Source organism: Haliotis asinina, chromosome 10 (genome assembly GCF_037392515.1).
Source record: "Haliotis asinina isolate JCU_RB_2024 chromosome 10, JCU_Hal_asi_v2, whole genome shotgun sequence".
NCBI classification, from domain to species: domain Eukaryota; kingdom Metazoa; phylum Mollusca; class Gastropoda; order Lepetellida; family Haliotidae; genus Haliotis; species Haliotis asinina.
In genome coordinates, this window is record NC_090289.1 from 13,885,908 (window position 1) to 14,174,265 (window position 288,358).

The 288,358-nt window shown below is 40.0% G+C and overlaps 6 protein-coding genes and 1 pseudogene across 21 annotated transcripts; 2 read left to right on the forward strand and 5 right to left on the reverse strand.

Annotated features, from left to right (window-relative positions):
• Positions 1-46,863: 46,863 nt before the first annotated feature.
• LOC137297924 (uncharacterized) lies at positions 46,864-48,097 on the reverse strand (annotated as a pseudogene).
• Positions 48,098-50,754: 2,657 nt separating this feature from the next.
• On the forward strand, positions 50,755-60,067 carry LOC137298324 (GTPase IMAP family member 9-like). The gene is made up of 5 exons (XM_067830528.1): positions 50,755-50,821; positions 51,224-51,274; positions 52,408-52,515; positions 56,327-56,449; positions 57,564-60,067. Coding segments are annotated over exons 2-5 (1,410 nt in total). The 5' UTR covers positions 50,755-50,821; positions 51,224-51,273; the 3' UTR covers positions 58,742-60,067.
• Positions 60,068-62,354: 2,287 nt separating this feature from the next.
• On the reverse strand, positions 62,355-98,696 carry LOC137298325 (thioredoxin domain-containing protein 6-like). Of its 8 annotated transcripts, XM_067830529.1 has the most exons (27): positions 98,600-98,679; positions 95,405-95,445; positions 92,435-92,561; positions 90,383-90,486; positions 89,840-89,911; positions 89,576-89,692; positions 89,019-89,100; positions 86,239-86,322; positions 82,613-82,689; positions 81,373-81,465; positions 79,635-79,789; positions 78,849-78,923; positions 78,397-78,515; positions 76,610-76,754; positions 75,518-75,619; positions 74,968-75,116; positions 74,168-74,312; positions 73,311-73,418; positions 72,659-72,789; positions 71,734-71,754; positions 69,853-69,885; positions 68,768-68,830; positions 66,844-66,894; positions 64,706-64,939; positions 64,151-64,435; positions 63,977-64,009; positions 62,355-62,790 (listed from the first exon to the last, which is right to left on the reverse strand). In XM_067830529.1, exons 2-26 carry the CDS (start codon positions 95,405-95,407, stop codon positions 63,990-63,992), a joined length of 2,595 nt encoding a protein of 864 aa, XP_067686630.1. In that variant the 5' UTR covers positions 95,408-95,445; positions 98,600-98,679; the 3' UTR covers positions 62,355-62,790; positions 63,977-63,989. The 8 variants fall into 8 exon arrangements, with proteins under 8 accessions (XP_067686630.1, XP_067686631.1, XP_067686633.1 ...); XM_067830530.1 differs by lacking the exon at positions 95,405-95,445 and having other exon boundaries at positions 98,600-98,696; XM_067830532.1 differs by lacking the exons at positions 86,239-86,322; positions 95,405-95,445 and having other exon boundaries at positions 98,600-98,696.
• A 249-nt stretch (positions 98,697-98,945) lies between these two features.
• Positions 98,946-130,982, forward strand: LOC137299198 (vacuolar protein sorting-associated protein 8 homolog). The gene is made up of 44 exons (XM_067831773.1): positions 98,946-99,026; positions 103,149-103,217; positions 103,519-103,661; positions 103,891-103,978; positions 104,163-104,195; positions 104,599-104,653; positions 104,873-104,997; positions 105,411-105,497; positions 106,109-106,176; positions 106,526-106,576; positions 106,833-106,935; positions 107,147-107,203; positions 107,704-107,826; positions 108,040-108,120; positions 109,008-109,091; positions 109,425-109,511; positions 110,330-110,440; positions 110,902-111,039; positions 112,479-112,571; positions 113,039-113,085; positions 113,417-113,639; positions 114,596-114,737; positions 115,242-115,284; positions 116,626-116,698; positions 117,656-117,701; positions 118,332-118,405; positions 118,986-119,020; positions 119,814-119,880; positions 120,203-120,295; positions 120,667-120,806; positions 121,212-121,296; positions 121,778-121,876; positions 122,334-122,473; positions 122,674-122,830; positions 123,480-123,569; positions 123,842-123,905; positions 124,241-124,338; positions 125,155-125,236; positions 125,340-125,422; positions 125,706-125,786; positions 126,530-126,696; positions 127,361-127,559; positions 127,877-127,945; positions 129,610-130,982. The coding sequence occupies exons 1-44, from the start codon at positions 98,961-98,963 to the stop codon at positions 129,745-129,747; spliced, it is 4,197 nt and encodes a 1,398-aa protein (XP_067687874.1). The 5' UTR covers positions 98,946-98,960; the 3' UTR covers positions 129,748-130,982.
• On the reverse strand, positions 129,130-185,987 carry LOC137299199 (caspase-10-like). 9 transcript variants are annotated; one of them, XM_067831777.1, is made up of 13 exons: positions 184,864-184,952; positions 157,225-157,324; positions 156,997-157,066; positions 139,223-139,864; positions 138,460-138,762; positions 137,856-138,149; positions 137,052-137,129; positions 136,671-136,733; positions 135,572-135,643; positions 135,264-135,362; positions 134,505-134,807; positions 132,225-132,411; positions 129,130-131,970 (listed from the first exon to the last, which is right to left on the reverse strand). In XM_067831777.1, the coding sequence occupies exons 4-13, from the start codon at positions 139,815-139,817 to the stop codon at positions 131,838-131,840; spliced, it is 2,127 nt and encodes a 708-aa protein (XP_067687878.1). In that variant the 5' UTR covers positions 139,818-139,864; positions 156,997-157,066; positions 157,225-157,324; positions 184,864-184,952; the 3' UTR covers positions 129,130-131,837. The 9 variants fall into 9 exon arrangements, with proteins under 9 accessions (XP_067687878.1, XP_067687877.1, XP_067687881.1 ...); XM_067831776.1 differs by lacking the exon at positions 184,864-184,952 and adding an exon at positions 167,713-167,765; XM_067831780.1 differs by lacking the exons at positions 157,225-157,324; positions 184,864-184,952 and adding an exon at positions 185,852-185,987.
• A 10,076-nt stretch (positions 185,988-196,063) lies between these two features.
• On the reverse strand, positions 196,064-220,439 carry LOC137297925 (uncharacterized). The gene is made up of 2 exons (XM_067829916.1): positions 220,430-220,439; positions 196,064-196,683 (listed from the first exon to the last, which is right to left on the reverse strand). Exons 1-2 carry the CDS (start codon positions 220,437-220,439, stop codon positions 196,064-196,066), a joined length of 630 nt encoding a protein of 209 aa, XP_067686017.1.
• An 18,051-nt stretch (positions 220,440-238,490) lies between these two features.
• On the reverse strand, positions 238,491-239,174 carry LOC137297926 (uncharacterized). Its single transcript, XM_067829917.1, has one exon. It carries the CDS (start codon positions 239,172-239,174, stop codon positions 238,491-238,493), a length of 684 nt encoding a protein of 227 aa, XP_067686018.1.
• Positions 239,175-288,358: the final 49,184 nt, after the last annotated feature.

Consider the following 288,358-nt stretch of genomic DNA (forward strand, 5'->3'; position numbering starts at 1 on the left):
TAGGAAGCTAGACACAATAACAACACATGGACTTTGATGTAATCTTGTACCTCATGCCGCAGATCGCGGCCGGAGTGTTAAATAAAACTCAGTTCAGTTCAGTTCAGTTCAGTTCAGTTCAGTTCAGTTCAGTTCAAATCAGACAAACGAAGCCAGCAACCACAATTGGGGTAGTGAAGCCTGTGGTATACATAAGCGGGGCTGGCAATAATGAGCATCATTAATGAGTTGATAATATGCAGGAGGTATGTAATAACCTTGGTCACGGTTGATTGATGGCTGGCGTCTTTTGATGTGGATGGCCTCTTGGAGTTTCCCCGAGCTTGGAGTCTTTGAGGTTGGTTGCTCGGGTTTGGGTTCTGTCCCACTGGTTCTGTCCCACCCGCTCATCTATATATTGTCATCCTTCCTTACTACTCCAACTTGTAAATGTCTCTCAAAGACGTTAGTCCTCCATAATGTGTGTAATATGCTGGATTGGTCCTTTTTGTGTTAGAAGTTTCCAGATCGCTGTGAACCTCTAAATATAGGAAGCTGCACTCCACAGCCCGCTACTGGATTTAACATGAGTACTACATGGACTCGTGAAATCACTTAACTAGAGGAAGAAATTCTTCGTATACTCTCGACTGATTTTTTTCATTTTTGCAATCATATCTACAGTGCAGGTCAAATATTGCACCGTAAACAGCATTGTAAAAGACAGTCTTTGTCTGAGCTGTGGCTACTGCAACTTGGATGTCAAAGAAGCATTTATATTTTAGTAGATTACGTAAGTACAAGAAATGAAGTGCACTATATTTTTAGGTCGTTCTCCATGTGGCAAGGCACCTCATTTATATACCGTTTTTCGTTTAACTTTGGATTATCCTGACAAGTGTCCCAGCAGAACTGTCAGATACTGTATCGCGGTAACTTAAGACCACTGGAACCCGGTATCTATCATGCAAGTACTGGAAAGCTGCCACAGGATATTCCTCATTACGTTGTCTGACGTGACGTGTACTTCTGAGACGTACAAACTGAACCTTTTCTGTGGGGATGGTAACTCTGTAAACTCCTTTCGAGAAGATATCAGATGTACCACCAACTCAAAGGTAATATGTGTGATAGATCACTGGTTATTGATATTATGCCAAAGTTTCTTGTTAGTCTTGATGTGGACATGATGTCGTAAGAGACATAGTAGCTCAGTGTTGGAAATCGATCTTATCTACAGAATGATTATGCTTAACCGTGAAAAAAGTAATCCCCTTAATCAAATCACAAGGCAAATAGATCTCGCAATGGACAGGCACTGACGGTTTCGTGTCAGGCATTTTTGCAAGACTTAACTTGAAATTTGTCACGTCTCTGTAGTAAAAGTACCAGTTTAGTAAATCGTGTATGCACAAAGAGAACCGCGAGGTGGTTGGTTGGTTTTACAGTTTTAGGGCGACATGGGCCAGTGAAAGGCCTACTAGAACCGCGATGATATTCACATAATTATCCCCCGCAACAAAGATGTACCGTCCGTCCGTGCGTCCGTCACACTTTGTCCAACATATGACTCTTAAACTCTTAAACTATCAAAACTTGTCATAGCTTGCTTGGTGCACATGTCAAGCATGATCCCTAGATGTACCTATTGGGGGTTAGAACCAGATGGGAATTTGATGTTTCCGTGGTAACATGAGTTAGACTGTGGGTGAGGATGTCATCTTGAGGACAGCTCTAAACTAATGCTAAACACACTAACGTCATCACCGTTTTCGTACACATACCAAACATGATACCTAGATGTGCCTTATGGGGGTTAGACCCAGATAAAAGTCTTATACTGTTCTGTTTACATGGAAACATGACTTAGGCTGTGACTATGACTTATGGTGAGGGTTTGTTTCTTTTCACTGTTATAAAAGACTCAATCGAAAAATAATTCATAATTTCTTGAGTGTTATTTCGACAACATTTAGGTGTGAAGAACTAAGCATGTTGGACCATCGCTTACACGCCGACCCGAACTAAATCATGGCGAATACTTGGCGTAAACATACGCATAGATCATTTTCTAATTAATTTTATGAATGAAAAAACACCATTAATTTTGAGTAATACCTTGGGCCATATTGTGTAGAGGGAAAATCGTTTATTTTTGAAAGCTGTGGTAAGTAGTTCAAGTATTTTTTAACCATGGTTTCACATATAAACCAGGTTGCAACAGCGCCATTGCTGAAAAATCACGAAGATTCCCACCGGAAACTTGCAGTAAATAAATGTCGTCATTGTAAAGAAACTTTCACAGAAACATCAGATTTGAAACAGCATATCAAACCTGTCGACCTGAAAGCCCGACAAGTGGTGTACAAACTGTTAGTGTTCGACGTTTTTGAGTGTACTGACTGTTTGTGAGGAGACGTTAGGAGTATCACAAGCCCAAACATATCAACGATTCCGTCAGTTCCACGTTCAACTTTTCAAATTTTGAGGTTACGCCGTGGTGTTGCTGGAATATTCCTACAACCGGTGAAAAAATAAACTCATGTTTTGAGGCCATTTTATCCACAGTTGCAATAGAATCTAAGACAGACAACATGAAGCCTGTTCTTGCAAAATGTTGTCCATTTACATCAGGAACACTCATTGGGGGTATTGCAAAATCCAAGAAACATTTTTTCTCGGTTGTACTTGGAATCAGTTGTCACTGATTTTAAGGCCACTGATGAACCGAAGAAATCAGCTGTTGAACATTCTTGAACCAGTCCTCCAAAAAGATCTAACAGTCTCCGAGTACCTCATGCTGCAGGTATTTTTACGGGCAAACCATCTCTCTACATCCAGATCTAGCAAGAAAGCAATGTTATCAGATGGAAACATGCATTTGCCATTAAAGATAGTAGCAAATTTGATACCTGGTAATTGACAACTGTCTTCGTTGTTTCATGTACAGAGTTAGGTAATGGAGCAGCAGCCTTGTCCGGTTATGTTTGATACGCGACAGGAAAAAAGTGTCCTGAGTGTTGACTTGATTTCTGTCCGGTTAGAGAAACATTAATGTCCAAAGCCGAGGTACTCGACATCTTTTATTTCCCCATCTATTAAAATGTGGAATGATATCCACACAGCAATTGGAAAATGCGACTCTGATGCATTATTTTAATCTTATGTCCACGTGGAAGGAAATGTGCTCCTAATTATTATTCATATTGAATGAGGAGGTTAGATGTTTTGCTCTCAAGGTTATGATATGTTATGAGTGTTATGGTTTATTCACAATAAATTAGAAACATCGTTCAGCAGTTGACAACAAATTCATCCTTTAATCTATTGTTCAAAAGCAGTTAACTGGAAGAGAAGGCCGTTTCTATTGTGCTTTCATGGATTTAAAGAAAGTGTTAGATATGTTTAACCGAAATTAATTACTTTATCTTCTTTTAAGAAATGGTATCCATGGATAAATATTTCGTATTCTCCAACGCTTATATAACAACATGAAGTCTGCTCATTGGTCTCAGACAAGGGTATCCACTTAGTCCCTTGTTGTTCTCCATATTTATCTAACACCAGGCCATTCATTAATTGGGGGCGACCAATATGGTCCAATTAATTAGTCTGAATTTTGTCATCTGCATTTTTGAAGGTCAGCGCTGTGGGAGTGAACCGTCAGTAGACACTTCATTATACCCGTGTTACCTTAATCAGCCTTCTAGTTCAGTCTCTGTCAATCGACTGTCTGTCAAATGGGTGTCTGTCAATTGAGAGATTGACGTACACACTGAACAAACCAATGGCCAAAAAACTCATTCTTGTCCCCACCAATGTTTTGTTCAAGCGGTTCGAATGTCGAAAAACATGTTGAGAAACCTTTTGTGACCAGTTTTGTCTATAATGCATATTACACTTTAACCATACTAGAAACTGTTACTTCTTAAAACTAGTCTTCAACAATTTTCTTTCATGAAATGTGGTACATGTGTAGTAAACGGTAGGAAGAAATCCCATCGAAGTGAACACGCATTTCATGTCAGTTACGTATAAAGCACTGTTCATACAGTGTTCATACAGTGTTCATACAGTGTTCGGGGCATGCATCTTCATCTATGACGCTCGCTTGGCGTTGTCATTTCTCAACGTTGTTTGATCATGCTCTCAATAGTATTATCTGACTTTAAGCACTATCCTTTGACAGTTACATGAACCTGTCTTCACATAGGTGATTATAGTTTTTTCGACTATTTGGGCGGAACCTACGCGTGAAGATCCGTAAGAGCCGGCTATAGGGGTCGCGTGGTCAAGCTTGTCGATTTGGTTGACACATGTCAATCATTCCGTTGGCTGGTCCTCGTGCTGTTGATCATTGGACTGTGTGGTCCAGGGTCGATTATTTACAGACCACCGCTATATAACTGGAATATTGATGTGAGCAGCGTTGAACGACAAACGTGCAAACTGCCTTCATTCATACTACACTCGTATAATAGGGTCTGTACTGCCGTTCTTGAATCTGCTTATATAACTTATATTCATGTGTGATTGAAACAAATGTAAATGACGATCAAACAAATGACGTTAACAACGATTTTAATGCCACAAAAATACACACTTTGACGACGAGTAACAACATCACTGATTAAACGTCACAAACCAGTGCAACCTTTGACAAGTGCACGTTTGTCATGTGAAGCTTATGTAAAATCACTCGGGGTGATCCATACACTCGAATTGGTACTGGCATTTATAGAACAAACCATGACAAGGCAATGCCAACGTCAACAGCTTGTGGAAAATATGATTTAAAACATATCAATGATTAAAAAACCCGAAAACACTTACAGAGCAAAAGCAACAGTCCCACAAATGTAGCAACCACCTTGAAATATGTTTCGAATATGACTGACAAAATTAAAGGTATCCATTGAGTATGCACAAATAAAACAATCTACACACACCTCATCGCAGTTGTAGAGTGCGGATATGTAACCATATTTTTAACTGAAATAATAACAAACACTGAAAGACGCAATCAAAATGGTGAGCTTCACATGTGATGCCACTATACAAAATACAAACAAGAGGAAATAATGTACATCTCCAAATAACACACTTATACACACTATTTTTCTCGACATTTGAGACAGATATGTGAAAACAAAATCATCCACAAACTCTATCAGGAGACGGTATGCAAATAATACGTGCAGCATTTGCATCGACCATACATCAAGCGCCACCAAGCGAAAAGGCCAGTTTTCTGGCTTTGGGACACCAAAGCCTAGAGACCGATCTTCCCATAGTTCAAATATAGTACTAAGTGTTCTCGTTTTCTGTGTAAAACGAAGGACCTGCCTTTCGCGGTCAGTGAAATATTTTGAGTTAAGTATCCATGGTAATACACTTTGGGCATGAAATATTTGTGGGTCATTGCAATAGTATCCGGCATACGTCCGCCACACCACTAGCAGTTCCGCAGGCACCTTGATAAAGAGCCCAACCTCACCTGAATAAATCTAATAATATAGCAACATATTGCATGAACGTCAAATAATTTATCTGACACAGTATCGAAATCCAGTGCCATCTGGGGAATATTTGAGGAGAGTCATTATAAATACAGGCAAACGATATATTCATGCAAAGTGTGAACTTAAAGAACACATGCGCTATAACAGCTAAGCCAATTTTCTTAAGATTATGAGAAATGTTCGGGTGTATTTTCTCACTTCCCCTTTCTATATTCTTTTAACAGCTTCATCTCATTCTTTGTCGGTCAAGTTTCAGTCTGGTTCGTTCACTTTCCTAATTTATCCTCGTGGGAAGATTCGTCCACCTTGGTCAGTGGCAGCTGGTCCTGATCATTGGTGCGCATGTTCCCACTTTTAGACAATCGCACTATGTCGGAGTGTGTAATTCTTCGCTTTGAGAACCTCTTCCTCCGCGAGGTTGATCGGCTGGTGCTGCTCCAACGCCTGCCGCATTCCACTTCGCTGGCGCAACCGTCCGTCTCTGTCTCTTCCCCTGGGTCCTTCTCTTCTACTATGATGGAGTTCATATGGCGAAGGCGTCGGCCCAGGGATCTAGCATTGAGTAACAATATCAATGACGTATTCAGGACAATATCAATGACGTATTCAGGAGGTAAATACACAATTTGTCAGCTCACATGCGAACCCAGTGTGTGTGTTTGTGTGTGTGTGTTTGTGTTTGTTTGTTTGTGCGTTTGTGCGTGTGTGCGTGTGCGTGTGCGTGTGTGTGTGTGTGTGTGTAAATTATGAACGGTCCCTAAAAAGAAACGGTGCTTAGGCTCTTTGGCTTGGCTAACAATTGTCAGCGTAACCGAGCTGCGTACATAGACGCTCCTGATGTCAGCCACTCGACCGCATGGAACTGTCTCGTCCAGACTCGATTATTTACAGACCGCCGTCATTTTGCTTGAATATTGTTGCTTGTGTACACCCAAACGATTACATCCGGCCGCTAATTTCAACCAAAGAAACATGTTCAATCAGTGCAGTGACTTTATGGCATGGTCGCGAGCAACGTTTTAAAAGTATACATGGTCATGGGATAGTCTGCAATATCAGTTGTCTTGCATACCTATCATTACGTCCAAATTTGGTCTCATCAAATACGGGCGGTGAGGTAGTCTGACGATTAAAGCGATAGCTCGTCACGCAGACGACCCGGGTTCGATTCCCCACGTGGGGAATCAATGTGCAATTCCTGGTCTCTCCCGACGTGATATTGCTGGAATATTGCTAAAGCGACGAAAAACTCATTCACACACTCAAATACATACTTCTTTCTGGATCTAGCTGCACATTTGCAACAGCTTGCGTTGGACGTCTCTCCTTTGGTCGAGAAGACTTCAGTTTCGCTGTACGAGGCATGCATGATGTTTAAATCGGCACTGCTTGAACGTTGGCTGTTGATTTTCTCATCACTTGACGCGCCTTTTGAACTCGTGTCGGTAGGGCAAACACCGACCTTTTCTGACTTATAGCGCAAGTCACATGAGAACCGTCTTTCCTCTATTCCACAGCTACTCTCTGACCAACTTCCACCAACACTTGAAAAGGAAGGCAGACATTCGGATTCCACCGCGCTCGTGTCGACGTCGGATAACACCATAGGTCGTATTCTGAACAGGACAATTAGCGAGTGGAAAGGCAAGTTGTTTCAAAGGCATTTAAAAGTTGGAGGAATCAAATTAAAAGTGCTTTATGGTTCGACTTCTTTATTATACAAGGTCACAACGTTTCGAGACAGATTCTAGTGTCTTCTTCAGGTGAAGTGAGGGTAAAACTAAAGGGTTGTAGTATATATACACATAACAGTAGACTGATAACAATGGGTAACAAGATATACAGGTTTCTATTAATTGATGTACAGGTTTCTATTAATTGATGTACAGGCTTCAACTTATGTACAGGCTTAAACTGATTGGTGTGCAGGCTTGTGTTGATTACGTTAACGAGTTACAGGTAAAGATGTTTGGATAAAGATTAGTCACTGAGGATAAGGTGGTTCCATGCATTGGGTAAGTAAACGCCTCCGTCTCTGTTGATTGAGGGATTGTTCCGCTTGATTGCAATGGCTTCTAGGAGCTTCCGTTTTTTAAAGTCATTGGCGTTCCTAACTAATGTCCTGGTGTTGTCCCAAACAATCTTATGATTGGGGTTGTGCATGATGTGTTCACATACAGCAGACTTCTGATCCAAATTTTGAACTGATGTTTTGTGTTCTTTTAACCTGATAGCCAGTGGTCGACCAGTTTCACCAATATATGTCTCTTTACAACTGCATTGGATCTGGTAGATGCATCCTGCTGGATTGTTGCATTTAGGTGTTGTTCGCGTCTATTAGCTGATAGTAGCGTTTTCAGGTTGGTGTCGCTACGGAAGGTGACGTGTATTCCTGTTGTTTTCTTGATGAGACGGCTGATGCGATGACTTATGTGACCATGGTATGGTATGTTAATTCTGATGATGGAAGGTTCTGGTTTAGTTGACTAGGGAGTTTCTTTCAGGGTCTTGGTGATGGTGTTGCTGACTAGATGGGGCGGGTACTCGTTAAGGTCTTGGAAGGTTGATTTCAGGTGTTTTAATTCGCTGTGGAGGCTGTCTGGGCTGCAGACCGCTTTTGCTCTTCGTGCCAGGGTAGCTACTATGCCTTTCTTGATCTGGGGATGATGGTTGGACTAGTGATGAATATACTGATCCGTATGTGTTGGTTTACGGTAAACACTGGTGGCTATGGATTGTTGGCGTCGGTGGAGAAGAATGTCCAGGAAGGGAAGCTGTTGGTGTGTCTCTTCTTCCATTGAAAACTGAATTCTTGGGTGTTGGGAATTCAAGTGTTGCAGCAGGGCATCTGGATCTTGGTTGTCGTCCAGTAGGGCTAGGACATCATCTACTTTGCGGAACCAATGCTTTGGGGTGAATGGTGCAGTTTTCAGGGCAGTTTCTTCAAAGGCAATCATGTATATTTCTGTCAGCAGTGGTGATAGAGGGGATCCCATTGGCAATCCATGGATCTGTTGGTAGAGCTGGCCATTCCAGTTGAAATATGAAGTCTCGAAGCATTTAGTTACGAGATCGACGATGCTTTGGGCTGTGAGTTTGGTGTCTAGGTCTGGTAGAGATGTTTCCAGTCTAGTATATAGGATGTGAATGGCTTCTTTGATGGGTATATTGGTAAATAGGTCTACCACGTCGTAGCTGACTAACTTTTTTGTGTCACTGGTGTTACAGGGTTCTTATGTATGTTGACGGTGGCACGGGCATATGGCGGTTGTTTACTTACCCAATGCATGGAACCACCTTATCCTCAGTGACTAATCTTTATCCAAACATCTTTACCTGTAACTCGTTAACGTAATCAACACAAGCCTGCTCACCAATCAGTTTAAGTCTGTACATAAGTTGAAGCACAGCTGTCTGGACACAGCTTTGTTTAAAGAGTGAAAAGGGTCAAACCTTTCAAAAGTTTACTCATTAATGTAAATGTATTCATATGCTTGAGGCAATATAGTTCATACTGTTTAAAGGTAATGTATTGTCATAATTTCAATAAAATATAAGAATCAGTGAAAATTGGCGAATTCTTAAAAATAACTTTGCATCAAAACGTAGCTGTTCACATGCACATTTTCACATGCCTTCCAGCAATTTGATGCATGATCCTTGTACAGTTTATCATAAGGTTTGCAGCCATACATATAAAACATGTATGGTGAGAGTATTTTAAATGAGTCTAAAGTTTTGAAAGGTAGTTGTATGTTGGGATACCTGTGTCTGTACTCGCAATTGCTATGGTCACTGAGGCGTCGATCTCGTTGCCTTCGTGACATCCGGGTTTGCAAGCATCTCTCACTACCGGGTGGGTTCACCATCAGACTGGAATCAGAAGTGCCTAAATCCACAGATGACGACCGACTGTAGCGTCGTCTGCTCATGCGTGACATTCGTCCGAAATGACTCATGGTCATACACTTCGACATGCGCCGCTGCAATGACGTATCGGATTCCGTTTCCTCATCTGCCTCTTGGAATGCAGATTCCTTGATGAGGTTCCTCAGAGATGATTTTTTTCCAGTGGGAGATATGCCTAGAATAGCGTTTAATTTATGTTAAGAATTGCTGATGTGTGTTACTCAAATTACCACCAGTGATACTCAAATTACCACCAGAAATTGACCATCAGTACAATGGCAAATCATCCAGTAATTGATTGACTTCGTCAATTCCTTACAGAAAATATTATTTTCGTTATTTCGTTGGAAATTGTTTTCTGATATGCAAAAGACGCGTTTCCCTTCTAAAACTGGTCCTCTTTTGTGGCACTGCCAGTAGTAGCAGATAAACAAAGGTTTGTCCATTGCTTCTTATACCTTGGGGCTTTGGCTAGACAAACAACTAGTCTCTGAAATGAACACATTTTACTCCAAAAAGTTCATAGTGAAAAATACAATACAATATCATGAAATGGAGCCCTGAGACTTCCATCATTTCAGACCTGAAGCTAGGGGAATCTGGACTTTCTGGACTAGATTTGCATGGGCTTTCTTGGATATACGACAGACTAGGCGGAGACATAACCTTGTGTTGAATTCCGCTGGTCACGGGGTTCGATTCCCAACGGGGGTACAATATGAGAAGCTTATGTTATTGCTAAAAGCGGCGTAAAACTAAAACTCACTCACTTAATCCTTATGGCTACTCCGCAGGATAGCCTCCGGTGTTCAGCTTGTAATACCACGATCATTGCGACAGCCAGCTACTAATGCTACTGGTGATGTTGTTCATACTTGTTATACGTAAATAATTTCCTTCGACGGAATATTTGTGTTGTGTGTGGGGTTACAGTTACATAAAAATGTAAAATTTCCATTTCGATGTAGTGACTAAATATAGCCTCATGATGTTTTTAGAATCTACTTGGGGCTCGCGGGATCGAAAGTGATGTCCACACACGTTGACTCAAAAAAGGTTTCACTTTGCACGTCTGATTTCATTACAATCGGGAATTCACGTATTTAGATCCACGCGAAATTTAGCCGCGGGACTAAAATACGGGACTTCTTTCCGTATTTAAGCCCATGGGTTTAAATTTTGATTTAGTTATTGAGTGTTTAGAGTGACGTCCCTTTCCAAGCGCAGAGACTGACGCTCCAAATACTCCCTGCACATACTAGTTATTGTCTTATACGTCAGTCAGTCCTCTCACAACAGCTTGAGTTTTACGCCGCACTCAGCAATATTCCAGCTATATGGCGGCGGTCTGTAAATAATCGAGTCTGGACCAGACAATCCAGTGATCAACAACATGAGCATCGATCTGCGCAATTGGGAACCGATGGCATGTGTCAACCAAGTCAGCGAGCCTGACCACCCGATCCCGTTAGTCGCCTCTTACGACAAGCTGAGTCGCCTTTTATGGCAAGCATGGGTTGCTGAAGGCCTATTCTACCCCGGGACCTTCACGGGCCCATAACAGCTTGTGTTTTGCACTACTACTACTACTGCTGCTACTATTGGCAGTCTATTTGGTTTTCTGATTAATAGCCCCATTAATGATTTTTTCAGCAACCCATGTCAACTGGCTTGCTTGACAGTCATCGTATCCGATTTGCGTCCAATTGCTAATGATGTTGATCACTGGATTGTCTGGTCTAGACTCGAATAATTTCAAATCGACGCCATACAGCTGGATTATTGCTGAGTACGGCATTAAAAATCAGAAAATCACGGTGAGGCATACATACCCGGTTTCACAGCGTGTCTCATTGTGGCTGGCGTGTCTTTCCTTCTCTACACAATGGAAACAAGATCCTAGTCGTCAATGACAAATCACAACGCATGGACACACATACTAATGTGTTGATGTTGAGCTCAGCATTTACAGCACAGTACATGATACCTCGGGTAAGCTAGTATGGATGTGGAGGACAGTACATGATACCTCGGGTAGGCTGGGTGGGATGTACAGGACACTAAATGATACCTCGGGTAGACTGATGGGGTGGGGTGGGGGTGGGGAGTAGGGGGAGGGGGTATTTGCAGTAGATGACACCTCAGGCAGAATGTAGAGAGCAGTATGTGCTACCTCGGGTAGACTATGGAGGTCACTATATACGATACCTCAAGTAGGCCGATGAGGATGTGGAGGACAGTATATGATACCTCGGTTTGTCTGATAAGGATGTGGAGGAAAGTATATAATACCTTGGGTAGGATGTGGACAGTATACGATACCTCAGGTAGGATGATCAGGATGTAGAGGACAGTATATGATACCTCAGGTAGGATGTGGAGGACAGTATAATGATACCTCGGGTAGTATGTGGAGGACAGTATATGATACCTCAGGTAGGATGATGAGGATGTAGAGGACAGTATATGATACCTCAGGTAGGATGATGAGGATGTAGAGGACAGTATATGATACCTCAGGTAGGATGTGGAGGACAGTACAATAATACCTCGGGTAGTATGTGGAGAACAGTATATGATACCTCAGGTAGGATGTGGAGGACAGTATATGATACCTCAGGTAGGATGTGGAGGACAGTATAATAATACCTCGGGTAGTATGTGGAGAACAGTATATGATACCTCAGGTAGGTTGATGAGGATGTGGAGGACAGTATTGATACCTCAGGTAGGATATGGAGGACAGTATAATAATACCTCGGGTAGTATGTGGAGGACAGTATATGATACCTCATGTAGGTTGATGAGGATGTGGAGGACAGTATATGATACCTCAGGTAGGTTGATGAGGATGTGGAGGACAGTATATGATACCTCAGGTAGGATATGGAGGACAGTATAATAATACCTCGGGTAGGATGTGGAGGACAGTATATGATACCTCATGTAGGTTGATGAGGATGTGGAGGACAGTATATGATACCTCAGGTAGGTTGATGAGGATGTGGAGGACAGTATATGATACCTCAGGTAGGATATGGAGGACAGTATAATAATACCTCGGGTAGGATGTGGAGGACAGTATATGATACCTCAAGTAGGATATGGAGAACAGTATAATAATACCTCGGGTAGGATGTGGAGGACATTATATGATACCTCAGGTAGGTTGATGAGGATGTGGAGGACAGTATATGATACCTTAGGTAGGATGTAAAGGGCAGTATATGACACCTCAGGTAGGATGTAAAGGGCAGTATATGATACCCCGGGTAGGATGTGGAGGACTGTATATGATACCTTAGGTAGGATGTGGAGGACAGTATATGGTACCTCGGGAAGGATGATGAGGAGGACGGTATATGATACCTCAGGTAGGCTGGATGGGATGTACAACACTAAATGATACCTCGGGTAGACTGATGGGGTGGGGTGGGAGTTGGGGGAGGGGATATTTGCAGTAGAGGACACCTCGGGCAGGACGTGGAGGACAGTATATGGTACCTCAGGTAGGCTGATGAGGATGTAGGGGACAGTATATGGTACCTCAGGTTGGCTGGTGAGGATGTGGAGGACAGTATATGATACCTCAGGTAGGTTGATCAGGATGTAGAGGACAGTATATGATACCTCAGGTAGGATGTGGAGGACAGTATAATAATACCTCGGGTAGGATGTGGAGGACAGTATATGATACCTCAGGTAGATTGATGAGGATGTGGAGGACAGTATATGATACCTTAGGTAGGATGTAAAGGGCAGTAAATGATACCTCAGGTAGGATGTAAAGGGCAGTATATGATACCCCGGGTAGGATGTGGAGGACAGTATATGATACCCCGGGTAGGATGTGGAGGACAGTATATGGTACCTCAGGAAGGATGATGAGGATGTGGAGGACAGTATATGATACCTCAGGTAGACTGATGAGGATGTGGAGGACAGTATATGATACCTCGGGTAGACTGATGAGGATGTGGAGGACAGTATATGATACCTCAGGTAGGCTGATGAGGAGGACGGTATATGATACCTCAGGTAGGCTGGATGGGATGTACAACACTAAATGATACCTCGGGTAGACTGATGGGGTGGGGTGGGAGTTGGGGGAGGGGATATTTGCAGTAGAGGACACCTCGGGCAGAATGTGGAGGACAGTATATGGTACCTCAGGTAGGCTGATGAGGATGTAGAGGACAGTATATGGTACCTCAGGTCGGCTGGTGAGGATGTGAAGGACAGTATATGATACCTCCGGCTGTCTGATAAGGATGTGGAGGACAGTATATGATACTTTGGGTAGGCCGATGAGGATGTGGAGGACAGTATATGATACCTCGGGTAGACTGATGAGGATGTGGAGGACAGTATATGATACCTCGGGTAGACTGATGAGGATGTGGAGGACAGTATATGATACCTCGGGTAGACTGATGAGGATGTGGAGGACAGTATATGATACCTCAGGTAGGATGATCAGGATGTGGAGGACAATATATGATACCTCATGTTGTCTGATGAGGATGTGGAGAACAGTATGATAATACCTCGGGTAGGATGTGGAGGACAGTATATGATACCTCATGTAGGTTGATGAGGATGTGGAGGACAGTATATGATACCTCAGGTAGGATATGGAGGACAGTATAATAATACCTCGGGTAGTATGTGGAGGACAGTATATGATACCTCAGGTAGGTTGCTGAGGATGTGGAGGACAGTATATGATACCTCAGGTAGGATATGGAGGGCAGTATAATAATACCTCGGGTAGTATGTGGAGGACAGTATATGATACCTCATGTTGTCTGATGAGGATGTGGAGGACAGTATATGATACCTCATGTTGTCTGATGAGTATGTAGAGGACAGTATATGATACCTCGGGCAGGATGTGGAGGACAGTATCTTACACCTCAGGTAAGCTGATGAGGATGTAGAGGACAGTATCTTACACCTCAGGTAGGCTGATGAAGATGTGGAAGACAGTACATGATACCTCAAATAGAATGTAAAGTACAGTATATGATACCTCAGGTAGGCTGATGAGGATATGGAGGACAGTATATGATACCTGTGGTAGGATGTAGAGGAGAGTATATGACACCTCGGTTAGGCTTGGAAGTTTTGGAAGTGATACAGTTACAAAGAAATCTAAAGCACCTTACCGTTGAAGGATAAACAGCTTTCGTATCATGAAGTTCCTCCTCTTCAGAAACAACAGCTGAAAGAACAAGCAATCTTGGACAATGTTCGTATTGGTTGTGGCTCAATGGGTAATATTTCATCAACGGGGGATCTAAAATACGTGAAAAATGTGCGGAAGGATCTCCCTGACTCTGACGCGCAAAGATCCGGGGTAGAATAGATTTTCAGGAGCCCATGCTAGCCATGAAAGGCTACATGTGTGGATCATTCTTAGTGAACGCCAGTATACTGGCACAATGCAGAAGGCATTCATATCACCAACTTTCGACACATCGGTACATGTCTTCAATGTAAGATTTCACACTGTGCCTGACATGGATGTGTATCATTGTACATCGAATGTTATCGCTCGTACAGCTTATAACTGAGTTTCCTAGTCTAGACTCGAGTCATTTGTTTATATTCCTCATAAAGCAGAATCATTCCAATATGCCGTAAACCTTCCATTTCCAAATCATTTACTATTTCAAACCCGTACTTACTTTTGATAACAGTTGCACTCGGTCGTGAAGTGGAAGGCGCGTGTTTGCATGTTTTGCCGTTGTTGTTGGTGTCGTTACCAGTGTTGATGCTATGGCTGCAGTTTCCAACTTGTTCTGCGCGCCAATAGCAAAGACGAGAAAATGAACCACGACTCGTATCCCCAACATAATATCAGAATTATTCCTAGTCCTTCACTCTTAATCAAGTTACTAGCTGATTGGGTATTTTCATTCTCTGAGTCTATATATCTCCTTGGCTCACATTTCTATGAAGCAAAGCAAATAAAATCCTGGATCTCCCTTTGACCGTTGCGTTGCACCTGGAGTCCGTCGAAGCCGACACCGCCTATTAACCGACATTTGCCACTGATCTCGAGCGATGTCGGTTTAGAGGGAGTCCACTGTATCTGTTATCACCATAGTTTCAGCAAGGTCGTCAACGTCTAACCTACATCTTTGTCTCCTCAGACATAGTGCAAACATGACGTCATGTAACTGAAATATTGTTGAAGACATCCCGTGACTCTTCAGTCTACAAGCAATGTGAGTTTACCTTCGTTTCCCTTGCATATGTTTTCCTCCTCTTGTAGTTGTTCCTGTAACAAGAACCAAGTGAACCGTACACACCCGTTCCTCGTTCACCGTCAGTATTTAACTAATGCTGCCAAGGATCGTCCCGTAAGAAATGTTAGCGTCTCCGTGTAATTTTTCATCATACTTTGTCTACTGCTTATAAACCACTGTCATTGCGTATACCGGTCTCTTCGTGAATCACTTATTATTGAAAAGTGTTTGAATGAAAAAATATCGAAAACAAACACCAATGGTGTTTATAAGGGGCCACCATCTGTGTTTCTCGGTAAGGTTTTTTATTTTGATCTGGAATCGGTAAAAAATATTCGGAGGTAAATATTGACGGCGGAGACTCGTATAAACTACAAAGAGGTTAGTGATAATTTACCATTAGAAGATGCTAAAACAACAACATTGTGATGTGAGTATATCATTTCTGTCTATGATATTGTACACTGTTTTTTGTTCACTATGGGCCTGTGGCCTTCAGTATGAATAAAGATTGACTGATTGAAAACAACGCAAGTCGGTCGCCCCGAGCTATGATAGGATGGTGTATGTTGCCAGGGGAAGGCTGGTGGAGGACAGTGTATGTTGCTATGGGTAGGCTGGTGGAGGACAGTGTATGTTGCTATGGGAAGACTGGTGGAGGACAGTGTATGTTGCCAGGGGTAGGCTGGTGGAGGACAGTGTATGTTGCTATGGCAGTGGGTAGCCTTGTTAAGGAAAGTGTATGTTGCCAGGTGTAGGCTTGTTGAGGACAGTGTTATTTGCCAAGGGTAGGCTGGTGGAGGACAGTGTATGTTGCTGTGGGGGTGGGCTGGTGGAGGACAGTGTGATACTATGGGTAGACGAGTGGGAATGTGGAAAACATGTCTGTTTCACACCTTTCTCTTCTTAATCTATTCACTTTCGTAGAATTATGAGCCTAAATTATGCAGTTACATGTTTTTCGCACCATCGATATTATTCTTTAAAATGTAGCACAAAATGAGTCTTTGTTAGACTTTCCAACTAAAACTAAGGGATATGCAGCCTCTTGTATTACTTTGGATGCTTAATTCATTTTCTACACTGTCCTCATTCTTTGGAGGTTTTGAAAAGGATACCGTTACAAAGAAAACTAAAGGACCTTACCGTTGTAGGACAAACAGCTTTGGTATCCTGAAGTTCCTCCTCATCAGCAACAACTGCTGTAAAAAACGTACAAATGTGGACAAAGTGCTTATTGGTTGTGGGTCAATAACCAATATTTCATCAACGTGTTGAAAGGGGGGTCTAAAATAATTTCAGAATGAGCAGAAGGATCTGCCTGGCTATTTGGGGTTTCGTCACACAAGCAGCGGGTCACATAGAAGTACCTCTACAAATTTCTATACATCAGCATATGGATTCAGTGTGCGATCTCACACTGTGCGCAACGTGGATGTGTGATAATAATAATAATAATAATAATAATAATAATAATAATAATAATGATGATGTACGCCTCTTCGTGGTGGGCCTAGATAGGGGAATTTTATTCCCTGAACTGAACGTACATCACCCAGTTAGGGCTGACCCCCCGAAACTGGTTTTACACTGGGTTACAAATAGACAAGAGGACTTGAATCTTTCATTTCCGCAGCCCAGTCAGCCTTCCTCCGGTAGTCAAACCAACCTTACTGGAGATGGGACTTGCCCCAGGGGAAGGCACAGAACCCGACCAAGAATATCTTGGTCACAACATCTAAAATCCACACTACTTGAGTGTGCGATGGCGACTGGATGGCCTGATAATCCACGCATAAATGGCAAGTCGCTTAAGCTGCATTGGGACAATGCCATGCCCATGTATGCTTACCTGACGGAGCAAAATCTCCGAGATCAACTCCGGCGGCTAAAACATCTTATGCCCCGTGAGCCAGTTCAACCCACAACTGGTGCCCGTCAGGAATCTTTGCAAGAGCAAAATGCTCAAGTGGCAGCAGACCCAAAACTTCTTATGGACGTCCGCGTCAACCTCTTTCCTCTTCCTGGTGGAAACTCTTCCGAGAAAGAGCCAATTGGCCCCGAAATTTTGGACCCTCACTCTTCCTCTTCTTCAGTTGCAGACCTTACCGAAAATCCTGTTTATATTTTGTTTACATCTATTTATGAGGAAATTTGTGATTTACCTTTAGAGAAACGGGGGCCAATTAAAGAACTAAACGTGTCTTTTCCCAAAAATGAAATTGATTTACTAAATGAAATTATCTCTGTAAAACTTTCTGCGGACTGTTCATTACATGAAATAAATTCCTGCGTCTATGCTGCCGCGCGAACTTTGGAGGAACTTCACACAGTTTCCAAAGAAAAATCTTCTACTACTAAGAACAACAAACCAAGGAAAAACCGGTTTCAAGTGAAATTAACAGAAACTAGAAAATATATTTCCTGGATAGAGCTGTGCCTGAAATTACGATCATCAGGGAATCCCATGTCTAAACGACAAAAGGCAATTTGGAGAAAATTAAAATTACAATACAAGACAACAAAAGAAAAGGTACTTCTCCAAATTGTCGATTCCCTTCAGGCAAAAATAAAAATTTGGACAGAAAGAAAGAAAAAATGGGAAAAGAGAAACAAATTTATCAAGCAAAATAAAATGTTTAAGAATAATGAAAAACAATTCTATAGGCAACTTAAAACAAGTGGTGATGGTGGGCATGATAAACGGCCTCCCATAGCTGCCAATGAAAGGTTCTGGAAACAGTTGTGGTCTGTACCCGGCAACTGTAACCTGGAGGCACCATGGGTAAGTGATTATGACTATGCAATGCATGAGAAAGTAACTAAGTCGTTTGTGTGTTACATCTCACCAGATTGCCTTAAAAGTGTCATTAAAAAGTCCAAATCTAATACAGCTCCAGGGCCTGATGGCATTCGAAACCGGTACTGGAAACTGTTTCCCTGTGTCCAAGCACCACTCCTTCACTGTTTCAATTCTCTTGTGGATACAGGTGATGTTCCTCCATGGTTCTGCAAAGGTCGCACAATACTCCTTCCCAAAAAAGGAGACTTGACTGATCCCAAAAACTTCCGCCCTATCACATGTCTAAATACTCAATATAAATTATTCACAGGGTGTTTGACAAACCTCGTGTCATGTTACTGCTCTTCCAATGACATAATTTACAGGGAGCAGAAGGGGGCGAGAAAGGGATGTTGGGGGTGCAAGGATCAACTTCTTGTACAGAAAATGATTTTGGAAGAGGCTAAAACCTATCACCGCAACCTCTCCATGTGCTGGATAGACTACAAAAAGGCATACGACTCTGTCCCTCACGAATGGATTCTGAAGTCTCTTCAGTGTATTGACCTCCCTGAGCGACTACTTCATTTACTCAAGTCTTTAATGAGTTGCTGGTCGACTCAACTTGAGATGTACTCACAAGGGCAGGTGCAGACTTCGGAATCTATTCCAATTAGAAGGGGAATTTTCCAGGGGGACTCCTTTAGTCCTTTGCTTTTTTGTCTGTCTCTGAATCCTTTGAGTTTTCTGCTCAATAGGGAGGAGGGCTATCATCCCGGACCTCCTCAGCACAGATCCCCAACACCTCTTACTCATCTCCTCTACATGGATGACATCGAGCTCCTTGCCAAGGGAGAGACCAATTCGAAAGAACAGGTTCTCCTTGTCGAGTCCGTCTCTAATGATATAGGCATGACGTTTGGACTCGACAAATGTAATACTCTTCATTTGAAACGTGGCAAGGTAACTAATGATGGATCGGTCAAGTTACAAGGGGGAGGAGTTAGTGAGCATCTTGTGGAAGATCAGGCCTACACCTATCTTGGAATGCAAGTTCGAGACAAGCTCCAGAATGCCCTGATTCAAGATAAACTTCGGGCCGAGTATAAATCTCGTTTAAAGAAAATCTGGAGTTCAGAGCTAAATGCTCGAAACAAAGTCAAAGCCACCAATACTTTTGCTGTGCCAGTCCTCTCCTATTCCTTTGGAGTAGTTGATTGGACAAAACAAGACATCCAGAGTCTTGACCGCCTGACCAGAAGGATCATGTCTGATAACAGAGCACACCACCCTCGCTCCTCTCTTAATCGTTTACATATGCCAATCAATTCAGGAGGACGGGGTTTGATTAATGTGGAAGCTCTTCATGACAGAATTTTATTGTGTACTTTTGCACATATTTATTTGTCAGATGATCCTCTGGTGATGCACGTCAAGATTCATGATGAAAGCAAGGAATTCCACAGCTACTTTAAGCGTGCCAAGGTTGTTGGAGACAATTTGAAATTTGACGTTGATTTTGTTGATGGCGATGTACTGCTGGACGGTACAGTGATGGGAGTAAACCAGGTGAAGTCTTTCACCAAGTCTGCCCAGAGTCGGTCCTTTGTGGAGAAGCTGTCTGAGAAGCCATTGCATCGTGTTTACATGCAGTGTGTGGAACAGAACAGCAATCCAACCGACTCCTTCGCCTGGATGAAGTCGGCTGGTCTCAAATGTGAAACTGAGGCCTTCCTTTTTGCTGCTCAGGACCAGTCACTTCCCACTCGCAATCGCCAGAATGTTATTCTTAAAGAAAATATCAATATGAAATGTCGTCTTTGCAATGAATTTACAGACACTGTCCAGCACCTTGTCAGTGGATGCCCTTCCTTGGCACAAACTGCATATCTCAAAAGACATGATGGCATGGCTCGCTGTTTTTATTATCGTCTCCGCCATGCCTGTGGCTTTGACTCCGAGGTCCATCCATGGTATGACCCTGAACATGTCCAGGGCGTCCTGGAAAATGATGCTTTTAAACTTCTCTGGAATAGGCCAATATACAGCCTGAGACGAATTCCAGCCAACAAACCTGATCTTGTCCTTTTTGATAAAGCCAATGAAATTATTTATATCATTGAATTTTCTGTCCCTTTTGACAGCAATGTGATTGGCAAGATTCAGGAAAAGCATGATAAATATGCGGACCTTGCCTTTGAAATGTCTCGCTTGCATCCCAAGTACACTGTCGTCAGGCTCCCCATTGTTCTCGGTGCCCTTGGTTTGGTACCTCCTGATCTCTTGGCGCAGATGAGGAGAGTGCCCGGGTTCTCCACCGGGAGCACAGCCCTTCTGACAATCTGGGTAATGCAGAAGGCTGCAGTGTTGGGGAGCCTCCATATTCTCCGGAAAGTTCTTGGTGGGTTCGACTAGGCAGTGTTTCTTGGGAGAAGTCCCATTCGCTGTCTGGGCTGCGTGTAGAGGGGGCGAGGGCCCTGAGCTGATGATGAGCTTGACCAGCCTGACTGTGCCAGGATCACCCGAACCCTCTCTGCTGCATTTTCATTCTAATCTGTAAAAAATAATAATAATAATAATAATAATAAGGGCCTGATGATGTACGCCTCTCCGTGGTGGGCCTAGATAGGGGAACTTTATTCCCTGAACTGAACGTACATCACCCAGTTAGGGCTGACCCCCCGAAGCTGGTTTTTACTGGGTTACAGACAAACAAGGAGAAAAACATCTTACAACTCCGCAGCCCAGTCAGCCTTCCTCCGGTAGTGACACCAACCACACTGGACATGGGACTTGCCCCAGGGGAAGGCACAGAACCCGACCAAGAACATCTTGGTCACAACATCTAAAATCCACACTACTTGAGTGTGCGATGGCGACTGGATGGCCTGATAATCCACGAATTAACGGCAAGTCGCTGAAGCTGCATTGGGACAATGCCATGCCCATGTATGCTTACCTGACGGAGCAAAATCTCCGAGATCAACTCCGGCGGCTAAAACATCTTATGCCCCGTGAGCCAGTTCAACCCACAACTGGTGCCCGTCAGGAACCTTTGCAAGAGCAAAATGCTCAAGTGGCAGCAGACCCAAAACTTCTTATGGACGTCCGCGTCAACCTTTTTCCTCTTCCTGGTGGAAACTCTTCCGAGAAAGAGCCAGTTGGCCCCGAAATTTTGGACCCTCACTCTTCCTCTTCTTCAGTTGCAGACCTTACCGAAAATCCTGTTTATATTTTGTTTACTTCTATTTATGAGGAAATTTGTGATTTACCTTTAGAGAAACGGAGGCCAATTAAACAACTTAACATGTCTTTTCCCAAAAATGAAATTGATTTACTTAATGAAATTATCTCTTTAAAACTTCCTGTGGACTGTTCATTACATGAAGTAAATTGTTGTATCTATGCTGCCGCTCGAACCTTGGAGGAACTTCACACAGTTTCCAAAGAAAAGTCTTCTAATACTACTAACAATAAACCAAGAAAAAAACGGTTTCAAGTGAAATTAACAGAAACTAGAAAATATATTTCCTGGATAGAGCTGTGCCTGAAATTAAGATCATCGGGGAATCCCATGTCTAAACGACAAAAGGCAATTTGGAGAAAATTAAAATTACAGTACAAAACAACAAAAGAAAAGGTACTTCTCCAAATTGTCGATTCCCTTAAGGCAAAAATAAAAATTTGGACTGAAAGAAAGAAAAAATGGGAAAAGAGAAACAAATTTATCAAACAAAATAAACTTTTCAAAAATAATGAAAAGCAATTCTATAGGCAACTTAAAACAAGTGGTGATGGTGAGCATGATAAACGGCCTCCCATGGCTGCCAATGAAAGGTTCTGGAAACAGTTGTGGTCTGTACCCGGCAACTGTAACCTGGAGGCACCATGGGTCAGTGATTATGACCATGCAATGCATGAGAAAGTAACTAGGTCGTTTGTCTGTTACATCTCACCAGATTGCCTGAAAAGTGTCATTAAAAAGTCCAAATCTAATACAGCTCCAGGGCCTGATGGCATTCGAAACCGGTATTGGAAACTGTTTCCCTGTGTCCAAGCACCACTCCTTCACTGTTTCAATTCTCTTGTGGATACAGGTGATGTTCCTCCATGGTTCTGCAAAGGTCGCACAATACTCCTTCCCAAAAAAGGAGACTTGACGGATCCCAAAAACTTCCGCCCTATCACATGCTCAATATAAATTATTCACAGGGTGTTTGTCAAACCTCGTGTCATGTTACTGCTCTTCCAATGAGATAATTTACAGGGAGCAGAAGGGGGCGAGAAAGGGATGTTGGGGGTGCAAGGATCAACTTCTTGTACAGAAAATGATTTTGGAAGAGGCTAAAACATACCACCGCAACCTCTCCATGTGCTGGATAGACTACAAAAAGGCATACGACTCTGTCCCTCACGAATGGATTCTGAAGTCTCTTCAGTGTATTGACCTCCCTGAGCGACTACTTCATTTACTCAAGTCTTTAATGAGTTGCTGGTCGACTCAACTTGAGATGTACTCGCAAGGAGAGGTGCAGACATCAGAATCTATTCCAATCAGAAGGGGAATATTTCAGGGGGACTCCTTCAGTCCATTGCTTTTTTGTCTGTCTCTAAATCCTTTGAGTTTCCTGCTCAACGGGAAGGAAGGGTACCATCCCGGACCTCCTCAGCACAGATCCCCAACACCTCTCACTCATCTCCTCTACATGGATGACATCGAGCTCCTTGCCAAAGGAGAGACCAATTTGAAAGAACAGGTTCTCCTTGTCGAGTCCTTCTCTAATGATATTGGCATGACATTTGGACTCGACAAATGTAATACTCTTCACCTGAAACGTGGCAAGGTAACTAGTGATGGATCGGTCAAGTTACAAGGGGGAGGAGTTATTGAGCATCTTGTGGAAGATCAGGCCTACACCTATCTTGGAATGCAAGTTCGAGACAAGCTCCAGAATGCCCTGATTCAAGATAAACTTCGGGCCGAGTATAAATCTCGTTTAAAGAAAATCTGGAGTTCAGAGCTAAATGCTCGAAACAAAGTCAAAGCCACCAATACTTTTGCTGTGCCAGTCCTCTCCTACTCCTTTGGAGTAGTTGATTGGACAAAACAAGACATCCAGAGTCTTGACCGCCTGACCAGAAGGATCATGTCTGATAACAGAGCACACCACCCTCGCTCCTCTCTTAATCGTTTATATATGCCAATCAATTCGGGAGGACGGGGTTTGATTAATGTGGAAGCTCTTCATGACAGAATTTTATTGTGTACTTTCGCACATATTTATTTGTCAGATGATCCTCTGGTGATGCACGTCAAGATTCATGATGAAAGCAAGGAATTCCACAGCTACTTTAAGCGTGCCAAGGTTGTTGGAGACAATTTGAAATTTGACGTTGATTTTGTTGATGGCGATGTACTGCTGGACGGTACAGTGATGGGAGTAAACCAGGTGAAGTCTTTCACCAAGTCTGCCCAGAGTCGGTCCTTTGTGGAGAAGCTGTCTGAGAAGCCATTGCATCGTGTGTATATGCAGTGTGTGGAACAGAACAGCAATCCAACCGACTCCTTCGCCTGGATGAAGTCGGCTGGTCTCAAATGTGAAACTGAGGGCTTCCTTTTTGCTGCTCAGGACCAGTCACTTCCCACTCGCAATCGCCAGAATGTGATTCTTAAAGAAAATATCAATATGAAATGTCGTCTTTGCAATCAATTTACAGAGACTGTCCAACACCTTGTTAGTGGATGCCCTTCCTTGGCACAAACAGCATATCTTAAAAGACATGATGGCATGGCTCGCTGCTTTTATTATCGTCTCCGCCATGCCTGTGGCTTTGACTCCGAGGTCCATCCATGGTACGACCCTGAGCATGTCCAGGGCGTCCTGGAAAATGACAGCTACAAACTTCTCTGGAATAGGCCAATATACAGCCTGAGACTAATTCCAGCCAACAAACCTGATCTTGTCCTTTTTGATAAAGCCAATGAAATTATTTATATCATTGAATTTTCTGTCCCTTTTGACAGCAATGTGATTGGCAAGATTCAGGAAAAGCATGATAAATATGCGGACCTCGCCTTTGAAATGTCTCGCTTGCATCCCAAGTACACTGTCGTCAGGCTCCCCATTGTTCTCGGTGCCCTTGGTTTGGTACCTCCTGATCTCTTGGCGCAGATGAGGAGAGTGCCCGGTTTCTCCACCGGGAGCACAGCCCTTCTAACAATCTGGGTAATGCAGAAGGCTGCAGTGTTGGGGAGCCTTCATATTCTCCGAAAAGTTCTTGGTGGGTTCGACTAGGCAGTGTTTCCTGGGAGAAGTCCCATTCGCTGTCTGGGCTGCGTGTAGAGGGGGCGAGGGCCCTGAGCTGATGATGAGCTTGACCAGCCTGACTGTGCCAGGATCACCCGAACCCTCTCTGCTGCATTTCAATTTTTAATCTGTAAAAAATAATAATAATAATAATAATAATAATAAATGAGATAATTTACAGAGAGCAGAAGGGGGCGAGAAAGGGATGTTGGGGGTGCAAGGATCAACTTCTTGTACAGAAAATGATTTTGGAAGAGGCTAAGACATACCACCGCAACCTCTCCATGTGCTGGATAGACTACAAAAAGGCATACGACTCTGTCCCTCACGAATGGATTCTGAAGTCTCTTCAGTGTATTGACCTCCCTGAGCGACTACTTCATTTACTCAAGTCTTTAATGAGTTGCTGGTCGACTCAACTTGAGATGTACTCGCAAGGAGAGGTGCAGACTTCGGAATCTATTCCAATCAGAAGGGCAATATTTCAGGGGGACTCCTTCAGTCCATTGCTTTTTTGTCTGTCTCTAAATCCTTTGAGTTTCCTGCTCAACGGGGAGGAAGGGTACCATCCCGGACCTCCTCAGTACAGATCCCCAACACCTCTTACTCATCTCCTCTACATGGATGACATCGAGCTCCTTGCCAAAGGAGAGACCAATTTGAAAGAACAGGTTCTCCTTGTCGAGTCCTTCTCTAATGATATTGGCATGACATTTGGACTCGACAAATATAATACTCTTCATCTGAAACGTGGCAAGGTAACTAATGATGGATCGGTCATGTTACAAGGGGGAGGAGTTATTGAGCATCTTGTGGAAGATCAGGCCTACACCTTTCTTGGAATGCAAGTTCGAGACAAGCTCCAGAATGCCCAGATTCAAGATAAACTTCGGGCCGAGTATAAATCTCGTTTAAAGAAAATCTGGAGTTCAGAGCTAAATGCTCGAAACAAAGTCAAAGCCACCAATACTTTTGCTGTGCCAGTCCTCTCCTACTCCTTTGGAGTAGTTGATTGGACAAAACAAGACATCCAGAGTCTTGACCGCCTGACCAGAAGGATCATGTCTGATAACAGAGCACACCACCCTCGCTCCTCTCTTAATCGTTTATATATGCCAATCAATTCTGGAGGTCGGGGTTTGATTAATGTGGAAGCTCTTCATGACAGAATGTTATTGTGTACTTTTGCACATATTTATTTGTCAGATGATCCTCTGGTGATGCACGTCAAGATTCATGATGAAAGCAAGGAATTCCACAGCTACTTTAAGCGTGCCAAGGTTGTTGGACACAATTTGAAATTTGAAGTTGATTTTGTTGATGGCGATGTACTGCTGGACGGTACAGTGATGGGAGTAAACCAGGTGAAGTCTTTCACCAAGTCTGCCCAGAGTCGGTCCTTTGTGGAGAAGCTGTCTGAGAAGCCATTGCATCGTGTGTATATGCAGTGTGTGGAACAGAACAGCAATCCAACCGACTCCTTCGCCTGGATGAAGTCGGCTGGTCTCAAATGTGAAACTGAGGGCTTCCTTTTTGCTGCTCAGGACCAGTCACTTCCCACTCGCAATCGCCAGAATGTGATTCTTAAAGAAAATATCAATATGAAATGTCGTCTTTGCAATGAATTTACAGAGACTGTCCAACACCTTGTCAGTGGATGCCCTTCCTTGGCACAAACAGCATATCTTAAAAGACATGATGGCATGGCTCGCTGCTTTTATTATCGTCTCCGCCATGCCTGTGGCTTTGACTCTGAGGTCCATCCATGGTACGACCCTGAACATGTTCAGGGCGTCCTGGAAAATGATGCTTTTAAACTTCTCTGGAATAGGCCAATATACAGCCTGAGACGAATTCCAGCCAACAAACCTGATCTTGTCCTTTTTGATAAAGCCAATGAAATTATTTATATCATAGAATTTTCTGTCCCTTTTGACAGCAATGTGATTGGCAAGATTCAGGAAAAGCATGATAAATATGCGGACCTCGCCTTTGAAATGTCTCGCTTGCATCCCAAGTACACTGTCGTCAGGCTCCCCATTGTTCTCGGTGCCCTTGGTTTGGTACCTCCTGATCTCTTGGCGCAGATGAGGAGAGTGCCCGGGTTCTCCACCGGGAGCACAGCCCTTCTGACAATCTGGGTAATGCAGAAGGCTGCAGTGTTGGGGAGCCTCCATATTCTCCGGAAAGTTCTTGGTGGGTTCGACTAGGCAGTGTTTCCTGGGAGAAGTCCCATTCGCTGTCTGGGCTGCGTGTAGAGGGGGTGAGGGCCCTGAGCTGATGATGAGCTTGACCAGCCTGACTGTGCCAGGATCACCCAAACCCTCTCTGCTGCATTTCTATCTCAATCTGTAAAAAAAATAATAATAATAATAATCCTCTGGTGATGCACGTCAAGATTCATGATGAAAGCAAGGAATTCCACAGCTACTTTAAGCATGCCAAGGTTGTTGGAGACAATTTGAAATTTGACGTTGATTTTGTTGATGGCGATGTACTGCTGGACGGTACAGTGATGGGAGTAAACCAGGTGAAGTCTTTCACCAAGTCTGCCCAGAGTCGGTCCTTTGTGGAGAAGCTGTCTGAGAAGCCATTGCATCGTGTTGTTTACATGCAGTGTGTGGAACAGAACAGCAATCCAACCGACTCCTTCGCCTGGATGAAGTCGGCTGGTCTCAAATGTGAAACTGAGGGCTTCCTTTTTGCTGCTCAGGACCAGTCACTTCCCACTCGCAATCGCCAGAATGTTATTCTTAAAGAAAATATCAATATGAAATGTCGTCTTTGCAATCAATTTACAGAGACTGTCCAACACCTTGTCAGTGGATGCCCTTCCTTGGCACAAACTGCATATCTCAAAAGACATGATGGCATGGCTCGCTGTTTTTATTATCGTCTCCGCCATGCCTGTGGCTTTGACTCCGAGGTCCATCCATGGTATGACCCTGAACATGTCCAGGGCGTCCTGGAAAATGATGCTTTTAAACTTCTCTGGAATAGGCCAATATACAGCCTGAGACGAATTCCAGCCAACAAACCTGATCTTGTCCTTTTTGATAAAGCCAATGAAATTATTTATATCATAGAATTTTCTGTCCCTTTTGACAGCAATGTGATTGGCAAGATTCAGGAAAAGCATGATAAATATGCGGACCTCGCCTTTGAAATGTCTCGCTTGCATCCCAAGTACACTGTCGTCAGGCTCCCCATTGTTCTCGGTGCCCTTGGTTTGGTACCTCCTGATCTCTTGGCGCAGATGAGGAGAGTGCCCGGGTTCTCCACCGGGAGCACAGCCCTTCTGACAATCTGGGTAATGCAGAAGGCTGCAGTGTTTGGGAGCCTCCATATTCTCCGGAAAGTTCTTGGTGGGTTCGACTAGGCAGTGTTTCCTGGGAGAAGTCCCATTCGCTGTCTGGGCTGCGTGTAGAGGGGGTGAGGGCCCTGAGCTGATGATGAGCTTGACCAGCCTGACTGTGCCAGGATCACCCAAACCCTCTCTGCTGCATTTCTATCTCAATCTGTAAAAATAATAATAATAGTAAACCAGGTGAAGTCTTTCACCAAGTCTGCCCAGAGTCGGTCCTTTGTGGAGAAGCTTTCGGAGAAGCCATTGCATCGTGTTTACATGCAGTGTGTGGAACAGAGCAGCAATCCAACCGACTCCTTCGCCTGGATGAAGTCGGCTGGTCTCAAATGTGAAACTGAGGGCTTCCTTTTTGCTGCTCAGGACCACTCACTTCCCACTCGCAATCGCCAGAATGTTATTCTTAAAGAAAATATCAATATGAAATGTCGTCTTTGCAATCACTTTACAGAGACTTTCCAACACCTTGTCAGTGGATGCCCTTCCTTGGCACAAACAGCATATCTCAAAAGACATGATGGCATGGCTCGCTGCTTTTATTATCGTCTCCGCCATGCCTGTGGCTTTGACTCCGAGGTCCATCCATGGTGTGACCCTGAACATGTCCAGGGCGTCCTGGAAAATGATGCTTTTAAACTTCTCTGGAATAGGCCAATATACAGCCTGAGACGAATTCCAGCCAACAAACCTGATCTTGTCCTTTTTGATAAAGCCAATGAAATTATTTATATCATAGAATTTTCTGTCCCTTTTGACAGCAATGTGATTGGCAAGATTCAGGAAAAGCATGATAAATATGCGGACCTTGCCTTTGAAATGTCTCGCTTGCATCCCAAGTACACTGTCGTCAGGCTCCCCATTGTTCTCGGTGCCCTTGGTTTGGTACCTCCTGATCTCTTGGCGCAGATGAGGAGAGTGCCCGGGTTCTCCACCGGGAGCACAGCCCTTCTGACAATCTGGGTAATGCAGAAGGCTGCAGTGTTGGGGAGCCTCCATATTCTCCGGAAAGTTCTTGGTGGGTTCGACTAGGCAGTGTTTCCTGGGAGAAGTCCCATTCGCTGTCTGGGCTGCGTGTAGAGGGGGCGAGGGCCCTGAGCTGATGATGAGCTTGACCAGCCTGACTGTGCCAGGATCACCCGAACCCTCTCTGCTGCATTTTCATTCTAATCTGTAAAATAATAATAATAATAATAATGCGTCTAGTTGTATAACGCTGCATCCATGTACTTATTCCCGCTCATGGCGCAACAACAGTATAGGAGAAAATACTACAATGTGTATCTTTACACTTCAAAGGCGATTATTGTTGCTCGTAAATTTATAACTGGGTTTCCTATACTAGTCTCGAATTATGTTTTTTGTTTTTGTTTTCTGCATAAAGCAGAATCATTCCAGTATGACGTAAATCTACTATTTCCAAATCGTTTATTATTTCCAGATCTGTACTTACTTTTGATAACAGTTCCGCTGGGCCGTGAAGTGGAGGGCGTGTGTTTGCTCATATTAACGCTGTTGGTGGTGTCGTTACCGGTTGTGAAGCTATGGTTGCGATCTCCAACTTTTTCTGCACGTCAATGGCAAAGATGAGAAAATGAGCGGCGACATGTATCCCCAACCTAGCTTCAGAATTTTGAAACAAATTCCGGGCCTTTCACCCACAGGCAAGTTACTTGCTGACTAGGTATTTTCATTATCTTCATGGCTCACATTTCTATACCCATATACAAATCTCCATGTAATTCCAGATCACCCGCCCTTGATATTCAGTTGCCACATTGATTGGCCTCGCTACTGTATGCCTAACGTACCAATCCGAATGCCAGTTACAAACCAGCTTCAATGTTCGTTTGAAAATATGTGTAATAAAAAAACCCAAATATGATGACAAGTCCCCTTTATTTATAATCAAGTTTGTGACAAATTCTGTTCTGAAAAAATACTGGCTCTAGAAATAAATGTTTTAGAGGCTGAGGATGTTTCAATCTCCGTTAAATTTGGGTTTTTGAATCGTCGCTGAAAACAACAAAGATCAGTGGATGGTATAGATAAAGGAATTAGTCGAGGTTTACTCAAATACCAGACCTATGTGCATCCTCCCTTTCACAAAATCCTGTATCTCTGATTGACCGTTGCGTTGCCCCTGGAGTTGAGAGTCTGAAATCCCTCTAAACGGACACCCGCTAAACCGACATCCTTCTAAAGCGATGTCGGTTTTGAGGGAGTCCACTGTAGTTGTTATCACCATAGTTCAGCAAGGTCGTCAAGGTCTAACCTACATCATTGTCTCCTCAGATATAATGCAAACATGACGTCATGTAACTGAAATATTATTGAAGACATCCCGTGACTCTTCAGTCTACAAGCAGTGTGAGATTTACCTTCGTTTCCCTTGCATATGTCTTCCTCCTCTTGTAGTTGTTCCTGTAACAAGAACCAGATGAACCGTACACACCCGTTCCTTGTTCAACGTCAGTATTTAACTAATGCTGCCAAGGATCGTCCCGTAAGAAATGTTAGCGTCTCCGTGCACTTTTTCATCACACTTTGTCTACTGATAATAAACCACTGTCATTGCGTATATCGGTCTCTTCGTGAATCACTTATTATTGGAAAGTGTTTGAATGAAAAAATATCGAAAACAAACACCAAGCACTTCTTCATCAGGGTTTGTCTGCTACTGATAAAATAATGTCATTGCGTATATCAGTCTCTTCCTGAACTACTTACCTGATAATGTGTTTGTTTTTAGTTATTGACAGGATAATATCGAAAACAAACACCAATGGTGTTTATATGGTGGCGCCATTCTAGTTTCTAAGGAAGGTTTTTGCGTTTGATCTGGAATCGTTATTAATAATTTTCTTTCGATAAAATATAATATAATCCTATATTAAACATACCTTTTGGACACTCTTTCACACAAATCGGATAATCCTAACTCCATCTAGGAGTATGGTGGCGGTCTGTAGATCATCGAGTCTGGACCAGACAATCCAGTGATGATCAACAACATAAGCATCGATCTACGCAATTGGGAACCGATAGCATATATAAACTAAGTCCCAGTTAGTTGCCTCTTGCGACATATGTGAAGACAGGGGTCGCTGGAGGTCAATTCTAACCCGTTTCTTGACGGCTCGAATCCATCTTGCAGAGTGTGAGAACACATTTGTGGTGGTTCATGGCGAAATGAACATTACATGATTTAATATGAACTGCTTTTGTATTATGTCTTTAAAAATACATAAGAAAGTGTACTAAAAGAATCTGGACCTCACATTCTCCCGATCCCTGATAGCGAATGACCGGTTCTTAAGCCGTATTTTGCATCTCTGAGTTGAAGAGTATAAACAGTTGTGTACCTGTAATAGCTGCAGGACGTCAGACATAACGACTGGGTCAACCACAGACCGGACGGTATCCTCAATAGTTGCTCTGTAGTCCACCTGAGGAGCAAGGGAACAGCACATCAGACGTCGACGCTACTGCTGCCGTTGTTATTCAATAGTATTCAATAACACTTTTATAATCACCACGTCTCCCTCTTGAACATAGAATCTGTGTTCAGCAACCAACAGGGTCGGATGGCCCGACTCGGAGACATGGCTGAGGCATGTCATCCCATGCCATTGCTGAAATCGGTCATCAGTCGCTGACCTGTCTAGATCAGCTAACGTGGCATTCCCTAATTGTGCTATATGTCCATTGTCAAGTACGGTTATTACGAATACCACCATTACCAAATGAATGTCCCTTTGACGCAGTGTAGAAATCACTGTTGAATATTGGACGGTTAAACTCCAAACTACTACCACTGCTACTACAACTACTACTAATGCTGCTGCTGCTGCTGCTACTACTACTACTACTACTTTTACTGTTTCTATTACTAGTATTACAACTACTACTACTGCTGCTGCAGCTACTGCTGCTGCTACTTAAGCTACTGTTTCTATTATTACTACTGCTGCTACTACAACTACTAGTATTACTGCTGCTTCTGGTGATCACTCACCTTCTTTCCATCTACTGTCCCACTAAGAGTGATGTCCGATGTGACTGGAGATGACCGCTCCAGAACTGCGTGAATAAGCGTTGTTCCTGCACAAATGACTGACGGCAACTCCTTTGGCACTGTAAACACACTTAACTCTAACAGACACCAACTGGTGTAGCTGATTGCCTTATTGACTGCGGTGGTGAGGTGGCCCTGTGCATAGAGCTCAGGTCACAGGTGAAGTTAAGGAACGACGGGGACGGAGAGTTTTGGGATGGGTGATCGTGTTTGTCAGCTTAACTTCTGAGAGTTCCTATGACTTCACAACAAAGCGCATGAGACATGAAGTCTCACCTTAGGTAAGTGAGTTTGTTAAAAATTGCCCTTTTCATCAAGGGGAAAGTGGGTACCCAATGGGATAAGTCATGTAACCACTAACCTTCTAGCGCCTCAGAGGTATCTTGGGTTACCCTGGGTAATAATGATCAGATTGTTTGGGCGCTTCGATCATGCATTGTGCGTGGAGAAATGAACGTCCATTTTATGGACTATTGTCACTGTTGTTGTTATTACTGAATGATTAAACCCTACCTGTAACGCTATATCAGTTATATCTCTGTTTTCACATATGTTCGATGGAGCGGTATAGTAACCAAATGGTTAAAGCGTTCACTTCTCAGGCAGAAGACCCAGGTTCTATTCCCCACATGGGTACAAAATGTGCGAAGTCCATTTCTGGTGTCCCCTGCCGGGATATTGCTGGAATATCACTAAAAGCACCGTAAAACCTTACTCACTCGTACAAATGTATTCAGTGATATTGTTTATTATGAAGGATGTAAACTACTGCTGTTTGTTGTTCATAAAGAAACCATACCTTGACTCACGACAGCCAGTGGCCCCCAGTTGATGGTCGGACTGGACAGAATGTTAGTCTTGAACTTGTCGGTGGATTTGACAGTAATGTTGACAGCCACTACTGGATGTTTGTAAAGTTCCGAATGCAAACCCATGTCCTTGGTAATCTTGGATAGATTTAACATACAGGCGTCCACGTGTATGTATACCGTTTCTTCGGGGCATGGGTTGACTGGAATTCTCTTAGTCATCTGCCCCAAATTATGTACTCTCTGAATAGAAAATGATTCTGCCATAATAACCCTTAAAGCAAATAGCTCGTTCCAGAAACGAATGCTTATCATTTGAAACGATTTTTTGTCATGGGACAACGGCTTTGTTGTAGTTTGCACGCAACCGTTTTGTGTTCCGTGACGTAGAATTAATGACTGGAATCGTCTATATTTGCATTTATAATAAAGTGTACTGCTTAACATCAGAAGAGGACTGGAAGGCGGGAATGGAGTCTGTATGACGTAAGGATCTCAGGCTGGCCAAATGTCATAAAGATTTCTTGACAACGAGACTTGACCACCACAACCCTAAACTAACGACACCTTGAAATGATCATCTCATTACTTTACTTACACCCACTGTAAAGATTTTGATGGGGTGGGCGATAGAAGAGACCGTTTATAATTTATGTGGTAGGGGGTTGATGATGAGTTTTATGGAAGAGCATGTACAATTTCAATTATCCCACTCCCCCAGCCCCCACACTCCACACTTTATGTGTCAACTTCTTTATTATGGGGAACACCACGTTTCAGAGTCTATTGTTTATTGTCCTTCATCGTGTGAATCTATAATATGAGACATCCACGTACATACATGTATATGCTTTGACAGTTTGTGCGTTGGTTCAGAACTGAACTTTCTTTACACTTCGGCTGCATTCTGTGACATTAAGCGGAAAGGTTACATTATAATGTATGCGTACAACCTAAATGCATATATGAAACATGAAGTGGTCATATACACATATCGCTTGTTATTGCAAGAATAAACTTATGTACATACATTTAACTAGATTAAGTGAACAGTGTTATGCTCGTGTGTTATTGCTTACCTTTGTTGAGGAGTTGTTTAAAATGTGACATGATTATAATTTTTCTAAATATTGCTGGTCTCCTAATTGTCCCTAGTTTGTTAGAGGGAAGAAGCTGGTTCATTTTGTAATTTATTTGCCAAGGTATGGCAAACATAAAAAGTGAAATTCATCTGCAATATCGGTTGCATTACAGAGAGCACATGATCTTTCATTTTTGCTTCATCAGCAAGGTAACGTCGTGTATGAGAGGTGTTCACTTACGGATCCCGGTGATTTCATCGAAACACTGGTACTGAGGGATGGCACTGTCCTTGGTGTCGGAGTCCGGACTGGAAGAGGAACCACCTGGTGGGGGCCTGTTCACAATTGCAAAAAAATTATTAATCCCGCTTAAATTTGAAATGTCATTTTGCAAAGTTCTTTGCAGTGACTAATTATTTCTGATTTCTTATCAAAAATTAATTTATTCATGTCACAAAATCATTTATATGAGAAACTCGAATTGATGATAAAATAAGTATGGATGTAATCAAATATTGCTATGGCATAAAATGAAATTTGTATATCGATAACTTAATTATACGATATCTGACATGAATTCATGATATTGAATTAGTGATATTTAAAAGTCTTCATTTTTTATGTTCTCGTAAATTCAGTTTGGTAATACGAATAACTCAGTAAATAAACAAAATATTGGTTTATTAAAATGGGGAATAAATTCAAAGAAATTAGATAGTATGTGACTCGTCTCTTAGGGAGTGAAGGAAACAAAATTTGAAAAAGAAATTTACAGCAAGTCCATCAATGAATATGAGGTTGAAAACCTTTGATGAATGTGTTGACAGGTTCATTGATATATGTTAATGAAATTTATATTTTATTTCCCAGTGAGTTCAGTTGTTTTCTATTTATGCCTGTCTTAACGTACTGAACTGTTTGTGTACATACTTACGAAGGGAATTGTTTATGTACATGATTCGAAGGGAACTGTTTATGTACATGATTCCACGGGAACTGCTTATGCATGGGCTAACGAAGGGAACTGTTTATGTACATGATTACGAAGGGAACTGTTTATGTACATGATTCGAAGGGAACTGTTTGTGTACGTGCTAACGAAGGGAACTGTTTATGTGCATGATTCCACGGGAACTGTTTTTTTGTATGTGATTCGAAGGGAACTGTTTATGTACATGATTCGAAGGGAACTGTTTATGTACGTGCTAACGAAGGGAACTGTTTATGTACATGATTCGAAGGGAACTGTTTGTGTACGTGCTAACGAAGGGAACCGTTTATGTACATGTTTACGAAGGGAACTGTTTATTTACATGATTACGAAGGGAACTGTTTATGTGCATGATTCCACGGGAACTGTTTTTTTGTATGTGATTCGAAGGGAACTGTTTATGTACATGATTCGAAGGGAACTGTTTATGTACGTGCTAACGAAGGGAACTGTTTATGTACATGATTCGAAGGGAACTGTTTGTGTACGTGCTAACGAAGGGAACCGTTTATGTACATGTTTACGAAGGGAACTGTTTATGTACATGATTACGAAGGGAACTGTTTATGTACATGATTCGAAGGGAACTGTTTATGTACGTGCTAACGAAGGGAACTGTTTATTTACATTATTCCACGGGAACTGTTTTTTGTATGTGATTCGAAGGGAACTGTTTATGTACGTGCTAACGAAGGGAACTGTTTGTGTACGTGCTAACGAAGGGAACTGTTTATGTACATGATTCGAAGGGAACTGTTTATGTACGTGCTAACGAAGGGAACGGAACTGTTTATGTACATGTTTACGAAGGGAACTGTTTATGTACATGATTCGAAGGGAACTGTTTATGTACGTGCTAACGAAGGGAACTGTTTATGTACATGTTTACGAAGGGAACTGTTTATGTACATGGTTCGAAGGGAACTGTTTATGTACATGATTCCACGGGAACTGTTTTTGTACATGATTACGAAGGGAACTGTTTATTTACATGATTACGAAGGGAATTGTTTATGTACATGATTACGAAGGGAACTGTTTATGTACATGATTCGAAGGGAACTGTTTATGTACGTGCTAACGAAGGGAACTGTTTGTGTACATGTTTACGAAGGGAACTGTTTATTTACATGATTACGAAGGGAACTGTTTGTGTACATGTTTACGAAGGGAACTGTTTATTTACATGATTACGAAGGGAACTGTTTGTGTACATGTTTACGAAGGGAACTGTTTATTTACATGATTACGAAGGGAACTGTTTATTTACATGATTCGAAGGGAACTGTTTATGTACATGATTACTAAGGGAACTGTGCACATTCTAACGAAGGGAACTGTGTGTGTACATGGTTACGAAGGGAACTGTTTATGTACGTGATCTGAAATGGTCTTAATCTGACCATTGCTATGGTGACATTGCTAAGTGACAGAGTATGGGAATAGTAACTGAAATATTTCAAATCAGTGAGTGCAAACACAAACAGAATTTGCCCTTAGCCCATTGGGGGCAAAGATACCACTAAGGGTATTGTATGCATGTAAACACGGGTTAATTAAATACTACACGTGATATAAAAGGGGGGAAAGCTTATGCGGTTAAATGTAAAAGTAAATGAATGTATTTACACACTGTTTAATGTATATGGCGCTAATTAGGGCAAACCTGAATTCTACAAATATGTGAAAGAAATGGCAAAAGAATTTGGAAATAAAATGAAAGTGAAAAAAATATATTTTGCGGTGATTTGAATTAGTTATGGATAGTGATATGGGTATGTGTAATTATTGACACATCAGTAATCCTGGAACTCGGAAAGAATTGTTAGAAATTGTAGATATAATGAATCTCAAGCATCTCTGGGGGGGATTGGGAAATGCATCTGAGCTGAGCAGTCGACGCTTTACCTGGCGACAGTCCACATCCATTAAACAAGCACATCTTGAATCTTTTAGTTTCACACAATATAATGAATGCAGTCCATGAACGGATATAGTCGCTAGTATAAGTGCAGATCACTCAGTTATATCTATAACATCAACAACAAGAGATTTAAGCAGGTGGGTAGGGTTTTGGAAATTAAATAACTCTCTCTTAAAGGATAAATAATACATAATAAAGTTAAAGCTACAACAGGTAAAGAATACATAAGCAAGTTAAATCTACAACAGGTAATGTATAAAATCTTCATGCAGCTCCAGTGAAGGATGAAAATGTATACACTGGAAACAACCAGCTGCTTTGGAAAATAATTAATGGAAATAAGAGAAATCACTATTTGGTACTCAGCTACCGAAAAGACAAAAAATATGAGGAAAATGGGTTACGGCTAAAAACAGACATTGAGAAATTAGAAATACAACTAGATGAAAGTAATCACTTGTATGAAAATGAAGAACTAATATAGAGGATGAAAGAAGCCAAGGAAAAGTTTAAAGAAATTAATTTATTAAAAACCATACGTTCACTTGCATAGTCATAAGAGAAATGGACAGAACAGGGAGAGAAAACAGGTAAATATTTCATGCATATGGAGCGCAGACCTTTCATTGATAAATCTATAAATTAAAATTGAAACAAAAGATGGAAATTTAATTAACAAACAGGAATAAATATTAGGTGAAACTAAAAGGTGCCATAAAAAGTATGTACACATGCACAACTGAAAGTTGTAGTGAAACTGACTATAGTGGGGAAATATGAAGGACGTAAATTGTCTGAGTGTCTTCCAAATTCCCAAGAGGGAGAATTAACATACGAAGGACTTCTTTTAGAATTGAAAAAAAAAATTGACCAGGTGGTATTGCAATTTTAAAAGTAGAATTCTTATGAGTAACTGAAAACAGGGATTAATTACATGTTTGTCTAAGGATAAATATATGTCAAGAATTTGTTATTGTTGAACACTTCACATAAAATTGGCATCGGCAACCATAGCAAATAGAATTAAAAATGTCTTGGGGCGGCAACGACTCTACGACATCAACATCAGTCGACGTAGCGTGCTACGACGTCTACGTGCAGCAGATCAGAGCTCGATGTCCTGTGCGTGGGTTGGCATTCGCCCAGGACACCGTCCTGGTAGGATACAGTGGGCAAGGACTGTGCGTTGCTGTCTGGTACGTATTTGGCAGCGAGTGTCGTTTGCAGACAAAAGTCGATTCACCATGTTCCATAATGACATAATGATGCCCGAGTGCGAGTATACCGTCGCTGGGGAGAAAAACTGGCACCGAACTGTGTCCAAGAAGTGCATCCTTTTGGAGGAGACCATTGGTCGTAACACGTGGAAACTTTAGCGCTCAGAGATTCAGAGATTACATTCTTCAAGCCATGGGAATATCATTTCTTCGCCAGGAACAGCAGGGAACACTCCTGCAGGACAACAACGCCAGGGCCTGCGAATTTTCAAAACTTCCTAAACGCCCAGAATATTCAAGTTTTTCCTTGGCCGGCTCGCTCACCGGACATAAACCCCATAGAACGTTTGTTGGATCACCTGAATCGTCGTCATGAGATGACGACCACGACCCTCAGTGAACCAAGAACTTGCAGACGCTCTCAGGAACGAGTGGAATAGGATTCCGAATGACGTCATTCGTCACCTGACGACATCGATGAGACGGCGTGTCTGGGCGTACATTGCTGCGAGAAGTGGTCACACTCGTTACTAAGGATGTGTATACGTGACAAGAGATTTCAGATGAATAAGACATTCCATGACTGACTCTTGCTGTATTTGTGAACTGTGTTCGTGACACGTGCTCTTCATTTGTGATGAGTGTCTCATAGACACTGTTGGTGCATCGGCCCAAATGCTGACTTTATTAAATGTATTTAATAACGTAAAAACATTAAAATTTTGCTTTGATTTTATCGATCATTAATAAGGGTGTTGACTTTCTTTTATCTAGCCTCATGTAAGAATGTCGAGTTTTGATTGGTCTCTGATTGGACTCTGATAAAATACCATGTGCATCCATCACGATCCACCAGCGGGAGTATACAATTATGCTCCCGATTATGCTACGAAAGTCATATCCTCCCGCTACGCCTCGGTGACGACGCGAGAAGTGAGAAAAGCGTGCATTGACAAGCCTTTAGTAACGTGCGGTGCACTGAGGTCAAACGATCAGCTGGTGTCAACATGGTAGCAAGTCGATTCGATGAGTGTTATTTTGTTTTGATTTAGTGAAAACATTCAGCTAGATAAATGCGTTATCACATCGTGTCGAGGGAAAAACAACCTTACTCGGGACTGATAAAACCCCGTATTTCCTTCGACACGATGTGATAACTTATATTGCCCACTAGTTTATACAGGGGAGATGCATATAGGTACATATGATTTGATGGACTACACTGATATATTTCAGATTCCAGGATAATTTTTACTCAGATTTTGAAAAAGCGCTTGATTCCATAGATAGGAAATTTATGATAAACGTATTAATGTATTTCAACTTTGGAGAGAGTATTCAAAAGTGGGTTTCTAATTTTTTCCAGATATTGAATCAAGTGCCAGAGAGATCCGATAGCACCATTTTCATATTTTCATAGTGTGTGTTGAAAAATACTGATAAGAAAAAATAAGATTAAAGGTATTAGAATGGGCAGTGGAGAACAAATTTTAGAACAATTTGCAGATGAAACTGCTCTGTCTTTGGATGGGACGGACAAAAGTTTATAGGCTGTTTTGAATATTCTTCACTTTTTGGAGAGATTTTCTGGACTTAAGGTTAATGTTAAGAACGGTAAAGTAGTAAGGAATGGGTCAAAGAAGATATCTAAGCTTTGTAATGAGTGGAATGTGGATCGGAGTCACACACATTTCAAATTACTGGGGATTAATTTCAGAGTAGATTTAGAAGAAATGGTAAACATAAAGCATAAAGAGAAATTTAAATATATCGGAAAAGAAATGAAACAATGGCCACTTAGACATTTACGGTGGTATACTATTTTGAAATCTTTACTACTGCTTAAGATGAATCACTTGTTTGCCTCCTTACCCAACTCTACAGATAAACAGCTAATTAGTTTTTAGAAGATATGTTTTAACTTGATAGCGGGGTAAGAGAGATAGGGTGAAGGGAACCATGTAAGAGTAAATTATATCTGAGAACGCCTGTTTTTAAAACATTCCACGGGGGCCATGCCAGATAAAATTAAAACCACTTTAACGTATTTCATCAAACTCCCCCATCATTTTTCGAGAAACTTATGAAAGTTAAATAAGTAAGCATATTGCATCAAACAAAACTAAGTCTTTCTTTACAGATATCTCGTTTCGGCAGGATTAAAAGTAAACCATCGATGTTCCGTGGTACATTTGAAGGGTCGAGTTGGAATACATTGTATATGTCAATGTAAAACCTTGTATTGATTCACTTATCGATTATTGATATTATTGATATTGATTATATTGATTCAGTGTATCGGCGGCCCATGGGTCGATGCATCGATGCGTTTCACACCACTAGTTCTTACCTGTTTGACTGCAGACCAGGCCCATGACGAACACTTTCTGGGGATCAGATCCTGTATTGCGGAGGAAGGTTGACGGCAGATGCCCTTGGGCTACGCCAGATCATCAAATGTAAACTTGGAAGTTTGAACTTGAGATGTACTTGATACTTGAAATGAAACTTGAAAGCATGGATGCAACAATATTGAGGATTTTGGATTCAACATCGCCCACATAGATGTAACCTTTTGTCTTTTCTGCTTGTCGTCAGGACATTATTGTTCTTTCATTTGAGCGGCCCCACAATCACCTGTCAGGACCACCGTCACCGTCAGAACAACGGATACTTCTATGGGAGGTGTGACAATTGTTGAGTTTCCATGGCAACGAAAACATCAACTGAGAATTAGTCAGTTTACATACATTCGGATTCACGTATTATATACGTGCTCTCAGCTTAGCGCCTGATAAAACTATAAAAAATGATGAAAAAATCCTTTCACTAGAAGATGCATGGCTGTAAACCGAATTTGGTGTGAGGAAGAGGTTTAAAATGTTTAGGTTTATTATGTTGATAAACATGAAACACTTGTAATGTTGTGAGTGTTCTGTTGGTGATATAGATGTTATTGGCGTACACAGCTAGGCAAGCGTTGGCACGTCTGTACTGCCTTTTAAAGCCACAATGGTCTAAAGTCCACAATGAACATGAGTGATCACTGGTGGGCAGCGCTTATGTGCCACGTCACATACGAGTACTTAGGGCCATTTTGGATTTAAGGACACAACACACGTCCCCCACAAGACCCACGAGATTCCCCACATGCAATGTGTGAAGCCCATTTCTGGTGATATTGCTGGAATGTTGCTATAAGCTAGAATATATATATACTCACCCATTCACGCACACATTCACGTACACTCACATCTCTGATGCACTGAAGAATTCCAATCGCAGAACAGAGAAACAAACTAATGTCACATTACAAAATCTGTTCTTTTAAACGACACTGCATAAATAAAAAAATGAAATTGTAATTAAACATGTAGTACATCTCGGTGTGAAATATAATCAAAACGATTCCAACAGTTTCCTTTCTTTGTACCTTTTGCATGATCATATTTCCCTTGAAACAGTCTTCCTCTGTGTCTGTTTTCAATGATTTAATTGCTTACGCGGTATCATATTCTTGGAGAGGAGTTGGAAGAACTTGTCCCCGATCCTTTTTCACTCACCCTCGATATCTCCAGGGTATACTAGTGGTTGAAATTAATCGGAACCTATACTCTGGAGATAACGTATACTGGATATATCGAGGATGTTTTTCACTTTTCACTTTGTGATTAAAATATGTTTAAACTAAACCAACTGATTTTGTTCTGCGTTATCAGACCCGCTAATCGTCATACACAGCGCCACCCACTTGACGCTCCGCAATCCGCAGACCTGGTTGGAGCACTTCCTCGTTCTCATCGTCATCATATCTGTTTGGAGCGTTCGTCATATTAGAATGACTCATAGTTTGTGAGTGAGTCTCTCACATTGAACTATTCAGTTCAATGTGAGAGGCTCACGTTTCCGTTTTTTGTACTTTGGACTAGAACACATTCCTAATTCTGATTAGAACATTATCTGCTGTTCGAGGCCCATTATCTGCAGGGTACCCAGGCATGACGTCCTGCATGTTAAAAACAAAAATCTGGAATACCGTGAGGTAATTCCTCTTACTGTTAGGGGCGGTAGGGTAGCCTTGTAGATAAAGCGTTCGCTTGTCGCACCGAAGGCCCGGATTCGATTCCCCTCATGAGTACAATGAGTGAAGCCCAGTTCTGGTGTCCGTTGTCGCGATGTTGCTGGAATATTGCTAAAAGCGCCGTAAAACCATACTCATTTACGCATCTCACTGTTACTCGCGAAGATCCTGGTTAGAATTGATTTTCAGCAACCCATGCTTGTCATAAGACGCGATTAACAGTAACGGGTGGTCAGGCTCGCTCACATGTCATCGTAGCCCAAATGCGTAGATCGATGCGCATGCTGTTGATCCCAGGATTGTCTGGCCCAAAAATTATTCACTGACCAGCGCCATGTGGCTGGAATAGTGCTGGCTGCGGCGTAAAACTAAACTCATTCATTGTTATGGCCTATCAGCTACATCTGCAGCTGAAACTGACGGCTCGGATGAAGAAATGGGGACGAGTTCAAGATCATCATCTTCACTCTCAGCAGTACTTGGGTTAATACTAGTTGATACTGTTTGTCTTGTAAATTGTAGACGTGGACTGGACCTCCTTTTTCGTGGTTTGGGTACTGGAGCTGATGATTCTGGCCTAGGAAGAGAACCAATTGGCAATAACAGATTCCTATGCAGAGTTTTCTTCCTGCCCTCTCCATCCTCTTGCTCCACAACATACACTGGTATGGTAGGGTTTGGCTGACTTGTGACGATGTAAATGTTATCTTCCCACTTATCAGCTAGTTTGTGACGACCATCAAAAGCAACCACTTTAACGAGTACACGATCACCGACATCTAATACAGCTGCTCTAGCTCTCAGATCATAAAAGGACTTCTGTTGAGATTGAGATTCGCTGGCTTTTCTAGCGGCTATCTCGTAAGCATTACGCAGTTTTCCTTGGAGGGTCTTGGTGTACTTGAGCATCGATGTTGAGATGACAGACTCCATGTCGAGTCCAAATGCCAGATCAATAGGAAGTCTAGGGTGACGTCCGAACATTAGATAGAAAGGGAAGTATCCCGTTGTTTCATGCCGTGTACAGTTATATGCATGTACTAATGGTGCAACGTGTGTCTTCCAGTCCTTCTTGGATTCAGGTTCAAGTGTGCCCAGCATATTACATAATGTCCGATTGAATCTTTCACACATGCCATTACCCATAGGATGGTAAGGTGTTGTGGAGGATTTGTCGATCCTCAGGATCTGGCAAAGTTCGGTCATGACCTTGCCAACAAAGTTGGCTCCCTTGTCCGAATGAATCCTTTTTGGCAACCCGTAGTGGACCACAAAGTTGTTGAAAAATAACTCTGCTGTGGTTCTGGCTGAAGTATTCTTTGACGGATATGCCTGTGCATAACGAGTGAAGTGGTCCGTTACCACAAGAACATACTGGTGACCGCCTGTAGAGGGTTCTAGTGCCAAGAAATCCATACATACTAGTTCAAGTGGCTGAGATGTTGTGATGCTAACTAGAGGTGCACGGGCTGAGGTGGAGGACTTGCGCTTCATGCATCTGCCACAAGATTCTATATGAACTTCAACATCCTTGTTCATACCAGGCCAGTAAAATCGTTCTTTGAGTAGTGAAAGCGTCCTGTCTCTGCCTGGGTGTCCAACATTTTCATGAAGACTCCTTAAAGCTGCAGCTCGACACCTTGAAGGGAGTACAAGTCGCTTCTGTTCAATTCCATCTTGTTTGACAACACGGTAGAGAACACTCTTATGGATCCTGAAGTAGTCAAAGTTCTTCAACAATATTGTCATATCCGAGTTCCCAATATATGACCTTCTGTCTGGCTTGACTTGGTTCTCCAGTCCCTCTATGATAGCTGCAAGGCAAGGGTCTCTGGCTTGTGCATGGCTCCAATCTTTAGCATTCATGTTACACTGCTCTTCATCAATGTTGATTTCTTTCTCCTGTATCACATCTGTGGACATACAGAGACTTTCTATCATGCTGTCTACATTGATCACTCCACAGATAGCACGTACACAATCTGCTGTGATTTGATCCACTTCTGCATCATCTCCATTTGCAGGTAACCGTGACAAAGTGTCAGCATCTACATTCTCCTTCCCTGGTCTGTACTTGATGCTAAAGTTGTAGCTGGCCAAGGCTGCCAACCAGCGATGTCCTGTGGCATCAAGTCGAGCTGTAGTTAGTACATACGTCAGTGGATTATTATCGGTCACCACAACAAAATCATTGCCATACAGGTAGTCGTGGAACTTATCAGAGATAGCCCACTTCAGACATAAAAACTCTAGTTTGTGCGCTGAGTAGTTCTTCTCTGAACGGTTCAATCCCCTACTTGCATAAGCAATGACCTTCAAATGACCTTCCTGTTCCTGGTATAGAACTGCACCAAGACCTTGGGTACTAGCATCGGTATGAAGTTCGAAAGGCTTGGAGAAATCGACGTAACCAAGTACCGGTGGTGTTGATAATCTCATCTTTAATTCATTGAAAGCTCTGTCCTGCAATTGTCCCCATGTTCAGTCCTGTTTGACAAGCTTTTGGCCCCTTGACTTCTTGGGAGTAGTGCTTGGAAGTAGTTCTGATAGGGGCTTGGCAATTTTTGAAAAATCCTTGACAAACTTTCTGTAATAGCCTGCAAAACCTAGGAATTGTCAAACTTGTTCTGGTGTAGTTGGCACAGGCCAGTCACGAATTTTAGTGATCTTTTCAGGATCTGCTTCAATGCCTTGTGCAGAAACAATGTACCCAACATATTTAACTTTCCTTTTGAAAAACTTACATTTTCGTGGGGCAAGTTTAAGTCCACATTCCTGCAGCCGCTGAAAGACAAGTTTGAGCCTCTCGACATGTTCCTCATATGTTCTGGAGAAAATGATCAAGTCATCTATGTAGACGAGACATATGTTCAAGTGCAAGCCTTCTAAACACTTCTCCATTAGTCTCTGATAGGTTGCTGGAGCATTGGACAATCCAAAGGGCATTCGGTTGTACTCGAAAAACCCTAATGGACCTACGGTGAATGCAGTTCTTTGCTTATGATCTTCCTCAAGTTCAAGCTTGTCGTAAGAGGCGACTAACGGGATCGGGTGGTCAGACTAGCTGACTTGGTTGACACATGTCATCGGTTCCCCATTGCGCAGATCGATGCTCATGTTGTTGATCACTGGATTGTCTGGTCCAGACTCGATTATTTACAGACCGTCGCCATATAGCTGGAATATTGCTAAGTGCGACGTAAAACTAAACTCACTCACTCACTCACTCCTCAAGTTCCACCTGGTGGTAGCCACTCTTCATGTCAAGGACAGAAAAATAGGTCATACCACCTAAACAATCGAGCATTTCCTCAATCCTGGGTAGTGCGTAAGAATCCTTAATGGTCCGACGATTCAGTTGTCTAAAGTCAATGCACATCCTCAGCTGTCCATTTTTCTTCTTAGCTAGGACTACATTGGATGCCCATGGACTATGTGAAGGTCGTATTACACCTGCAGATAGCAAATCCTGTAGATGACTTCTTACTTCATCAAACATCGCTGGGGGAATACGGCGGTGTCTCTGTTTAAAAGGGGTGATGTCATCAAGATCAATGCGATGCCGCACTTGGGTTGAGTGACCTAAGTCATGATCTGAGGTAGAAAAGATGTCCTTGAATTTAAGTATGGTGTCTATTCCTTCAGCAATTTGATCACGTGTTAACCCTTCCTTGTCCATCTCAATCTGATTTAGCAATAGGTCAGAGTCTACAGGGCGTCCAGGTGGTAAATCCTGAATTGTGACTGGTTGCAGCTCACACAAAATAGCTCGAGTTGGAATGACAATGGCCTTGGTGGTGACATTGGAAACATGCACATCTATGGTATCTTGTCCTTGAGGATTGTATTTAACAATAGTAGGGGCAATGTCAAGATCCTTGGGTAAGGCAGAATTATCAGTTGGTTGTAGCAGTGCACATACCTGAGGGTATGCCAGTCCTTTATTGAGTTGCCCCTTGATAACTGCAGTGCCGTTACTAGGGATGACAATGCTCTGATGTTCTGCACTCCTAATCAAAGCAAGTTTCCCATGGTTTCTCATTAATTCCTTCTCATGTAACACTATACTTCGGAATGCCAAATACCAAGGGGTATGCAAATTAGCTTTCTGTAAAAACCTAACTCCATTTTGGTTTTTGCATACTTCAAGAAGATGTGACAACACATTTGTACCTAATAAGGCGGGCACCTTACCATTGTATCTTGTATCAGATACCACAAGAAAAATACATGGCACAGGGTCCTCATTAATGCCACCTCCAGGAGTCCTAACTGAAACCTCTATGAATCCCTGATATTGGAGTTGCTCGCCCCCAGCACATTCAATGTCTAATAACTCATGAAAAGACTGTAAAGCAATATGGGAAAGATGTTTCTCATAAAAAGATTGAGACAGTATTGATACAGTTGCTCCTGTGTCAAGAAGGGCGCGAACAGGAATGTCCTCAATGTAGACTTCCACTTCGTTTGAAGTTCCAACTAGTCCTCGTGGTGGTCGCTTGTGTATGGGGCGTTGACAGGTGCCTAATGGTAACCCCTCCCCATAGGCCCGGGCGAGTTTAAAGGTCACCTCTGATGATCCAATAAGATGCGACAACCATAAGCTAAATGGCCGGGGTATCCACATCTGTAGCAGATAGGTGTGTTTCTTCCCTGAGGCTGTGTGCTATCCCACTGCGATGTTGAACGTCTACCTGACGACTGAGATTGTTGTAAGCTGGGGTGCTGATAGTGTGGTGCAGCTGCGCCATGTTGAACATCCCCTGATTGCTCTCTGCTCCAAGAGGTATTTTGTCCAAACTGTTTACCCTGTCCACGCTTAGGTTCTCTGCCTCTTCCCCTCCATGTATGACTCTGGAGCTGCCTGTCATCATAGCTCTCTAGACTGGGCTGTGTAAATGACTGACTCTGGTATACATGAGCTGATATCTCTGTCTGTTGCTCTTTAATCTTTAATTTCTGCTTTCAAGTCCTTCATCATGCCCTTCAGTTCCAAAAGGTCTCGATCTTTATCAGTCTCAGTGGTTGTGGCCATCTTGATTGTTGCTGACTTGGGCTTGCTCTTAGTTGTGTCTTGTTTTCCACGGTGCAGATCAAATTCAAGTTCTCGAAGACATAGTCTTAAGTCATCAAAATTGGATATGGCATCATATTTGTATCCTGCTAGAGTCTTAAGATATGAGTGTAAACCATCCCAAAGTCGTGACCTCAGCATCTCATCCTGTTCCTCCCTTGAGATATTCTTCAGTTCAGTAAGCTGGAATAATAGCCTCTCCAACCTACAACTCCAGACAGCCACATCTTCATCATCCCGCTGACTGGTGCTGTAGAACTCGGATAGCAGGGATGAACTGCTACGTAGTGTTCCAAAGGCACTCCTTAGTTTTGACAACAACTCAGCTGTGGTTGCTTTGTGACCTAACTTCATAGAAACTAAGGCTGCTTCTCCCTTAAGGGATTTACGAATGGCTTGCAGTACTACATCTGTGCTGTATGTCTTACTCTCTAGCAGGCAGTCCACCTCGTATCTCCAAAGGTCATACTCTGTGTCCTTGCCATGTTCTCCACTGAAGAATGGCAGTCTGGGGAAATGTTGGTATGACACGGATGTTGGATTACTGTGGCTTGTGGACGGTGGTGACGTGGGGCCTGGGTCTTCCACCTTGATAGAGATACCTTCTTGCTGCGACATTCCATGCATCCATGCCTTTAAATCCTCTGGAGTATCATCTTTAGGATGCATCCCCATTTTCCTAAACAATTGAACCATGTTACCCAATTCTTCTTTACTGAGTTCCATAGTGATGGAAGACAATGAATCCGAAGACAAATGTGTACTTCGAATAACAAATCAGAAGAGAGAAAAAAGAAAAAGAAACCAATGTGGCGCGAGCGCTGTTGTAATGCTTGTGACTAGGTATATGGTTGACTAAATGACTATATGTTTGACTATTGAAGAATCAAATGCACATGGATAAGAGTAGAGTTATGAAGTATGCACTAACAGCTAAAAAACAAAATGCATGACAGCAAAGCAGGCATGAAACAGCAGGTTCATCTGAGTTGATCACCTGAAAATTTTTTTTATTAAAATGTGGCAATAGAACTTGTACTAAAGTACGGGAGAAAATACAGTTCAACCACGCAACACGAATGAAAGATGAACACAAACCAATGCTGATTTGCAGTAACTCTGACGACTACACAAGTAGGATGCTACTGAATCCACCAGTTATACCCAAGGGTGCATGGGTAAGTGCAAGGTGCCGTGGGAGTGCAGGGGGGATGGAACATAGTAAGTCAGTCACACAGTCAATATAAGTTTATTGATAATCTGTTTTGGGTATGATTATTGCATTACGCCTAGGGTTAATGCCTACACACTTGATTGACTAAACAAAAGTTTAAATTCTATTGAAGCCTATGATACACAAAGCACACCAATCACACACATCACAACGAAATACCATGAGGCATAATTTGTATCAATCAGGTATATATGGTCATCGCTAACAAATGAGTTCAGTTGACCTTCAGTTAATGACTCAGCTAAATAATGACAAATAAACTGACTTGAAAATACAGAAAATTGTTACAGCAGGAATGACACCGCAGTGTACAGTCAGTAACTAAGTATGACAGGGAAAACCATTTGAAATTTTACAGAATATTGGATGCATCCACGAAAATTAAATACCTGAATACATGCCGGCCAGGGAATACACACGCATGTGATGAGACAAAACATACATCAATTGCTTCGTAGCTAGCTATGGAATCAGTCCATGATTGAATTAATCTAGGTGCAAGTTGGTCAAACTGCTCACTTTATAGTTACCACGTATTGACGTGTATACGCAGTCTCTCACTGCATGGATCACTTGGATTGTCACTTGATAACTGAGTTGATCACTGGGCTTGTCACTCACTCAAACATCAGTCTTCAACAGTTCCTCACTGGGGGCTCCATTGTTACAGCCATCAATATGGTCTTGCGAATTCATTCACAGTGACACAGGCTAGGGTGTGAGAAGTGTTTATTGGTCGAGTAAAACTGATGACAAACTGACACCCTGCAACAATGAATGGAAAAAATAAGAGTACAATTCTCACAAGGTGACTTAAGCTGACATACTCTCACAAGGTGACATATAAAAGCAACACTTTACACAGTCATAAGTGATACAAATATAAACTTAACATATCATAATCATTGCAGTTTCAGTTGCTCATACAATACAAATATGGCATTATCACATGCCTGATATTATGCTTAATTAATTGGAATGCCATAAAAATATGTATAATTATATGTATACTAGGTACTCTATAAGTAGATATAAACATATATACCCTATGATTCCCACGGGGGTGTTGTCCTGGCGTCTGACCAATAATATCTGGTATCGACCTGTTCATGATATAAAACATACCATGAATACTATTTACATATCTATATATTTCATATACACCATTATCAGTTCACTGATAAACAATACAATCTACTACCACATCAACAAAAAACCACACCACACAGTCATATGATCAAATATGGCCTTTGTCATACACATTCACTCAACTCATACACACACACACACACACACACACACACACACACACACACACACACACACACACACACACACACACACACACACACACACACACAGAGTATATGTGACATGTTGAGACATAATATTAATCTGACATAGATATATTTACATGTAGCACTTTATACATTACAATAGCATAAAATACATAATGATTACTAACCCTTTTAATACACTGTCCGGAGAGTCTGTATGATCCAAATGTCCATGTGCAAGTGATAAGAAAAAAGCATGTGGAAACAAAGGGTTGGGATGTAGGACACCTAATTCAAAACCAGCCAATGACTGAAATATCCAAGCTTACACTTTGATTGCTATCTGTACTACCCGACAGTGAAATGGACTTACCCAATGAAATAACTTAACAAAAGAAATGAGCGTTAATGATATTACTTTACTTACAACTGCTGAAATATCTTACGCAGCCTGAAATGAGAGATTTAATTATTATAAATCAGTAATGCTGACTGGTTCATATACCTGAAATTGATACACCAAATGGTAATTAATTACTGTATTGCCTGAAATATACAAATGACATTATTTTGAGCATACTAAAGTAAAACAGCTGAATGATAAAACATAATCGCTATATACACAACTCTACCACACAAGCTCAACCTTGGCTTTAAACTACCATGTGTGCCGTTAATGGACATTGCGATATGGTCACACGATGTACCACATAGGATTTTCGGAACCTTAATATATAAAGATCTTAAAACATGGGATGTAATTTGCAAGAATTTGATAAATTTGCTAATTGTCACAATTTCACAGATTCTCGAGACTGCCAATTGGAATATGTCCCTAACACTGCTCCATATATCTATGATAACATAGCTGTGTTGTCTGAATCGGAACACACCGAACGGATCAAGCTGTAAACTACGCCACAGACAAAGCAGCCACATGTAGGTAAAATTTCTCATATACCTCTTTTGCTTACGATATAAATGAAGAGATTTTGGGTCAGACTCTGTTTTTCAAATTTTACAAGGGTATGAAAATTTGCTATGAAAATATCTATCATGAAAAGTTCGAAGTTCGCTTTGCAGTGATATCATCAACCAATTATCGAAAAAAATCATTTCAATTCGTTTTGAATAATATTCTTAATGTCCCAGCATCATTCCCGTGCTCGTGGGATTTGTAAAATGTGAAAACGTTTAAAAATACCACTCTTCACAGCAAGGTTGCACGAGGTCATAAAACCTATTTCCTGTTGAAACAACCACCCACAATGCCGAAGATGATATTGCTCTAGACATTTCAGTGAACAATGCTAGGCTCACAACTTTTCATTTCTGTTTCAGATAATTGACATCGCTACCTGGTATAGTCAGCTGGATTTCATTTAAAGAAAAGTAAGTTTCAACTATTCACTTTTTCTTTTATATTTTCTTATCCGTATGTATCGTCAGCATTCGGGTTTCAAAGGAAGGACATTGAAAACATTGGGGTTATTCTATTAAAATGGCATAGGTAACGGGCAGGGGATTTGGTGTGCAGCTGTGAAGTTTTGCCGGACAGCTGATGTTGGTGATGGAGTATACCCAGATCGTGTATTTTCTAAAACCGAATAATACCGAATAAACTGAATATATGAAGATCATCTAAACGCCTGCCTGCCAACGCTTAGACTTCTACAGACTAAAACCAAACAATACATGGTCCAGTGTTTAGTTATTGCACTGTCCCTTACCTCAAGTGCACTGGATGGGCTAGTCCCAGTAATTAGGTTTAAGATCAAGTTGAATAAAAGCACAAGACGTGATAAGTGAAGATGAATTGCTGATTGGCATATAAATATCCTAACATGTGATATATCAATATTTTGCATGATATTTCAAAAATACATGGTAATGAAATGTCACAACATAGTTCTTGTGTCATTAGGCACGTTTTAGGAGGTGGTCAGCAGTATATGGAAATTTCAGATGTGTTTTCTGCCTGGTGGGCAGCTTGTACTTCAGTCACATCAGCTGATTCTCTGTTTTCTTGTGGGTGGGGCTGCTCCAAATTCAAGTTGAACAATATATAATATATATATTCGTGAATTTTATAATATATAATGTGTCATGTAGATATTGGCTGTTCATTGCCAAATGACAAATGCACAGGAGAACATCGAGTTCATTACAAATTCAATGGGAGGTAGAAACTTAATCTCTTGAGGTCGCAAGTTTTGGGTTAAGAATATTCGAAATGTAGTGTGCTGAATTTTCAAGAGTTTAAGCTAATACATCAACATAGACTATCGTAATTTCATTGCTGCACGTTATATTTTAGCATGCACTATGATGTAGATGGTTTAAGATAATACCTTAAAACTTAAACCCACAATCATAGAAATCAATACACTAATTTATGATTCAATTCAAAATTCAGAATTCAAAAATCCATATCCAAATGTTATTTTGAACGATCATTTCAAACCTCCATGTTTTGTGCTTATGATGAATTGATATAGCAATTATGCAATGTCCGTATATTCCAGTGTGGGTCTGCAACAAGTGCTTCCATAATAACGATAGAAAAGACACAGTTTGTGCAAGCTGTGGAGCGGCAAGACTCGTGAATAATAGGGCTGAAAATCCCGTTCGGGGTAAGTAAAGCTGAATGAACGTCATAGCAGCCATATTGTAATTATCAGTTTATATTAAGATATCTTAATTTATCTTAAGATATATGGTCTCTGGTTTGAATCACCACGGGGCATCTTCCTTAATGAAGGGCTTTAAGTGGTTCTGAACCCGACGTTTTGCAACCTTGGCGAGCTAGGCTGGATTTTCTTGGCTGGATCGCATCGCCACCAATGGCTGTAACCAGTTGTTGCTTATAGTGTCCTCGCAACCAACCAATCAGATTCCAATTGTCACATCGCGTGTATTTGCATAAACGATAATGGCGCTGCCATATGAAGACAATCTGATCGTTTTAATGTAATAAAACGGATTATAGCTGTGAAAGTGTATCAGCCAGTAGACCACTCTGTCGACATCCCGTTGGCCGAAACCTGTGGCAGATGCCATCATTGAATCATTCATATACTCGTTTTTCCGGCCAGACTGTAACTTCGCAATTCGAGCCCACTTGGGAAGATGTAAGTGGACCTTTATAGTCAGTTAACTCCCTTGCGTATAGGGGCGATTGCTAAAAAGTAATTATATAAGGATAAGGTCAGTTTTTTTTATGAATTTTATATATTGGGGGATTATTTTCAAAGGTTTTTTTTTTCTCCGACCCACGGGAATCCGCGACTAAAGCTTAGCTCTCCCCGCAATGCTAAAGCCCTAAATGAAGCAAGTCTACAGGACCCTGAATCTCACAACTCACTGGGCTTCCTTTTCAATTAAAATGGGTTTATTTGTTCCCATCAAAATTATGTATATTAAGGGACTAAGCTGTACTCTAAAGTTTATGAAAATAACCGCATGTACAGGAATACATAAAATTTTGAAAATAAAGATCTTGACCGGACAATAGGCCTCGCCAAACTGGACAAATTTAACTCAGTAAAATATATATTATTTTGGTGTAAACGCATGTTAACAAGTACCTAAATCACACAAACAGAATGTATCAGTTTCGACCTAGACATAATTTGATATGTAGTTCACTCAACCTTCATTGAAAGAGTTATTTTTTAAATTAATGAGATCATCCTGTTGTTGAACTAAGTTACCCTTCATATCACGTACATCAAGGAACACCATAACTACACGCCCACCTCTCTCTCTCTCTCTCTCGCTCTCGCTCTCGCTCTCGCTCTCGGGGCAAACAACTAGTGAAGAAAACTGTATGAGTAGAACATTCAAAATTAGTACTGGTACATGGTAATCACTCACGGGTCGCGTCATGGTTGTCGGTATGACAGATTCCACTGTTTCCAAGTGCAGACAGGCTTCACGAGAACGTGATATTTATTGTGCAACAGTGTTCCACGCGTAATACACTGTACATGTGATTTACAGCGAGTGGCAGTGGGGTTCTATATTTTGACTTAATTCTGGAAGGCATTGCAGAGTAAGGCCACTCCATGTGGGATTTGGTGATGTTTTTTTTATTAACACGTCATAATTAAATTCTGGACTCACCAAAGTCCAGAAACTCCCCGCACTGTGGCCACTCTCTAACAAGGGAGTTGACGAAATTAAACATGCTGTTGTTATGAATATGTGCTAAGTATGAAAAAAATTGGAAATTCAAAATTTAAACTCCCCCTATTTACCTTAGCAAATTTTCTAAGATATGTAAGGGGAGTTTACGCCTGCAACTCATTTCCTATGACACCTCAAGTTACCAATAGAGCATAAAATTAGTCAGAGAGACCCAACAAGTGAGGTAACATGTACCTCTTAGTAAGAGGACCATTGTCAAGAACATTCGTTCCGTTTAACTTTTGGAAACAGATAATTTCGAACTTGATTACTCCTTGGGGTATCCCCCCTGTCGCTTGGGGTATCCCCCCTTGCTGTTCCTGAACCTGGTCTTTGACATGATTTGTTCTTGAAGCAGAAGAGGGCACAATCCTCTTCAGGTTTTGCTTACATTCTGTTATCATGCCAAAATGTATCAGTTAGGGGGAGTTTAAATTTTGAGCGATTCTGTCAGTGCAGTCATCGGATCTTGGTATTGAGTAGATTTTTATAGAAACAGCGTTCTCACATTGCATGTCGATACAGCATGTGGAAGTCCCATCGGTCTGTGGAATACAAGGTGAATTCTAGACACAGTGACGTGGTTGAATGTCAGTGTCCAAACTCTATTGGATACCTGCGGTAGTTGTTTCACAGACACAGTGTCACTAACATCTACATATATAACTCAAAGGCTGCTCGCTCAGGCGATGAATGACCTAGCTTAAGGTTAGCTAAAAGTCCAGAATTGCGTAACTGATGAAATATTTCCAGAACCCCCTGAGTTTCAAGATAATATGAATTACACTGAACCTAATGCCTAATTGATGCTCAGATCGGAAAACACCTGATCTGTCAGTATAGTCATAGGCAAACCAAACAGAGGGACGAACTTCACCAAAGCTTTGATGACCTAAGCGGCAATATCCAGTAATGGAAAGACCTCTGGAAACCTCGTCAAAACACACACGAGAGTAAGCATGTTGTGATTGACTGACTGAGTTATGGGCAAAGGACACAACGAAAAAGCTCGATTTTGTTTCAAAGGTGCGGGTGGTGCTTCTTGATTTGGTTTGTTAATCATGTGACTTACATGAGAGGTTTTGCAAAATTCCGCAAAATTCGTGGAGCAAATTGGGCCCAAAGTAATGAGACAAAGTTCTGTCTTAAATTTTGTTCACACCCAGATTAATTGCTAAACGAGTTTCATGTGCTGAAATCAAAACAATTAAGACATGAAGTTGGAAGAACAATCTAATGAAATACGTTTGTTGTGACCTTTAAGCTAGAATGGTCTAACGTATAGAATAATTACTTTAAGGTCACAACTTATGCGGTCTTTCACTTTCTGCTGCCACTGTATTTTGTAGTTCAATAGTGATTTGTGAACTAGTTACTTTTAGAATACAATTGGTGATAGCGTGACATTGTTTTGTTATGTGTAGGTGTCACACAGTTCTTTTACCACGGAATACTGTTTAACCTGTTCGTCTCTACCTTGGAATCAACACTTAATACATGTAACGAATGAAAAGGTGTCATCTGTTCTTTTTACACCACTGTAGGGGAACAGTTGTAAAGTCTCGGAGAACATATGTTTTGTGTAATCGGACATCATGAAATGAACTCAAAAACTCCAATGTTCATATGTTCCGCGGTTTATCACAATGCTGTTGTCATTTTCAACTCTAAACCTAAACATATTTACACTTGGAACAACAATTAGTAATGTAGGCATTCTTGTACAGTTTGAGTTACCACCAGATCACATGCTTTGTGTGCCTCAGTTAATTGGTACGTAGCTACGACCCATGGTGTTATCGGGCTTTCAGCACTACCTTAAATATCTATAGGTGAATGTAGTGCAAAAGCCCAGTCAGTGACGAAGTACACATTGATGTCAGTTGTTTGCATTTCAATAAAAAAAAACAGATTTAAACTATCAGTTGTGATATAGCTATGCTGACAATGTAGGTTGGGTCCCTGACCTTGGGTGCTGAGGATAAGGTGTTTCACATTAAGAGTATGGGTTCGAATCTCGGATGGGAATCAGCCGAACAAAAGTACTACAATCTATTTGATAGTTAACCCTACTTCGAAAATGGTATCCAAAACATTACATTCGTTGCATTTGACCGTTTTCTTGAAGGCACTGTGTGTAAGCGATTAACACGTATTGTTAATCAACGCTGGAGTTGATAATTTTGTAAAGTCCGCACATCCCATTGCTTTTACTAATAATAATCAAAATATAAATGCCTAGTTATTATCTTTCAGGTACCCCATCATGCCAGAAGTGCAATTTGCCAATACATCCAACCATTGGCCATTGTTTGAAGTGCAAGAAGGCAGAGTTGAAGTCTCTTGTAGGCCCAGTTCCTCGAGACTACACGGAAAAGGGTTTGGTATTTTCGATATCATATTCAAGCAGTATATTGGAGTATAGGGTAGAGTGTCTTCCACATTAAACAAGAGCATCTCCATCATTCAAAATACGCATCCAAGTCCAAATCCGTTAGTTCCTTGCCAGCACCAGTAATGGTTTTGCTCGTTTAAAGCTGTACTTAGCAATCTCATTATATAACGATGTCATGAAATAAAATAGGCGAACCGAAACCAGAATCCTTGACTGACATCAATATCACGGTGACGACATCAGAAATGGGCTTCACTCATTGTGCCACTAGGCTACCCCGCCACCCGATTGACACCATGAGCATCGGTCTCCGCAACTGAGATACGACATGCATCAACCAGGGTAGCGAGACTGATCACCCGATCCCATTAGTTGGCTCTCATGACAAGGGGTTACTGAAAGAGCAATTCTAATCCGGATCTTCACAGTTATATGTGCTATGTAACAGGGGAGATATAATAGGAGTTTCATGGCTGGAACTGTATGTTTCCTTGTTTCATTATTTCGATAAATCCAATCTTGTTGTCTATAAGAATATGACAAAGATTTTTTAAATGGTGTAAAACTCAGTGGATTTGCAGAATGAAATCCTGTATTTGCAGCCAAGACACATACTGACCAAGTTCAGCCTCTTTGCTCTTGTATCAAACGGGCTCGTTAGATCTATCAGGGACAGTTGGTTAATATATTTCTCCTGAATATGATTATGTAATCATAATACAGATTGTTTGTGTTGCTTACCACAATACTACAATTTTATAGGCTTTGTTTACAGACAATCGAATTTACATGTCAAAAATCTAAACGAATAAAATTTAAGTAAACCTATTTTTAAGCAAATCAGTATAGGAAGAGCGGTTTATACTGTGAGTTTCCTAGAATGGGCTTTGTCCCAGACATGTATTGTATCCCTCCGAATTATATATATACTCTCTCTCTCTCTCTCTCTCTCTCTCTGTGTGTGTGTGTGTGTGTGTGTGTGTGTGTGTGTGTGTGTGTGTACACACACTATTTGGGACCATTTAGAAAAGGAACAGAATACCATGTGATTAAATCATGTTTGTAACGATTTAACATGGATGTTATGTGTATTTACAGATACAAAGGAGGATCTCAGGCTGGTCTTGATTGGTAAAACTGGCAATGGGAAGAGCGCTACAGCAAATACGATAATAGGTACGGAGGCTTTTACTTCCAAAGCATCTTCGTTATCTGTCACAAAGACGAGCAAGCATTCATATGCTGAACGCTTTGGCCGTGTGGTTGGGCTGGTAGATACACCAGGTCTGTTTGACACGAATCTGAAGAAAGATGTGGTGGAGATTGAGATCAAGAAAAGCATTGGAATGTCCTCACCTGGCCCGCATGCCTTCCTGTTTGTGACATCCTTTGCGCGCAGATTCACCCAGGAGGAAGAGAAAGTTATCCAAGAAATTGACAGCATGTTTGGTGAAGGTATGACAAGGCACATGATTGTTGTCTTCACATGTAGGGATCAGTTAGACTCGGCAACAGAAAGTGAGTACCTTTCGGAAGCCCCTAAGTGCCTCCAGCAGTTAATCAAAAGTGCAGGCGGTGGTTCTCTTAGCTTCAACAACAAAGGAAACGATGAAGAGAAAGAAAGGGATGTCAAAAATCTTTTCTCACGCATTGATCAGATGATAGCCACCAACAAAGGCCCATTCTCTTCCACACTGTATCAGCAGGGAGAGGGACTGATGAAGGATGCAATCAGCAGGAGACGGAGGGAGGAATATGGGAAGATAACTGAGGTTGCAGTACAGGAACGGCTAAAAGAGGACGTGGAAGAAAAGATGAAAATGGAAAAAGAATATTGTCAGAAACTTCTGAAGGCAGCACCCGAAACTGCAGAGGCTATGAAGAAAGACAAGGAAGCAATCAAAAAGAAGAGCAGACAAACTGATGCAACTGTAGAGAATATGTTGGCTGATGTATTGGAGAATTTGGCAGAAATACTGGTTAAAACAGATGAAACAAAAAATCAAATTGAAAATGCTAAGGGGGCTAAACGAATGACCATGGGCTTTGAATTGGCTTCTGGTGAGAAGAACATCGAGGAAATAAAAGCAGAGAGAGAAAAAGCTGAAGACAGGGTGAAGAGGGAACGGCTGATATACACAGAAACATTAATAGCACAGGGGATTCGGGAGCAGGAACGAGATAAAATTCAAAATGGCGACATTAGGGCTCTTCGTGCATTACTGGCTGCAGTTAAGATCAAGCCACACTTTCTGAGACTGTTTCAGGAAAATTGACATTTGATGCTGTGAAATATCCATTTGGGAAATGTCTTTGCCACAAAGCAGCTATTTCTCAAGATAAATTTGTGAATTTGTTATCTTACTGAAATCTTAAAGGTTGAGATAAGAAGTTATTTTATCTGTAGTGTTTATTATATCCCTTTGCTTACGTTGCACTTTCAGCAGTTCTGAAAAAGGTGATCATGTCTTCCAGAAACACATGAAAAAAACAAATCAAGTCCTAACAAAAAAAACCCCAAAATATAAAAAATAACCTCTTAAAACCACGTCAAAATAGAAACTGCATCTGATGTCACTTCAAATCTGAACATGCCTTCCATGTGTCAACGTAAACAAATGTGGAATCTAGACATGAAAGGGTGAACTACTGGAATATTGCTAGACAGGTAGGAAAGCTGGAGTGCTCTCTGAATAGTTCTTTGTCACTCTCACTATATTGGCATTGGCCTAAATATAAAACTGTGAAGCGGTTACGATTGTTCTTTCAATTCTTTCTCCGGTGAGTAAGTTATGTAACCAAGGAGGAAGTCGGACACCTTCCAAAAATTTGCAAGCATTTTGGTATATCCTATGCACAATACCTGAAAGAATTAGTAATATTCAGTTTATATCTATATTTATATGACAAATACCTTAGCCACTGTTTTTATCTATAACTTTGATGTCAAGACATAATTGCTGCAAATTGTTCTTGGGTATGTATCCTCATAGACATTAACTCATTATGGCCGAGAGACGCGTATGTGTATCAAATTTATTAGCTTACCACAGCGAGAGCCGCATATGGGCGGTAATAAAAAGCACCTTGTATTCAGCGAGAGCCGAACGTGGTCGTCAGCTGAAAGCACCTCCTTCAGTGAGAGACTCACATATGCGTTTTACATTTTATATTCGTACTGTACCTATTATTTCAATCAATTTAGCAGTAATGATTAAAGATTCGCTTTTCTTTCGAGAGAGGTTAGTTTCTGTGTTAATCAGAAGTAGTATTAAAGTGTTTTGATAACAATAGCTAGCAATGTCATGGGCTTATACGGGTAAATGAATACATGTCTACGAGAAAGGGGATTATGAGATGTTGTTACAGGAAGTAAGTGTGTGTTACTCGTCATTGGGAGTGAATAGTAAAGTACGGTTTTTGCACATTGATTGAATTAACGGTGACAAGGTTACAAAACATTCTTCTAAATTAAATCATTCATTCATTCATTCGTTGTGATAGTTTATATTATGAATTGTAGACATAAATAGCAATACTGTATTACACCCATGTACTATAGATTTGAAATAAACTAAGTTACTAATTTAGACCTAACTCAATGGCGACTATTGATTTTTCGTAATTCTAAAGTTGATAATAATGCACAATCGAATATGAAGTGATAACTCTTGCATTGACTCATCACACACACACACACACACACACACACACACACACATATTACACGTACGCCATACAAAGGTGTGTGTGTGTATAACTATTGTGCACACACACATATATATTACACATACACCTTACAAAGGTATATATATATACATACACACACACACACACACACACACACACACACACATATATATATATTACACATACACCATACAAAGGTAACTGGAGCATTTTGTTCAAGCTGTTGAAAGTTTCATATTGATCTGAAATCTGATTTTTCAATTTAATTTACATAAGCATTGCGTAAGAAACGTCTGTAGTTGGTGTCTGTTATTATGTTATCCAGTGTAATGATCATGTGTATCAGATCCATTGTCAATAAAAGGAGGATAATATATCAGTTACGGAATTGATGCGTATAATCAGTCAATCAGACAACACTAATGAGATATATGAACACCTCTTTCAACCTTGAAATAACAGCCTCTGGCACAATGCATGTCCAGGTAAAGTTTTGTCTCGTGACAAGTGTAAAACAAACTATTGCGCTGTTATATCATTGGACAACCTGTTTTATGGAGTCACGCCCATTAACGATCTTCTGAACCTCGTTTGCATTCAAAACAACAAATATAGGCATGTCCATCTTCATAAATATTTGAGGGGATTCAGCTGCAAGTGTATGCATTATAGTAAATCAGTATCATGTCACTTTCTGAATTCTATATTACATGTACTTGAATAATGACATTCATTCGTAACAATGTGCAAATTGTATTGAAATGTACAGCAAGCCATTATATTTGATGTACAAGTAGTGTGCGCAAAATGTATATGAAAATAAATGCTATCTCTTCTAAAAGGTTGTATTGGGTTATCAGGGGTAATAATAATCGGACTGTTGTGCTTCGAGTGCTTCAAGGAAAAATAAACTCGCCAAAGTGCTTGTTATTCCTGTGTGTCCATTTCAGGCATGCTTACGATTATGTATGTTCACGATACACAAACTTGTTCATGATAACTAGAGTTGATAAGGCCGAAATCCAGCATATCGATTGGTCAACGATCAAGCCAAAAATCAATCTGTATCCAAGCTGTCCAGTGAGCAAACTGCTCTTCAGAAATTTAGCCCATGCCCCATCACCTGTCATTTCCTCTATGACAGGTATCTCATGATATGATTGGTAATAGATAACAAATCAGTCTCTATATTGAACAGTTGAGATACAAACTACTTTGACGACACCCCATCCCAAGACCCTTTGTCTGATATATATGCAAGGAATAGTATTATACAATATGTATACATGTATGTTCGTATGATAACGTATATTTTATGTGTTAAATCTAGATGAACCAAAGTGCTAAACTGTGAATCTGCTCCATGTAAGTCACAGATTAGCTTATTAGTACTTTCCTTAAAATATTCAGTATACACTAGCAGCGAAAATGCTTCTTTCATAGAAGATTATTAAGCATGTGGGTAAATTCTTCTTTACTGCCACTGACATATATGTTTTGGATAAGTTAACCTCACACAATGATATCAGGGGGACAATTTGTTTAAGTATGTCTTACATACAAAAGAATACAAACATGTGTTAAGAAAATACACATGTACACGCCACCAAAAGTCTACAAGAGACTACAATAAAATTACATAAAACGTTACATATATGACATGTATTCACCCCTGTTTTCTTTCAACATATATCTTTACAACGCAATTAAGCAATCAGGACTTGCTCGTATGACAAGACATTTTCCTGTAACCTCTGAAACCTGCCAGGGATATCAGGTGTGAATAGCCCTAATTAGTCTCGCCACAGCCAGCCAGGCAATCAGCACGGGGTTCCAGGTGTTGAGCAGTGAAGTGGCTCTCAGGCTTTATGAGTTAAAGAGTTCTCTGGTTACAAACTATCAACTGTCTCCAAAGGCAGACTGTAAACTGAGCGAAATGGACCAATCACTATAGAATCCATATGAGTCAGTACACAAACTGAATGATTGTGGCTGAATATGTATCCTAGCCTCTGTATGTCTTTTTTGTTTTAGTCTTCAAAGAGTCTGATTTCACATCTACATGTATTCTGTGTTTATCTGAGATGGCACTATCCTGTATACCCGGTCAGTTCCTGCAACAGGAACTCAGAAATAAACAATATAAAAAATACTTGATACAGTTTTTTTCAGTTTTCTCCAAGAACAGAAAAAACCTAATGACAAAGTCATATTTATTAAAACATATTTCCATATTTCAAATAAATAGAAAGTATAACAATTACTGTAAACATCACAGATATCACAAACATATGTTAGGATACATGAATAAATAAACACTTTTCTGGCCTAGTCAATAACAGAGTAAACAGGATTCATCAGCACATGGCCAGATTTCAAAGTTCATAATTAATATGTCTGCAGTTTTATGGCAGAACAATGACTTAAATATCACAAGTCTCATAAATATTCAAGTCTCAGGAATGAGCTGACTGTGCGTGAAAATACAGTTGCAGACTATACACATTTTTACACTGCAGTAAACAAGTAGACATTCTGCTGTTTTAGATTTGTTCTGCTTCTTCCAATGGACTTCCTTGCATGAGAATTGATGTGGATAAATTCTTTTGTGACTGTTGATCACCAAATATTGAATCTGAAACATGAATAACCAAAGCATGTGAAATGACAGATACTTGAGTACACATCAATACTATCAGACACATGTGCTTTCCATAACAGCAAGAGAAATGCAACTGTTTATTTTTTTCAAGTTTTTATGCAGCAGACATAAACATGAATACTAACTTTATTAAGATTTCATTTTTTTTGCATTTCTTATGCTGTTCAACCATACCCAGGACAAACCAATAGGACAAGGTCTATAAATAACTGAGTCTGGGTCAAATGGTCCAGTGATTTATACAATGGGCGATCAATGGTTCAATAGGGCATGTAAGGATGCTATCAAACAATAACCAACATTGGATGCTAGGCTGTACAACTTTGAATTCCAAAGATTCACAGTTGAGTTGTCTCGAAACTAAGTCATGCTCAGGACATGTTCTACCTTCCTTACAGAATTGACACTTTTGATTCACTGTTTATACTGTTTGCAACACAGGTCCCTCACAGTCAAAGGATAATATGGATAGTTATCATCCATCTGGTGGAACATGACCAGTGTCATACATATCATATGTGCACATGTGTGCAAGTCACTTTTCCCTTGTAACCATTGTTTTTTGTATATCATTGCTTGGGACACGGCATCAATAAACAGGGCCGTCACGCATGCTTACCATTTTCTACTGCTAAAATATACATGAATAAAATGGACGATAAAGAAAGTGTGCCATACGACTTCCATGACACTCTTGCAAAATTCCACCCTTGGTTCGCATAAGTCGTACGACACTTGTTTGTGTAATAATTTCTACATCTGATCAAAGTAGAATCTACACATGCATGTTACATTGATCAAAGGAAATCTATCAATCTATTCACATGCTGAGCTGTCTCATGATGAAAAGAACAGGCCCTCCAAATACAAATACTTTTTACAGCATAACATTAAGACTATCAATTAACAATAAATAAATAGCTGGTCAGCAGGCAAGGATAGGTGATGCCTCAGGAAGACTGAAGGACTGAAAATGTTCAATGTTATATTCTACTTTCGAATCCTGACTGATTTTGCAGGCTGTTCCTAAATAGGTTTCTGGAAGGCAAATCCTGACAGTTTGGAAGACGACAAATCCTTGATCCTTGATTTTTCAGTCTTAAAAATCACACAGGAATATGATAAGCACTGTTATGGAGTTAAAAGAAAATGTAGTTACCTCACAGGCTTGCCTAGGCAGGTGCTTGTTGCTCTGCACATGTGAAGATAAAGAAATCATAGGATCAGTGGCTATCACCATTAACATAACAAACGAGTAAAAAGAAAGTACAATTTTTTCAAGAAATACATGCAGGAATAACATTTATATTAGCATGAACTTCATTTGGGTTACCTTCAGGTTTAGTCTCTTCCTTTTGCTCAGTTTTGGTTTCATCATCTTTCTTTGCATCTTCTTCCTTTGTATCTTCATCCTGTTTAGTCTCTTCCTCCTTCGTCTCTGACTCCTCTGTAGCCTTTGAAGCATCTTCTCCCTTCTGCTCATCCTCTGCCTTGCCCTCTGCTTTGTTTTCTCCATCTTTGACATCCCCTTCTTTAGCATCCTCTCCTTTGCTGCCAGTTTTGTCCTCTTCCTTTGCTTCTGAGGCAGGACGTTCTTCAGTCTTCTGTTCTGTGACACCTGTAACACATAAATAGGTTCATATTTTACATAAAATCTGCATATAACGCTAACCCAATCCATATATAGTCTGTTTGCAAGGACCATGTTCTTATATGGAAGTGCTACACAACATTAAATTCCATCAGGACAGACAAATCTGCAATTCTGTCAGAATTTCAGTTAGCTAGATTGTCCTCTATTTTTCTCTGCTGTATTTTTTCTGAGGCGTGTAAATCATCTCCCAGAATACAATACGGTGAGAAACATCTCCCTGCTCTCTGAACCAACCTTCATCATCTGGTTTTGACTGAGATTCAGTTGTTTCCTGATTTGCCTCAGCCTCCTCCCCACTCTCCCCCTTAGCCTGAGCCTCTCCCTCATCTTTGGGCTGCTCACTCTCGGTCTGCTCTGACTGAGCCTGAGCCTCATCCCCATCAGGCTTTGCAGCCTCTTCCCCATCAGGCTTTGGAGGTTCATCCTCCTCATCCTTCTTGACCCCATCATCCCCTTGTGCAGTGCCACCTAGTGCCAGGTGGGGAAACAAAAGTGCAGTATGTGAAAAACAAATACATAAGTGAACAATGTGAACATGTGTACCATGAACAAAGCTGAAGATGAAGTGCATGACGTATCATCAGGTACTGATATTAGGCATCAGGTTATATACAGTGGCATGGAAGCATGCGTCAAGTATTTTGGGGATGGGAATGATACAGATGTTCATGTCACATAATCTTAGAAAAGCTTAGGTGCTGAGATGAATTTTTTCCCAGTATACACAGTACCTGATGTCCAAACACCCATCATAAATGCTTCAAGACTAGGGACCATTCATTATTTATCACTAAAGGAAAGAGGGGTGTGTGTGGGAGGGGCGGGATCACCATTTTGTTCTTGGGGAGATAGGGAATCATCAATTTTGTACACATGTATTAGGGGGAAGACAACAATTTAGCACATAAAAACTTAGACATTATGTTGAAAAAAGATGGGAAGTGAAAGGACTCTTTCCCCCCACCAACTCCCCCAGCCATAAATTATGAACGGTCCCTCAGTACATGTACACAGACATCAAAAGTGATTGACACGGGAACACAGACATCACAATTTCACATCAAACTTCTTCTCCATGGTGGACAGGCATCATCAACATAGAGAACATGCCAGTGCAGTGAGTAAACTGTGCAACAGTGGTAGTGATCGATGTACTGCTCAGTATCTTTGATCATCAGTATCCCAGTTATCTTAGAATGAACCATAACACTTCCAACTGAGTGTTAACCAAACAAGTAGCAAATTCAACAAGGAATGGTGATGTGGTACATAGTCATCAAAGTCTGACACTCTACAAACACCAAACACTTTGCATTTGGCTCTTCAGACTTAAATGGATAGAGACATCTATCCTGTACAAAGGTTGACCACAAAATTCGGAATATTTTACATTTATTTATAACATATCAGCCTGAATAACTACAATAATGTAACTCAAAATGTAGAAATTCATGATGTTGACATAAACAAAGTACCAAGGTATATACATTTTTTTAACATTCCTGACGATTAGAGAATTTTACCTTTATTTCCCATCCAGTATACCAAGCCCTCTTTTTTTATACTAAAATATTTAAAGGGTCCAGTAATAGTCTCCCACACAAATCTACAGACCTGGCAAATATCAAAAGGCAACTGATCTACAATCAGATTGACTTCACGATGATATATCTCAATCCTGTTATGATGAATACAGGGTCTCACTGACTACACGGTCGTTTTATGAAGACATCACCATTTCCTGTGCTTATCACAAGTAACTTTGCACTGACAGTTTTTTGTTCATGCATGTAATTTACTTTGATTTAGCTTCATATTATTGGATTTAAAGTTTAAATGAACCTCGCACAAATTGGTCTTGGCACTTTCCAGGCAAAAATGAAAACTGAGGAGGTAGAAGAACTAGCTGAGATTGTGTGTCAAGATCAGACAGACTTGGAAACTTTGTAACTATACAGAAACTTTATTGAAGAATTCTAGATGTATTTATTGATGATCATCAACTGATGGTGCCTTGTTTGAGCAAATTCTACAATGTGCACATCGTTTTGATGATCCTTTGTATACACAAACGTGTACATCATCTTGTAGGTCTCAGTGGGGCATTAGTTTCAGAAACCTGGGATTCAGCAAATGTAGTTTGGTACCTCTCAGTTGATGAAACATTCCTCACTAGGAAATGACCTACAGCTCAACTGGTAGCATTCACCCAGGTGAGGTCATCTGCTACTGTCAATATTTATGATCATTTAGAATGATGTTGGCACTATAAGCTGCATCATCCCTCTTTGATACTCAGTGATACTAAGGTTTACTGTAAGGCTTAGATATGTTCAACCATTGCTCTCAATGGAGATAGATTCTCTTTATACCTTCAGTGTTGTCTTCGCTAGTCTCTTGTTTAGTCTCCTCAGACTCATCCTCTGTAAAACAGCCATTAAAACTACATGCTGTTCCAATCAGCTATATTACTATATTTACCATTTTTATCATTTACGAAAAAAACATTAGTGAGTTTATATATCTGTCAGTTTAACTTGCCAATTTCTCACTTGTTGACAATGTGGTTATGGTAACCAAACAAATAATGATAACAGTTATTGAAGTGAAAACATACCCAAATGACATTACACAGAGACTTATTTGTTAAAAAGGCGGGCATGTATAGGTTTAAGTTCGAACTTGATGAGGAAAAACATGCAAGCAGGGATGCAGGGATGTCTAAATAGGGCATTTTTCAACACCAAATCCAACTTAAGCATCACAGGTGATGAAAGCAGTATGGATGGGATTGGGTCTGTCAGCAATATTCTACCTATAAACCAATCGTAACTGGATCAGGAAAACTAGTGACTGACAGCATGAGACCCTGCTGTTTGTATGAGTGAGTGAGTTTAGTTTTACACCACACTCAGTCATATTCCAGCTATATGGTGGTGGTCTGTAAATACTCGAGTATGGACCAGACAATCCAGTGATCAACAACATGAGCAATGATCTGCGCAATTGGGAACCGATAACGTGTCAACCAAGTCAGCGAGTCTGACCACCCGATCCCATTAGTCACCTCTTACAACAAGCATAGTCGCCTTTTATGGCAAGCATGTGTTGCTGAAGGCCTATTCTACCCCGGGACCTTCACGGGTTGCTGTGTGTATGATACAAACATTCAGAGTACTATTGATATAGATCCTCAAGCAGAAAGGAACTGAAGCAGAGTTAAAGATATGGTTTTATTGGGTGTTTGGGAACACTACCTTGTTCTCAGGAAAGTCTGCAAGGTCAGTAGCAATGATGTTATATATGGTTAACTAAAGTTGTAAGTATCAGGTCTATATATAATATATACAGCACTTCTTATAGCAGAAGGAATGCATAATACTAGTGGCATGCTCAATTATGAGGCATATAAGCAGGTATGCAAATAAGACATTAAAGCATATACTAGTATATTAAAAATGTCAAGTTGTCCAGTATGGCAAAGATTTTATGGGATATACAAACACCTGGATATATTTAGATGAAAAAGGAAAATGGATATACATAACTGAAGTGGAAAAGAAATAGAGCTGAATCATTGCAAAAAGCTGACACCTGATTGGCTCTGAATGCCACAAATCCTTTCATGAACATTGGACAGTCAAAGTGTGCCTAAGGCCTAGTATGATCTCCCACAAAGGTGTCTTCATACATATTCATAAGACATCCGATTTTACTGAGATAGAAAGCTGACACCTGATTGGCTCTAGAAGCCATTCATCCTTCGTGAACACTAGATGGTCAAAGCTATTTCAAGGTTTACCTGACATGATCTACGAAGGTGTCAACAGATCTTCATGCATATTCATAAGACATCTGATTTTACTGAGATAGAAAGCTGACACCTGATTGGCTCTAGAAGCCACTCATCCTTCGTGAACACTAGATGGTCAAAGCTATTTCAAGGTTTACCTGACATGATCTACGAAGGTGTCAACAGATCTTCATGCATATTCATAAGACATCTGATTTTACTGAGACAGAAAGCTGACACCTGATTGGCTCTAGAAGCCGCTCATCCTTCGTGAACACTAGATGGTCAAAACTCATTTAAGGTTTACCTGACATGACCTACGAAAGTGTCTTCAGATCTTCATGCATATGACATGTGACTCTAAGGAAACAGACAAGGCTAAAGGGTCATGATGATGTGAATGTGGCAGGGGTAGGTGTCCAGTAACAGCAGCACTATGGGCACAAGCAGTGTTATGTATGGGGTTGTACAGGGGTCAGTAGTGCAGGGTTATACTCTCTAACCTGTTCCCTCTTGTCGGAACTCAGGAGCAACATCACTGGCCTCAGCTTGTGTCTCTTCCACAGCTGACAGGGAAACATGGACACGTCAGTAGTTGAGGATCAGTTCAAAGACTGATATTGGGCTCGTTAATATTCAATTAAAACGTCTCCCCAAAACATTTTTGTGATATGTTGTAATGTTAAAAAGATTTCTCCCTAAAAGTAGAAATCAAATAAATAATGTGTTGACAAAGTGTTTTGGAATTCTTTTTTGTCTTCTTGAGCTCCATATAATTGCAGTGTAATTGTAATGTTATTCATCTGCAGAGAAGACAAATAGAACTGCCTTTTAGGGGTTTGAGCTATAAAGAACCCTAAACCTTTAAACTTTACAACTACATTGTCAAGCCTGTTCACGCATCCAGATCCAAACCTTTTGAACTGAGATTCCTTATACAGCACGTAACTTCTGAAGTTCTGTCTAAGTCTACACAGAGTTTGTGGTGAAACTATCAAAATTTTGTCTGAAGTTAGTGTTAATCTTAGTGTTAAAACTACAGTATACCTTTACAGATTTACACAGTTTCAGTTGCTGAAATGCTCATTTTCTGGATTAACAGCATGTCCAGTTATACCAGATCCTGAGTACTTCTTACAGCAGACATGAGAAAAAGTGATGGTATATTTTGTAGTGGTAAAAGAATAAAATCAAAGAATAAAAGTGTCATCAATAGAAAAGATTATGTGTCAGTCACCACGTCTACAGAACAATGAAAATTGAACATGTTCCTGAAAGAGTCACATATACATACATGCCAAATGGTATGTCATACATGTGTATATATATCACCAAAGCATGGATTGAGTATTTTAGAGAATCTGAGTTCCCACGGAATATCCAATCCCATCTGGCAACATATAATTTACTGGAGAGGTTAAAGAAGAACAAAAAACACAATGCTGTAGTAGGTAGAATGGGTAATGACATCATGCAAAACCAATCAAAGATCTTTTCCTGTTTTTTGGTGTGTGTGAGGCACAAAACTGTTCTCTGAAAACAAATGGTTTAGGCTTTTTTATTTATCTACATTAAAAATCAAACTTACCAGGTTCTTCTTGGTCTTTTGTGGGTTCACTCTCTGCAACATCAATTAATTGCTACTTAATCATCAGTTAATTACCCTCAACTCTGTAAACAGTGAGGTGTTTCAATATGGCAAGTAAAGAAATCTAAACCAGTTTCAATAATTTGATTCATGTATGACTGAGGCAATACATATCTACTGTACAAGAAGAGATGAGAACAAAAATAACTGTGAAAGAAACTGAAGCTAAACATTCCATTAGATTAGGTTTAAGGGAGTGCTACAACTACAACTATTATACAAGATGACATTGAGATTGAGTACTGTTATGATGTTTGAGAGTATGTTTATATACTTCATAGAAATAGAGGTAATTGACAGATTGATATCTCATATGAACAAGCAAGTTACATTCAATATCCATGCACACTCAGTACACGTTTATCACATAAATCTATGTGCAGATGCAATATACATGCAGGACACAACAGTATGCTCCAGACTGGAGCTTGACATGAGCAGGTTGTGCAGCAGTTTAAGAAGCTGGAAATGTGTACATATTGTACCAAGACAAAAATAAAATGCAGTGGTGTCAGCCCTTTACATTTTCATAAAAAATGGGCTTTAAAAAAAGGGAAGGGATCATGACATCAAAGGATACACCAAGTAATAGAACAAAGATATTAAAATTTGACAGAAAAACACATGCAATGGTTTATGCATGCTACAATTGCATGTAGGGTGTCATTCCTGATTTTGAAAGGGCACAGATATTAATCTCTGTGGACCATTATTTCTGTCAACCTTACTGATTCTGAATTATTGTTGCTATTTACTTGATTTCATTAAGGTTTTGTCTGCATGAACAAGCAGTGTGGCATCTGCAAAAGGTGGGATATTTGTAGACTTTTGACATGTAGGAAACCGATCTCTGTCAGAGTGCAAACTAAAGAACAGTTACCAGCAAACCCTATGACCAACCTTGATTAGGCTATCATATGTCAACAACATAAGTACAGGACTGATTCATCCAAAACCAAGCTCTGTAAAATTCTGCAAACTTTCTTGAGGCTACTGGAGAAAACGTTAAGGATCAGATGTTAAGAAATAGTCTAGTTGTAGTTCATCTCCATGCTCAATGTCTGTGTTGTGCTGGCAACATATTCACATAGTGTCAAGACATTAATGGTGTACATGATGCCAAAACTGATGACAATAACTGGTGATGTGTCATGTTTTTAAATGAATCATGATTCACATTGCCTTTCCTGAATACAACTATCTGTGTCTGTTGTGTTGAAATGACCACTAAGTTAATGACAACCTGAGACCTCAAGCTCATGACAGATTTGGTGGTAATTGCTTAAGGGTGTGGGATGGTGCTACTATAAATGCTGAGCCATCTTTGTCTCATTTGTCAGATAACAGTTGGACTGTCAGGACAAAACCCATGCACTAATATCCTTAGATTTTAATGTCCAGCAATGAGACTAGACCTTTCCCTCATGGAACACGTCTTGGACACTATTGGGTGATATGTGTCTTAGTGTAAAAGGCCACTGATCACACTGATTGAAGTTGGCAGTGAGCTGCACGAGGAGTGGGATACACTTCTACAAATGGCTATTGGGAGAATCATAAGGTCAGTGTACTCTTGGTGGTAAAACGTATCACTGATCCAAAACCTTTGTTATCAGTCACTGGATTGTCTGGTTCAGATTTGATGATTTGCAGACTGAATGTGACGTTTCAACATGTCTGATACTTGAGGATTCATACATACTTTAAAAACATTGCATCATAAAGATATGTGCATAAGTGAAAGCAAAATAGTTGCCTTGTGGAATTGACGGTTTTCAAGGAAAGAAGGGACTTCATTAAACTACAAGACCAAAGACTTACGTAATGTTTGTGAGTCTTCATCTGAAAGGGCAGTAGACAAGACAGGTATGATTAGTAGTTGTAAAACTACTGGTGTTATAGACACCATTGTCACAATGCTGACTTCATGTGAGCAAAATGAAGAAAGAGAAAGATTTTATTGATCAAATACAAAACTTCAAAGAAAGAAAATCACGAGAAAATAGATGTATAAACTAATCTTTTCAGGTCTGTGTTCCACAAAGTGATTTTAGCACCATGATTATCATAAGCTTATAAAGAATGAGAGATAATCTTAGCGCTAAGGTTGCTTTATGGAACAGTTTCTAGGTTATGGTTGTATGATCAATATTCTGGAAGTTGCTGGTCAATAATGAAGCATACAACTCTATGGATACCTTTGCTCTGTGTAATAAACAGGTTGTCATCCACAAAGTCATATGCTTTGCTAGATGCTGGCTGTTAATCTTTCAACTCTAGTTTTGTAACACAATTTTATACAATATTATTCATTCTTTCTGTAGATATCTACAGCCATCCAGAACTCACTGGGCCTACTAACTATTAGTTGTAATAGTTTCAGCTCCATACATTCTTTGTGGTATGAACAATAAACAACATCGCAAGTACCATACTGCTAATGACAGCTTGATGAGTAATTTCAAATAGAGATTATGAAAAACCACTAAAAGCAAGTTAAATCACAGTTTCTTTGTACACCATCATTCAAAGGCCATTTATACAAAATGATCAATTCTTGTACAAACTGGTCTGTTTTTAACATAGTGACAGATATTATAGTTAAGCTTTGTGTAAATAGTCCTGGCCACACAGGCAACAAGTTGGATGACTACACCATACCCAGGATAGACAGCTAGAAGTTAGACTTGAACTAACATAAGAGTGAACTGCAGCATGTCAATACTCCAATCTGGAACCATACTACCTTTCAAATTACCGTCAGGTTGGAACTCCAAATCCCCGAACACTTGCTTGATAGTACTTCTGGCCTGGTCGATATCAGAGCTTCCATGGACAGCATTTAAGAGGATATCCTTCCCATACATTGCTCGTATTCTGTGCAGAGTTAAAAAATCTTCATTGTACACCACAATATCTTTTAATCAATTACTTTTGCAATTTTTAAAGTGTGGACTCATCACATGAAATATATATGTCTGTTCACAGTGCACATGCATAATCTTTTGTTTTTGCGGAACTCATATTTATTGCATTGAAAAATCTACCATTGACAGTCAGTCCGAGACAAATGCTAGGATATGGACAGGCATACAAAAAGAAAAGCAGCTCATTTCATTTGTCTTTTTAAGCTGACCATTTTTGACTTTGTAGCATTATCCATAAAGAATCGACTAAAATAACCGAGGTGTTTAACCATCCTTATTACATAAAACAAATATCACATAAACCATTTTCTGTTCACATCAGGAAATAATCAATTTAAAATCATGCTGAAAAGATAAAGCAATGTAAATCACCTTAAGTAATGAAAACATCACAGTCAACACAATTCAAATGTTTTCCATTTCACTGATGTTGGTAATGATTAAACCAAGAGAACATGATGGTGTACTCACGATTCTGGTGCTTCAGTTTGAGCCTGCTCTGGATTTGTTGGGCCGATGACTTCTCTCCACCCTGACACGGCATCTTCCCTTGATAGCACCATGAACATAGTGGGACCACTACAAGGAAAAGTACAACCCAGGTTACAACAGACATAACTACATCGATACAAAAACACTGCTTGGTCCAAATCAAAAAAAAATTGGCAATTGTACTGAGGGAGCTAATTTACACATTTGCAGCAGATCACAATATCGATACCAAATCCAGTATCCATTACAACATATCAATATCTTGTAAGGGAAAACCCAATGTGATGCAAATCGCTGATGGCCAAACCTCACAGCACAACCATAGTGGTTGATCAGGACAATCTGGTAAGGGGAGTTGACTTGGAGTTTAATGCTATACTTAAGAATATTTTATATATGTGTATATGTGGCTGCTTTTACTAACCCGCTGGTTTTATAGAGCAAGCTCACTGAAATACCATGCTGTAGTTAAGCATGACCCATTAATGCTGAGTGCCAGGCAGGGACCAACAAGTACCATATTTTAATGCCTTCTTGAATTATCTTAAAGCATTTTAATTAGTCAATGCACCTTTGACCAACAAGAGGAAAATATGTTAATATATAAATATATGCATAACTTTAGTCTCTAACACCATAAAGCCTTAAATGGTTTGCCATTTTTTATTTCGTAAGGGATATAGTGGAAAAAAATGTTTCAGCTACACAAGATGTATGCCCCAAACAAATGACAGCACAAGAAGAAACATTACACAAATCCCTGATATGTCTGATTGTCAATTCTGTACAAACTCTTGTCATGTAATACATATTCTATGCCAAGTCAGTTTACTCACCTTGTCATATGACCAACAAGGTCATCGAAATACTCTTTGCCTTTATGTTCTCCATAGAATTCCTCTGCAATATCTTTTGTTATAGTAGTTTCCTTTCTTGCTGCTATTCTGAAGCCTGCTTCATGGATTTTAGCAATGATCTCATCTGAAATGTATCATCAGTATTACAATCAATGCTACATTCAAACAAACAAGGGCACAGCTGCTATCACAGGAACTTGAAGTCTTACAAGTATTTTTTGTTTCTTTCTAGTTTATTGCCACACTCAGCAATATTCAGTTTATTGTCGGCGATCTATAATTAATTGTTTTTGAATCAGGTGATCAACAGAATGAGCATCAATCTACACAAATGTGATTTGATGGCATGTGTCAGTGTCAGTGAGCCTGACCACCCAATACTGTTAGTTGCCTCTTACAACAAACATGGGTTGTGGATGACCAATTCTAATCCAGATCTTCACAGGTTTGTTACCAGTATATAAACAGTAACATATTATTTTAATTCATTTTTATTTTTCTATTAAATATTCCACTCTACATAAATAAAATAGTCAAATATTTCTGTCTGAATGCACAGTCTAGTGTCAGATTAAATGTTATTTAACCCATTAAAACCTTCTCAATCATATGGAATTTGTCAGTTTTGTCCAAGAATTACATACTTTCACTTTTCATTCCTTTAATTTGTCATCAAAAGTTTTTAAAAGCATCATTGCCTTTGAACAGATTTTACATTATTGGGTTTAATGGTTACATACTGACAGGTTTTGTGATTATGGTTTCAATCATATACTGACCTTTAGTTGAAAAAGCATCAGGTTTGATGGCAGCTACTGTTTGTTCCATTGGGAAGAACTTTTGGATTTCTTTTTCGGCTGTTTCCGGGGAATCTGATCCATGCAGTTGATTGATGGAAGACTCATCTATAGAAAACTGGGCACGTAAACTGTGGACATAAAAAGGTGCTAGTAGAGGAAGGATGAAAGGTGTCTCATACATCTGGGGGAATCCTGTAATGTAAACTCATCCTCTCGACCACTTCTATGTTGTTTTCTCAACCAAAACGAGTTGGAATGTGCTGCAATCTCATTGCCTAAGAAACATGATCAAACATGATTCAAAACCCAAAGATCTCCCATAATATTCACTGAAAAGGAATACTTATTTTTTCATGTTTCTATCATTTTTAGTTCTTACTTGAATTACTGACAACCATCCAAATTTACAAAAGGGTTGGTCTGTTAGATCCTGTTATTTAGTCTCATTAATAAACACATAAATACACCATATGTCCATGATTATTTCCACTAAACAATGATGAAAGTTTACTACAAGTGAACATTTTACCTGTCTGGTGCCTCCTCTTTGGCATTTACTGTCGGACCAAGAACTTTCCTCCACTCAGATACAGCATCCTCTCTGGCTAGACCAAGAGCCATCAACGGACCACTGTGACAGACCATGAAAACACATAATAACACTATCACATGGTGAGAATGTCCAGAGACCATATAAGAACATTCTATATTATGGTCTCTGGTATCACTGATGCAGATGTAATTATATCGTAGTGTTTTCTTGCAACACAAGATCAAGAATTTTCAAACCAGGGAATAAAAGACCATGGTTCGATTTTCCATATTGGACCCTCGATTCAATCATTTTTTATTCAATTTGTCATACTAGTGAAAACATCAGACCTCATTTAACTCTAATCGTTCATCGTCAACTTGGTAATGTCTACTAACAATAATTTTTATTTGATAATTGGTCCAGCAACAATCAATCACATTTTGGTTTTTTTTCAGCCCTCAAAACTACTCAAGTTCGAGTTAAAACTACGTTCCTGCTGTGTGGAGGTAATTTATATAGATATTCAAATATCGAATCATGATAATGGTTATTGAAAATCAAAACTAAAATGTCAGATTTGATTTGTGATGAATCAAACTGAATCATTGTAGCCCTGAAGATTCTCTATCATCTGTTATCAATTTAACAACATTTAAATCTAACAATCTACTTCAATTCAATACCTGTCTACATAAGAACTAATGACAGATAGACCTCCACAGGAATTTAAGTAGATTTTTTCATCAGTCAGCAACAAGTAACAACTCTCAGTACAAATGAGTAAAGCATTCAGAATAAAAGTAAAATCTCTGTCTGGCAAATGAATGCTGAATGAAAAAATAGCATTGTGAATATTTTCTAGAGTCTATTGTTTATGAGAGTCATGGCTGGCCATACTACCAAGAGTAAATTTGTGTTCTGCAGCATTCTGTGGAGTTGTAGTCACATGTAATGTAGAGAGGGATGATCATGAAGTATAACATTAGATTTTTATTAATGTAATGACATATATAGGTCACCCATTTTCCCACTAAATTACAAATGTACGTACAAAAAGTCATAATTATGAAAATATACCAAATTCACCTTGTCATTCTTGCTATTAATTCATCAAAGTAGGGCTTATCAGTGTGTTCCTTGTAGAACTCCTTTGCTTGCTCTTCTGTTAATGTCATCTCCTTGTGCAGAGCAATTTTGAATCCAGCTTCCTTGATCTTTTCAATGATTTCATCTGTAATTAAAGTGTATGTTCAGTAAGTTGATACCAAATGACAAGACACTGAGATATAAATGATCACCATAATTTCATTTCAACCATATAATCCTAAAATACTTCATATATTCATATTTTTAGTTTACTTTTGTCCATCATAATACACAAAACTACAGTGGAAGATGTCTAAACCGGCACTTATTGGAACTGGAGGATTAATCCGGTTTAGACAAGGTGCTGGATTGTAGAGCTGATGGTAAATGTACAAGCCATGGATTGGGCCGAGATTGTATGCCGGTATTGACAACTTGCCGGTTTGGACAGATGTCAGTTTTGACAGCTTCCACTGTATTATTATATCATTGGAAACAATCATGATAAAGAAAGTTGTACCTCCTCATAAAAGAATACTTAATCTTAAACAAGTGAGCTGAGGTGAAATGGGGTTTAATGTTGCACTGAAGAAATTTCACTCACATGACGATGTGCATGCATGTGCACTAGCCCTGACTTAAGCTGCTTGTAACTAGCTTCAGCTGGTTTGATAGTGCTAGTTCACTGAAATACCATGCCACAGTTAAACAAGAATACCCAACTCAGATACATCATACTGACTCCTTGTTGACCAGTCTTTGTTGTACCCATCAATGCTGAGCATTAGGCAGGAACCAACAAGTACCATATTTTAACATCTTTTGTTATGATGTGGCCAGGGATTGAACATTCAACCATCTGCTCTCTGAGTGGACACTCTAACCACTACACTCTAACCCATGGGAAACAAGTTTTGTATGATAGTAAGTGAGTGAGTGAGTGAGTTTAGTTTTACGCCGCTTTTTAGCAATATTCCAGCAATATCATGGCAGGGGACACCAGAAAATGGACTTCACACATTGTACCCATGTGGGGAATCGAACCCGGGTCGTCGGCGTGACGAGCGAACGCTTGATAGTAAGTGAGTGATTTGGCTATAACCTCTACATGGATTACTTCAGCCACAATCCCCTGAAGGTCTGAAGATCCAGGTTAGAACTGGTCTTCAGTAACCCATGTTTGTTGTTAAGGGGCGACTAATGGGATCGAGGGGTCAGGCTTGATGACTGGGTTGACATATCATTATATCTCAATTGCGAAGGTTGATGTTCGTGCTGTTGTTCCCTGGATTGCCTCTTCCAGATCTGGATTGTCTGGTCCAGATTTGATTATTTACAGACTGTCACCATATAGATGGAATATTGCTGAGGGCATAAAACTAACCCCACTCCCACTCATTTCAACCATTTGTCATCTTAATATAAGAGAAAGCTAAAGTAGTGTTGGTTCTAGACTTTTAGAACCATGGTGAAATTGTAAAGATCAGAGAATTGATTTTCAGTAACCCCATACTCGTTGAAGAGGTGACTAACAGGATCAGGTGGTCAGACTCGATGACAGGTATCACACTGACACACTAAGAATCCAAATCAGGATTGAAAACTTTGATGTGACAAAGGGAGACAACCCTGCACAATTAATTGTTCTTCCCTTGTTGACTGGGTCCTGTCATATAATAAACGAAGTTTCAGCTATAGCATATGCTTTTTGTAGCAGAATTTGAGCTGTTCTGCTACTCAGTGGCTCAAGAATGAGTATTTCAGTTGCAATGTTCACTGCAACATACCTTTGTTTTTGCTGAAGGCATCTGGTCTGATAAGGGCCAGGGTTCGCTGCAGCTGTGGCTTGGAGCCTGGAGCAGGGATGGTTGGTATTGCCATGTCAGGGAAGAAAAAGGCCATCTCCCTGTATAGAGGATAACACAAATTAATAGAACAGCTTACACCCTACAAGAAATTAAGGATTATCTTTCTGGAACAAATCGTATAAGCCATAAGCCTGTCATTTTTTGACAAGTCTTTAGTGTTTTTACTTGTTAAAGCTGTTATGATGATAATAATAGCCAAACCCTTTTTGTTTCTCCACCAGAGATAAATGATCTATAAGAAACATTACATAATTCAAAAACAGTAAAAAATGCAAATGGTCACATAGCTGGGTGTACAGTGGTGACTTTTTGCTGTAGTCGAATGAAGAATCGTAATATGGTGACAGTGCTGCAAAAGAATGCTGGCATACCTGGCTGCTGTTTCTGGGGAGTCACTCCCATGAAGGGCATTCATGCACTTTTCACTTCCATACTTTGCTCGTAAACTGAAACAAAATGTGTTTACATTAATACATTCCTATATTCTGATCATTATGCTGTATTTTACTAACTCATCTAGGGTCAAAATCTGTTGATTTGGCATAAAAGTGTGTTTCCTCAGATCATTTCTTTCTAGAGCTGAAAAATATCATAGCCTATACAGCAAATTGTAGTCTACCAATACCTCAGTACATCTTTGCCTCCCAGTTCTTCCAGCCTATTATCAACTAAAATATCATCCCAGTCCATCCAAGCAGACACCATATAATATCAGTGTTCACGATGGTGTTTCAAAGTAACAGGACACTGGGTCCTGTAAGTTTCAGATCTCTGTCTGACCCACTGAAAATTCACAAGACCCACAGAATAAAGTTACCCAAACATTTCAGATTCAACATTTCTTATAATTGGCACTCAAATTATTAACATTATATGATAACAAACATAAGATTTCTAAACAGCGCACAAGTGTCACATGCCGCAAATAACAACTTCATACAAAGACACTGTGAAATATTCAGTGAGACACTGGGGCTGGCGGGTTGGTGATTTACGGCTGACCACTGGTGAATCTGCCAGATTTGTCAGAGGGTCAGACACTATTGGTGAACACTGTAATATTATGTCATTTTCTTGCAAACTACTTTGTACTCTGTACGATCCACTTTCCCACACTCTCCATCCTGCCTTCACAGATCCATTCCACTCATCTTTACCTTTGTGGAGCTTTATCCTTAGCCTCCTCAACACTAGTTGGACCAATCAGTTCTCTCCATTCTGTTATAACAGTGTCTCCCTTATGTCCCTTGGTGAGTACAAGAACACAACTGGGGCCACTGCTCATGAATTGAATCAAGTCCTCAAAATATTCCTGGAATGGATAAAAATGAAAATGAAATGAAAATCCTTCATTTATTTCCCTCACAAGAGACTGGAAACACATGTTCATTAATAAACTGAGTGATTGTGGTATTATGCTGCTCGTAGCAACTTTCCACCAATATCAAACCGGGGTCACCAGAAATGGGCTTCACAAATTATGCCCATGTGGTGTATTGAACCAGTGGGATAAGTGGGTGATTTAACCATTAAGCTGCCTTCACATGGCAAACTTAAGTTAGACAACATGTGTTGATTAATCATAAAAACTGTCAAAACTCGTGTTTTACATGTCATACACATGTTGTCAAACTTTCGTGCTATGAGCAATGCTATTTTGTAGGTTGTGTTCACTTAGATGACAAAAACATCATGTGACAAGTTCACTGACTGAGAATGTTTTTTTCTGAAAAACACAAGTTTAACTACACTTCATACGACAACCTGGATTTCGACAACACAGAAAGTTTCATGAAAAAGTTGGTGAGAATAGAGACCAATCCTATTTCTCAGTTTGACATCTCTGAAATTGGTGTTGTTGGAAAGTTGTTGGAATGTTCACACTCTCAAATTCAAGTTTGACAGTTTGTTGTCACTGCTTTAGACTACCTTGGCACTCCTCCAGACTCTCTTGCTTGAAAAATTGCTTGATCAAAGCTGTCAGACAAACTTAAAATACTTTAAACCCCAATATTTAGTCATACAAATTCTCAACCACTGTATGTTTTATTTTTTCAAAACCTCCATACTGGTGCCAGTCTCTTATTGCTGAGCCTCTTTACTTGATGAACTTAAACATACATACAGCTTGTTCAGCTTGAACTGAGCTACTTTACATATGCATGACCCAGGAGGTCAAATGGCACAAATGGCTGGTCGAGTTGACTTAATTAAATAGGGGAGCAGAGAATGTTGTTATTGTTGCATTTGTGCATGACATGCATACATGGAATCGTTACAGAACTTGCTCCACTTGCTGCTGTTGCTTTCTGCCTAAACCATCTGTAGCTTATTGTTTAAAGAAAATTAGGATACTGTCGATGATTTCTTGACACTGAGATGTCAAATGGTGATCTTGTCTCGGTTGACAATCAGCTTTACAACAACAGACCCAACCAATTGTGACACGGTCACACAATGCATTAGTATAAACTTGAGGTCAAGGTCAGGTCAAGGTGAACAACCTGTAGTCCTACTATCATTTCTGCTTCATGTAAATTACATCTCTCAACAGTTAATGTACACTGATATCTTGTGTTATGAATGTTAAAATATTGTAAGGCCAGACCAATTTTATTTCTTGTTTTATGGAACTGCAGGTTTATTTTTTCAAACATAAGAAATAAAATAAAAATGAAATTTTCCATGCTCCAAAAATAAAATCCTTATGCTCTCATTGGCAAAAAATGTAAACTTTTAAACTGGTTTTCTGAGGACAAAAATCTGTAAAACAAGAAATTCAACTGGTCTGGCCTAAAATACACATCCACTGATTTACTGATTGCCATTTGTTAACAGTTTTGACAAAAATTTCACAGGTTATTGTATTCTTAGATGAGAATTAAGTATACATACCTCATCTTTAAGGTGGTCATAGAATGTTCTGGCTTCATCTTCTGTCATTTGTCGCTCTTCCTTTGCCAATATCTCAATACCAGCTTCCTCCATCTACATGTTGTAAAACAAATTTATCCACTAGCAGTTTCAAATATCTCCAGGAGCAGTGAACATCTTGTGTGTTTTTCTAAATTTTAAAGAATTCATCATTATATCCCCAGCCATAAATCGCTAATTTAATTGCTTAAGAGACCACATCACCCATACTTTCACAATGAATTACTACAGCCCAAAGATCACTGGGACCCTAGATCACATTATCTGGTTGAAATCTGGAATATCAAGGAAAAACACCTGGAAATTACTGGTGTTTTCAAAACAAAACATGTCGTACAGTAATGTTAGACCTACATAAACAGAGCCCCAGATAAACTCTGTATCCAGGGAAAAATATACATAGAAAATTCCTCATTATGCTCTGAAAAATAATTGTTGCATACCAATTACACATTGATAATTCTAAATACACAAAAGGTTTAGAACATATGCATACAGAATATATCTAAAAAAATCGCAATAGTGATAGTGATAGTGAGACTCCATGATAGCTACATCCTTAATAGTTTCAGCATGAAAGTTGTTATAATAACATCAGCTATTTTTTATGATGAAGCGAAGTCTGTTTTCAAAATAGGCATTTAAAAGTCCCTTTGTTATACAATATCATCACACACTAATTTGCATAAAGCCCTGGTCTGTTCCAAATAAGTCGCTTAGGACTTTGAAAAAGTTTGCATTGCTCATTTCTGCACTAATCTCTCCTCAGCAAACTCCATTTTAAATGTTTCCCATCTCCCTACAAACGAAACTGCAGTTTGGCCGAATTTATTTCACACTTTTGCCTATCAGCTACAGTGCAATCTGTCCAATTACTAGAACAATGTTGTTGTCACGGCTGACACAAGCACTGATGTCAATACTTTGTCATGCATGTTGAGAGCTGTCTAAGAAATGATTAGACTATTCTTCAGCACAAGAATTTCTCTCCCCCATCTTCATGCTCAAGAAACATTCTCTTCCATTTTAGCTGTGACTTCTTGGCTTGTCAAACATATGTTATGAAGAAGTATTTTGATTTGTTGCCTATTTCAAAGTCATTAGAAAGAGACCATCCAGACTATGGTCTGGGCCCAGGGTATTTATCCTTTTAGAATACCCTGTACTACTGGGGATGGACTAAAGATTGGATATTTACTACCTGTTGTAAAATCTCCTCTGCCTTCCCCTCACGAACAGCATCAGGTTTGATAATGGCCACAGTGAAACCTTTCTTTTCTGTAACAAACCAGAAACAATCATTCCACCATACTGCACATCAACAGCAGATAACTCTTCACACAGTTAAGTAGCAGTTATCTTCTATGAGAGAATCACCATTCAAAACCACACTGGGATAGCAAAAAACCCATCATTTTCCAAAAAAGATTTTCGCATATGTGAATATATTTGCATTTAGATCTATTTACTGAAAAACTATACAAACCTCAAGAAATTTATGTTTTACAGGAGGTGAACATTCAATCCAAAACAAATGCAAGGTTGTGTTGAAATCATAAGTTATGTTTAATTACATTAACAAACTGCTAATCTGGAACAATTTGGCACATACTTGTACTGACACTGTTATAAATACTGCATTCCATAAAGGAATAACCCTTTTTGACTGGGTAACAAAACAATTATCAAACTCAAAGTAACAAAGTCAGTTGTTATCACACAACAAAAACACATGCAGGGTATTTCAAACAGGGTTGTGATGATAAAACATTCAACATCAAGGAAATAATTTTCAAGTAGATACATGCACTGGCAGACACATGCACTGCCTGCTACTAGGACCAACCTCCTCTCACAGCAGATAAAACTCATTTTGATTTTGCTAATGTTGAGTAGACCTGTTAGAAGATTGAATTTGGAAATATCTTGATAAGTGATACTGTAAGACCATGGCAAACTTCTGTTTTCAGTGATCTGAGTGTCTTTCTTCATGATATCCTAACACTTCACTCTCAATAACACCCAAAAGTTTTACATAAAAATAGCAAGAACATATAAGAAAATTTGAGCATTTATACTTCTGATCATAACTTCACAACTTCAGACTAAACAACAATACAAGATCTGTATCTTTGCACTGCATCTCTCTTATATATATACAGAAGTCATTACCCAGATTTAAAAACAATCCATTGAATGACTGCATAATTAGTTGAACAAGTTATTGGTTGAACAAATCTAACATGGATCTTTTTCCTGAGAACAAGGGATGAAATTTTATAACAAAATATGACTTTGCACTTAACATCTATAGATATGGTGGATGATCCATTCAAATGTATGTATGTCATTGGTTGAACAATTCCCTTGGGTTTATCTAAGTTTGAAAATAAATCATCCTAAACTTTGCACTTCACCATTCCTTTGGGAAAAAAAGCTGTTTTCGAAATTTTATACTATTTTGACCAATACTTTTCAAGTTATTGGATGAACAAAGTTTTATAAGTTCTGATTTTCGAATTGCAGTAGTTTTAAACAAAATAAAAATACAATCAATCCACCAATCTAACCAATAGTGGTGGAATATAAATGTCTTCAGACAGATGGGCAGAATTTTTATTCCAGTATATTCCTATATATTCCCTACCAAAATGACATAAGAAAATAACACTGGTTTAACACCAAGGTCACTTAAACCAGCAGATTTATTGTCCCACAAAAGACAGTTGTTCATGCAATAGGGATAATCCTTGACCACTAAGAGTGTGTGGTCAGTCATCTGTGTGTGGAAGGGAGAACTGAAGAAAAGGTGGAGCAACAGTGCTGCTTTGAAAAGGATTAATGTGAAAATAGCAAACTGATCATAGTTTGGATCTTAGGAAGACATATTTATGGATCTATATGTACTAAGTTGTAATAAAGATGCACAAAGACGTACAAAAATTCATGTACAAAGATGATGATGTTCAATAAGGACGTACACAAAGACGTACAAAAATTCATGTACAAAGATGATGATGTTCAATAAGGATGCTTTAGATGTGTGGAAGACAAGGCAGTAAGGTTGTACTGTGATCATATCATTGCTTCGTATACCATGAAAATTTACCAGGCTGATGCATCAGTTAAGTGACACCAGGATAATACATTTATGTTGTACCATGTGAATTATGCTAAGTGATGATGGTACATTTATGTTGTACCATGTGAATTATGCTAAGTGAGGATGGTACATATATGTTGTGCCATGTGAATTATGCTAAGTGATGATGGTACATTTATGTTGTACCATGTGAATTATGCTAAGTGAGGATGGTACATTTATGTTGTACCGTACCAGGATGATGCATTATTATGCTATGTGAGGATGGTACATTATATTGTACTTGCATGAAACATTAATAATGTTTCCACATATAATATATTTATACAGTACAAAGACAATGCATTATTTTGTGAGGATGGAGATTTATGTTGTACCAGGATGATGTACACTAAAGTAAAACCAGAACAATACAATAATGTTGTAACAGGATGATGCATTAGTAAAGATGTACCAGGATAATAGAATTAGGTTGTACCAGGATGATCATTTATGTTGCGATATAATGATGCATTATAGCCTGTAAAATTATTTTGTAGAAAAAGAAAAACAAAATCCCAAAGAAAATCTATTTCTATCCATATGATTCAGCAACTGAAACTACACAGACTAATCTAGTTGTAGAAACTTTGAAAAACTATACCTGTTGCCGCTAAACAACCTGTGTATTCACTTCTTTTAATGGAGTGAATCATTATTTTGTCTTGAAATGGTGTTGCAAACAACTGGTTATAATTACAAAACTCTCTCAGTCTCCAAAACATTGAATTACTAGAAGTAGGTGAGAACTAAGTGGCGGATGGTCAAGTAAAATTATTTTCAATCAGCTTCAGTGTTTTTTAGTGAAATATTTTCACCATTTACTAAATCAAAAAAGTAAAGAGAGAAAAAAACGGCAATTCCAGTTTGAACTAATTACAGTAAGGAAAATCTTTATGTCTCTATAAGCTTCTAATATGTTGTACAAGGTAAACTATCTAAAAGTGAAAATATCTGAAAATCTAGCTAAGTGAGAAGAACCCCAGCAAAGATGTTTGTACTTGGCCCAAAGCAAGGACGATAAAAACAAGAACTGGTGCAATAATGGACAGTATACTTAAAATGCATACTTAGCAGTTGTGTGTAAGATATCATATAAGCATGTCTTCACCATTATGCCTCTTAAAATCACATAGTCTGTCTTGTAAAGAGTATAAAACTGGTGTAATAAGTAATCTGAGTAATTTACATTGGTATTCTGTTTACACATCAGATATGATTCTCTAACCATAGGTGTTGCTGGGTATCATGGCTGCAGTTCATAGGATAGCAGTATCTTCAAACTGACATGAACAACAAAATATATTAGGTTCTACAGTGTGTAAAAATATAAATTTAGGACTAGATGTGAATAGTGGAAGTAGTGGCTGGGGACATCCTGATGTGCTTGAAGAATCTTACATCAGTATTTTGATAGAAAGTGCCCTATTCTCCAGTTTGACCATTTGGCATACATATTAGAATACATAGCTTACAATGACTATTTTATGTTTAAAAAACATGGTTTTTTTAGAATGTATGCTGCTGGATGCAGGATTACATAAATATTATCTACTCTACAGTTTCCATAGGTAAACAAAAACAACATTTCAGGGCATAATGTTGACATCAAGTAAATGAAAAGCATGCAGCTAATAAAAATAATATTTGCAGGTGTGACTATATCTAATGTAGACATAGACAACCTTCCTCCAGCTGGCTGCTCATTGTCAAAGTGTCGCCATAGTTACAACGCTCTCCTCGATAGTCTAAGACATTATCGTCATCTTCTGGAAGCAATATATGTATATGAGCCATGACAACTGTACTCTCTAAAATGTAGCTGTCATTACAATAAAAATGTCTGCTGATATCATGTATATGTATTGTACAACATTTACTGAATGAGAAAACAGTGCCATCTAGAAAGTTGTCGAATGTAACGTGCTATATCGGGGATATTATTTTTCTAAGTAAAGTACAGATTCTAGTACGTCTATCGTTTTTGTGAGATTTGGGATTACACTTTCTTAGCAATGTAGAGATTCTAGTGTTTTTGATGGGTTGAGCCTATATGGCATTCAAACACACACCTTCAGATTCAATCAATTATTAGCACACAAAGACAACTGCCTATCCCTGTGGTGGCTGAATGGAACAGACAGCTGATTTTGTGTGCTGGCCATTAGGAGCCTGACTCTCAGGGTGTGGATTTGAATCCTAGGTGGGATTCAACTCAACAAAACTACTAGAATCTGTATTTTATTGAGAAAGTGTAATCCCAAATATAGCATGTTAAACTCTTACTGTAGTGCATCAGATTGCTTTACAACATTTTCTAAATAAATCTTTCATGAGATATACATCATTATATATCAAACAAAGAGGGAATTAACTCCCGCTTTCACTAGACTGTACTACTTTAAAAGCAAATGTTTGCAGTATCACAATATTTTTGTGCCAGTACATTCTATCCCCATTACTTGGTGTCATCAATGAAATTGATTTTGCAGATTAGAAAAATTGATTCAAATATGTAAATTACACCATGTTTTTGATCCAGTTGCTTAGCACACTAAAATATAGACATTGGGATGTCGATATATCATTATACAGACGAGCATTTGCTGTTTAGGAACATAAAGAATTTAATAGTGTTAATTATTCACATGCACGTAAAACTGTCAATACAGTCACTGAGTCAGTTATTTCTGTCTGTAACCAGTAAAGTGAGAATTTGATGTGTGTAGTTAAAGAGCGTGTATTTTCAAACAATTTGCACAGAGAGCACCTTTTTTACCTTTTCATTATTTAAAATAAATAACTTTAGATTGTTTTGATACAAGTTTAGAACGAGTAACATTCTCCTTAGACCAGCAGACTTCTGTCTGAGACTGGAGCAAGTAAGATGAAAGTGAATAACATTAACAATCTAGGAGCCGTTGTACAAAGTGATCTTACCACTATAAAGGTGACTGTGAATTTCTATACATTAACAAAGCCTTAGTAGTCTTAGCGCAAAGGTTGTTTTGTACACCAGCACTCTGGGCCTTGATTTTCAAAGCTCTCTTAGCGCTAAAATAGTCATAAGTACCATACATTAACAGTAACTTATGACTATCTTAGTGCTTGGATTTCAAACCAACTCTGTCTGCCTTGAGTCCAAACAGTGTGTTGTTGTAAGCACATTGTAACATGTTAAATTAACTGGTATTAGTAAAACATCATGCAGTCACACAAATTATCACATGGAATGCATCACACAAAATACCTAATTCTGCTGTAGATTTTCTTCCAAGCATAGCAACTGTTATAAACATAGGACAGCTTAATCACAGGGGATGCACAACGTTTAGTACTTGTATTGAAATACTGTACTCTAGAATGGCTAGATATGTCACTGAAATACAGTCAATGTCCAGTATGTATTCTTTTTATAAGTTTTCATCAAATGAAAAAACAAATGCAGAGTGTATTTTTTCCACTTCTTCAGAAACTTACTTCACTTTGTTCACTCGAAACATTTGTATAGTATTCCATGTAATAAATATGTAAGAAACCTTTTTCATAGAGACTAACTTCTCAATAAATTCCAATTAAGTTGAGGTGTTCTCTGCTGTGACACAGCATTGCCATTTCCAAATGAGGAACTTACATTTCTCTATTCACAATTTCTTATATCGGATATTGACTGAGTTGAAAGTCAAGATCTTGAAGGAAAGAAATAAGTTACACATTTCAATGGAAACAAATTCTGCAAGTTAAAAGGACACACAATTAGATGGGCCGAAGACCATGATGGCTTATGGAGTTCAACTTGTTATTCTTTTAATGCCTCTTTTTGGTACTTTTTGGATTTTGCCTAGCACCAGTGTACCCAAAACCTGCAGATTCTGCATTAAAAGACTAAGCAGTTAATGTCAATAAGTCATCCCTGTCTTTCATTGATGCTTCAGTTTCTAACTGCCATCAGCACATACATACAGAAATTATTTAGACAGAGTGAAATCTTGTTAACTCAAAATTCTCAAAATACTCTACCGTGGAGAAGTAGAGTGGTCAGACTATAATGACAATAAGGATTTAGCTGAAGCCAAATTTAGTTTTCTCCATCTGAGTTAACAAGGTGACACTGTAAACAAACATTGTAGATGGATGTCAGCACAGGCAAGGACACAGTCAACCCAGCTGTACTAAATAGCACACTTTTCACTACCAACACAGTTACCGGGGACTTAAGTGGGATTTTTGTGTGATGGTGTCCTTATTGCACATTGGAAATGAAAATATGGTGATTATGCTAAAAAAAAATAAGAATCAATATCTTTTTCATAATATAACAATCATCACTAAATGTTAAATGTTCACACATTTGCGGTACATGATACATACAACTGCTGAGGTGGGCAGATCTGTTATGTAAAGGGGAAGCTGGGTCCTTTTTGTATTGCTGTAAAGAGTGTGTGTGTGTGTGTGTGTGACATACCTTCTTCCTCCTTCTCATTCTCCTCCTCATCATATTGAGCCTTCTCTCTCTCCTCCAGATTTGAAATGATAGGGTCCTTGACCTTCAAACAAATATATACTTCTATGAAGGATTTTGATTCAATATTTTCACTTTCATTCATATTCTTTGAAACTAATGTATAGTATTCTTGAATATAAGGGAGTAAGTAACATGAACAGTAGAAAATAGTTGAATAAACTTCTGGTTCATCATATAAATTCAATAAAATCCTGCTATCTGCAGGAAATCAATCCCTGTTATTTGGTTCATATGTTTGTTCATTTCAGCGGACCCTGAGCATATTCTTCGCATGTTTCAAGCTGTCATTACTGTATCTACATTCATCCAGGTAAACAAAGAAAAAATATCATTGATTTGTTTTCAAAACTTGCATTTGTTTCCAATCAACAATAAAACACAACACACAAAGGAAAGCATTTTGCTCATCAAGCTTTAAATCCCGATCAAAGAAGAAAACGATAATAAAATTGATCATCCTAAGTATTCTTGTATACCGTTTCATTCTGTCGACCTACCTCCTTCCTTTCTCCATTGCCATCTATCACTTTGTGCTCTGCTTTCAACTGCTCTGTGATTGTCCTCAGAATAACCGGAGAGTTGGCGCCATGGACATATGCAACCAGAACTCCACCCTGTGAATGTAACATCAGTCAGTTCCAGATATTTGATCTGAAGGTCACGAGGAAAATGATTTAACACACACTAATTTATCTGCAGACATATTCACACACCCTTAAGTCTAACAGGAAACAAAACTGTCTTCAGCTCTCCATACTTACAGCAAAGAAAAGGAAGCATGGCTCACATCTTCCCCTGTACTTCTCAAGAGAATCCACTGTGTCTGCCTTGGCCTGGAACAAGTCAATGTTACTTAATTACTTGCCAGTGTCTAGTTGTTGCAATTTAGACTGACTGCAATTCATTCAATGTGACATCAATTGTATGGTACATTACAAAACTACTTGTACGCCCTTTATCATTTGATAATTACTACTGAAGCACTTTTTATTTGTTCTAATTCAGTACTCCCTTATATATTTACCAACAAATGCTACATCATGTCAGCAATTTTATATTTAAAACTTTACAAATGTTGAACTTTACTAATGAACAGCAAAAGTGAAAATTCCTTATGTCTTTGCTGCATTTGTCAACCAAATTTAAAGAAATGTTGCATCTGCTAAAAATGCCACCTAAAATACTACAACAATGACGTTAACATTTTATTGTCTGTCCAGTGATGATAATGTCCATTCATGCACTTCCATAAAATAGCTTTTACAATCTTATATATGCTTATGGTACAGCATCTGTATACATACTGCAGCAAAGTGGAGCAGGTCATCTCCCAACTCATTTTTCAACCGACGAAAATTTCCAACCATAGCTGCACATGGGCCACACCATTCTTGGTACACATCCACCACTGAAATATAACAACAGCTTCAATACACAGAGGTTACTAAATGACCTTACGTGTAACACCATTATTATTAAATGAGTTAATAATTTGGTATCAAATGAGTGAAAGCGAAATGAAATGGTATTTCACAGCTAGTATTCTGTTTATTACTGCCCAACATAAATTGATAGAAACTGCGGTGAAATTGCCTACAGGTTTAAGATCCCCAGCTTTTGCGAGTCCAGTAAGGTCTAGTACCATTGCAACAGCGTCAGCTGTGACGTGTTATGAGGTCATGCGTCTAGCAGTATTACACTAGTGTAATAATGCAGTGTTGGCTCAAGAGAGGGCTTTGGAGTGTTTTGACTCATCAAATTCAGTGAGGACCCCCTCTATTTTACATCTGCCCATCTATTTAACATTGGAGGGGGTCCAGAGACATTATTTTCATCAACTTGGACCCACTCAAAATTTCACCCAAATCTAACAATGATATTGCTACAATAATATTACACTGCAGTATCTTCCACAGGTGAGTAGTAAATGTCTGATACATTATAATCACAGAGTGAGTCAGTGAGCGAATTTAGTTTTATGCTGCACTCAGCAAATATTCCAGCTATATGTGGACGGTCTGTAAATAATGTGACAATCCAGTGATCAACAGCATAAGCATCAATCTGCACACGTGAGAATCTATGATGTGTGTCTACTAAGACAGCGAGTCTGACCACCCAATCCCGTCAGACGCCTCTTACAGCAAATATTGTTGCCTTTTGTGGGAAGCATGGGTTGGTGAAGACCTGTTCTACTCTGGATCTTCACGGGTCATACAATCACTGAGTCACAGCCTGATCATATACCTGGCTATTGAACAAAATTGTGTTTGGTGCTATCTGACTGGTCACAACTGTTTTTTATATGGCATATGCAGCCTGAAAATTCTGTGGATGACCTGTGATGGTGTATGAGAAAAAGCCAAAAGAATCCAAAACTCTGCCTTGGTTCAGTGACAGACATATGATGAAGAATGCTTAAAATCTAATTAGTCCTGTTACGATTCACTCACATATTCAGTGATCGAAACCGTATTCCTTGATGAATTCAATTAATAAATTGAGGTCAGAGTAACCATAGTACTAATGGAACTAGTTTGTTGTTTATCTAATACAGTATAGTCTGTTTGCAGTGGAAACATACTGACGAATTTAAACAAAAAAGTAAATTGAATAAAGTGTAATTAAGATTGCGAATCCTCATAATTTAACCTGCCAACTGAACTTTCAAGCCTCAGAATTTTATTCACCATAGGATGAAAGTTGTTTAACAAACAATCATAGTGTCAAATTGCTTTATTTGTATGCATTACATGGGGGTATGCACATTAAATGAAACACCAAGAAAAAGAAGGCCTGATCTAACTTGACACTAATCACGTCCTGCACGTGCATTTGTTTCCCTGTTCAAACTACTACACTTACCCCCTTGTAATACAAAGTACCAAAAACGATTTGAGTGTTTGTTGAACAAGTTATATCCTAAGATGAATAAAATTCTGAGGCTTGAACTTTCAATTGGTGATGTAAAATTATGAGAATTCACTATCTTAATTTCACTTAATTTGGTCTACTTTTTTGTTTAAAGTGAAATTCATGGGTACGTTTTCACTGCAAACTGATTATAGTTAGTGTTATTTTGTTAAGTTCCCTAAAGGCACTGTCATTGAGCTATCAGCAACCTTGTCTGCAATGTATTGCTATTCCTGCTTTAAAGAAAATATCATTTAAATGTTTTCAGCATAAGGAATTATATCAATTATCAATTTCTTGATATCAACCATGATAATGTATTCATGAATATATATGCAGATTAATTACTATGTATATATATTTATAAAACATATTGCATTTAGTCTCATAATTTACTTATGGCAGCTCTCTAATGTCCAACACTTGTGCTAATATGGTCCTACCCCATAGTCCCTCTTTGGCAATCATCTCCTCCCACTCTTCTGCTGTCTCAATCTCCTGCTGGAGCTGTATTTCCTGCTTCCGTCTTGCCATCTTGGCTGCCTTCTTCTTCTTATCTTCCTCTGCACCCTGAAGAAGAACATGTCAACACTGTAAGCCAATGAAATGGCCTGACACCCCTATCAAACACTGAAACCATCTGTCTTGTCAAGGCTACTGCAAGGCTATTTGTTCAAATACATAATAATTCATGAGGGACCCTTACACTGTTTCATATCATTGTTACAATCATGAAAAGCGTGCACATGTATTTCTTACCACACAAATAATGATTAATTTTCCATGCTGGTGCCTTGAAATGATTTTGTTTTCTGATCATGCTTATTTATCAAATTCAAGGATTCATTCATTGTTAGTTTTCTCTGACTTTACAAAAGACTTCACTCAAGCTGAAATCAGAGTAAGACATTATGATGTGTAACAACATTCTACTCCATAAGAACTTTAGACTGAATATTTGTCATTTACAATGGGAAAATATGAAGCATGCTTCTTTTCAAGACGTTTCTAAATTCTCTGCATCATTCAAACAAACAAGCCTTAAATTGTAACCTATATTATATCTATAACATCAATCAAGTTCATGCTTGATATGAGACTAATGTGGTTTAAGTAAATTTTCTTTTTAAGCACTGAGTAACATTATCCATGCTATGTGTCATGCTAATGAATATTTTGTCATGCTTTCCTAGACTTTAGTCAATCAACAATATTCTCAGCCTCATAAGATCTAACTATGATCGTGAAAGTATTGAACGCTGTCTTCTCACTAAGTCATGTAAGAAAAAGCAGTCTCATAATAGCTTTGTTTCTGAAATCTAATCAATCTCAGAAATACAAATTCTAAATCCTATATATCTAGTCATGCCTAGTGCAGTCTGTGCAGGATGCTGGCTTTGTAGGATCTCTAGGCATGTAAATTTGTGACCCATGCAGGGATACCTTGTTGCGACGGTAACGAGGTCTGTACGGTCCCAAGACAGGCTAGGATAAAGGTCAAATGTCATGTAACTCAGGGAAACACTGGTTCAACAAAATACTGGCCTCTGATGGGACCTGAAGTTGTCGGGACAGGAAGTGCAGTGATAATAAATGGTACCTTTCTGTATACACCACTGTTGCCTATGTACTTTATGTATGTAACACAGACAGACTCTTAAGTAACTTTCTGTATACTCTAGGTGCCTTTCTGCATGCACAAATGTTCCCCTTTACTGTTACTACAAATCTTCAGGAGTTACTCTATTGTATACCATGGTAGTGGATTTAGATAACCCAAAAGTCACAATGCAGTTGCTACTGGTTCTAATGATGTGGGACACACAACAAAACTCAAATTGGTTTCATCCATCATGAAAACAGACTTGTTAAGACAATCCATTATGACCTTGGGCAGCAAGAGTACATTTGTGTCTACAAAAGGCTACTGATGTAAATAAAACAGCATAGTTTTCTTCCACAGATCACAACAGGATTAAGATACAGTCAAGCACCACTGTGTTGATATTCATGAGGCCAAGAAAAATTATTGAGACATCTGCATTGAATTTTTTAAAAGAGCTTCAAATTACTGATAAATTATGAAGAATTTTGCATAGGCCGAGATGTCATATCAAGACAACCGAAAATATTGAGTTATCAGAGTTTGACACAATGGTGCTTGACTGTATATGACAATCTTTATATTCTGAGAAATGGAGTAGTCATGAAAAATAAACAATGCAGTATCATACTTATGGTTCATATATGCAAGAAATAAAAATCATCAAGAAGCATGTGTAAAACACTCAACACTAATGTTTATGTAATCCAGACACCATTGTACAAAGGCATGCCATCAGGATGTTCTGCAATGTTTGATATTATTCTGAAGCTTGGATCGAGTGTAATACATTTTGTCTAGAATGTTCAATTATAATATGGTGCATACATTAAATTTTGCTGAAAGTGATTTCAAGGGATAATTCTAAGGAAAGAGAAACTTACAAATCCCATTTCAGGTAACTTCAAAATTTCGGACTGTACACTCACTTAGTGTGGGTAATAAATTGGTTATATCCATGCTTAAGTCCTCTGTGTATGTACATGAATAGTTATGCATATACACCTTTACCAACTTAAGCACTTCAAAGTGCTCGCACGCACGCACGCACGCACGCACGCACGCACGCACGCACGCACGCACGCACGCACGCACGCACGCACGCACGCACGCACGCACGCACGCACGCACCTCTCTAGCAATAAATTATGAACAGTCCCTTAATTATTGTAGTACACTGTATGCTTTACAAAATGGTTCCGGATTCTGTCAGTAGAATATCACGGCATATACACCGAAGTCATTTGTTTCCATGAGCATTCATAGACTGTGCATAATCATAACGTGCAAAAGGAAAGTCAGGTTACAATTACTGTTCACAACATGGAGGCACATCTAATTCATATGAAAAGCAACAAGTAGCACACAGCATTGACTGAAAATAAAAGGAATAAAAAATATTGTTACCTTGGAGTATTCAATTACAAAGAATATTTTGTCAAACTAAACACATCTATAAATTATAAAGCTGGATTCCTGCACCAATGATTCTAAGAATGTTGAAACTTTAATGAGCAAAACTTTTTGAAAGGATAATTATGGTGTGTTTACTAAAGCAAAACATCTTCTAAGGAAACTTATAAGACAAAATACATCATCACATGCATCAAAAGGGAAAAAATATGAAAACATTCCAAGAAATTGCAGACACTTCAATCAAACGTGTTGAAAAAGAAAGTTTTGTATCAAACTGAATACTTTTTATGATAATGGGATCAAATCCATCATCACAATTCCATCTTATCTGAAAACAACTGTCAGTAGCAACCATGCAAACAAGAAATGGTGAAATGAACAGCCAAAGATTTACCATGGTTGAAGCTCAGGTAGGATCTACGCCAACAAGGATGTCTAAAGAGCATAAGGGAAAGGATGAAATTAATGCACAGAGATGGATATTACCAGTATTCAGTATCTATGTGCAAAATGTACAAGTTGCAAGGAAACATGGTAAGGCAGATGAGCACTGAATATGGAAAGTTACAAGCATATGACATAGAAAGTCAGAAGGCAAATGAAGCAGTAATCAGTCTTTGTAATATCTTCAGTAGAATCATTCTACTATCAAGACACTTTAAATATATATTTGCTTTCACGTGTTACAGAAAACACAGCATTGATCCATGTATTTGTGATGTGCTTCATTCACATAAGGGCAAAATGCATGTTTATCATGCACACATTTTTCTTTAAGCATTGTCCAAATGGCCATGTATATTTCTTTTAATTTCGATATTGCAATATATACATGGATCTTTGGATATACAAAGAGGTTTGTGAGGTAGAGATGACTATATGTAAGAATTCAATGATGTCGTTGATTAACTGATAACCTGAAATAACTATAAATAACAATGATAAAGTCTATATTCTTTCCATTGGGCAAATGGGTCTGTCAGTTCTTTCATGAAGTATTTACATTAGTTTTGAGTAGGGTATAAGAATCTTAGGGTTTGAAATTAACACTTTGAGGTAGTAAATTTTCTATCTAAAATCTTATTTTGCTACCTGAAGAAAGGACACAGTCACAACAACTTGCTACTTGGTATTTTTATTGTAACTGCTACTGTTTATCAGTTAGTTGACATGTTCAAAGGATAGATCTTCATTCATGCAATTTCACTCGTAAACTTACTGATGATGGTGTTTCACTTTCCCAAAAGTGCTCATTGGAACTTTTGTTGGTCACAGTAATTGTGACAGATATAACCGATATAACAGATGTTTGACAATGGACATTTGTCATTTCCTGCATAAGGATGATAAAGCATTCGGTGCTAGTACAAGGAGACCTAATACAGTTCCATATGGCCAAAGACAGTAATGGGACTTGGACGGAGGAATTAACACCAATACAAAAGAATGCTGCTACCTGGTAAGGGATTTTGCTACCTATTTTTGAACCAAGTAGCAAGTACTTGCTACTTGCTAAAACAGTGAATTTCGAACACAGAATCTTAACATGTTTCACAGTGTTCTTGCCTTAACTATAGATTTCATATTCCATTGATACTATTCCAGGAAAACATATGAAACATGAAAATATATCATAGATCATTCAATCCACACTTACCTCAAATTTAAATGATTTCAAACAAATGTTTCAGACAATATCTGATATACTTCTACAGAGGTGACAACATGTGATTTGTTGCTGCAAATGTCTCCTGTCCAAACACTGGGTCACAACTGGCTTGTAATTTGTGAGCACAGTGATTAGGCCAGGTGGTCTATGCACTAATCCAAACTAAGTACAATAATCCATGGATACCAGTTTGCAAGTTATTAGCTGGAAACAAGTCTAGGCAAAACTATAGCTCTTTTTGCAGTTGAGGAAACAAACTTAAGAAGAAAGATGTAATAAGCCCCTTGTTAGTCTGGAATCCTTTCTTCCATATAATTTCTATTTTGTAGAGTTCATTTTTGTTCTTTTAGGGTTTATACGGGGATGCATATAAGATTACTTACAGACTGATCTATATCATGGGACCCTCTACTATCAAGGTAGTTAATGTTGTCGGCATTTGGATTATTAACGACTACTGACATTTGACATTTTATATATATTTTCAGTTGACTGATGTATAGTCTTCATTTCTGTCACAAACAATGTGCCACATAATCACAACTCATTCAAAATGATTGCGACATCGTGGTATTGCTTTATATTTTCACACTATGGCAGGAGATACAAATGACCATATCAAACGTTAACTAAGACACGTAACGAATTGTTAAAAATTACCTGGGAATTTCATTCACAATAGTAATATTATCATGTTTTCAACCAAAACATCTGAAACTTCTATTCATTTGGATACAGGGTCACGATAATGTAACAAAATATTGCTTTGCCACCTTAAAATGTATCATACAGTTAGCTGCCATGTGCAGAGTGAAGTTGCATAATATGTCACTTCATGTTATATTTTTAGCAAGAAATATGCAAATGATCTTCTAGTTGTCGCCTGAATACTGTTGATGAAGTAAGTTTTGATTCATTCTAGATGTAATGGCTGTAGGAGTCATCCTTGTGTCATATAAGTCAGAAGTTGCCGAAATTATGAATATTTCAATATTTCCAAGATTAGACATGAATTTTCAATGAAATAAATGACTTTTTCAAGAGCAATGAAGCTTTTTTATGTACTTTGCATGTGTAAACAGCCGATGTGGGGCATAGAGTTTCTGATTTTCCGATGTTTTTCATTTGCCGTGATAATAGAGAGTCCAAGTATAAATTTGTTGGGGAAGGGTAGTGGGCAAGGGGGCTTGCATGAGCATAGCACTTAACATGGTACATACATTAGTATTATTGATGGAAATATTTTATCATAGGAATCTATACGTCATTTAACTATATCAAAACCAATAATGCTATATAATCTACTTCTGTAGCTCTGATTTCTAGCTAGACTGATCACAGGTGCTTGTGCAGTTTAGTCTATTTAATTTCAAACAGATCTGTCTTTAGATTTTTTCAAAATGTTTGTAGACTTGGAGCAGATTTTAGTGGCATTGGGACCAACTAGTTATTATTTACAAACATGAACTTTTCATATAAACCTTTGTATCAGTTTGGACAAGTAGAGGTGATTAAATATTCATGAATTGTTAATGTCAGTTTGATAAACGCATCAGCAGAATCATGGCAAGATATAGTTCAGCTAGCTAAACATCGTGTTCCTGCTAGCTGAACTAAGCAAGATATCAACGTTAACACTACAATTATTTCTACCAATATCACTTACAGTGCCTTGTATAACACATAATATAATATTTCATTGTGATGAAGTCGGTAAGCAATGTTTAACTTTGAAAAGCGATTTTTTTTTTCTAATTTCATAAAGCAGAAATCTAAGCAACTCGATCCTAAAATCTGCAATTACGAAGCATTCTAATGGTTATAAATTTCAAATGGAATGAGCTGTTTAAATGAAAGGTTTATCACATTAAATGGACTCAAAAATGTGTCTGAATAATGAATATTTTAAAGCACGCATACCTAGATGTAGAGATATTATTGCATGAAGATGAAGACCTGAAACTTCACCAGTCGTCTTTCTTGACACTATGTTTACAAGCGTCGTTTGCCGAGTAACGACAACTTCCGGAATTCAAATTGCAGTTCCGTCGTTTACGGAAAAGGTATATGCAATGTTTCAAGTTAGTCCATGGCTTTAAAACCATAAGTTGATATATTTTATTCCGGAAAAATATATATTTTGCTTTTTATAAATCGGAAACATTTAAAAAAGACAGTCTATTTATGATATAAATATAAATGCGTATTTCATATTTTTGCAACTGTTGATGCATGGGACATAACTCAGTTAAACAGGAAGTGGTAAGGAAAATGTTAAAAAATGGCAGACGATGCTAGATCTGCGACTGATGCCAGCTCAAATCTTATCAACTTTGACATTGATGAAGTGAGTATGAAGCATTGCTTTCATATAAAAACCGGAACCCCTTGAGGTGTTGTCATTTCATAGAGAGTGCAGGGTTGGGAATGTCTATACCAGATAGCGAACTCCGATCTTCGACAGGTGCGCGCTGCACTTGAAGTTGAAGAGGGGAGGGGCTGGTTTTTCTCCTCGTCTTTTCCTATTAAGGATCCCGCGGGATTGCAAATGTTCTTGCGTTGGGTGTGCTGCGCAGCCCGTTAGAGTGGCTCCAACAGTCGCATAGTGAAATATTTTTTTTGGTTTCTTTATGAATTTTTCGTTAGCACACTCGTCCCATCCTGTAATCTACAAAATACCATGTGGTGCCGATATGGCTCCAAATGGAAACAGTTGTAGACGTCAGGCGTTAGACTCAATTTCATGGTGCATGCATGAATGATGTGCTTGTAAAAAGCATTTGATGGTTTTGTGACAGAAACGTTTTGTAGGGATAATGTGGATCGTGCTAATATATGAAAGATACATAAGCATATCAAGTTACGGCATAAGTGTGTGGTAGACTTCAAATCATTACTAAATATAGACAGCATGTGAAAGTGGCTTGAGTGCAAGTTCAAGGCCCATTTCTATTAGCCCACAATTACTGCACTAAACATTTTATCATGTATTTAACTTTTGGTTTTTGGTCTCCCATTTCCGTGTGAAAAAACAACAACGAAAAAAAAACAGCATTAAAAATGCAATGGGAAAAACAACAAATGGTACTCATTCCTTTCACGAGACTTCTACCTACTATACTGAATTAGGTCCCTTACCCTAAACCCTAAGCCTAACCCTAAGCCTAACCCTAACACTAACCCTAACCCTTACCCTAAACCTAAACCTAAACCTTAACCTTAACCTAAACCTAAACCCTTGAAATAATTCTAATAAACAAAATACATTGACCGAAATGCCCCAAAAATTGCTGATTGCTGATGTGTCCAGTGTAATGCATTCTTACTGCTTTGAAAAATAAATAGTAATAAACACCATTTCAGTGTAATGGTGCAATTTACTGAATGAAAAAATATATATGTATATTAGTTAACATTTATAATTCATTTGGTCCTAATAGTTATGTTGAAACCAAAATATGAAATATATTTAGATAATTCGATAGATAAGATAAATTGACCTACGCTGTGAATAATAGAATATGGCAGAATGTGACCGGTGTAACGCATTGTTACTAATTATTATATTATAAAAAATATAAAATTACACACAATATTACACCTCAGCACCTCTTAATACAAAGAAATATTAGCATTAGCATATTAGTCAAAAGAAAAAAATTCTAAATTAATGCTTGCGAAAATTGTGCATTCAGTGGTGAACAACTACTGGAAACTTGCAATATTGTTGGGCTTATGCCATGACATAGCTCCTAGAGATGAAACATCAGTGAGCAGAGCTTATATGCACTCTCTCAGTTTGTCTACCTTGTTGCTATGGCAGCGTCATAGGGCATTGTTTTGAGAACATGCTTTGGACCAAAATCACCTATTATTGCGTAAAGGAGTATTATGACGTGTTTTTAAAGTTTATGGTGCTGTATTCAAAAGGCAGGCCACATCATATAACCCGTGTGTAGTTTATGTTATGGCTATCAGGATTATGAACTCCTACTGACATTTGGCATTTTATATATATTTCCAGTTTACTGATATTTAATCTTCATGTCTGTTGCAAATAATGTGGCATAAATTGCAACTTGTTACGTGGTATGCAGTCAAATAAGAGTATGCAAGTTATGCCCCTTTGACTAATGAGCACAGCAAGGTCCAGTTTGTCATGTCTGTTGGAGTAAAGAAGCTCATACACTAGAAAATTGTTCTATTCCACTTACTGAAGTATCCTGTTTGTGTCAGGTACCACACACTTATAAACATGTAACATGGTGGCAGCGTGTGGCTACGAACATATCGCCTATGTCAGTTCACTCTCAGTAGTGACATCTGTCTCTCTCTTCTCACATGTTGAACTCTCTTAACAGCAGACCACATGTTTTGCCAGCATTCTCCTGTCTCTTTCTGACATTGCTGACGAGGGTGAAGAACAAGCACAACTTGCTCACTCCCCTAAACCTGTTAGCAAGATAAGTCTCCCAAACCCTCTTAATCTAGACTCCAACGCTGCAGAGAATTGAAAACATTTTGTCAGAAGAGGAACAACTGCATGCTCACTAAACTCTGTCTCCTTGTGAGTATCAAGTGTTTCTAAACACACCAGGTGTCGACACCTTAAAGGTGAATAATGGTTTTCACTTCACTACTCTTGAAGAAAACAGAACTGTGCACCAGATTCTTGAAAAGTCATTGAGACCAGTGAACATTTTGTATTCAATAGTAGACATCAAAAGGAAGGAGAATCTTTTCAATCATCTCATGGTGAAAGAACAGTACCCAATTTCAGGAAAGACAAGAACCGTATTGCACTCAGATGTCACTTGTTGAGAAATAAGACCGAAAATGTCAGCAATGTGGAATCTGCTGATAACTGTTCTTCAGACGGAGAAGACTGCGTGTTTTCAGAGCCCGTACAGTGCTGTATGGAAGTTGAAGACAGTGACATAATCTTCACTATTGATCCTGGAGCATCTCATGTCTTATCTGTGACTGTAATCCAACACAAGACTGAAGGCTGAACGGGATCATATGCTGAAACTTGGCATGATTAGCGTAATAAGCTAATATTACGATATAGCTGATCTGTGATAAGCCAAGTTGCCATTACTCAGAAATGTTCGGGTGATCTCAGGATTTGCCTTGACCCATAAGAACTAAATAAAGCTCTACATAGAGAGCACTATTCTTTTCCTGTCCTTGAGAATACTCTTAACTAACTCAGACAATCTCGCATCTCCTCAAAAGTAGATCTCTCATCTGGATACTGGCACTATTTACTTGCTGAAGACTCTAGCCTACTCACTACTTTTCAGACCTGCTGTGGAAGATACAGGTGACTTTGACTTCCTTTTGGACTGAATGTCTCCTTTGAGATAATCCAACGCCAACTCTCTGAAGCCCTAGATGGACTTCCTGGCATCATATGTCTTGCTGATTATGTACTCATACATGGAAAATACATCACTGAACGTGATGAAAATCTCCAGAAATCCCTTGCTAAATGTTGATAGATAACATTCGACAGAACCTAATGAAGTTGTAGATAAGACTTGGCAAGCACATTCATGGATCATGTGATAACAAAGGAAGGACTCTTGTCTGATCCAGAAAAGGTTAGAGCCATCCATGAGATGCCTGCCCTTACCAACACTTAAGAATTATGCCTTTTGCTTTGACTAGTTAACTATCTGGCCGAATTTCCCCCACAATTGAGAAGTCACTACATGGTCCTAGTCTCAATAAGATTTCCTTGACTAGGTGAAGTCCTTGGTGTCATCTACTCTGGTGCTATCATTCTATGACCCAGCTTAGCCAGCCACACTGGAGATTGATGCCTGCGAATATGGTCTTGGCTCAGTACTGCTACAGGAAGGTAGCCCTGTCACCCATGTCAGTTGGTCGCTGACTGATGCAGAGAACCGCTATGCACACATTGAAATGGAATTGCTTACTGCAGTTTTCAGCTTACAGAAATTCCACCAGTATGCTTATGCCTGCCATGCAACAGTCATTACAAATCACAAGCCTCACAAGCTACATGAATATCACAGACTTGTTGCCATAGTGAAGAAACCCTTATCAAAGGCGCCTACTCGACTTCAAAATCTCCTACATAGGATTCAGAACTACATGAATATCACAGACCATAGCCTGTGATGGATTGATACTCTGTGGACCACATGTTGTAATTCCAGCCTCTGTGTGAGGGGTTTAAGAGGAAACTCCATGTAGTACACATGGGGATCAATTCTTGCCTTCAGTGTGCTAAGAGTACTGTGTTCTGGCCCCCAGTGTCAAGTGACATTAGACAGTACATTGAATCCTGTGATGTCTGCCAGAAGTCTGTGACCAGCAGGTACCAGAACCACTCTTCATGCACGAAATCCCTGATGATCCTTTCCTAAAATCATCATCAACTCCCACTTCACCATGCTTGTTCATCAGTTCTAATGTATGCTACATATTTGTTTTATAGCTGGACGATGCTGAATTGGATCTTCCAGCTGTAGAAAGCACACCAACACTGGAAAGCATTCTCAATGAGGTTTGGTCACATTTTATTTATACATCTTTGTAAAATATGTGTTATGAACATCTGTTCACAAATAACCGTCAGAACTAAGTTCAAGTTCAAAAGGAACATGTAACAGCTAGCTGTAGCTATTTATTACGTCATAAGTGTTACCTGCTAATGTATCACCACCTGCTATCATAAATATCAATAGTATTTTAAAAACAATTTTAAAATATATGGGAAAGGAAAATGGCAAAACTTAGCTAACAGTACCTGTTTGTAATACTGGTCTCCTGGAATGCTGTTATGAGTCTTGTAATGTCCATCACAGCCAGATGACTCATCCTCCGTCTTGGATGAAGAAGAGATACCACCTAGTGCCGTCCAGCTATTTAAGGCTGATTCAGGGGAAACCTCCTCTATCAGTTCACAAGATAGTTACCTCAATGACCGACCTCGTCAACGGCGAGACAGGTGAGTTCGCACGTTTCCAGTGTTAGTTGTATGGTTTGTTGTTCAACACAGCAATATTCCAGCTATAAGGTGGCAGTCTGTAAATAATCAAGGGACCAGAGTTCTTCTGGACCATGACTCAAATCCTAAGTTATGGTGTGCCAAGTAGACACTTTGAACACTAGTCTTGCCACTGAGCCTCAGATGTACAGAATAATAATGCTAATGATCTTTGCATAAATATTTGCAGAGGTAAAAAGACTTCTAAGCCAATTCATGGCTCTGTACTCAAGCCAAGCAAGTTGAAGAACATATCAGCACAAATCCTGTCTGCTGCAGTAAGTTATCACTCTGATTTCTAATACTGTGACATTAGTTATTTATTGTTGTAATGATTCTCCAACTTAACTGACTCCATGATTGAAATATCCCTCAGTTAATACCATTCACATGTGAAACATTGTTGTGTGAAATGTTCTTGATATTGCATACTTTGCTGACACTTCAATGTTCTCCTTCCAGGATCGTGTTGATGCAGGGATGCCAACAGCTATAGTAAGTGTCCATATGTGTTGGTCAATACCCTTGGTTACTACACTATAATAATGTGATGGTGGTCTTTTTTCAAGTTTTGAAAAATGCACACATCTAATTGATTTGGGATTAGAATAGTGAAGTGCTAGACTATACCAAATACACTACTCATGGGAGCTAGAGTACACCATATTACAAGTCTAAGACAACTAATTAAAGGCTAACCTTGTGTTTACTAGAGATTCAATTAAAAAGGTGTTTTTCATTAATAAGAGACTGTTGAAGAAAATAGAATCTTTTATCATTTTGCGTTGCAGGAGTTCGTAAACCAAGGAATTAATAAAACTCAAAAGTTGTACAAAAGTTGAATGTCAGTCATGGTATAAGACATTTGTTTCATGTATTTGCTTCTGTTGTCTTTCAGACTGTCTCAGCTCTGATTGCTATTGGCACTTCCCATGGTCTTGTCCTTGTGTTTGGTAAGTTAAAGTGATTGCAAGAAAATGAATTGTCATGTGTGTTTTTAAGGCAACTAATGCCACTCTTCAGATGCATGTGGATAGGCCAAATGTTTACTCACTGCATTTTCAATCCAAATTGATACCGTCTGATTTTACTGATTGACCAATCAAATTCAAACATTTCATGTAGCCATGGTAGAATATGAACTTAATAGAATTGATGTGTGACTTCTTCAGATCCGAAGCAGGTCCTGAAGTGGTGCTTAGGTAGCACAGCGGTAGGGGCTCAGTATGGTGCTGTGTCCTCCCTCAGTTTCAACAAGGACTGTTCAAGACTTCTGTCTGGCTTCGCAAAGGGACAGGTATTGAGCTTGTGAATTAACGGAGACCTAACATAGAAAGAGGATGCCTATGACATTTCCTCAATAAAATGGATACTATTTAAACTTGAAAAACAGTTAGCTTTATGCAGTCAACTTTCATTTGAGTAATTCACTGGAATGCATGCACATATATATATGATGGTATTAAAGCGTTATCTGCCATTTATTTTGTTGTTGTTTTTTTTATATGCATCCTGAGCTTTAAGTTTAGTTTTCAAGGTTATCCTATGAATTATTATTATACACTTGTGAATGAGTCTTACATGTAGGGAGTATAAACCAAGTTTGAAATTTAGGTTGATGAGGTTATGTTGTGTAGAAGTGATTTCCTATAGATTGGAAGAGCACTGTAACCTCCCACACAGAATATGACAATATTTCATCTTGCACAGATCACCATGTGGGACCTGACAACTGGCAAACTACTGCGAACGATCACGGATGCTCATCCACAAGGAACAGCTGTACTTCATGTAGAGGTACAATACATTTAAGCCCAATTACAGTTAAAACAATCATGTCCTTGATAAGGAATACTTATAAACACTTACTGCTAATTCTGTACGTACCTGTAGAATGTTTTGTGGTAGGGAGTGAGTTTAGTTTTAGGCTGCAGTCAGCAATATTCCAGCTATATGGCGGCGGTCTGTAAGCAATCAAGTCAGGACCAGACAATCCAGTGATGAACAGCATGAGCATTGATCTGCGCAATTGGGAACCGATAACATGTGTCAACCAAATCAGCTAGCCTGACCAACCAATCCCGTTACTTGCCTCTTACAACTAGTGTAGTCACCTTTTAGGGCACTATTTTGTGGTTAGGATGAAGAGATGAGTTATTACCAGTATATTCTAAAACCTGTTAATTGCTAGAGGACAAAATGCATCAAAATGTGCACTTGACAACTTCCGACTAAATGTCATCAATGTACTGCTCACAACTTTTCACAGCAAAATCAGACCTACATTTATTCTGGATCAATCAGCAAAAACTTTGCTATTTTTTATATAAAATGAAAGGTCTAGAATAAGAGTTTTTTGGTAATAATCGAGAGGTATTTATTTCATCTTGTTATTGTTCATATTTCAGTTCACAGACAGCTTTGTATTGGCAGTATGTAGTGACAGTGGAGGCTCTGTGTTCGAGCTGGAGTTTAAGTATGTATGCTTGTGTACTTGGATACAATAAAGTCTTTGGGCTGGAGTCACTTTCTTAGCATGATGCTCTTGGGTTATAAGTTTTAGATAGATGCATGATAACATATGTGAGTAGGGTGTTTCATTTTGTCTAGAAGTGCATGAATGTATATAATCCATGATATATCATTCTTGTGTAATATATGAATTGTTGACACCTACCATATTGTTACATACTATCTATATGACTTAGTAAGTAGGTATTAAAGCATTAGTTACATAAGGGTCAACCTTATAACAGTAAGCATGAAAGCAATGGAGTGATGTAAGAATTGTTTTTTGTAAAATTGATATTTTTTTATCTTCTCAGACGCTTGATTGGAGTGAGAACTTGTGAGTCCCAGTGCCTGTTTTCTGGAAGGTAGGTTTATAAAATCGTTACAATCCTTTTTCTGCCTTGTGATTTTTTTACTGTTTTTCCTGACAGTTTAGATAGACTGTTACCTGGTAGAACGTAAGGATATTGTGCTACAATACCGGAAGAGCAGAAGATTATAGACTAGCAAACGGATACGGCACAACAATAATTGAAGTGCAACACTGACAATGATTCAAGTATCAAACATTGGAAGTATAGCTGAAAGGGAATAATGATGCACTTGTATTCCTCTGTATAGCCGTGGTGAAGTGTGCGTGATTGAACCCCTCCACATGAACCTAACCATCAAAGACCACCCAATGCAGGATGTCATGGTGCTGGCAATGGCATCTCTCTCAAAGGTGAGTCTGGTTGACAGTAGCTGTCTCATTGTTTCAGACCACTTATCGGACAGGATTGTTTACTCTCACTATACGGAAGCAGGTTATGTCATAGAAACGTTGTAAACACTGTAGATGCTGGCTTGTGTTTTAGATGCAGTTGTGCATGTGTATCATCTTAAATTATTTCTTTTTTAAGATATGAGACTTTATATATTGTATTTTCATTTAGGTTTTACTGGTGACGTTACGGCCAACACTTAAAGTTATGTTTACTCATCCTTTAAAGGTAAGTGAATTAATTCTGTGCATCAGAATTCAGATTTATCAGAAAATACCATATTCATTTCATTTGGTCACAATGAGCATGTTAATTACGTCTTGTCTGAATTCTGTGATTGTTCTGATTGTTTCTTAATTTGGAATAACCAAACTAGTTGTGATGGGTTTTCACCAAACTGGCTGCCATCTTAAGTCTTGCATCACTTTGGAGTACTTACCCAGATTACGCTAAAGGTATTTATGATAGCACATATATTGCTGATTATTCCTAACACAATCCCTGGCAGATGTATCATGACAAAATACTTTTTAAGTTATCTCCTCTTGAATAACTTCTGTTGAAACTTGGTGAAAGTTTGTACTTCAGTTGTTCTGGTGAGCAGCTCTACGTCTCCTAGGCTATATCCCCAGTCCAACACCGGTCAGACGCTTGATGAGGAATACGCATGACTTTGTCTTATTGTTGATGGTTTAGTTTCAGTCAGCATTGACTGTCATGTTTTTAAGGGCGACCCAAGTACTCTACCACTGTTGGCGTGGCAGTTTGTGATCATCCAGGTATCAGAGCGAGACCGGGTCATCGACCCAGTGCTAGTGTTTGCTCGTGACCAGACAATCTACTTCTATCAGGTAATTCTTTACATCATCTCTTTTTACATGGATGTTTTCAGTTTAGCTTACAGGTCAAAACAGGCATGATGAGTGAATGCTTTTATCCACTTGGCTACCCCACTGCCCTTCCACATCTTGAAGTCATTACTCTCATACCTTAAAGACTCCAGAACCCTCCTATATTTGGGAAAACTGTCAAAGTCTCTAGTCTGCAATGTATCTGTCTTTTAGGTAATCTGTCACGGACCACAAGACATTCGCTGTTCAGGTCTACAAAAGATGGAGGTCTCTTACCAGCTGCTCAGTGTCAAAGTGAGTCATGCTAAAGTGTAGCACATCAGCCATAAATATTTGTCCTTGTAGCAGCTTTATAATTACATTTCTTTTCAAGTTTATTATTTTTTAAATAGATTTTCTGAAAAATGAGATATTTTTTACAGTTGTATCACGTAGACAAACTTAAAGAATGCGTACATCACTTTTGTAGCAAAACAAACCTGTGGCTAAAAAACATTAGTTTCATCCTGGACAAAATTACTTGCCAAGAATTATCCAGGTTCAATTTTGTGTTGGATGTTAGTGAGCGATTGAATATAGTCTGATGCAGCAATCAGCAATATTCGAGCTATATGGTGGCAGTCTATAAATATTCAAGTCTTCAGCAGATCAAACCAGTGATCAGCAACATGGGCATTGTTCTATTTAGCTGGGACACAATGACATGTGTCAGCTAAGTCAGTGTGCCTGACCACTCCATCCTGTTAGTCACTTCTTAAAACAAGCATGCGTTTCTCAAGATCAGTCCTAACCCAGATCTTCATGGGTCGTAGATATTAGTTATAATATTATTTTGGTAAAGGTCAGTATGTCTGATCACTGACTGAGGCCTAACGTATAAATCATGATTTATAAATGATACAATATTTAGCTGTGATTGAAGAACAAATACAATATATTGCACAGATAAGTAAAATCATGATTTATCAATTATTCAATCCCACTATGGATCTTTTCATGATAACATGTCCGCTCTTGAAAGTTACAGATTGATTTACTGAAAAGGCAGATGTCAGGGATGTCAATCAAACAAAATATATTCCACCCTGGGTAGATTCACCATAATAATAATGTATATAATGTATATTCAACCATGAACTACCACTGCTACAGTATTCCATGGTTGTGTGTTCCCTCAATAGTGGATGAACCCACGGACTATTGTTACGCTGGACAAGTCTGAGAAGCTTCATGTCATTGATGTGAGATCAGAGGAGGAACTGGAGGTAAGACAGAGAGCTAGTGTATGGGGGCTGGGTTGTAATTTATTCCAGTTTTCTTGAATTCACTTTTTCCAAGGTTATTATTTGGAATGCAGTCATTTTACATTATGAATTTCACTGTGGGGTCATGTGTTCAGGCTTGTTGCATTGGGTCGATAACCCTTTAGGGGCCCCAGCTAAATATAAAAAAACTCATCTAATTTGGTTTGTAGGATAGTAGGATTAAGATGAAGTATTCCTGCCAGGAACTAAAACAATACTGATGGTAACATATAAATATCATGATGCTGGCTGCACCTTCTGGCTACCCTCAGTAATAAGTATTTCACGTTGCAGGTGATTGACATCTCTGAGGTTCAGCTAGTATATGGCACAAGTTACTTCAAGTCTTTGGCCACAGGAGGGAATGTCAGCCAGGCCCTAGTAAGTACACTGAGAATATATTGAGGCCTTTGTTTCTAGACTGCCAGCCATCACTCTCTTAACCACCAGTAGTGATTTATCATGATTCAGTTTTGTCAGTAAAGTTACTGTGATAAAAAAAGTATTAGTTATTAGCTCTGTTTGTGCATTCAGAACATGCTGAATATCAGTGAAACCTCATTGGCTCAAATTTTCCTTGTCAAGATATGGTTTTCATTCCTGGAGTACATTTATATATTGATATTAAATGAAAAAGAAAAAAATCAAAAGAAATCACTCATGCTCATGTTTCACTTAGAGTTTTCTTTAGGATTATTCACAGGAGCACAGAAAAGTTGTATTGTTACTTTCCCATGGAAGATACTGCAGTGGAATATTTTTACAGCAATATTACACTAGTGTAATACTGCTAGATTTATGACATCATCATGATTCACAGTTATGACGTCACAATGCTAATGCCGCTGTCACAGTTCTACAGACTCATGGAAAGCTGAGAGTCCCCACACTGTGTGCAGTGAAGCTGCACTTTCTATTAATTTGTGCTGCAGAGTAATAAACAGAAAATTAAACTTGCTTCAGTGAAATACCATTTTTATTCAACTTGTGAATGTGAAATGAGTGAAATTGAGTTTGATACCAAATCATTAACTCGTTTAATAAAAATGGTATTACACGGAAAGTCGTTTAGTATCTTCTGTTTACATGCTAGATATTTGTAAGCATTTATAAGTAAGATGGAGAATTCAATGTCCCTTTCCTGATTACTCTAATAAGTATTACAGGGAAGTGTACCTGATGACACTACTGTGTTCCAGGCTTATGCAGGAGAGCAAGCCTGCTATCAGTCAATCACCAGCCATGGGGGACAGCTCTTCCTTCAGGGAACTCGCAATGTACATGTCTTTACTCTGAGGACTTGGAAAGAGGCAAGTACATAAAACTTTGTCTTGCCTGAGTCAATCAATGCACCCTGCTTACAGGTAACATTGAAGATGCTGAACAGTAGGAATTTGTTTGGTACTTTGTATTGGTAATGTTTTGGCTGTTGCCTAACTCTGGTACTCCCGATTATGTTCCAATACCTGTGCTTCAGTTTCAAAATTAGGATTGTGGTGTTTGATTGCAAAAATTATATTGTTCATTGTTTCCTGTTTCCTTGTTCCTCGACTCAGAGAACATAAATAAACATTCAGGGTATGTCAACCCATGTCATCTTCATGACCAGCGAAGGTTGTTTGAACAGAAGAAACATGGAGGACTGAATGATATATGCATCATAACAATATGCATCATAGCTGGTTCTTATGTCATCATGACCTGCTGATTATTGCTCTTTCTGTCAGCTTCTACATGTACTACTGGTATTTAATGAATATGTATGTTACAGAGGCTGGAGGTTCTTGTGAAGCAGAATAAATACCAGGAGGCTCTGGCACTGGCTCTTTCTTTCTATGAGGGGAAGGCAAAGGCAGTTGTTGGACTGACGGGATCACAGAAGCAGAGGAAGGAGTTGGTAGCCCATCTGGTAAGTGGATAATGCCAGATGAAGCGCAACATCTGTGTTTTACAGTCTCTACCTTTAAGGACTCCAAACCCTTTTTGGAGCAGCCTCACTCATTTCACATTCATTACCTTCAGCATTGCTGTGACTCTTAGGGTGTTCATACCAAATTCATGTTAATTCCAGCACAAGTGGCCAGGTCGCGGGACAGGTGCTTCCAACCGTACATAGACGACTGGTTCCTTCGTGTGCTTGCCACTCACCTGAGTTGGGATGCAACATCCTCACCAGGTTGGGCTGGTTTATCAATCTCAAGAAATCAGAGCTTGTTCCCACCCAGGATCTGATTTTCTTGGGTGCAAGGTTTGAGACAGCATGAGGCATGGTCTCTCTGTCTCCAGACCACATCTCCAAAGTTCAGAGGCTTGTACTTGGGAATTTCCCATGGTTCTCTCACAGGTCGGAGACTTTCATGCAATGTCTGCGGATCCTGCTCTAATTGTCTTTCATAAAGACAGAGTCAGCACTCGTTTGATGGACTCTTACCATCCTAAGACCTTTCATATCAAATGAACTGCTGCTGTCAGGAAGGATAAACAGTTGTTCTGCTGTTACGGTGATGGGAGGGCTGGTCTTCCAGTGAACAAGCAAATCATTTGTAGGTGACTTGTCCCTGCTATTTGTATGAGTTATACTCACAAGGGTTTAACCATTTCCTGGTAGTTTAAAAGCTCATTCAGTTGGGGCAGTGGCCACTTCAAAGGCTTATGCTGTGGCACTACCCACTGAGGAAATCTGCTCAGAGCCAACCAAGTACATTTATCCACCACTAACAGCTGGACAAACATTTATGGGAATGTGCTCAGTTGGCCAGGCAGTTTTTTTAGTGGACATCATAGCCATACTTTCCACCTCATTCGTGGGTTTTGGGACCATGATGTTCCTTGTTTGAGTTTGTGATGTTAAAGCTGTGTAGGTTATTGAACTTACAGGGTGGTAGCCTAGTGGTTTAAGCATTGGCTTGTCACACTCAAGATCCAGGTTCGATTCCCCACTTGGGTACAATGTGTCAAGGCCATTTTTGGTGTTCCCCACCATGATATTGCTGGAATGTTGCTAAAAGTGGTGCAAAAACAAACTCACTCACTCACTAATGAACTTTCACAGAGCCATCATTATAAATGTCTTTGTATAAAACAAAGCAACATAGTTGTATGAAGTATGGGTATGTTGAGAATATGTTGATTGCTTTTTCAACCAGATCATTAAATAATTGAGGGTGTCCAACCAAGCATGCTGATTTGAAGGGCATTTTAAAAGTAAAAATATATAAGAAAAGAGTTATCCTTTGGAAGTTGTTTGAAGGATAGGAGTTGCTGAAGGGCTTTTTTCACTGAAGGACTGTTGGTTTTTACGGTACATTATTGTACTCAGTGTATGAAAGGGCTTACATCTCCACACAGATGCTGGACCTGTTGTTCAACTACGTGGACCTGTCCATGACCCGCCTGTGCCCTGAGAAGGGCAAGATTGAGGAGCTGGAGGAATATTACCAGGTAGGGCTCTTGGACTTACACCATTGTAGTGTGGGACTTTCATGTATGTAGGTTTAGAAACATAAGGATGGTCATTGATACATTTTTGCATCAAAGCATTTTATTCAGTGATAAAAAAAGATTTTAAAGAAAGTTTTCATACTAAAAAAAATGAGAATTTGTTTCTTTTGAAAGGCATTTTTAGAAGTTGTAAAGACTTATAGTTGAGTGTCCATAGAATTTGGTTTTCCTTCATAGAATTTATAGTTTTTCATTGTTTTATCATTATGGTATTAAAATCCACAAATTGTCAGTGTTCTTCATTATATCTATAAACTATACTCTCTTGATTGTAAGTCTGAGAGCTGACAGGTGAGGTCATGAACTTTAGGTACCGGTATAGGACTACTTTAACATTGCTGAAGGAAATTGTTCATTCCGATATAATGTTACACATAGTGTCTCATGTCTCTGTTTGTTGTTGCTAGGAAATAGTTCCAGTATGTGTGGATTACTCCCTGCATCTCCAGAGAACGTAAGTTGATTTCTTAATACATGCTGGCTCTTTCATTGAATCTGTTCTCTAATAGTATATATCATTTGTATAAAATTGTGTCACTAACATTTCCTTTAGAGTACTATTAGCTGAAATAATAATTTTGGTTATGAAATGTTAAACCCATTCTGAAAGTGCAGAATGTTTTTGAGGTAAATTCATAAATCTTTTGCAATACTTAGTAAGATCAAGGTAGCTGAAACTTTTCTTGAAGCTTTTTATGTTTCAAAGTTATGTGTTGGAACAATTAGAAATGATGGAAAATGTAGATTTTTGCATCATGTTTTTACTGTTCCTTGTATTCTTTCAGTGATATTTTATTTGGTCGTATTTATGACCGTTTCGGTGAAGATGTGATAGCACAAGGCACATTCCTAGAATGTCTGGAGCCATATATACTTGGTGATAAGCTCACATCCATTCCACCATCAGTCATGAAGGATTTTGTCGGCCATTATGAAACTCGGGAGATGTTGGATAATGTGGAGGCCTGCATTGTTCATTTGGACATCACAAGTCTCGACATTCATCAGGTGGGCACCAGTTAGCGTATGTTGAAAACTGATGTAGACAAAGTTTATATAAACATGAGTATGTCCTGGTGAAGCTGATAAGTTTTAAAAAGTGTGTATAAAGAATCTCACCCAAATGTCCACTCATATCAATTATATCAACACAAGTTGATAAAATTACAAACATCCCAGGCTTGCTGAGGATATTTTTACCTTTGTCAACAATATCAGTAGACATGAGGGTTAGATTCTATTTATCATCAAAAATCATTCTTCAGTAGTTTTCAATGAGAAATATCCATCTCTCAACACTGTACTACCATTCAACTTGCAGTGCAGTGATGTCATACCATTGTCAGGCCATTGTACAAAATCTGCTGTCAAAATGATATCTTCTAGGAGATATTATATGATCTCACACAAGTGATATCTCCTGTGGAACACAGGTTTGGATGATAAACATCTTTGAACATTCTCACCTGTTTATGATCCTCTAACAGAGATGCCAACCTTTATGATTCTGTCATAGTCGCTATGAATTTTAGCCTCAAACTAAAACAGTACAATGCACTATAAATTCTGTGAAATTTTACGAAAATTGATTAAAATTCTGATTTATAGACAGAAACATATATTTTCATCAATTTTTTACATGTTTGCCAAAAAAAGATGACATGAAACATAATGCTGAAATTTGGACTTCTGCTGTTGAAAGCATGTGAAATTAAAACTTCACTTTTGATTAACTAGCGTCATATTATCTGTCTCAGAATCCATCATGACTTTAGTATTTAGTTGACAATTAATTTCATGTTCCAACTACTAATTTTGATGCTAGAAACTACTATTTGCAACGCTGTGCAGTTGGCATCGATTATCTCTCCACTAAATGTAAGCTGACACGCCATGACGTTATTCAAGTAGTGTTAAACCTAACCCCATATGGCTACATTGACTGACTGTGTGTCTGTGTGCAGGTGGTTCACCTATGCTGGGACCATGGCCTGTATGATGCCATCATCTATGTGTACAACAAGGGCATGTATGACTACACAACACCCCTGGAGGAGTTGTTGCTGTTACTCACGTCAGCTGTGAAAACTGGCAAACAGCTCACAGGTCAGTACTAATTCTTTGCATAAATATCTAAAATATATGACTTGCAAGAAGCAGTGCATGATGGGAACTCTAATGTCTTGCCATGACAGATGGGCCAGCCCACCATCGTGCTGTGGGATGGAGTAAGAACTGTTTGGATTGAATTGATCTTATTCATTGTCCCATGTCTTCCATACTCCCAAGGGAGCTGAAAATGGAATTGAAGTGCACACTGATCAATTTTGTATAGGGTAATGATAAATGTAGTTCTTTGAGCATTTATCAATGGTTGATTCAGCTCTTTACAAATTCTGTTAATAATATTTTCTCAAAATTAGACTTTTGTGAGACATAACAGATGACATGTAGGGAGGTTTGGGTTAAGAAGACAGTACCTTATTTAATTGATTCAGGTAACGTCTTTGTGCTCTAAAGCTAGGATCTGTCACTGTTCTATGTAACATAAAAGTAGGTACATATATAAGGCAGGGGATAGGAATATTTCATGGTTGTTTTGTCTTACAGATGGCCAGATTAAATTGGGGAATAAACTGCTGGTCTACATCAGGTGGGTTCACATGTTCAACACACTTCTTCAACCCTCTCTATTAGAAGCATGACTGACATTAGGCTTTTAGAAGTCTATTTTTAGACTTTCATGCCCAGCTGTCTCACAACCTCAGAACTCAAATACATTATAAGTTGTTCACTGGTTGCGAGGGGGCCATGGGCTCATGTATCCCCAAGGTCTGTTTGTCTTCCCCGAGCCCGCAGGGCGAGGAGAGCATTTATAAACCTTGAGGGTACATGAGCCCATGGACCCAGAGGGGACAGTGAACAACCTATTTATCTTACCGAACACCTGAATTATAATTTTGAACTCTTTGAAGCACTTCTGTTGAATGCAAGGAGAATCACCATTTTGCAGACGACACAAGGTAAACAGATTAGTTACCAATCGCAAACCATCGGTAATTTCTGTGTTTGATGCGTGATTCAGTGTTATTCGACGTAAAAAGTACTACCATGAAGCACCACAAGAGTTCGGAATTCCCAGCAGTGTACATTGAAAATAATACATAGCCTGTATTAGTCCCAAGTACCTCCTGAGATCAGAAGATTCACTGTGTCCTTTCTGTCTGTATTTGATGCCTCCTGCATAATATCTTTTGGAAATATTAACAGAATTATGACTATTAGTGTTGGTGATGATGTCATGTTTTTTGATACAGGATTTGTGTTGATAATGACAACTAAGAAAGTATGCACTGGTTAGGTGTAATGATGGCATTCTGATTATTGTTGCAATTTTGTTTTCTGTGCAACACTCCATTTTGACATACACACTGAAAGATAGTCCCTCACCCCATGTGTGAGTTATCACTGTTTTTGTTAAATCTTTGTCTTCTATGTTGATAAATAAGTAGATTTTTATTACAATAGGACTTTTTTCTGCTCCTTTTTTCCTGGTACTTTTTTACCGAGGACTTTTTTCTTACAATACCTTAAATGTTTGTAAACCACATCTATCACTTTTATCTTTCTCGTTTATAAGAGTACTTCAGTTTGATGTCTACCTAAAGTCTCATGCTAATTAAATCATGCTCAAAATGAAAGGTACAAAACAAACCTATGTTTGTGTGTATGTTGTATTTATAATAATTAAAATTTTTTTCATACACTGAATATTCAAGAATGAAAAAGAAAGAAAGTGATATTATATTATTTCCCGTTCCAAATCTACCTCTCAATAAGTAGCTATGGTTAGCTACTCTTGAAATGTTCACTGCCTTATGAACTTCTTAAGCACACTTTTAACATGTTGACTGTGATCAAGAATAAGGACTCTGGATGTTTGTCAATGATGTGATGTCACAAATGATCAAGGTTTAGGTGATCTGTTCTGCAGCTGCTGCCTTGCTGGGAGAGCCTACCCCTTTGGAGACATTCCAGAAGAGCATGTGGAAGAGGTCAAGGAAAAGGTTAGCCTAACTCACAATCCCTGAACTGCAATACTTCCCCTTCTGCTTAGCCCTCTCTGCAATGCTTAAACCCTCTGTGAAACAAGTCTAGACTTCTTCCAGTTCGTGCAATTTCCTTTTTCACAGGAACACATGTCAGCACACTGCCAGGGTTGTAGACAACTTGTTATGAGCATGTCACCTGTCAGCACACTCCCGTGGTTGTAGACAGCTTGTTGTGTGCATATCAGGTGTCAGCAAGCAATAATGTATGAGTCAGGACAGGAATAAATATAAATTTTCTTAAAATTATATGACCGCATCGGTGGTGTAATGGTTTGAGTGTCCGCCGAGAGATCTGAAGGTGGCGAGTTTGATCCCTGATACCAAAGGGAGTTAGAACATGGTACATGTTGGTCCCTGTCTGGCACTCGGTGTTAATGGACTGGTCTGCTCAGAGTCAGTGTAAGGTGTCTGAGTTGGGTATTCATGCTTAACTGTGGCATGGTATCTCACTATAAACCACCTTAAATCTGGGCTGGTACAAGCAGCCACACATACACACACATGTACATTGTCATGTAAGCAAGATTTTCTCAAGTTCGATGTCAAATCCCATGTCACCTTACCTCAGAATTATCGGTATATATATTCAGAGACTAATGATTCGTCCAGGAAAAGGTCATCTTCATCTCCTATGGTCTTCACAGCTCTTGCATCAAGGCACATCATGAATTGTTGGGTTTGTCATTGTCACCCTGTTGGGACATAGCAAAGGCTCTATGGGAACTCTGACTGACTTTTGTCACACTGATTATCTGGTTGTTTGCTCTATGCATTATGATCTATCAGGTCAAAAGAGAATAATATCAACACTGGCTACATCTGACACAAACTAGATGAACAGTTAGTGGTTGCATATTTTAGAATGAATGATGTTAGGGAAAGTGAGATGCTCAAAATGTTCTTCTGTTTCAGGTGTTTATGACAATCACAGGTCTACATACGTCAAAGCCTACAGAAGGTGAGCTCAGCCAGGATGTATAAGCAAGGCACTAAGCAAGAGTGATGTAGGCAATGCTCAACTACCTTAAACAGTTGTTGTGTTGAATTCTTTTTCTACAGTGATAAGATGGAACAGTATTTGAAACGTTAATGTGTCTTCCATATTTCACATATGTTTCATATTATTAATCATTTCGACATGTGAATGTGTGAGGTAGAAGAGGCCTTCAGCAACCCATGCTTGCCATAAAAGGTGACTATGCATGTTGTGAGAGGCGACTAACAGTTGACACATGTAATCGGTTCCCAATTGCACAGATTGATGCTCTTGCTTTTGATCGCTGGATTGTTTGGTCCAGACTTGATTATTTACAGACCGCTGCCATATACAGTAGCTGGAATATTGCTGAGTGTGGCGTGAAACTAAACTCACTCACTCAGTCACTATTAAAAATTTCTGACAATCAGTAATTTGATGTTGTTTGGAATCTTCTTTTACTTCATTCAAGGGACAAAACAAATGTCTGTAGCCCTCGGGAGGTAATGACATACCCATGAGTTTCAGTATTGTCATAATGGATCTGTGAGAAATGTAAATGATGTAAGTTATCAGAGAGTCGAAATGAACTGACTTAGTGTGTTTCTCCAGATGAGCCGGCCTACCCTAACCTCCGCTCACTGCTGCAGTTTGACACCAGAGAGTTCCTAAATGTCTTAGCACTGGTACGTTGGACATGCTTATATAACATATGTCTGATCCCCCAGCAGTTTCACACAAGAAAATTTGTAAGCATGTCAGATGGTCTCTGGTAATAAGGCGTTGTGACTCACAATTGATTACTGTGAGTCATTGTACCATAATTATGCAGTACATTGCTTTCTTGCCAAAACTGTTGCAAACACTAAAGCACTATTTCATACTTCAGTTCAGGAATTATCCAATTTTATTCCAGTTTAGTGGTGGAATCATGATTTGATGGTTTTTTATATTGAGAATACCATGATTACAATGTATGTCCTTGCATTGTATCACAAAAGCGTAGAACAGTGGGAATCATTTGCTTCAGTCATAATGACAGTTGTACTTATGAGCTTTATAGTTTACCTGTTTTGGTGTACTGAGGTATTTAAACAATCTGTGGTGATTTCTGTGACCCATTTGAGAAGTTCATGGAAATTGTCTTCCTTTCCATACATGCCTGGATCTTTTGTCTAACAGCAATAATATCCATCAATTAATTGCATTATACACACACCTCCGCGTGAACAGAACTGTCTTATATAAATGTCTTTTGTGTTTCAGGCCTTTGAGGAAAGTGAATTCAATTCTGAGAAAGGGTAGGTAACCAGGCTTAGGAATAGATATACAGTAGAATCTGTCTATTACAGACTGGCCTTGGACCGAGTCATTTGTCCAGACTGTAGAGCAGTCCACATTAAACAACTTTTGTCTGTTAATGTGTTCACTGCCATGATCAGTTACCTCCCTTTGTTAAGGACAACCAACAACTGAAATAGTTCTTTTTTGTTTTTCATTTATACTTGCTGCTATATTTATACTTTCATTTGACAAAATCTGTTGACGTGAATGCTTCTGCCTTTGTAATTTCCACATAATACAATGTTTTCAGTCATAAACATTGTGAACAGAAGTAACACAGATGTTTTTTCAATGGATTGTTATTTTAGTCAGCAATGGCTGGATTACACAGCATTGTTCTCATAGCAAGCTGATTGTCAGAACTGTTATTTTAGTCTGTAATCCGTAATTAAGAGAGCCAGATTATGAAGCATGCTTTAACAATAAATTTTGCTGGGACTCAGAGAGTAGTCCAGATTATGGAGAAAACCGGATTACTCAGAGTCTGGATTTGACAGCTTCCACTGTACTGATAATGTTGTCTGTAAATTTAATTCTAATTTGATGTTTATTGATGGAAACAGAAGTTGACATGACAGACAAATATGGGATATTTACAATGAAATACATAATTACTGTTGTCAAGCCATGCACAGGTGATTCAAAATATTTATTGTAGATGCATATTTTCAGGGCTTCTTTCATATTATGTTACATGGTTAAGATTCTGAATGGAAGAATATGTTGACATGTCTGTGTTATATGTGACAGGATTGCCAAGCGACAGAGGGTCGTGGACATTCTGCTGCAAATCATGGTGGAGAGTGTGGGATTTACAGTGAGTTACATCATCAGCTCCATGTATTCTCTCAGTGCCAGCATCTCAATAACATCAGGCCAGTCCAACTGGATTCATGCTTTATAAAATTTATTTGTTTTTGTTCTGATTTCATAATGTATTTGAAACTAATTTTAAAAATTAAAACAAGAATATGTACGAAGTCAGAATTTCATTTTTACTCACCATTTAAAATGGATTTTAAGGTTGTCTGTTCCATGAAACAAGATATGTTTGGAAGTAACTTAGATTTGCAGACAGTAGGTCCTGTGTGATACATAGTTTGTAAGTCACTTCTGACAATGGACATATCTTGTTTCAGCCAACACAAGTCGGAATCCTCTTCACTTTCCTGGCTCGGCAGATGGCCAGACATGAAAACACCATCATTGTCAACAGAGTGCTGTTCGAACAGGTAGTGTTGTCTGCAGCAACAAACAAACAAACATCTCGGTATATGCCCATGGAGACTGCTTAAGTTGTGAAAAGAATCACACATATCCCAAACTAAAATTTGTCTTCAGTTTTATCAGTATCAACTATTGATGCTTCATTTTTTACTGAAATATAGCTTACTTTCAGAATTTCAGTGCATAGTCAATGCTCTTGTTCACTGATTGCAAGAAAGCAAACCTGATTATGCAGGCAAAAGAATCCAAGTGTAACACAGGATCATTTGAAATAAAAAATGTAAGGTTATAAATTAACCTCATTCAGTATCTGTTTATATTTGCTGGTAGGTGTTAGAGAGGGGGAAGCCTCATGAAACAAGTTTCTGTGTTGTAGGTGTTGGAATTTCTCTCCAACCCTGAGGATGAATCTCGTCATGAGGAGAGACAACAAGCACTCATGGAACTGATCCATGCTGGGGGGCTGCAGCAGTTTGATGAGGGGAGACTACTCCGTCTTGCAGAAAACGCTAAGTTGTAGGTTGACAGTAATGGATCATTCTTACTACAACTACTCTTTTAAACATGAAATTGCACTTCTGTCAGTGTGGGTGCAATTAAGTTGTGGAATTGCTACTGGATTTCTTTGCAACCTGCTAGATCTTGTTTAAAGTTGATCCTTTTGGCAGAACCATTGTTTTATGGAATTGAAAAAAACTATTTAATCTTAGTCGCTTTTAACCTTATCCATCACTGTGGTAACCCTGAAATAGTGTTCACTGAACACACCTCACTTATTCCATCCAAAAAGGATCCACATTCAGATTATATTAGAATCGATTATGACTTTTGATGCTGAAATTTACAATGAGATTTCAAGCCAGCTGTTTAAAAGTCCAATGAGTGAAAAGTCCAATACCACGTCTCAGTTCCATCTTTCAGTTACCGTGTGAGTGAGTACCTATATGAGAAACGGCGTGAATATGACAAGATCCTTGGCTGCTATCTTCGGGATCCTTCCAGACGGGTAAGTCCTGTCAGGTGGTACTGATCACTCAAATAAGTACAGGTCAGTGCAATCCATTGATATATGTTTGATCGTACTGGGGAGACTTTCTGTGCATATCAATAGTACATGTCCAGTCAAGATTATGAGACAGTTGATAAACCCATCTTATTATCTTACTGATTACTGTGTGCCATTCAATAGAAGACATCATTTTAAGCAATTGAAATGTTTGTAAACTGTAGCAAGGGTGACAGGTGAGAGATGTTCTTTTCAATGAGGAAATGATCTGTGACATAGGCAGTTTTTTCGATGAGTGGTTAACTGTTCATTAGTCTTCCATTTTTAATATCCCCAATGATAAGGGTGGAACATACCTCAGGTATGTAGCCTAACAAGACATTGATCACAGTAACCTTATTGCATAGCAGCGTACAAGTTGCTCACTTTGTGTAGGAGTGTCTATATCCTGTGTATTCAAGCACTGATGTTTGTTCTTCAGTACCATTCCTTCAGTTACATCGAGAGCATCATTCAGAGTGACCGATACACCGCTGTAGAAAAGGGCTCAGTTAGGACAGAAGCTCTCAAAAATCTACAGGTAGGAACAGCACTTACTACTTGGTACGTGTTGATGTGACTACTATTGTTGTTTAACACTGCAGAGCTTGTTTTAGTGCTTTGATACTTGTGCGAGTGCAACCTAATATTACAAAGTGCAACCTAGTTATTAGACTGACTTCCACCATGTGCAAGGTAAACTTCTGAACAAAAACATCAAAATAATTCAACAGCATGATGTGTTCATCAGATATTGCAATAAAAGCAGTGCAGCTGGAATATGGCTGGTGCAACTAGGTTTTTTTTTGTTAAGTTGCACTTTGTGCAAGTTAACATTTCTTAAATTGAACCCTGCACTGTGTGAAGTCAGAATGATGTGATATTGATTGGTTGAAGTGATTGATTAAAGTATACTTCAGCATAACATTACAGTACAACATGATTGCATGTTGACAGTGTCATAGTGATAATTGTGGTCACCACTCGGTCAATTACAGGAACTGGTGTCTATAGACTGCAAGCAGGCTGCTCAGACTATTATTACATGCCTGGCTGATAACCTCAGCGATGTCGTCAGGAAACTGCAGAATAAACCCACCGTCCTGTTCGAGTTTCTACATGGAGTCATATCCTACAGGTAGGCAGTCAGCATCATACCGTACAATAGGCATTTAAAATGATATGCTACAGGTAGGCATTCAGCATCATAATCCTACAAATGGTAATCTACATAGGTCCGGTAAGATTCCTATTCCCAGGCTCAGTGTGTGTGGAGGAATATGCCTGTGACTACATAATTAGGAAGGAATAGTTCAGTGTTGCTGCTTTTGGTTATAGAGATTCTCAGAGCAGTGCTGTCCACACAGATCGCCAGATCACCATTGAGCCCAATATCATCGAGCTGTATATCAACCTTATGTGTGAGCACCGGCCCCATGATGTGTGCAGCTTTATCAAGATGAATGAAGGCTATAGACTTGAAGAGACACTTGAGGTAAGAAGAGGGATGAAAGAATATAGTGGAATCAGAGATAATCAGATTTTAGTCAGTATTATCTTACCTCACACATTGATGTTACCTTCTGATTGGTTGAGCAGTCTTCTTTTATTTTCAATGTACCCACTTACAAGTGAGTAACATTTTCTATGTGCCCTGCTGGGAATCCCAAACTCATTTAGTACATTGTGGTAGTAATTCATTTTCTCAAATAACATTGAATCACGTATGATGTACAGAAATTATGAATGTAAAATGATTGACAGGAGATGTCTTATGTAGCCATTGTACATATTATGCATACATCCTAAATGGCTAAAACACTATTTTGAATAAATTGGTAAAGTGCTGTGTTCATTCCTATCAACTGGAAGACTCAAAAGCAAAATTGTCGTTACTCCATCTCTATATATCCCACCTGAAGTCTGGTTTAGATGGAAGCACTAAATACATTATACAGTGCTAATTAAGTGTTAAGGCTGATGACTTGAATGTACATCAGTAATAATGGCAAATCCATAACAAAAACATATATCCAAACCCAACAACATGTTTTTATCCTGGTGAAATTACCTGTTCTGTTTTAAGTCTTAGCTAAAGCATGACGACATCCTAGGCCATTTCATCTGTTATCTGTCTGTTACAGATTTGCAGGAAGCACAAGGCATCTGAAGCCACGGCATACCTCCTGGAGAAGGCCGGAGACATTCAAGGAGCATTTGGCATTGTCTTGGAGGTTTGGTTCTGATAGATTTCTGGATATCATTGGATGATATTTCAAGCTTCTGATTTTAATGTTGTGTTTTTTGCTAATAGGGTAGGTAATTGAACATGCAACAATGTTGATACTAATGCATTTTTAGTACATGATTTATGATTTTGTTTACATAATCATCTAGAGTGAAAGTTGTACGGTAAGCTTTCCTACCATGTTAAACTGCATGGCAATATAATTAAACTTCTCTTTAAAGTGGAACTACATCATACAAACTTGTTTTAACAATCCAGAACATGCAGAGCAAGATAAAATGTCTTATGGAGGTGCTTGAATCAAGGGAGAAATCGCAGAGAGGTAGGTTCTGCTGTGTGAGGCAGATAGGTGTGTACGAGCAGTAACTGTTACACTGTGTGAGGTATCACTGGCATTCATGATAAAGTTCATAAACATTGGGTATGAACGTATGTTGTCTGCATTAAAAAAATATAACTACATGTATTCATTTATTGTTTTCCACTGCATGAAATATTGATTTTATATCGTTTGTTTCATTTGGAGTGGTACGCATGTTGTTGACAGTTGTCCAGAACCTGTTGATAAGGCCACATTGGATACATAAACCGCATTATCTGTGGCCATGATTTGAGGCAGGCTGTGACAATGCTGGTTAGTGTTGCTTGTGTTCCCAGATCCAGTTGTTCTGTTCCAAGAAGTGGAAGCCATTCTGTTGGTCATTATTCAGCTCTGTCAGCGGAACTCTGGCAAAATGGATGAAGCTGGACGTGAGGTGAAATGTTCAATTAACTGCATCATCCTCAATATCTTGTGTGACTACTCAACCTAGATATTATCTAAAGGATTGTAAGAAGAGTGAATGTTTGACTATTAGCTGGGGTCAGGGATAGACTAAATCCCTGTGAGGTATTCATGCTTGTACGTGTTCAGTACACCTCATCGGGTAGTCAGGTTCTGTGAAATGGCATGGGACACCAGAAATGGACTTCACACATAGTACCCAAGTGGGGAATCGAATTTTGGCATGACAACTGAGTTCTTCAGTCACTAGACTACTCCACCACCCCTCAGGTTCATTCATCAATTGTGTGACAGTTATGTTCATACTTTCAGTCACTGGTATGAACTAATCAGTGAAATGTTGTCTGTATCCATTTGATCAAAAACATACTTAGCCATAGCTAGAGGTGTACTCCAACCATTGTCCCGTGGATTCATTTTCTGCTGTTGTGTAATTTGTACAGAATATTATATGCCCACTTCCTTGATGAGTTCAAGTAAATTGTTGGGTCTCAATGCTGGATCTTCTGGGCTTTAATGCACAGGAATCTCCTCATAACTGCCTTTATAATTAGATGTTGGGATTAGAGAGTGTCTGAAAGATGCACATATATGAAAGAGGATGTCTTGAGGCAATGTGGTGTACTTTGCCATTATTTGATTTGATGCCATCCTTTTCAAATTTCCACATGTACTGGCAGATTGTAGAAATGATACATGTGTTATTGAGATATAGCACTGAGACATTTTATCAAAGAGATACTGCAAAATATGGAAGTGATGATTGTTTTTTGTCTAATGTGTACAGGCTCTGTGGTTCCCCCTGCTAGAGAACATCATGTCCCCCCAGAAGAGGATGAAAGATACAGCAAATAAACAGATCATAGAAGGTGATACACAGCATTATGTCAATTACTTGGTCTTTTGTTGTATGTCAGAGACAGAAATGCATTTTAAGACATGTTAGTAGCAATATGGTTTTAAATATTTCAGATTTCAAGCAGATGACCCACCATGTACTGAACAGCATGATGGGATACATCTCCCCACCAGCCATACTGAAGAAAATCATGCAGGTATTTATCAGTGCACATAATTCCATGTGTTCCTTGAGCTGTGTCTCTTCATATCTAAACTAGTAAAGCACAGCATTTTGCTGCAGAGTTGCAACTGAGGGAGTATGCTTTTTACCAGGTAAATATCTTTGAATTCAGATCCATTTATCTATGGGCAACAATCTGGTAAATTTCTGTGGTTGTAAAAGCAGAAAGGTGCATAAATTTCTTACAGAAGAACGTTTTATGCTTATGGATGGGAAGTCCCATAGTTGTGTTATGATGGTTTTGTCTTTTTCTCCAGGACCCGACTTACAATACTGGTAAGTTTGGGGAGGTGAAGGAGCTGATCATCGGGATGCTGGAGAATTACAACTATGAACAGGTAGGCTGCTGCTTAACATAGTACTTCTCTTTTAGGAACTGGTTAGTTTATAAATCAACCCTTTGGAAATGCTGGGATTCTTCCATGTGTAGTGATATTCATTGTATAAAGCTGATTTTTCCCAAAGATATTTCTGGAACATAGTCTCACATGAGTGAGTTTAGTTTTACGCTGCACTCAGCAATATTCTAGCTATATGGTGGCGGTCTGATAATAATGAAGTATGGACCAGACAATCTAGTGATCAACAGCATAAGCATCGACCCACACAATTGGGAACCGATGACGTGTCAACAGAGTCAGCAAACCTAACCACCAGATCCCGTTAGTCACCTCTTACAACAAGCATAGTCGTCTTTTATGGCAAGCATGGGTTGCTGAAGACCTGTTCTACCCTGGAACTTCATGGGTCTGTCTCATATGAATATTCTTTTCTCTAGAATCTATTTAACTAAGAAACATGTGTGACTTGTTGTATGTGTAAATCTAGCTTCTGGTGGATAGAATACTTGTATGAGAAAATATTCAAGAAACTACTTGGGGAAATAATATCCATGTGAATCTTCGCATGGGAAGACTCACCAGGGGAGTAAATATCTTGTAACATAGGAACTGTATCCAGGGTTCTGGCTTGTGTGACCAGGCTCATTTTTGTCTCATTATATGACATCAGCGGTGATCAAGATGGGTCACTGTAGTTATGGTGGTATGTATTGTGGCAACAAACTGATCCTCTGTTGCAGACCTTGATGAAAACATGCAAGAACCTACTATATCACGATCTACATGTTCATCTGCGGAGTCTGACAGGTGCAGCAAGTCGAGGGTTTGTTCCACGTGGCGACAGCTGCCACCTGTGTAACCGCAACTTTGTCAACCCCTCAGACACAGACCCAGTGACAGTTTTCAGGTACAACATTTATCCCTCTAATACAACCACTCAGATACAGACCCAGTGACAGTTTTCAGGTTTACATCTATCCCTATACCACAACCCACCCAACACAGGCCCAGAGACAGTGTTAAGTGGTGTTTCTTTGATCCCTTATCTTATCTGTATGTTTGTAATTAACACACCTAACACAACTGAAGTATATAACAAAATGCTATGTGCATTTTGACTAAAATAAACAACACTAAGAACAGATTGGTGCCTCCTTTGAGTTCATTCAAACCATAGTTGCTGTATGTAGTAAAGCATCCACACCACTTCCACTCCAACTTTAATTACCCATATACTATAACACTTGGGTCTTGGATCCCAATCAACAGACATTTAAAACCATTCTAACAGATCCATTAGCAGTTGCTGCCTTGTTAGTACCAAATGGAAACGTTGTGTCCTTAAATCTGGTTTTCTAAGTGTAAAACGATTACAAATTTCATTTATACTCATATTGTAAGGGCATAACATGGCAAAGACACAACAGGTTATATAGTCATGTTTATGTTACTCCAGTTATGTGTGGACACAGTTGCCTCATGGCTTGTCTGAGGGTGCAGGGGTATCTGCATGTGATTGTCATAACATGCCAAAGACAACAGGTTATATTGTGCTGTGTATGTTTCTGCAGGTGTGGGCACAGTTATCATATAGCTTGTTTGAGGGTGCTGGGGTCGATCCATGTAATTGATGGAGAGGAGACCTGGGTGTGCTATTTGTGCAGTAATGCTAAGAGGACAGGTCGACTACACAGCTCTCGCTTCCACCGATCTCTCTCCAACCCAAGTCAGGCTGCTCTACACAAGCAGGACAAGACCAAGTCAAAGGAGGTGTGTACTTGTTGAAGCATCATTCCACTCCATCATTTTCACATCTTGTCAATATGCCAGATACTTTCACCTGACACATTGTTTACCGAAAATGTAGATATAATGGGGCTATTTTTGTTGTAACTGAAATGAACACAAACAGCTGTGAGGTGTGAAGCTGAACATATATTTTCTATTGTCATAAATAAACTGATAACTTATAGTCTGATAAATTAGAGTCTGTAGCAAGAAGGAACATCTGTTTCATATGCATTTCCTTATTTTTGTTGCATGATACAAGAAATAAGAAATGACACATTTCATGTTATTCTTCTCAGTCGGCACTTGATCCACAACATGCTCAAGCCTTTGAAAGTGTTCGGCGAGCAATGAAGACTCCATCAAGGGTGAGTACCGAAACTTGGAATATTAGAAAGATGTTTGCAGCCATTTGTAAAGCCAGGCTGAGCACCACTGGTTCTGGTCCCAGGGACTGATGATCATTGAAACCCAGATTTTCATGTATTTTTATTTATTTTAATACTCCAATAAATTACATAGGACATACAAAACCCCTATGATATGTGTATGAGTTTGTAACAGATGTATACCGGTAGATACATAAAATATCACAAAAGTTTCTGTAGAGGGTATATATGATTGAAGGAAGAAGGTTTGACACTAGTGTGATTGTAATGGGTGGAGACTGGAAATATCAATTCAAATTTTTAGAGCACTTCAATGCTCAGTACATAACATGGTATAGATAAATGTTTCCATTTCCTTATAAAGGGACCTAAGCTATTGTTTTTCCCTAGCTATATATTTTTCAGTTGTCCATATATCGTCTAATAACTTAGAAAGTGCATGTTGTTTAATACTTAAAACATAAATATATCGCTTAGCTAAAAGTATAATGTGATTTAGCATTCTATTGTTTGAGCACACTCCAAACCATAATGAATTTTGTAAATGTGAGTGAGTCAGTATAGTTTTACGCTGCATTCAGCAATATTCCAGCTCTATGGCAACGGTCTGTAATAGAGTCTTCACCAGACAATCCAGAGATCAACAGCATGAGCATCGATCTGTGTTATTGGGGAATTGATGACGTGTCAGCCACATCAGTGAGCCTGACCACCTGATCCTTTTATGACTAGCATAGATGGCTTTTGAGGTTAGCATGAGTAGCTGAAGACCTGTTCTACTGAGGATCTCCACAGCTCTATGTAAACACAGATTTGTCCTATACTTGTGCTCGTTGGTGTCACCAAAATGCAAGCATTTAAGATCTGCATCAAATTCAATATGGCGATCTTTGCAGTCCTCATTTCATGCAGTAGTCTTCAACAAACTTTTGACTCTTCTGATATCAACTGGGGAGCAGGGTAGGCCAGTGGTTAAAGTGTTCTCTTGAAGAGTTCTATTCCCCACATGGGTACAGTGTGTGAAGTCTATTTAAGGTGTCCCCTACTATGACATTGCTGGAATATTGCTCAATATGGCTGCATAAAACTAAATTCACTTACTGACGTCAGTTGAGGATTGTTTATGTTGACCTATTCAAGAACTCTGTAGTGTCTTCATTGCCTATGTTTCAAGTCTTCTACAAACGTCCAGGTACAAGCCTTTGACATTACCTTTGAGTGTAAAGCACATATGGTTCAGTAAATTTCCATGGAGACCAACAACAAGCAAGAATAACTTTACTTTCTATATTTGAAGGAACCATCCAAACAATTTGACATACCAGACACATTTTATGTGTCTCATTAAATCCATAAATTTCCAAAAATGAGTCAAGGATGTAATTGACTGGTTTGACAAAACCACACAATATCTGTAATAGCAGTGAAACATGCAAATCATGTACAGGTTAAGTTGTTTAACACTTAGAAACACTTTAGTAACTGACAATATTTATTGCCCAGTCAGCTGGAATATTGCTGAGTGAGGTGTTAAAACAACAAACAAACAAAGCAATACTATTAGATAAACAGAGGCCATGGTTCATGAGAATCAGGGTAACATGAATACCATCAGTTAAATATTTCCCTTTCATATGTTGCAGCTTGCAATCCTTACAGAGCTTGCAAGTGGAGAACCTTCAGGGCGAAGGACGGGCTACAACAGAACTGCCTCCAGCATATTCCAGAATGAAACTTTCAAACTCAAGCTGGCTCCACCCATAGCTATGGAGCTAGCATAACAAAGGGTTTGAAAACAAGTAAATAAGTGTAAAGCCCTATGATACTTTGTTACACTGGATAAATATCTCATGATGCTAATGAGATTCAACAGAGATGCCAACCCCAAAGTGTTGCAAATAGTAGTTTCAGCATTTAAAATTAGTAGTTTCACCATAAAATTAGTAGTTACCTAAATAAACAAAATCATGATAGATTCTGACAAAAATGAATGATACTGTGGTCACGTGGTTAAATTATTTCTGCCAGAACTAAATGTGTCAAATTGCAAAGGTATTAAAATTACGTTTGTTACTTGCAATCATTCCACTTCAAATATGTCATAAAATATGATGAATGCAAGGTACGCGAAGTCCGAAAATGTATTTCATCATTGAAAATATATGTTTTTGTCCATATATCCGAATTTTAATGCATTTTATTCAAATTTTGTAGGATTTCTCGTGGAATCGTAATGGTGTAGTTTGAAGTTAAATTCATAGCAACTACAATAAAATCATAGAGGTTGGCATCTCTGGATTCAAGTTTAAATGTAATTATGTGAAGATCTGTGATAGAATTGGTCTTCAGTGACCCATGCCTGTCACGAGAGGCAAAGAACAGGATCAGCCTCGCCAACTTAGTTTGCATGTGTCATCGTGTCCCAATTTTCGTAGATCATGCTGTTGCCTGATCACAGCTCATGTGGTTGATCACTGGATTGTCTGGTCCAAAGTTACAGACCACTGCTACATTACATTATTTACAGACCTCCGCTATATAGCTGTAATATTGCTGAATGCTAAACAACTAAGCAGTCAACCAAATTAAATGTGAATGTACCATAATATTTTACTGGAATTATCACATCACAATATCTACATTGCTCCATGTACATTAATAAACGTGCTGAATATTGAACATGCATATGACCTGAAGACATTTCTGTTAATCTCTGCACTGGAACTACACTGACTTGAATAGCATGAACAGAATCTACAAGTTTGTTCATGAAGGTCAGGCTCTGTAAAGCCAGTGCACCATGTTTTCTGGGTCATATAAATAGATACTGTTATGTGCAATATGTAAATGTTTTGTTGTTAATGTATGAAGTTGCGATACCAACACCTGAGTGTACATTAAGGAGATCTTACTTATCCACCTGTGCTTTGAGGAACAAAAAGGTTATATTTTGTTCATAAATGTATGATTGCTGTCATGATTTTCTTGTATTATATAAAACAAGGGTGGCAAAACATACACTATGTTATAATTTTTCACCAGTATCATGGCTTGGGACACCAAAAATTGGTTACATTCTTTGTACAAATGTACCAACTAGGAAATCAAACTCTGGCTTTCAGTGTGACAAGCTCACACATTGAACACTAGCAGAGTTTGAGACTTTATTTAAATTTTGAGGATGGTGATGTCCGTGAATGAACACAAAACATTTCTACACAAAATTCAGAGCAATTTAATAAATTTTAAATTTAGGTCATTAAAAAGCTGACAACATCTCTTCTTCTACAAGTATCTCTTCTGCGGACACAGTTGACATAAAAAATTATCTTTTTCAAAAACATGCAAATTCATTTGGCTACAATCTACACAACACGCATTTATGCAAATGTGGTGAGTTATGTAAAACTGAACAACCAAATATCAAAGTATTATTTTTGCAGGAATTAATCTTGCCACTCTGGCAGCTGTACGTGAGTGAGTGCATCCCTTTAGTTGCTTAGGCAAAACAGTGAATGAGTTGGTGAGTTTGAATACACATCTTTAGCAGTAATCTGGAAATGTCACTGAAGGGGACACCAGAAATGGTTTCACATTGAATATGATCCTCTTTATCATGGAAATGTACATCAGAATCAGTGAGTTAGCTGAGTTTTACACTTTGTACAGCAATATTCCAGCAATATCACGGCGGGGGACACCAGAAATGGGCTTCACATGGTGCCCATGTGGGGAACCGAACCCGGGTCTTCGGCGTGACGAGCGAACGCTTTAACCACTAGGCAAAAACTCTTGGATCCATCATGTTACACTTGTCAGCCTGAAATAGAGTGCAGATACCCCTGTTTGTTGCCCTTAGTACATCAAATTTTCATTTGAACAATACTTTCTTCCTCAAGGTGTAGAGTGGTGCTGGTGACTGCTTGTACCGGCCCCCATCCATCATGGCATTGGCTCTTCCAACCTCATTGTTCACCAATAACAACACACTTAGGAGGTCATATCTGGAACAAAAGAGTAATCCTGTGCAGGGCTCTTGAAAATATTTTTCAGTTTTGAATTTTGATGGATGCTATCTTTTCATCGAGTGGGTGAGTTAGGTTTCATGTTACACTATTCAAGTATTATCAAGACTGGAGATATCAAAAATGGGATTGCCACACTGTACCCATGTGCGTGAATGCTTTACCACTAGTTTATCAACCACCCCAAGAACACTCAACTCTATCCATGATCAAAATGGGATTGTTTTACTCACTTTGTACCATACTTGTTCAGCATCTCTGAGAGTTTAGTAATGTACCAGGAACCATGGCTGCGACTCCTGTATGACACAAAGCCAGGCACAGTAGCATAGCCAATCAGGAAGTCAGCTTCATTGGGGATTACCTCCCTTGGGATTCCATCAACTTCAACTTCTGCACTGTCTCTCTGAATCTCTTGACCTTGAAATAGTACATTATTTCAAAATTATTAAAGTGCTTTCCATGTTCGCGGTAGGTTTTGTAAGAGTGCATGCAGAAATGAAATTATAAATGTGTAGTCCAAATCATTACAATCCAGAAACATCTAAAAATTTCTTGGTTTTGTCCCCGGCTACAATGCAAACAGGGGACTATGTATTCAGCAGCGTCTGCATGTACGTCCTCATTCTTGTTAACATGACATGTCATGAACTGTTGTACCCGATGCCTCAAATTTGTTGACAGCCTACAATGGGGGGTTACACAGACACAAGTTGATTTAGGTGCCCTTGAGCTTATTTTCAATGTCACCACGATTCCTTGACCACTTTTCAAACTCTTGTTAACACGATATCTCATAAACTGTTGTACTCAATATGTTTTCAGATTTGGTGACAGCCTACATTGGCTCATTAGGTAGAGTCAAGTATGGGTGCTCTTGACCTTATCTTCAAGGTCACATCGAGTCTTGACCACTTTTCAAGTTCTTGTTGACCTGATATCTCATGCACTGTTTTACCCAATGTCTTCAACTTTGATGACAGCCTACATTCGGGGATTACAAAGACATCAGGTGATTTTTATTTTCAATGTGACCAAGACACTTTGTTCACTTTTCAAACTTATGTTAACACAATATCTCATAAAACACTGCAACCAATGTCTTCAGTTTTGATGACAGCCTACAATGGGTGATTCTGCAGATACCAGTCATTTCACACATCTTGGGTGGGACCAAAGGGTTAAAAGTAGTGAATATGTTATAAATACTACTGTCTTCATTAGCGGCAGGGGGGCATTGCAAACACTTTTATATGTTGCTGTTTTCCAATTAAGCACATCAGAATCTATGCCTTCAAAACGCATGCAAAATAATCTTTTCTAGTTTTTATTAAATTTTTGTGTGAAAAAAGCAAGTTTCTCCATTAACGCGAACACTGATGGACCTAACTAACAAATGATTCTTTTATCAAATCTATCACTTTTCACAGAGTCTCAAAACACTATTTTATCAACAAGACTAGAATTAGAAACTATTCTTTGCAATTTTATTGAAAAAAAACTTTCTCAGACACATGCTTAGGCAATGGGTCCACATCAAAGTTGTCAAGGAACAAAGTAACGATGATGTTTAGCGAAAATAACTGAACAAAGTGAATAAACTGAAGAATAAAATCAACAATAGTACTCATAAAAGTTGTCAAAAGTCATTCCATCTTTTTTGAGCGATCGTGTAATGTAATTTGACATCTCAGGTTTCGTCCCCCCAAACTTAACATTCGGACACAAAGGTTAATGTGAAAATGTATGTATGAAACATGTTTGTCACAGGTCATAACCAAGCATGACATATCCGTTAAGTTCCCTAATATAATAGGTTATGTTTTGCCGAACATTTTCAGAATAGCAAAGTTTTACACTAAACTTTCATCTGAATGCATATGTTTTCATTTACTAGCACAATATCCATTGCTGTAATGTATTTGCCTGGCATAGGTCACGTGCACAATTTTTACCAATCACGATCCTTATAGCAGACTGCAGGCAACAAGAGTTGTTAGAAGCCACTCCTTATCCAATAAAATCACTTCTTACAACAGCAGACATACTCTTGGCAAGGATACAATGATATTGTTGATGTTTAGAGCTCTCAAACGACACCCACCATCAAATAAATTGCCTCTCATTTTATTCATCCAAAGCCTCAAAAATCGAGGTATTTTCCTTTGTTGCATCACATTAATGAGCAGAAAGCCACTGAATTTGGAAAATAGACAACCTGTTTGTAACATAATTTTCAAATATTGCGTCCATAAGGATGCACTGGATCTTAGTTTGGGGGGTCCATCAAATTTCTGTGTCCAATACACAGGAATCCTGCATTCCATGAACCCTGATAGCAGCCTTCAGAATTCCTCTCTACACATTATCTTGATCGCCATGATGTCAAGAAATGGTAGAGTTTGTACAAATTTCAAATGTCAACATGGCACCCTATCTTTGAGTAGTGTTTTAACAGGTGATGGAGAAATACAGTGTTTCATGCCAGTGAAGTAGTTAAAACAAACACCTACCTTCTTGTTTTTCTCTGCCTTGACAAGCTTGAATGAAGAATAGTTTGGGTTTTCCAGCTAATGATGGGCACACAACTGATTTGAAAGGTCCAGTCATGTCTGTGATGCTGACAAGCCTCCCATCAGTGCCATATATGTGCCCCTGGGCACCATGAGACAGGACACAACATACAAAACAGTCAAAATCTTTATGATCAACATTCAGCGCCATATTGACCAACACACGGACCATGTCTGTACTTTTCATGTTGTCATATTGGCGGACATCGAAATAGAGCTCCGTGAATGTTTTCAGAAGATTTGCTGAAAAGAGTTCAAGGATTGTTAGTGACTGACACGATTCTTGTGGCTCTACAGACCACACAATTTATACACAATTTACTTGATGTGTTTTAACATTTTGATTTCTTCTTAGCACAATGTGATCACATACACAAATATGTTTATAGAGCGAGTGAGTAAGTAGGATAAATAACAATACAACAGATTAAAAGTCAGGTCATGTCAGCAAAAATGACAATCCTGCCATCAGTGCTTGAGCATCATGAAACGGACAGACACACAAAACATTCATAATCTGTATGCTCAATATTCAGGAACAGGTAGTTTTGCTGATATTATACATTAAAATGTCAGATACAGGCCACGACATATTAAAAGATTAAGTGAATTGTATTTTATACTCACAAAATAACCGGTGTATATTCATAACATAACCATATCTGTTATCTATCTGTTATCTATCTCAGACAAACTCACTTGCATCCACATGCGTCCCCTCTCTGTTTGGCATTTCTCTCGCTCCTCTGTCCTCAGGGTCTTTGTAGAAAACCTCATTGTTTATAATGATACATATACCTGAAAAGGCCATTTAACTCAGACTGTTAGGAATATGTGATAGGTGAATTTCTTACAAGATAATAATAGTACAAATCAGTAAAAACAAATAGACTGTTGAGCTGCTTAATATGCGTATGTATGATAAAAAGAACAGAACTCAAACTCCTTATAGACAAAATGATTCAAATTTTAAAGTTTATTAGTATTAAGCTAACACAACAACTTGCCTCTGGGTTTGCGGTCCATTCTATAGAATGGCATAACTCTGTCTGGTGCTTCTTGTGTGGAACTTGAACTTGCTGGAAATAAAATGCAGAGCAATACATAACAGGCAGATTTGACAGGGAGTGAGTGAGCATGGTCTTATGTGCATCAATATATATTCCAGCAATATCATGGAATACCAGAAATGGGCTTCAGACGTACCCACGTGAGACTTTAGCATGAATGAATATTTAGATAGATAGATAGGATATTTATATAGAGCACATACCCACGCACTAGTGCATGCTCAAGGCGCTGGTATTTTTTCCTCTATCACTGGATGTCAATCTCAACAGCACATCGTATTTCAATCTCAACTCTCTGGGCAGTATACAACTCATGCTGCCACTAGGCGCACCGAGTTTATTGTAGCTCTCTCATCCTAACGAGGTACCCAATTGACAGCTGGGTGGACTGGGACACATAGTCACAGCACTTTGTCCCAGTTTACTGCACGTTGCTGTACCCACAACTAGGTGTATGCACTGTGTTCATGTGGCCACCATCTGGTCATATACCAACGGATTCGTGGGTTCTTTTAAGTGCACAGGGTTGTGTACTGTACACTAGGGGTTGTGACAACACTGAAAGAGTCAAGTCTTTGAAGGGCATTTAGAAGTGAAATGCATAAGAATGAAGATTTTATGGATATCAACTTCTTTATATGAGAACACAACGTTTCGGAGTTAATGCTTACTCCTTCATCGGGTGAAGGAGTAAGCATTAACTCCGAAACGTTGTGTTCTCATATTAAGAAGTTGATATCCATAAAATCTTCATTCTTACTGAAAGAGTCTTCACACAAAGTTGACTCCAAGGTTTTAACATCCGGTCACAGTGGGCTCGATCCCGAAACCGAAACCTCGCTGGATCACTAGCCTGGCGCCTTAGCCAGCTCGCCCACCATGACCCCATATGTTATTCTACAGACATGTAGACAAACCAAATAACTACATAAAGAGTACTGTTTTGAGGGGACTACTATAGAAAAATAATTTTGGGAGGGACCTAAAGTGTTACAGTTTTACAGGTCACATGTACAATATCAGTTGTTTCACATACCTACAGCTGGTGGGGCTGCTGGTTCGGGTGGGCCTTGCTCTGGTTCTCTGTATCTTGCTTCAGCTGAAAAAATGATAACATTCCAGATAACACTACTGAACATTAAATAGCAATTGTCTGTACAGCCAAACGACTCTGGTTCAAGGTAACTATAAATTTGAAATATTTTGTTGTGTAAGAAAAACAGGATCACTTGTAGGCCAAAACTGTCTCTTTGAATCATTTTCATAAGATTCTAATTTTAAAATATGACTATCACTTAACAAAACCCTGCAAAACTGAGCAGAATGTCTTTTTTATTAACGCTCCATTTGCAAACTGTAAATAGATACACCTTTTTCATTGCTAAATTTACCAAGTAAAGATTACACTGTTACATACATGTATTCACAGAGATGTTGGCATGATTGTGTAGAGATGTTCCCTGTTGTCTTGATGACAGGCTGATATCCTGAAGCCCTGATGTACAAGCAAGAACATTTTAGTCATCAAAATACAGAAAATACTTCAGTTTATCAGTTTGGGGTTAGGTTTATGCTTTGAGTGAGTGAGTGAGTGAGTTTAGTTTTACACCACACTCAGCAATATTACAGCTATATGGCGGCGGTCTGTAAATAATCGAGTCTGGACCAGACAATCCAGTGATCAACAACATGAGCATCGATCTGCGCAATAGGGAAACGATGACACGCGTCAACCAAGTCAGCGAGCCTGACCACCCGATCCCGTTACGCCTCTTACGACAAGCTGAGTCGCCTTTCATGGCAAGCATGGGTTGCTGAAGGCCTATTCTATCCCGGGACCTTCACGGGTCGTTTATGCTTTGAAATGAATGGCACTTACACTGTATACTGGATTGTTTACAGACTGATGCTGGAATATTGCTGAGTGTGGTGTAAAAGTACACTCACTCACTCGATAAATGCTAAATGGTGTAGACAGCAAAGAGGGACAGGTCTTGCACTGGAAGCTATACATTTGTGGAGGAAGGCATATGGACAACAACCCTGGATGGAAAGAAACACTTTTTGCACTGGTAGCTGTACATTTGTGGAGGAAGGCATATGGTCAACAACCCTGGATGGAAAGAAACACTTTCCTAACTATGTTAGAACTACCTAAGAAGATACAAAACAAGGACAAAGGAAATGTCTTTGTGAAACCACTTAATATTTGTTTGCATACCCTCCTCTGATGTGCTGTACATTCTGGAGAATTGGTCCGCCAGATTGTGGATCTGTACTTCCCGCAAAGCCTGAATGATTGCCCCTATAGCAGCATCAGAGCCTCTTTGCCACGGTTGTAGCCATATTGTCAGCAGCTGATTGATCCGCTGTGTCATGTCAGGGTAGACCTGAGACAGCTGACGTAGAACATCAGCATCCACACCGAGCTGATATCCAAACACTATCCAGCTCTCGCCTTTAAATTCATGGGCCAGTTGGTGAACAATGTCCTGCAGCTGATCTTGGGAGAAAACTGAAATTAGAAGTGTAAATATTTTGTAAACAATGATCAATCTAATTTCCTTCACAGCAGAGCTAACATCTTCTTTGTCATTCACAACAAAACAAAACATCTCAAGGCCTCCTTCCCTTACCTGTCACCTGTGCACCTTACCTGTCACCTGTGCACACCCCTGCAACCCTCCTCTAGATCTGCCTATGTGGCGTAACATGTGCATGGAATGATGCACTCCCCAATATATGTAAGTTCATAATTTTGACTCAACTGCATAGGTTAGTTAACCTTAAATCTGCTAACGAATGATCATTCCAATGAACAGTACCTTGTTGTGTGCTTGTTGCAAGATGACATTTTACTGTTGCTGCTGCTGCTGCTCCTGCTACTGATCCAGGTACTGTTACTGTGAACCCAGGGGTTTCATGGCCTACCCCCCTCAACTGTTCATTTTCTGTAGCAGGTACCCTATTTACAACAGCTGGTGGCCTCTCTGCAACAGTGGAGCGACTGCTCTTTGTGTTTGGTGGCGGCTGTGATGGCTGTGGAGGAGGCTGTGGTGGAACATACGGTTCTGATGTATCCATGCCTTCTTCCACATCAGCTGCAGAATTAGGCAAACCTTTTGTACCTGAAACATTTACATGGTTCTCAGGATATGACTTACTCTTTCAGAATCATATGGGATATATCCTTCTGGGAAATAGACAACATATTCAGTGCCAGCCAATTTCAACATGTCAAAGCAAAGACTTTTTATCTGTTATCATGTACTAAAAGTGTGTTACCTTCTCAAGTCTACAAAACTAATAAATTCAGACTTACATGCATTAAACTAAAAAGGGAGACTTGGAAATTTGAAATTCATAATTTTTATCCATATATACTTGGGGCAAATAATGGCCTGTTTGAACATACACAGAACTTCTTTTGGTCTGTGGCAACTATTGTATACAAAAAAATATTTCCTGACAAGAATACTATACTATACTATACTATACTATACTATACTATACTATACTATACTATACTATACTATACTATACTATACTATACTATACTCGTTTAGTGATTCCACAGAAGTTACATACCTTCATATTTACTGATAACCTCTTGGAGATCATTTCGATCAATTGACCCCAAAAGTAGTTTGAGTTTATGAAGATCATCTTGTGTTATTTGTTTTGTTTGCTCCAGGTATGTTATCAAAGACATTGGATTAACAATTTTCCCTTTGTCCTTTTTCTTCATGTCTCCAATCAAATACATCATCTTCTGCAGCTCTTCCGAATCAAGATCTTCTGCTACTTCTAATAACATGTTCCTGTATTGTGATATTTGAGACTGACCTTGTTCGATTCTTTTTTCAATTACACTTTCATCGAATCCAAGTTCTTCTTCAAGAAGATCTATACGCTGAATTTTTAACAAACATTCTGCAAGATACCAAGGGTTTTTTTTCCCAAATTTCCCCACTTTTTCCCATTGTGTCAGCAAGTCAGTAGCAGTGGTTATTCGATCTAGTTTTCCTCCTGCTACGTGATCTCGACTGATGAACTTGAGGGCTTCCAAGTCATCCTCATGTAAGTCTTCTCCGATGTGGAGACCAACTCTTCTATAGTCTGGACCTTCATCTTCTGCATCCAAGGCAAGATCCTGGCCATCATATCTCGTGTCTTCATGCATCTTATTGGTCAGATGAAGTCACGCTGGGTAGTGTTCAGTTCATACTCCTGCCAAAACAATGAGCTGCATAATGAAAGATGTCTGATTTGAGTGTCATAAATATGATAAGACTACAACCTGGGGAAACACAGCATGGATACAATCATGGAACAAGATAGTGCAGGTTCAAATCGTAATCTGGGTTAGGAGGATTTCAAATTAGAAAAGACTGGACACATCTACTTGTCATGGACTATACATGACATGTTAAAGAGAAAAAAAACGGAACATGGTGGGACTGTCACACTCACATTCACACTCTGTTTTAATACATAAAATGTGGGTCAGTCTACTCCTCCTTGTTCAATATTGAGTACCGTAGTGAGGCTGAGTGAGTGAATGATTATGTGAGTAGCTCCAGCGTTTCAAAGCGTTGGGGTCCTCACGGTTTGCTTGTACATATAGTATCTGAATCTGGGCTATCTCTAAAATTGAAACTTCTAACAAAAGTGTTGTGACGAGGATCATTTGAATTAAATGATAAATTGTTTATGCTGGATTGTTGTTCACAAAGAGTGTTTCAGAGAAACAGGGCATTGGGTCATATAAGTTTCAGATGTCTGTTTGACCCACTGAAAATTCACAGGACCAATAGAGTAACAATTGAGCACACATATCACACTTAACATTTCTTGGTATTGGTATTGAAATTGTTAACATTATATAATGACAAACATAAGACAGCAAACAAATGTCACATGCCACAAATAACAACTTCATACAAGTCACTGTGAAATATTTAGTCAGACGCTGGGCCAAGGGGGTTGGTGACTTCTGTCTGACCGCTGGCAAATCTGATGGATTTGTCTGAGGGTCAGACACTATGCGTGAACACTGGGCACATTTAGGACCAAGGATCCAGGAATGTATAAGGGATTCAATTCAGAAAAAAGAAGGTGATTAAAGGTCTAAAGCTTAGACTTTTACATGGTTTATCACTGTGACCTAAAAAACATATTTCCTTTGTCAGACACAGGGACTATACCGTGACCAGCCTTTAAATGCCAGTGGATCATCTGCCTACTCCAATAAGAAAAGAATTCAGGTATCTATTCTGTGATATATTATGGATAAACATGACTAAAAAGAGAGATAGTTTCTAGTGACTGAATATACAGGGGTACAGTAATATTGTGAGTTGTCATTGTACCATCATCCAATAGAATAAACACTAAAACAATTACCATCTCTCTAAATTATAAATGGAAACTTTGTAATATATTATTGGACGATTACGTACATGATGTACGGTACCATACAGTATAATTCAAGTATGCCGATCTGTTATTTCTGTTTACCAAAAATCATTACATTGTTTTCAGTTCGCTGCACCTTACTACAAAATGTGTCTGGATCTGAATACACTTATCTGAGGTTTAATCTTTTCACTTACAGAGATAACAAGGTTTCATCAGTTTTATTTTGTTTGGCACACTGCTGTACCTTAAGTTAAGTAAACAAAATGAAACCAAATTGTATAGTAAGACACTTACACAACTTAGTCTTAAGGTTTAAGTTGTGCAACTGTCTTACTATACAATTTGGTCTATGATATCCCACATTGAGTCAGTGTGGTGATCAATACACAACCATTTGTTTATTCTCCACGTAGGACGATAATACGTAAATGTGACTTGGTGTTTTGTAAATGAGTCTTTATGTGCGAACTGAATCTTAAACAGAACTTCTCGGTCAGTATATTCACCTATCAACATTAGTCATCTGTCGTATTGTCACTCTCCTTCTCGGAGTTCCATGTTGGAGAGTTTAACTGGCTCCGACGTTGGCATGCGCATACACCGGTATCGCCAGACAGGTATCCAGTCAAATCAGAAATAGGTTAGTTCATCGACGGGTGCCCTTCGGCTGATCGTCCGTAAGTAACGGTAGGACATGAATTATATAGCATTACATAACCTTCTTCTCTACACAATGCCAATTACAGGTAAATAGTTACAGAAATCATTACAAATGTTCTGCCCGGCACTCCCATGTGGACACTTACACTACAGTACATTATTGAACTGCCAATGCTAACTACCTAAATGGGTCTGAATCAGATAATGACCGTTAACCTGTTAGACTACTGTTTAAGATCGCTTACCGTATTCAGGTTCCACACCACTCTAAATACTGTAAAAACTTTGGTTTTACTCCAGTAAGGATTTTCTTCGGGTTATAACTGTATATGATCCAACTAGCCATTTCTGGTGTTCCGAACTTGGTTAAGATTCGGATATTAACCCAGTCATAAAGTACGCCATAAACGGTTATCCATATTCTGAAAACTGTAAATCCTCACGTTTCGTCAGCAAAGTCATACTGATAAACACTCAATGCGCTTATGGTGGCTACGTAGATGGGAATTCCGTGTCTATTTATAGATCGACGTTGGTCGTTTGTGTGGTCACGTCAGTAGAAACAGTCGGATGTGGGGTTTCCTAGGCTGGCCCCCGGGGTCTTCAGCGCTTCACTGACAATGTCACGGATCAGTTCATGGGGAAAAGGAGGGGGCACATGACATTACGAGGACTGGGGAGTGGACAGAGAGGCGCATGCAGTAACAACAGGTGAATCAAAACGGTCAGTCAAAAGGGTCAGAATATGTACGTATGATAGTGGAGCATGTTCTACTTATAATCATACTCAAATATAAAAAAAAATCCAAGAATTTAGAATACCTCTGATTATTGCTTGTCACATTACGTTACAAAATGTTGTGTGGAAAACAAGTTCATGATTGGATAGTTAGTAATCTGTTTCACAACGCCACCTATATCGAAACTCAAGGGACTTAACCTTGCCGCACATAAAGGTTGAATGATATTTGAACATGAAAGTCCTCTCAGAAACAGCAGTGAAAAGCTACCAACAAGATTTCTACAAGTGACTACACACTGTTATTTGAAGATGTAAAGGTGGTTATATATAACCATGGAGTGAATAAAGGAAAACAGGAAAGTACAAGTGTTCCGTTATAAATTTCGAGAATTTCACCCACAGTACACACACGTTGCGAAGAAGACTGTAAACGAGTAAAGGAACACTTGTACTTTCATCTGTTCCCTTATTCCTTCCAATGAGTTTGTATGAAAATGCAGGGAAATCCAAAGTTAACACAAGGTAACACATTAATCGATAACTGGCTTATCATTTACATAACGAATGCCATGTACTCATGGCGTGGTAGAGTGAGATTCGATCAGTGTAGTATAAATTTTGGATTTTGGCATCTAGCACCCAGAATGGATATAGTTTTACTTGTCTATATTCGCAAAGATGCACGTATTATTTATGTTGTATAGCTGAAAAAAGACTGCTCACACTAATTTACCATGTATTAATGAACAGTGTTTGGAGTCATTAATGTACTACCACCGCCATAAAGCTGAAATATAAGTGAGTGCAGCGTTAAGCAACAAACGAAATTTAATATATTAGATTAGTGACAGTATGATGATGCAACATAATAATTCTTATACTCAATAATTCTTATCTTTTGAAATCTTATCGCACTCGGTGCTACTAGAAACATATATCAAAACGTCTGATACTGAAAATTTACATTAATCATTTTCACTTTAGTTTTTTTTTCTGTAAAGATACCTTCTTAGTAATCAGCATTACCCTTGTTCAAAATACAACCCCAAGCATTTAAATGTAAGCCGACCATATGTTTATTGCACAGTTTCAGAGTGAACCAGGGCCTGCGCTTTGACAAAATATTGTTCTAATCAAAACTTGTACTACCATTGTAAGGCAATCCAATGATAATACCCGATGATAATGTAAACAAAATCGGATCTTCACTGATTTATGACTCAAAATTTTAAAGATCAAACACACAATGAGCGTTTGATATCTGAAGTCACCTTTGGCATATCATGGTATATATCTCTGTGTAACATAGTTCTCGGTATAGTAAACTCCCGTCTCAGGAGCATCTCTTTAAAACACGAGGTAATGTACGTACAGGTACCGTGGAAATGGCTGATACCACAAATTTAATACGAGGGTCCGGTACCACGTGATTCATGCTGTAAAGAATGACATATTCAATCACAAATACGTAATGCACTCATCATGCTTAGTGTATCATCACACCCCTTTAAAGGCCACATGCATCGTAAAACACAACTTTGCAGATGCTGACACCTTTCGGTACGCACGTACTGAAACAAATCATCAAAACTGCCAATTCAACCTATAAAGTTTAAAAAAAACACGATGGAAAAAAAGCCCGCGAAATCGAAGTTCAAATAATTCACTTATTTTCACATGGCGCTGGGGGAAAAGTGGTTTCAACAAGAAGAAGAAAGACAAAGCAAGAGTCGATAGGAGATTATAAAATCCCCATGATCAGTCGGAAAAGGCGTCTTTTAACCCGCTTTTGGTTTAATTCCATTAAATACCTCCAGTTCCACGAGAAGAAAAATAATTGTGTTAATATTTAATCAGTATCCCAAATTATCGAAAGGCCAAGGTTCGTTCACTGTTAGATTAGGGTTCATGGGCGGATCCAGGTGTGTGGGGAGGGGAGGAGAAAAGTATCGCAACGTAGAACTATTCTACGGTTTTGGAGTTACCCGTGGGAAACAAACACAGCCTTCCTTTTCAGTAATTACAAGGTCCAAATTGTCGCTCTAGTAACATTACAAATGTTATGACAACACAATCTGAAAAATTCATCAATAGAGTGAGCAAGTTGTAAGGTTAGTACTTGATGGTTGGTTCTTCCCCAAAACGGAAGACCCGTGAAGGGGGTATACTAGACCTTCAGCAAACCATCGTTGCCATAACAGGCGACTATGCCTGTAGAGGCGACTAAAGGGATCGTGTGGTCAGGCTCGCTGACTTGGTTGACACACGTCATCGGTTCCCTGTTGCGCAGATCGATGCTCATTTTGTTGATCACTGGATTGTCTGGTCTGCTCGATTATTTACAGGCCGCCGCTATATAGCTGGAATATTGCTCAATGCGGCGCAAACCTAAACTGACTCACCGAAACGAAAACCTGGCAGGACGGACGGGGGTGATTTCTGTAGTACCCTTTTAAGACGGGCGCATGAAACACGCACGCACGCACGCACGCACACACACACACTTTATTCCCTGTACCCGTAATGTATAAGGGGGACAGGGTAGACAACCCGTGCACCCATAGCAGAACAGACTTTCATATCAAAGGAATTGCAATCGGACTTGTCCACTTTGCAGCCAAATGTAATTGTTCCTAAAAATTGATATATTCTGAATTACAGTTGCAGTCTATATCTATCCACCTTTCGTGGAAACTATGGCCTCCCACTGACAAATAGTTCCTCAGTATCATATGATGATAATAATAATAATAATCTGACACGTTGTTGCTCAGTCCTAGAGTTCATGTTTGTGGAACGATCAAAGTGCCACATAAGTTGTTTCCACACGAATGAATACTACGTAACGGATCTGCTGTGCCTTAAAATTGTTTAACGGGGCTCTGGGATTGATCGGATCTTAAACATTTGAGTCATCGAAAGTGTGACGTATATTTAGTAAAGTCCCGCAATACAAGCAGTGCTCAGGTTTCTGTAGCAGCTTAGGTTTCTGTGCCATGTGGGAATAAAGTGTGTTTTACACTAAATGAGTATTCCATAAGAGAAAAGGTCGAGGATGTATTAAAATTTCAGAAGACACAGATCAGACAGTGTGATACTATTACTAACGATTATATATAGGCTTGCGCGTTACCGCGTTTCTGAAAATGAGGTCATGAAACTAGTTTCATATACTGCTCAAAATTATGTGTGAAAGTGGTGATCGTAGAAAGGTGAAAAAGCCAGCAATTACCATTGGAGTAAAGTAGTCGTCGCATTTTTTCAAGGCGGGGAAAACACCACGGGGATTCCCCTCAAGTACGATTTCCTTACAACTGCTTAACATTACCACATCAGCTATGAGAGAGTTACTAATAGAACGGGACCTTGACGTCTGTGGCAGCACTAATGATCAGGTTCAGGGTTAAAGTATCTGATGATTTTAATACACCAGACAAGGATTATTGATAACACCGATGGGTACAACAAAACCCTGACCACGTGACATGCAAGTCTGCCTACACAGTCGCTTCGGCGTACTGATGACTTAACATGGTCGCATGGAACTCTGGGTAAGAGATAGACTGGTACTCTGCCTATGCTACGCTCAGCAAGCTGGCTACACAAAGTACACTTGTAGTGCAGCGATAGCGCAGCGCGGAATAGGGCAGGGGAACCAGTCCAACCATGGGTGACTATTCAAACAAGTACTCACGATCCTATAAATGTAGCTTAGGTCATCATATGTGAGTGCTATACATAGACCACTTACTTAACTTTTCTGTACTGCTTTCTCTTTAACAAACCGTGTGAAATAATGTATGATTACGTAAACCCTTCCATTATAATTCAATTCATCAATGGTATCGTATGATAAGAGTAGGCAGGAACGGCATATATATTCCTGATGGAATGTTATGACAAATGGAATGTTGTACACATTTGTAATCTGACTACATGGACTATGTTGGAAAATTAACTTCTTGATTCGTGCCGTTGACACTCAATTTACTTCAATTTTTCTGTCCGATTACATAGTATGTTCACCCATGGATAGTCCTGTTACATTCTTTGATACCTTCAGACGATGATAGAGTAAATACACCCTCACCTGAATCTGACAATCATATCGCTGATTCTTCACCGACGCCTAGAATGAAACCGACACGAATTTATCGAGATCAACACGTCATGTATAATTTCCTTGCCGGAAGAAAAAAGACTGACAGGAAAGGGGGAGACCTGCGGTATGTCGAGGGAAAGGTTAGCCAGTTTTGTTTGCCTTTTCAGTCCTTTCGGCAATATCACGATGTTGCAGGTAGGGTGAATTGATACGCTATTCATGCCATGGTGATTTGGAGCATAACTGATGAGAGGGTTTACCGTTTATATGTTAAGTAACAAGTTCACAGTGATAATCACAACGAATATATTTGGGGGCATCTTTTACCTAATGTTTACCTAATGTTTTCCAGCTAATCTTATATATCTGATATAGTTCCTTTGTATATGTTAAAATGTACCTTTACACGAAGTGATATCCTCGTTGTGAAACTAGGAGCAGATTAATAATTGTGGAATATTGTAATGCTGGACATGTCATTTCCATTGCGATATGCGCGAATCACTAAGATGAAAAAGTTAGTAAGTTTAGTTTTACGCCACACTAAGTAATATTCCAGCTGGCGGCGGTCTGTAAAGAATCGAATCTTGGCCAAACAATCCAGTGATGAACCACATGAGCATCGATCTACGATGCCACGTGACAACCAAGTCAGCAAGTCTGACCACCCGATCCCGTTAGTCGCCTTTTACGACATGCAAGTATGGGATATAGACGATCAGTTCTAACAGAGAATCGATGAGTGAGAACTGTTACTCACCTCCACATCTTCACAACGAGCGCACTGGCATGGCCTTACTTTTGTTTTTTTATAATTCAGAGAACAGGTGCGGAGTTTCTCTTTAACCAACTCACTATTGTCGTATTTCTTTGCAAGACAAAAAGTAAATGGCTCAAAGATTGACATATGTGGATCGTTTAAACTCAGTGCCAGTTCAAGTGTAATACATAAAGGCAATGGCACAGAAAACTGAAACACAGCCGACACTTACATAGGTATGCGTTTTCGTTGCTAACTTGCTATTTACAGTGCAGTCGAGAATTCCAGTCGTCCTAACTTCTTAAATCAATATTTCGAAACGAATGTGAATATAGCAGGATATACCCGATAATTCGATGATCATATGAATTATAACTTTTATCTCACATTCCCAACAGGTATTTTCTCGGTTAAACTACGGTAAATATTTAATCATAGTCTAATTATAGAACCAGGGGAATCCCCGTGTGACGCGATGGGAATGCCCGATGACACCTTAGAGAGCAGCTTCAACAACATCCTCGATATCTCCAGGGTATACGTTCCGATAAGTCTCCACTATACCCTGGACGCATCTACGGCTCTGCCTGATAAATTTATTACCTCCCTTTGCTGGCTCCGCCTTCTCACAGTAGCCAATCAGCTAGGTCGCCGTTATAACCGAGCTTGCCAGTGTCAACAAAGGTCCCAGATTTTATGGAAATCATACAAACAAACTGACAGGTCCGAAACTTTAAAATAACATATGCAAGAACGCCTTCTACCTCTTCCAGAGAACCTCTGCATGTTTTCTGTTGCCAAGTATAATCGGTTAGATAATTCAAAAAACGAAAGTGAGTTGTGATTGGTTCGCTCAACTTCCCAGCGTACACACCTGACTGGGTCAAAAGACAGTCAAGGGAGGTAATAAATTTATCAGTCAGAGCCGTAGATGCGTCCAGGGTATAGTGGAGACTTATCGGAACGTATACACTGGAGATATCGAGGATGCTTCAACAAGGGAAAAGGACAAACAGCCAATCTTTACTTCACACTGCAGGGTACAATCTGCGAAGACCGAGAAGTGTTCACTATCAACAGTCACAGTGTTTCCAGTAACCTGAGTAAGTCAGTCATCCACTCGTTCTTCACAAATATGGGTGTGTATTCAGATAGCACTGTTGAACAAGTCCTTATGACAAACATTTCATAGCAGGGAAGAATGTGTTCATTGTGATAAATATGACATATATTTCGTAATGACGACGAACGGGAGAAACAGTACAGCACATGCATCGTGCACAGTAACACCCCCCACCCCATCCCAGCGCCCAGCTGGAATTCTTCGGAGTGCGGCGTAAAAGTATTTCTCTCGAACACAATATTTTTCATGAAGACAGATACACTTGGTTACGTTTACTCTTATTGGACGTATCTGAGGGGAAATCACATCAAGTACAGTTTTAGGGGGTATTAACATAGGCTGTCATTTGTAATATGCCATGTATATACAATGCCCCAGTGTGATGTATAATAACCTCTACAACGACTTATTTAACTTTATATTGATTAGGTCTTATATGGACTACATTGGCTAAATTGTTGATATAGACCTTTTCAGAGGGAAGATGAAGATTATTAACATCAATACATAGCTGTAATTCAATGCGTATTTTCATTTTAAGCAAACACAAAATATTCATCTGAAATGTTCCAACTACCTGTCTTAAGGCTAATCTATATTGAGATTGTATGAATGTATGTTCAGCCCTATACTTAAGTTTAAGCATTAGTGCGGTCGTCAAAGAGAAAGCCGTATTGTTTTTTCTCATTTATAGCATTAATAAAAGAAGTGACACGAGCATAGTTTGATCAAGGTCTTGGTTGTTTCTGAGTAATATCTAGTTTCTAAAAAAACATATATTAGAAAAACATACAATCAAATGGTATATTTCCTTGATAAAAGTTGATTACAAGGAGCCCAAAGACTGTTTTAGATACTAGCAATGCAAAAATCTAGCACTGTATGAAATAGTTGTTAAAAAAAGTTACAAGCCCCCAATGGATTTAACTCCCATACATGGACAATATGAACATTTTACCAGACCATCGGACTGGCTAACTATAAATTTAGACTGTCCGTCAGAAGGCTGTCCCGTCTCGGGAGGTCGACCTTATTTCATTCGCTGAATCTAGACTTAGAGACATCTTAGATACGTACATACACACGTACATATGTGGATTTTTAGTTCTACTACTTCATACCTGTTTACAGACACTATTTGTGAACGCGAAAAGTGTGGCAGGTCTGGAAAGATGCCATCTCATGTGTTATTAATAACTATGACGTAAATTTGTTTTGATGCTACTTAAAGACCACTACTCACCATTGACACCATGACACAGCATAATCACTCCCTGACTGATGGGGGATTCCCTTATTGATTAAACGTTTACTCGAACACGGGTTCGATTCTCCACATGGGGAAAATGTCTGAAGCCCATCTGTGGTGTCCCCTGTGGTGTCCGCGCTGGAATACTACCCATACTCACTCAGTCGCATTGTGCATTATCCAACTTCTTTTGAAAAGTTTCACCACTTGAAGAAATGTAACATTGTCACTTGCCTTCAGATACATTTGTCAGTAGTACACATGCAGTTTCCTCCCTTCCACTCTACGTACGTACATAGAACGATATCATATTACACCATATAGCTATAATAGGCGACGGGCCACATCGATCTTCTACACTATTATAAATATTGCTGAGGATATGCTGACACTGGAATTTGAGGGGTAGCCTAGTGGTTCACTCGTTATTCCGAAGAGCCGGGTTCGATTCCCCTGTGGTATCCTCTTTTGCCAGTCGGGCTAGTTGTTTGTTTAAGGAGTCAAAGGATGAGACATGGTCGACTGCATGGGCTTTATAAACTAATCACATACAGACCATGTACATAACACATCATATAACCAAACACAACTGCACAGAATATATAGCATCATAAAGAAGCATAAATATAAGAAGTTAATAAATTACTGTCAACCACAATGATACACAACACAGCATACACAACTGTACACAATATTTAGCATCATGAAACAGCACAAATATTGTTGTTCTCTGTTTGGCTGTTTCAAAATGATACCATATCTGGCGGCTGACACCCTCTACCCATTGCTCCGTTACATAATCTGCAGATGGTCTCCTGCGCCTGGCACGCTATAAAGCATTCCATCAGAGGTCTTCAATTGCATGCACTGGAATCAGTGGCAGGGCCGAAGTTCGTCTCACAAAGTGGTTAACTGACGCCATGTCTCTGAACGCCGTCTGGAGACCGTGTAGCCGGGTGCATTTCCATATTGCGTCTGGGAAGTGGAACATGCAGCCCTTGATATCACACTGGAAGTAGGCCTGGGCTGCTCTCTGGGCTGCGTCTTCGAAGACCATGACGATGGTCTGTGGCCGAAGGTCGATGTTCATCTGGCTTCTTTTTTCGAGGAGGTTTCAGAACACAATGTGTTGTGTCACGCTTGCTAGTCTTAATTCGAAACTCATATCATGGATGTGTTGAGAACAGCATTGTAATAACTGGACTAAATGTCTTTCTTGGCTTGGTCATCTCCCCTGTAACCTCCACCAACCCCCCAGACGTGTGTGACTAGTTCAACAAACCCAGTCGACCATGTCTCATAATCCTTTGACTCCTTATATAAACAACTAGCCCGACTGGCAAAAGAGGACCACTCCCCTCCCGATTCCCCATATTGGTAGAATGTGTGACGCCCATTCTTGGTGTCCCCCGACTTGATATTCCTGAAATATTGCTAAAAGCGGCATAAAACTCCCCCCCCCCCGGGTTACACACACACACACACACACACACAGAGAGAGAGAGAGAGAGAGATAGATGTATACATAGAGAGATGTATACATATATATGTGTACACACAGAGAGAGAATCTTACCTTCACCAACCCAAAGTAGTATCCCGACCTACGACCACACAACTACGTAATAAAGGGAATGGGAGTGCCGGATTGCGCAATTTAATAGAACTATTCATATACACGTATTTGACCACAGAAGTCTCCTTTTAAGTGAGTGAGTGAATTGGGTTTTACGCCGCTTTTAGTAATATTCCAGCTTTATCACAGCGGGGGACACAGCAATGCGCCATTTAAGTGATGTAAGAGCTTGACCAACGTATATTTCTTAATAAAATGTTAATGACAACCGAAATTTCTCGAGGACGGGATTGTGAAGACACATTGTGACAAGGATTTGTGTGATGGAACTAATATCATTAGCTTTATCACTAAAGTAAAATTTGTGAATTCACACAAGGGGATTTTTCGAACAGATACCACTGAATCTTGTTGTACAGTGGCAGTGGCAGTGGCAGCAAAACTGGAAGACGTACAGTTGGTCGAAAACTGGACCATACGTCTACAAAGTATTGATCATTATTCTTGGTTGGTATGATGCCACGCATTATTTATTATGAGAGTGTTTTTAGAACACTTGTGCACTAATACATCCATCCACTTATCTTCACTTGCTTGTACAAAAGTAATATCATTCATCACAATGAACTTCAGTATAGATAAATGACAAAGAGAAACGCCACTCCCTGTGAAATTAGTAATCAGTTTAATTCAAACACATGTACATGGTAATTGTCGGAAATATTTCAAAATTGACATGTTTGATCATTCATACGTAAAGGCGAATTTCAGACAATTACAAGTCAAATTGACGAAAGGTGGTGCGGCGGTGCGATCCGAAAATCAGTGACGTTTATTGCCTCTTTTTGTGTTGACAACGTTGTTGCATCGTCTGTACATGGAGTAGATGAGAGGGCCGAGGACGATCATAGAAACATGCACCCAGACCCAGGTAATACACCAAGTTCAGCCCCTCTTGTCGGCCTTGGTCGCAGATTATTGAGCCTCCTCTGAATCTCGTCCCACAGGTGTTCAATCGGGTTTAAGTTAGGACTGAGGGCAGGCGGTTGAAGAGTTTTTATGCCGTGTTAACGAAGAATGTCTCAAGAACTCAGAACTCTTTATTATCTAGAAGCCGCCAACGGCGGTACATGAGATAAACGTATATACATTTACATAACATACAAGACAGCAGCTCACATGATAGTAAGATGTAAGATAGCAATAATATTTCATATATATAATATTTAAATGCGTTAAATGTATTATTCAGTAGTATAGAAAGGCCTTTAAGGTCGCTTATGCTGGTAGTAGACAAGAGCTTCTTAAGGATGTACAACTTTGGGAGCTCTAGGTATTTCGTGCCCAGAAATTGTTGTCGCAGTTGGAAAAAGCTTCTCATCTGAACAAGTAGTGAAACCCGGCTCCAACAGCGTTTGATACACAAAGCGGACATCGTCGGTCTTCACGTGGAATACCCAACCATCGGCCAGTCTCAGTTGGTAATTTGTGGTTAGATGTTCTGAACTTCAAAATTGGGTAGTGCATAGTTTTTGGAAGAAGAAGATATTTTTCTAAGATTGGTTAGGTTTTGAAATACTAAGTCTTATAGTAATCCCCCTTAAAACTTGAATCAACTTGAGGCTTCCAATTTTGGAAGAACTGCGCTCTGTAGGCGTTTTCGACCACCGAAACAAGCCAGGGCGTTGTGCATACAGACGGATATAGAAACACGAAGGACAGACCGCAGTTATCAAAGATATGTTTCACAAAATGTAACCAAGGAATTTACTTTCATGGTCACAGATGTGGTTAAAACAGTAATATATAATCGGAGATGGTTTCCAGTGTATGTTCTCAGAGGCTAGTTTATGCCAGTATGAAATAAATATCTTGTATACCTTTATACTCAAGGGCTCTCTTCCATATTCACCGTAAAGCATATAATTCGGGGTGTAGTTTCTCAAACCGCAAGCTAATTTCAGAAATTTTAAGTGAATTCTCGTATCCCCTCATCTCTGAGTCATACAGCAGAATTTACAACTATAACATCAAATGCATCGAAAAGACAACCTAACGGTAAAATTAACATTCATGGATTCCTTCAAAAGGCAATGCATTGCTTTTGTGGCTCTTTCCGCAAGTGCTTTAGTTGCTCTGGTAGTATGGACACACGTTTTGACCTGCTGGAAGGCTTGGTTTCCATGACGACCAAACTATAGCAGGGCGAAGGGTCTCAGCGCTTGATCAATGTAGCGGGCAGATGCTACACTATTTCCACTACCAGGGCCAATATTCCGGAACAAAATAGGGCTATAGTACCCCACACTACTCCCCACGAGTCCAGGGCACACAATCCAGGACACAGTCCTCTGCAAAACGCTCCCCGCATCGTCGTCAGACTCTCACTCTGCCATAAACAGAAACGCAATGCCGGCTTTCGTTCGGAGAAGACTACAGTTCGCCAACCCCGTTGACGCAAATTCCGATGTGCGGCCCACTGGAGACGAGCATGATGATGTCGAACTGTGAGGACCGGACCCCAGTGTAAGGGTGAATTTACACTATGTCCCATTTTCTCTGCGTTGCGTCCAAAACAATTGAAAGCAGTACTTTTGTAATTTCGACAATACATTACGCGAGAATTTTGCATGCGTTGCGATCCGATGCGATTTAGATAGGTAGGCCTCCTATTTTTGACGCATCGCAAACCGAATTCGCATGAGGAATTCTCCTGATGACGTCATGCCAAGAAGGTATTTCCCCAACACGTGGGTAATCAGGTAAGGTTATTTCCTCATATTTCAATGAAAAGACGCGATTCGAACTGCACAGGAACTATCTATCATGTGTTTCTGTGCCTGTGTGGATATAACATATTTTAATAATTACTTCATCGTCAGAACAAGCAGACTGGCAGGAAAAAGAGGTAAACGGACTTCCGTCGATACGAGACAATTAACATCCCTTGTTGAACAAAACAGCACGCTGTCGATAAAATATCCAGAAACTACAGAGATGTGGATGTGATCAATATGATATGGACATCTCTATCCAAGACCTTTTGTGTCAGCGTTTCAGAGGGTAACTTATTTTCCTCAGGTTTATGTCAGTATTCAAGAAAAACCCTAAAACCCTCTCAATATTACCATACGATGTTGTCGGTTGCAAGATACGTATCATATTATCAGTCCCAAAAACATTCATTGTAAAATAAACAGAAACAAGGTGTGTTTTTATGCTCTTTCATTGTCTGTGAACTTCGTGTGTTTAATTGCAGCCAGGACTCGTTGGAAGAGCATAAAAGACACATGCATACGAAAAGGAAGGAAACGAAACGAAGGGAAGAGAAAGCAAAAAACGTGGCCTAGGAAGAGATGATATTAAGGAACCAAGATGGCCTTGGTATAAAATGTTGGGCTTTCTAGATGGGTCAATCTGTGACGCCATCTGAAAAAAATCAAAATGCAGTGACTTACTATCGCAGGTGATAGCAGCTAGTGTATTGGAAAAAACACAATCTCTAACTCATGCGTCAGAAAAATCGGACGTATTATAAGTGCAGCCTAAGGCCTGCGGTATCTCTCGTTTCTCTTCCTCAAACGCCTCTGCATTGTGTCGGCGCTGACTGGTCTCCGGTGACAGCCAATGGTTGTAGACCTTGCGAAACGATTTTGCAGGTGAACACTGTCACAGGCGGTCTTCCACGGTCGGCTGTACTCCCAGTGGCTTGGACTTGTTGCTGCAGGCGGTACATTGCTCGAACATGAACAGAAAATGATTTGCAACATGTCTTCCAGTCTGGCCAGCATTCAGTCTTCCTAAAGCATGGTCCCGCTGTTCCCTTGACAATCGTGGCATGTCGCTACTGTCGAACAGTGACTGATTCGGTAGATGTTCGGTGCCCTTCTAAATAGGGTTGACACCTCGGGATGGATATATTATTTTCATGAAATAGGCACAAAACCTCGTCCCATCATCACTTTTTTGACGACAGGTTTTTGTATCAAATACAGAATCTGAAATAAACTCTTCTTGAACACTAGCTACAAACCAGGTCTAACTAACATATGTAAAAAGTGAAAAAATAATTAACAAGAAAATGTCACTGTGACATATCTGGCAAAATGTTTAGTGAGATGACGTTTCTTTTGCGGTTCAGCATATAATACCTCTTTAACGGGTTATAAAGATTCCAAAATGTCAATTTCAAAAGCCAATATAACTTCATCTTTGTTTGAAACTTATATGAATAATCTGTTGTCACTATGATGTTGTAATTTTCTATTGAATTAATAAAACTAGACTAAAACCTGGTGTCCTGTACCACGATGACGACGTGCCTTTAAATTCTGTCGAGGGCATTACCAATGTATCTGCTCAATGTCTTCTCCTTCTCCAGTGTTTTGATACATTTCACACAAGGAATACCTACATAACATGCGTGCGCACTAACTACATTTTTCCAAAATGTCACATCGATACACACGAGTGCAGATATATAGGATACGTTAACTTTCTATCATCATTCCCTTGGATGGATCCTTCTAAGCTTCTTAGTCTTTTCCGCTGTGACCGGAAGAAATTGGGCGAGCCAGCAGTAACACCAATCCTTAGCACCTTCTGCACGCGGGGTATTGAACTGTCCTTTTCGTTTAATGTGTTTGAGCAGTTATTACCGTCATCAGCTCGTCAGTGTGCAAATATGTGATCAAACAGGTATGGACTGCGATGTCGTCGAAGTGACACTTTTTTTCTGGAACTGGGCAGTTTCAAAACACTGACGACACCCTACCACGCAACCCTTGAAACCCTTGTTTCAGTAGTACTCATAATGTACTGAAATACCTTACAACCAAGAACACCGTTATCTTCACAGTATATAGTATTACACATACGCATTGAATAAGCATCGCCTGTATCCAATTACATTTTGTAACATTCTGGATCAAAACGCAATCACACGTATATAGCACATGCATCATGTGATATCTTAGAAACAATGGGTCGCACGTTAACGCGTTGCGAAGAGGCCAATCACAGTGAGATGTAGCTCTGATGTATAAGTGAACATAACTAAAAATAACTTTTCTACATACGGCAAGACAGGGACTTTCCGAAGATACACTATGTCCAGATGTTTTAATATTTCTTGCCATCTTTTCAAATGATATATTTTAAACCTACATCAGCTTTTTACTTTGGTCACTTTTCGTGAAGTTAAACTGCTTATCGGTGTCACAAATGGGGACAAAACCTTAACAATATTTTAAATGTTATCAGTTGTTTCTTGGAAATATATTCGTAATACGACCAGGAGCATGCATTACCAAAATTTACAACACATCAAGTACTTTACATCATTTGGCCACGGGTGGGTTGACCATGAAATTCCACTGAACAGTTTGCTGTCCTGAAAGATTTGAGGTTCAAGGACAAACGCAGAAAAGGATCGATGTCAGGTTGATTGAACGTAGTTTCCGGCACGCGAGTCGCGAGTCTCGTGGTAGAGGAGGACGACTCAATCACTTCCGCCTTCACGAACGTTTGGCTTTCAGTATACCAAATACAAAGGGACAGAGGTCTTATGCCAATGGAGGAGAATATATAAATTTCCAATGAGAAGGATATCATTCAAAATGGCATCAAACTATGTATGAGGAATTACAAAATGCACCACAACGAAATGCACCCAAAGCAACAATGCCAGAAAGGACTTGATCTCTTTTAAACTCCTTAAGAAACTCTTACCTTGACTCGGTGACTTCACAGTTGTTCAAAAGCATGAAATCCGCACTACTGTGCCGCTCGCTGTTGCTGACTGAAACAAGATACCACAATCATGATTACCTTGAAATATCGACTTTTCTTGGAAACACTTGATCTTCCTTACGTTTAGAATCTCGTTTATAACATTTACCCAAATTTTGTTGGTGTGTTCTATTTCAGAAATCCCAATAACGGAAATAATATACTTACATGTTTGGTGTGAAAACCAAGCTGTATAGTGTTAGTGAGTTTAGTTTTACGCCGCATTCAGCAGTATTCCAGGTGTATGGCGGTGCAGAACCTAAACGACCTACAATATTAACAAGATCAGCCAATTACGATCCTTACCCCTACAATATTGACGCTGTGATATTGATGTGTTGTTTTTGGTGTTGCTGAGAACCTCATTTAACACTGATTAAGAATCACAACGTATATCACAGTGAGTATGAAGGTAACTGTTTTGGAGGTTACTTTAGGCGAAACGTGTTGCGTCTCATTCTGCCAAAGGTTGAATGGTTTTCTTTAAAGGTTGTTGTTTAAAGCTACATAAAAAGATCTTAGGGGTAATAAAGTCGACACGCGGTGTTCTAAAACACCATGTAACTTATACTATCCGCTTATTTCGTGTTCATGCACATCAACAACCAATAGTTTCACAACGTTCTCGTATGTGGTTGAAGACATATGCAAGCACACTGACTACCTACAATAACAAAATTTCAATGAAATGTTCTTTGAATGTCATTTAGAAGTGAAAATACATAAGAATGAAGATTTTTATGGATATCAACTTCTTTATGAGAGAACACAACGTTTCGGAGTTAATGCTTACTCCTTCATCAGGTGATAATGCTGCCGAGGGCAGCGTAAAACTAAAGTCGTTCACTCACTCATATGGGGCAATATTCCAGAAATATCTTTGGGTAAAGAATCAACAAGAACATTTTACAATGAATATCACTAACCATAGAAAAATCCCATTACACCAGTATTTCCAAAGGGGTGAGTTTAAACTGACCAGTCAACACCACCTGAAATGCTTTTACTGTATGTGGTCCGTTGACAAGCCTACCTACAAATTTTCCACGAAATGATAATGTACTCCTGGGCCAAATGTAGAGATATCATGAAAATCAGGTAATATGATCCACCCAGCCTTATCACCCAAACTGCATATCTTGACCATGTTGAACACCAGTGCTTGTCACCACACATTAGACAATGTGATAATTCCCAAGCAGTTTGTTTATGAACATGTGGACACTGTTTCAACAGTGGACTGAACCCCGTTAGTTTTTAGTAACCTGATACCTCCTGTAGCTAGTTCCACATCAACAAGAATTTTTGGAGGGTGGGAGGTGTCATACCAATTACTGAATAACGCATCTACTGCTGCTTAGAGATCCTAAAAGATAGGGACTTTTCTAGCATTTGGCCTGGGACTAAATGCTGCCCGCACTGTCACGCCGACCCACCATGTCATTAGCCACGTGAAATGTATGCTACATGTTCTTGGCACATCTGTTGTATCTCGTGCATGAGTCTCGCTACAGCTTCCATTACTGTCATCTATTGGCATTCTGCGCAAAATCTTATCGGTTATGATTTTAGGGCCGCTTCGTATCGCATCGATAATAATTTTCTGCCCATGACCCAACAACAAATTCTCCATTTCATCATTCTTGTGTACTGTTTGGCACCGGCGACTACGACGTTGTTTCCTACAGATTGTGAATATCGTTACTGTCAAAGGAATGCGCTTGTGTAAAAATTACAACAGAAACATGCCTCGTCGCGTCATGATCTGGTCAAATAATTTCACAGCTGTAGTGTCATTTATACCCAATTAAATGTGTTTCATCTGATATTCGAGACAAGTTATTTCTCTGGCGTTGATATTTTAAAAAATCATCCACCACCAACAAAAGCATTCGGGCAAACGACTGAAATGTAGCTATCGTTGAGGTGCATGTGTACAAATACCGAAAACTTGAGTTTCTAAAAGAAAAAAAACCCCATAACCTTGCAGTACGTATTTGGTATATGTTTTCATCCCATTGTCAATTACTGACGTTATTTGTCTTGTCTGTGCGAAGGGTTCACACAAATAAAGGAGACAATAGTCTCTCTTGACCTTCTCTTAAACTATATTTCCAATTGATGGAACACCACCTGTGAAATAAGGGTGCTTCTTCATCAATCTGAAATAGCTAAAACTGTGATTCTCATGTCGCTCATGCTCAGAAGGAAAAAGCAGCTGACATTAAAGATGATCTTACCTCGCACATAAATGTCGTTCTGATTAGCTGAGCGCACTTCGGTTATTTTCAATTACCCTGCTTGCAGGAAGGAAGGGAGATAACTCTAAATTTGTTTTTCTTGTGTTGTCTGCAAAATCTAACGATAGCTACAAAAAGATAAGCATCGCATTCCAATAAATAAATTTTGACGAATCGTTCAAATTTAGTCACTGTGAATTTTTAGAAGGAGAATTTTACTAAGACAATACCAGCGGGAAAATGAGCAAGATACAAGATTCGAATCGGTTGATTCTCACATGTTGGCAGAAGTGTACGATCCGACACCTGTGCTTCAAACAGGTCAGAATTAATATTTAGTGTTCGGTAAGTTAATACGTTGTTCACTGATCCCTCGGGGAACATGGGTTAACGTAACCTCGATATTTGTTTATGTTCCCCTCGCCCTTGGGACTCAGGGAACATAAAACAAACATCGAGGGTACATTAACCTATGTCCCCCTCGTGCCCAGTGAACAACTGATATTAGATACCATACTCTTCGACATTTTTCGTTTTAAATGTAGCTATCGTGACACGTTAAGTCTACATAGCTATGTCCATGGTATTGCCATGTGGGCTAGTTATCTGTGAATGATTATGATAATGTTACAAATACAGTTGCGGTCAAGGTATGCCACTTATGATGATCACATAACACAACACCAATGACAAATGATCGTTCAGCTGGTATGGCACAGGGAGGTTATGGGTCTATGTATTTGTGTTGAAACAAACTATTCCCGTGGCATACTTAACCCTAACCCTTTGTATACACAAGAGCATTAATTAAGCACCACCAAAAATATTTGTCGATTGTAACAAAAAAGGATCAAAAAGAGAAGTCAACCATTTATATCTAAATACACATGCAGTTAACATGAAATTCACGTGCTGACTCAAATTCATGCTTTTCATGCTAAAGTTCTGTCATGGTTCAAGCGATTGAGGGGTATAGAAGGGATAAATGAAGTATTCTCATTGCTTTCTTATCATCGCATCAATAAGTGAACAGTGCTGAAAATGAACTTGTTTGGACATGCCAAGGTGCAGGCGTTCTGAAAATACCAGATGGCAGATCATTGGTATGCACGAAGCTGGTCCGCTGGACTCCTTGCTCGTCATCCAGTCAGACGTCCCTTACTCACTGATAGACACAAGACTCAACGTTTGGCGTGGTGTAATCAACAGCAAAACCACAATATGAGGACATGGCGCAGTCTCCGATGAAAGCCGTTTTCTTCTTCGTCTTACTGATTAGCGTTGGCGCGTTTGGAGAAGGAGTAATGAGGCTTATCAAAAGCGGATAATCCATGCAGCTGAAGCCTTTGGCGGTGGATCTGTAATGGTGTAGGGTTGTATCTCCTATGACTGTAAGCTGAATCTTATCACCATTCAAGGGACACTCAATGGTCAGAGATACCAACAGGAAGTACTGGAAACTGCTGTTGTCTCGCATTTCGATAACCACCCCCTCGCCAGTCGGCCAGTATTTATGGACGATAATGCAAGGCCCCATCATTCCAGGGCTGTTATCCCATACCGGCAGAACAACGCAGTCGACATATTACCTTGGCCTGTGAAAAGCCCTGATCTCCGCCCAAGGCTCTTCATGAGAAATGGCAGAGGATTCCAATGATGCGCATTCGGAGTTTGATTTCCAGCATGAGTAGGAAGGTTGCAGCAGTTATCCTTGAGAGGGTAGGGTACACCAAATACTCATGTCACCATAACTGCTGGCTTAGGATTGAACAGTGAACGTTTTTGAGTAACTTTGTGTACGTTGGACCACACACATTGTCTGTGTGACCACGGTTTGGGACATGATTAGTGCCCCCATACGAACGTCAATAAATAAAGTAGCAGCAGTGTTGGTAGTTGATGGATTGACACTTTAGATGGTTCAGTTAACGAAATTATAACCGTGTGTTTGGTTCCCATATCATGAATGCATGACCAGTGTGGTGTGTTAAACACAACCTTATAGCATGATAATGGGTGGTGCTTAATTAATGCTCATGTGTATATATAGTGTGGCATACATAAGTGTGCATTTTACAACCAGTGACATGTGATATGGTTCATGTATATGGCGATATTGGAGGAGTAGTGATACCTGGTAGTGAGACATGAAGTATCAACGCCGACTGTAGTCCCCAAGACACGTTCGTTTGAATAATTCCCATGATAATTGCCATGTGTAGTGGCTCCTTATCATTTAGGGCATTCCATGTAGAGCATACAGAGACAAGATACACACATGGCACAAATAACACCAAACCTTGGTCTTCGGTGTGAAGAGCCAACGTTTTTTCACTAAAATTATGCACCATTATAATATATTTCAGGTTTACCGACCTGGAGATGAACAGTACATAGTGTTTCCTATACGTCCTATGCACGCAGGTATTCACTTTCCAAACATTATCAATAACCAGAGATATGTTTCATACGCAAATTAACAATAAATATCAGATATCACACATTCGTGACACTGATGTGAATGTTTTGTTCTAATGTCGAAATTTCCATCCATGCACATTCCTGGTCTCAACATTACCATAAATGGAAAATTGAATCAGGCTAAACAGATGGCTAAAGTGTACATTTTGTGACAACAGATATGACAAAACTGCCATGTTCAGTAAATACATATATACAACGAAGCTGTGATGCAAACGGTTTCATTTTTGAGCGTTCTCTGGTTACTCATTATTGAGGCATACGATGTTGATGTTTGCGCGACTGTAAATTTATACAAGGTATGAGTCATCAAACAATGAGGAGCACATGCGATTAGCAGGGCGGAGGAAAACAGACGTTGATTTTTGACAAACCGAAGTGTGTATACAACGAAAGAAAGAATGACAGAATAACAACAATCATTACACTTTTTACAACGATAAATACACGTCACTTTTATCAGCATTAGCATAGCAACTGAGGAAAACTCTGTTTTTTCCTTCGTAGCATTATTCATCCTCATGGCAGCAGTAGTCAAGCCAAGACAGGACAGACAAGTAACCCGTTTCACAAAGCTCTCGCTAACCTAAGATCTCATAACTGTCCTCATCTCCTGTAATACAGAACGCCAGGAGAAACGCTTCGAGATCTTAGGTTTAAGAGAGCTTTTTGAAACGGGGCCCAGACGCCGAAAGTATAAGCGACCCACGCCTGACCAACCAATCCCCATTTACTTCCGTCTCTTCTTTGAACAAACATGGGGTACTGAGGACATCTGCTCGCCCCAGGACTTAGACCTTAATATATTATACATCACATATATTGTGTGTATCCCTCACATTTTTTCGTGTAAGCCCGATAGGTTGCAAAGTTTTGTATTTAGATAGTATTGAAGGCTTGAGCAACTATTTTAGCAGCAATCATGTGTACGCCAGGGCTTTTTTTGATAATGGTAGCTACGTACATGTCTCTTGGACTGACGAAGACCATATTGCCCCAGGACCTGTTTGTGAACAAACGTCTGTTGTCATGAGTCACACCAAGCCAATAAACATGGAGCCAAGTACCAATTCATCCGCCATAATGAGGGTGTAAGTAAAATACTTATGCGTCAAAAAATGGTGTAAACGAGTAACTGGTCGTACAGAAGCAAGAGTGTTATACTCACGCCATAGGGCCTGATTAGGTAGGGAATGCGCCTTGACTTTCCCACCAGGGGATTCCCCTATAGGCAAACGTCCATTTCCTTATCGATTTTCGCATCCCTGCGCATGCGTAAATCTTTGCAGGTTTACCTCAAATCAAATGTCTTAAAACACGCATATCTGCCACTTTCAATACATCTTCATTTTGGGATTTGAATTGTAAATATTCTTTAAGTCACGAGACAGAATGACATATTTTTGTCACGATATATACATATGGAAATTAATTAAGCAACACCAAATTCAAAGACACATAAAAACTTAACAAAGTTTAACGAAGTAATTTTGATGATTGATTATTCAATTTTGATGTATTGACATACAGCATGAGCTTTTCATGGGTTGATATGACGCGCGTGAAGCTTGCACAGCGCACGTGCATTGCTTTAACCTCAACTTTCGAAAAATGCACTTTTTCCCTGGGGTGTTTACAAGCGCAGGTTGTCGATTGCATTCGGTTTTTCATTCATTTCAATGTCATGGCACGTAGGAAATTATCAGAGGCCACTCGTTGGCAAATAATCGGCATGAGGAATGCTGGTATGTCTCTAAGACAAATCGGGACTCAAATCGGACGACATCATTCCATAATTTCAAAACTTTTGAAAAAATACCGGGCCACTAATGAAGTTAAAGACCTGCCTAGACCAGGAAGACCCAGGAAGACCACAGTCCGGGAGGACAGAGCTTTACTGAGACTTGTACGGCGCAGGTCCTTCGACTCGAGCTCTCGGTTGAGACAGGAGTGGCTTCCAGGGAGACCCATCTCGAACAGGACTGTTCGGAATCGTCTGAAAGCTGCAGGATACCGGGCAAGGAGGCCAATCAAGCGACCCAGACTGTCTCCAGCCCATAAGGCAGCCCGACTGGCCTGGTGTAATGACCGTTTGCACTGGAACATTGCCTCTTGGAGGAAGGTCCATTTCTCAGATGAGAGCCGGTTCTTGCTGCACATGGTGGACGGTCGTACTCGGGTCTGGAGGCAGAGGAACACAGCAATGGCTCCACGGAACATCCAGGAGACTGTGGCCTTTGGGGGAGGTTCCGTTATGGTATGGGGGTGCATTTCCATGAACTGCAAGTTGGATATCATTACCATCCGTGGCAACCTTAACGGTGTTCGTTACCAACAGGAGGTTCTTGACAGGGCTGTGGTACCTCATTTTGAGAACCATCCTCTGGCAACGAGACCCATATTTATGGACGACAATGCTAGACCTCACAGGGCGCATGCTGTAAATGATTTTTTGCGGCAAAATGCAATTGACAGAATTCCATGGCCTGCCATGAGCCCTGACCTCAACCCCATTGAACATTTGTGGGACTTTATTGGCCGTCGTGTGAGGCAGAGAGACCCACCAGTCCATAATCTCAACGAATTGACGGCTGCCCTGCATGAGGAGTGGAACAGGATCCCCCAGAATCAGATCCGGAGACTCATCCAAGGAATGAGGAGGCGTCTGGAATCGGTGGTGCGTGCGCAGGGAGGACACACTAGATATTGATGAAAGTCGGTGTGCAGACTCTCAGATGACTGTTCTTTCTTTCCATGTGACATTTGTGTTAATACACCTGACAACAACGTCTGTGGATGAATAGTAAATTGTGTCCATTTTTTCATGAATTTAAGACAGTTTTAAGAATTTGGATTTCGTTGCAATAAAGCAAAGTCTTGATACTTTTTCCCTTTAAGTTGTTTGTCAGAGATCGTCTGTTGAATAAAAAAGTGTCAAACTATATCAACCCGGCATATTTTGATTGTCAGAACACTTCAAAGTTGCTCCAATAGAAAAAATTGGGGTGTTGCTTGATTAATTTCCAGGTGTATATATACTGTTCAAAAAAGGTGAAAAAGCAACTTTAAAGTTGGATAGGAGGTATACAAACTTTTCAAAGACCGACATCTTTTGACCGCACGACCATTTCCCTGTATCACTATCGTACACATACACATTTCACGTCTTACATCACTCATCTTCCAAGAGCGATTGTTCTGCAAACAACACTGTTCATAAGAGAGTGGTGATGGATTCTCAAAGCATTCATTATCAACGTATCAACATTCATTGACTCTGATATATCTCCTATTTTAATAAATTGAAAATAGAGATCCCTACTTCTTTTTCATATTTATAAGGTATAGATTTCAATGGTCACAAGGTGCTTTCATCGTGTGTTTGACTCTCAGAAGCGGTTCTATGTCAAATCGCCGACACAAGCCTTCAATCAACAGAAGCCATAGGTGTCTCATCCATACTCCAACAATGAACCAATAACTCTAATGAACAGTTTTTATTCTATATAATTTTGTTCGACCTTACGTTCATCCATAAAATGTCCTGCCTTTCCTTGTTTACTTTCGTGGTTTATTAACATAACATAAAGTGTATTACACAGTGTATACGACTCCGAACCCATGCACTCAACACTATTCACCAGTGTCACTTATAACATGTTCTTTGATTAACTAGTGTAGTGATGTATAATTACATATAACGGTTATGAGTGAATAATTGTCAGTGAGACAAAGTACAAACTAGCAAAGCTGACCTGTGATAGACAAAACTGGACAGTCTGATTTCTCAACAGCTAGGCCAAAGAACTACGTTTTCATCTTTACCCTATAACTAACGTCATTACATGGCTGGAATAACGCCACTGTGACGTAACGCCCAACTCAACTCAACCATATCTAACATCGTTCACTATTAACAAAATGTGGTGCATTTCGAAACGAAAAAACACAACGCGGAGCTGTAGACTAGGTGTTAAATTCTTAGCCCATAGCGTCGGAGACCCCGGGTTCGATTCCGAAATATAACAATACACTGTATTTTAGTGTATAGGCCAGGGCCTAGATCTTCCACAATCTTAGCGCTAAGAGAGCTTCGAAAATCTAGGCCGAGGGCTGGAACGCATGCAACACTCAGAATTTGAACTGTTGAAAATAGTTACCAATCTAGAAGACCGGACCACTGTTCCACATAAAGTAGTGCACAATTGCTGTGTAGTGAAGTCACTGGCGGACATGTACGAGCACATACACATCGCTGAATTTCAGAGGATACTAAAGTGTTTTCACTATCAAACTGTCCTACTCGTACACAAAGTCACTATCTTGCCAGATAAGCGGCGAGTCTCAACCACACAGATCAGAATAAACAAGGATCGCACTGCGGCATACGTTATTATTACATAGCCATGTGCAGTCGAACTTTGGCATTTTGCTTTATGGAAATATACTAAATGTTTTCATTCCCGTACTTGAAAGGCCACAGGCCAATGGTACATTACAGTATAATGTAATAGTACACAATACATACAACCATATCCAACAAGCGCGCGCACACACATCTTTTCAAGATGTAAATATAACATTCCAGTGAAATCGGTTGGGGGTTGTATATAGATACATATACACATGCACTTATATAGCTATAACTATATCTCTAAACAAACATTTATACAACCAGGTATAATAAAAAAATGTGAAATACTTTTCAATTTAAATGGGGTTATTTGTTGCAATCAGATTTATATATATTCAGACACATATTAGATGATTCTGCGCACTAAACGCATTTGTGACAAGAGAGGCGGTACAACGACTTGGGCGAGTACACTTGGCTGCTACAGGGAGCTTGACGATTATGCACGTGCAATACATGCTAACTGTGACATGAAATCAACACCGCATATTCCTTCGAATGATAAGACTGCAATTCCAGGCATAAGATACTGATATTCCACGCTAACCTTTAGTTAAGACGAAGACAAATAGATGATTAGGGCATTGACAAGCATTTTAGATATTCAACAATTTTGTTAAAAAAAACTCCAGGAAAATGTCATTTGATTCGTGAAATGGATCGGTGGTCCTAAACATCTTTGCTCAGTATATTGTGTTGATTCAATTCGTTGGGATTGTACCTTTTCCCAAATCGAGTGTGCTTTAACAATCCATGAGTGAAACGCACGGGGAAAATGAACTTCTCGATATTTATCAGACAACCTGTCTCCCTCTTGTTCCAAGTGGATCGTTCTGTGGGGCATTCCCAAGTATGCAAATTGGGGTCATTTGTCAGGTCGTGGATCATCTTATATGTGTTTACCAGTAAACGCTAGTCTGAAAAACCACTATAGCTCAAGGAAACAGGTTCAGTGTGTCTCATTCAGAAAGAAACTGAAGACACGTACACACAAATGACTGATATACGTTGACAGTCTAACGGCAAAGGTGAACAGCGACGGTTTCCTCCAAGATTTCCCTTCATATGTAGATAGAAGGTCCACTGATTATTACCACACTTGATTTGTTGAGAAATCCTGTATCCTTGAACATGTACATGGCGACAGAATGTATGTGTGCAGTCCCTCCCATAATCTCGTTATGGTACATGCATACGAGTTCTCAACAATGTACGCTGTGTCATGTATTTATCTTATAAGGTTTACATCAAGTTACATTCATGCATAAGAAGTGTGTATTCCTTTATTCGACAATGTTAGATAATACTTGAACCTGGCACAATTCTTTAGACAGACATTTGAATCTCACTCAGTTGCATGTGGCGGACATGGCACATTTGATGTTATGAAACTGAAACCAACACAAACATATTCGAACTGCACAGTAATACCATAAGTGTTATGTGCATAAACACCCCCAATATGTGGCGTGCATTGTTGAACGATTCAACATTTGGGTTAAATGAAATCATCATACATACCCTGACGTCTGCCCCAAAACAACCAGTTTGCTGGGTGATTCCCCGCGGGGATTCCCCTAGTAGTATAGGGAATGGGGGTTCTGGCTCACTTTCAAGAAAAGTCTCTACAAAGCCTTATTTACTAAATAAGGCTTTGGTTGGGTCCTTAGCTCTTGCTACTATTACCCCTACTACTTAACGTGTGTTGGAGGTAACACTGTGCCGTACGGTACGATCAATAATTCTTCTCTTACAAACCCCCTGTCACGTTTATATCGATGAAACAGTTTAACGTGAACCGCCTATGATCTCTTTGGTGTTCATAATAAAGGCTTGTTGGGCTTTTTGTATCCCCTGTTCTATGTACTTTTTTTTCTCGTCCTCACTGATAGCAGACTTACGAGATTTGGACCGAATATCTTGTTTCATTCCGTTATATTTTGTGAGTTCAGAGAGGATTGAACGAAACTCCTCTTCTGAGATCTTACTATCAGAGAGTGCCGTGGAAATACGCCCACTTACTGTGTTGAGCTTTGCTTCGGCCAGAATCCTGATCTCGTCGTGTTTCAATGCCTTACGATGAAGTCTGCGTGATACTAACTTAAGCGCCAACCCTGCCAACCCTGCCACCCCAGCTGTTATTTCAATACCTAGCACTATAGGTGCAGCCACGATGGTAGCTAACAACCCAACGCCTGCCGCCCCTAGTCCCATGCTGGTTACCATAAGGGTAGTGTCAGCCCCGTCCACGATATTGAAAGCTCTATGGTACTTTTTACATAGTGCTTTCCGCGTGTCACGGTCTTGTTCTAGTTGGCGTTTCACGTCACATAACTGCCTCAAGCGGAACCCATCTACGGTTTCCAGCGTCTTCGCTACTTCATCTACGCCTGGGTACAGGCCCATCCTATAATATATATTTTGAAAGATATTTTAATTGGGTTTCAGTTAATAGTTTATCAATGTATTTGAAGTCTACAAGTTCTAGACTTCTACTCAGGGTAATAGGTGAGAGGCTAATAGGCTTTCTGGTGTGATAAAAACCCCACTGAGGCTTATTAAGCGGTTTATAGGACCCGTGGGGGTATCCCGTTGTATAACAATACGACAATATTGGTCTAGGTGTTCGTCAAACCAGTGTATTGACACCCCGGGTAAAATTTGGTGTACTCTTGAGGTGTTTTCATTGTCTAAATAAAAGAAGACTTCTATGATGAGTGTGAAAGGGGGGAATATATCAAGACTTATGTTAAAAGAATAATTGTTAAATGTTAATTTATTTTTTACTCCAGTCTTTAACCTATTTTTTTCTGTATCAGTAGTTTTAATGGGTATACTCTCCGGAATGAAATCCCCGACCCAGATACCGTTGTTCCTAATCTTAGAGATCCACGCATTTTCGTCTATTGTGATATAAGGTGAGGCGAGTGTTAAGTTGATCAGCCATTTGGGCTGTTTAAAATCTGATAACGACACCCGTCTGTACACGTTGTCTTTGAAGTGCAGGATATATAAAGTGTCTTCCTCACCAGGCTGATCGAATCCCTCCGTATCTCCTAGGTCGTTAAGCGTAGTGTTGGGATGACTGGTCATTATTATACTATTACGATATAATTTCCAACTGGTTTTTTGATAATAGTTCAGGGGTGAACTTCATACCCATGAAGTGTATGTTGTCAGGCAGGAAGATCTTGGTTAGTGATATCTTGTTTTCCACGATCACGTTGACCCCCTGCAGACTGGTGTTGGAGCCGACACCCACCCGCACGTAAACGTTGCAAACTTGATACTGGTGTCGTTTCCCCCACCCGAGTTTGATCTCCTTCACGATCTCGACATCATTCCCCGATGGTTCCCCTAGGTAGACTTTGATGATCAGTGTTGAGTTTGCCGGTAGACTCTCTAGTATACTGACCACGCCTTCGAATTCAGACACCAACTGCAATGTCACGTTTTGTATGGCCGGTTTACTCGATAGCATGTGGGCTGCCATAGTGTCGAGTGGGCTGACGACTACGCTACGTCTCTGAGTTGGGACGTAAGCCACGAGCAGGGTTCCATTGTTCACGACTTTGTTTAGGTGGTTGTCTTTGTTATCCTTGAACACGTAGGGGGAGCCGAGCCTAATATTGAGAAACCAGTCGTTATCGGGTAACAACACCCACTTGTCATCTTCGGTGAAGACGAGCATATATGGCTTGTTTCGGGCGACGGTAGTGCTCTCAACATCGTCTAAGTCGAACAGTTTACCCCCGAACGATGGGTATATTATCCAGTTATTACCGGTGTTGACAAGGGCGTACTTAGTGTTGACTGTTGCTCTTGTGGTATCTACTATATCACTTAGGGTTCCACCGGAGGTGACTTCAACGCATTTGTAAATGTTGTTTTTCAGTTGCAAGGCGTACGATTTACCATCTACTCCGGGAGCGTCGAAACCGCGCGTGTCTCCGAGGTCGGAGATCCCGATATTGACGCATTTTTTCACTCCGGGCCCTTGTGCGCTGGTCATTTTACGTGAAGCGTTAAGCTGAGGTATCCTATATTTACAGGATTATGATTTATATCTAACACCGATATTATCAGCTCAGATATGTTGCCCTGGGTTAATCTCTTATACTGCCGTGGTGAAAACGACTCGGTTCTACCGTCGTTGTATTTCTCAGTTTTCACCGGTACTGCTCTCAGTATAGTGGAAGGGTGACCTCCTTGAATGTTGTACGTTGTGCTCACCTGACCGAGATGAATGTACAGCTCTCGGTACGGTACTAGGTCGGGTAACTTCGTGCCTGTGACGGTTGTTGTTGGTTTTATTTCGTCAGGAGACATACCGAGTATCCTCGCTAATGGTCGGCCGAGCCTCAAGGGGTTTCTTCCGTTGTTGATTAACACCACTGTACCGTTTGAGTCGTTCATCTTGAGTTCGGCTCCCAGGGGTTTGAAGACCTCGTCGTTTAGAGAGCACACGCTGTAGTAGCCGTCAGTTATCTGACTGCGAGTTCCACTGACGAACAGCTTATTGTTGCTGGCGTTGATGTTAGTCCATTGCGGTAGGTAGGTGATATCGCAGATTGCGACTTCGAGTTGACCTGACGTGTTATCGATCGCGTGCGTCAGCTGAACGGCCTCACCGCTCGTTATTCCTGGAAGTGTTATGTACATGTTAGAGTATATATACTCATTATATAAGAGTTTCAAATGTTTTACCCTAAACTGGACGTAGATTTCTCCCCCATGAAGATCGTGGTTGCTCCTGGGTTGTATTTCAATGCCCAGCTTTTAGATGTGTTCGATAAGTATAAGCTTTCGGTGACTAACGTCAAGGCAGTCCACGCTTGGTTCAACAACCCTATGCAGTTCTGGCAGAATCAATTCAACTTTGCCATGTGGTGCGCTACAACGGGGTGTGGTGTGACATTGACCGACACTCGGCGTGGACCGCTGAGTCAGTCTGTGTTCAAGTTCCACGTGTACTACCAGGTCAGACGTATCCTTAAAGAGATCAGCGCCCCCCTCCCACAGGACAAAGCGTGGGACACAACAAACAACCCGTACGATAGACGGGCCTACGAACGTATTTGCAATGAATTCGAAATAAACCCGAAGACGGATTGGCGTTTGCCGGGCCCGAACCACGGGTTGGGTATTCCTTATGATGGGGGGCGACCAGTGAAAGAAGTCAGTGATGATTTACTGAAACGAGATATACTACGCCAGGACTTTGCTTTGTCGAGTAATGAATGGAGGGATGATCGTATGAACTTTAAAGGTGGTGTTGCTTTCACAGTCCAGAAAGTGGAGCAGTCAATCGCAGACGGGTGGAAAATGTTCATGCTGGACACGTCGAAAGGGTTTACTAATGCCGGGGTAGTCAGGTTGAACGACTCGATTCGAACGTACGTGTGGGCGCTGTTGGGTGCGCAGTCGATGACGCGTTCCAACATCCTCGGTAAGGGAACTGCTTACGACGCTCAGAAACAGTTCGTTGTCAACGTTGAGGATGCTATCAATTCTCCAGTTGATCTCCCGCGGGCCATCGAACGCTACCAAAACGTGTTAGAATACGCCAGATCGAAAGTCAACTACGTATTCGCCGTGGGGCTGTACATGGCTCCGAGTGATGTGCAACTGAGAGTAAAAAAAGTGGTGGGTTATAACAACAAAATAGTCATAGCCACGGCGGATCAAAAGTTGGGTATCAACCCCGATATTAACACCCCCTATATCCCACACATCCCACCACGTGAAACGGGTATAGTGGCGCCGCCCCCGGAGTCTAAAGTTCAACCAACACCACAGGAGGTGGCCCCCCATATTCAGGCCTCCAATCAGCAGCACATTGATAGTAAAACGGCCCTGGTGGTTGGGGGGGTAGCTTTGGGGCTTATTTGGTTAAAAATTTCTTAGCCGCTACGTACACCAGACCCGCCACGGCGACGATGGCTGCCCACAGGTCTTGACTGAGCCACGTGGCAGTTTTAGCCAGAGCGCCCAACAACCACGAGACGATGCTACCCAGGATGCCGGGAAGGGCTTCGGCGGCTTTACCAGCCAGTTTAGCTAGGCCTTTCCCGAGTTTTTTTATCCAGTCTTTAACACCCCCACCGCCGCCGGCAGGTGTGGGGGGTGTGGGGGGAACTCCCACAGTACCCCCTGTCAGTGACACCACCAGGGTTGATATGATGAAACCCAATGCAGTCAGAACGCTGGCGATGGTGATCCCTTGCTCCCGGAACAATATCCGAATCCTGTCTGCTAACGTGGTGTCTCGGTAGAGGACTTGATTGATGGTTTCCTGTATACGGCTGACCTGGGATCGAAGCTTTTCTTTGAAGGAGGATGCTGTCTCCAGCCAGGTCTGCCTTTCCTCTTCCAAATTACGTATTCGTTCCTCGATGGTGGCTTTCATAGACTCGTCCTCAGTTTCACCGAGTTTGTCCTTTTCATGGGCGATGTGGTCGTCTATCACGCTAATTTTGGCCGTGCTTTTCGCGAGATGTCCGCTAATGGTTTGCATCGTCAGATCCAACCCCCGCAGTTCCCGAAAGGTAAATTCGAGACCCGGGAAGGGCTTGTTCTCGTAGTCGGCCAACACCTTTTTAATATCATAAGTCATGTTTTGAACTGATGTGGCGTCCCTGATGTCTTGCAGACCTTGACGGACCTTCGGAGGATACTGCTTAGGTCGCGCGCCACCGTAATCTATGAAGCCTAGTTCATCGCGGACAAACTTACTCCCATGTTTACTGCCCAATGTTGATAAGGCAAGCGGTTCTCTCGTGCTTTTTTTCATGAGATCGATCTCCGGGCGAGCCTTCAAACGCAGCTTGCCATTGCTATCGAGGGTAAACCTGGAATAGTCTCGCCACAGCGTCTTGATGTTGTCTCTATTTTCAACTGCGTTGTAATAAGCGTCGGCGGCCTGCCACGTGAGTGCGTCACCGTGCGAGAATGAGGTCTCCTGGTCATCATCGAATGCCTGGGCACTATCGCCCCGCATATCATCCATAGGTATGTCTTCATCCATTAGTATTAAAAATATATTTCCTTTATATAACAATGTACGGCAGAAAATTAGATCCTTTCAGAAGATTGAGAGAGCCATTAGGAGCCAGAGCCATGCGCCAGTCGGTGACCATCACCAACAATCCCAGCAAGATAGACCAGAATCAAACTCTGCTGGTTAGATTTCCAAACCTTGGTGAGAATGACCTCATTGTACCAGGCACTGTTCGACTGGCGTTCAATATCACGTTGACCTCCGACAACGACAAACGCGAACTAGTGCGGAACGTGGGTCGAGCTATCATCAAGAAAACGACCGTCAAGATCAGCGGTAACGAGGTGCTGAGCATCGACGACAGCGACGTGTTTCACTGCTACGGGGATCTCTGGAAAAGCGAGGGAGAACGAGTCAATGATGTGTACCAGGGCATCAGCAAATCAACCCGGTCGCGCATAGGGTATGCCTTCACGCCAGACCAGCTAGACAAGCTATCGGACGGTGAAAAGGCCATCGCTCGAGCATACGGGAATCGATTCTGCGTGCCGCTCGACTTCGAGTTGCTCATGGGACACGCGCCGTTTTACCAGGCCGCGCTGGGTGATAGGCTCGAATACGAGCTCACGTTTAACGACTATAGCAAAGTAGTGCGTACGCCGAACGGTGATGAGGCCAGTTATGCCATAGACAACATCTCTCTGGAGTTCGACATGGTCACTAGCCCGGAGCTGGCCAGGCAGGTTCGAAGCCAGTACTCTGGGAAGATGGCTATCCTGTACGATCGCGTACTGAGGCATAGATCAGTCGTGCGAGATAAGAGCGACACTGTGTGGAATATCAACCTGAACGTGCCGGCGCGATCGATGAAAGGTATCCTGGTCGTCCCCGTGGAGGATTACGAGCCATTCCGGAGGGACAGCGAGAAGTTTTTCAACCCCGAGATTGAAAAGGTGGAAGTGACCATCGAGGGCGTGCCCAACCAGCTGTTCAGTCATGGTATGAGACCACACCAGCAGTGGGATGAGATAAAAAAGCTACCAGGGACAGTGGGGGGGACCCCACATTATATAACAAAGGACCTGGACCTCGGCTCCGTGCAGATCGGTGAATACCTGACCACCAAGTACGCCCTATGGTTGGACATGCGATCCACGGATGATGATAAACTGCACGGTAGCGGGCGCCGTATAGATAACGGCAGCGAAGGGATAACCATCCAGATTACTAAGAAGGCTCAACCCGCTGGTAAGTTGAAATTATATCTGTACGTTATTATGGACGCGCAACTTAATATAGACAATGGGAGATTCGTGCAAGCCATCTACTGATGGGGGGTACCCCCCACTGCCCCACCTCCCCACTGACCCACACTGCGCCATAGTGTGCGGGCAGACTGGCTGTGGGAAGACCGTTTTCGTGTTGGATATGTTGGAGGGTTACTACAAGGATGTGTTCGATAACATCGTTATCATGTGCCCTACTCTGAGCATGAATAAAACGTACGCGCGACCTTGGGTGATGACGGACCCGGACGTACACAAAATCGACCCTGGAACACGCCTGCAGGACTGGTTGAAAGCTCTTCACGAGAAATTTAAAGGGGAACCGACGCTGTTTATACTGGACGACTGCAGCGCTAATCGCGAGATAACAAAAAAGAGAGACATGCTATCGTACCTGGCCTTCTCCGGCCGGCATGCAAATCACAGCGTCTGGGTGCTAACGCAGAAGTTCAACTCGGTGTTGAAAGACCTCAGGGAGCAGACGCGATGGGTGGCCTTATTTCACTGCAAGGACAGGGATTCGTTCGAGGAGTGTTTGAGAGAGAACGATGTGATGAGCAAATTAGAACGGGAACGGGTGAAGAAACAGCTCGCTGAAACTAAACACGCTAAGCTCGTGCTCAAGACCGACCAACCAGTAGCATATAGGGTGTGCTAAAGCTAAGCAAAACTAAGCAAAGCTTAGCAAAGCTAAGCAAAGCTAAGCTAAAGCTAAGCAAAAGCTAAGCAAATGCTAAGTATAGCTATGATATTTGAAGTGTTTGTCGTGTGCAACTTAACCTTCATTTCTCTGTGTTTTGTCTGCATCGGGTATTATATAGTTAAAACTAAATCTTACTTGTTATATTATAAGATGGAGTGTGAGGAATTGCTCGAACAATTGTTGGTACCTGGGGGTGTGGGGGTCTCCCCCACTGATGATAAGCGAGAGAAACTGGTGGCGTTGGCTGTTGGCGGCAAAGCCAAACATTACTTTGGAGACTACACTCCGGATAAAATTCACAAAATGTCAGCCGAAGAAATCGATAAGCTGTACGCTAGATACGAGTCCCGGCTCGGAGCAGAAATGACAAAGACAATAGGATCGGCTATGACCCAGATATACACCGGTATTGTGTCATACTTCCTTCCCATTCCACCAGAGCGCCGACTTTACCTGTGGGAGGACCTCGAGAAAGACCCTTTTATCGAACACGCCGTGAGCTCTATCAGCTGCGAGCTGTACCACAAATATGGCATGTTGTTGGCTCCAGTGACGGCGGCGATTATCACGGCAAAGCATTGTCAATTTGAGAGAAAAAATAATAATAATAGTATAGATGGATGCTGCTCCCGAGGTGACGGTGGGGGTACCCCCCACAGTGAGGGAAACCCCTCCCGAGGTGACGGTGGAGACCAGGGAACCAGTGGGGGAAGTGACCCCTTCACAGGAACCCCCAACAGTAACCAGGCAGAAGAATCCTAAGAGAGTAGCTGCCGGTAAAAAACGGTGGTGTAACCAACATAAAATTATCAACCCCCGACTGTTGTTGGCTGTAGGTGCTGCCGTGGTTATAACATGGTTATACGTGGGAGTACCCCCCAACAGTGAGGTAACCCCCACTGTCGACCCGCATATCATGTTATAATTTAAATATTTTTATATCATATACATAATGTCTGAGGGGAAAACGTTCGTCAACGACGCATACCACGCCACAGTGGTCGCCAGTCTAGCCGTAGGGTACGCTCGGTTGACTAAAATGGTGCTTAAACAACCAACTATCAAGCTAGATTTCAACCTGCAGGATATGGGTATGCTCATAATGAACCTTGGTATGGCGATGGCCACAAAAGACATCCTAGTAAAACAAGGGATAATACCTGAAAATATAATGAAATAAATATAGGATGGCCACGATAGCTATGATGGCCGGTGGGGCGTTAGTGAATGCCCTGGCATTTTCCGGGAGTAATTTCCTCTTCTCGAAACTACGAGATGACCACGCGGCTGAAATACAGGAAGAAAGGAAGCGGCACGATCTCGCTACTGAGAACTTACAAAGGGCACAGGCCGAGTACGCTAAAAAAACGCCTCCAGAGGATCGATTTTATTAACGAACAACTCCAGCGTGAAAAACCATGCCGTTCAAACATTCAACGATGTCGATGAAGCAATGAAAGAATACTACCTACTAACTGGTAAACGATTGGAACCGCTCAATAAACCCACACTCGCTCAGTACTACACACCATCCAAGGGACAAATGAATCGTGAACTGGGCTTCATAGTGTTGGGTATAGCAGCTACTGCGTTGGTTGCGAAGCAATTAAACTAAATACCCATATAAGTAAACATGAGACCCGCTCCATACCGATGCGAATACATACTTATGGGGAAGACCGAGGCCTGTGGTAGGAAATGCAGGAATCAGGGGTTCTGTTGTTTACATATGGGAAGTCCTAACTACACGTGTTCTGTGTGTGGTATCGGGGTTAAAGGGCACTACTGTCTATGTAAAGCTCACGGATCGAACGTAGTCAGACATCAACTCATCTACGAGAATAAAAAGGGCTACATAAAAGAACGTAGGCGACTGCTCAAGATAGACTCCAATTAGACATTGGTTCTCTTAGGTGTAAACTATGACTACTGTACGCGAGCTTAAGCATATCGCAAAACAGAGAGGTGTGACCGGGTATTCTCGAATGCGGAAGTCAGCATTGTTGAGATTACTAGGTTTAGAAGCTCAAGCGAAACAGCTTGGATACACGGGTACACATGATACCTCGCTGAAAGAAGACTTACGAGAATTGGTGACGAAAATCCTCACCTAGTTTTGATTGGCGGCTCTCTTAATACCAAATAAAATATTTACAATACTATATCCAACAGTGCGAGTACTGGATTCACTATATTTTTTATCAACTCCCTTTACTGTGACCCAATTAGACATTGGTTCTCTTAGGTGTAAACACTATGACTACTGTACGCGAGCTTAAGCGGGTCGCAAAACAGAGAGGTGTGATCGGGTATTCTCGAATGCGGAAGTCAGCATTGTTGAGATTACTAGGTTTAGAAGCCCCTCCTACGGTAAAACAATTAAAAGCTCAAGCAAAACAGCTTGGATACACGGGTTATTCAAACCTGGGGAGAGCCGGGTTAACCGCATTGTTATCACATGCCCCCGTAGCAAAACCTCCCACTGTAAAACAACTGAAAGCCGAGGCACACGATTTGGGTTTAGGCGGGTATTCCCGTATGAGAAAACCACAACTTTTAGAACTATTACGACAGAATAGAGCTATTGACCTACAGTTCGTGCGCACTGAGCGCGCTGTAGGCAACTATTTGAGAGGTTGGCGCATGCACGTTGATAGAAACATAGACATTACACATATCAAGCCTCTGATAGCTGATAAGGTCAACCAGGAACTAAATAATCTAGGAAGTATCAAGTTTCAGATCACAGTGAAAATGTCGCTCGATAAGCAGGTTGGGGGTGGGGTCACTGAGTATGTTCAGCCTTACTTCCGAGGTAAACAAGAGGTTGTCACACATACAGAGACCATTGACGCATCAATCGATACCAGTTTTCAGCAGATACGAGAATACCTAGAACGCTACACACACTTGGGGTCTGGGTGGGCTGTAGATAAAATCGATAATGTCTATCTAGACATAGCTAACTACGTGCCGTTCAGAGGTGGGTCATACCTAGCCTTGCCTCCCTACTATAGGAACAAACATGCCATAGTAAACGTTAAGAATAGAGGAAACGATTGCCTGAGGTTAGCTATCAGGTCAGCCTTATTTCCAACTGGCGCTAATTCAGATAGGCTTTCTAGCTATCCCCAAGATGATGGGCTCAACTGGGATGGTATAGATGAACCCACCCCCATATCCCAGATCACTAAAGTAGAAAAACAGAATAATCTGGCTATAAATATCTTTGGGCACGAAGGTAACACAACAATAGTACACAGGGTCAGCCCGGTGAAGGATCGCCAAGTTATCAATATATTCATGATCCAGCGAGGTGACAAGTATCACTACACATGGATAAAACACTTTAGCAGGCTGTTGTATGACCAATCGGCACACAGAGAAAAGACCCACTTCTGTGAACGATGCCTACATGGCTTCACACGAGCTGATTTATTAGAATCCCACCGGGAGGATTGCCAAGGTGTGGGGCAGACGGCCATACGAGTCGACATGCCTAAGGAAGGTGATAATATCTTAAAATTCGGTAACCACAAGAACCAAATGTCTGTGCCTTATATCATATACACCGACTTCGAAGCCTTGGTGGTGGGGGATTCCCCCACACCCCCCAGTGGTGCCGCAGGCGAGGCTCCCAGTGGTAGCTTCACCCACAAAGCACAAGAGCATAAAGCCTGTGGGTTTGGATACATTGTCGTCCGTTGTGACGCGGAAACGAAAGCTCCGGTAGTGTATAGGGGCCCTGACGCGGCTGAAAGGTTTCTAAAGTGTTTGCAGGAGGAAGAAAAAATTATTAGGAATACATTGTATAGAATCGCTCCCATGCGTATGACCCGAGTCGACAGGCTAGCTCACGCTAGTAGCACTAACTGTCACGTGTGTGACTCACCACTTAACGGTGATTCGGTGAGAGATCACTGCCACATAACTGGTAAGTATAGAGGCGCCGCTCACAGCGCGTGCAACCTCAAGCTTAAAATCAACCCTAAGACAATAAACATCCCCGATGTCTTTCACAACTTGAGAGGGTACGACTCACACTTGATCATGCAGGCCATCGCGAAAATCGATGGTAATATAACGTGCATCCCCAACAACATGGAGAGATACATCTCCTTCAGCTTAAAAGGACTTAGGTTCATTGACTCGTTTCAGTTCCTCCTGTCATCACTCGACAGTCTGGTCAAGGCCAACAATACCTTCCCTATCACCGATCGATACACAGACGCCGAGACTAGACCCCTGCTTATGAGGAAGGGTGTGTACCCCTATGAGTACATGGATAGTTGGGTCAAGTTCACCGAGACCAGACTACCCCCTATTGACTGCTTTTATAGCAAGCTGAATGAGGCGTCCGTCTCACGAGATCATTACTCGCACGCGACTAACGTATGGACTAACCTGTACTTGAGGACAGATGTACTGCTGTTAGCCGACGTGTTTGAGACGTTTAGGCGGACGTGTTTCAAGCAGTATAAACTCGACCCCGCATGGTATTACACCAGCCCAGGTCTGTCGTGGGACGCCTTGCTTAAAAAGACCGGAGTTAATTTGGAATTGCTCACAGATTACGACATGCACCTATTCATTGAGAAAGGCTTGCGAGGTGGGATTTCCATGGCATCCAAACGATACGCGAAAGCAAATAATCAATACGTGAAAGGTTACGATCCTAACAAGCCAACCAATCACATTCTCTACCTCGACGCAAACAACCTGTACGGCTGGGCCATGAGCCAGTATCTACCTACAGGGGGATTCGAATGGGTACCCCACGTTGATCTTATGGGGGTTGCACCAGATTCGAACAAAGGGTATATCCTCGAGGTTGACTTAGAGTATACCAAGGAATTACACACATCACACAACAGCTACCCCCTGGCCCCCGAACGTATGAGGGTTAACCCAGACTGGATGTCTGAGTACCAACATAACTTGTTAGGTGGGCGTGTGACAGACGTTGAAAAACTCGTTCCTAACTTAATGAATAAGACCAAGTACATCGTTCACTATCGCAACCTACAGCTGTACCTGTCGTTGGGTATGAGGCTGACCAAAATACACAGGGTGCTCATGTTCGACCAGAGCCCATGGATGGAGCCCTACATCAGAATGAACACAGACCTACGAAAAAAAGCCACCAGTGACTTTGAGAAAAATCTCTACAAGCTCATGAACAACTCGGTGTTTGGTAAGACTATGGAGAACCTGAGGAAACGCGTGACCGTGAAGCTGGTTCGGTCGAGTGAGGAAGACAAGCTCAGGAGATTGATAGCCAGTCTGGCATTCAACCGTAGTAAGATATTCACAGACAACCTGGTTGCCCTACACATGAAGAAAAGCCACATAAAATTCAACCGGCCTGTTTACGTGGGGATGAGCATCCTCGATTTATCCAAACACCTGATGTACGACTTTTACTACAACGAGCTCAAGAAACAGTACGGTGACAGGTGTGAAGTGCTGTACACTGACACGGATTCCCTGCTGATGGAGATTCGAACCGAGGACGTGTACGAGGACATGAAAAAACACCTCGATTTATACGACACCAGCGACTACCCTAAGACCCATGCCATACACAGTACGGTAAATAAAAAGGTCCTAGGTAAGATGAAGGACGAGTGTGCTGGCACGCCCATAGCCGAGTACATAGGTTTGAGACCTAAGATGTACTCCATACTGAAAGCCGACAATAATGAGATCCGGAAGGCTAAGGGGGTTAAGAAGTATGTGGTGAAACAACACATCAAACACGCCAGATTCAAGGAAGCCCTGTTCAAGACCCGTACCTTTAGGCATAAAATGAACACACTTAGAAGTGATGGACATAAGATATACGGACTGACTATAAACAAGACGTCCCTGTCGCCTATGGACACGAAACGTTGGATAGCTATTGATGGGATAAACACATACGCGTATGGACATGAAAAAATTTGAGGCTATTTACTACAGCCCGCGTGGGTACTGGAAAGGAGCTAGCGCAGTAGATAAGCTAGCTAAAATAGCGCGAGTACCCCCGGAGGAAGCCAAAGCGTGGCTTGAAAAACAAGCCCTGTGGCAGATCTATTTGCCGGCACCACGCTACGTGCCTAGAAGGAGGTTCGGTATTAACATACCTAATAGCGTTCACCAGGCAGACCTACTGTTCCTACCCCACGACAAGAGGTACAAGTATGCCTTAACCGTAGTGGACGTAGCCAGTCGTTACAAGGAAGCCGAACCCTTGACCACGAAAGATTTGGCCCAGGTAGCCAGAGGATTCGAACGCATATACAAACGCAGCCCGCTGACGTGGCCAACAGAGCTGCAAGTTGACCCCGGACGGGAGTTCATGGGTGCCGTGTCACAACTGCTAGCCAAACACGATACAAAGGTCAGGCGTGGCACGGCCAGAGCCCATCGCAGCCAAGCCATAGTTGAGAGATTTAATAGGACTTTGGCTGAGCGCTTGTTCGGCCATCAGTATGCTAGGGAGATGGCCACCCCTGGAAAACGATCGACTGAATGGGTCACGAGGTTACCCAAGGTGGTGTCGGCAATCAACCATGAAGTCACCCGTCTCACCGGTAAGAAACCGGCAGACGCTATCAAACTAAAATCAATAGTTGCAGAGTTGGCCGCTCCATTGCGTGAGAAGGAGAAACAGATACCAGATAGGGCCCTAGTGAGGTATCTATACCAGCCGGGGGAACACGAGGGTGATAGCCGTAAGCGGGCCACCGATCCTATATGGTCAGTCAAAACTTACAACATAGATAAAGTGGATATAAAAGCCGACGAACCTAACTTGTACTACTTGAGGGATGGGCCGGGTAGGGGGTTTGTAAGAGAAGAATTATTGATCGTACCGTACGGCACAGTGTTACCTCCAACACACGTTAAGTAGTAGGGGTAATAGTAGCAAGAGCTAAGGACCCAACCAAAGCCTTATTTAGTAAATAAGGCTTTGTAGAGACTTTTCTTGAAAGTGAGCCAGAACCCCCATTCCCTATACTACTCCCCTAATGTAATTTCCCGTTGTAATAATCCCAAAGTAAGTTACCGTTGTAACTATGTCAACGGAATTTCCCGTTGTAAGTTTTTGACGTTTAATAATTTTTGTTTGAATACACTGCCATCATCTATTAAAGAAATACGTGTGTCTAGTGAAATTTAATCTCACAATTCTTTATTTTATTATCACCTGTTTGTTCGCCTGGAAAATCTAATGGGTTACTATAAAAGATTTTGATTTCCCAAAATACTTGAATAGTCAGTCTTATGCATTATATGATTGAGAGGATATGTCTTGCTTTTGTAGAACGTGGGAAAGTGGTGATACTGACGAGATTCAGGCAGCTGGAAATTCGTTTATAATAATAATATGTGCATTTATATTGCGCCAAACTCCACTCACGAGGTGAATGCTTATAGCACTAACAGTAAAAGCAGGCATACTATAACCAGACAAAATGTGTTCGTATAAGCGAGGTTTAACTGTAGATGAAAGACTGAAAGGACACTTTGTAGTAATATGCACTATGTATAGGGCACTCAAAGAAATACACGATTATCTCCCTTTGGTTGTTGATACTATTTCACTTTATCATTTAGATATGTTAAAAATGATTCTCTTGGATACGTTCTACCGCGGTGATATGGAGGACCAAAGGTGCTTAGTAACGATACCATCCCGCAGAAAAGCAGATCTATAATTTGGCATAATCAGGCATAACTACATTTATCAATACATGTATTTGCTTCGAATTGCAACCAATCCGATATGTAATTATTATAAAACTATGCGCAGTCGCACTGCGGCATACGTTATTATTACATAACCATGTGCAGTCGAACTTTGGCATTTTGCTTTATGGAAATATACTAAATGTTTTCATTCCCGTACTTGAAAGGCCACAGGCCAATGGTACATTACAGTATAATGTAATAGTACACAATACATACAACCATATCCAACTAGCGCGCGCACACACATCTTTTCAACATGTAAATATAACATTCCAGTGAAATCGGTTGGGGGTTGTATATAGATACATATACACATGCACTTATATAGCTATAACTATATCTCTAAACAAACATTTATACAACCAGGTATAATAAAAAATGTGAAATACTTAAAGGTTTCACAGTTAAAATACTTTATGGAAATATGAATCTACCTACTATGATTAATTATCTGTTACCGAGGGGAACCCTAAATACCTTTTCATGAATGGTTAGTTTACACCTGTGTGAGAAAATTATAACATATTATTGAATGATTTGAAACTTACATTCCAACAGGCAGTTTTCTTGTTCACATGTATAAACATAAACAGTCGTATTCGGTGCACATAACTGCGTGAACGTGCTCAACAGCGTCGGTTACAAGGTAACCAGTAGGTGCTTATTGTCCGCATAGGTTGCTGATGGGCGTGATTTGTTCCCATTCTCGATTTGAAGGAGGGAGATCGGAAGTGATCCAGGTAAAATATCAGAAATACAGACACAATGCAGAAACAATCAGCACGAATGACTGATCATCATCATGATCAGTCGACGTCGGAACTGTACAGTGGTTAAAGTGCCCAGTGCAAAAGGTGCGAGTTCGACTCCCTCCATTGATAACAAGGTAGGAAACCATGACTATTGGTTGCCCTTTCCTGGATGGTGTTCGACTGGCGATAAATGTGGCGAAGTCAAAAGCAAAGATTCTAACTCACTCATGTTCATTTCTTGGATGACGTAATCAGTTACGTGTACATATCGTGCTAAATTCCATAAACTCTGTATTTGACACTCCGGCATCTACACGATTAATAAACTCCGTTACAGTGCTAGTATGTAATAATGTCACAGTTTTACCACAATAGAACAGAACACTGACACATCAGGGACACGTCTCATGCATATAAGCGGGGAATCAAACCTAGGCCTCCGGTGTAATTAATGTTATTTACTAAATGAAATACAATATCTGCACCTTAAAAGAACACCATCAGAATAAAATACCTAAGATCGTAATTTGTTAATTTTTCATTTATGTATTTATTTTATTTTATCATTTTTATCATACTAAATTTGACTAAACGGGCTAACACTAGTTTTTACAGTTTAATATTCAAGTTCATCCAGCTGACATGCACTGCATAAAACAGTCTTTCTCGCTTTCTAGACTCAAAAATTTAAGGCGAGAAAGCGATGGTCCGAATCAGCCACCATATGAAAGGGCCTGTATCATAGATTTGTGAACATCCTGAAATATTCGCTCAGGTTTGAGGAAATAACTGAGCAAGTGTTATCAGCATACATTCATGCCGTATGTCATGTCAGACTCCAGATGTTACTAGTATTTTGAGGAGTCAGTGAGTGAGTTGAGTTTTACGCCGCAATCAGCAATATTCCAACCATATGGCCTCGGTCTGTAAACAATCCAGTGATCATGATCTGCACAGTTGGGAACCGATGACATGTGTCAACCAAGTCAGCAATCCTGACCACCCGATCCCGTTAGTCGCCTCTTACGACAAGCATAGTCGCCTTTTATGGCAAACATGGTTGCTGAAGGCCTATTCTACCCCTCGGACCTTCACTGGACCTAGTATTTTGAGGATCTCTTAACACCTTTCTCACATTCTGAACAAGGTTACAACAGAGGACATGTCCATGTATTCTGGAGAAATGGTACTTACAAATTAACTGCACGTAGCTTCTTATATGGTGTGTAATCAGAAGAGATCGATGAAATTTTTCGCTGGGAAATCCCCAGAACTTCGGGTCTCGGCTTTATTCGTTTGTTTCCGTTATTTATGATAGACCTTCTGTGAACTATTATTGTGTTCAAAGAGAAAAAAATCACATTATTATAATTAAGGCACCTTATGTATTACGTTTGTAATATATGTGCATTGTGCTTGACGCTATTCACAAATTTGTACACGGTTACTTCCCTTTACTCGTTGGTCAGTTATTGTTCCATTTCCATTTCCATTTCCTCTCTCCGTAATCTACAAGAAGGCGATTGTCCTTGTCAATGTGAACGCACGATTGGATTGTTATGGCTCATACACTATTTATTCATGTCCTTTAACTGTAACCTATTTTGTAAAGACTAATATTCAAGAAATGACATTCTCATACATATTATTTTTACCATCATTGTCAATTGGACTTTCAAGTAACGAGTACGAAAATTTGTGTTAAACAAACTAATTTGGGCCGGATAGAATTAAATTTGACCAGAAGTCTGGGTGCGTGCGTGTGCTGAATCATTTTCTCTACAAAAACAATAGTATTGCGATCTATGTTATATCAATTACCTTGCTCAAGATCGAGCATTATTAACACCACGAAGCTTGACAGATTTTCACGATCAGCAATACGTTTGGCATGCAGTGACTAAATCATGCAATGTTCGGGCAACGTGCAGAGTGCGCAGTCTCAACACGAGTGTCACGTGTATCAGTATAATGCATTTGATTGACAGGTGTACATGCAGCACGGGCACACAGAAAAATATTTGGCGTGTCAGTCTTTCTCAGGATTTCGTGGAATGCGTGGAGCTCTGTCTACAAATGTCGCCCTACGCGTCTCTGCTGCTGCTGGTATCACCGGTATAATATAGCCCATATATCGATGATACAGACACAGTCATTGTAATATGCGACGTACATTACTTACAATATCACGAGGCTGCAGTGTCAGACGGTACGGTATGTGGCGGCGTTACAGCTGCTATTTGTGCAAGGTCGGCAAAACAGAATTCGTCGGAAATTCCGCACTGGGAACTCCGTGGCGACGTGTCTCGGCCTCTCTCGTTCATTTCCGTGATTGATGACAATTCTTAGTCTTATGACGTCATCCATAATCGATGATGATCATGTGGGATAAATACAACATGGTTAAGAAGCAGTCCCTGATCCATATGCATAGTGAACAAGGCTGAATGTGTATGGAGACGTTAGATAGTATGCCTTGACACCAAACATACTCATTGCTGTTTATATGCCTTAACATGTGTGTGTTGAGTGTGTCTGCACGTGCAAGGCATGCACGGCGTATAGAAATCCACAGACGGCAACATTTGTATGATTATTCAACCAAATTAAAGGAGATTTATTTCTCAGACAGGATTGATACACAGTGAGTACAACGAATCAGATAATGAAAAGGACACATCTGCTTGCTAGTTTTTGTGTGAGTGAGTTGAGTTTTACGCCGCACTCAGCAATATTCCATCTGTATGACGGCGGTCTGTAAATATTCGAGTCTGGACCAGACAATCCAGTGATCAACAGCATAAGCTTCGATCTGCACAATTGGGAACCGATGGCATGTGTCAACCAATCCAGTGAACCTGACCACCCGATCCCGTTAGTCGCCTCTTACGACAAGCATAGTCGCCTTTTATGGCAAACATGGGTTGCTGAAGGCCTATTCTACCCCCGGACCTTCACATCTCCTAGTTTCTGTATTGTGTTCTATAGCATTTCTGTTCGGTTGACACCGGATCATGCCTGCTACACAAATGTACTCTCTGTAATATATGCCATGTTCGAAAACAAGAGATGGATACATAAATACAAGATGTAACGTGACAATCCATCGAACAAGTTGAATGATTGAATGAGCGTGTATGGTTTTATGTCGCTTTTAGCAATATTCAACATCAAGACAGGGAACACAAGACATTGACTTCACATATTGTGTCCATATGGGTTACTGAATCTAAATTTTGACGAGCGAATGCTTTAACCACGTAATATACCCTAGAACATGTAGAAAGTGCAAACAACCGAGAGAAACGAGTGAGGTGACTTGTTCACATGTGATCAATAGTGGAGCATAACCGCATGATCGGTCACACATTCATTTACAAGCCGATTCAACCTCCGAATAACAACTTCTTGTCTACTCCTCTTGCAGCGCTTAGCCAAGGTCTGCTAACGGGTGACCTTTGGAGTCAGCATTAACGTTTCCCGATCATTCTGTATGGACAAAGGTCAGGAATCACAGTGTGAAGAGTTAATTCCTTTCCTCACATATGCAATATCACAGTAATATAGCGATCAGGCCTCATGAAAAAATGTTCGTGCCCTCATGGACGTTATCAGCAGAAATCATCCCAAGTTTTCTACTGATAATGTCCATGAGGGCACGAAGGTTAACATCTTGGAAAACCAGAAACGGCGTTTTGATGTTGACCCAGTAGTACAATCCAGTGACGTCACCATGGACAATATGCAGTGGCGTTCTGGGTAAATTTAAACAGCTTATATTATTACGGATCAACCCCAAAGTCTAATGCCTTACACGATGGAATGCATTCAGTTGGACGCCCTAAGCTATCCAGACAATTCAGAAAAACATACATGTGACAACATGTGTCGTGATGATACATTCAATACTGAATATAATCTCAAAAAAAAAACCAAAAAAAAAACAAAACAAAAAAAACCAACAGAATTACCATTACCCACGTAAACGTAGCAGTTTTTCTTAGTCCATCCATTTTATAAATGCTCCGACTTCGCATCCGAAGGTTCGTGGTTCGAATCCCGTGGAAGTCACTCAGAAATTTTCTGCCTAGATAAATTATTAACTTGTAGAACGTGGTCATATTACATAATCTGTACCTCACTGTTAACCTAATGGTTAAAGCGTTTGCTCGTCACGACGAAGACCCGGGTTCGATTCCCAACATGGGCGCATTGCGTGAAGCCCATTTCTAGTGTCCCCCATCGTGATATTCTCGGAATATTGCTAACAGCACCGTAAGTACCAACACTCACCCATTCACTCACTCCAGTGTTTTAGACAAGGAGCAGGCCAGTATTAGCAGCATTGGGGGCATGGTGGGCGAGCTGGCTAAGGTGCCAGGCTAGTGATCCAGCGAGGTTGGAGGTGCCGGGACCGAGCCCACCTGTGACCGGGTGTAAAAACCTTGGAGTCAACTTTGTGTGCAGACTCTTTCATTGTTGTCACAACCCCTAGTGTACAGTACACAACCCCGTGCACTTAAAAGAACCCACGAATCCGTTGGTATATGACCAGATGGTGGCCACATGAACACGTGCATACAGCTAGTTGTGGGTACAGCAACGTGCAGTAAACTGGGACAAAGTGTTGTGACTTTGTGTCCCAGTCCGCCCAGTTGTCAACTGGGCACCTCGTTAGGATGAGAGAGCTACAATAAACTCGGTGCGCCTAGTGGCAGCAAGAGTTGTGTACTCCCCAGGGAGTTGAGATTGAAATACGATGTGCTGTTGAGATTGACATCCAGTGATCGAGGGAAAAATACCAGCGCCTTGAGCATGCACTAGTGCGTGGATATGTGCGCTATATAAATATCCTATCTAATCTCTAATTATTAGTAGCAGCATTGAATGATAGACTTGGCGAGTTTTCAGCTCTCACAGCAGTTATCCTGCTGCTGGTGTTTCATCAAAGGGAGGCTACTCTGACTGCCATATGTCAGGTTTGTTTAGGCAGGTTTCCATAACGTTTCGTAACCGTATCATGAACATAACTGGATATCCCCAAAAGCAATAAAATAAAACAATGTAACGTTTCGGATATATTTCACCACAGCCCCAGTTTTAATACGGAAAGATACCCGAAGTCGCAGATGTCTACAAGCTGACATCCATACTGTTTGTACCTCAGAACATCGTCAGCGCTTGTTAACTGCTTTGGGCACACACACGTTAAGCGTCGATTTTCTCACTGACTATTACTTTGATAAGCGATCATCCTGGAAAGTGTGTTCATATCCCGATTGCTAATTGTGACTCGATATCGAATAGACAAAGAACGCTCTACCCGTCCCAAAAGACCCAAGCGGAAACTACCCATTAAATCATAAATGTGTCTATGAATATGCAGAGGGGTTATGCTTACTTACTCCACGATATATGAGTGAAAGTGGGTGACTGGAGTGTAACGCGCCATTCAATCACAGCCAAGCACCGACCAGTTCAACCACACGCTCAAGGGGTCAGACAACTGAAATATGTTTGATTTGATTATAACCACTGCGTCGCTTCATTGATTTCGTTGATATGGTGGTGTGCACAGAGCCTGGATCCCAGATCAATTGAAGTTAGGGAACGTTGGCCACGGACAGGTCTTGAATGGGTGATCGTGTTTGTCAGCTTGACTCCGAAGGGCGTCTAGGACTTCAGTCCTGCCCCACAGCGAAGCACATGTGATACAAGTGATCACACCTTGAGTAAATGAATTTGTTTTTTAATTGTTACCCATCATTAAATGGGTTCCCCGGTCGGATAGGTCATATGACCATTAACCCCACAGGCAGCTTGGGGTCAGACAACTGAGCCAGCACTTTGAGCGTGCAGACGTTTGTCGAAACACGCGCCCCATCCATAAATGGCCACATTATTTCTTGTAGGAAAAACAACAGGAGCGAGTTAAATATTGTTCTTGACTTTATTGCGTATTGTTCGTACTGACCGCAAAGAGCACACGGAGGTCACGTGACCAACATATCACAGAAAGTACAATGGCGGGTGGGGGCATTGTTCATGGTTCAGAGTTATCAGTTTTATCACATGTTGTAAAACAGATCTGAAACTGCTCTGAGAAGTAACGTCCAAGAGGTACGTGTTATCGCTATGTGAAATCTTATGGAAAACAGTATTCTGAAAGGCAATATGGAAACCTAAGGAGTTGAGTTTGGCTTGGAATCTCTACTCTGCTCGCACGATTGCAAGACACTGTCATTGTTAAATGAACATTCTTATGTAAGTGAGTCATAGAAAATATACTGAGATATACTATTTTGTTGATTCCTACTATTTCAACTGTTAGTGATTCAGGGATGGCAGCTGTGTCACCAGCTCACGGGAAACGCCCATGATTCACTAGCATGTCACGTGATACACATAGTACATTACAGTTAACACATGGCAGTTTCCATATCACGTGACACAAAAGCACATTGCACGTATCTCACAAAACATCAAATTGAAACAGTACATGTGAAATGCCAACAAAATGTGGAAACAGGTCATGTGTTCACCTACAAAATGGTTTCCCCGCCATCTTAATCAGCGTTGGAAATCGTAATAAAAATATCAAGAGATCTGAAAACTGTTAAACGAGACTGGGCCTCGAAACTCAAAGAATACGTCTCATGACGTTGTAAACCAATATTAAAACCAAAACAAATATCGTCTACACAATTGAATACACGTCAAGGGATGTACGAGGTGTAATCCAGATGTTTTGTTAAATGCACGTAATTTTCACGCGGTGCATACATTACAGTATTATAATCCAGCTAGGGTCCATGAAGCAAATGTACTGTCCCCATGATCCCTATAGCATAGTGTTACATTGTTAAAATGTTTTAGATTTAATTACTAGTTATAAATTCGTATCTGTGATAATCTAGTTTTTTTACAGTCCTTCGTTGACAGGTTTATAGTTTACCATTAATTACTATGTATAACAATTAATTGTTGTGGTCACGATATGACTGAAATATTGCCGATGTTACGACAGCTATTAACTTATTCACTCACGACTGTATGACATCGTTGCGATGTAATTGACGTCATGAACACTATACTGTACCTCATTTACATGATGTAATGTATGTCACACATACGATACATCTTTATCACTACCATCATACTTACTGCTTGACAAGTATTTGATGAACCAGCGCAGTGAACGCGCTTGTGACAAGCAGGCGGGGCAAGTAATCTACACGAATACACTTGGTTGCTACAGGTAGATGGCGAATAAGCACGTACAATACATGCTGACCGTGGCGTGAAATCAATACCGCTACTGTTTAACACGTGTCTCGTAGAGCGATTTAGTTCAGCAAAACACCGTCACGACGCGATTCGCACGAGGAAATTGAACTTTTCAACATTTAGAAGACAGCCTGTTTCCCTATTGTTTCAAATGGAATGTTCTGGAGGGTGTTCATATATGAAAATTGGGGTCATTTGTCAGGTCGTGGTTCATCTAATACTTGTCAAGCAGTATGTCTGTACACAATGCATATAGGGCCTGTCAATCTCGCGAGGAGCTACTCCCGGTACTAAGCTGGTTACCGGCTTCCTTTGCGCGCGTCAACTTGCAATTTCCAAGACGGGGCCCAGCTTACTTCCGGTACTATATTTCCGATGACAAGCGTATATTCAAGAACTATTTCTGGTTCCAAAGTGCGCGACCACCAAATATGACATTATTAGACCGGACCAAGTTGTTTGTCACCGGGAGTACTCACGGGCCCCGTGACATCATGTACACGCTGCTTTACGTCACGAGCATAAATTAACGCAGTTTACGTCACATAGGCTATACAATAATTGATGCGTCATTGACACTGGACGTCATGTTTACGAAAATGTTCGTCATCTGATAGATACAATGTAATGTTTAGTACAACGGAAACATCACAAACGCATACACCGCCATACTCAAGCACACCTCTCACCACAAATACACAGGAATTCGTCCAGCACATGACACATTGTACTACTGGGATACACGTAATCACTGTTACATATCGCCACTAGTTGTTTTGACAATAGTATGTAACCTGACAATAGTCGTTACCACAAGCAAATTGGGCAAGACGATGGACAGGCTGAAATCGGACTGTGTGTCGCAATATATATGTTCGAAGACAAGCATGTAACATCAAACAATTGTCGGGGCAAGTGCCAAGATCCACGTGAGGCAATGAAAAGGCCATCCACATGAGGCTATGTTTCAGACCAAGAGAATGGCTAGAGGGATTTCCGCTTCAGGGTAGTAATATCAGCTTGGCATCTTTCATGGTAACTCGTGTCATCCCAGCCTCCTCAACTACCTATAATAATCAGTATTAAGAAAAGATTGTGAGTTTAGACAGATGTACGAATGTTGACCACAGTACTGGGATAAAAAGTGGGAATTATGAATTTCCTCGAAAACAACCGAAAAGGGAAGAGAAACATTCAAAAAATATTTCCATGACATGCATCAGTACTGTGACTGGATAGCATAATATTTTGAAACATGATCTAACGACTAGTCGTTATGAAATACAATGACACCATCATTCTCGATCATTCTCGCATATCATGTCTAAATACCCTGGAACTATTCACGGCTAGCTTCATTTTGAGACAGATCCAACCATCGCCCCCAACACCATTACACTGACGAAGAATCATTCGGTGACATCGTAGCAAAGTAATGGGGCCAGTATGTTCATTACAACAGAATGGAGATATAATACCCTACAGGGGCGTACCTACAGTTGTAGAAAAGCCCGGACTTGCAAATAATTGTTGCTAGAAAGTTTGGACAAGCTATCAATACTATCTAAATATAAACCTTTGCAATCTATCGGTTTTATACGAAAACAGATTGCTTCCTACGCGCCTGCCCTAGATCACCGAAGAGGTATGTTTCCGAAAGACGTCAGCGAAAGATCCTATGGTCCTAATTCATAACAAGGTGTATACAGGTGAGTTATAAATGTAAAAACATCAAACGTTTAGTTAAATACGCAGTTAACACTTATTCACTGTTCACTTGGAAATATCATTCGTTGTTATTGTTTACTAATATCATTTTAAGTGTCATAATATTCAATGGAAAAATACAAAACAAATAATATGAATTCTCCATTACATGTACATGGACTTTTATAATTTTGGCACTCTCTGTCTGTACATTCATAATCGTCATAACAACATATGTAGCCATGCAGATGTTATTTATATTGCCTGTTTATTAATTAAAAGCATCCTTGCTCGTACTTGCCCTATTGAGATATGTTGCAAGCTAAACGGGGCTGTGGTAATGGTTAAAGCATTCACTCGTCGCACAAAAAGGCTCAGGCTTCATTCTCCACCTAGGAACAATACATAAACCCCACTTCTGATGTTCCGTGATATTGCTGTTATATTGATCAAAGTAACGTAAAACTAAACTCACTCACTCACTATAAGATAGCTACAGACATGCTACAAGTCAATGTCGTTTTTCGGAAATATCGTATTTCACTACCAACCTTCGCAATGAAAACATGCGCGAATTTTGATGTTCGGGTATAGGTTATTCGCAAGCATCTTGCCTTGTGATATTTATTAACGACCCTTCTAATCTGATAATATTTAGCACTTCATGGGAATAAACAGACTGTAGCAGACTGTGTTGGGAACTGAACCTGACCTTAACCACGAGTGTTTTCAATTGCCTATATTTACATTTTGATTATTTACATATTTGAACCAAATGCAACATCTATTCCTCGTATGATATCCATTCAAATTAATTTCATGAATACGGGTACGATTTATGATGCACTTGTACTGGAACAGAAAACGCATCTTATCCCATCTTCACATCTATGTTTTGATCCGAGAGGTTAACACCGTCCGGAATCCCGCAGTTATTACAGAAGTGTTCCCTTGAAGGAACATGGTTTGCTGTCTGGTTAAATGGGAGGTAAATGTACTTCAGTTCTAGCAGACCCCAGTTGAACAGGTGCCCCTCAAATAATGTACATAATTAAAACGGGGGAATGAATATGGTTTACCCCGCTTTTAGCAATATTTCAGCAATATCACGGCGGGGGACACCAGAAATGGACTTGTAGGGAATCGAACCCGGGTCTTCAGCGTGACGAGTGAACGCTTCAACCATTAGGCCACGCATCGCCCCACATGATTAAAAATAAACTAACAAACTGGTTAAAACACTTTCGAAAGTGCACGAAAACACTCCTTGCTAGTGACAAAATGATCAGGTGTTACCATACAGCTTGTTACCATACAACCTATTTTTTAAGGCATTGCTTCAGAATTTAAAACAAATAAAAGTTAATCTTGAAATAACCCCTTCATTTGTACTCCTTATCACTTTGAGGAAAATCAGTGGAAATGAATTCAACTTTTTTTGCCCCAGGGGAAAATACTGACTCTTAAAATTCAGACATTTTGTTTCTAAAATTGACAGTTGGGGTGTCAAACAACACTTTATTTGATAATGCTTAAATTATATTTCGATTAAATCTGCTGGCGTGACGGGACGTTGATACGATATTCATGTTATACTGGGCAACGCACAAATGCGGCTTGTCGCAAGACATTGTGTTGTCTGACATTGCAAGACACTGTGTTGTGGAAATGAGAAACATATACTGAACAGCAAAAGAAACGCAAAAAAGATGAAATCGTATATGTAGTTTATATCCTCTATGAGAAAGACTTGACAAAAAGCCAGAGTTGCGTTTATTTGCTTGTCAGTATATGTTGTCATTACGGGTACATGCATGTCAGGGTGACAACATAACAGCTATAATGACAAAACTAGCACGTAACTGACTATGTCACAACATTTTACATGTGAATCTTGACCACGTTGCACATGACCTTTTCAGGTGACGCGAAATTGTTCCAGTAACGTAGGCCACTACACTATCAGTATTTACAGTGTCATAGCCATTTAACATTATCCTGATACCGTGAAGCGATAGAGTTAGCAATAATCACTCAATGGTCATTCATAATGACAATGCCGTCATCTATAACTGGCTTCGTTTAATCAAGCTAATTAGACAACATTGGCAAACTTGGCAAATTATCTTTCTGCTGACACAAGTATATATTGTAAATTTCCACCTGACTAACCATCCCCACTATTTTATATCAAATGGTATGTCACTGACAAAGAAAATGGTTTCTATGAACTTTTTAAGCATCTGTAATATGAATGTATAATTATATCGTTTCTCCGTATAATTTATAGTCCGCGGTCCATTATGTTCAAACTTGTTGAACACGTTACAGGAGGCATTCATCTGCACGTTTTATAAAGAAAGTATTAGTAATGTTTGGAGCAGTAACTCATGAAGCTATCAAACAAGTCCAAGTTCTGTCAGTCAGAACCCCCTCCCCCCCAACCCCCCCCCCCCCCCCCAAAATAATTAAAAAAAACCAAAAAAAACAAAAAAAAACCACAAACATAACATTAAAACCTACTACGCCTGGTAATCGGTGAATGTGTACACCTCGATACATTTCATAACCAAAGGTTGGAAGTGGTACTATAGTCGTGGTGTTATATGTGTATCGAATCGATATAACTGTTCAGTGCTCATTCATAACTGTCCCAAGATGCCCGGAGCATAATTATAATTCACCCCATAATCCACTTACGAATCACTTTGCCTGCCCTTAATGGATTCCTTTCTGTAAGTATTTGTGAATATACATACGTTATTTCCGCAGAAAACTAGCTATTCAGACATGTCAGGAGAAAAATGATTTTGTATCTATTTTAAACGTGGAATATTTAAAAATTGATTTCTTTCAAAATATGTTTGTTGTGATAAAAGACAAGTTTGACATACATGGAGTTAGAATAACTGGCCGACAATATGACTGCAATTCCAGAGTATAATCCAAATGTACTGTAAGCGTATTCACGTAAAACCAGTCCATCTCAATCTAGGAAACAAGAATTAAAATCCATACTACAAATATATGAAAACGTGACTTATGACGGACTGCCATTAAGTTTTGAGCACTATGCGGCAAGCATCTTCTTGAATGCAGTTCGCATATACAAAACCTGTTTTACTCTGTGTACATTTACACATACAACATCGGAGACTTTACAAAGATGACTCTAATTTTCCACCCTTCACACCTCATTCAGCTTTTGTTAAAGTGTGTCAAAATATCCCTTAAAAGCACCCGTTGGTCTATATGTCAATTATGTTTCCAATGGAACGGAGTTCTATGAATACTGTACTCGATTTGATAAGGGTCCGCTCACGACAATTTAGACGCATACATGTTCGTATGTGCCGCCATTATTTTGGAATTCATCCTGAAGACTCTTAGCATACGAAAGTTATTTGCACACAGTATGAACACTCCCATTATCACCACCTGTGCCTCGTTTTGAAACGAGATTACTTTGACCATTGCCATCACCGATCGTATCCGATGAACACACACTTGACACAAACATAATTCTCTTGAGGCTGGACCGATCATACAAAGGGTCATCTAGATCGTTAATACTGGAATGTATATCGTCCGCATAGTCGAAGCTGTCCTCGATACTTTCCCGAAGGCTACGGCGGAGCAGCGAACCATTCTGATCCAGAGTTATCTCCCGTTTCTGAACTTCCGCCAACCCTAATCCAAGGTCGCCGGGACTTCTGGGAGACGTGTCCTGATTTGCTGTTGGGAGTTTGACCTGGAACTGAGCTCTCATCAGAGCAATTATGCGTCGCCTTTCGTACAGACCGTCCTTGACCCTTTTTTCGTCTCTCTTCCTCAGGTAACGTTCCCTGTTCCGTTTGTGGTAACACCAAAAGTTGATGCCCAGGAAGACGATAAATACAGTGGCAATCAAAACGTACGGCAGCCATAGCAGCGACACTGTCGGCGAACTTTCGATTGGTAGGGTAGAATTGTGTGACGTCATCAAGTCATTGCCACGCCTGGGGTCAAGCAATATCCATTCTGGAATATTCAAAGTACATTTTAGTATTAGTGAAAATTACAGATGCACATTCTGTTACATGATAGAGGACTGACATGACGCTGCAGGAATCAATCATTACTTGAATTCTGGAGACAGATAACATTGAAAATAAAAGATACTATGTTACCGAAAAGAACAGAACTCATAGTTAACATATCACACGAATGTGGAGTGAAATGTATGTATGACCACACGTTAATGATTCAAATTCATAATACAGAGTATACACATGACACACATATTGCAGACTCACCCCTTCGTAAAACAAGAAAACGCGATACCCAACAATGGTCCACGAAGCGCGTATCTCATTCAAAGACACTCGCAGTAAGCTTTACTGTGCGTGGAATCGAATCCTCAGCAACTTAATGCTTAAATTGTTGTCGATACTGGAACCGTATGAACGTGTTTGTACTCATGATTGCTTAATCTGAGTGAGAACTATTCTGATTGGACGGAATTATCAGTCGCGCTGTCTATTCAATTACTGTCAGTCACGTGACAGTTGAATGACACGTATTGACTTTAGGCGCCTGTTTCATTGGCTGGGCGTGACACCGGGAGATTTGACCTGACCTTGATACCCTCCTCGTTTACCTGATTAAACCCGACGATTGGGTTAAACGTTCTCGCTATGATGTGCAATAGGTTAAATGTCCTGGAGGATGAGCTCATCGTAAAAATACCAAAACCTATTTGATATTTTTGCAGCGATATTTATATATGTACAGGGAATACATTCAAACTAAGAGATAAATATCTTTGTCAGGGGTAGTTGAGTTTAACTTTGCTTTTGGTTGGTACATAGTATTCAAATTTCGTGAACACCAAGTGTTCATACACGTTTCTTAGCTATTTACCATATTTAAGACTTTGATGTTTGTACAGTATCAGACGTGTGTTGAAACATTCATACACACACATATGCAAGCTTCAACTGTTCCCTTCAGTATTCAGCTTACAAATTTGGACTGCTGTTTTTTGTGCTTGGCAAGAATTCATGTTCTTCTTTTCTAAATTTAGGTAGGAGATATGACACTGACGTAGAGATTACAACGTGCAGGGGTAGTGGGGTAGTCTTGTGGTTAAAGTTCGGACGAAGACCCGGGTTCGATTCTCCACATGAGAACAATGTGTGAATCCCATTTTCGGTGTATTTTTGCCTATGTCTTTTTGCTTGACTGAAAATATCCAGAGTATTTGAAAATAATGTGTTGTTATTACGATATTCCAGTAATATCACGTGAAGAACTCAGTCACGGATTAAGTCAGTTTAGTCAAGTACTAAATTTACGATAAACGTCTTAGATCCGCATCCTTTCGGGTGGCCCTCTCACACAAGTAAGGATAGTGCGCCATGACGAAACTGTAATGGTGTTTAAAGTGGTCTCCAATTCAGCTTTTACCATTATTACTGCAGTGCTGAAATATTAGTATCCTTGTCAATGCATTTCGATGGCAAAGTTGTACACTGACAAATGCCATTCCAGTATCATATGGGATCCGTGAAGATCCGGATTATAAGTGATCTTCAGCAACCCATGCTTGTCGTAAGAGGCGACAAGGTTGGTGGTCAGGCTCGCCGACTTGGTTGACTCATATCATCGTATCTCATTTGCGTTGATCGATGATCATGCTGTTGATTACATGTTGTTATCCAGACTGGATTGTTTACAGACCGCCGCCACATAGGCGGAATATTGCTCAGTGCGGAGCAAAACTAAACTCATTCACCACTGTTATATGGACATATTAGGTAAGATATATATTTAAGAAGCTTTGACTTGGAACATGCCGTTTTCTGTCATTGTGTTTTATCTAAAACTATTCAAATACTCTGGAAAGATGTTTCAGGTAAAAGAAATATTTTTATAATACATACAGCCATAAAACCGACATTAGTCCCACGTAACAGAGCCAATGCTCAGAGTAGATGTAAATCACTGCCAGAAAGATGGCAACTATGAAGTAAGAAACGTTATTGCTTTGGAACCAACCCAAAAGACAGGCGCGTTTAAAGTCTTTTAACACACAGGAAAGCTTGACAATTGTTATGGCTTTATTCAAATCATCTTTCGGATGTGTTATTCATGAAGTGGCTGTCATATTTCACAACAGTGTTATGTATGTATGATTGCGATAATTTACTGTACTAAAGTTCTTGTAAATAGCCAACAGTTATGCATGTGGACTTCATATTCCGCAAACATCCGACACATAAGAATGCAAATCGATCACTGTCCAATTTGTATAGAAATAGAATTTCCCTTTGTTATCAAATTGTTGGCAAAGAATGTGAAATGATTCTTGCAGCGCACGATTGTATTCACAGCGGGTTTGATTTCGTTTCTACATCATTAAGAAAGCGTCACCTTTCAGAATTACTGCTCTGTTCCTGAATAATTACATCAGCACACTTTGCTGAATACACTATTGGAGATATTTAGTCTTTGCACCATGAAGGAAAGCGCCATCTTACACATTTACGAGTCTTCTCGCATAAATCCACCAAACAGCCGCTTCTTAGACGCATGTTTCTGAATTAGTATTCAACAATGCCGACAATTCGCCAATACCTCATTTCTCTCAAGGATACAGAGAATAGCGTTTTGTCTGAGACAGTTGGACTCGTCCCACGGTCGGCGGTGTATCGCCATTGGGATTGGCGCTCGGATTTGGCCTTGGGTAGTTTTAGCTAGCTATACAATATTTAACATTGAACGTACGCCCAAATGACTTCTGGTAAAGTGACTGAGCTGTTGTTTCTTAGCAATATCCCAGCATTAAGGACATCAGAAACAGGTTAACGCGTTATGCCCACGTTGGGAATCAAACCCAGAGCTTCAGCTTGACGAGAGACCGTTTTTACCACCTGGCTACCTCACTAACCCCCTGTAGCAGTATAATGGTGACAATCAACTGGCATGCATTCCGTCCACAAAACCGAGGTTCATGACGTAAAGATAAGTCACTTCATTGTGAGACCACTCGGTGTACTCAGCAAATTACTCGTCACTGTACACGTGGAAGGCACCACAAGGGTCTCTTCAGTTACGTCACTGATGTCAAATCTATCATTCGGTATTAGGGCATTTTGACAGGTCAATCAATTTACGTCTAAGACCACCATTTGAAATGTTCGCTTGCATTCATCCAGTAATGTAAAGGTGATACGAGGAGATTCGACAAGTGAAGACGTAAATCCAATGTAACGCTTACAGTCACATGACCACGTGAAAGTGTTAAACCCTTGGGTATTACATTATACGATCGATATGACATCTAATTTAGAGCATAATTACATGGATCCATCGGAACGTTTTACAATGACTCGGGGCGACGTGCACTAATTAGATGAGTGTTATTTCAGTAATGAACAAAGCCGTTTCTAAGCAGGAATATGGTCACTGTCCAATGGTCTTACAATTCGGTTGGATCAATGCTGAATACATGACAAAAACGAAAGGTCATCTTGAATGTGTCTGATGCATTACGGTATTGTTTATATTATTAGCAGATGAGAATGGTTAAAGAAGCTAACATTCTAATCACGTTTACTAAAGATCCTTTATAAACGTCTTGAGAGTCTTCTAGAGCCCACTGTAATATAACATCAAGGCAATGTCATGGTTGATTACAGGAACATGTTAATAGAGTACAGCGCGTGGAAGGGGATACTTTCGCTTGAGTAACGCAAAGAACGGAGAATGAATCTCTAACCTTATACACAGATTCCAAAGTCTGGATCGGAAAAAATCCGTGGCTGTTACGGCCGCGTTATTGGTTCCGTCCGAGATTGAAATTTGAAACAATTTAACGCTCGCATTACACAAAGATTAATTTGAATTTGCAAAAAGACATTGTCCGATAAACGCACTTGGAAACATATCATCATGACTAGCTTCGTACAAAATAAAATATAAAACCTGGGGAGGGTAATTACGTTTTGTTTAGGCTTGTATTTGATTATTTGATCGTTGTATCTGTTGGAAATCTAATTTCCGTGCTGGGCTATCAAAACTAAAAGTATGACTGAAATATTATATTATTTTGTAGATGCCATTGGCGTAGAGCAACTTCTACGTTCAAACGTCTATTCCAAGAGCAAAGTATAGCTCTGCCACAAAAGATGTTTATGAGGCAGAATAGAGAGTTTGATATGATTCGTCAAACTGTTCATTTATTGCCTGATATATTTGTCTCAGTTTGAATAGAGATCTACTTACTTTCCACCCGTCGTTTAACAATACGTGTTAGTTATCCTTACGAATATATTTTGGCAGGTGACTTGGGTTACTGTAAACAAAAAAGAAAGAGGAGATTAACACCTTGACCTTGTTGATAAAGGCCCCATTTGCGTGAGGGATTAACACCTTGTCACGAACAGATCACTCAACAAGTATGGCAGGATCAATTGACACAGCAGTGACAATTAGTGTTGGGCAAGGCTGCGAAATATTTTGAAAGCTAAAATATGGAATATACGGGTGATAGTTTATCAGAAATAAAACAAAATGTACAGAAATTTTAAAATTCATGCAAATTTAACTACGCATTCATAACACCCCCTTCCGGTTTTCATATCCCTCAGTCAAATCGCCCCTCTTTCGATCAAACACTAAATAGCCTGGCGAACATGTGTGCAAAGTACGCGCATGTTATATCTCCAAGTCCAAGTCCAAGTCCAAATCATCATGAGATTATATATAATAACTGTAACAAAATCGAAATCATGATGCAATTTGACTGGATTAATTTAACATGCATCGAAACCTCGCTTCGTACATTTGGTTTTCCACTAAATGTAGATCTTCCTCGAAATCCCAGAATCTTTATCTCCTGATTTGAAGCAATCAGAAAACCTCGGAAGCAATTGCCTTTTGGGACGTTTTAAACGCGCGTTATGCTCACCGATGTTGATCTAATCACATCTCAAAATCCCGCAAAATACTTTCAAATGACTCAAAATCTTCTCGAAGCATCTCTAGGCCCTAAATCACTCAGACGTGCGTGGATGGTGATGCTGTGGACTGATGAATACCAACCATGCAACCGTTGAATTGGGTGAAACAGTTTCTATGCATATCAAATGTGTACGATCCAGACAGCAAGATAGTAGTCGGTGGATATTAGAATCACATTTAGTCTTTGATGCATTCTAAATACAACGGAGTCGCCCCTCGGGACATTACAGGTCGCCGTTCATTGTTTTCACATAGGAAGTCTAGACAAGATTTGCATTATGTTTATTACTGTTTAATGTGGCATACCATCATAATACCAACGTAAATATGACAAAATAGGGAGTGAGAAACGTATTTCATACCAGTCAGTAATGTCATCTCTGTATCACGTGACATGTAACCAGTTCGAACCTGGTTGAAGGAAACCAGTAAGCTGGCATCGCGAGTCAAATCAAAATATATTTAAATATTCAAAAAGAAACTACACAGAAACTCCTGATATGCATGGATACGTGGAAAAAAGGAAGCGGTGGTAGTTAAACATTAGATAGATAGATATATAGAGAGAGCATTTGACGTTAGCTAATTAGGTAACCCGTAAAGATCCGACTTAATACTGATCTTTAGTAACCCATGTAGAAAAAGACGAGTGACGGGTGGTCAGGCTCGGTTATTTACAGATCTCTGAGATATAGCTGGAATATTGCTGAAACTAAACTCTCTCACTCACTAATGTGGTGAGATCCACGAGCATGGCTACCGTGCTGACAAACCTGGAACCATGCTGACAAACCTGGAACCAACCAGCTAGAACAGTGATTCGATATCACGATCAGAGGTGTCTGCCACGCGTTCAGAATACAACTCCACACAGCGCAGGAGGCAGGAGCCTCAGACAACTTGACTACTCGTGATCCGGACTCTATGAGACCGCGCTTGTTGTACAACATGTCCAATTTCTATGAAACTGCTCGGGTTATGTCCTGACAACCATGCCAGATTTGAATTAGTCGCTGACATTCACGCATACACTCCATCACAGACACTGGCCTACTCGGGATATGTTAAAGGTAAATGATCAGATTGGATCCTGTTTCCTAGCTCTGACCGCCATATCCTTCCCTCATCCACAAGTCACTGATCAAGACATCGCTTTTCTGATAGAATGTTTCATGTCCTTGGTGACAATGTCCGACCTTTGCCATTTTGATATTAACGTAGTCAGGTGAAACCTGACACTCAGTTTTCTAGCTGAGTCATTACATTGATGGCATTGTCTTTTAATGTGTTATCATGATTGTGTGTCTTATGTCAATACATTTTGGAGCGTGGTTGGTCCTCTAGTTATGGCGCCTCTGTTTGCTGTCCCGAGTTAGGTCTTGGGAAATATAATGGTGTATTATCGTGATTTGTGATATTATTATGGTTCGTTGGTGATCAGGACGATGATCGGGCTCATTGTACTCCTAAGGAGGTAAATGTCTTCATGTTTCAGATCATTCTGTCCTCCAGGTTTCTTGGCTTTGACGTAATTTGTTTCAATGGAAAGTATAAAGTATATCTACAGCGATAAAAAACTTCGGAGATATTCTTTGATGGAAGTTCAATATGATGATTCATCGTGCTTTATCACGTAACATCGATCGATTGGGTACATGGGGCCTCCTTACAGATTACTTGAACAGACGTGTAGTGGCGAGTAGATGAGTTAAATGTCAGGTTGCCTTCCTTCGCATGTCAAGTCATCAGCCAGATTCTATACGTAAATCAACACCTATCTACTCCTCCTTGTAGAAACACCAGATGTAATCTAACACGGTCTTACAAAGCATCTCATGAAGCGTAAGACCCTAAAGGCCGCGAGGCTCCGTTTCCTCCATCCTACGAGAAAAATGCAAATTAGAAGAGGAAAAAACATGAGATTGAACACATAATCGTAGGAACTAGAACAGACAGAGATGACGTTCTGATCTACATGCCACTTTCTCTCTAAGTGTAATGTAACTGAAAAAACAATCCTAAATGTCAGCAGTAATTGTAGAGGGGTAATCGGAAGCAGGAATGACGATGGTAATGAATCACATGTTCACACATGTGTCAAAGATGTGCCATTGTTAGTTGTCAGATTGCTTATCTTCAGCTGGCTCCGGCTTGCTGACATAACACATCTAGTTTCATCAGGATCCATTATGTTGTAATACAATGGTCAATTACCCTGACGACGACTGGATCCCTGTGCTTCCATCCACACAACTGAGATCTGTCTGCATAATCCCACAGAGGGATACGCTTTTCCACAGATGACCTTTGATGTAAGATACTAGTCTGTCTCACAGTCCCTGAACAATAATATTTCCCCTAGCTATCCCCGCAATGCTAAAGCCCTAAATGAAACAAGGCTACATTTTTTCAGGTTCAGGTTCTGAGTCTTTGGTCTCCCTAGGGCTCCATATCTGTTTAAATGGGTTTATTTGTTACACTCAAACTTGTATCCATTTAGAGACGAAGTGTTTGTGTATTAAGATACCAGCGAGTCGGTGGTCAGTTAGACAGCAGATTATGCTTCGAGATGAAAACTGACCTCTTATGACACCATTTACAATATGGTTATTGACTTCGACACATAAATATGAAACATTGTAAACCAAAAGTCACTGTGTTCTGTAATCTGATTGGTTGAAAAACATGATCAAATGGTATTAGATTCCCGGAAACTGTAAGACTATTCACTGTGTATTTACACGTAAACAATTGTTTTGGTGCGTCATCAACAGTGGTGACGTCATTCAAATCATATAGTCACGTAAAGTTAGAATGACGTCACAAATGAGCAACTATAGATGCTACCTTGGGAACCAGCTGAAACGGCCAGCTGATGACACTTCACTGCTGTACTCATACTCGATGTAAACGAGTGCAGACAGTAAAACCCCCTTTGTTTACTGTTTTGTTTACAATGTCGATAAACACCATGTGTTGGCCAATTTCCGGGTGTTATTGAGTATTTGAAGCACGGGAATATTTCATTTGAAACCTCCGGCTGCCGCCGTCGGTTCCAAATGCATTCCCGTGCTTCAAATACTCAATAACACCCGGAAATTGGCCAACACATGATGTTTATCTCCTAAGTGACAGTAGCATATGCTGTAAATATATTCAGTGGTACGTGTCTCACCAAATTACATCCTTTGACTTTCTACCATAGTTAAGAATGTCAGTGTGAACAGTTGACAGATAACTACAGTTATTAACAGACTCCTGGTCAGATGTAAGTATGCCCGAACTAGGACTGCTGATAAAGTAAATACAGTCACTTATATCACAAGAAGCCGAACGCGCTCACTCGCGATGAATCACAAAAGATGCAAATGTGATGTGAGGAATTTCCATAGGTTATTATAGAACGTGTTTCCTTTTCATAACAGCCTCACCCACACCCAAAACTATTACGCCATAGAGCAAACCCAATCATGAGATCTCCGTCGATACACCATCCTCTGGCTTGAAAAATGAACGAACTCTCGTTGCTAAAGAGTACCCATGACAAATTGCTTTCAAATTTGCACTGTCCGAGACCATTCATGTCTGTTTCTCGGATGTTGACGTGCTAAGGCCATTTCGAGGTAATGTTTGTGTTCCCAGATCACTGCAGTACGTAATCATCTTGACACAGTCTGTCTGCTGATGAGGTACCCAGGTCCTGTGAACAGCGATGACGTCGTCGTCTGGGAGCGGTAACGGAGGTCATCTACCTCGTGGCCTGTCCTTTGTGTGCCGCGGCTAACGGTTTCGCTGAAAAGGTCGTGCAATGGTCGTTCGGCAGCAAAAAGCGTTCGTGCAATCTGTACCTGTTTAGCACCATTTCAAGACCTATCTTGAGCTGAAGATAATCATGGCATGTTCCTTGGTACATGGCTTTCATCAGCTGTGTTTTTGTCTTGCATTTTCGTCCTGTGCCATCATTAAATATTCAAGTACCCGCGTGCTTTCTTAACAGTTTTCAGCATGTATATTCGGTTCCCTGCAGTCAAGCAATGTATAAATTCTTTTGATCTGCAAATTATGTACAATGTTAATTTAGTCATAGATTTACCGTGTATGGTGACCGGTGTTTGGCTTAGTGATTTACACTGTAATATGACGTGATATGAGTTGAACTTCAACTTGGTGACGAGCTAAATATATAGAATGTGGATGACGGAAGATTTCTATGACCGCTGTTCGCACCCGTGACGCAAAATACTGCAAACACGATCAGGCATGACGATAAGTTCTACAAACTTTCACAGGGGCAAAAGTAAAAATTGGTTCACGTACGTCACAATTTGATGCCTTTCGCGTCTCAAACAGAGAACAGACCCCTTTATAGTTCCCATATTAACCCAAATAATAAGTCACTCTAAACATGATCCAAATGCTATTATTCATATAAAAACGCGACAAACTTACTTTGACCTACATTAAATTGGTGCTTCCAAGTGAATGTAGATCTCAGCCCACAAACTGACCATAATGGTTCGCAAGCCTAATATCGATGAGCTAGCGTCTCCGCACTTAATTTACAATGGTCTTGTCAGATCAACAGATTTACAACTTTGTGCATAACAGTTCTCCTGAGATTAGAGATACATTTAAATCCATTCCAGCAGTTACGAAAGACGTATGCACAGACGGTAACCAGACCATTAGGGATAAAATGTCATTGTAACAACAGTTAGATAAGTCATGCTTCAGTACATCCTCAATACCATCACGTTAAACGGCTCCCTGGAAACCTATTCACCGCTAGTATACCGCTAGAGAATCAGTATGATTAAAATCTAAAACTTTTTCAACTTCTGATCCAGGAAGTTCTACCGGTTTAACTAGCTTGCTGCTTAGATCAAAGGTAATACCAAAGAAACAGAATTTCATCAATGTCCGTCTGGCAGAAATTTAAATTCATTTTCCTTTCATTTAAAGTTCTTTCTATTCAAATTACATTTGGTTCCGTTCAAATTCAATTGATGTGAACAGAAATGTACCGTGCTTTTACTGATATTCCCTTGATAGTTCTAACGTTACAGTGTTTTTTAGGATTACATGGAGATGATATCATGATTGTTAAGTCAACCATTCCGGTCAGTTCGTGAGGGTTCTGGCGATGCTAGCTTAATTATGGAATCTATAACATTCATTCAATAAAGCTGATTCAATTTGCCTTTGTGCAAGATTAAAACCCTGCAGTAACGTCAGTGTAACTGCTCTTGATTGCCTGTTTCTAAAGTGCGTGGGGAAGGAATGGTTATTTAAGGTCTAAATGAGAATTATTCAGCCAGGTCATGTCGACCTGCAGTGGAAGAATGTGTAATCAACAAGGAAGGGAGTCTAGTAGCTAAGTCGTGGCTGACATTGAGGACAGCTTGACGTCGAATAATCTCAGCTAACAAAAATCGCTCTATTCGCTCCAACAAATGACTTCCATTCAAAGCCTAATGGCGCTAGTGAGGTCTGACACGGGATCGTCGATGCAACTCTTGCTGGGAACGTTTCAGCAATTGGAGACCAGAAGTGTCATCACGAAAGTCTTCCTCGATCATTTAGCCATACGGGGATTCTGGCTAATGGTCTTTGTTAACCTGTGCATGTAATAGTCGTGTATGTTTGATCTGGCTCTCTAGTTTTTCTTGCTACAGGTTACAGAACACCAACTGTTTTCCCATAAACTTGTATAGTAACCTTATATTAATAAAAAACAAAAAAACATCCATGCTATCAACAGCCATTCCATGCAGACATGAGTACAGTCAGGCCACATTTTTTTAGACAACTCGTCCTTCAGATTTTCCAGGCACAGGAAGCGGGGCACATCAAGGCCAGTTTCGCAGCAATTGTCACCTACTTGAAAACATTTTCACACACATGCGCATTAGGTATGGCGATAAAATGACAGCACTAAATACTTAAAATTGTGGTCAGTGTTTATTACTGGATGCATAAGATTTTAAAAAAGCATAAGCACCTTTGACTATTTCATCCAGTCACAGCTGTCACAAGTATTTGTCTCTTCAGTTGTTAACATACGGTGCCCTCTCAGGAAGCATGTGATTCTAATTTAGCGTAGAGGAACCTGAATGTACCCCGAGTACAAAAACTGATCTCAGTTCACAATGGAAAAGTAGCGATAGAAGCAAACATAATATGACGGAGCTGTCTCCAAAGCACATAATGTCAGCTTGGAAATCTTCAAACCTACCGAAAACCCAGGGTTCCTTCGTGTTTCTCTGACCTTCATACGTGGAAGAACGGTGTGACCGAGTTGTCTTTGCAAGCCAGAAAATGAAGGTAACCAGGAAACGTCAAATACGATTATATGGTACCACAAATAACATAGTCGTGTCAGTCGCTCGACGGAGGTCCAATCTCATTATGTACAGGGACTGGAGGAGGCAACTTAGCGAGAACCTATTTACTGATAACAACTCCTAACTAGAGATTTGATGAGGCGAGAAATTGTGGAAAATACATAGTTTATCCCAATTAAAAACTCGGAGGAAATCGTTAAATATCATTTCACCTTAAAACGTTCCTGTATTTGAAAAAACAATTTCTATTAATAACCCGCTGTTATTCTCTCTGACGTTAGGGGCAGATCTAAGTGTAGGTCTAATCTATATGAATAGATTTGCTCATTCCAAGCCCTTTGCGTCGTTAATGATATATGCGGACTGAGACTGAAACGAGCACCCAACCCTTCAAGTTATCTTCTCGCCAAAATGCATCAACCATTCGGTACACTGTATTGTATGAAAAATGTATGTTCTTTATATCACTTTGTATGATTTGTGACAAGAATAATGTGTCCTGCGAGTAAATCCTGATATCCATCTGACCACAATTTGTATTATTGGGAGAGGAGGAATAGGGACGGGGGCAGAGGGATGACTCTAGAAATGGGCTTGACATACTGTACCCATGTGGAGAATCGAACCAAGGTCTTCGGCGTGACCAGCCAACGGACATGTTTGGAAACAGCTTAAAAATAGGAGAATTCTGGATATCGGCTGCACTTACAGTCAATAATCCACTTTACTGCCCCCAATAGGCGCTACAGCAACAGCTCGACAGCAAAACGTGAGCTTCGGTACCGGTTGTTAGCTGGGGTATTCGGCATTCCGAGATGGCCTTTCGCATGCTCGTCCTTAGGTCCTCGAATTGATTCAATACTTTGAATGCACAAAGAACAACCACAATATTGCAGTTGTAAGTCGAATACCTTTAGCGCGTCATCACTTTATTTTATATCGTTATAATGGTAATGCTAAAATGGTCTGCTCAAGAACATCTTCTAAACTGACGGGTCGTCTTGCTTGCCGTCTTCGTCATCCTAGCAACCTGTTTAAAAGATTTGTTAGTAATTTTGATCATATCCAATATTCAACTGTACACTTTCTTTCGCCGTCAGTGTACATTTTACTGTCAATTCATTTGTTACAAGAGCGTGAGTGAATGAGTGAGTGAGTTTTACGCCGACTTTAGCAATACTCCGGCGATATCACGGCGGGGAACACAAGAAATTGGCTTCATACATTGTACACATGTGGAGAATCGATGAGCGTGATTAAGCTACCCCAACGCCCTTACTTGTTATACATGTAGTTAACGAAAAACTGACACAAAAAAGGACATTACTTTTTGTAAGAATTAGTAAAAACACCGCCGTGTCTTGCAAGTACTCTTCCAACAATCGCTATAACTAAAGGTTCTTTGAGATTTTTAAGAGCGACGGCCTCAATATGGGGCTGTCTACTTAGGTGCAGGAGCATTACGAAGCGGATGTTGTGGATGTGACGCATCGGAATACAACGTTGATCCCTGTCATCAGACGCTTGCATTAATTGGTCACGTTTCACACCTTCATGGCGTATTCCGGAACAGGCAACATCTCTAATTGGCTGTTACCGTCCGAGTGAGAGCTGAGCGCGCCTCCTACTGGCCAATTACACTTGAATAGGCGGTTATTTCGGGCCAAGCTGAATTTGGAACTATTGGTCTTTCGTTGTTCCGTGGGTAGAGGGTATCATTGCAGCAGTTTTTGTGTGTGTATGATTACCTTGTTTGTTTCAAATAGCTCAATGGTAACATTATGGTGCCATCGACGAGCAACTACAGAGATTAATCAGGATATCTCGCAGAACATTGAGGAACGAGTCCATAAAGCCCGTAAGTAGGTCAAGGCTCTACGCGAGACCTTAATACTTTCGTTGAAAAACAACGTTTCATACATTCCCGAATGGTCTCATGGTTGTCAGCTGACAGCAAGGAACAGATAATCCTTGAGGAAAAAACAGATTGCCGATCTAGCCTCCCCGAATAAGCCAACTATTACGACTATGCCAAGCATAGTTGTATATTTGCTTCGGCCTAGTAAAATCATATTTGGCGGTTGCGCAATTTGGAAACAGAACTGGTTCTTGAATGTACACCGGTCACCGGAAATCTGGCACCGGAAGTGAGCTGGGCCCTATCTCACATAACGCAACATGGCACGCGCAGAGGGAGCCGGGAACCAGTTTAGCATCGGAAGTAGCGCTTCGCTATACTTACAGGCCCTATTGTGACTTGGTGCGAGTTTGGTGAGAATGTCTGGTCTCTCTGCTTACCGTGTTCTTCCAGAACAACGTGAAAGGTGAGGACAAGTATTGGGTCAGTCAATCGCTTGATTAAGATCGGATAAAAGACAACGTATTGAATGAGATCCGTCTCAGCACACCGTAAACGTTGCTAAAACACCCAAGAGCTATACTGTAAAGCATTTTAGTTGCAGTTTGTGTTATTTCGAGAATCTGCTTAAACACAAAACGACACGAGCAGTGGAGTGTATGATTTTAACCATGAAAAGTAGTTGTGCTGAGCTGCTGACTGGTAAGTTGATAATGCTAAAATGTGGATGTGGTCATCATTAGCCGGAATCGTTTTGGCAGTCGAGAAGAGAAAACGCAGTAGGTGGCAGAAGTAATGCATGAATCAAATTCACATGAAATGAGAATTCAAAACGGATTTTATTCCAACTACAACTACACGAACTATTTCACAATACATAAACTGGTTAGAATCTGTAATTCGATCAACGACACATGGTTAATTTCACATGTATTTTTGGTCGGCTAAGACGCATCCAATGACAGCCATTAGACAACACTGAGTCCGTGGGCATTCTTCGGAGGCCGACATCGGTTTCTATAAATACGAACGGGTGTTAGCGGCCGTAAACCTTTACAGAAAAGAAAAGAACGTCCATTCCTGAAAAAACACCACCCACGGTGGTACATGAGGATACAGTGATATACAATTTAACATAAATGTAAAATCAGGGTGGTGGATACCAAAATAAATTACTATTATCACAATTCCTTTACAGTTTCAGTACACTTGTCACGACATTAAGAAATTTCAAGAGGATTTTCAAATATTTTGTTGTCTTTATTGAAAATTACCGTTTAGGTTTAAACAGGTTAGACCGTTCATAGAATTAATTTGGCGTGTACATCATCCGCTGTTGGAAAAGAGCTTCACATTTAAAACCTTAGTGGAATTCGTCCCATTTTCTCCAAGAGTGTTGTACCAGCGTATAGATTTAGGAAGGAAGGGGTAGTTTTCAAAGCCTGGCACGGCCACGGGAAGTCACTCCATTTTAACGAATTGCGAAGCCTGAGACATCTGGGCTTCCATTATTTTACAGGTTTTTAGCAATTCACATATTCCATTTTCCAGTCAGTATTCCTGTCCAGATTTTCGATCTCTCATTCAGATTTCCACTTCAAAGGCCGTAGAGCTGATGAAAGATGAGACAACGCTGCTTTTTAATCCTCATGACATATGGACAGGTCTCAGTAGGGTCTTTTATCCAAACATAATGATCTTTAATACTGATGAATCTTCCATCCTTTTTCGACACCCAAAAATAAACTATTGCAAACAAAACAACAACCCACAAGCAGGAAAAGATGCTCAACTGGTTAATGTTTAGCAATTTACAAATACATGTCGGTAGTAATGAATACCAAGGTGAAAGACTGCGAGAAGCATGTATCTCATTGATAATGGGGTTCTGCACTTTCAACTGCTGACCCTCCATCGCCTCTGACAATGAGTTTTTGAGACTTAAACTTCTGAACACATACTTTATTACCCTTTCTTATTTCTTGTACTATTTTAAATATATCATTTAAATTTTTATTAGCCCCAATAGCTTAACGTAGATGAAGGAATTACAGTCTGTTGGCATATTGATTTATTATCAGCCTCAACACCTAGGTTCGGTTCCCAGGAAGGATTGTGTGAAGCTCATCCCAAATTTTCCTTGTCATGAAAACATTCTAATGCACACACACCCTGATACAGACAAGCCACTCTCACGCGACAATATCATTTAGTGTTAATTCCACAAAGACTCTGGATAATGAAAATGTTCCACTTCAGAGAAACCATTGTCACTTACGTACTTTACACTGACAAGGTTTTCGTTATTTTTTCCCACAACGACAACTGTAAATTCATCAGAGACATGCCTTCTTTTACCCAACTAATGTGCCTCGTTATCGTCTTGCTGCCAAAACCACTTACAGGATTCAAATTATTACTTCCATAACTGCACATGTCACACATAGTCATCCTGAGTACTTGCATTTGCATTTTAACTTTGACGTCATGGTTCCCCTTACAAATATTTCTCATCTGTTTGGAACCTGTTTAGCCCCACGTGCTACTCCTATAAGACATTCACACGCCATTGCAGAAACAACAAGGAATCGTTCTCTGATATATACACGTGTTTGGTCACTGTGAATGTGCACAGGAACTGCAATGGATCTTTAGCTTATTCAAAAAGGGCAACACCCTGTCATCACATTATCACTTGTAAATCTTGAATCATTATAAATGCACATGCGTCACGTTGTACACTGACTTTAAGATTGACTTTAAAAGCGAACTATAGTATATCGTACAAATGCAGATCTTGCAGTTTGCGGCGAATCCAATGAGCGGTTGGGTGAAATGGGTTCAAAGACACTCTAGACTAATATAGTAATATATTTTTAGTTATATCATGGCATCCATTCTCTTCCCACAGTGGTTACTTTCACATCTTCCTACGTAACCTCTGTTCTAATACGACCCTTTCGTGGTGCGAGTATTCAAGACTTGTGAATGGAGGCAATCAGATTTAGTAGTGCAATCAGCGACCTTGTTTCAAAAGTGATCGTTCGCAAGATCTCGGTAATTTCCGGATGCATCGTGAAAACTAGAACCTCTTACCGAGCGCGATGCTCAAATGTTTCTTCTAGACAGAACTCAGTCATGTCATATTTGTTTCTCCACATTGCTTGCATTTGTCAAGTTGAACCTAAGTCGATGTAACACGTGTTCTGAATGGACAGAAAAAAGGGAGATAAAACTGCTGCCGTTTTTTTGCCGCTAGGGGATTTTATGAGAACCGCGAAATATGGCTGTATTAGAACAGAGGTTCGCAGGAAGATATGACAAGTGACCTCTGTGGGAAGAGAATGTATGGCATCAGGCACGACACAAGTTGACCTCTACGACCACTGGGACGATGCTGTCAAGTTGAGCATCATTGTCAAGTGCGCTTGCGCGATTCCAATTTCAGCGACATTCAATACTATGACGGCGGGGGGACACCAAAAACGGACTTCAAACACTGTGCTCATGTGTGACGAGCGAACGCTTTAACCACGAGGCTACCCCACCATCCGGATCATCAAGTATGAGACGGGTGGCAGTGTCACATCTACATTTGTTGCCGTATCGCCTGTCAGCGCGTGAATTGTGTATAGCATACTGACGTTCAAGCCCGTGTCAACGTTAACGTTCAAATCTGCCGATGCCTTTACATTCCCGAGGCAACGGGTTGTCCTGAGTATAAAATCCGTGCCTACCATGACAAATCATTAAAACCACACCAAAAGTACAGAAACGATGCATTGGAAAGTTAATATGTAGAGTGAAACAAACCGTCAGTTCTTTCCTCGCTGCAGCTTCTAAATGTAATTGAAATATGTGATAAAAGGTTCTCTCTAAGATGCATCCTCGCGCCTATTTTCACAAAATGTATTGCTTAGCATGTTTCACAGAGTTTTATCATTCTGAAGCTGATACTGGTAAAGCCATGATCGTTCCATCCATGAGGCTCCAAATGACAAACAAAGCCCGTGAATAGCAGCAGTATAGATTCCACTCCTTCCAACCAGCGAGTTTCATGCAGGCATACCATGTTCATCTCTCATATCCCGTTTACGACCAGATGTAATCATATAATAACAGAAGTGTCAATTTCAGCAACAACGCGATAGCACTGTCCCTGTACTATGGCGAGTTGAATGTCAATTGCCTTCAATCACATCTTTGTTCAAACCTCCTTGTACGATGATGAAAAGCATCATTGCTGACCGAGCCCTCTGCATTACCAACGGTTGAGTGCAACACTGGTCAGTAAGCAAGTCCCAAAGGTCCCGTCATATCAGTGTTAGTCGCCGTGTTATTAAGATCTCAACGCGCGCGCTGTCAGTGACAGACCGCATTTAACAGATGAAGACACAGGAAATTTGTATGCATTCAAGTGTATTTAGAAAGGGCTCAAATACTGACATGCAACTGATAAATAACGATAGCTGGATATCTGACATTTCAGTTATGAAGTACACAGACATTTTGATTCCACAGTGTGTACTTCATTTTCAACAAGAGGCCTTGGCATGATTTTCGATGGAGTCTGCCTTGAAATGTTGAATCAATTTGCCTTACCAACGATGTGGACCTGTGTACCTTAACAAGGACCTGCTTTGAGTTTGGAAGTTCTTAGAGATAAGATAGTCGGAAGTTACAGATAATGTATGGCACTTACGACCATCTTAACACTAGGAGAGCTTCGAAAATCAAGGCCATGAATCACTGGTAGGGAACTTGGTCACAATGAGTCTTTGTGATTTTTTCGACGGAAACATTGCGTCATGTCACAGAGTCTGTGCGATTTGACTCTTTGCATTATGATACATAGTATTTGCACTGATATGAGTTTTGACAAGGCGAAATGGTAGCTATGGCTTTACTTGCTGGTATTTTAGGCTATAATTTTCCACATCACTGAATAATGTCATCTTACACAATTGTAAATCTCGGGGGCACGACAAGATATAGCACAGATGTAAGATCAAATATCATATGTAGTCAATGTCATTTGGATACGACATATGAGCCTATCAGCAGAAATAATAGCATACACCATCAGAAAAATGAAAAACTAATAATAATGAATTGCAAGATAACCCGGTAACATGGTATTACATAATGTATTGGTAAGTCAAATAATATTTAATAAATGTCACTAAGTCTTTGTCGCTGGTAAGAGATAATTTTTGATTGAAAAATTCACATAAGACCTTTTCTCTCAGGAAAAGCAAATACGCTACACGTACTTCAAATCAACATTTCCTTGGCCAATACATGGAGTGTTTCATGTAACTGGCAGTCACCTAAAAGAATACATGTCAATATCTCTCGAAGTTGAAAATAAGATACAGTACAAAAGGAGAACAAATTGGAGACTTTTCTAAAACCGCTTCTCAAGTTGACGGATTACACTGATGATCTTCTGTCATAGCAGATACGTTTAACGAGACACCCAAATCCAATTCATTGACCATATTCGATGAATCAAAACCCGTCAAGTCCATTTTGTGATTGAGAGTTATCTGTGACAACGAATGAATTTTCCGTTACATCAATTTCATAATCACAAAGTTTCTGTGACATATTACCAGTTGATGGAAATTGATCTGGAAGTGTTTTTGCTGATACAACAGCACATGCTTTATGATGACAGGGGAGAAGCCCTAATCGCCACACTTTGTATTATTTTTACACTTCTTCATGGGGCCATTAGCGACAATATTCCGATTATTTCTAAAAATGGTTACATGATTATCAGTAGCTTTCTGAACGACACATATATACTTGCTATTGATGGCAGCCTAATGTGCATAAATGTATATTCACCCCTCTTTAATACTGATATTGTAGATATACAGGTCATTTACCGGACCTTACCTCTCCATTGCCGATGAACAAATCACAAGGACTCTGTGACATGTTTCCGTCGCAAATACACAAAGACCCCAATCTCACTGTGAATAGCACTGAATGGCAAAAAGAAATCGAAAATACATGTTCCCCGACAACAGAAACCACCAATAGATCCGTTTCCGGTAGCTGAAAGGAGGCCGCAAGAGACCATCCTATCTGAATCCTAAGAGTTGCTGATTTATCAAAACCTTGAAGACGGGTGACAAACTGTGAATTTGTTGTTCTGCCTGTACTGGTACCGTGATAAAGTTCATACTTGTAGCCAGTCCTCTCGGTGTATCGTATGACCTTTCTAATATGGTGTGGGGCGATGAGGTAGCCTCGTCGTTTGCCACACCGAAGACCCGGGTTCGATTTCCTACATGGGTATAAAGTGCAAAGCTCATTTCTGGTTCCACCCGTCGCTGGGTTGTTGCTAAAAGCGGCTTAAAACCATACTCACTCACTCTCATATACTTACAAAAGTAGGGTATTGATGGCAGGATTAAAGCTATAACAGAAAAGGCAAAATATAATTTATCTATTGCGCATGCGCAAAATGAAATTACTTTGAGTGGTTCCATATCCCAGAATGTTTACAATACATCAGTTTATTAGTGTGCAATGTTTCATTAAATTTTTATCATTAAATGTACATTACCTGCTTAGCCGCTCCAATAAAATGTGAATAGGCATATATATGATGGGATTTTCAGGTCAGTACCGTAGGGTCATCGAGTACACATGATACACGACTGATGCTGTAGCAACAAATGGATGTATCAAGGTCATTATGTATGGAAGAGAGCGTCTTTGATTGCGTACACGTCGGACTTACCGAAGGCCATTTACTGTCTCAAAAATACAGAAAGTGGCATACTTAATATCGTAAAATCGACCTGTTCATGGGTATTGTGTTCCAACAGATGTGTAGGTTTCATCCAGGCAACATTCCTTTTGACACTTATACAACGATGCTTCTGTGTAGCTGTTAATGTTTTTAAAAATGGATGACAGCAAAAGCATGGCGAACTCCGAATTAGGATTAACATACATGTTTTTCTTTAACACCATTAGCCCTCGAGATATTATAACAGTCAATGATGGGGAACTTCGAGGATTGCTAATAACGAGCCTGACAATAAGTAATTTATAGAAAGCCCCCCATACTCCATGGTTGAAACACACATCTGACAACTCTCTGTGAGCATCAAAGTGAACATGTACCTGGTATACTGTCCTCTTGAAAGTGGACAACACAGCCAAGCAGTATGTCTTCGCACAGTTCCCAATAAATGCCTTATGGCTGAAGAGTGAGGGAACTGTGCCGTTTCTGTTGAGCTAGTTTAGGCAACGGATGGGTTTTGAGGTCTTCTCCATAAGGCGAAGACAAAACAGCAGTGAAAGCAATGGGGAAAAAACATCAAGAAAAGAAAGCAAAGTCTTCTCAACTTGCAACTCATTGAACTTCTCCTTTCGACCAGAGAGGCATTGCCAGATTTTTACCTCTTCCCAACACTGAAATAGAAGCAGTTTAGCAAAGAAATGATGTATTTCGTTTTACTTCATGTACTGTTTTGGCAGGGACCTGTTCCACCGAACGATCTTTTTTGAACGTTTCTGAATATTATACACAAACTCGCCTGTTTTAAGCCACCAAATGCGTAATGCTACATGCACTGGCTTAAAGGCCCTCTCAGGCTATTGATACCATGTAGAAAGTGACATTTGTCATAATAGAGTTTCCAAATGAAATCAAAACTGTGATATTCAATTTAAGAATATAAAATCATAAGTCTCCAAAGAGATTCTTAATGGAGATCTATTTTAAATAATTCCAAAGAAACTTTGCATCTGATCTGACATTTTCAAGACAACTATTATAACACGCAGGTCAGCACGTCTCTCCGTCGGTTATTCAAGTATTCATTAATCCTCGAGAAGACATATCCACTATTACATCCATTTCTGAAAAGGGCAAGCCACGTCGCAGCACCAGTGCGCACATTACGAGAACGGCGACCTTTGTGGTAATCAGAGATTAAAAGTTTTTGTTCCTTCACAACAAATACCATTTTGAGATCTAGGGAGGTATTAGGGATTGCTTCTCTGTTCTTCAAAACATCTTCCGCATCCATTGGAAATCTCTGCCAAAGGCAGGTACGATTCCTATTATGTTATGAGCAGGTGCTCGTTTTTATCGTTGCTTGTTTCTTAAACACCTCACTGAGCATTATTACGATCGAGACAATCCAATGATCGACATCGTGAGGTACTTTGACAAAGCACGCGTTTTGGAATCACCATCAAATAGCGATTATATCATGTCTTCGTCCCATTCCTGTACCCTCAGTTACCAGTCATAAACATATGCAAAGACTAGTGAATTGTTCACCTGAACACAATTGGGAAATACAATTTAGGGAATTGCATCCGATATCATTTCCATCACTGATGCATCAAATGCTGAAATGTTCCCTCACATGTCTTCAACTATATGCTAACATTTCATCTATCGTGATCAATGTTTAATATAAAGTTCGAATTGTGTGGGGTGGATGTACGACATTTGTTCCCGAAGTTTCAGTCCTTGGGCCACACTGTTATGACAATTACTCTGGAAACATTTGCAACAATAGCGTCGTTTTGAACCCGTTCTCAATCAATGCCCGGCGCTAAAAATAGCAGTCCAATCAAATTACTTTCACAAGCGTGTAATCCTCAGGATCATTGGAAGTTGGGACGTCACTTCTGTTTGCGAATGGGTACAAAATCGTCATAACAAATTGATATAAATGACCCATAGGGGATGTGCAAAGTATTCATACGGCAGCCATCTTGAAACCAAATAGAAAAAAAACTTTCTTCGTGTTTGCTTTTAAAAATATTATGAGATTTAGCTCAGTTGCGAAAACGAAGCTATATTTTTGGAGAATTTATGCTGATCCTATGTAGACTGCCTCAGAAGAGACGTTTCTAGTTTGAAACATTTAAAACAACGATAACAGCTGTGTTTCGTCATAGGCACTATACACATAGTCATTTAAAAACATAACATGCCCGTAACTATAACTGTAAACGCTAGTGAGCGTGTGCTTCTTCAATTTTTAAAACGCCTCAGGCTAATATATCGATGACTTTGGTCGCTCCAGGAATTTCGTTCTTTAGTCTGTTGGTTTTGCTATATAGCTTAAGATAAAGAGATTCAACAACAGCTGTGTTGTACGATTGCTGTTTGACAACCTTTGGAGATACTGGTACACATTCTCGATTCACATATATTGCAGTGTATATTGCCAGAGACATTGTTTGGACATCGTCACAATGAAGGTGAGGAAGGACACAGTTTGGTTCAGATGCTTTGATTCAGATGCAGTTTGATTCAACTTCATTGGTTGTCAGATACTGATACAGATATTGGGATGTTAAGGGTCAATCATTTTGAAATTGTTGCCTTGTAGTTCAGTCACATATATTCGAAACCACTGCTTCAGTTTCGTAAGAGAAGATAGATGCTCTTCTGTCTTCTGGCAATCCTCCTATGTGATCTGGACCTTGAACGTAAATAGCAAACAGAGACTTCCGATAGACATACATGTATTGTCCAACAATTGCTAAAAAGTGCTTCATACGACCGTGGAAATATATGAAAAACAAGTTAGTGTAAGAAATCATCGAGTCAGTGCTGGTGCAATATTTTGAAAATAATGTAATTTCAAAATGTCGCACTCACATTTATTTCACCAAAGCATAGAGCTAAAGAAAAATGTTGAAATTACATGTGTGGAAATATATGCCAACATTTTCAAAAAGGCAAAGGCCACAGACAGCGCTTATATGTTTGATGACATTTCGAGTCTCTTTAGTTTGAACGCATTAGAAACCGCCTCATAAGGTTCTTTCACATCCCCCACGTAGAAGAACACCACATTTCAGCATTACCCGAAATGATTAATTTCACTTCAAAAGACATGTATGTAGTTGAGAAGTATGACCAGTTCAGTTACAACTTCATCCATCAGCCACTGAACAGTTCGGTTTCGCCACGTGCTCCTTTTTATTACTTCCGGTCAGCAAATAATCAAAACACAACACAATGCAATATTCTGCATTTCACAATACGCGACACGACATCGTACATACAATACGTTTCTATTATTCAGCAGTGGTTATAAAATGCCAACAATTACGAAAACATAATACGTAACTCGTTTACAGCAGCAAAATACAAGGACTTGGGTTTCCAAGCGGTTTGTGCATACACAACTGTCCTACACACTCAGAGGTCATACACGGGATCAGTATGGATTTGTTTTATACCTTCTGACGTTGAATGTATTTCAGCGTTTCAGCTGAAATACAAAGGAATTACCAAGGATTGTTAACACGCACTTCTCAGTTTAACTACCTGTGACATGTTGCGACATTGAAAATAACATGAATTTAAGTGGTATATTTATTGCATACCAAACATGCCTCCTTTTGTGCTAAAACCATAATGCATGTTTGATTTTGGTTCCATATTAGCAAGCACCATACCCATGTTCATGGGTTTCACTGAAATCTCAGATTAGGCCCAGGTACAACTTTACAATATGCATTATTGGGCAACCCGGAAAGATTACAGAATACCGGATACCTTCTGCCATCTTTGAAATCAAGCAAGTTTACTTTTGGTTAGGGTTAGGATTAGCGTATTTCGATTGAGGTTTGCCTAATCATAAATTTCGTTAAATCCATCTTGCAATCCAAAATTTTTAGTGGCGAACATATTGTAAGATTGCTCCCAGATCCATTGCTGCCAACTCCCCAGCCTTTATTATTCATGTGGCAACTAAACTCTCGCCAAAGTGCATTCACACACATTTTGACCATTTCAAATCACTCAAAAAGCTCTGAATAATCGTTTCCATTGTCTTTTCCGAGAAGGGAATTTGCAATTATCCTTTGCTTTCAGTGAACTTTGTTCGGTCTGGCCTGCTGTCCTTGGATCCTTGCATGTAATGCTTTTGGTTATTTTTCTGTTGGAAACTCTGTGGGCCATGTAACCTATTTTCTCTAACACTTAATATTGTCCTTTCGGTTCCTGTCTGACAACGGGTCGACGATTATTTACCATGCATATGAACACTGTGACTCTTCGGAGAGGTACTTGACTTGCCAAATGTAATCTAAACTGTTCTGGAGAGCCAGACTTGAAAATGACAGGTTATAAGCCACGAACAGGAAGGCTGAAAATCGCCATTGATCTCAACGACAATGCACAGAAGATACAACCTTGGCTCCAAGACCTACGCTCCTTTGGCAGAACTAATCACCAAAGTCTTGCGACGTCTCTGTTGAGCTTGCTGAAATAATGGCGGTATCTGTTGGGATACATCATACCGGGATACAAGGATGTGCAAGGCGAAGGGTTACAACATCGATGCAGCAAATTGTCCGACCGACCGATTGATTTTCTCAATTATCATCTCTGAGAAGAAACGAGGAAATATCGACCGCTGACCACTGGCTAGAACCTTCAGAGGACGCTGTAGTCACTGGGATGGCGTTGGGTGGCGATAATCTGATCTTACTGGTAATGAATGGGAGGATGACTTTCTGTTGCTTCGTATTCATGTCAAGGCTGTCCAGTAATCTGCTTAGTGAGAAAGTCAATTGCATCTGTCAAAGACAGTAATGCGGCATGTTTCAGGGGTATATCATAAAGCGCTTCTGACAGCCTCTTATTCATAATTCAATATATGCGCACGTATATAGCTATCTCATAACCGCAATGGTCTATACAAGTTACAGTAGTGGATAGATGACGGATGTGGTTTAGTGTAGTCAGCAATACGAGGGGTGTCCCAAAAGTGGTCGTCCTCACTATGTTCTCGATGTCCAATGCTAGAAAAGCTTCCATTCTATTTTGGAGGAAATATTAGCAAAGGCATATTCAAAATTTCACATACGTGGTTAATGTGGTTAACGAGATATTTGTCATCACAACACATTGGGGTGTAATATTTTCTTTAACCATTGCAGAAAGTGAAAAACGATCTATCATTTGCTTTAACAAGCATTTGTGGTTTCAAATTGCATTTTTATGCACTTTAATATGTTTGATTGTAGAAGACTTCTGATTATCTCAGACACAATGGTTCTTTCATATTTTGTTTCCTGAAGTTTAGGATGCATTTATTGCCGATTATGCGTTTATCAAGATAAAAAGTGAAACAAAACGGGGATCATGAGGCTGAAGCATGGCAAAAACAATTTGTTTGAGCTTGACAGATAATATGTAGAGAAAAAAACATAAAAACAGTTGCATGTGTATAATTGTTAAGGTGAGGCCGACCACTTTCGGGACACCCTCATATTTTATTTAATTAGAGAATCTTGGGTCTGGCTGAAGCTGGAGCCAACGTCACAAATAAATACTTGCGTCGTGCAAAACGCAACCCAGCTTTAAACGGAAGTGAGTGAGTGTGAGTGAGTCTAGTTTTATACCGCATTCAGCTATATTCCAGATATATGGCGCCGGTCTGTAAATAATCGAGTCTGGACCAGACGATCCAATGATCAACAGCATGTGCATGAATCTGGGCAATTGTGAACCGATGACGTGTCAACCAAGTCAGCCTGACCACCCGATCCCGTTATTCGCCAAGCACGGGCTACAGAAGATCATTTCTAGCCTGGAACTTCACGGGTGCTTAAAACAGAAGCCGAAACACTGCCGAATACTGAAGGTGCCAAACAAAGCTGATACACGTTTGAAATACACGACCATCGATTAACCGTTTGATTATTGTCATCAACAGCAAGTGCCTATACAACATGTCGTGTCACCAGAAGTTTGTAATACGTTTCTAATAGCATACCATATTAAAGATATTGATTCTCATATGACCAAATGTGCATCGTCTTAAATTTTATTCGGACTCTAAGTCACCATTAAATTGATGGGGTTCAAGTACGGCGAGCGTGCTCTTTTGGACAATTCATGCTGTGTGGGCCTGGCGTTGTGCTGCAGAAGTGTTCCCTGTTGTTCCCTGCCTGGCGAAGAAATGATATTGCCACGGGTTGAAGAATGTCATCTCTGTATCTCTGAGCGTTCCACTTGCCACATATTACGACCAATCGTGTACGTTGATTAAAAACAATTCCCTCCCCACACCATCACACCGGTATCGGTATACACGCACCCGGCCATCATTATGGAACATGGTGAATCGACTTTATTCTGTAAGTAACGCTCGCCAATTTCGTACAGTCCTTGCCCACTGTATCTTGTGACGAAGATGTTCCTGGGTCAGTGCCCTCCCATATCGAGCTCTGATACCTGCTGCACGTAGGTGTCGTACCACGGTGTGCTAGAGCCGTTCCCGCCGTTTCCGTTGTCGTGATGACCCGGTTGCGCAGATGAGGGAGTACGCAGATGGCGGTGTTCTTGTAGTGTCGCCAACGTGGCCTGCCTGATCGTGGCCTTTCGTGGCTGCTGCCAGTCTGCCTGCAACGCCTGAACGGCCTAATGATGGTACTGCGTGTACAGTTCAGGGCCCATGCAATATGGCTGTTGTTGGTTCCTATCTACCTCATACCTATGGCCCCCTCGCGCTCTCTCTTGAGCCGTTAGCCGTGGCATATTTTCGGTGGTTTTCTGTCAGTTGAGATGTATGGTCACCAATTTGTTGTCTTTTTATACCAGACAAGCATTTTGCAAAATCTTCGTGATGCACGGTTTGCCATTTTTCCAAATGTATGCGTTTGGGCGCATGATTAGTCAGTGTGTGTGCGAACTGTTTCGGTCCTACGAATTTTGCTATGTGAAGAACTTTAAATTCCAAAAATTTAAAATAAAACGTGTTCACTTTCTTTTTCCCACGAGTTTATATATTATAAGATATCAATGAACAACCATTAAATTGCGAAAGGCACCTACAGCGTGGTACAACTACGTATACCAGTCTTGAAATTGGTGTCAGTAAATCTATTATGTAAGTTTTATATAATATAAAGAAATGTCAGAAAGTGCTCCGAAAGTTAACCATGATACACTACAAAAGTGGTAACCTGGCCGTACCGAGTGTTACACGTACACTACCACGGACAGGAAAATGACAGCTATAAAATGAACATGTCTGACTTTGATCTCGCAGAATCTCACAATACTTAAAACAATACGGCCATTTCTATTTTGACAGTTCTCTAGGTTGTGCAGTTCAAACAATATAATTGCTTCGTGGTTTTCAGACGGCAGCCTATTTAGTTACATCAGAAAAGAAATCCTTGGCATGGTGATTGCCTCGAACCAAAGGGACATGTAATCGAAACCATACTTTGATCAGAAATCTCACGATAGCTGGATAGTAAAGTGGGTAGGAATCTGGAAATAACGTCTGTCCTGGCTTCATTTTCACTAAAAGCTTTCCTTTATTGTATGAAAAGGTTCCCAGATGACGTCGTTATTAACAGAGTAAAGAGACCTTGTCTTCATACGGAACGTTGCTGTAATATAAACAACGTTACATCGTTTGTTAGATAGGTTTTTCCACAACGTACATGCTATCTATGTGTATAACAAACTTTATCCACATCTGCTTGGGAAGGTTAAACTGCATGTATTAACAATTACAAATCAAATGTCACAATATCACCAAACCTAAAACAACAACTAAACGTTATGTTCAAGACGTCAAAAAATTACAAATAGTATGGTCATATTGTAGCGATGTTCTCACTAGAACCTACGAACCTATGAATATATGAACTAAATTTGTTTTTGAAATACATACATTATGTCAATTCTGTCGAGAAGCAATTAACATAATTACATTACGAAGCATGGACTACTGATGATCAGTTCCAACCAGGATCTTCGTGGGTGCTTAAAACAGAAGCCAAAACACTGCTGAACAATGAAAGTGCCAAACTAAAATACACACTTGAAATACAGAACCATCGATTAACCATTACATATTTGCATTATGTTATGTTTTATGAAACTGCAAGTATATTTACAATATGCTGTGTTACCAGAAGTTTGTAATTGTTTCTAGTAGCGTACCATGTTTAAGATATTGATTCTCATTTGACCAAATGTGCATCGTCTTAAATTATATTTGGACTCGGATGATTTCGTCCCACAAAGTCACCCTATATATCGATCACTCTAGGTTTTGTTTTGTACAAACATAACCAAGCTTAGCAACATGATCCGTCTCTTCTGTCCCAACACTGCTACACAGAAGTAATCAAATATCCAAGATAATTATTGACACTGGGTGTCGAAGAGATTACCCGTTCGTGTTCTAATATTTGGTCGCTGCCTCTTTGCTATATAAGAGTAATTACACAGCGCCTGTAGCCTTGAACTTGTACCTCCGTGGCTTTGAACAGTGATACTACATTCTGTGGTCTGTGTTTCAGGGCTTCAAAGACGGGACATTAAACGTTATGTTTAAGACGTCAAGAAAATATAAACGGTATGGTCATAACTTACCGATATTCTCTAAGAACCTACGAACACTAAATATATGAATTTGTTTTTGAAATACACACATTATGTCAATTCTGTCGTTGAGCAGTAAGTAATCAGTAGGCATACATTACAAAATTAATGAGTGAGGGAGCACGGATTTACGCCTCTAGAAGCAATATTCCAGCAATTTATCAGGGTAGGGGAACGTCAGAAACAAATCCCTTGATGCTTTAAAGGAAACAATAGAGCTTTGAAAATTATAAAAATGGATTCCTGATCACACCAGGTGTTCACGAAAGACTAAGCATGCCTTGTACTACCGGCAGCACACAAGAAATAGTCTCACACATTCTTAAGTGCGTAATCGAGTCCGGGTCTTCGAACTGACACTTTTATCTCTGCGCTGCGCCAAGGCACTACAAAATATTGATACAACTGCACCAGTGTTTAGCAAAGATTTCTCAGCCATCTAAAAATGTTTAACCAAAACACTTGTCACATCCTTAATGACGACAGGCGGGGTCCATGGGGCGTCTAGTGGCTAAAGTATTAGCTCGTCTCGCTAACGGTCCGGTACGATTGCCTAATTAAGTACAACGTCTGAAGCCTATATTTCTCTCACCATTTATTATCCTCTGTTGTATTCCTGTGATATTTCTTCGTGACAGAATATGAAGATACTGATCAGGAACTGTTGCTTCAGAATATATGAGACTCTCGAGACAAAGCATGCAAGTTGCAGTCACTGGAACTGATTACCACGTAACCAAGCAAACGCTTAGAGTTAACTCCCTTGAATTGAGGTGGCACGGAGGCAACTTTTCAGCCACGCTAAACGTTTCGCGTAATAGTAAAACTGTCATAAAAGTTAACAGGCCACGCTTTATACTGCAATATAAGTTAATGGAAATGTAATTTACCAAAATAAGACGCCCCCTCTGTTGCAGGGATTTGATAATTATTCAGAAATCCATTTTCAGCCCGGCATTCTGCAGAATATTGATCCTATCGTCATGGGGGTGCTCATATAACTGGTTCAAATAAGATACCCTTGCGTTTAATATCATAAATTATATAAAGCTGCTTGAAATCAATTTCAAATGGAGTACCTAGAAATAATTCAGTTAGAAACAATTAAAGTTACGGTCTGTAACGCTGCCGCCCACTCCCTTGGTAATATTGTGTTTTTTTTCAGTTTTCCTGTTTATTGTATCTGTTTCTCGGAGCGACATTTACAAACAGATAAAACTCATCACAGCCAGTATGATGTAAACGTGTCGATTTAAGCTTCACAAACTAGCGTATATACGTTGTCGTTGCATCACACTTCGGTCCAACGGTCTTAAGAAACCCACGCTTGTCGTAAGCGGCACCTTACTAGGTCGGGTAGTCAGACACGCTGAATAGTTCGACACGTGTCATCATATCACAGCTGCATAGATCGAATCTCATGATGTTCATCGATTTCTCGATCACCGCTAGAATAATGCGGCGTTAAACAACATACTTCGAAATTAGACTCAGTAAATACACTTCACGGGGGATGGGTGAGCTGGCTAAAGTGAAACGCTAGTGATCCACTGAGGTTGAGGTAACGGTATCGTGCTCACCTATGACCGGATGCAAAAAAAAACCCATTGGAGACAACTTGTATGCAGACTCTTTCCGTGTTGTCACAACCCCTAGTGTACAGTACACAACCCTGTGCACACAAACGAGCCCACGAATCCGTTGGTATATGACCAGATGTTGGCCACATGAATATGTACGTGCAAACACCTTCTTGCCGTTACAACAACGTGCAGTAAATTTGGACAATCTCCTGTAACTATGTGTCCCAGTCCACCCAGCTGTGAATGGGTACCTCAATAGGATGAGAAATCCACAATAAAATCGGTAGGCAGCGAGAGTTGTATACTCCCAAAGGAGTTGAGACTGACATCCAAAGATCCAGGAGGGAAAATACAAGCGCCTTGAGCAAGCGTTAGTTGCGTGGACATGTGCGCTGTATAAACATCTTATACTACTCATACTTTCTTGATATTACCGGCACAGTTCCAGCATCCCAGCTCCATATCCTTCTTCTCTGACACGACCTGTGAAGGTCCAGGGTAGAATAGACCTTCAGCAACACATGTTTGCCATAAAAAGCGACTGTGCTTGTCGTAAGAGGCGACTAGCGGGATCGGGTGGTCAGGCTCGCTGACATGTCATCGGTTCCCAATTGCGCAGATCGATGCTAATGTTGTTGGTTACTGGATTGTCTGGTCCAGACTCGATTAATTACAGACCGCCGCCATATGGCTGGAATATTGCTGATTGTGGCGTAAAACTAAACTCACTCACTCATACTTTCTTGATATTACCTATGTAACGTTGCCTGCACTGTTCCAGTGTCCTAGTTCCATATCCTCCTTCTCTGATACACTATCGCGTGCTGTCTGGAACACGCTCTTTGATTTGAGTTATCCAGTGAGTGAAAGATCTTAGTCTAATACGCTCTGAACAATACGTTAGTTATGTCATGGCGTGTCAGCCTAATGGGCCCTTATACTGTCTGATTTACAGGTTGTAAAGAGTGCAATCTGAACATTGAGACAGGATCTAGGTGTGATTGGCATGATCGATACCTGTAAGATTTCTCTTCTTAAGAATCTAGGCTATGTTGACTAACTCTATCAAAGTCCCTGAACCACATTGCTTTCCCTACTGCCAAGCCCTCCCTGCAATGCTGAAGCCCTAAATGAAGCAAGTCTAGATTCCCTTTAGATTCTCCTTTTCAATTCAAAATGGTCGGGTTTGTTTGTTACAATCAAACTAACATATTTCCAGGGACTAAGCGATAGTCTAGCTCTATTTATAACTACGTGGTTTCAATTTGAACCGCCATTCTGAGACGTTTACACTTTTGGCGTCCACTGTAACGGCCTCGGTGCCGACTCCGGGATTCGAACACAGCATCATAAGACTTTGTCTCACCGTAAGGAAGCAGCTCTGTAGGGCTTTTGAATGGATTGTGTCATTTACAGAAGGGTAATTATAATTTGTGTTCATGAATATGGATGTCACATCTTGACATGACATAAACTCATATTCACCATCATATCCACCGCCCCATCCACCCCGACCTATCTGAATTGAGGAGTGAGGGCATCAGCATACATACACCAATTATGCACCTTAATGTCAATCACCTGTGTCAGTATATACAATGTCATCCAAACAGCACGTCTTAGACTTCCTCTTGGAACAGAACTAAACTCACTCACCCACTGCATCCTAATTGCGTAAATCGATGCTAATAATGTTAATCACTGGATTGTCTGGTCAAGACTCGATTATTAACAGACGACCGCAGTATGACTGAAATATTGGAGAGTGTGGCGTTAAACACCAACAGTCTAAACAAACTCATCACAAAACACCTCACACAATCATTTTCACATGCACTCAATCTCCAGTAAACGCTTGACTATGAATCAATCACACGTCTCCTTCCTCGACTTAAGGTTAATGTCATTGAAAATAATGAAATATCACCATCCTGAGGTTAAAACTGTGTACACTTGCTGTGAGGTCCTACATGTGCTGCATTCAAAACTGGACCCTGAGCAGCCATCCATCTTCAAACGGCCCGATTGTCCTTACGGAAAGATTTTCATAGGTGCCATTAGGAAGTGCAATTACATTACCGAATAGCATGATCCTCTTTGTCAACCGCCCAGCGCTCAGGGGAGGAAGGACTGGGCTTTAGCTTGTCTGATATATTCAATTTCACGTTGCGATCGCTGCCGATGGCGTTGCAACGACGTGAGCCGAAAGCGTTACAATGCAAGAGTTCAGCCGCGAGTCTGCCGACAGCTACAATTATGTAGTCTGTGCTATTGTTCGCCACTCCTACACTGCATACGACTTTATGACTCTGATTTAGTCCTTTTAACTGGTAGATCTTTAATTGTTCTGTGCAACGATGGTGACGATGGCTATCCTGAAATGTGCTGTTAAATGTTACCGTGACATATGGGCCGCGTTATTTTATAATCTCCACCAAATTGGTACATAAGAATTCCCAGAAGGTAGAGCAGCGTACCCACATTGGAAATCAGAAGTGGATATCTATTTCACATTGTGTTAAAACCTATATCACTTTAGAAAGCTATGGGCTATAAACCTCTTGGATTTTCGATTTGCTCAAATGCTGGAAAAACCCACAACTCTGTCTTCTCTAGTTTCAATGCTAACCCCCGATAGCTAGTTCCCTATATCGAGCCTGTCAGCATGCTTAATTGGAGATTCACACTGCAGTCTTAATACTAGACGTAATAGTAGAGCTGTGATAGTATATCGTAGTATCGATAATCGTGATACTTTATCATACGATAGATATATCGATACTTTTTTATATCGTGATACGCATCGTAGACCGTAAAAGTGTTAATTGACGGTTATGTCAAAATTTACACCGTTACTTGATATACTTGTATAAGTAACTAAAGATAGCATACCGTGATGTGCATCGAATCGTATTGTATCGTTCCAAGATATTGCGATACATATCGTATCGTGACTTTTCTAGATCGTTACACCTCTACGTTATAGCATGACGATATCTTACTGGACAATACGCTCGTGTGCTGTTTTTGCTGAGGATATATGAATCTAAACCTCCATCTGGAGATGGATACTATTTTTCTTTATCACTCAATATAGATGTAATAGAGTTTAAATGTCACTATCGAAAATTATATTTTTTTGATAAATAAGACTGTATCGTTGTTTTGGTAGGATAGGTAATCGAAATTTAAGTCGCTTACTTTACGGACACGGATAATGATTTTCACGCAGCAGACGGATACCCGATAGGATGATTTTCATTTTTCTTAGAGATAATTAAGTCTCATTTGGTAACATTATGCCATACGATGGCGCCCGATAATACTCGTAAACCAAATCTGGACCAGGCCACTTGTTTGTACAAATGACAGATCTGGAATTGTTCATAATACGATCGGGGCGGTGAGGTAGCCTAATGGTCTAAGCGTCGGCTCGTGACGCTGAAGACCTGAGTTCGATTCGCTACATGGGTATGTGAAGCCCATTTCTGGTATCCCTCGTCGTGATGTTGATGTGATATTGCTAAGTAAAAAAGTATCGCTTTCAGGAACAGGATCACAACTGATCGCTAACCGTCCACATGTAAGGAGTAGGTATGTTTGTATACTCTAAAAGAAGCTGAGATTTCACGTATTCAAAGGAATGTGACCACCCTAATGTATGATCTGTCTCAATAATTAGTCTAAGAGCTGGCAGCAGACTCCCAGTATATACTACAGTACAGGACCCGTGAAAGTCTCGGGATAGAAGAGGCCTTCAGCAACACATGTTTGCCATAAAAGGCGACTGCGCTTGTCGTAAGAGGCGACTGACGGGATCGGGTGGTCAGGCTCACTGACTTGGTTCCCAATTGCGCAGATTGATGCTCATGTTGTTGATCACTGGATTGTCTGGTCCAGACTCGATTATTTACAGAGCACCGCAATATGGCTGGAATATTGCTGACTGCGACGTAAAGCTAAACTCACTCACTCATTACATGTACAATGACTGTCGTTTGTCATTGGTCTTCAGAAACCAATACCTGTAGCAAGAGGCAACCAAGTGATCTGGCTCGGTGCCTCCATGAATGCATATCTTCCTATCCCATTAGTGTGGATCAGTGCTTAAGGTGTCAGTCACGGGATTGTCTGATTCAAGAAATGATTACTTACAGGCTTCAATCATATAGCTGGACTGTTGTTGAGTGCGGCATTAAACAACAAACAAACAGAACTAACATATGGCATCAATAACTGTTCTCATTTCTTCAAAGATCAGGTTGTAAAAATTACAGAAAATATTTAAGGTGCATCTTGTTAAGTTACCGACATCGAGCGAACATGACAACAAATTTACAGGAACACCATCTTGAGCGGATGCCAAAATGTATAATACCTGTTCCAGAAGCAAGGGCCAGTTTACATTCGTTAATACAGAGTCTGGGGATGTATTTAGCTGCAGGGCCATCAGTCAGTACAGTGTTCACTCTTACGTTACGTCCCAGAACCCGTTAACATTGTAAACCATTTTCACAGTCTACAATTACGTGACTCCGTAAAGGATGACGCGTCCATGCATTGAAGGTCAAGATAAGAAAGTGATGTGATCAGCAGTTTTAGTCTTTGTACCAGTGTCATTTCACGAAGCAGAATTAATACTTCAGCGATCAGCGATTTAATAGCAATGAAGCATTGTCACCATCCTAATGTTATTTATCACCTGATTTATTATTCGCTGATATCAGCAGTTTCAGTCGTCTTGGCATTTGGCCATTTTCACTGTCACGTTGTATTGCCAGTTTTCAACGTCTTCCTGTTTGAGTATATACATTCAGACATACGTATGCGTGACGTACAGCGGTCATTTCATTGTTATATAATGTCATAGAAATCATCAAGCTTTGTGTTTTTCTTATTTGCTAGATTAGCTGTTTAAGTCATGCCAATGCGAATCATGAATTCTCAGCTTGGTTGCGACGTTCTGTTGTACTCCAAATACAGACCGGTTCACACGTATATTGGGCCATTTAGATCCAAACATGACAATTTCGGGTGACAAAGGAACGTACTGAATTATTCCATCAAGACCGAATGCAGGTGCTATTTTGAGGTGTCTAGGAAATTGGACTTGGTAATGAGAGACACTGATACAAGTGGTGATAACAAGACTCGGATGGAACATGTAGATTTGGAAAGTTTCACACACAAGATGACTGCCCAGAAAGGTACAGATTAACACAGCACTTTGTTAGTTGGTTGTAATTTCCCATCTACTTAAATGTAATGGAAAAAATGAAATCCCACTGACCCGTCCAACCTTTGTGAGTTAGAGAGTATGGTTTTCCGCCGCCTTTAGCAATATCACGGCTGCGCACACCAGAAATGGGCTTCACAGATTGTACCCATGTAGGGAATCGAACCCGGGTTTTCGACGTGACGATTTTACCACTATCCCCCCCCCCTTCCCCACTGTGAACGTACGTCATACGATGAATATAATACTAGCATAAAGCCATTATGCTTTGACACTTTTAGGCTCTGTTTAGGTTTAAAAATAACCGATTCACAGACACATTTGGAATGGGAAGCAAATAATAACCTAGAATTACAGAAAATCAACACATGTCTCCGACACGTAGGGAAGATTTCGTTTTCAAAGCAGAATCGAATTTCTTGATACAGCAAGCAATTCTTGGTCTTGCAATTTGCCATGCTTTCAACACTTGAAGCACCCAGTACTTAATCCATTACCCGAAGTCATATTGCCTGTCTCTTTGCTGTTACCGATGCCTCGCAAAACAGACGTTGCACCCAAACGTTTTCGTGTACGCCTGATAGGATGCAAAACTACATATTATACAATACTGTGGGCTTTGCCACCCTTTTATGCAAGAATTATGTGTCGACTTGGGCTTTTTAAATGGTAGCTACACCTGGAAAAACTTACAATCCAAGCTAGCACTCGATGTTATGCATGGCAGTTTCAACACCCATCTGTGATGAAACGTTAGCCGCCATTACAACGCATGAATTGTAAACGTCATGGAGTTAAACTACTGAAGCCAGTAAGTGATCACTGTGGAGTCAATTCCCTTGACCATCTTCATTTGCAAGAACACGAACCACAAGCATCATTTATCATTATGAAATGGAATATCTAGCTTTTGCCCTGAAGTCAGTAGAACACAGCCTCCGCTGAGAACTGATGTGCTGTAAGAATATCTTTCGTTAATGAATATATCCCGTATCCTCGAGGATGGATATCACAACGCAGTCTGTTAAGTGTGTGAGAGCACATATTGAATGTTAAGAAAGTACCGGCATATCGAGGCAGAAATTCGACTGAACGTGTTTGGTTTACCAGGACGGTTTCGTCGCTTCGGTGGTGTGACAGTGTGGCTGTGAAACCTTTCACAGAAACAGACATGTACCATCCCAATTACGACACGTGACGATTATTTACAATTATTTAAAATAACCAAATAACTAAAAGTCGTCATGATTAGAGTGTAACTAGATCAGAAACGTTGACGGCACAGTCAAGGTTGTGGTATGTTGAGGGGGTTTTGGAAAATGACTTATCCATATTGAAATTAATGCTTTGCAGGGTGGAGGTGGGGTTCGATCGTAGACACCTATAACCATCGAATTCTTCTCTAGTGAAGGTCACATGCCTTGATATATTTAAAATAGACAAAACTCACTCACATCGCTGGTGAAAAAGGATACCTTTGCAAAATATGACACGAAATACCTGAAATCAGAATGTAACTATCGTTTGTTGAAAGATACCTTCTTAAATTATACAACTTCCTTGAAGTAACCTATCAGTCTAACAGCATGATATAAACTCTTCTAAACAAATGAATATAATCGTCGGGTGGTTTTCACGTTATAGTCAAATAAAAGTTGAGAGAAAACTTCATTTTTGATAGTACAACATTTATTGGTTATGGGGGTCACTCTTTCCCACGCTGTTACATATTATGTAAATAGACCGTTCATTATAGGAGAACATGGCTTTTGTGCTAAATCCTATTTAGCACAAGCATTGGCACAATTATAGACCCATAATATGATATTCCATCGAATAGCTTCACACCAACGCTGAACAAGATCAGCATGGAGTAAGAACATCAGAACCGATATTCAGGAATTCCGTTGTAAATTGTCTCAACAAAACCACATATAAATCATTGAATACCTGCTGGCTAGAACCTGAGTCCAGTAATCATTTGGGATTATTTTAAACAAAATGGCTAGCCCTTCCTAACTGCAACCCCATCATTAGTAAATGTCAAGGTTATTGCATGAATGTCAGGAGAATCCATAATCCATCGGTGATGCAAAACTGTCTCCTCACCACTTGAAACAGAATGAAGACTGGAAGGCTGATTGACATTTGGAACCCGGAACACAAAATCTCAGTTTCAACACATTGTGCAAAACAGTTGGACACATCAGCCGCTGGGCAATTGTTTACAATACCACCCAAATCAGATTAAACCGCGGAGGTTCACCATGACCAAAGATTATTGCTATTACATGAATTGTGCGTCATCATACACAATCATCCACTTGATAGATCTTTGTGTGGGAGTAATAAAGCGGAGAAAACAAAAAAATTCTTTGTAAACCTAACATATTTGTGAAATCGATAGTTGACAAATCTGGTCAGAGAAGGCCTCGGTTAAACACTTGGGCATACATGGTCGCTTGGTACAGTATAAAGAATGAGTGGAATTTATCAGCAGCCCATCCATGAAATATCCTTAGTACAAGCGCCGCAAATCCGGAAACTCCTTCTTCACCACAATTACTATTGGAGGCATCCTTACATTTACATCCACTTGTTAATTACATTCTTATTAATCTCTGTTCGTAAATCCGAAGTCCTTCCGTGGGAATTATTTGTAATATATCAATACTATACTTAACCGCAAAAGAAACGCACTTGTACAAGAAATGAGGAAAACGTTCAGACTTTCATAAAAGGTATGGAGAAAATATAGAAAAATGTTTTAAAAAATGTTTGATGAGAAGAAAAATGACAATTGTCAGTGAAGTCCCCGAACAGCGCGTGTGACCACCGTTAGCTGCAATGGAGGTTGTACATTTCTTGACTCGACAAGTCGTTGGAAGATGCTTGAGGAATCCCAACAGTACATTCACAGGGCAACCAACCTTGTAGTTCCGTGGCGTGCACGCGTGTGTGTCGAAAGACCACGTTGTCCTCCTGAAAGACGTAGAGTTGTCCAAAGCAGGGAGGTGCTTTGGAAAAATATCATTTTTGTACGCACGCACGCACGCACGCACGCACGCACGCACGCACGCACGCACGCACGCACACACACACACGCAGTTTGTCGTGTTTATCACGTCGCTGTTGATCACGTCGATGTGTCACGGTCCTGCGCTGAAGTAGTGACCCTCGGTCGTCCAGAACGAGGTCTTGGACAGTATCTGTTTGTTGATACTTTGCGATCAATGTGGAGATGGCTGATAGTGCATCGCGTCTGCAGTTGATCTAGTCGCTAGCATCCTAATGGCAACGTCTCTCTGGTGTTCAAAATCGAACCGAGGCTCCTTACGCCCAACACCTGGTTCGGTAGAATAAGTGAAGCCAGTTTCAAGTGTTCCCACCATGATATTGTTGGAATATTGTCAAAAACGGTTTAAAACCACTCAGGAATACATGTTTTATATCATTATTTTGTATGCACCACAAACGCGTTACTTTTGTTGTTAAGTATGTATTAGGACGGATGTTAAACCTGAGCTTGGACATTTGCCAGCATGTCTATCCGTCAAAACGCCACCACCCCACCCCCACTTATCTATCCTCCGCACACTCACTCACACACGCACGCACCCGACCGTGCACATACGCAAATATATCACCGCTATCCTTGTACTTTTTTGCGTTATAAACATGCTGTCGGCGTGAATTAAAGCAACATAAATGGACTGTCATTAATTACTATTATCACGTCGCTATGGCGTAAACAGCATCCATACACTCCCACTTTCTGCAGCAAGGGAGGCAGTCCTGTCACTGTTTAGAAGTATCTTACAATAAGCTTCTATGGCATCCTTGGGGAAACTATGCCCCTGAACAACTCCATACATACATCAATACCACTAATGATAGCTTTTACTCAGCCTGCTAGTTACAGGTAATGGATTTCCGTCTTGAAAGTCATCATGCTGTCACATTGGTAATATGCTCTCTTTTATGACGTTAATTCCTACTGCAACTCGCACCTAAAAAGTTCGAGTTTAGATACGGAAATATCTTCATGTCATGTAGAGGTGACTTGCACAGGTGCTTTGCGTGTGGGTTTCATTTGGAGAAACCATCAGACTAACATTTGACTGTATTCCAGTTTGTATGTACTTGTTCACAGGTGCCCTTTCACACATGGTTGCTCCAGTTTGTGACAGATTGTGACATCAATGTCAAATCAGGGCAGCTATGTCACAATTTGTTTAGTCTAAATTGTCCTTACATTTTGCAACGTGTTCTTTCCGTGATTAGTTTCAAAATGGGTGCAAATTACATACTTTTTATGTTAAAAAATATCACAAAGTTCTGTCGCGATCTACCCTACGTTCACTAACTGTTACGTCTGTGTTGTTTACGATCACTAACTGTCACGTCATAGTGTCGTAATGTAAGATGTTCACTAACTGTCACGTCTGTGTTGTTTACGTTCATTTACAGGTACTAGAGAGTTATTTACATTCACTGACTGTTACGTCAGAGTGTTATTTAAGTTCACTGCCTGTTACGTCATAGCGTTATTTCAGTTCACTGACTGTTAAGTCATAGTGTTATTTAAGTTCACTGCCTGTTACGTCATAGTGTTATTTCAGTTCACTGACTGTTACGTCATAGTGTCATTTAACTTCAGTGACTGTTACGTCGTCGTGTTATTTGTTCATTGATTTTTATCAGAGATTTATTTACATATATTGACTGTCATGTGCGAATACTGTTTCCGTTCACTGACCGTTACGTAGCAGTCTTATGTAAGTCCACTGACTATTTTGTGCGAATAATATTAACATACATATGAACAATATATCAAGTTTTTATGTTCTTCTTTTAAATGTGACCCGTGAAGGTCCCGGGGTAGAATAGGCCTTCAGCAACCCATGCTTGCCATAAAAGGTGACTATGCTTGTCGTAAGAGGCGACTAACGGGATCGGGTGGTCAGACTAGCTGACTTGGTTGACACATGTCATCGGTTCCCCATTGCGCAGATCGATGCTCATGTTATTGATCACTGGATTGTCTGGTCCAGACTCGATTATTTACAGACCGTCGCCATATAGCTAGAATATTGCTAAGTGCGACGTAAAACTAAACTCACTTACTCACTCACTCTTTTAAATGTTAAACAATCAGTTCGTCCTTACCTACTCTTACAAAATCACATGCAGACGTTTGAATATGATGTGCACAACCGTGAAAAGAATGTCATGTTTCTTATATATCATTATTCATTTACACTCTCAGTTGTTTATCCATCCCATTCTCATTCTCAATTTTTCCTTCTGAAATGTTACCATATTCAATAAGTTCCTTTGATAAGAACTTATGAAGAAACCCCCCTATCAAGCTCTTAAATAGAAAGGCCAAATAAGATCAAATATAGATCGGGCTGTAAAATGATATTATAGAAATGCTGATAGTATGGTTGAATACCGGGTGTTTACAGACACAATCAACCACTTGGCCTAGATTCTCGAAGCGCTTTTAGCGCTAAGACAGTCGTAAGTCAAAGTTAATGAATGGCACTTACGACAATCGTAGCGATAAGAGAGCTTCGAAAATCTAGACCCTGGTCTGTACTGACCCTTCAGATTGCCGTGAAACAGTTGTAATGTTAGTTTGGTATCTCACAATATTCACTCCAAAACTCCCTGAATACCACTCTTACACGACTTACATACGACTATTACACGACTAATAGACGACTAATACATGTATGTGCCATTAAGGATGACAAACCATTGGCAACTAAAAACAACTGTTTAAAAATATTCTGTTATGAAAATGATCACTGGTATTTAGATCAGACAGACATTTCTGTCCCTATTCACAGGCATACTAAAATGTCATGGGGTCGGAAGAAACATATATGGTCACGATTTGCTTCATATGGATCTGAAAAGATACCGTGTTTAAATACCAGCTTGTTTTCACAGACCGGTGTCGTGTGCGTGCATCAAAGAAGCTTGAGTAATCTGCACAACTTTAGGTGAACGAATGTAAGGATGTGCATATTAATATTTCATTACTGTCTAGAGAGTTAGACATCAGGGGCCATTTACGTCTACATCCCTACCTGTGCATGAATAAACTACATCACGTCTTCGTACATCGAACCTTAGTACTTCACGTCATTGTATATCACGTCTTCCTGCGCCTTAGTACATCAGAATTTCGTACTTCACATATTCGTACATCACACCTTCGTACTTCACGTCATTTTGTATCACGTCTTCCTACATCAAACCTCCCCACATGGGTACAATGTGTGAAGCCCATTTTCTGGTGTCCTCTGCCGTGATGTTGCTGGAATATTGCTAAACGCGGCGTAAAACTAAACTCACTCACTCACATCAAACCTTAGTACATCACAGTTTCATACTTCACATATTCGTACATCACGCCGGAGTACATCATAAATTCGTACTTCACATCTTCGTACATCACGCCGTAGTACATCATAGTTTCATGTTTCACATCATTGTACTTCACATCTTCGTACATCACGCCGTAGTACATCATAGTTTCATGTTTCACATCATCGTACTTCACATCTTCGTACATCACGCCGTAGTACATCATAGTTTCATGTTTCACATCATCGTACTTCACATCTTCGTACATCACGCCGGAGTACATCATAGTTTCATGTTTCACATCATCGTACTTCACATCTTCGTACATCACGCCGGAGTACATCATAATTTCATGTTTCACATCATCGTACTTCACATCTTCGTACATCACGCCGTAGTACATCATAGTTTCATGTTTCACATCATCGTACTTCACATCTTCGTACATCACGCCGGAGTACATCATAGTTTCATGTTTCACATCATCGTACTTCACATCTTCGTACATCACGCCGTAGTACATCATAGTTTCATGTTTCACATCATCGTACTTCACATCTTCGTACATCACGCCGTGGTACATCATAGTTTCATGTTTCACATCATCGTACTTCACATCTTCGTACATCACGCCGTAGTACATCATAGTTTCATGTTTCACATCATCGTACTTCACACCTTCGTACATCACACTTTCGTAATCATCACACCTTCGAAAAACACATCGTCGTACGAAATGGGAACGTCATTTTGACCAACATATGCGTATTTGTTTTCTCACCGTGTGAATGTCAAAATCAAATGCGCTGATGTGGTGCTGACAGGACGGTAATCCAGGCAAACTTGTAAACCTCACTGCCATTGTACCCTTGTACGCTGAGCAGGTAACAGTGGGTAATTCTTCTTAGAGAAAAATCAACTCTGTTACCTGAATATTGTCAAGGAACGGCGTGTTTCTCATCCATGATACAACTTATACTTCAGAACAATATACATACATGCTGCTTCACTGTAAAACTAACCCGTGAAGATCCTTGCTAGAATCGGCCTTCAGTAATGCATGATTGTCGTAAGAGGCGACTAACGGGATCGGGTGGTCAGCCTCGCTGACTTGATAGACATATGACATTGTATCCCAGTTATGTAGATCGATGCCCATGCTGTGATCACTGTATTGTCTGGTCCTGACTCGATTACTTACAGACCGCCGCCATATAGCTGGAATATTGCTGAGTACGGCGTAAAACTAAACTCACTCACTGTAAAACTATAAAACTGATATACAACAGTTGCACTGTAACGAAAAAACATCAGTCCATGCATGCATGCTGGCAGGCATGCAGGCATGCAGGCAGGTGGGCAGGCAGGCTGGCAGGCATGCGCGCACGCACGCACGCATGCACGTACGCACTCACATACATAATTACATGGAAACTTGTCAAGAACAGGCGCTATTCAAACTGCAATCCTGTCGCAGTTTTATAGAGTACTATCCATATTACATACGGTAAGAGAGAAAACCAGTATTGAACGACGCTGTTGGGAGACTGGGCCTAATTCTATTGTCTGACAGTGAGGGAAGGAGCGTCTGAAGTGTAAGAGATCGAAGGTTTAGGTCGGTTAACGCTAAAAGTCTACACAGACGTAAATGAAACTTGGCGTCTACAGATAATGCTTTTTCTGCATTCCTTTCGCCAAATATACACATATGGATATGTAAGTATAGCGAAGATCGAATAGTTATGCAGACAACAGCCAATATATGGCTTTTCTCTTTCGTAATATCATCAACTTTGCTATTGAGCTTAACTAACTACTATTAACTCACATCAATGTAACCTGAAAGCTATGTTATCGCATTTCCCCGAAGGCTCTCAATATAGATCATAATGAGGATTGGAACCCCACATCGCCGGATCCTGGCAGCACACTTGAAATCAAGCTTACTCCATCCGTGCGATAATTTACGTTTAAACAGGAGAGGTCACAAGAGGATTTTATGAACTGGCACATTTAGACAACTGGTGGTGTTCCACTTAATTGAAAAAATCGAAGATTGGTCACAGTGGCCAAATGACCAAGCAATCGATCACACGTTCTCATAATTTACATGTACATGGGGTCTTGAAACACTTGGCAATAGTACATAAGTTAGAAGTTGTTAGGGTCTGAAAATGAGTTGAATTCTTAGGAAACCTACTTCGCTTACAGAAACGTCATATATATATATATCAGTTACAATTAACACGCGTTATACTTATCTGCAATAACAATCTGAATAGGAAAATCTGAAAGGTAAGTTAAACGATTTTTAACGATGATTGCTCGTTTGTAATTATCAGTTATCAATAGTGAGCTTTCAGCCAGTTCCCACCACTGGTCGGAATAAAAATCACCAAAATAAGAATTCGTATGTTCAATAACACTAGTTCAGAATACATTACCTGTATAGGTACAGGTGCCGTGATGGTGAGATTGCGTGTTGGAACAAGTGTTAATGATGAAGCATGTGTTTCATCACCGGGTCAAGTACGAGCCACCCAGGGAGCGTTATGACCGACTGTTAGCGCCTCTCCCTGACCACAGGCTCATAATCAACACCTGACCCCACGTCACCTCAGTAATGAGAGCAGCAACCACGCTCCCGTGGGCTTTCATTTTCACTATACGGAATAAACACATGACGATGTTTATCGTCGAAGTCAACGTCCTCCACAAATGCCAGGCTGATAGTCCAAAGTTAAAAGTAGATGAAGAAAGGCACCCTTTAACGACGAGTTTTAAGGAAAACAGCGTCTTCTTTTATTTCGCGCCACGAGTCATCACGAAATAAAAGACGTTGTTATCCATAACATTAATCATAGTTGTATATATATATATATATATATATATATATATATATATATATATATATATAAAAGACGTTGTTATCCATAACATTAATCATAGTTGTATATATGTATGTATGTATGTATATATATATATATATATATATATATATATATATATATATATATATATATATATATATATATATATATATATATATATATATATATATATGTATATATATATATATATATATATATATATATCGCTGAAAGACGTTAATGGCAGACTACCAGTCCATGCTACACATTCAGAATGCTACACATTCAGTATGTCAGAATGTGTTCTTGTCGTTACTTTCATCAAAACACACTTCAATGTCTGTTTTGCAGGCTTCAATGCCCTTTCAAAGCTTTCCGGCAGCTTGAAACTAAATAAACTCTGTTCAGCAGCCACCCGAAGCTACCATGTTCTTTCAAAGCTGCACTATAGCTACCGTTTAAATAATTTATTTGTTGCATCATTTATCCTTGTGCTGGATAAATCGTAGCACTAATATCTCGACAAAACAAGGTGTCATCCATAAAGTTGCACGTGTTTCAATTTCTAGAATTCCGATAAAAAATGTAGCTGATCAAAATGGACAAAGATTTTAATATCATTGATCTATTTATACAGCAAAGTGTCTTGTCTGATCATGCATGTTTTCAGTGATAGATATGTGGTTATTCGACTATTTAACGACATTATGTTAAAGCTGGTAAATAGGCAGCCTTCAGTTCTATTAAACAATCGCTGAATATCAGTAATGACACCAGGTATTAATGAAAAGACTAGTCGCTCCTGCTCTTGTGGTTGTACCCTTCACAGAAACAGTTTGCCCTAAAAAAGCAAGTGTTTGCTTCATAATACTGCACAGTGATATCAGTTGAATGCAATTTTAAGGAACAAAAAATACTCTTGCAAGCGACTAATGTCTGCTCAGCGCAAGATGTACTTTATCTCTGTAGGACGTTACACTGAAAAAAATGACGTTTTGCAGTTCCAAAGTAATCAAGGATTTAAGGATATCAAGAACTCAAAAAAAAGAAAAAAATGAGAATATTCAGAATGTATGATCCACTTACATAAATTCACTGTGAAATAAAAAAAGTTTCACTTGCAGAAAATCTCTGGAAGATATGTTTTTTTTCAATATTGCCTGATGATGAAGGCGAGGGATTATCATTGGATTCTGTGCATATGAAGATTACCATATACCAAAAGACATCAAAAGCTGTCCAATTTATAAGCACCGCTATGTGTTGTAAGACAATTCTATTTTGAGAGCCTTGAAATATCAGCGACGTTGTTTATTTTTTGTGGGAGGCAATACAAAAGTGAATATGAAACAAAATGACAGCTGTTTTCGAGGCTTCGACAAGAAGTTTTAAGAGATCTTGAATATGAAATCAATGCATCGCCTTGAGTAAACGAACTTCAGGACACCTCGCCTACGATTACACTGATCATTAAGTTTCCCCACAATAGCATTCCTTGAGAAGAAACCAGCTGGTCGTGATTCAATACACGGAAGAAGAAGCGTTATGAAATAGAAACAGGTTATTATAAGCAAGATCTATCTGTAGCTTCCAGTATACTCAACGGCCTTGTCAAAATGGCTGAAACAAAATGCGAGATCCGACGTCACGATCTACCACCTATGAGTGAGTGAGTGAGTTAGATGGTCCAGTTTTTGGCTCTTTTAGCAATATTACACCGATGGCAAGGCGCTTCACATACTGTGTCCACGTGAGGGATCGAACCCAGATCTTCGACTTGACGAGCGAATGCCTTAACCACTAGATTATCCAAGACAAGGCATGAAAGACAGTGTTAAATGATTTTAAGAGGAAGACATCCCACCGGAAAAAATCCTTGTAGTGAGGAACTGAGGAATAGAACCTCTTGCCATCCGACCTAATTCCCCATATGCTCGTGTTGAAATACTTGTATAGTCAGTCCGTTACAAGATAGGACAATACAACTGTGCCCACAAATTATGAGTAAGAACGAACATCACTAAAATTTTAGTCCAGGACGTCTGATAAACGCTTTTGGTGCGTTGTCAACACTAGAAATTCTAATCTTTCAAAACGGGTACTAAACCTTGAGAAAGTCTGCGGTTAACTTTGCTAATAGGGATGCCATTCATTCAGCAAGATGGACCGACGGCTCAATCGTTTATTCGTCTAACATCGCCATTCACCTTACTTCCAAACATCATATGTTTTTGGACATTTATTATACCTCAAAATCGATAAATCTAATTAATTTTCAAGCCTGCATGGTTTTGAACAGATGTTTCGCTGGGTGTAACGGTAAAGAATATCTTTGAGAGAAAAACTGAAGTTTGGTCGAAATTAAACAAAAAACTTCAGAACATGTGTTGGACTTACTCATATAATATTTGATTGCATAGTGGATATGTTGACGTTTTCTGAACTATTGTGTGCACTGTATACTGGAAACCGCGCATACATGATTTCAAATCAATAGGTACATATATTTATAAACATGCAACTTTCGAATACGCATGTAATCAGCTCCAACCTGATGCATCCCCATTGAAGGTGTTAATACTCATCTTTATGATCAATACAGAGCGCCACTGAAACTAAATGACAGTATACTACGTTGTCCATCAACTGTCAACATCACAAAATCACATTTACCCTTGTCACGCATATTTAACCAGATTACGAAAAGTACAACTCCTAGCCGAACAATAGTAACGCTAACAAACACCAGCAGCTGTGAATACAGAAATCTATACAGCCTGTTACGCACATGGGTAACTCTCCTTGACAGTAAGCAGCAGTTCCATGCATGCTGAAATTCAACGTTAGATTAGAGAACAGTCTTACCATATCAGTGTAAGCTTTCGTATCCCTTCATGTCGTCTCCCACGTTCGTTGGCGAATCAGTGAACCCACAGTCCTCCATGTTTGTGTTATGCGTTCATCTGCCTTGCTCTAACAGTAGCCAAGGAAGGCTCCCGAGCCCCCCATCAACTCCGGCAGAGAGACCCTTCTTCCTGCCAGTTGTATTGATCTGACGGTAAGATGGCGGACTGGCAGCACGAGGGACGTTACACGAACTGACGGTCAATTTGGCCTGAATGTTACGTGAAGGCTAATTTCAGACAGTTTCGTGGAACATTTTGACTCAATTACTGCATTTTGAAAAGAGGCGATTCATAACATTTTATGACAAAGCTCGGGGAGTAATTCGGAGTGATGGATGCGTGGCGTGGTGTGGAAGGAAGGATGCATTATCTTGACATCTTTTTTAATGAAGACATGACACTCATTAGCAGGCTGGATATGAAAGTAACGAATGTTCACACGTCTCCTAGGTACGGCCTCAATGCTGGCGCCGATTCTGCTACCGTGGTGAAGAATGAGACTGCATTGTGCATTATGGACGAAGCAGAAAGTCTCTTAAGAAGTTCCAGATATAGGCGGATGGCATCAAATGATACAAGAACATCCTTCAGGGTCACTCACTGGAAGACGTAAGGAGTGATAAAACAGAAGAACTATACTGGTAATAATATTGTTGCTAAATAAGTTGGTTTTCGCTACTGCCTGGTACTTAATGTCGACGCTGTACAGACAGGGTCAAACTTTCACTTAGTTGCTACCAGTGAACGCGTCAGCTACTCGGCTAACCATTGGTTATTTTTCCGAGAATTAGGGATGGGTTATCATCCGCCTTAAATATATGCTTACACAAAAGTTAAAACATTTCGGCTGAAGTAATTAAGTCACATCAGATTTTACATATGTTATGTTTTGGATTACGCTTTCTTAGAACAGATTCTTGTACTTTTGTTGGGTTGATTCCCATTCTGGATTTGAACCGTCACTCTGAGTTTAAGGCACCTAATCGCCAGCACACAGCTGCCTAACCCGCTCAGCCGTTGTGAGCTGGCGATTAAGTGCCTGGCGCACAGAGCGTACGTTCGAATCCTGGTTCGGACTCAACACAACAAAAGTACTAGAATCTGTACTATACTAAGAAACTGTAATTCCAAAACTAACATATGTTACATTTGACCACTTTCTAAATGGCATTGAGTAATGACATCAGCTTTGTCGTCTGACGTTATCATGACCAGTAATGGTTGACATAAGATGCACCAAAACAAACCTTTTATTTACGATGACGTGCAAACACCCATGTCATAAAGTGTAACTAGAACGTCTTATTAACTAGAACGTCTTATATTAGTCCCTCTCAGTGTCAGCATAAACCTGTTCTGCCTCTACATGCCCACGAGGGACAGGCTGTTCTGGCAAACTCGAGCTCCCACCGAGACGAGCGTTCAACACATTGATAGCCTGTAACGATCACTTTCACTGTAATAGCTCTGGTGAGCCTCCTTTAAACAATCTTGATGTAATGGTTATCGATAACGTTAAACCTTTCACTAACAGAGAGTTAGGTTAGGGGTAGTACATATATTCATTTGTGGATACTTTGGGAGCCATTTCCACGTCTGGGCTGTCTGTGACTTTAACACCAGTTAGATGCTTTGGGCAGGTTTCTTCAAACGGCCATGACAAGCAATAGTTTTACCAATATCTGATACTTTTATAGAGTGCATCTGCTTTCATGTCTGAACACCGGTCAGGTGGCCACGGGATATTCCCATTGCAATGCCATCATGTGTGTGTTTACCGATTTTCCTTCGGGGAAGTTATATGACATTTTGCATGTCTTTAAAGATGGTATTATATGTCCAACACGCAAAACCTTTTTTCGAGGTACATCAAGTAAATGTGGATTCATCAAATGCCAGACAGAGTGCGATCAGCAGACTTATGATATGTCGTAAAAGGAATGCAGTAGACAAGCTAAGCTTCGGATTATACCCTCGATTAAGGACTATTTATTATTTATGTATTTGTTTTCAAGTACTGCCTTGGTGATTTCCTGAAACGTATACGTATGATCTATATCCTTCGCTTTTCCATGTTTCATAAAATGAGTGAGTGACTTGAGTTTTACGCCGCACTTAGCAAAATTCCAGCCAAATGGCGGCGGTCTGTAAATAATCCAGTCCCGACCAGACAATCCAGTGATCAACAGCATGAGGATCGATCTGCGCAATTGGGAACCGACCACATGTGCCAACCAAGTCAGCGAGCATGACCACCCGATCTCGTTAGTCGCCTCTTACGACAAGCTGAGTCGCCTTTTATGGGTTGCTGAAGGCCTATTCTACCCGGGACCTTCACGGGTCTCCCGGCAAGCATGGGTTGCTGAAGGCCTATTCTACCCCGGACCTTCACGGGTCTCTTTGATTAAAAAAAAACAAAACAAGCAAACAAAAAAACAACAAAAAACAAGCAGCAGCATGAGACAAACTCTCTGCGTCATCCAAAATGCCCCATCTGTAATAGATGCACTGCTTTTTACAAGTTTTCAATGACCTGTTGTTTAAATAAACGCTATCCTATGTTAACATATTATGGATACAGATATGATACAACATGTATACACTTAAGAACGCCTTGAAACAATCAAAACGACAGTATATGTATATGCATATGTATATGTAGCCCCTATCACGTGCCCAGTACTATTTCCTGTTAAATGGTGTAGATCAACTCAGCAGTTAGCGACGCTCCCAAACTAGATGTATACAATGTCTTACGTCACCAGTATGAACATGATCTGAAAACCGGCAACTCTCTGTGGTGTACTCTTCCTCAGAGATTAAATGGTCAGTCTCCAGTGTCTATAGTCCACCACTACTGGAACATACATTTTACAGAAGAAACACAATGCTCAAGGTTATTTGAACAGAGACGAAGACTCTGGATGTATTCCCAGCCAAGTACATTCAGAACACATAATATCATATTTTATGTCCACACACAGACGACAAATTTACGAGGATGCTGCCCGCACCTTCAATAGCATCCAAAGGTCTTCTTCAGGTTTCAGTAATGAATGAGACCCAAGCGTCTCTGAGGTTGCTTGACTATTCTTTCAAAGACACCCAAAGAAGATAATGTACTGTCTCAAAGGAAGGTATGAAACACAAACACCACTGATCTTAATCAGAACCTTCACTACCAGGCGATGTATGGTGACTGAAAAAAAAATCCTCGGACATACAGTCCCTGCAAGCATTTCAGAAAAGAATATACACTGACTCTCAGATTATAGTCAAGTGGTGATTTAGCTGGACCGATGACGTGAAGTGGCGAGATTGGCAACTTGGCACGTTTTCTCCTGGGTGCCGCCATCTTTGTTGTCCCAAACCGTACTGTAGTTTTTCTCTGTGGAATACGAACTCAACACTTAATATCCATGGCATAATTAGCAATTATATACAGTATGTCTGTTGTGGATATTCAGCGGCATGTTTCTTGTAGCAAAGAAACAAGCAGGCTGTACCTGTTAGAAGACCATTAAATTGAGCAGATAGAAAACAATAATTTTTGAAAACCGTGTATCCTGGCAAAATGTAATTAATACAGTTTTACTACTGAATTGTGAATTAATGGACATCAGTAAATCAGAATAAGTCATTTGATTTTGAAATGTCTAATGTGAATTTTATGAATGCGTTGTTGCACACACGCAGGCAGGCAGACAGGCACACACGTGTGCACGCGCGCACGCACACATACATACATACATACATACATACATACATACATACATACATACATACATACATACATACATACATACATACATACATACATACATACATCATGTGGGGAATTATGGCACGCAAATTACGCGATAGGCAAGCAAGAACATCTTTCCAATATGACTGCAAGAGATATGAAGGTTTCCAAAACCACAAACTTTCGCCGCAATACACTTGGAGATTTCCATTCGAAAATGCAGTTTCACCCTGCACGAGCGTATCGGGTCAATCTTGATTTTGACGTATTAGTGTCAGGTCAAGTCAGAAACAAAATCTGCCCAGCACAGGGCACTCAAGGTCAACCACAGAAGCCCAAGTGCGATAAAGCAGAAACCAGGCTTGTAAAATCAATCCGAAACAGCCAAATCACAGATCATTTGTGCACGACCTTAAGGCGAATCCGGCGACCACTTTTTGTACCACTTATTGTTGAATGATACAAGTGGTGTAAATACCACGGAGGACGACATATGGACGCATTTAGTTGCCACGCATGCATGCATGCATGCATGCATGCATAAATAAATAAATAAATAAATAAATAAATAAATAAATAAATAAATAAATAATATTGTCTTGTTACTGCTTTTAACATGCTTTTAAACATTAAACAATGCCCCATTACTGTAGATGTAAGTCATGGAGTTCACATAAAATGTACTAATATAAATCAGACAATCAATTTGATTGAACTTTGATTGAACTTTGATTGATACCCGTCTCTTTCTCACGGGCATAATCAATTCAGGACTCGCTGTAGTACCATTCAGAAGATATTATGACATTTCCAAGAATATTCAATGTTTATGTTCAGTAAAGTTTTATCAACATGCACACAAGGTAGTATCTGGCTGTTTCTTGAAAAAGAAGTCATAAACATATTTAGATACTATGAAACATTATTTATTATGTTGGTTTCGAAAACTGCTTTTAACTACCAAGTCTTTTCTCACTTGCACGCTCCGTCAATGAATATTTAAGGATAATCATTTTCGATTACATTTTTACATGCTATCAGATTAAACAAAGTATTCCTTTGTAAAGATTGATAACAGTAGCAGCTTAAGAGTGATATATAGACGAATAAGAACTATATGGGTCTGGCAAATTTCACTACTTAGCCTGTCGATATTTTTAAACGTTCTTAAACACATTTGTTATTTCAACCGAAATGAAATCAATATCAATTAAAACTTTTAAAACGTGACGTCGATTTGCGTTGTAAATGAAGTTCCCATTCCCGTGACATTTACATGAGGGATTTGAAGGTTAAAAGCACCCAATTATCGCCTCTTGTACCTTCTAACCTTACTACAAATTTTGCCCCAGGCATTTTAAAACTCAGTTGCTTTCAATAACGACAGCAAATAGCCTGTGATTAAAGACGGGAAGGGGGGGGAGGTCGCTTCGACCTACATTATTTGCAATTTATATTGTTACATGAAGCAGTTACTCACAACTTAAAAGTAATCAAGATTGGTCTAGTAGGTACTGTCATAAGTCACTCTACCAAGAGGATTTTCCTCCTACGGAACACAAGGTTATATGATGAAGGTCCTTATTCCTATGCTCCCATCTTCGGTACAACTTTTATCCCGGTAGGTCTACTTCGATCTGCTTGCTCATTATCCGCATTAGCGATTATCACATAAACCCATTCTGTTCTTGAAAATGTGACCTAAATTTTGGCACTGACTAACTATAAATAGATAGTTATCTTAGGTTTCACAGCCTATGAAGGTGCTGCCACAATGTGACTAGCGGCGGTAGTCCCAACTGATGGCTACTTGATTACACGCTTTAGGATATGACATTTTGTTATGATTATAGCTTATGCTTCTATGCTGATCAGTTTAACTAGACATCTATCTGACCAAGCGTGACAACTCTGAACAATTCTGATATCTCGCCGTATTTACATTTTTCTAAATCCTAATTGATAAGTTTGGTTGGGTTTTTTTCGACATTGTTTGGGTCTGTGAAATCACGGACATTTGATAAGAGTGAAAAGGACTTGACAGCAATGCCTAAGTTTAACAAACCTGACCTCATATCAACTAAACGTACATGTATTTGCATGATATACACCCCACTCACTTATGATAGATGCCAATACCTTTAATTGTCATTGTTTTCATTGTTTCTTACAGACAAACCAAGAATCTCAGCCATGAAAAGAAAGGTGTAAAAGGAAAGTGGGTCTCCCAGTCTACACCCTCGTTCATTAGGAAACAATTCAGAGAGATTACTATGCTGGATGTCAGGAAGATGCTTTTTTTCAAAATTCAATATATTTACCAATATATGCAAGTTAAAGAAATACCACAGTTATATCTAAACTCTGTAACGCATCACGTTTAATAATTGTGGAAATTAGATTATGCGAGATTGTGGACCATTGACTATTCCAGCGATATAACTGGATGATACGTTTGAACGAAAAAGCGTTTCTCTTCCGTTAATAGGTTTGTGGTGTGAAACATACTCTTCAAAGAAGTTCTCCGAAGCTGTAGAGACATGTACAGTTATATCGATATCAGAATTACGCACACGTTGCGTCATGTCCACCATTAATGACCACCTTTCTGCCAAATTCGAGTTTTAAACTTCACGCCTTTACTGGATAATCTTACATCGGGTGTATTGTAAGCTTTGTAAATTTGGAAGTGTTGATGATTTTCATTTCATGTCACGTGTAAGGCAATTATAGGTTTAGGACTACTATATCCTCAAAAGTTCTAAAAACACTGTTTCATAATTTCTTTCTGTTAATGACTTTTAATGATGATGACATAACATCCAGAAAACAGTTCAGTATATTTATCATGCATTTATGCTTAGAACACCTTGCTAAAGTGACACGGGCTGCCTTGCACACCGTTATGTACACATATTTCCCTTACTTAATTTGTTGTTACGTGTCGTTGGCCTAAAGCCAAAATAAATAATGATGATGGCAATCTTGATCTCAAGCTCCCTGAGCATGTGTTCTTTGCGAGGTCATATTAGATGAAGTGTTGAACGTGTGTCAACATATGACTCAGACTGCTTCACTGGTGACATGTTCCTACACTAGACAAATATACGTCTCCCCTGTATAACAATAAAAATATCTAATAAGAGAGGTTGTATATTCGTCACTCTCCACAATAGGTTAAATCATAGCAAAGGTCAGGATCCGAAAATTCTGTCCGTTGTTTTTGTACGCTGCTGCTGTTCTGGTAGCCAGAAAGAAAAATATATACTTGTCTGTGCCAGAACGAGTATGCTCACAGGCAGTAGGAATAAGATGACATGCGATCAGCCGCACGAACATCCAGTCGGGTTTTGGCTCCTCATTCGACAAGCAGAAAAATTCAGGGGATCTATCTTACATTCCTCTGGGATCAGAGAGATACATGTAAATTAGAAATTACATTCCATTTGGCTGCCCCATTGTTTCAGTTCAGAATGAAAATGATGAGCGAGCGAACTCTCCGGATGCCTAAATCTGGTTTGGGCTACATTTCATTCAATTTGTCAAGGTCACATACAGCATGTAACGATTACATTCACTGTAATGACCTCTGTGTTTCAAAGCCAAAGCCAAGTATATGCTAATATTCTTCTATAAAATGCAAAAGAAAAAAATAATAACCATTACACTGGCTATAAGACACACATGATACAAATATGACGCTTCGCGTTCACTGATGCACGTGTTTCGAAAATTCACACACACGCACTGGCTTTAAAGTGAAAACCACACGCATCTACGCCGTGTCAGCAATGTTCCAGTATTCCAGAATTATTACGGCATGGGAAAAGAATTACGGGTTTTATATTGAATGTTCTAGCTAGAACATGGTCCTTCATGTTACCATGTCAGGCACGTGACCTTGAAGTGAAGTCGTTGACATTCCTTCTATCACTATATTATAAATTTCAAAGAACAAGGAAACCTATGCCCGAACATTTTCAAGTGTGCATTAGCATTATTTGCACACTGTATGTTGGACTGTTACACACAGCGTAGTGAGATCAGTTCGTATTCCTATTTCCGTTGTTAATTTCCTTGAAATTTGCTCGAGTGAGTTCAAGCAGTTTGAAAGCATAACGATTTCCAATTAAATGTACATATTCTACTCTCTCATAGCCTATCAAACTATACCTTAAAATGTCCATTTCTAGTTCTAACCATTATGGAACCGACAGATGATCCCGAAACTCTTTGGTGCAAGGAATGCATGTGATTCCAAAGCATAGAGTCCTGATTGTTGACCGATCCGTATAGGCCGATTCGCTGTGTGCGTGCGCGTATGTGCGCGCGTCTCTCTCTCTCTCTCTCCACAGACACACACACACACACACACACACACACCCTTCTTATTAAACTGTGTTCGCCCATGTCTGCGTGTCATGAATCCAGGTTTTTTATCCCCTGTAACCTGCCGTGAATATGTATCTGAATCTACAACAGTACATTCTAGAAGTTGTTGATACCAAGATTGTGCATTAAGGCCTCGGGATACCCACCGTGCCGAGACCCTGGACGAAAACAAATCCTCAGAAGCAATTTTGTGCACTACCCAAAGATCTTCTGTAATAGTCTTCCTGACAGTGGTCTTCCAGAATGACATGGTGAATACTGAGAGCTTCCCGCCCATTCACAGAAGTAATTCATTTGTGACTTAGGCTTTTGTAGGAACCATGAAGCTCTGTTATCGGGTGTCTATCGGTTTAGTTGCAGACAGTTTATCACTAGTCCAGAACTGATTTTGGATCTGTCATATAAGTCTCAGGTGTAATGGATCATTTGACGCCTGAATTATGAAGAGCATTACTAGATTGTCGTATACCCACGAATCGTTCTTACTGCTATGCCTGTAAGTTAGCATGGCCATGAATAACCCAGCCGAATTGCAAAGGTGCGTGGCGTAATCTTCTTACGATTGTTTTTATTATGACCATTGTTATATCCCCCCTGCGTTTCTCTAACTAAATAAGTCTACACGTACTGAGACGGTACCACTTACTGTTCTGTTCTCGACGAGGCTCTGTTTACATGTAATTAAGTATTCATGGTAAATATTTTATCAGATATCGCTGTGGAAAGTAGATAACAAAAACTCCCAAGAGGTTGAAGGATTAGACAGATCGCCTTGATTATTGCCAAAGCTGGCAATACTCGAGACGGCAGGTCCCTCTTTGGGTCTTAATTAGTCCTTAGACCGTTTGTAACCTCACCACCGGTGGGGTAGCCTAGTGGTTAAAGCGTTCGAAAATCCTCGCATGAGTACAATGTGTGAGGTCAATTTCTAGCGCCCACCCCACGCGTGATATTGCTGGAATATTGCTAAAAGCGGCGTAAAACTAAACTCACTCACTGATATTCTGACCAGTCTTGGATACATTTGAGGAAGTAGTCACTGTGCTTTCACTTAGTACTGACTGAATGCACACGTTATTTGTTTAAACACAATCCCCGGTTAGTCTTCCTTACATAAATACATGCCTGAGATCATGCAGATTAATGTACAACCTTCTTGCATTCCTCCTAGTCATACAAACATATGTGTTTGTGTCAATGGAGAACACGGGCTCACACTCTGTAAGAATGTTTCACATCATTAAACGAAATAAGAAAGACAGATGTAAACAGAATTCACAATTTCATTCATGACTGTAACCACGGCAGAGTAATGGCATCACAATTGTCCTGTCAGTTCGTGGTCACCACGAAGATTTCCCTCGAGTACATTAAGGCCTAAGAGATTGACCTATTCATAGTTTTAACCGTAAAATGATAGGTTTATGCAGACTAGGGGTACTTCCATGATGAATGAATGTGTCCAGACCCTCTTGTCTTCAACTAAACGTTCACAAGAAATTCCCTTGGGTAAATCCATTAGCGAGGTAAATAACAGTAACTATAAACAATAGTTTTAGATATTTACACAAGCGTTGTCAAGTAAGGAAAAATACTTCAAGATTTCTATAAGGATTTGGAACCTTCTTAAGGTCTGCCAAATCAGACTGTCTTGGCTCGGTTCCTAACTATACGCACTCATTTCAGCACGATCATTAAATTTGTTTTAACCTTTCCATTAGTCCAAATGTTTAATGAACGCGATACAAAAAATTGACCAGCACCAAGTGACGTTTTTTGTAACCATAAATGAGACCTGATTCCAGTTACCTCCGCAAAAATGAGGCGCAAATATCCTATTTTCGGGCATCGAGGTATTGATTGACACGAAGGCAAACTGACAAGTCATGATTGTTGATGTGTTGACATTTCCAATGTTTTGAATTGAATGTATATCCCCTACATAACAAGATGTAAAAGAATGGGTAGCGTTAATTCCAGTTGTGAGTGAGTTAATCTTTATACGGCTTTTGTATTCTTCATGTACGTTTTTTTCTGAGGAAAATCAAGAGAAAAATGTGGCGTTCATGATGTCAAGTCGCAGGTAATGTGTGACTCGAATGCCGCCACATCATACCAGTACATGTTATTTAGGTATTTGCGTTCATAGGACTTTATGTTACATGACTCACATCGCGATCATCGTGATGACAGCGGAACAATTAAAACTAACTGGCCAATCATGATAATGCAATAATTATAATGCTTAGTAGCATTCAGTAAATTTACTCATGTCACCTGTATATAATCAATTACAGATCATAGAACACGGGATAATTTCAAAGCATCAAACGCAATAAAAAAAGTTCTTTTACTTATTCGAAAAACATTATGACACCCATTATGTTCTGGTATTTACAGCATAACAAGACGGGTGCACTGTCCAAGGGCGACAATAACAAAATCACTGTCATTTATCACATTCTGTCTCTCCCTTCACACACATAAACGTATCTTAATGACACAACATTGAAAGTAACATTATAAACGGATAGTTTCTTCTCCAACCTCTAATGATGCTATACATATAGATTTCGTTACAAAATCTGCAGAAATTCTGTCACTTAAATGATCAGTAACACAAATGGCCTCCGATATTCCCCGTGTCCAAACATACAAATTACACGTAAGTGCTATTTGTACATGTAATCGTTTAAGAAACAAACCGGAGAAGTACATTGTGAACTTAAAGAGACGTCCTTGACCCACGACGACCGAGTCCCCACCTCACTGAAACATCGATTTGACCACAAGGACGCGGTGGGTAATTACCAATCAATGTAATGGCACAGCGGCAGAGTATATCCCGTCTTGATTACAATATGGAACGAAGGAAAAATAGCCTGGACTCAAGCAGGGTAGTTTTGCTCCTTCCTAACATCCTTAAATGTTTCTTCATCTGTCTGCTTTCTCCTCTACACTTACCTCTCGGATATAAGTAATTTGTAGTCTCTGTATATTTGCCATTTATTGACTACTTCGTGCGACATTTGGTTATTCTAGGACGAAATGAGCCCGGACGGACATTGTTGGTGCATTGGGTGTACACCGATTTTCAGTTGCAGCAGTTGTACCAGATCATCTCAGTTAATTATAGCCCTACAGTTAGAAAGTTCAGTAACCGAGGAGGGAATGACTCAGGCCTTAGACGTCTTCACGAACTTCTTGAGCTGGGGTTGACAATCCGCGTATACGTTGATGTTGCCACAGTTGCAAAAAGGCTATGATTTCATTTCCTGTCGATAAAAGATGTGCTACCGGATATTTTAAATCATTGTTTTTTTTCTCTCAAAACTGAAAGACAATTATAGATTAAACAATCTATAGACGTGCTGGGAAAATGTTTATCAGTATACATGTTCTAGTCTGAACACACACAAAAAAAACATGTGTAATATATGTTAGGGTACCCGTGCTTGTAAGAGGCAATCGGTTGGTCACGCTTGCTGATTTGTTTGACGCATGTCATCGTATCCCAGTTGAGCTGGCTCTTGTTCACCGGATTGTTTGGTCCAGACAATTTACACACTGCTGTCATATAGCTTGAATATTACTGAGAGCGGCGTTAAATAACCAACCAATGTGGCACAAGGCCGTTTAGTACAGAGAATGACGTCAATGTAGGTTACAGGTGACGATCTTGTCTCTGATAGCTCTGGGACTACAAACATGCTTCAGCTATACGTCAGCTCGGGAGGAGAGCCAGTAATTGCAACCTAGAGGGTTCAGCATTTGATTAAATCCACAGAGACTTGAATCTAGACATCAAATGTAACATATCTGAAAGTGGCGAGCCTATCTAAGAAATCTAGTTACATCGCATTGACTGTTACTGTGTAAGACCCTTGTGCTTTAAAGTACTGGCTTAGCCTTGCTTAGTGTAAAACACATGTCCCTCAGACATCAATAAATCAGACCCAGTGATCTGAGGTATAACCTCGACGAAATACATCACTCTAGAAATTGGATTCGAAGTCGATCTAGAATAACGACAGTGAAAATACCTTTCGGGAAAATCAAATTGTTTACAGCAAAAGAAATCACATTTTTTCCTGATTCTCAGCCTAACCTGCAACCCTCGTTTGTCATCCAAAGTTGGTACAAATGAATCTAAGATCCGCCGGGCCAATTGTCTTGTCGCACTAAGTCATTAATTTCAACTTCGGCTTAAAACTTTTCATTTAAGGAGACTATAGTTACCAAGGTAATGGACTACGTTGAATCCATGTAAGTATTAGCATCCCACGTTCTCTGGATTCAAGCTATTTGCAGAAACACTGATGTATCATGTTGACTCCAGTTCTCCGATGTTTTGGGACGCTGCCAGATCCTGAACTTGTTTTTCATGAAGGTAAAGCTCTAGTGGGAAACCTCGGAGTTATTTTAGTAGGAAACCTCGGCGTTTTAACATTTACCAAACAAAGATAAAAATGTCGACAGCTCTTTCAGTTCGAAAGGCACAGTAACGATTATGTACCAAAATAGATACCACTAAAAGGTGAAACAGTGATCCATATTATGTACAACGTGCAAGAAAATCACTGAAATTCGGTGTACAACAGGTGTTAACGAAGAAGGTAATCTCATCTACCTTACTGGAAGCACCTGTCACTTGTGAAAAGTACGCGATTTTTTCCCCTTTTCTCACACACAAATACTGCAGTCACACCACGGCGGTATGAATACAGTCGCGCGGTATTCATTTTATTATGTAATGTATATATTAGAAGAAGAGCCAGTGTAATTATCGACAACAACATTCTTGTCATTTTACACTGCTAGAACGTCAAGCCACAGGGCGTAATCGTAGATGGTTCATCCTATTTCTAATAAAGCTTCCCGAATGCTTCCCAAATGTCTCTGTCCACAAACTACCCTAACTATGTTCCAATATGCTCAAAGCTAATCCGACCTCAGTTTAATGTACATTTACAAATAGGCAATGTCATCTCCTTTTATCCACAGTTATGTTTCTTTTTATACCAATGGTTGTTCATAAATAACCCTAATGTCCTTTTCTATCTTATTTGCATCCAATTACCCAATCACTGTCGCAGGTAACAAGACATGGGGTGATCCGTTGATGTTCACATCAAACGGACTTGGAGAAAAACCTCGTTTTGTCATGTTATCCCGATTGAGGTAATTTGTAGAAGTAATGAGACTGCCTTGTATAGATCTGGTGATTTTTCAGGTGATATACTGCCAATGAAATAGCTTCGTTACGATCAAAGATGACACATTGCCCAGCAAATACATAATCTACCGCTGTGCCACTTCGCAAATCATCAGCTGTTCCACGGACTGCTTTTATCTAATAAACAAGTGTTATTTCAGGCAAGAATCGATTTCAGGATAAAAATGCTATCATAATGATCTTTGGTGAAAATGGGGGTCAGCGGATGTTCTTTTTAGCGTGATTCTTCCGATATGCATTAGAGATTCTTTGGATGTCTTTCCTTACAAACGAACCTTTCATTCGTTTGTTTGAACACACAATGGGGATACTTGAAAACAGAAAGCGTGAACAAGAATGTAATTTGATGCAAGTATAAGCTGCAAAATACTGTCATAATTAGAGGAGATGTCTCCTGAAAGTAGAGTTCGTAGTTCGAATCATGTGGACGCAGTTATGAATAATGTTCAAACACATTAGTTTTATGAAAGGAGAATTAAGGTATTGTTTTCAAAGATATCGCTCGGTAGATACTTTGCTTTTTGTCTCCAAACAGTGAGTATCACGCACAAAACACTATTACACGCATCCTCATGTTCATTGTCGGAGTGAACAGACTTTAAACTGATGTACTCCAGGGGAGAGGCTATGGTATTGACTCAGATAGTCTTGCCACACATGCGTACAACCGACAAAGAGTTCCATTTTTCATAACATCGCCTATCTCCGCCAGTATCATATTTCTTTCAGTTTTGTCCGTCAGTTTCACATTTCTCACATTTTTTCCATCAGTTTTATACACTGAGGAAAATAAGAAGGGATCACATGAAAGGACAAGTTTTCCTTTATTTTTTTTTTATTCCAGGCTTCTTCTCAAGCTTTTTACCGCATACCCTGTGAAGAAACCTGGAAAACAATAATGTAACACTTGTACCGTCATGTAATCACTTTTTTCCCTCAGTATACTTCTTTCCGTTAAGTCAGTCAGTTTCAGATTAATCTCCCTTAAATCCGCCAGTTCCGGTTTTTTTCACATTTGCCCTTTAGTTTTCGATTTCTTCCTCCGCAGCCGTGAGTGTCCATGTTCCTTTCCCCTTTCTCTTTTTCCGTATGTCATATGGCAGTTTAATCATCCCTATCCTCCAGACGCCTCAGTGTACCCTCCTACATATTTTCCATTTCCACTTGTCCCCACCTACTTTCGTCTTTAAACTGACATTCTTCAAACAATCGAGCAGCTGAACACGCGCGGCACGCTCGAGGAGATACGAGTCGCAAACGATATCACATTTATCCTCATACAGAGCGAGTATTATGTACTCCCCATTACATACTCCCTTGCTCGCATACACCGTCAGAGAAAACACACTTTGGTGTAGAATAGCATGTTCAAAGACTTACTGAATTGCAAGTCGGCCTAGGTTACGACTGTGTAAAAAGCATCCGGGGAAAATCAAATTGTTTACAACGAAAAAGATTACTATTTCCCGATACTCAGCAAAAACCTGCAACCCTCGTTTGTCATCCAAAGTGGGTACAATTGAATCTAAGGTCCACAAAGCCAATTGTCTTGCTACAACGTAAGTTGTTCAGTGGTCCCTCGGGGACCATGGGTTGAGGTACCCTAAGGGCGAGGGGAACATAAGCAAACATTGAGGGTACCTCAACCCATGGTCCCCGAGGGACCACTAAACAGCCTTTTTATCTTACCGAACACCTCAAAGTTAATTTTGAACTGTTTGAAGCATTGGTATCAGCCAACATGTATGAATCAAACAATTCGAATCTTGCATCTTGCTGTTTTTCTCGTAGACATTGTCTTAGTAAAGTCGCCGCGATGCAATTCCCCTTCCTTATATTCCCAGGGACTACATTTGAACGGTTTGTCAAATCAAACGTTTTCGTAGGCATCGCTAGCTTTCGAGGACGACATTAGAAAAACAGATTTAGAATTATCTCCCTTCCGTCGATTTCCTTTCGCAAAACACCGGTAAGTTCCGTGCATTATGCGTCATTTAATGTTATTCGAGATAAAAAAAAGTAACTTCCAAGAAGTACCGAATGAGTTGCTATTTTCAGCGGGGTGTACTGCAATGCATCTCGCTTGTACACGGGGTGCAATGAAAATAATTAGGACCGCTCAGCGCACCAGACATTTATGTGTGAGGTAAGATAAATTCAAATGGTCTAGCCACATGATACGATTGCATAACTTTATGATCAAATGCACATTTTCGTCAAGAGGAAATGAAATATTTAGATTCGTTTACGATTTGTGGCCTAAAGTTTATATTTGTGAATATTGTGAATCAGGACGTTACCCCTGCAAATGACTACAGATTCAATTATAGCATCAAGGACACTACTAAAGAGTCTGCAATCGACATCTTGCGCGATATGTACAAATCCAGCTGACACGTGAAATTAGACTACCTCCTGCAGACTTGTTAAGTAAAGTATTATCATTTGTCCTACTACCGTCGGTTTGAGACAACAGGTTGCGCGTAGCAGTCCCACTGTTAAACCGAAGTGCACTTTGGTTTGGGGATTGCATATCTTGAACGCACAATACTGACATGTCTTTAGGTATAAGTATCCTGAGAGGTACCATTTTGTGGCGTTACACTAGTTACAGGTCTGCAAACACCATACAAGAAGATGGTTGGTTGGTTGTTTAACACCACACTCTGCAATATTCAGGAATAGTGGGAATGACATAATACATACGACTGCGACCGGATCCTTCACAGAAACCTTGGCTGTTGTGACCGTCATCAAAGAACTTTCGAGCGACGTTCTTTGAAACTATATTTCGCAAATTTTGAAATGTGAACAGGCAAGACTGGAGCCACAGGATAATTATGCTTGACGTGAAAGGAAGTTGACTTTTGGAAAGTCGAGGTCACCCCCTGTATCTACTGCCATTAATGGAAATTGTTGTCACTCCGAATCTTCATGCCAACGATCTTAACATGAAACTTAAAAGGCCGGCTGAGCGGTATCTGCTATTTTTTGTTCAGACGGGTAAGTCAGTGAAAGGGCATTGGCACTTTGATGCTTATTACATGAAACCAGATCATCAGTATTCCTGAAGTAGCTCTGAGGCCAAATTAACCTGTTCTGACTTTGCCAATCCCGGCGGAAATTCCGATTCAAATGATTCAATGAAAAGATAAAGAAGAAGGGGAATATAGTTGGTCCCTAAAGGGATGCCTACTTCTTACTCTATTGTCTGATAATAATAACTGATGTTACAAATGTCACATAAATCAAGCATTAATGTACCGTCTGCTGTGTAGTATCCAGATGCAGATGGTATCAGTTCCTCTTGTCTCAAAAATCGTTTTTGAATATGCAGGAAGCAATTTCTTAATATTTCTAAGAATTTATATAAGCTTAATCGTTGAGGTAGGGAAATGTGGCGTTTTAATGGAGCGAGCTATTTATCTCCCTGTGTGCGAATTCTTATAGAACTTTTGCATTCAATACAATGGAAAATGTCTTTGTTTTAAGTCAAGTCTAACTTGATAATACTGATGCGTTGTTTACTATGATTTCTTCTGACTTGCCATACTGAACTGAAAAGTGTTATTATTTGAATTGTCAAACCTTTTGTTAAATGCACATAGAATAGAATAAATGCTAACTCGTTTTGTTCCTTTTTTAAACTGCCTCATTGAATTCTATATCCTTTATACACTCTGTTACTTTTGTTAAATACTCGTTTCAGATGTTTTGTTTCGGGTGAAGGCCTAGTTTGACCTGTTTGCCAATCCGTTTGTTCGTTCGTCTTTCTAATGTACTGTTTTTATTTTCAATTGTTACTATTTGAAGCGGTTGGAAGACAAATGGAAATGTAAAAAAAATCAGAAAATAAGGGGACAAAAAACGTCATATGTGATCCTAAATTGAAATATACCAGGACAACTTGTGTTTACATTCACAATACTTTGTGTTCCTTAATGCTGTCCTCCATTCACTCACTACCGCTATGGCTAAAGTGGTAAATCCACGATTGTTTTTCAAAAGGTTCTGCCCCGGGCTATCGTAATAAACACCGAACTGCCAAAGACGTTTTGCCGTTTATATTTTCAATAATGAAAGTTTCGAAAATTCTAGTTACTGTCGCGAATGAAACGGAAATGTGTTTCCATTATCTGGTTTCGATGCTCCTGTTTATTGACATCGTGTGACATGCAATATAACAAATGAGGAACTTTAACGGGATGAAATAGAAAATATCACCCAATTGTCTTCTGATATCAATTATATCAACACGAGTTGATAAAGTTACAACTATCCGAGGCTTACCGACGATAGTTTAACGTTTGTCAACATGTGTTGATATATGTGATATCAGACGACATCAGAGTGAGATTCTTCATTAGTTTTCAATGAAAAATATACTTTTCAATGAACACAGTACTGCCATTAGACTTACAGTGCAGCGATGTCATTGTGACGTCATCAACTTCATGACGTCATAGCATTGTGTTGACATCTGTCTCCTAGGAAATATTCGATAGGATCGCCTTTCTTCCTGTGTATTTCTCAACATCCGCTCAGAAATTGATGATCTTTATATTTTAAACGCCCATAGGTTACAAACGTTTTAATGTATCGAAGTAATAACACTGATGGATGTAGCGTATGGATAGAGCTACACATTGTCAAGCCCAGGAACTCTGAAACACTTTTCCATTATATCCAGGTTAAGGTGTCATAGTATTTCTCCTCAATTATACAACCTTTCACTCCCCACTCTGAACTCTCGAGGAGATAAAGCTGAATGATGATATCCACGATTGCCTGGATAACTTGTAACTGTAGGTTATATTCAGAAACAAAAGACCGTCGGAGCAAATAACGAATTTCTTAAAACCATTGTTAAAAATTCTCCTTTTGTAGCCACCTCAACAACACCATTTATCGTTAATTTTGAGAATATAGGTTGGGCGATATTTATTCACATTTATGTTTTTCGTAAGAGTCTAGAACGTAAAAACAAAATCTATATTACGATTTCCTTACAAAACTTTTATACAAGAAGAAAACAAAGACCATTTCCATTATCAGAAGAAACATCGACCAAAATCATAGTCCTCTGTACGATTCCGACTAAATCATGTTTACTGATCACTATGGCGATACCAGGTGTCCAGGTGGTATCAAATATCAACTGTGCCTGAGACCTCGAGGATGAGGACAATTTATATATAATGCAATATTTCACATTCCAGTAATGCATCAAATAAATGATACTTCCTTTAGCTCGACATAGATTCTTGTGGTAACTGCTGGTAACAAACGACTTGTTGTACAGACTAGAGATCACTCTGAAGCTCCTGTGAAATCCAAAGCATTGAATTGTGCAAAGTTACCAATATGAAACTCGACATCAGATCATGTTTCCCATTTGTTACCAACAAGACGTCATTAACTTCAAATGTGTCAAGTTGCTCGAGGTATAGTTGCGGACAACCCCCGTGCGAGGAGATTGCCCATGACACTTACTTCAAATGTGTCAAGTTGTACCAAAACGGAAGTGTTGATGACCATATTTAGTCACTGCAAGGTTACTGTGGGATAGTCACTCTTTTCTACACTGCAAAACGTTAAATGAGCATTTATGGTGTCCCTGCATCACATCGTGGAAATTAAGTCACAACGCTCATTGCATGACTCTAACCTTGGTGTCTGTTAACACGTAAGAATAACAACAGTACCAAGCAACTCTGCACGGTTAGAACACAACTTTCTCATTTGAAAGTGTTTCTCCGACATGGTTGCGAGACCAATTCGGAATCTAAAGTGTTTCAGTCCAACAGTCCAAGACTTAGAGTACTACAAGGATAAACGTAGTATGTCCTCAAGGAAACGTGGGCTTACACGAAACTGTGGTTTGACATATGCACATAAAGGTTTATTCTACACCTATTTAGGATAAGTTGTTTCCGTTTCCGTAGTCTTCAGTGCAGCTGTGACTGGATGATGTTTTGTCAGATTGTGTTATTTTGTAAATGCACATTCATCCAGTAATCAACAATGACATTATTTTCCGATATTTAGTCTGTTTAGGCACAATGGCCAATGCATTGTATTTAAGACCACACTGTGCACACGTATGTGTAACACCTGTGGAGGGCATTGGTCATTTTTTAAAATGTAAGAACCGTGACATTAGAAATCAATATATATTTGGAACATATTTTGTTTTGTGTAACTTCAAGGCTAAAACGAATCATTTCAAAGAGTTTGGTTTCTGGGTTAATGCATAGCATACGTGTGCATTGATTAATGCTTTTCTACATCATTTTGATGCTTGTTCCAGTTCCACCAGTCTTATTTGATGACGTGGTCAAGGTCTACAATAATCCCATTCTTCGGGCAACAGATCGGAAGTTGAGTAGATTCCACCTCTTGTCGAACGGCTTTCCACCGTCCACACAGTAACGAAGCAGTTTACGTCGTAACCATGGATCCAAATACTAGTATTTTGGCATTGACATTTGTCATACACTGAGCTTTAAAGAATGTTCAAGTCGGTACTATGTACTATCCTTCGCCTTCAATTAATATACGGCGTCCTAGTGCTTTACAGGACGTGTTCTTGTTTAGGAACATAGTTTATTTAGGTCATGTTATCTTTCATGTTAAGACCCAGCAAACAGAACACAGAAACACTGTCAGTGGCAGGACATTGTTGGCTGATCACCTTTCACGCATTTTCATAAAACATGTTTAAGCCGATGCAACGTTTTCCAGACAGAATACGTCCTTTATTTGACTCTACTGCTTTGGATTACAGGACTAGTAAAACGTTTTTGAAAATCACGGAATGCACCAGATACCAGACGCAATGGCCAACAAATAGTTGCTCTTGAATCTTTCACAAGGATGAATAAGGATATTATAGACACTGATCAAATGTGTTTAGTCACATTGTTACGCTTAATAAAGTGCCGTGGCAAAAGATAAGAGAATCCCCATAGAAGCAGCGAAATATAACGCAGAGAGGACTAAAATATTCAACAACATTTTGTAAAAGAAATGAGCAAGTTACAATCAATCACAATACATATTTCTAGTGCAATGCAATTGAGTCACAGGTCTTAGATAATGGGTCACAAATATCAAATATTAACTCATCAGAATCTTGGTAATAGAGCGAAACCTGCTCAATAAATGGAGCTTGTTTCCAATGAGAGAGCAGTTAGGCACAGAGTGTCTGTCTTGAATGTCGATGATGTTTTGACAGATAGACGTTGATAGGCAGAGGCACACAACTCCAGCTTAATTCCGTGTGTGTTTATCAACACAACAAGCCTTTGTATATACACATTAATATACGACGTCCTAGTGCATTCGTCCTAGAACATTCGGGAAAAGCGTGGCTCTGTCTCCATTCACTCACGACTTTCTCGATAACCGGAAGTCAAGATAAACCACCAGTCAACTCTGGATCGCTATCAAAACAGGCGTACCGGTAAAATACACGACGTGAAACGTGAGCCTGTCACTTAATCAGTGATAATACAAATTACAAAAACACACCCTCGTAGAAACATACTAACGGAAGCAAGTTTGTTGCTGTTCAGCTGTCTCACACATGGATTAGCCTACAGGTTTAATGCGACTGGTTTCAAATAGATACTTGAGTCTTGTGTCAAGGACTCTTCGTTGTAGTACCAAAAGATCACATGATAGATGACATGCATTGTCCCTGCGTTCCTTTTAATTGAAATTTTAAGGTAAACAAATAAATTTTAGTCATTCTGTGATTTGTAATTTTCTATTATGTCTTTCAGAGAGAGTCCTACAGTCCTACTGTGAGGCCTTATCTAAAATTCTTCGGTCGTTTTGAACAGGCTCACGCTTTTCCCTTAACATTCAAACTGTCCAATAATTTACATGCAAATGTGAATAAATGATTGTCTTTTTCATATAAAGCACTTCCACAGTTGGTGATAAAATTATAAATGAAAATGTCATTTTGTTGCCTTTGCTTTGTTCCATTTCACGGGTAGACATAAATTATGCCCTTGCGATCAAAATGTGAATGAGTGAATTCAGCAAAGGTGTGCCTGTAATGTCGGGATGAAGGTGTCAGGAATGTAAGAAACGGTATGTTTACTCTTGGCAATACAATGGCGTCTATCATGTCCAAAAAAACCGACCTCCCTAACACAAGAAGCAGATTCCAAGCAGGAAAATCATCAACATTTTCAAATATCTGTGTTTGAGTGTTGATGTATGTCAGTGGTGGAAGTATCGATTTCACAGTTGGCGCCTAAATCCACAATTTATGAGTCTCGCACACTTCCTAAAACATTTCCTTGCTATTTCTTTCAGACCAGCTCGATCGCAATAATACTAGTAACACATGTCTGTTGTCTTGGCACTTTAGCAGACATAAAACATAGGCTATACAGTAAGAGATGATATCCCCAGTTTGTCGGTTAACACAACACGGCAGAGCGTTCATCAGAAAGGCCAGCCTACTGGCCATGGAAGCGCTTTGCATCATACTGACTAGATATGAATGAGTCAGCGTGTTTATACATGTCTTGTCAACAAGGACCACTGTCACAGCTTCAACTAGGCAACACACCATAACAACTGTTGAATGAACCTTACAGATGCCGACAGTGATAGGTCACTTCCTCATATAAGGTACATACACTTCTTGGCTACTCGCACATGCAGGAACTTTATATAAAAGCTTGTCAATATCATTACCACAGTAGGTACTCCACAGAATAACTGAGTGTTGTCTTATACCATGGATGAAGACATACCAGCAATGTCATGACGACCTGCAATTAGTCAGGTCTGGGAACTGACACAAGTGGCTGCCAGTACAGTGAACTATCTGTAGCATCAGACTATGCTAAAACAGAATCAGGTTTACACTGCAACCCTCAGATATTCATTTTATATTAACCATGACAAAGTACATGTATAAGGACATACTGCCAGATATTTATATGGAACAAATGCATGACATTGAACATTCCCTATATCATCACGATAAATGCAAAACAATGACTTTTCACTAAATCGTATTTCAGGTAGATGTCGTTCCTGAAACGAAAAGCAACATATTTACAAGTTTACGTTTGTTTCATGTTTATGATTCGTTCCTTTTCTGACTACATGTTCATTTCACAATTTTGGGAAGCAGAACATATGATTGTTTGGCACGATCTTCAAACATCGATTCGAATATTTCTGTTGCAAACTCTTCCCAATTAAACATGGGATCAACTTCCGGATCGTGTCCTAGGTTCTATTACAGAGATTACACTTGTGTAAACGACCTACGTCTGAGAATGTCGTATTACTACAAAGGAGTAAAGAGGAGTAAAATGCCTTATTATGACAATGAACGGACAGTTTACAACAACACCGACTAAACGTCCTAAATAAACGATAGTATAAAGTCAACAAAAGTGAAAAGGTATATATATATATATACTTATATACTTGAAATAATGACTTCTCTACATTGCGCAAACCACGTGTTTCCTCGTATGTATTCTATTTCAAGTGTGGAAAAAACACAGCTTTGTTGATGTCGATCTAGTGATCACTGGAGACAGATAAGATGGTTTTCTTTGACACTTGTGTGTTCCAGGAAGAGAAAAGCACGAATTTCATTTCATTACAGAGTGAGCTGGTGAAGGAAGGTTTTGCCAAATGTCCCTTTCACAATAGCTATAGATATTATTTGGTTTACCGATTTAAGGACACATTACTCAACGACACGATCGTCATGATGTGCGAAATCCTATGACATGCGATTAAAAGAGAGAAAAATAGACCACGATAGAATGTAATTTTCATGTGCATGTATTATGCGTGGGTTCAGTTCCACCGTCATTCAAGGTTATTCATTCTAACCTGTTAAACTGAGATATACAGAAGCTAAATAATACAGTGTGGTCCTGTCCTTCATTTAGCCGTCATGCAGCCATACTGGAAGTATCCAAGTAATGCGTGACAGTACTTCCCGTGGATTACGCTTCTGAAGAGGAAGAGGGTTTTCATCAATTTCAAACACAAGATTCTTTTTCAAGGACAGTGTGGGACTGATTCGAGCAAAGTAATCAATGTGAATTAGATAGTAGAGGTGTTTTGCCCATGCTAAATATAATCAAGCCTAATTGCTGTCCTGCTTAACAGTTCCATTGAATAAAGGGTATGAAAGACAATAACATATACTAAACCTAAAATTGTCTACATTACTCGACACATCACTCCAATAAAGATGGAATAGGAAGCCCACATTTTTCATTTATTGGCGACCTAGCTTCCTATATTGGAGACTTTATCTCGTGTATTGGAGCCCTACATTCAAATATTGGCGTCCCATTACTGACTCGGTCCTACCGCTGTATCCAAAACATAATATACGAGCATTACTGAAATACAGAAACAAAAACTCACAATGTTTTCATTCTTCCATTATATGTCAAATGTCACTTTAGCACCGTCGCGTTCAGCAACGAAGTGTACAGTTTCAGCACTTGAACAGGTGGTGTCTTGACGTTTCTTGGGGTCAGTGGTGACCTAGTTGATGATGTGGTAGATGTGGCAGTTGCTGGTGCCCTCGCTTGTTCTCTTGTATCTGTATTGTATATAACCAATACGTCTATTCCCTCAATATTCATTGATATTTGATGGACATTTTACAAGTGATCATTAGCGAGCGGGTTAGCTTTACGCCTCTTAAAACAATATTCCAGCAGAGTAACGGGTGAGGACACAACGCATGGGCTTTACACTTTGTGCTTGCGTGTGAATCGAACCCGTGCCTCAGGCACTATAACGCTGGGCTAACTCACAACCCATCGAAGTGATTAATAATCCTAAAATAATGTGCACATATGTCCCATTATAGCAGTGCCCATTTGTGATCAAATCAACTTGTTTTTCAGTAAGTGGCTATTTCAAATGCAAATACGAACGCACGAATAGCTGTCGACATGTGACCTGTCCTTTCCGCAATCAGCTGTTCATCTAAACCGCTCTCATACAGGCGTGTGGCCGTTGTAGCAATTAAGGAGTGGTTAGTGTAGAATCTCTCAAACCCTGCCCTAGCGCAGAGCCTCTTGACCACCCCAGACAGGACGTGTCTCCCTATAGGAGCTGCAGAGTACCACTGGTTAGGCGTAGGATACTTGAGTGGACGAAGGTAAAAGTCACACTCCACTGGTCTCCAATCCAGTTCTGCATACAAGCTGCACTGTACCTGTCGTCATGTATGTTTAATGAAAAACACCCTATTTTTTAAAACGATATGAATTTTTTTTAAAATTTTTTAAAAAAAATTATGATTTTAAGAAATCACCATATTATTCACTCACCTCAATGACATGTACTTTTGGTGAAGTCTAACTGGACAACGGGCAGGGTTCTCATCATTAACATCTACTTAAATGACCTTAGCAGACAGTCTTTTATCTTTCAGCCCTTCTGAATTCGTTTTTGAAACCCCTTCAGAGTACACCAGTTGTTTTTTGTTGTTTCTTGGAACAATACAGAAGTTAGAAAATTCACCTACTTTTAGAGCACGATGTTCCTCTCTACCTCGTGAACAAAAGTTTATCCCATTGAAACAGAAAATGGCATCGAGCAATTTCTTTGGGGTTTCATCCCCAAGCAATCCCTTCTCCCACAACGCAATCTCCTTCTGTGGTGTGATGACGTTAGCTCGCCTTCTACAATGCCAGCTTGGGCCAGTGATTTCATTTTAGCGTCTAAAATGGTTCTCAAACCTCTGAAAGCAAACTCGGTGGTTCGGTTAACATGTCGACCACTTTGGCGCATGAACTTCTGCATGGAAATAAGAATCTCATGAATTGTGTTGCCGTTGTATTCACCTCCCCTTCTATTTAGATCTTCATAAGAAAGACTTAATAATTTGCTACCTAAATGGGATTCAAACACATCCCTTTCACCTTGCCATGAATTAAAAATCCACACTGCCCACTGGCTTTTCTTTTCTGTATTTCTATTTTTTGCGAGATTTTCCAAGCTTTGATATTCCGAAACTGAGGGAGGTTTGCCAAAACGTGGGGTAGTTGTTTCTTCATTTTCCTTTTCTATCTGCGGAGAAGCAACCATCAGTTCATCATCTGCTGAACTATTCATTTGGTCAAATTCCCGCTCTAGGTTTTGCGACTCACGCACAAATTCCGCATCTGAAGAACTATTCCCAACTGAATCTACGTGATTTTTGTCCTCTTGCAGGTTGATATCGAAATTGACGCGAGAAATACTTCCATTCCACAGTTCCTCAAAATCTGACTTAATGTCACTTTCATTTAAAGTTGAAGCTTCGGAAAAATGTGTGACAAACACATCGCCTAAAGGATCGCGTTCGCCTGATATGGTTGCAAACATCTGGTGAAATGAATGTGGTAAAATAATTCCGTGTGTTTTGTATCCCTCCAATAGCTGCCACGTGCACAGTAGGGCGTGTTCATAGCGTGTGTATCGTGCATGCTACACAGATGTAGGACGCTAATATTGATATTGCTGTGTGCAAGGGTCACATATGTATGTATCTTAGGTTTAAGCGCAATAAGCTCCTCAGACTCGCCAATATTCGCGCGTCTGGTTGAGTCCGAGGCCGTTAGGCGAGTCTTCTGAGTTTATTCCTTACTTAAACTCATGTCATATGAACCTCATCAAACCAAACCAAAACCAAACATGAATCGCAAACAAGACTGGTTCAAGCTGAAGCCTGCATTGAATTTGAACACTACACGATTCTAACTGGTGAGTCAGAGGAATCAAGTTCCAAACTTTGACTGAAACTGTGTGACGACGGCACCTCTTTGGCAGTAAATATTGACTTCTTTCTCATTCATTGCCATCGGAAATTTTATTTTATTTTATTTTATTTTATTTTATTTTATTTCATGTTACAAAATGCAGATTTGCATATTTACTACAGAACGAAACGTATGTGTGGTAGTACGATGTGAGCAGAAAAGATTAAAGTAATTTCACCTTATCCTCAAAAGATGCACACATTAGCAATTATTTGAACAACACTGCACTCAGCAACAGTCAGCTCAGTGATGGATTTCCCGTGGGAATGTCGTCAGTGGTATCAATGGTTAGTTAATTGCGTATGGGTAGTACTTTCTGTTGGCATGTCAGTTCTGACTCTTTATTTCCTAAAATGTAGTCAATGTTCTTTGAGTTTAATATAAAAACATTAAAGTACATGTTTGGTGAAATGGTGATCGTTCAAAACGACCACAATCCTTTCAGACATGAAAATCGGATCCTGCCAGAGCGATAGGGAAATTACCCTCTTGTCTTTCTCGTATTAGGATTTCACACAGTGATTGATTGATAAACACCTGACCATGCATCAAATCATTAGACAGCAAGTGGAGATGATGTACGAAAAAGAACATCTATACGCAGAGGGGATCATGGTCTCCAGTAAGTAATTTGAAGACTCACACATTTTTAAATAAATGAAATAGAATACATCATGCTAGTTATGTTTTTTTTAAAAGTATGACTTATCTCATTAACCTAATATTGCGCCATGTTACGATGTACACGTACATGCGCCGATTACAACTCGAATAACGTTAATCTACGTTGGTAATTAGACTAGATGACTGTCTTCATCTCTAGGCATTTCAGGAATTCGGGACACATTCATAGAAAGAATGGGTTGTGGCTCTAGACGAATCTCTGTTTACCCCAGCAGCTGTGAATGGATACCCGGAAGTATGTGGTTCTACCGTGATCACGTGCATAACAGGACTCTCGGTTCAATTTCAGTTTCTTCCTCTACAACTGAGAAAGACAATCAAGTACACATCCACTGACCAGGATGAAAGACTGCAACACTATCTATGAAAACAACATGCATAGCGCAATATCCAGATATATACTTACTGCTCTGCAGCATTTGAGATTCTGACGGAAAGGTAGTCGTATGTTTCACAGGAGTGACTGATAAGTCTTTAGTGAGTCTTGAGTGATTTGAATGAGTTCAGATCGTCATTTGATCTCAGAATTAGTGGGAGTGAGTTCATTCTACAAGTTTGGTCAGGCAATTTGAAAACAACGGCTGATGAAGAGACTATGTTTTAGTGCAGATGGCTGAAGGAGAAACAGGTGAGAGGATTGAAGAGATCACACAGGTTGATACCTGGTTATCATACTGGAGAGATACTGAGGAACATGACTTTGGGGACACTTGAAGATAAGCAGGACAACGTTTTATTTGATCCACTGTGTCATTGGCATTCACTCAGTGAATGGAATGGTGCACCATATGTGGAATGTTTGGTTGTTCTCACATCGATAGCAAGCCCCAGTGACCTAACCTATAATCATTACTATATACTTCACTCAGGCCTGTGAATTCCAATCGAGAGCAAATACGTCTATCAGTTTACACTGATAAATATCACTATGTTCAGATACTCAGCCAAGCACACCTTCCTCACCTGTCATCCGAAGGGACTGAACCTTCTCAGGAAAGTATCCACAGGTGAAAGTCATACGCAATCTCTTACAAAATCCGTTGTTAATCAAGATTGTTGTGCCGACGTTTAATGATATGAACTATATATGTTCATGGCTGTCAACAAGATACAGATATTGTTAAGCTAAATAGTCTAGAATAATTGTGTCCCCTCCAGTTACAACTGATATTACCAAAAACAATAGCACAAGGCTAGAATTTAAATGAACTCATGTAAAGCTATCGTTTTTCTGCTGATAGACCATCTCGCCAATAGGCAGCAGCAGAATAAGGCAATGCTAGTGAAGTGGCATTCTCTCATTGATGCTCCCAGAAAGGCAGAATCCTTTTCTGGATGAGTTGTCACAAGACCAATTGTTTTGCAAGGGCATTTGGTAATATGATCAAACATATTTTTCTGTGTTACTAGCTACTATTCCAATTTCACCACAGATCCCTGTTAAACAGTTTATAGGTGAACTCAAAATTAATAATTCCAGTGCAGGTTGTGTAATTAAGCTGAATTTGCAAGTTTACATAGTTCAGTAGGAGACTGGAAGAAATCCGTTTTTCAATATGTTTTGTTCAAGTGATCAAAGATAGCAGTATGTTGAATATACATAAATAAATAAGACCTTTCTCAGGAAAACATTTTACCTAAGGGCCGCAGCAAGTTTCAAACTCATCTCATGGTGTTATGATTTCATTTCACTTTGTCTTGTAAAGAAATGAGCTTATTAAGCCATGATACAGGACGCCTTACGTGTGTATCTCACTTCATAATGCCTGTATGTTTCGTCCGTGGTAACACTAGCAAGAACTGTTGGCTACCACATCACGTTTCGTCGCCATAAGGGAAACAAGTGACCTTTCAGTTGCAGAGTATTTCAGCCATGCTGAAGGATGATTGTTCTGTACTCTTCTGAGTGGTGGACATTATGGAGAATACCAAATCGCCTCTGGTTACACATTTTTCGTCTTCAGCAAGGATTCTACTACAGACGGAACATCCTATGGACGCTGCTGGTATTGACAAGCTTGTCAATTTCACTGTCAATCCCACACCTCAGATGTGTCACTAAATGTTGAAAAATTGAAACTATGATATGACGTGGTAGAACATAGATCTGTATTGTGCAATGGTCATCCGAACTTGAAAAACTGATAAACTAAACATTTTCAGTGGCACATGGAAACTACTACATTACAAGTTGTTCATTGGTCTCGAGGGGGGCATGGGCGCCTGCGGGCTCGTGGAACATAAACAAACCTCGAGGGTACATGAGCCCATGGCCCCCGAGGAACCAGCGAACAACGTATTTATCTTACCGAATACCTTAATTTTGATTTTGAACTGTTTGAAGCACTTTTGTTGAATGCGAGGCGAATCGCCATTTTGCAGACGACACAAGGTAAACAGATTTAGAGTCTTCTCCCTTCCATCGATTTTCAATCGCAAAACATCGGTAATTCCCGTGCTTCGTGCGTGATTGAATGTTATTCGAGGCAAAGAAGTACTACCATGAAGCACCAGAAGAGTTCGGAATTCCCAGCGGTGTACATTGAAAATAATACATCGCCTGTAAGCGGGGTACATTGAAAATATTAGAATAGAGCTTAGCCAATAAAAATGCGACATTCATGTGTGAGGTAAGGTAGAACTGGTTAACGGCTTGTTATTCCTTTGGTCGTTGGTGAATCAGGAGGTCGAGTGGATTTTGGTGGAGCGTCGGATATCTCTTGTTACACAATTGTAGTTAGGATATTGCGAAAGGCGATAGTTTGGAAACAGCAAGTGTGGAGCTGTGATATGTATTACGTGTTTACTGGTGATAAATGTAAGGAAAGTAAGTGTGAGCCACTAAACAACTACCATCTGTTCGTCACAGCCACATCAGTGAACTTGACAAGCGCGCTATGAGACCCTGTAGTAATTGACGTTGACCGTGTGTAGGCCTTGTTACATTTGTAATGCTAAGATCGAAAGAAACAATGGTTCCAAAACTCATATTATGGACACCCATTAAAACGTGTAAGGTTAGGAAGTGTGTGCAGTTTGAATGGGTACATCATTCTTAAATATCAGCCCCCCATACGTCCCCTCTGCTCAGTGCTTTCCGCCCCACTTAATTCTTCTGCCCTCTTTGATATCTACTTTTGATAATCAAACGTTCTGAAATAGATCGACCAAAGGAACTAAGCACAATTCTTAAGAAGATACACAATGAGAGACATTAGAAACACTATCGGAGTAAACAGCTTGGGTGTTGCAGTACTGTATTAAAGGACAGTATGAGACGTTTCACGTTAGTTTTAGATAGTTTACGTCATAACTAACATAATGACCTTGACGCCAGGACCTGGACGTGACATTGTAACAAGTCACAGACAAGAAGGTTTAGCAAAGGTGCACATAGCAATATGAAGCCTCCACAGAACTTTGAAAATAACCACTGTATCCAATCGAGTTATCATACACGCTTTGAGGTGAAATGTGTCTGCAAGAGGTTGTTACAGGAAACGGAAATATCTGAACGACACTGCATTGATGAACGTAAGGAAAGGACTTTGAAATGAGAGACCCCTGTTTAGCATGGCGTCATGGTTAATATCCATCTTAAAGCTATCACTGCGTATATCATAGTCTAATAAGTCTATCCTTAATTTCATGATATTCTTGATTTTCTGGGAACATGTACGCAATCAATTTAAAGCTTACAGCTGCACAAGTATCTGCTTAGCAAATCACCAGTACAAACACATCGTTTTGCCAGCAGTCATCGTGGATCTATATCGAGTAAAGCATTAAATGAAACGGAAATGAGTTGTGTTTTAATCTCGGCAACGAACGTTCGATCGCTCATTTTGATGGATAGAGAGTTGTTGAATCTTTGCAAAGTAACTAATTTGAAATTTGCAGAAGATTCCTATTCCAGAACAAGCTGAATATTTTTCACGTAAGGTTAACATAGAAATTGTTGCTTTTCAGGGTTATATCACTGAGCAATCGACTGTCTCTTGTGCGCAGAGTCAATGTTTATTTCCTCTCCTATTTTCCTCATAGGTGTCTATACTGTCACACATGAGGAGAACGTGGCCTTCAGTTGCCAAAGTAATGTTTTTGGGGGATTTTTTTGTTTTTATGTCGTGATTGCATGTCCTGCTTTTTGTCTTCCTGACACAGACCTATTCTGTCACATGGTGGTTTGGGATGACTTACAAGGTCAAATATACGCATTTGCGAATGACTGCTGTGAAGTAATACCTATATCTTAATCAGTACATTCTGTCATGTTAACTGGTATGGTAACCGGCCGTTGTGTTTGATATTTTGTTCGATTTTTCGATCACGCAATTGTTTACAATCACTTCGGTCCATTGTTATATTCTATGTGTTGTTTCAAAACGTTAAAATGGTTACATACGGAACCGAAATGGGTACATGAGAGTTCAAAAACACATTGACCAATCTCTATTTTTGTTTTTGGAGTTACATGTACTGGTATTACATCACGTTATTTGGTCTTAAATAAGGATTTCAAACAGATCACTACGTATCCTTTCCAGATGTGTGATATATGCTTTGCAAAAAGTAGTCTGAGCTTAGTTTGCTTTGGGTGGAACCACAGGACTACATGCAAAGCCTTTCAATGAAAAAGTGAGATTAATGTAAAACCATTTCTGAGAATCCAAGCTCCCAAACACAACATTGTGACATTTATGAGGCACGTAGCCTCTGTGAGCAGATCCACACAGGGTATGCCAGATTTACCACGGTCAGACTCGTTTGTCCGCAGACGCATTAGTTTTCTTGACACGAAACAATCATAGGCAATTTATCAAACCCACTCAATCTCTAAGGAAGTTACATCATTGACCATGCGACGTTTGCAATATGCTGAACCTTTGTGTGTAATCGACATGGTGCTACACGTTTTTTACAGTTTGTTGGTGTTGTGGCCGATATTTACAAACACATAACGTGTATGGTAAATGCCGCTAGGGACACCAGAGGGCATCAACTCCAGGCCAGGAGAAATTAGTCAGAACTATGGCATTAATATATCGGTTCCCAACTGGACAAGGTCCATTGAGATGATGTGACCATTATGCCATGATTGTGACTCAATTCGTCTAGCTGTTCTCTTTGATACTTTGAGCAACATGCAGCATTCCTTGGTGGATGTGTTCACGTGTTGTCAACCATGGTGACTGTGCCAGATGTCAGCAACGTAGGTGAAATACAATATGATTTTAACCTCGTTAAGGGACGGTGGAGTACCATGGTGGTTAAATTGTTCACTTGTCACGCTGAAGACACAGGTTTGATTCCCCACATGGGTACTATGTATAGAGCCCATTTCGGTGTCCCCGCCGTGATATTGCTGGAATATTGCTAAAATCATACTCGCTCTTTAACGACATCAAGTAAATGAAAACCATCCATATCTGTTAATGGTCTCAGTACCTCCACAATCAAGTCCTACAATTAAATTGCCACAATGAAGTCAGGTGTTCTCTTAATTTTTCACCTGAAGTATATTATGTCCAGCGATCAACCCCATTCTACTAGGGCTTCTAGAAGACTTACGTGATCTACACGAAAATGTTCCACATATCGAGAGCAAGTCCAGTAATACAATTAAACTGGTGGTGGCAACATCATCAACTTATGTCGATCACACGTAAATAGCCCACTTCGAAAATTACTGAATCTCTACAACAAATCTCGATCAATAAAAATGTCGATGCGAGATTATCTGTTTCCATGGTTACGACGTAAGCTGCTTTGTTGATGTGTGTATTTGTGGCAAGGTGTTGTCGAAGAAGACGCAGGGAAGAAGGAATCCACTCATCTTAAGGCTTATGCTCCGTTTTTTCATGCTGCAAGGGATTATGGGAGGTTTTGAAAAAGTAGACGATGACGTCATCACATGACACGTAGCGATCAGAATTTTAAAACTTTTAAGAAAATAATTGATATATCACACATATACATGGACAAGATAAAAAATGAAAGCGTATTCTGATGTCATTGCCATATTACTCAATAGGGGCCAATACCTACAACCTACACTGGATTCCATGGGGCGCACAATCAATTCCGCCTGTCCCAAAAGGTGCCATATTAATTTTGCTCTCAGTAGTCGGTATCTGAATTTAGCCTGTCTATGTGTTAGTTTTAATGAATAATGTACGAATAAAACATTAAACATTACATTCGTTCTTGACGTCGAGGCCATGTAAGAAAAGCAGTGAATGTTACATGATCGTCATTCTATTGATCTATTCCCTTCGAGGATGTACACCTTACTATATACTATTAGAGTCCACTATTATATCATGTGACTTGGTCCAAAGATGGTTAAACCATACATGAGAACCTGGCGAAACAGGACGATTACAGTCATCGGGGTCACATTGAACATGCCACTTTCCATCCGCTTATTCCCTTCCGTTGTCAATCAATTACACACAAATTGGTCATCATTCGGTTTTGATCAAAACTGATTTTTATCACCTGAATGAGTTGAAAGTTAGATTCTTTCTCCATTGGTTTTAAATGTCCTTAGCTGTCCCAGCCTGAGCAGGACCCGTGAAGGTCCCGGGGTAGAACAGGCCTTCAGCAACCCATGCTTGTCATAAAAGGCGACTATGCTTGTCGTAAGAGGCTCGCTGACTTGGCTGACACATGTCATCGGTTACCAATTGCGCAAATCGATGCTCATGTTGTTGATCTCTGGATTGTCTGGTCCAGACTCGATTATTTACAGACCGCCGCCAAATAGCTGGAACATTGCTGAATGCGGCGTAAAACTAAACTTACTCACTCACTCCAGTCTGAACAGGAAGATATTTGAATCTGATCATACCTGCTGGGAACATATCGTCTGATTCTAAAACTGCAATCTGCTATTAAGTTTCGAACTTGTTACTGAGACAACTCAATTACAAGCTGTCCTACAAGCAGAGGATGAAAAACAACTGTTCCGTTTTGAACAAAAACAAATCTCATTTCCGTTCCATTGACGGCTTACTTGGACTAAACGATTTCGTACTTTTTTGCCTTGGCAGACGCAGGTTTCCTTATAGCCTGAAGAAATGTCCTTATAGAGCACATCGGTCTGGCGTTTGTCAATAAAGTTCGCTCATCTATTTCTCAATCAATTATCTAATCCAGTTTGATTTCACGCCTACCATGAAGAGCAAAGGTCGATATTTAAAAGCGTTCTTGTGTCAGATGACAGACCTTCGTCTGGCTGTGGTGTACTAGAATAATATGACTGAACTTGAAGGTAAATAAAAGGGGTCTATATTTTAAGAGTATCTAGATAAAAAGACGGTAAAATACAAAACTTTATATATCTTACTCGGTGTTATTTTCAATGTTTCCCGTGCTTCAGTCTTTGTATTTAAGTGTCATGTAAAGACCAGATCCAACTGTCCAAAATGTAAATCAGTATCTGCAAAAGACAACTTCCGGAGATGAAAATTAGATTATTTTCCATACTTGTAATATTAATGTTGTATAGATAATGAAATATAAGAAGACATGAGTCGTTAATTTTGGATAATCTTGTTGTGAATAATTACCGTTAATTCACCAAACCACCCATAAGGGTCCCGGTTAGAATTTATCTTCAGCAACTCATGAAAGAGGCGACCAACAGGATCGGATGGCCAGGCTCGCTGACTTAGTTGACATATATCGCCGTATCCCAGTTGCGTAGACTGATGGTCATGTTGTTGATCACCGGATTATCTGGCCCAGGACTCCTAATTCTAATGATAGGAAATGCAGGCAAAACATTAGAGTCACAATGGATTGATGAGTGATTCAGTAAATTGGCTTTTACACTGCTCTTTGTACCTCAATATTGTACCTCGTAATATTCTAACTCAAAATGGCAGGTCATACTACATGCATATATACGCTTCGTACATTGTACCCATTTTGGATTTGAACCGTGGCCTCAAGGCAAAGATCGAACCTGTAACTAGTTTACCACATCATCAGCACAATATTGATAACCAGGGCAACCATTGTGGCCATCCTTAAGCTGATGGAACGTCACCATTTTGAAAAATTAGTTGGTTGCTCTGAATATTCCACCTACACTGGACAAAACTAGTTAGGAATGTATGTAAAGTTTGAAATTATGAATAATGATCTATGTATTCACCGAAAATCTGATGAAATATCAATCATAAAAGTACCGATATCCCTAAATTATTTCCCACCGCCAATGCAGCCGTCTTGCAATGAAACCACAGTATATATGGTGTCGGTCTGTAAATATTCGAGTGTGGACCAGACAATCCAGTGATCAGCAGAACCAGCATCAAGCTACCCAATGAGGATACGATGACATGTGTCAGCTATGTCACAGAGCCTGACCATCCGATTCCGTTAGTTGACTTCTACCACAAGCACGCCCAATATCTGTTGTATGGCACATGAAACCAACGTAACTACAGGACAACCACTACGAACGAGGCTTAAGGAATAAAGTACATTCCAACACAAACTTGTATTTCTAAACTACATACACCCATACCAGATCTGTTATCATCCAGGATCCCGTTCCACAAAGCTTACGTAAGCCAAAGATGTCGTAACTTTTCTCGTAGCATTCGTTCTTCCAATACTGTAACATGGAGGTAGGAATGCTACGAGAAACGTTACGAGATCTTAGACTTATGAGAGCCTCGTAAAACGGGGTCCTGAGAAACAAGTCTTAGCTGTACGACGACGAGAGGTTATCAGCCTAAAGTCGTAAGTATATTGATTGATCAGTTTTCTGTCCTTGAACATGATGCAACTACAGTAAATAGCCTCTCCCTGACCGTCAACACGCGTGTCTGGTGTTTTTTATGTATAACCTACAATAACAAGTTACTGTGGACTTAAATATAATCACTCAACTCGCATCCCATCAAGAGGTATGTGTGTGCGTAGCTGCAGGGTTGTGTTCGTTTGAAGGAGATCGATGGAGACCTAATCGTGTGGTAGATTCAGGAAACGCAACATATGTCATATTTGGGATTTCACTTTCTTAGTAAAGCACAAATTCTTGTACTTTTTTGGTTGGGTCCCATCCGGGATTCGAAACCGCACCCGCAGAGTCTAGGCGTGTGTGCTAGCGATTAGGTGCCTGACCACTTTCTAAATTTGACCACTTTCTAAATGGCATTGTGTGATCATAGATTGAGGAAGTAAAATGGAAGACAGAGGATGGGCTCGGGGTTGGAGGAGAATTTAATCCTGGTACAGAACATAATAGTGGTGCCATTTCTGTTTGTTTAAACCAAGGATTGATACCGTTGTGTTCACCCCTCGCCAACCAACAATGAGCTTATATTTCAATAGCTGTACACTATATCTGTATGTTTACATCATGAAACAAGTAATACCTTAATTATGTCTCCACTAACACATGTGTCTAACCTTCTGCTCATCCGCATGTACCTCAGCTGTTAAATTGTTACCAAGGCAGAATCATATTACAAAGTTTGATTTCAAACTCAACTTTGTTCTGTCCTAAAAAAATATCAAAATATCATTATACTTCAGCCTATAGGAAGGCAATACAGGGCTGCAAAGTGGGTTGGAAAAGTATTCATAATCCCTCTGTGATTCCGTTGTCTGAACAAAGACATAGCCTGATCCTAACTGTACTTTCCCACCGCCAATGCAGCCGTCTTGCAATGAAACCACATTTCCACTATGTAATAAATCCGCATCAATAACAAGGAAAACATCAGCAAAGAAATGATCTCTAGAAAATGCCCTGAGAAAAAGGCACCACAGTACATTTTCTAAACCTCCTTCATTCATCAGATATCATTAAGGGATTCATATTTCTGATAAAAAGATTTTGTGTTTCTTCTTGGGTCGATATATGCCAAGAAGGTTCACTCAAGTTCGAAACGTTCAAAGAAGTCTCCAGCTCTAAATGTTTTCTCCAACAGGAGAGTACAGAAACATTGTATGGAAGCTACCATGTCATAAGTGTTGATGAATTACTATCGTTGCGTTCGCGGAAATGCGACCGTATCCTCCCTCAGACATGCTTAAGCTAACCAAATTTACAAACACAATATCATGGGAATATTGGGAAGAGCATCATTGATGGATGCGCCCAATTCCTTCACTGAGACCTTGGATGTTGTAACCTTCAGACTGGAGCCAAGGAATAATTATGCTTGACGTGAAAGTGAGTTGACTGCTGGAAAGTTGAAGTCGCCCCTGTATCTACAGTTTTTGTTCTTTTTTTTCTGAACATTGTTGTCATTTCGAATCTTCATGTCAGCAATCTTAATATGAAAGATAAATGGCCGACTGTGTTGATGTTCGTTATTTTTTCTTCAGATGGGTAAATCAGTGAAAGGGCATTTGCTATTTGATGTTTATTACATGATATCAGATCATTAATGTACCTAAAGCAGTTTTGAGGCCGAATTAACCTGTTCTGACTTTGCCATTTCTAGCGGAAATTCCGACTGAAATGTTTCAACGAACAGATAAGCAAGAAGAGGAATACCGTTGGTAACTAAAGGGATGCCTACTTCTTGTTCAAGTGTCTGATAATAACAACTGACGTAACAAATGCCACATAAATCAAGCAATATTATACTGTGAAATGTGTAAATGAAATAGTTGACAGAAAATATACATTCATGCAACTTCTTTGTTTTTTGGGAGAACCCACATGACATTTACTGTTTAAGCACAAGGCATTGTATTTAAGACCACACGGTGCACACGTATATGTAACACTTGTTGAGGGCATTGGCCATTTTTAAAAATATATATAACGTGACATTAGAAATCGATATATATTTCAAAGGGTTTGGTGTCTGGGTTAATTCATATCATACCTCTGCGCTAATTAATGCTTTTCTAAATCATCTTGAAGGTTGTTCCATTCCACCAGTCTTATTTGATGACGTGGTCAAGTTCTACAATAATCCCCTCCGTCAGGCAACAGATCGGAAGATGAGTAGATTCCACCTCTTGTCCTACATCTTTCCAAAGTCCACACAGTAACGAGGCAGCTTACGTCGTAACCATGGGAACAAATATTGTCGCATTTGGCATACATCGAGCTTTGAAGTCGGTACTACCTACTGTCCCTCGACATGTTAATTAATATACGGCGTCCTAGTGCTCCACAAGACGTCTTCTTGATTAGGAACATGTTTTATCTAGGCCACGTTATCTCCCACAAGACCCAGCAAACAGAACACAGAAACACTGTCAGTCGCAGAACATTGTTGGCTGATCACCTTTCACGTATTCTCACAAAATCTGTTTAAGCCGATGTAACGTTTTCCACGCAGAAAACGTTCGTTATTTGACTTCACTGTATCGGATTACTTCAAACAGGACTAGGAAAATGTTATCAAAGAACACGGAATGCGCATGCTTTGATTAGTCACAGTGTTGTTCAGCTGTCGCACCCATGAATGTAAAGTTTAAAAAAGCATGCCTGCAAATACTTGCTTGCGTCTATGGAGCTGTGTGTCGAGTATCATTCACAGCAGATATCAAATGATACGGATTGTCCTTGCGTTCGCTTAAAACATGTCAGGGAAGAATTTACATTTTAAAAAGTTAGTATTATTGTATTCGTAATATGTCTTTCAGTTAGAGGCATACAGTGAAACTGTATGGCCTTATCTAAACTTCTTCAGTCATTCTGACCACTTTCCTAAATATTTAAAGCTCACGTGCAACGCAAAACACAACTTTTCAGATTCTGGTTTCTTTCAGTGTCGACTTACAAAGAAAGTTGAGGAACAACGCGATGAAAAAAATCCGCGAAATAGGAGTTCAAACGATTCACTACTTTTACCCAAGTTGTTTCAACAGCTATGCTCAGGTCCTGCTTTGTACTTTGATGAACGACAGTTTCAATATTTGTTGATTGGATCGAACGCAAATGCCAAAAATGAGCATATATGTGCAAAACCAAACATCTTTGTATACACACACTTGAGCGTGTTGGCAAACGAACCAGCCAATGAAAAGCTTCCTTACACTTGAGCAAACATCCACCTGCTCTGACTGGATTCGGTATCCTGGGTGTTTCGTTTCGAGGGTAGAAAATCCAAGCACAGATTATTGCATTTAGATTTGCGATTGTACACTTATAATTGTGTTTATTTGATTTTACTCTTAATCAGAAATGTATTTTATATGCCATAAATAAATGATAATTGTCTTTTAATTATGTTTGCTTTTCTTGGTTGCATGTAAGCTTTGTAATCTCCAATAATTTTTGCCGTTTTTAGATAAAGAACTTCCCTATTTGATAATAACACTACAAATGAAAATGTCAGTTTGTTTCCTTGGTTTCCGGCGCAAAGAAAAATTGTACACTTACGATCGAAATATGAGCGAATGAATACAGCAGTATTCCTGCAAAAGTCGGTTACAATGAACAAGTCAATGCATAAAAAGTGATATGTGAACACACTGAGGTGGTTAGATCTGGAGGCACCGGCATGTTTTTTTCTTGGTATTATAATGGCATCTATATATATTTTATTGTATCAATAAAACCAAACTCCCTAAAACAAGGGACAGATTCCAAGCAGGAAAATAATCAACATTTTCAAATATCTGTGTTTGGATGTTGATTTATGTCAGTGGTGGAATCGGCATCGATTTCACAGTTGGCGCCTAAATCCACAATTTATGAGTCTCATATACTTCCTAAAACATCTCCGTTACTATTTCTTATAGACTAGCTCGATCGGAATAATACCAGTAACAGATGATCTGATCTTGAAAACAGAGGCTATACAGTAAGAGATGATATCCCCAGTTGGTTGGTCAATGTAACACGGCAGATAACTCATCAGGAAGGCAAGCATATTGACCATCGAAACGCATTGCGCCATACTGTCATGAATGAAACATATATCATCAAGCCAATATCAAACAATTATTTTTTTAGGAAATCGTATTTCAGGCTGATCTGGAACCTGAAACGAAAAGCAACATAATTTTAATGACTATATCTCCTCTTACAAAACACACGATGGCATTTGGGCCAATTTTAGGTTCGTTTCGGGTTAAAAATCCGTCCATTTTCTATGGCCATATATATATTTCACAATGTTGGGAAGCAGAACAATATGATTGTTTGACACGATCTTCAAACATCGAATATATTTCTTAAAACTACTAACTACATGGGATTCACTTCCGGGTCGTGTCTGTTTTAGAGAATGCACTTGTGTTAACAACTTGTCATGTTCACAGAACAAGAAGAGTAAAATGCCTTATTATGACAACATCATAGATTAAATGTCCTAAATAAACTTCAATACATTGCCCAAACTACGTGTTTTCTTCGTGTTTATTTTATTTGAAATCAGAAAACACATCTAGTTTTGTAGATCTCGATCAACTAATCATTGGAGATTGATATGATGATTTGACACTTTTGTGTCCCAGGAATACAAAACCATGACTTCCATTCCAATACAGAGTGAGCTGGTGAAAGATAGTTCAACCAAATGTCACTGAGAAAATAGATATAGATATGTATTTCATTTTAAAGTTGACTGACAAGCATTGGTTTATTGATATAAGGACTCAACCAACCCATGTGCAAAATGCTAAGAAATAAGATTGAAACGAAAAGAAGAGAAAAACTTTGATAGAATGGAATCTTGCTGTGCATGTATTATGCATGGCCTCAGTTCCACAGTTACTCAAGATAGTTATTCTGACCTGTTAAACTAAGATTTAATGAAGCAAAATAATGAAATGCGGTCCTTTTCTACACAGTTTGTCAGGAATTTTCATCAAGGACCCCAAAATACCCTCCAAACGTTTCTGATTTGCAAGGTTTCATTTAGCCGTCAGCCATATTGGAAGTTTCCAAGTAATGCGTGAAAGTACTTCCAGTTGATTAGGCTTCTGAAAAGGAAAAAGTTTTCATCAATTTCAAATTTTAAATTCCTTTTTCAAGGACAGCTTGTGACTGATTCAAACAAAGTAATCAATGTGAACTAGACAGCAGATGTGTTATGGCCATGTTAGATATAATCAAGCCCAAATGTTGCTCTGTTCAAAAGTTCTATTGAATAGTGAGTGAATGAGTGAGTTAAGATTTAAAGTCACATCGGCAATATTTCAGCCACATCGTTATTAAAACAAGTTGTAAATGTACCATATATACATGCAAATTATAATAAATATTTAAATCATTACCTTTTTCCTGTTATTGCACTCTGACGATACGCACTTGTTGTTCACGACAAGCTGTAACACAGAATTTCCCGGGACTGTCGTCGGTGGCATCAATGTTGTGTTAAATGCGTATGGGTAGTCAGTTCTGACTAGTTATTTCCTAAAATGCCCTAAAGATTAGAGTTCCTTTAAGTTTAATAAAAAAGCTAGGTATATGTTTGGTGAAATGGTGATCGTTCAAAACGCCCAAGATCCGTTGAGACAGGAAAATCGGCAGAGGGATAGGGAAATTTCCCTCTTGTCTTCACACAGTAGGATTTCACACAGTGATTGACTGATACACACCTGACCATGCATCAAACCAAAACATGGAGATGATGTACGAAAGCATCAATGCGCAAGGGAGATCATGGCTTCCAGTAAGTAATTTGAAGACAAATGTTTTTTTGAAAAATGAATTAGAATTGTAGAACCCTTATAAAGCTAAACGTTAATGCTAATAATTCTTTTATATAAATGATCTCATTAACCAAACATCGCGCCATGTACCCGTGTACATGTATATGCGCAGGTCACAATTCTAATGACGTTAAGTTACGTCAGTAATTGTACTAAACAACACATTTCTAGGAATTCGCTGAAGAATACCCAGCCCAGATGTGAATGGATACCCGGAAGTATGTGGTTCTAATGTGAGTTCTAATGTGAGCAAGTGTCTCACGGGAATCATTGTTCCTCTTTTTCCTATACAGCTGGGAAAGACACTCAAGTACACATTCACTGACTTGGATGATAAGGGTGCAACGCTATCTAACTATGGAAAATCTTACATAGCGCTATATCCAGGTATAAACTGACTGCTCTGCGGCGTTTGGGATTCTGACTGAAAGTTAGTTGTTGTATGTTTCACAGGTGTAATGAGTCTTTACCTGTCATTGGAATGAGTTCAGATCGTGATTCGATCTCAGAATTAGCGGACGATCAATCCACAAGTTTGGTCCGGCAATTTGGAAACAACGGCTGATGAAGAGACTATGTTTTAGTGCAGATGGCTGAAGGAGAAACAGGTGAGAGGATTGAAGAGATCACACAGGTTGATACCTGGTTATCATACTAGAGAAATACTGATTAGCTTGACTATGGGGACACTTCAAGATAAGCAGGACAACATTGTATTTGATCCACTGTGTCACTGGCATTCACTCAGTGAATGGAATTTGGTGCACCTTAAGTGGACTGTTTGGTTCTTCTCACATCGATAGCGAGCCCCAGCGACCTAACCTATAATCACTACTACTAACTTCACTCAGGCATGTGAATTCCGATCGACAGCAAATACGTCTATTAGCTTACACTGATAAATATCACTATGTTTAGATACTCAGCCAAACATACCTTCCTCATCTGTCATCCGAAGTAGATACGTTCAAGGCTTGGGACCGTGAGGCCAATTTTCTTACCATCATAGTTGTCGAATTCAGTTTCAAGTTCAACCTTTTTGTATCAGGACATGTTTTTGCATTCGCATATTGACAACAGAATAAATCCACATGATGCAGTGTCCAAAGCAAGCACTTTCTCTGAATACAAAACAGTCTCGGATCTTTTATGCACCGAGTTGACAGATACAATTCCCAGATGTTTGCAGACGATCCGCCTTTCTGGAAGATAAAAAATCCAAGTCGGTTTAAGCAGAAACGGAACAAGGCGTTACATCAAAATGACGATCGATACCGCTGCGGAATATTCAGCAAGGTAAATCACGATAAAGTGACTTGGTGACATAATGTTATCAATCTGACCTCTTAAATAGTCCTATTCATGTTTTGAATGCACCGTGAATTAACTGACTGCTTCATCTTTTCCGCACCCTGACTCGCAAAAAATTGATGAAAATACAGAAGGAATGTATCTGATTTGTTACTAAATATTTCAAGATATGTAATCCAAATACCACTGTATATACCAACACCCCGTAAGACAAAGCTAGATCACTTGTGCGTCAAAGACTAAAAAACACATCTTGATCCTACTGGGTGATATCATCACACAAAATATTCCAGTGAAGCTATGTGCCAAGTTTCGACTGTTTGATTGCAATGTGTTTCGCAGAGACGGTAAGTGACCTACTACTGACTGATCAACTGTCATGTAATAACATAAAATGTTTTGTAAAATGTGTATGTTGTTTTAGAATAAACATCTGTCTATTGCTATATATTGCATTGTTCATTCTTAGTCAAGTTCTAATTCCGGTAGTTTGGGAGATTTTCCTTTTTTTTGTTGGGGTGGTGGTTCAATGCTCTTGCGACAGTCGACAACCTTACATTTGGTGTTAAAGTCATGCCTAGACTTACTGAGGCTCGGCGCAACAATGCGTGTGGTCATTTGGATGCTGGGGAGTCCCAGTCTGCGATTGCAAGGCAACTGAATGTATCACAGAGTACCATAGCAAGGGTCAACACGTGATCTCCCCAGGTCAGGCCGACAACGTGTAACCACGCCCGCTCAGGACAGATTTAATTGGTTTAGACATTTGCGGAACAGGTGCAGCACGGCATCCTCAACAATATCGGTAGTGCCAGGACTTAGAACAATTTCTGATCAGACTGTGAGGAACCGCTTACATGAGGCTGGTATTCGTTCCAGAAGACCTTTGCGAGGACCTGTCCTTACACGTCAACATCGGCAACAACGCAGACAGTGGTGTCGCCAACATCTCCCATGGCCATTGCAAAGGTGAAGAACTGTTATCTTCAGTGATGAGTCACGTTACATGCTGCGACGTCCCGACGAAAGAGCACGTGTATATCGACGTTGTAACAACGCTATGCTGCAAATAGTGTACAGGAAGTGGACAGATTTGGTGGTGACATGGTTTGGACTAAAATCTCATACAGTGGCAGGACAGATCTTATTCAGGTCCAGGGCAGTTTGACAGCTCGACGTTACCGCGATGAAATCATTAGGCCTCATGTCCTTCCTTTCATGAACTGTCAGAACGTTATTTTTCATCATGATAACGCTT

Coding starts and splice junctions, on each gene's coding strand:
- LOC137297926 (XM_067829917.1), bottom strand. CDS start 239,174: ATGTACGAAGGTGTGAAGTACGATGATGTGAAACATGAAACTATGATG.
- LOC137298325 (XM_067830529.1), bottom strand. Junction 89,912..90,382: donor ACCTGCTCCACTTTGCTGCA/GTATGTATACAG, acceptor GACTTGTTCCAG/GCCAAGGCAGACACAGTGGA. Junction 78,924..79,634: donor AAGGATAAAGCTCCACAAAG/GTAAAGATGAGT, acceptor ATTTTGTTTCAG/TTTACGAGCAAAGTATGGAA.
- LOC137299199 (XM_067831780.1), bottom strand. CDS start 139,817: ATGCATGAAGACACGAGATATGATGGCCAGGATCTTGCCTTGGATGCA. Junction 138,150..138,459: donor TGCAACAAGCACACAACAAG/GTACTGTTCATT, acceptor TTCTAATTTCAG/TTTTCTCCCAAGATCAGCTG. Junction 134,808..135,263: donor GGGGACGCATGTGGATGCAA/GTGAGTTTGTCT, acceptor AACTCTTTTCAG/CAAATCTTCTGAAAACATTC.
- LOC137299198 (XM_067831773.1), top strand. CDS start 98,961: ATGGCAGACGATGCTAGATCTGCGACTGATGCCAGCTCAAATCTTATC. Junction 104,654..104,872: donor TGGTCTTGTCCTTGTGTTTG/GTAAGTTAAAGT, acceptor TGACTTCTTCAG/ATCCGAAGCAGGTCCTGAAG. Junction 108,121..109,007: donor ACCAGCTGCTCAGTGTCAAA/GTGAGTCATGCT, acceptor TTCCCTCAATAG/TGGATGAACCCACGGACTAT.
- LOC137298324 (XM_067830528.1), top strand. Junction 52,516..56,326: donor GGCTGAAAATCCCGTTCGGG/GTAAGTAAAGCT, acceptor ATTATCTTTCAG/GTACCCCATCATGCCAGAAG. Junction 56,450..57,563: donor TCGAGACTACACGGAAAAGG/GTTTGGTATTTT, acceptor GTGTATTTACAG/ATACAAAGGAGGATCTCAGG.